General features: G+C 37.1%; 3 protein-coding genes and 1 pseudogene across 8 annotated transcripts; 1 reads left to right on the forward strand and 3 right to left on the reverse strand.

The window, feature by feature from the left end:
* Nucleotides 1-11412: 11412 nt before the first annotated feature.
* On the reverse strand, nucleotides 11413-39708 carry KCNK17 (potassium two pore domain channel subfamily K member 17). Its single transcript, XM_072858186.1, has 5 exons — nucleotides 39415-39708; nucleotides 27274-27388; nucleotides 17189-17355; nucleotides 16448-16616; nucleotides 11413-13405 (listed from the first exon to the last, which is right to left on the reverse strand). The coding sequence occupies exons 1-5, from the start codon at nucleotides 39625-39627 to the stop codon at nucleotides 13110-13112; spliced, it is 960 nt and encodes a 319-aa protein (XP_072714287.1). The 5' UTR covers nucleotides 39628-39708; the 3' UTR covers nucleotides 11413-13109.
* A 4697-nt stretch (nucleotides 39709-44405) lies between these two features.
* On the reverse strand, nucleotides 44406-53570 carry KCNK16 (potassium two pore domain channel subfamily K member 16). Its single transcript, XM_072858187.1, has 5 exons — nucleotides 53358-53570; nucleotides 49267-49381; nucleotides 48551-48717; nucleotides 45952-46117; nucleotides 44406-44629 (listed from the first exon to the last, which is right to left on the reverse strand). Exons 1-5 carry the CDS (start codon nucleotides 53568-53570, stop codon nucleotides 44406-44408), a joined length of 885 nt encoding a protein of 294 aa, XP_072714288.1.
* A 6595-nt stretch (nucleotides 53571-60165) lies between these two features.
* On the reverse strand, nucleotides 60166-233996 carry KIF6 (kinesin family member 6). 6 transcript variants are annotated; one of them, XR_012041875.1, is made up of 23 exons: nucleotides 233890-233996; nucleotides 232778-232887; nucleotides 229411-229485; nucleotides 212484-212631; nucleotides 207753-207862; nucleotides 198220-198349; nucleotides 188461-188667; nucleotides 182484-182627; nucleotides 179114-179200; nucleotides 175019-175122; nucleotides 157961-158066; nucleotides 156942-157083; nucleotides 154596-154808; nucleotides 118949-119051; nucleotides 113237-113292; nucleotides 93060-93110; nucleotides 77631-77712; nucleotides 76498-76633; nucleotides 74789-74874; nucleotides 67083-67172; nucleotides 65003-65109; nucleotides 61759-61857; nucleotides 60166-60348 (listed from the first exon to the last, which is right to left on the reverse strand). XR_012041875.1 is itself a non-coding variant. In XM_072858204.1 (22 exons), exons 1-22 carry the CDS (start codon nucleotides 233953-233955, stop codon nucleotides 61841-61843), a joined length of 2373 nt encoding a protein of 790 aa, XP_072714305.1. In that variant the 5' UTR covers nucleotides 233956-233996; the 3' UTR covers nucleotides 60480-61840. The 6 variants fall into 6 exon arrangements, 2 of the variants coding, with proteins under 2 accessions (XP_072714305.1, XP_072714304.1); XR_012041874.1 differs by having other exon boundaries at nucleotides 74789-74877; XR_012041872.1 differs by lacking the exon at nucleotides 93060-93110 and having other exon boundaries at nucleotides 74789-74877.
* Nucleotides 103297-112379, forward strand: LOC140648920 (adenylosuccinate lyase pseudogene; annotated as a pseudogene).
* Nucleotides 233997-255557: the final 21561 nt, after the last annotated feature.

Consider the following 255557-nt stretch of genomic DNA (forward strand, 5'->3'; position numbering starts at 1 on the left):
TGCTTTTGGTGTCTGATAGTGTTATCTTTGAGCTGATTTTTTCTCACCTTCTTTCTTCATCTCTGGTGGCACTAGAATTGCTATGTCTTTCTTATCCATAGGGAGACATCCAGCAGGCCTTATTCTCCTCAGTCTTGATTATCCTATGCAGAAGTCCATGCTCAAAAGATACAGGGTAGTAAAACCTTTCAACAGTTGCTATATGGAACATAGAAAACTAAGAAAGAATCAGAACAGATATATTCCTGTAACTCGTATCTCTGCCCTCTGGAGACTGGAGAAACCGACATTACAAGTCAGGTTTGTTCAGCTTCTTAACAGCTGGGTACTGAATTATATGGTCAGATAAATACATAATTTAAAACCATTTAATTAAAAAAGAGAAACTGCTCAGGGTACAGATGGACTCATCAATGGGTTGGAAGTGGCTCTTGGGCTGCCTACGAGCACCCCTGTATTTGGGTTATATCGTGCAAATGAGAATGTGCACATCCCACATGAAACATTCCTCGAACAACAACAGCACAGACTGACCAAACTATTTCAAACAGGTGAGTGCTCTTGTCCAGATCCAGTGCCTGCTTTGTGCCACAGGGAGCCGCTTTTGCTTCAAGGGATGTAGCAGCTGCTGTGTCCACAAAGGAGAAGGAAAAGCGGGAGTGGAAATCAGAGGTGACCCTCCGGCACCAGGAATGTATAAGACACCACTATTCTTGACTTGGGGCTTAAGTGGAAGGAGCCCGGAGCTCCTACCTGGGCTCCAGTACGAGAAAGACTAGACAACCCTGACTGACCTGCTATCTAAATCTCTTACATTTATGAGTTAACTTTCAATTCCAGCTGAAAATGTGACTGTGGGCCTACATTCTTGGCTGAGATAAGTTTGTACAAATCTACATTGTTTGAAGATATGATCCACTGCCTTTAATCACAACATGCTCATTTATCCCATCAAGTATCTGGTGTATATTTAGTGTTCTTCCATTACCCCAATCTCTAGACTTTTATGAGGGGGAGGAAGCATGCAGATTGGATCTGCAGTTTAACTGAGAACTTCTCAGTGGGAAAATAGCTGAAGTGAGACTTGGCTTTTATAAACAATTTACAGTCAGTGCTGGCTTTAAACACTCCCTATGTTTCCTCTTTGGAGGCTCCTAAGAACATATTAAGGCTCCTGAGAACAGCACTCTCCATTGCATGGTAATGAAGGGGGGGTGACAGGAGTGTCAAGGGATGGCTGCTGGTATGTCTCCACGCAGCAGAGCACGGGCGCAGAGACACCTAGTCCAGCGGCATTGCAGCTAGCAGCACCAGCGTGATAGACGCGGTGTAGCACAGCACCCGGGAGGGAGGGTCTTTCCAAGGAAGCCTGCTGCTTTTAAACCAAAGCCAGTTTCTCCAAAGACAGCTGCTGTGCATCATTCAGAGGTACCAGCTTAGGCAGGAATAGGTCAGCGTTAGTCCGTGTGCCTGTGTTGCACAGGGTAGACATGTCCATTGCCTTTTCCAGCTCCCAAAATGACTGGGCTCTTAAAGAAGAGTTTTAAAAAAACTTCCACCTCCATCAAAACCAAGCACAGATCCACACAAAAATCCTGGGTGAAGTCTGGAAAGAGGAGATCTTTAAACATATGAAGGGTATAGGAATAAGTAGTTTGAGCGTGGAGCTTATATTTTGGGGTAGAAAACTAGAAAACTGTTTTCCAAAATGTGAGAGTAAAGAAAAACATTTGAGTTTTTATCTCTTTGTAAAGAAAATAATTGGCTTGGATTGAGCCCTTCCCTGGGAGTGTTTGCAAACCAAACATTACACAGCTGCCAAGTGCCTGAAAACTAAAATGTGAAACTGACCTAAAAAAAAAATCAAAAGTGATTGCTTTATTTCCATCAACACAGAGGAAGACTAATCAGAGGCCTAGACGCAGGGCGAGTAAAGACCTATAGGATGTGATTCATCCAACTTCTTAACGTGCACAATGCCAACGCCTCCCATACGAGCAACTGAAAGACATACACACCGTTCAGGTGAAATTCATCTTATCCTAAAAGTGGGCCAGAGAAATCATATCCTTGAAGTGCCTTTGATTAAATTATAGATAGATGCCTAATATTGGGTGAGACGGGTGGTTCTTTGCCTAACCTTTAACATAAATCAACCTGCAACATGACATTGCCCTTTTCAGTCAAACTAAGCATTTTAAAGAACAGTAGAAGCAGAAACAAGAACAAGATTTGAGAGATGGACAAGGTAAGGGAGGGCTGGAACTGCCCTGTGGTATCTGGGCAGTGACAGCGATTCCCCAGGTTTCTTGTACACCAAAAGATTTTACCAAAGCTACCTTTCGCTTGCCATTCGGGACTGCATGCCTACAGCCACATGCACTAGCTAGAGCTTAGCATGATGTGCCTGATGAAGCTTCAGGTGCACTCAGACTTTTTTTTTTTCCCACAGAAATGGGAACTAGATTACCACTGAGAAACTGGCAGCCCTGCAGACCACGTCTCATATTCCTCAACAGCCGCGTGGATGCTGCCACCAGCTAAGAGACAACACCTAGTTGAAGGGACTGTGCGGGTGCTCACAGCATGCTAACAGCACTCCGCCGCATTAGTGGAGTGCATTAGAGATCTAATTTCTGAAAATATTGTACAAATCTTAAGTAGTTACTTCTCTCAGTATTTCTGGGAGCTACAGAATAAGGAACATTAATTCCATTTTATGATTGGCGAAGTTGAATTACAGAGAAGTGAAAGGCTAAAGAGAGGTCTTAGTCCTCCTTCCAAGGTTTGCCAGCCTAACTGTGTTGGTCCAGAGAGTGAATACAACAGTTATTCCAACAAGATAAGCCTTTATTTCCTTGGGGAAAGTAATATGAGCTTTATACTTGTTAGGAGGGTTTCCTAGTATAGCAATACCAATTGAAGTTCACTGGCAAATACTTCCTTGTGCAGATAAGATTTGAATTACTCCAGAAACACATGCTCCTACAACATGATCCTATATTTCCCCCCTACTGTACTTCACCATTTCTCTTATACATAACTTATTGCTTTCAAAATCCTCTTCCTACCTTATTGTGTACTGCTGTGTGTGTCTGTGCACATTTCAGCATCCCTCATATCTCAGGTTAGAAGTGCCCCGACCCACAGCAACTTGCTGAACTGTACAGTGAGTTAACAGACATCTAAACCAAGACTGAAAGTAACCTTCCCGTGCCTGTCTGAGTGAAGGCATCTAGGGCTGCAGACTTTAAAGTTAGTACCTGTGTTTGTTAGTAAGAGTGAATCAACAGATTGCTACGCAGATCTCAAGCCAGATATAAGGTCAGTCACACCAGACCCTGCTTAATCAGCTGGCTTTGCTCAGAAATACGATAAGGGAGGGCAAGGCTGGGAGACAGAGCTCCTATTGGCAGTTTCTGACAGCCCCCTTTCATTGCAAAGCAAATGGTGTGGAAGATCATAGGTGAGAAACTTGCTCACCCACCCACAGTTTGACTTTCTTTCTGCACGTCATTTATTTGTATAATGGCATTGCACAGTTGTTCCAGCTGTATGTACAGCTACATCCTTTAAAACAGATCATTCAGGTCTGATATAACTTAACTGAGCTCAGCAGAGCTTAACCATGCTCTGCAGTTCTGCATCGCAGCTGGCATCCTCAGGGCTCTCAGTGGCAATTGCTCTGTAGGTGCCTCAGCCCCCTATTTAGGGGCTAGTGACCTTCTCAAAATTGCTACTAGCTACTACTCTGCAGGTGCTCACTTGGAATTTGGGGCGAGGATTTGAAGCCTTTGCCCCTCCTGAACTGGAGCTGCTAGGTACCTTGAGTTGACTCTTTTTCAGCCTCTGCAGGTACACTTCTCCCACTTGGTGTAACTATTTAACTTTCACAGGAATGGATCCTAAACGTCACATTTTCACATCCCCTATACCTTCATAAGTGAGCCATAGAGTCAACCACTGGCTCTCTCCTTTCTATTCCTGCAACAAATATTTAGCTCAGGAGGCTGAGAAAGATTAACTTTTGTTTAGCCTGGAGCCTTTGCTGTGATACAGATTTAAATACCTTGATTTTAATCACACAGAAATATGAACCTGTGTCACTTTGACCTAAATGGCTTCCCTAACCATTTGGCTGCTGGCTGTTTTGAGGTGTCTCTGTTGGGTTTCCACAAACAGAAAAGTCATGTGTAGGTGTCTGTCTCTGCCGAAGGAATCACGGCCGAGTGCTGTGTGGAAACAGGTGCCTGAGTCAGTCAGACATTTCTGCATCTATCCTTTGCTCTTTTTATTTCTGTTTGTTTTTGCAAGCTCACATGGACAAATTCATTGCTAAAGAACAAGGGAGGTCTGCCAGTTATGTATCTAAGCATTCCCATGCATTATATGGGGAACTTGCTTACCTTTTAGGTAAGGGTAAGCTTGCTTTACCCTTAGGGCTAAGGGCTCCACTACAGGACAAGTCCATCTAATACCAAGATGTTATAGTGCCTGAGAACCAACAAGCATCTAGACGCATGAGAGCTAACGCGATGACATCTGTGACAGGAATTCTTCACACCGTTGGCTACTGCTGTCCAAGCACTGGACTACTCTCTCTCTTCCTATTGTAGTCATTCCTGAAGGGCTAAATCCACATAAAGATTTACACATGTAGTGATTCTTCAAGCAAGAGAGAGGGTAGGTAATACTTCCCCACCTCATGGCCAAGTTAATAATTTATGAACAGTGAAACAGCTTCAAGAGTGGCTGAGATGGCCTGCCCATGAACCTTAGGTAGATGGCATTCATGTCATACTGCTGGCCTGCCCTACCTGAGTCAGAGTGGAGACTTTAAAATGGGTCCCTCCGTCCCAGATGTAAGTCCCAAGCACTTTATTTCATTTTTTCAAGACAAAGCACTGGCTTTACATCTAACATCTGGGCATAGTCCGGACAAAGACACTTCACTATGCTTGAGCAAGACTGAGGTCCTGTCCACCTGTTTGGCTTTTTTTTTTTTTTTTTACTGCCTTGGTTAGCTCCTTTCATTATTTTCTGGATTCAGTGAATCTCACTGTTAGCTACTCCATGCACAGCAGGGAATATTGTACCGTTACTCTGAAAATTTGAGGTTATATAGGGGGTCATGCAGATAGAGTGGTAAATATCCTTATTTGTGAAATCATGCAGAAATTCTGTGACAGGTCCCAAACTTTCTGAAGTTTTATTCCAGTGTCATAACAAGAACACTATATGGTACACTCTTTTGTGGCTACTAGTTGTCATCATTATATTTTATGTCACATCAAAAGATATCCTCATATTCAATCCTTATGCCTTCAACTCATTGCTCAGCTGAAACATTCTGTTCTGAGCTCAAAAGGTGACAGTATCATGGAACAAATAGCAATAACATCCAAGGCTGCTGGATCTCAATAGAGATCCCCGAGGAAGACTATTCCCTGCTCAGTTCTCTAGGTCACTCATTGCAACACAGTGCTTCCTGGATTACCGCAGCTAATGCTGTCTCAAAAGGAAGACAAACTTGTGTGAAGCCATCACCACCTTCCTTCAGGCTTTTCCTGAAGATCTTAAGTGTTGCCAATTCCTTCAAATTCTCCACAAGCCAAATGAGTTTGGAGCATCGCTGACACCAAAAGCTTCAGCTTTCCAGTGAATTACAACCAACCTGAAAGCAAGCCATCTAAGACTGTCTGGACCCCCTTGCTCCCTTCATGGAGAAAACCAGCAGATCAGAACTGGTGCAGATATCAGGGAGATCTCAACCCTCTCCAGAGCTGGGATCTTAAAGTTAACATCATTAAGAGAAGAGAGTGGGAGCAGGAAAAGTAGTCCCTGCAAATCCTCTGCTCCTCTCCCTTCTCTTTGCTTTTTATACAATGCTGGCCCTAGCACAACAGAGAAGGACTCTGCTGTACATACTTCTTCCTGGCACAGCAGAAGGGTTTGAGCACACAGAGGAAAAGCGAGAGGAGCAGAGCTGATTTTGGCCTGGGAATGGTGAGGGAACTCATGTGGGAGCAAGACTAATTAGGCAGAAGCAAGACCAGAAGAAAGGATGAGAAAGAAATGCTTTATGAAGAAGAAATCATGAGAGGTTGTTTTATTTGCTGGGAGAGGGGTTGGAGCCATGTGGGGAATGCGCTGTAGGAATTGACGTGACCTTAATATACTTGGGAACACTGGCAGTACCATTTCTTTCTCTCTTTCTTTCACACAAACACACAGAGACACAATCTGTTGCTGTGCATTGCAATAACAGTTCAAAATTCAAAGGGCAGACATTGAAAAGTACGACTCAAGCTATTTGGATCTCTGGGCTTGATAGTGCTGTAATACTTCAAAAATCCTCTCATCCAAATGGTAACGATGCTTGAGTTTCCTTATTAAGGAAGATCTGAGATGGGGCATTATTTTGGGTGCACCCAAACTAGTTATGTTCCATTACAGTCTTGACTTACATTCATTGCTTATTAAGGAGCAATTCTCCCTTATTTTGAAGCCCATAACTAATTAAACTCTTCACTGTGCTTTGTTGACAGCAAAACCATGTAAGACCAAGCTGCCAGGCACTGTCTATGATAGTTCCAGTACATCAAGCAGTCATCTACCCCACTTGCCTTCTAGGATTATATTTTTCTGTGCTATACCTCATAGAATTAGCATTTTAATATTTTAACTCAAAGCTTATTGATTTGTATTTCGAAGGCACCATGTTTATCTATTTGAGGTGCAGGGGATCTTCCATACCAGGACAATGTTCTAACCAGGAGGATCCAAAAGAGTAGTGGGAAAAGGGATTAACCACAGCATTAATCTGGAGGAGAACTGAAATGCTTTAAAAATACTATCTTGCAACTCCAACCTGTAATAGAATTACATCTAGAGTAATAGAAATTATGGTACAATCATGCCCTTTTGATCAGTAGTTATCCAAATTAGGTTAATCCTCATTCTTTATTATATTGAAAGCTCCCTCAATTATGCATTCTTCATTTATCATAGCCAGCTGAGCAAATGCTGCCTCACTGGATTCCTGCTTGCTTCAACTCATCCTTTCTTTTTGACCCTGTCCTTACTGTGTGCCTGCCTGTTCTGTTTCCGCATCTGTGTCTTCTTCAGTTTTGCCTCTGGTGGCAGATTTGTACAACCCTGACTTTATGCATTGGTCCTTTTTATTCACTCAGGTACACAGATGTCTGAAGTCTTTCCATAATCACTGACTAAATACAGACCGATTCATTTATTTAAGAGATGGTTTTTAAAGGCATTACCAAAAAAAAAAAAGTATGAACCTAATCAAGTTTCATAAGCAGGTTTCTTAGGAATGAGTAACAAACTTCACAGGCTTCCCTCCTCCACGTTTTCTTTCCTATTATTTTCCCTCCCTTTCTGTTTTCATCTGTTATAGCTTGCTTTGGTAAGCTCTTGTTTTAATTTAGAGATTTTGGAAACTTGTGTTACTCAAGAACTAAATCTTATGTCAGTAGCAGGGAATATGGAAGAAACAGATTATACATTACCATAAAAATTAAAACAGTTTCAAAGCCTCTCAATTACACTGCATTGCTTCTGCCCCCAGAGGTAGCTCCAGCACCTAGACTCAAGCACTATGGATCTATCAATTTTTTTCTGGGAATGTCTTCTTGTACAACTTCCCTTAAAAATAAAAGTACCTTAGCTCAAAATTTGAAAAGGAATTAAAAGCTTTGGAGACCATATCTGCACATATATTAACATCAACAGCTTTAGAATACAATAATCCTTTGAAACCTTGTTCAGCGTTGAAGATCTTAAAATAGTTTTCACATGTTTTCTTGAAGTTAGTTTTGTCCTATCCCCGTATGCATAGTTTCTGGATGCCGCTTTGCTGATGTCTTCTCCAACAACAGTGACAGCTTTTCAGCAGCTCTTACTGCAACACACATTGACCTCGGGGGCACCAGACATCCTCTCTACCTGCTTAGTGCTAGCTTAAAACATGTATATTGGTTTATCTCTGAAAAAAAAAACAAACCCAAACCAGCTGTTTGAATCTCAGTCCTGAGAGAAGAGAATTTTTAAGGGCACAGATATTGTTCTATTGTAATCACTCATCTTTCTGAGAAACCTTTGAATCTTTGTCCAGGACTGTGCAGCATGACAGACAGTTGCCTAGATGTTCATACTCAACTCCATTTCAACTGTAAGTTTCCACATACTTAATGAGATATTAAAAAAAAAAAAAAAGGTAAAAGAAAAAAGAAACCTTCTAAAACCAAAAAGGTGCTCAATAGCAATCGCAAAAATGATCTGCCCTGATGCTACCTCACACACAGCCAGGACTACTGGAAGGGGAGATGCCACCAAACACATGGTTCCCTAAGCCATAGCATAACAGTACTGAAAAAGACCATTTTAAAAATTGCATCCCCTTCTTCCATTAGCCAGAATATTTATTTACAGAGATGGCAAGTACCAAGCTCATATTATAAGACCTAATTACATTAAAATTTTGCCCTGATTCAACTGGTAAGTAGCCAATTAGTACGAATGTAAGCCTCTAATTTAGAAAGGGTAAACTAAAGTGAGGTACAAATTGCCTTACCTGAAGTGTGTCAGCGATGAAGCATTGAATCCTTTTGCTGGAACTTGTAGGCAGATATATAACAATGACAGGAGGCTACACCAAGCTGAACATTATTGCACGTTTTTGGAACAGCACAACGCACTCTAAACATCTGGAAGAGACAGCCCACCCCCCACAACTAATTGTATCTCTCTGTACCATCCTTTGTATAAAGCTGTTCTCTGTGAGATCTCTGAAAAAGAATTAGTGTCTACAAATTGCCCAGTGCAATGGAACATAAATCTTGGTTGATATCTACATAGATAAAGGAAAATTCAGTAATTTTTTAATAAAAACATACATAAATAGACCACCCCATTGAGCTCACTCAGACTGAAAAATCCATTTCTTCCCTGGGAAGAATCATGTCTACCAGGCTTGCTGTGAGTACAACCTGAATGTTTATGGAGATAGTTTGGAGACAGTGGCAGACCATGGACTATGAGGAGGAGGATGGTTTGACCTTGAAATGCAGAATCACAGAACAGTTGAGGTTGGAAGGTACCTCTGGAGGTCATCTGCTCAAGCAGGGTCACCTAGAAATGGTTGCCCAGGACCATGTCCAGACGGCTTTTGAATATCTGCAAGGATGGAGACTCCACCACTTCTCTGGGCAACCTGTGCCAGTGCTCGGTCATCCTCATAGTGAAAAACTGTTCCCAGTGTTTAGGAGGAAAGAGGAACCTCCTGTGTTTCAGTTTGTGCCCATTGCCTCTTGTCCTGTCACAGGGCACCACTGACAAGAGCCTGGTTCCATCCTCTTTACACCTTCCCTGCAGGTACTTACAAACACTGATGAGATCACCCTGAGCCTTCTCTTCTCTAGACTAAACAGTCCCAGCTCTAAACTGAGCTGGGATATCATTTTTAACATAAGATCTCATCAGCCCACCACTGAGAGAAAAATGACATCCTGGATCTTTTTGACTCAGAGACCATTATGCAAAAAGGGCTTTTTTGTTCTAGTCTAGGGATCTTAAAATACTGTAGTCAACTAGACTATTAAAAACTTCTGAGCAGTCTGTACTATGTTGCTGTAACATCTTATTACATATTTCTGGACATCTCTCTCCCCAAGGGGTAAACATCTCTTTTAGACTAAAGAGCCAGCATGAGAAACACTGAGGCTGAAGCCAGGACTTGTCCTTGCAGTAGGGGAGCTAGAGAGAGGCCTCTTTTCTTGCTTTAAGGGATTGACTTCCTGGAAAACTGTATAAAGGTCAGAAGCACAATATGCTCTATATGATTGTGAAAAAGCCTCTGGACACTGATGTTACCTAAATATTTACAATCACCATTACTAACCAAACCTGTTTCCAGTACCTGCTCCTCCCAAGGAAGAAAACAGAGTAATAGGGAAGAATTGACTTGTGAAGAATAATAGCAGTGACAGTCTAACCCAAAATCACTAATGGAAACTGCACACTTATCTGAACAGGAAGAGATATTACAAAAAAGAAAAAAAAATCATCAAGGAGCATCTGTAATTTTCCAATGCAGATTACAGGAGACTGCAAGTCAGCTGTCGCAAAAATGATAACAGCACCATGCTTTTGTTTTCTTTGTTTTACCCTTGAGCAGATAACCTTTCATATTTTGGTAGAGTAGACACATCGGTGATAATGTTTTTGTGACGTTGCAAAACTCCACTTTCTTCTCATCCCTCTGGGAACAAATTCATCCATGTCATTTAACCACAGCACAGCTTTATACAGAACAGAAAGACGAGAGGCACAGCAGTTTGTGAGGACTCAGAGACAATAATATCTCTTGTCCATCTCAAAAGCTAGCTGAGGAACTGTCAATAAAAGAATATTAATAAGTGACGTGCTAGTTTGGCGTCAGAGAACCCAGGCAGAGATGGTATTTGACTCACTTATTTTGTATTTTTTTTAGGTGATCCAGGACACAAGCAGGCAACTTGCAGCTCTGGAGTTATGTGTGGCTTGCCAGCAGTTCAGATGTGCCTCCTCTAAGTATGTTGTATCAGACAGTGGCAGGACTATGCTGGTGGTGAGTGGCTGAGTAATGTAACAGCCCAGCTGTGGAAGGAAGTGAATAAGCAAGGATTGCTGGGGCAGATATTGAGTCACCTTGAGACCCAGCCACATGCTTAGGTTTGTGGTTGAACCCTGACATATAGTGGAAGCACTGAGATCTATGAAGAATTACTGTTTTCTTCCTTTTTTTGGGACTATTCCTAGAGTTCCTCTTCCTCTTAGCTCTCAGAAGTGTATATTAGCTGTCTTAAGGCATGTGACTCTGTTTGCACTTCAGTGGGACCAAGGTGCCCAAACCTCTAAGGGACTTTTGAAAACCTCATCCACAAACTACAAATACATGGGAATATGAATTAGATGATTAATATAATAGACATTCAAACTGAAAAGAAGAAACTCTTCTCAAGCTAAGCCTTCTCATTGAAGAGCACAGCTGGTAGAAATCACAGAGCCTGTGACATTTCAAGTTAAAGTTGAAATAGATTTAGCATAGTCATTCCCATGCTTTGACAGTAGAAACTCCTACTACCTTCTGGGCATCCAGATTTTACGATACAGTTATATTTACTAAGTTTTGCACCTGAAAGAAGGTGCAAAGGATATGCATAAAAGGGTATCACATTTTATGCTGTGGAATTGTGATTCACTTAGGTTTAAAGAAAGACACTTTGGTCTTATTGTAGGCCAGCCCATTATGAACATTAGTAAAACCTACATGGTGTATTCATCAGTGAAAATAAACAAGACAAAACATAGAAGAAACAGAAAAGTTTATACTAAAGGCTGTTAAAGAAATTACCCAATGTTCAAAAAATTGAAATGTATTTACTTTGCATCAGTTTCCCAACTATGACCTGAGATTTCCACTACCTCCCTTTATCATCTCTGCTGCCCATTGAAACAGTATTTGAGAGAACATTTATTACAATGGAGTTGGCAAAAGGCCGATGACAAAAAAAGCCGACAAAAGGTTGACAGACTAAATTTCATCCAGCAGATTCCTTTCCTGCATTTTCTCCTGTAATCGGTTCCAGTACATATCAACACTCAGACTGGCCTACTCTGGAAATACTTTTTTCATGACACATGTTCCAGAAATTGTGTTTCTAAAGACTGTAAACTTTTCACTCACTGCATTTCTGTGAATCCAGCTATGGATATTTCTAATTCCTGAGTCCCGTACTCCAACACACTGTGTTTTCAGTCTTTTCTCCACTGTCCACATGGAATCTTGGTCCAATGCAGAAGCTGAAGGCTCACTCAAATGCTTCGTTCTGGCTTACTGCTATGGTCAAGTTTTCAAAGTTAATGCTCTAGGATGCAAGTAGCACAATAGAAATAAGAAAATGAGAAGATTAGATATGGGTATAAAATGGCAGCAGGAGTTAGACTCTGTTGGGCCTTTATAAATGGCATAATTTATCAAAAGATTTCTGAGAATTCAGTAGAATTAAAAAAAAATACAGTTCTGTTTCATGATTGACACAAAGGCCAAATAAGCAGGTCTAGCATTCCATAGGTCAAAACATAGTTGTGCTTATATAAAAGATGTGAGCTAGAACAGATATATTATTCATTTATGACATGAGAAGTTAATCAGAATAGCATCTCTTGATCACAGTTGAAGATACTTCAGTCTGTTTCTAGATTAAAGTACCCCTTGTTAACATTGGCCACAGGATAATGTTAGAACTACCGGCACCTAAAACTGCCTGTAGTCCTCCTTTTCTGCCTTCCAAGATGTGACAAAATAAAAATCTATCTAAATGAACTGTCACATTTAGCTGATGACATTTGGTCCACATAATACTTTACAAAGGATGATCCTACATAAATTCTGGATTAAGGAATAGCCTAACTGCCTAGTCTCTTTTTAATATTAGCGGACCTCTGATGCAGAAATTTCTTAAAAAATTGAATGATCTGTTTGTATTGGGCACCTCTACAAGCTCTGCCTCATTGCCATCCATGTACTAATAATCAGAGAGCAAGAGCATGTTACCACCTTTGGCAAGCACAAGCATATAGGTGATGGAGCACATTTGCAGTGACTGCTGGGTGGCTTTAAATAGTGCTTTTCATTAAGTCTTTTAGCAACATGCAATTTGTTTCCTGCATTAAATGGCACTTGCTTTTCTAGTTGTATTTGCAAAATGCCATACATACAATTAGAGGCTACAAGAACTTTGCATGCAAACAAATGGACAACAGCTAGAGTTGCATATGGATGTCAAAGTTTACTTCATATATTGAGGTGGAAGGGTAGGCAATATGTCTGTAAATCTACTTTTGGCTAAGAGTCCTGTTGGTAATTCTTGGTGGTGCTGCAAATGAAACATTTTGTTGTCATTGCTCAATTCAGGCTAGAAGCATTTTAAGCTCAATAAGCAAGCTTTCACCCCACGTGAATGTGAGGGCAGCTCCATTCCCACATTTTTAAGTGGTGCATCTCCGGTGCACTAAAACCTAAGAGACACCAAAGGTATGTTTCTTCCCTAGAGTGCTTCTGTAGGAGCTGTGTAGGTGTGAGATTCATCTGGTCCTTTTGTTTTTGTGTCTTTGTCATTGCAGATGTCCGCATCGTGAAGTCCCATCATACTATTTTTGTTGCCATCCATTAAGTCTTCTGCCATTTCTGTGCTGTTCTTGTCGCACTGACAGAAGTCGCTGGAGCTCTCTAGAAAGTCGATGCAAAATTTGATAACCAGTGCTAGCCAGGCCATCCCAAAGAGGATCCACAGAGAGATTACATTCTTGTACCAGACTGGATAGGTGCGGTCTGGGTTCATCCCTACAAGAGAATCACCCAAAACATTTCTAGATTGGATCAAGAGTCCCTCAAAGGAGACATTACATGTAAAGCAAAGACAGTGGAAATATGACCTAATATTAGTGATTTCTATAGAAAACATGAGTATGCCATCTACTTAGCATGTGAACAGATGTTGTAAGCAAGTATGTTTCATGACGTCAGCAACAGCCTAGAACTGCCTAGGAATTGTAAAGATTACCCATAAGAAAGAAAGAAAAATCCCAAATTACATCTATGGCAAAGTGAAATTATTGACATTTAAGTGCACAGTTTCATTTCTCTACTTATCACTCAACATCACAATCTTGTATTAGTATGTAACAGGGGTCCCCTACAGACAGAGAGGTAATCGGGTTTTATGTATCGGTGTACGTATCTTGTTAAGCCAGATATAAGCAAGCAAGTGAGCCTCTAAGAGCAGGAGGGAAGGGGCCTTAGGCCTAAACCTCTAAGAACAACCAAGCCTTGGAAGACAGCTTGAAATTATGCTACCTCTGTCTGGTTGCTCAGCTAGCTACTTTGTGATCCCTTTGGAGCAAAGCCATATTTTTGGTTGTGTTTCCACAATGTTTAGTGCAAAGAGGCTTCTGTGTGCTAAGTTAGTGTCAGTAGTAATATTAATAATAATACAGGCAAAGCAAAGGAATGAGTTCAGCCCTATGAAGTGACTGGGCTGTATCTGTAAAGCAGGCTGGGGTACCCTTACAAACACAGGTAAGGTACAGGATACAAGTCAGTGGCAGCAAAATCTTTGCATGGGCTTTTTCTCTACTGCTTCTCAGGTCTCATTATTTAGTTTCCTTACCTTAGGAAGGTTTGTCACTTTATAACTGAATACCTACGGTGCAGCAGATACTACAGAACCCCTGATACTTTCAGGACAGAGTGAGAGGAGTTAACATGTATGAGGCGGTACCTCCATGAACCTGGAGGCCACTCTCCATACCACATTCCAATGAAAAGTACACATAGGGCTGGGTTGAAATGGGACATCCACAAAGGCAGGTGTTTAGGCATTTATCATCTGTGACTGGCTGTATGTAGGAATACTGTCCTGTCATTACCTGCACAGACTAGCAGTTCCCAAATCGTGGTCCATGAACTGTTACTGTCTACAAGATTGTGATAAGTAGTAACTGGACAGTGGAGCCAAATTAAACAGCCAATCCTTTACATCCATTTACTTGGTATTAACATATATTATATAATACACACTGTATGTGTTTTCAATATAATGGTACCACAAGACAGTTTGAGGTTATCACTAAGCCACTGGTAAATGTTTGGGAGCTACTGACCACTTCTGTGGTAACTACTCTTTGGTCTGGCTTTCTACATCAAGGTGAACTTAAACCAAGAAGAGTATTATATTCATCCTTCAAACCAGCACCTTTCACCGATACTAAATTCAAAGCTTTAAAAATTGTTTGCTTCTAAATAATAAATGAAAACAAGAGGGGAGGGCTATTTGAGGCTTCCAAGGAGAATGCTTTATCCACAGAGACCACCTGATAGGTGCAGGCTTGGGGATGAGAAGATCAGAAGCAGTTTAGGACCTACATGGCACCCTGTGTCCAACAGAAGGGCTTATTGAGTGTGTAAATTAACAGGTTTCAGGGCCAGTTAGAGAAGCTACATCAATATTACTAAATAAAACAGGCTAGGGACCACTCTCTGACTTCAACTCCAAGTGCCATAGCCTGGCTTATATTTCCCCCAAAACAGAGCAGCTGTGTCCAAAGCAAACATCAGGCATCACTCCTGGGATGTGATATCCCCCAGAATTTACTTGGTCCAGAACAGTGCCAGAGAACACACTAGTGGGACAACAGCACGACAGTCACAAAACAGCGACAGTCACAAAACAGCGACAGTCACTTGAACCCATGCCCTGGCCCTGCTTATTTTTAAGTTGAGACATAAACCACAAACACAGTACTGTAAGGCCAAAATGGTTTGGCCTCTACATACCACAGGTCGCTGACTTATTTAGTTATTCCCATAGTGAACCTAGCATATCTATGGCGTTATGCCAGTTACAAAGGTACCACACAGGTGAAGGTACACCTGGAAGTGGGAGGTATACTAGTGAAGAGCTACAAAATTAGTTATCAGGAACTGAGAGAAGTAAAGCTGCTGCAGCACAGAGTTCAGCATCATCCATAAAATCAGCATAGGAAAATGCTGAACTGGCTAGCTTTTGTTAAGCTACATCTGGCTACCCTTACCCAAGCTAACTTGATTCCAGCTTATTTAAGTGTGCCTACACAAGCTCTAGTCATAACTTTGATGCATTATAGACAAGTCCTAAGGCAACCGCCACCAAGTTGCCTAAGCATCAAGCAAGCACTACAAAGAAAATACAGAATCCGTAATAAGATGTTTTAGTGATTCTGTCTCCCGGGGATTCAAGGGTGCATGTGTTTCTATAATCAATTTGTTTTTAATAAGAAAGTCTTTATCAAAAAGGTGTGTCCTGTGTTTCAGCAAATGCATCAGGCGTGGGTCCAAACTCATTTCCTCTGGCAAAGGGTTTTGGCAACCAAAACTAGGCTGTGCCTGGTGCCTGACAGTCTACACCTAAGTGACTTAAGCTGCCTTTTAGAAAGCAGTTGTCTGGGGTTTTGACAGAGGAAACGGTCGCTGTCTGTTAATGGTGATGCAGAATAGCATCTGCTTAAAACCAATCACTGCTGACACACTGGAGCGCACCAAGCGTGCCATCAGCAACTGCTGTGATTAAAAACGTAGCACTCCAGTCTGGTGTTGTAGTGATTCAAGGCACAGATCACCTGAATGCTGGAAGATTACTCATTGACTGGGAAATGATTTCTTTGCTCTTCCACAGGTGGCATCTCTATCTCAGAAATCTGTCCAACCTGTCAAATGCCTATCACAACATATTTATCATCAGGTCTGTGGATTGCTAGTGGTGTAAAACTGCCAAGTTGGGAGCTTCATATGCCACACATATGGCTTTGATGTTTAGTAGATGAAAGCAATAAAACGTGAACTACTCACCAATCACATAATCTCCAAACCCTATAGTGCTGAGGGTAATGAAGGAATAGTAGAAACCTTCTTCGTAAGACCAGCCTTCTTTGTCAGAGAACAACAAGGGAGGTAGCAGGAGGAACAATAACAAGCCAGTTACCAGTGCACAGGTCTTAATCAGGAGGGAAGCTTTTTTCTAGTAAACCAGAAAAAAAAAAAAAAAAAAAGACAAGACTGTCACAAGAAGGGTGGCAGGGCAAGTCCAGCTCAGTTTCTGGTTGAAGATGATACTGGACTCCATAAACACACACAAACATTCATGACATTCCACTAGAATAAACGGTGTGGCTCTCCCAGTCAAGACAAACTGGGCATCACCTTCATGAGTCCTAAATTCATACCAGTTTAAAGCCTATTCCACAAATGTTCCCATGTAACTTACACATACAATTCTAACTATGACTGATGATAAACAGACCAGATATTCTAGGACTGTGCATGGCTCTAAGGCTCTGGCACTTCTGTTGCTGTAGGGGAAGCCATTCATCACAGAAGTTCCCTCAATTAATAAACAACCTTATCTGACACCTCATAGGGCTGTCATAAACTAAATTTATTTGCTTCCAGTTATTCCTATTATTGCCTTTTTGGCCAAATAGGTAGGCAGGCTGTCCTTGTTAGTCAGAGGATCCCAAATACCAGACAATGCCCTTTCTGTCTCTTCTTTCTTGAACTTGAGGGTGAGGCACACCTATCCACATTGCTTACCTGCCAGTGAAAAACCTCCTCTAGGCGATGGGCACAATGCTGGACCCCCAACAGCATCAGCTGCCCAATTTCATTCAGGAGTACAAGGTTCAAGGGGATCCCAAAGAGTGCAAAAAAGATGCAGAAGATTCGACCAGCTGCAGTGCTGGGGCTCAGGTTCCCATAGCCTAGGCAGGAAAGGAATAAGGTGTTAAACCTAAAGTGTTCTCTGATTGCCCTCCTCCCCTGGAGGGGTGAACCTCCATCTTCTGCAAAATTTAGATGAGAAGGTCACTGCTCCAAAAGAAACTTTTTTTATAAATATCTGTAAGTTACATCCATTGTTTGTCATATCCTATTGTAGGCTGGAAAACAACATTTCTTTCCCTGCCAATTTTGTTTAGTTCCTTTTCCATGTACCAGTGAATTTCCTCTCCCCTACCCACTGTCCTGGCTGGGATCTGACGTAAATGCAAAACTTCCGTTTCGTTCAGTTTTTGCAAGCATTGTTGGCATGGGGTTTGCTGGTAAATGATCCTGCATAGCTGTCAAATGGTCTCTGAATCACAACAACAGTGTTTTAGTTATAACAACAACCTTTTTCTACCTTTGTCCCACAGGACTAGTGACCTTAACACTGCCTCGTTGCTTATATGCTTTTGCGCCACAAGTACCAAATACACCTTAAGCTTAAATCGTCAAAATGTTTGCTTAGAATCAATAAACCTGGAGAAATTATATTTAACCTGAGTAAAATACTTCAATTTCAGACCTAAAAAAAAAAGTGTTTGAAATTTTGCCTTTTTCTTCTAATCATATGAACTGGTCTAATAAAATGTACTGCCCTGCAAGCATAGCCTTGCTTGTATCCTTAGACCATCATGGCTTTAACATCACTGCTGCAATATCTGTCTTTATTCCCCACATTTTCTTTTAAAAATGTCCCGTAAATTTGCAGACTTGCAATTCTGTAATTTCAAGTGTTTTAGACCATAAGAAAGTCAGATTTAACTTTGGTTTATTTCACAGGATGCTTTTTAAGACAGGGGAAAGACTAGCACATGACAAGCACTTCAACAGTTACTTAGCCAGTCAGAGACCTATGGCCTTGACTACATTTCAAAATCACCTCCACTCATTAGAGATTTGCTACGTCCATGTACAAGATTGACATCACCTGGCAAAGCTTATCTTTTCACCACAAATAATGCTATCCCCTCCCAGTGACACCCAACTGTTGGCGCAGTGCAAGCACAGAGGTGCTCCCGCCACTGACTCCTTGCTACCATGCTTGTAGGTGGTGTAGCCCCAGGGCAAGTGAGCTGCCCCCAGGAGGGAGAGGTCCAAAGGCGGGGCTCTGTACGCGAGATATGTGGAAGTGCAAACATCTGCTGTTGACTAGATGGAGTCCCATTCCTTCACTAACCTCTGTCCCACACCAGCTGCAGTAAGCCACTGACCAACAACGTAGAAAGGTGTGTGACGCGGAGCTTGGGATACCTATGTGTTCTGTGCCAAGTTTTGTGCTGACAAAAATTTCTCACTGCGGACAACTCTGCAAAGAGTTAACTGTGCACATGCACCAGCAAACTGCCCCCGGAAGAAGGTCTGGCAGCAAACTATTTCACAGTAGGTATATAGGCTGTCTTTTCCTCTTGTTCCTACCCCCACAAATTCAAAATTTTACTATCTGGAGGACTTTCCTTCCAATAATTTTAGGCTTGAATGATTTCTGAGCCCCTGGGTTTAATGTATGTGGTAACACATAATATACCTCCAAAGCGATGGCGCCAGCAGCCTGTCCCTGGGAGGAGGCAGAGCATCCCCTAGGAAGGCCTGGGATGCCGTTACATAACTAGAAGTTGTTTTGAAATAGTCAAACAAAGGGGCTAAATTAAGACTGTACAGCAGCCTTAATTCCAGCGCTATGTTCTTCACTTATGAGCAGCTCCGCAATGTTTACGCACTTTCCCCCCCCCACATGTGTAATTGCTGACTTCTGCCAGCTTTCACCATTTCCAGACTAACAGGTGGGATAAATGAGACATACAGGCAAGTATGTATGTCTCTCATAGATGTATGTCTCTCTCTGGTAGATGATCCCATCTAAGTGAATTTAAGGGATATGTGCCTGGTGTGATCTGTTTCACACTGGCTGCGCCACATTTCAGTGGACTGGTTCCAGTTTTTATCTTTTATGGAATTATGGTGTTTTGTGGGCTGGTTTGGACCCAGGAGAAAGAGCTGGGGGGGCGTTTACTGTAAGGCTGGAGTCTGAACATGAGTCACATACATTTATGGCCAGCCAATCCCAAGGGTTTTTCTGTTTGTTTTTTTTTCTTTCCCTGCTATATCAAGTTTAAAAAGACTGTGTAATGGCTTGGGCAGTTCTTTTTACCATAGCTTTCCAGGTTATCCTGTCTCTGGAGAACAACATCAGGTAAGAGAGGAAGAAAGGTCCACGATCTCAGGTCACTGTGTGAAGCACAGCAGCCTTCAGGATTTTGACGACTCCACACAGTGCTGACTGGAGAGCATGTAAGGTTAAGCTGTACATTACATTTAATTTAGAGCAGCAAATTCAAAGATGTAAGAAGGCCCAATGTGTACAGTAAGCCCAGCACACCAAACACCAGATCTGCTTTGCATAGGATTTATCCGGCTCCCTTTTCCCTTGGGCTCAGCAGCTCAGGACAATTTCCTGAAGACTTGGTGAGCAGTCACTGTAAATATGCCAAAAAGCCATGTCCTGTTAGCTTTTTATACAGGATACAAATTCTGATCAAACAGCACAGGAGACTTTAGATTATGCAAAATGGCCAGCAATTTACTGGCTGATGATGCATCCTTGCCTTTAGACTAGAGAAATAGATGCCAACCTAGTTGTATATAAACCTCAATTGTTATTAAAAAATCAAGCAGGAATGGGTAAATGGGACTTAACCTCTTCAGTAAATGGAATGAGGGTAATTGGTATCTTAGACCATTGTGGGCTATATGTTAGAAGATCTGAACCAAGTTCAAAGACTAAAACAAACTACACTGGCAGCTGTGTCACATCTGTCATAAACCTGCTACTGGGATGTCACCTGGTACATGCCTGTGCCAAGAGACACCAAGGGATGCTCACCAAAAACTACAAGAGATCAAAGTGTAAGCGTTTTCACTGAAGCAGCTGGATTAAATGCTTGTATAGCTTCTCGCATTTTGAAATAAAGTGCAACGTAACTTAATCTTCCTTAGAAGAAGCAAATAAGAGTAGTTTTATTTCTAAATGTTCATATCCACATGCTTTAACTCATGTGCTTCTGTTACACATATTAAGTAAATTCAGTTTTGTTTTCCTGCTTGCCCATTACATCCCTGTACATAAGGGATTCAGAGGCTCTGCAGACTTGCTAAAAGGAAGAGACTGATGTGTGATTAACAGATTATTAGTAAAAGATATTAGTAAAAGATCTCTTAATTCGCAGGACAGTATCCTACTTGCAGTGCCCCCAGTCCCGCTGAGGCAACTGCGACTTCCTGCTACCCACAATGGGAGGTTGGTTTGGCTCCCGTTCTCACTGCCCAGACATAAAAGAGTATTTTAAACAAAAAGTGCTTCGAATGAAAAGAATGTGTCTTTCATAGGCTGAAAAACATCTCAAATTCACCAAATAATTTCAGCTGTGGGAAAAAACAGAGTTAGATTAAAAAAAAAAAAAAAGCTGGAGGAAGAGTCACTTCTCTAACCAGTAACTTTATCAGTGGTTTGAGCATTCAAACACATTTTTGGGGAGATTTGGTTTAATTCTTTCTCCTACCTGAGTGGATACAAGCCATCACTTCCCACAGGAATGACCCAATCCCAAATTTACAGACTGTTCTTGTTGACAGTGTTTTGCTTTGAACACCCAGACACTGAGCGAAGCCTGGGAGCCAGGTGTCTCACCTAACACACGAGCATGTGATCCACAGGGCCACTGGGCAGTTCAATGAGGGGTGCCAGTGCTAGAATTACTTTATTTTGCTTTACACATTTAAATACTCAGAGAAAGATGCTCCACTTGGCAACTGGGGTGATCTCCAGTGAACCACAATCCTGTTCTCCCAGGCACAGAAAGAAATTGCACACTGACCTACTGCACCCTGAGGGAGTACTCAAAACACCGAGCTGCTCCCACCACCAGCTCCTCCTCTAACACTTTTCAGAAGATCTAAACTTTTCTTTCCCTTGTGCTCCTTACAAGTAACCTGAACATTTTAATCTGGGCTAAATGAAAGTTTTTGTTCATGATGAATTCAAATGTTGCATTCAGAAAAATAAAAATATTCAAATTCAGTTTACGTGGAAAAGATGTCTTTGTATAATTCAGGAGACAAAGTGGAAAAAAAAAACACGACCCAAACAAACCTATCAGTTACTCACACAGCCTTAACCTATGTTTGTCTGGTTCCTGAAAATGTGAGCATGGGCCCAGTTTAGCCAGAAGGTGTTTCTGATAAAGCCCTCAGTAACCTGGTATGACCTCACAGCTGACTGCTTTAAGCATAAGGTTGCACTAGATGCTTTCTGAGGTACCAGGAGACCTGAATTATCCTATGATCCTCACAAGCATTAGGATTTTCAAAGGTCATTTGGTACCACCTACATTCAACTGAACATCAGCAAGTCTGGGGTTCCTATCCTCCCTCATGCTCTTGAATGTCTCCACGAGCACTAGCTACGCAAAACAAATAAATGTGCTTGGCTTCTCAAGCTTCTTGTGAGATTTCACATTATACCTATCAAGTCTGCTCTAAGTGCAGGAACAGTTGTCAGCTGGACACAGCCTCTGAGCTCAGAACACCTGATATGGGAAGTCACAGTTATTTCCAATTCATCCATCCACAGAGGCTGACTTTGCTAAGGCCTCCTAATTGTGGTAGAGACAGAAAGAGGACCCAGAAGGCCCAAGCAGCCCCAGTACTTGCATTGGCATCTCAATTTTATGAATAGAACAAAATAAAAAATTAAACAATTTGATTTTAAAAGCTAGTGGTGGCAGAATCTCAGGAACTGTGTCTTATATGGGGAAGCTCATTGGGACCCTGGCAGGTTGAACCAGGGCATGTGTGGGAGGTGCCCATCACTATTCATTTTAGCTGGTGCTGTGATGAAGTAGAGACCAATAACTAAGGCTGGTAGGCTGAAAAACATGTTTGAAGAGAGTTATTTAACAGTTTTAGCCCTATGAAGTTCCAGGCAACAGGAAAAATTTGGTTGCACACTCCTTCAGTGACTGAAATGCCAGAAAAATGCTTGGGATGAGTACTGCAGTCTTCTATGTGCTATATTTGTACTGTGTATACAGTGGAAGCTGTATAGTGGGCTTAGTCTCAACAGGACAAGATGGCATGCAGTCAGGAAAGCAGACCAAACTTGCCAGTGCTTCAGGAGACAGCTCAGAGTATGTTGCTGTGAGTGCTATCCCCACATCCACCAGTGATTTCCCATGGCCCATTATGCCATGTCCCACTTGGCCAAGCCTGTAGAACAGCTATGCCAGCTGCCACAGGGCAGTGAAAAAGATCAACGCATCAAAGGTGTGGGGCTCTTCAGCAGAGAACTTCCCTACACAAACCTGAGGCTCACAGAGGATTTGAAAGTAAAAATGGCCCTAGGCTGTTATTCCATGTTTTAACTACTTCGAGACATGAAGTTGCTTTAACTGGATTTCCCAATGGATTGTCAGCCAGCAATGGGTAGAAGCCTGGCCATTTTCTCAGGAGCTCCACCATGTGCTGGGCAGCACTACAGAGGGTCAAAGTCTTCAAGAAACCCTTGCTGGCCCAAAGCCCTACACTGCCAGGGCTTCACAGCCCTGAACTGGCCGTTGTTTTTTCCCCTGTGGGAATCATCTGTGGCAACATACTAAATGTCTGTGACAATGTACTAAATACCACCCCTCACTCAATAGCCTGCTCCTTGCCTCTTTGCTACACCCAATCCTTTGGGGGATTACTGTTAGGAGCTATTATACTATGTTAATCAGAGAAGGGAAGGTCTTCCCCTTCCTTTCTTCACTGTGAGATTGTTTACTTGCCCTATTTTACATTTTAAAAAGGGCCTTTGAAATTCATACAAATAAGTACTTAGCTTTGCCACCAGAAAATGGTAAGGCAGCACTAGATACTGGCATCTACCCACCCCAGATAAAGGGGGACGTTCAGGCTAGAGAGGATACTACTCTTCCTTCTACTCTTAGGCTAGCACAAGACAACCCCAGTCTCATCACAAATCCTTTCCCTAGCATCTTCTCTGAAGTTACACCACGCTGTGGTTGTTTGACTTCAGGAACTTTCATCTTGTGCCCCACTCTGAACTTGCTTTGACCTCTGCCCTGTTAGTCCAAAGTAACTAGGAGGAGAGTAAACAAAGAAAGGAGAGACTTTGTGTCAGCCAGGGATAAAGATGTCAGAGATAAAACCGCCAGCAAGTTACCTTCTCTTTCTTTAATCATGTTTAGTACTACAGCTCTAAAGGAACTCTGAAGATGGTTCTTCAAGGCATTGAAGAGAGAGGGTTCCTATGGAAACATCTGCAGAAAATGAGATAACATACAAGATCTGGGAGAACATGAAACGTAAAAGACAGCAATGAAGAAAGCACAGAAGCGTAACAGTGGGGAGAAGGAATCAGCAGAAGGCCAGGGCTGCCCATCCCACATGATCAAAAGTTAGAAATGCAGTTCCATTCAAATTATGAGATTGCCCAAAAACTACATAGGCTTTGGGGCGCTTCTTTAAACAACAGATTGTGGTTCATACACATCTGTTCTTTAAACCTTTGGGATCAGGGTACCAAGTGTGTCCAGCCCGCAGGTTAGAACTTTGCTTTTTAAGCAAAATTTGCATACTGCTTTTAATCACTAGTGGAAATAGATGAGGCTCTCATTTAAATGGAAGGAGGGTACAGCACAGAACATGCTGCAACAGGAGACATGGGGATTCAGACTGTGTCAGTGGGGAAAGAAGCTAATGTCCCTTCCCGTATCCCAGTGAGAGAGTGTTCTAGTAAGGACTTAAACACACCAAGTCTTCTGAAGGGAGTTAAAGCACCTAAAGCAGAAAACAGAAGCTGACAGAGTGGAAAGAGCATCTCAAAGGAAAGTGATGAAGGTAAAAGTGATAATGGCTTTGCCAGTGCTGTTTGAGAAGACTAAGGAAAAAAATAGCTGATGCAAAAGCCACCAAGACATCACATCACGTAAGAGGCCAGCAAGGCATGAATAGCATTAGCTGCAGAGAAAGAATATAGAAGAGAAACTGGACAAAGAAGGACTTGCAGCAGCCTGAAGACATGGAATAGAGTCCACCCAGATTCTTCATCAAAATCTTTACATAGTACCCCTAAATTCCTGAGAATCTCTCTTCTCCATTACCATTTTAACTCTATCCTTTCTGAACTCATTTGCCAGAATGCCTTGGTTTTTAACTCCTATACATTAATCTTGTGAAGCTGGACCTGCTTTCAATGGTTGCATACCCACAGCCTGGGATAAGCTCTTCCTTGCCACATAAGGACACGAAAACTTCAACAAACCCTTCTCAAAACACCTTCTCAACTGTGTCATTTACCCCATAGCCACACCTTGTACATGAAGCTTCCTACTGTGAATCACTCCTCTGAATTTCATTGAGTTCTTTGGAAAGGACCTTGTCTCTTTACTTGACATCATCAATTATTCTTCTCAGTCATGTAGTGATGTCTGGGTCAATGAGGCTGCACCAGCCACTGTCTCAAGAACTTGCATAAAGAAAGAGGATGGGTAACAGACTCAAGGTGAGGCTCTGTGAGGCCATCCATATTTTCCTCTTCTACAACATACTGTTATCAACAGCGTTAAGACACTAACCTGTATGCAATTAACAATTTAACTTGGAAAAGCAAAATCAAGGGCCCAGTTGTCTGAAGTTCTCTGCATAGAGGTGCCTTGTACAGCATTCTCAATTCCACAATTGAAAAATCATGAGCAAGTTCCTAGAGTCACAGTGCCAGCTTTAAAACAATGAGATAGAGCATGCTGTAATATTTGGTTCTTTCTATTTGCCCCCTCCTATGAAGTCATTTCCCCCCACGTCCCCCCAGCCATCAGGGCAAAGAGTTTACTTAAAGAAAAAAGGAAAAAAAGTAGCTTAGGCTTTCATGGAGTAACAGCCAGAAATGTTTAGTCTACATCTCTGCCAACATCACAAAACCCCGTTATATTTTAACATGACAAATTTGATTCTTCCTGAATGTCGTTAACTTAAATTGGTTAAACAGTCGCTCTAACAGCTTAGAAACTGATGAGGATTAACTACTGAGGCAAGCAAAGCAGCTCTGAGCTGCTCAGATGTACCGAAGGCTGGACGGAACTGCCCAGGCTCTACGCTGGAAACCCACAGCCTGTGTAGCCCTATCTAATGAGCCTCCACTGCCATCATCTGGTGCAACCCGCACCTGGTAGTACAACACACCAAACGTAGTTCCCAAGCAAATGTGCAAAAGAGCAGGGCAGAAAGATGTACTGAGTCGCAGGAAGGTGACACCCCCCACCCCCAATGCAAAAAACCCCTCTCTCTCTCTGAGCTCTTCTTTGGAGGCTTAATGTTCTGAGGTCAATGTATCTTCAATAACGATCAGAGAAATCAAAAGAATGCTCCACCTGGGTGCACAAAGAAAATTCTTAATCTAAAAATGTACTTGAAATTGAAGACAGCTGACAGATTCAACACAAATCAGGAAACCCGTGAGGGTTTTTTTGATATTCAACCGCCATCTCTCCCCCCATGGTTTTTACAATACTGGGTCACATAGTAGGAAAAAGACATCAGGGCAAGTTATTAATGGTTTTGGGGACTAGGGACATGCACTGACGATAATTAATAGCATCTGCCTTAAGTAACACTGTACCTAAATACATTTTATTGTTTGCATTCTCTCCCCTCCCCCCCCCTTATTTCCATCATTCCTTCATGGCTTTTGTGCTGGTTTTGGCTGGGGCAGAGTTAAATTTCTTCATAGTAGCTAGTATGGGGCTATGTTTGGGATTTGTGCTGAAAATAGTGTTGATAATAGAGAGATGTTTTAGTTGTTGCTAAGTAGTGCTTACACAGAGTCAAGGCCTTTTCTGCTTCTCACCCCACCAGCGAGTAGGCTGGGGGTGCACAAGAAGCTGGGAGGGGACATGGCCAGGACCGCTGACCCCAGCTGACCAAAGGGCCATTCCATACCATATGACATCATGCTCAGTATATAAAGCTGGGGAAGAAGAAGGAAGCGGGGGGACGTTCGGAGTGATGGCATTTGTCTTCCCAAGTAACTGTTATGCGTGATGGAGCCCTGCTTTCCTGGAGATGGCTGAACACCTGCCTGCTGATGGGAAGGAGTGAATGAATTCCTTGCTTTGCTTTGCTTGCATATGCAGCTTTTCCTTTACCTATTAAACTGTCTTTATCTCAGCCCACAAGTTCTCACTGTTATTCTGATGATTCTCTCCCCCATCCCACCGGGGGCGAGTGAGCAAGCAGCTGTGTGGGGCTTAGTTGCCAGCTGGGGTGAAACCACAACAGCTTTGCATTACTCATTTGCTGAAACTTAACTGAATTGTTTCATTTATCCAGCTATTTGACTTTCACCTAAACAAGCAGGTCCTCATCCAGTACAGGTAGTAATAAGAAGGAATAATTCATAAATATAGCCTCCGAAGATTCAACAGACAATATTAAGAGTTTTTAAAAACCATTCCCTCTCCTTATGACAGGAAAAGCTTATTTCAATGCACAATTCACCTCAGACCTCCCAGAGAGCACGAGGCTTGGGAAAGTACAGGCAGTGTAGCACCGTGAAGTTCAGGCCTCAAAAGCTGTGTAACTTAGGATATGTACCAAGCTAGTTATCCCTGTATCTAGTTAGAGATCACTACTGTGCTGGCACTGACAAAGCATTTCTAGGGCTGGGTTCATGGGTGCTTACCTATTGCATGATACAGACAAGCTACATGAAGCTCCATAGGGCTGGAGCAGCATCCGATAGTACAGGTCCTCATTCCCACTCCTTTCCCACCTATGAGGTGGCCCTGCAAGCAGGGAACTCTTACCAATGGTTGTTATTGCAGAGATGGAGAAGAAGAAAGACCCACTGAAGTCCCACCTGCCAAGGCTAGTGGTGTTTCCCTGGAGGGTTATGCCACTCTTGTAGGCTTGGATGATACCCTGCAAAGAGACAATAATGTGAGATCCCATAAACCCCCATATGGCAAGTTCATGTGACTGGCATTTCCAGTGCTGGCTGGTAAAGTCACAAACTACAACTACTTCCAACTATGTTGTTTCCCTTTTAATAGAGGATATCCTGTGCTTTAGAGAACAAAGAGCTGAGAGGTCAGAAAAGCCAAAAGCCAGCACATTGGTTCTAAGGAAAGGGCATCTACAGAGTAAAAGAAAGTTGCACATGCACATGCTAGATCATACAGGTAAATGTGGAAGAGATTAGAGGGCAAGACCTACCTAGAGAAAGCCTAGCCAGATAGTTATTAAGACTACCTTATGACATATTCATAAGGAAAATAAAGTGTTTCCAGATGGGATATTCTGATGGCAGAAGTCCCAGAGCAGCAAATATACATGCACATGTAAATGATACAGATCCCTTGCCTGTACTGAGGAGGAAAGTATATGGTGTGATGTAGGAGATGGAAACTACACAGGATGGCCAGTCTACTAGTATCAGGCAATATGTCCCCACACCAGGACTATAAATATGAATAAATGGATTAGATTAGCATGATGCCTGATTCTGTTCAATCCACCTGGCAAAGACTCAGAAGTCACTATGCTGAAGTGTGCAGAGTTATGCCAAAATAAGGTATCAGATGCCTTAACAGTGCCCACGTCTGACTATACCTTCTCATGCCAATAAAGTTAATGACATTGAACTGAGTTGTGACCAAAACAACATTAATCACAGCATGTACACTAACCATTTCACACCCACTGACCAAGAATCCTTGAGAGTTGATTAACATTGAGTGCAAACTGTAGCCAAGACTACATAAAATTCATTACCTCTGAGAAAGACATGCAGATACCAAATAATACTATCCCTATCCTAACAATAAGGCTGTTGATAAAGCTTTCACCATTGATAATAAAAGGAATCACTCAGATTAGATTTGCATCAGTTGTGGGTTTTACAAAGAAGTTGTAATTTATACATTCATCAAGCAAACCAACACTTGAAGCCTGCAAAGCAAGGGAGCTTTGTCCCATTTTACCAATGTAACATGCTTTAAGTGATTTATATAATACTATACAGGGCTGTGCATTAAGAACTGTTGCCAAAGACCCAAGCAGCAGCTTAACTACAAGAACCATTATCCTTTTTCTCCAGAGCTGCTAGTTCTCACACTAAGAGCAAGGAGCAGCTCAGATAGCAACGCATATTTTTCCAAGTAAGAAACACTGTTTAATAGTCACATTCTCAGAAATATCTTCGTTTACTCTTAACTCAAGGCTATTGAAACCATTCACGGTCACATTATAATCTATCGAAGTCTGACAACATGCTCTTCTCTGCACAAGACAGAGCAGAGAGCCCTTGCTCTGAAAAGGGCTAAGGACTAGATGCTATATTACATTATGCTTCCTTCTGTGAATTGTTGCCGTAAGTTGAGTAGGGCAACTTGCAGGAAGAATTAGTATGCAGCGTGGCATGAAAGAATCGAGCCCCCCCCCCCCCGAAAAAAAAAAAAAAAGAGAGAGAAAAGGTTGTATCAGGAAGCTTCCAGCAGGATTTTTGAATAGTTTCTGTGTAATTCCTCCCCCCCTGCCCCTTTCTTCCAGGGCTGGTATCTACATTGGGGTTTGTCAGGTTGTGTGGGATGCAGGCTTTGACCTTTCTCTGTTCCCCTTGATCTCTGACAATACTTGACCTCAGGTTTAAGAAGTTCTGCAGACAATGGCCTAGTCAGGAATCACAGTCCCCATGAACATAAAATGACTCTCAAACTAAACCACATGGCAAGGGAGACACTGGAAATTTATACAGATGACCTGTATTTTTTCCCCCTCCAGAAACTAGTGGTTAAGTTTGAAAATAAAAAGCTTGTTGTTCTCTCAAACTTTCCTTCTGTAGCCTGTGATCTCTGCAGTTATAAGTAGTTAGTCTTGAACACATACATACCAGCTGGAATGGCAACAGTCCAGTTCTCAGATAAATTTATCATCAGCTTGATCAGATAGACTCAAAAAACCTACACGTGCAGCATGTTTGTTGTCTGTTCTCCTGCCTGACGTCCTGCTGATGCCAGCTCAGCAGCTGACAACATTCCACGGGACATCGAGTTTTTAAAGCCAGAAACACTTAAGAACCAGAGAGTGCTGCAAGAAACTGTGGCTGAATTGGCCCAAAGAAACAGAAATTTCTTCATGCAGAAAAGGGAAATAAGCAGCCTGCACAAGACATCACATGAGAAGCAAGCAGCAGTAACCAAGTCTTTAAATGTTTCATTTCACATCATTGCACCACTTCTGTTCTGCATGGTTTAGGACCAAGAGACTGAGCAGCCATGAGCACCCATGCTAGTTTTGCAGTGATTTATAACAGCACAGCGTCTCAGAGTTGTTGTCTTAAGTTTCCCTAAGGTGCCGCTACCACCAGGAAGCGGCGTTTGTCTTAAGGCGCTGCAGATAGGCTAAAGTATTTGCACTAAATGGCATGATGATCCTGCACTCATCTCGATGGGAAGGCAGGCACCGTGTAACTATTACTCATAGGCAAAGAGCAAGCACTGAGCTCGCAGCGTGGCAGCTGTTTTCTGTTTCTGCAATTGAGGCACTTATATTTGTGATAGGTCTTCAAGAGCCTTCAGCAGTAAGCTTCTGGCTAAGCATTTTGTTGTTAAATCTTGTTATCAAACATCCAGATAACATCATTCACCATTAGGCCCACTGTGCCTGTCACAGCCCAATACGGGGACCACTGAATACTCGTGCAAATCAAATCCACTTGAATAAACAGACACTCCCAGGAGAAATGTCAAGTTCATTACTGTTAGGAGAAAAAAGCTACTGATGCTGTCCTTAAAGGGAAGGATTCATAGAGGGTGGAGATAAGGATACCGGCTTTAAGTAAAAAATGTTTTATTATAATATCTAGAATCATCCTTTGACACACAGCAACAATGATGATAGAAAATTAAAGATTGATTCTTCTGCGAACAGTAGAACTAATGGAGCTTGCCCTCCTACAGAGAGGCAGATTCATAAAAGAAATCCATAGATAGCTATTAATACACAGAAATTACTTCTGGCACAGGAAGTCATTGGATTGCAAACTCCTGGAGACTGAGAGAGCATTCAGGAAGATATCATTGTATACTTGCCCTAATTTAATATGTTCCTCTAGACTTCTGCTTTTGGCTAGTGCTCTTTTTCACAGAAAAATTGTAAGTGGTTTATCATTTTTGTTAGAACACAGGAAAAACCCACCTAATAAACACTGTAATAGAACAGCTGAATTCTCCCTGCTTTTCCCATTGAAGCAGCATCAATATGTCTCTGCTGATGATTTAAAAAAAAAACAACCCTGAAGTATATTTTGGCCTGTGGGTTCATGATTTTAGTAAAGAGGAACTGAGTCATACATATTGGGTCACATCTGCTTGGTTTCCTTAGGCTGCCTCTCTGAGAACCAGAGACTTTTTTTTGTTTTGCTTTACACCGAACTTTGAGGTGAAATCCTAGGCGGTTTCCTTTTTCTCTTAATTAGGCTAGCATTTTATACAGTGTCTACTGCAAAACCTGATGCATTAAAAGGCACCTAGTACAAGTAGTGTCTCAAATCCAGCGTTCAAAAGCAGATATCTGCCTGACCTAAGACCCCAGTCAATACCACCAACTGCTCAAACACAATGAATCTTGAAATTGCAGAGCTTGGGCTTGATATTTTGGGAACCTGAAAAGGTCATGTGTGCAACTCAAAGAAGAATAGGAAGGAAACAGGTTAAAATAATCAGAAAGAAACAGAACTCAGTTCTGCTTTGGTTTCTAGTGACAGACAAGCTATGCAACATAATTTCACTTCTCTGCACACCCTCCCCACCCCCCAAATAATAATTTACAGCTCACAGCAATTACTACATCTTTAGCTGACAATGCTTATATCATTTTAACCGCAGATAAAAGTTTCTATGGAAACTACTGTAACTGCTATAGGATTTATAAATTAGGATCTTTTAGATTCTCAGTCCTTCATGAGTCAATGAAGCTTTATTTGCAGGCTGCCACATTTTCTCATCAAGTAGGCTGTTCTGTTTCTTGATAGCACCATGCAAAGCCTACTTGCATGGTCAAATATTGTCATAGCTAGTGATTAAAAAAACAGCATGACTTCCATTCAAAGTAGTCTGTTTAAATGTAGATGTCTGTCCTGTTACCTTTGTAGTAAAACATGCCTCAGAATATCCAAATTTGGCCTCCAGCTCCATTTTGCTCAACCGTAAACTCTGAAGTTAGGAACATCATCAACTAATGCTTGCAAATGCACACTTTATGTTAGATCATTATATCCCAGTACAAATCAAAGCCTAGTTTTGTGCGTCCTGCAGGGAATTTCCTCCTTTAATTCAAGCTCACTGGTAACTCCCTGAGGAAGCTGTGGATTTCTGCTGACTCCCTTATCTAACATATCTCTGACTTATCAAACTTATTTTAGGGCAGCAATACCCCTTCTTTCCTTCTCTTCTACTATCAATTAGCATAATCATTGCTGGTTCTTCCTGCAGGAGCATCCAAACACAACATTGTCCCAGTTTCCTTATTGGAATTAAAAAAAAAAACAACCAAAAAAACAAAAAAAACAAAAAAAACCCACAGTGTTTCAGTCTGACTGCCTTTTAGCCCTTCACAGCTCTGGGGCTGTACTTCCACAAATGATTGATAATGAGTGCCTCATCTACCCTGGAAAAGTCTCACCAATCTACACAGCTTTGTGCCAACAAACCCAATGTAGTTACAGTCATACTAGCAAAAATTAAACGACATGATTGAATTACACTCTCAAAAGGTCTTTTGTTCATATTGTCTAGTTTAAAAAAAAAAAAACAACCCACAACACCACCACAAAAAAAGAAAAAAAAGGAGTGAGGTTGCTGTTCTACCAGGACACGCACTTAGGTATCCAGAAGCTTAATGCAGACTCAGCCTACAGAGTTCAGTTCCCTCTCGACATTTGAGAGTCACATCTTTTTCTTCCCTGCAAAATGTAGGTTTATTCTTTTCTGTTTGCTGGGGAGTCACTCTATCCTTCAGCCATACCTGTAAGTCTCTCATTTACCCTGTGTGCCATGTATCTCCCAGCTTTCTCAGCTTACACACTTCCTCTCTTCTAAAACCCTCTTATCATACGTGGGCCCCTCCACCACCAGCTTGTGGCCGCAGCACAGCTTCTGATCACCAAGTGCTGCAAAAAATGACTATTTACTCTGGCCTCCTTAACACCAATTAATGGTTTCATCTTTCACCTCTGCGCTGAGTCACAACTGCATGTGACTAGGGTACAGCTTTCAAAAAAAGGCATTTAAGATCAGCAATAAGGAATTAATGCATGTGTATATGTAAACTGAGACACTACTTTCCTTGCAATCTCTACTATCTTCAGAACACTATGCTTTGCCTTCCTTCTATAATCTTTACAGCAAAAAACCCCAAACTTTATTAAGTCATTAATCAGACCAATTCTAATCTAGCTGCCTCTCCCATAACAACAGCAAGATATAAACTGAAAAGGGGGAAGTGAAGACCTGGAAGATTATGACCCTACCAAGAACCTCCATAAGAATTCCTGACTCTCAAGCTCAACATTTCTTATTTGGGGGGCTGGGGGGAGGGGTAGGGGGAAGAGAGAGACAAACCGCTTTTTTCTGGAGGAAAGTCTCATGGAAGGAGTCATACAAATGACCCTTTTATAAACCATAGCTCCAGTCACTGCCATTGCCCTGTGCTTCTGAACTATGGCATTTTGGCCAGAGTTCACAGTAATCTTGAGATACCTTTGCAGGCAAAAGCAGTATTTCCTAATTGTATTTGAAAGCAGTTGTCAAGGAAGGCAAAAAAGCACGCAAATGGACTGGGGTAAGAAACTTCATTCCCAAGTTCAGCTGAAGTTTACATGTTCATATACAAAAAGCAACTCTTCCAGGGCGTACGTGCCCTCCTGAAAATTGTTTGCCTCATTTCAGACACTTCCTCTCCTCGCCTTTGCAACCTATCAATGAGGGAAAGGAGGTGTTCCCAAGGCACCAAACTACGATTTAGATTAATGAGAAAATATAAACTCACATAAACTTTGTGCCCTGGAAATTCTGTGCAAGGTTGGTATATAGACATTAATTTACTTCTCAGAATACCAGCTGTAAATCAGAAGAAAACAGTTAACATTAACCTTGGTCTCATATTTCGAGGACTAAGGTCAATTAACTTCAAAATAATTAAAAAATAGGTTATGAACCACACCTTTCCCAGCCATGAGCTCTGATCCCCTGTCCTTGCCTAGAGTGGAAACTTACCTGAATTCTGACCAAAAGAAGAGCAGACACAAGGTGCATTATGAATTCAGTGGAACCCAGCTGTTTTCTTAACTTCATGTCACTTGAATAACCTGAGACCTGATCAAATAACTGTCCCCTCCACCTCTCCCAACCATGTTTGCTAATAGAATTGGTACTAGTTCCTCTAAACTAAAGAACCCTACCAGCAAAAGCACTTTTACTTCGCAGCTGGGTCTGCACTACAGTTTCTAGAATTCATCTAGACTTACTCCTCAACAGAAAAGGAGCAAGAGATGTAGTGAAGTACAGTAATGATGCAGCCAATGCTACCCTAAGCCACTAGTACTTTTTCTGAAAATTAAGCTTTTATATCAAGGAAGAATCTGTGGCATGATTCATGGGACAAAGCATTGCTGAATTCCAATCGCTTCCCAAACCTCAATGATACAAGTAACTTGAGAACTGGGCTGCAACAGAAACAAGTAGGGCCTGTTGAAAGGAACTGCCTATATAATCTACAGAAGAGAGCACAGCAGGTTGCATTGCATCATCCTTGTAAAATTGAGAAGTTTTTTTCTCTAGTAGTTATTTTTCTTTTAGTTGCATGTAAAAAGGATAGAGTATGATGAACAAGTACCTGTAAGAGTAACCCACATATTCAAACTGACAAGAATTACCATTTGTCTTTTTAGAAAGGTACCCCCCCAGTCTTCAGATATCCACTGCTAGTAGTGCGTCTCAAACCTGCCTGGCTGAACAGGTTATTGAGACAGTTATCAGTTAATTCCAGCTTGCTACACTTCCTTTCTTGTTACAGCTGGTCAGGTTTGGCGGCAAGTAACCGAGAATTTGATAATATCAAAGAACATCTCTCTTTAGGCAGAGGCGTATAAATATAATAGGTTCCTGTGCTTTTTTTCTCTCCCTTCTCTTTTTAAACACAGGTACTAGACGCTACATCATTGACCAGAAGACCTAGGAGTGAGTCAACTAACCAGAAACAACAGTTCATCAGTAGGTCTTCTCCTCACCTTCCAAAAGGTCCAACAATATAGTGCTAGCCTATTGCCTTACAGAACACTATATGCCTACTGCATTATAAAGGTCTTCTCTTTAACAACTTCTGTCAAAGGTATACTATAGTAGGATATTATAAGCACAGAATGCACACTCTTGGTAAGGTACCCATACTTCTTTTTAATTAAATAGGTCTGGCGAAGAACAAACTGGCTATAACTTAACCAAAGTAGTAGTACATTTTGATAAGAAGGAAACTGGAAAGAACAATTACAGGGGATCAACTCTATTTCATCTGTGACAAGCCAATGGATATTTGACTAAAGTGGGTTCTATACAGATGTCACTGCTCCACAATACCAAGAGCCAATGCTGTTCCTTAAAGTCTGTTATCACCAACAGGTGATCTCTGATACTCACCCCTTAAGAGTCTGCTGCATCATCTGTGGGCAAGATGATTTTAGTAAACTGTATTTGCAGGGTTGTATTTCCTGACAGCTGGCACAAATCTCTGCTGGTTCAATGTCAGTGCAAGCCCAGGTATTGATGAGGATCTTTCAGTCACGTGGGATCTTGTTGCTCTTGGAAACATGAACTAAGACTCTCTGTGTAGCTCTAGCTGTTGACTCTGGAGATAACAGTATCTAGATCCACCTACAGGCTTTTAGTTTATGGCCTGCCTTTTAGAGTTAGGTCCTTTTCACCACACCTTAAATCTTGCTAGACAAAAAAAAAATAAATTATTTCATTTAGCTCAGCTTTCGTTTTCTCCTTCCCGGTTTATGGAAGTAACCGTGTTTAAATAACACTATGCATCTACAATAATAGAAAGCGGATAGAACAATATAATAAATACAGAAAACAGCTGTATTAGGGAAATATGTATATTTCCCTATAGGGAATGTATTAGGGAAATATGTATAACAACAAAAAAGTTTATAGCAAAAAAGGAAGGGTAGCATGAAAAGGATGTCATGGTAACAGCCTAACCCAGAAAACACACTGTTCCAAGCCTGGCCATACAAACTATCACCTGACTAAAGAGACGCCGAAAAGTACAGCAGCTATAGCTACACTGATGCCTGTAACCACTGAAAATGATGCAGGAAAAGGAGTGAGTTAAGAGGACAGCTCAGCTGGAGCAGAGCTATATTCACTCACCCTAGGCAGTAAAACTGAGAAACGTATGCACTAGAAGTGCATCACGTGGGGTAGCGTGTCTAGATCTCCCCCACCCCCAAAAGGTCAGAGAGGGTCTTGGCTCCAAGAGATACGCCAGTAAGGAAAGTGCAGCCTCGCTCCCTGGACACTTCTCAAATCTGGAACCAACATAATTTTTGCCTGGACAGAGACTCTTACATACTTTTGTCCCCAGATGAGTCCAGCTACTGTTCTTCACTGTACTGAGGATATATTGCCTGAAATCTGCCTTATCACTGCATCTGTTTCTATCTCCTGTGAGTCATATCATAGCTTCCTTTGATGTGACCTCACAGCAAGTAATTCTGGCATGTGAAGACCACCACCATATTTATAATAAAAAGCCAAATATTGCCCTCTTTGTATGTTGCCTAATGGCTCTTGAGCTGTTTGCTCTCTGTCTTGTTCCTTGTGAACAGGTGTTCATATCACAGACTGTATACAATGTCAGAAAAATAGCTTAGGGTTAGATTGGTCAACAAAATCAAACTTATGTCTTCCTTGAGTAGATGTTACTGGATGCACAGTAGAGGGACACATGGCCAGAGTCCCTCTGTTGTCCCTTATGCTGTCCTTGTTCTAAGCATAAGTAACAAAAGCCAAGAAAAGTGCAAATCAGTCTTCCCCATATACATACACACATATATATGTATGTATAAACACACAAGCATGCATTTTTGTTTGCTTATACCTAAAGCATACACGCATGCTACCCTCAGCTATTTAGGAAATGTGGAACAGTTCAGCGTCCCATGGGGGAAGAGCCAGCCAGTCCCTCCAGGCAAAAAAACCAGCTGGGGGAAGCAGGGACCCACCACTACAGACATCACACACTTTCTAACACTTTCTCCGCTGCCGTTCAGTTTTTGTTGTTGGTCTGCTATTTCCATTCCCTTCTGCCTTTTCTTTTGTTAACTAGAAAATTACTTCTTCCCTGGAAAGGATCCGAGCCAGAGAAATCACTGAATGAGAATTCACTGGTCTAGCTACCACAGCATGGTCTGTTTGCCTTTGCCTTTCCTCCTGCTCATCCTGATGCTGTGCTCTCCTGCTAGCTCCTCAGAGCTGGAGCTCTCTATTGCTCTCCATATGCGCAAGGGCTGGAACAGCGGATTTCCATTCCCGGTTGGTAACTAGGAACTAAGCGATAAACCGGTTGTAAAATCATGTTTGCACATTGCTTAGCAAACTGGGATTTTATTCCATATTGGCCCCTATACACTTAAAATAAACAGAGTTTAGAATTATCTAGGATGAAAGAGCTGTAAGAAAACAATGAGGAATTGCCAGTAATGTCAAAGCTATTAAAATTCACACGCTGCTGTATGTTTTCACAAACACTCTTTATAGGTCTTTCTTAATTAGCAAATAATCAGATGTGTATCTAGAATACAAGTTTGTTATCTGAAGAGGGCCAGTGATGACACCATCTGATAAACTGTGTGCAATTTACTGCAATAACAATTCACTGCACAGAAAAACATCTAGTTTTTTGAGCACACTTACAGTATCCAAGCAATAGCCCCACAGGAAATTAGAAAAGAGCGTAGGAAAGAAGCAATCCTGTGGATGATATGTTTAAGATTAATTTCTCACTGTGAAAGTTATTAAAAACATCACAAAGCCATTCAAACTCAGACTATGGTTTCTCAAAGCATGAAGGCATGCAAAGCATGAAGACACTCCATAAAATGAAACGAAACTTTTGTTACTTCCTCATCTAGGTCTTGCTCAGGTCACAATTAAGTACTTGCACGGCATATTATAACAGTGTCTGGTCTGAAGGGATTTGGGTGGCTGTCCTACTCCCCTGACTACCAGACAATATCAAGAATTAGTAGAGGTCACCCTACAGTAAAACTAACCATCAGAATAACATTAGAAAAACCTTTCTACCTACACAGTTGTGATCATCATCGTCTCTCTGCTACTATCACCTCAATACCATCATTCATCTAGTGAAACCTTTCCAACCCCAGGGCAAGAGCCATGCCTAGCACTCACTGTTCCATGGACCAGCGCTGAATGAAGCTCAGCTCAGACCTGTCTTTATGAGGCGCCAGACTGATCTTCTCTGATGTATTTCTCACTTCTCTCTGGCTATTTATATTCCACAGCTAGCACAGTACACAATATAAATAATAAAAGTAGATACCACGGTAGCTTTCAAGGGCCCAAATTTATATATCTTCAATATACTACTGACTGCCACAGAGAATTTACCATCTAGAAAGTCAAGACGAGAGCCTGACATAGGTTATAAGCACAATTTTGTCTGCCAGGGCCTTGCTGAAACTCCTGACAAGATTATCTATTTGATGATTCCTGTGTTTTTCTCTCTGTGGGGAAAAAAAAATGAAAACACTTATCCAAGTCCCTTTTAGGTCCTTTGAACTCTAGTGGACAGCTACTATGGTTTCAGCCACCACCAAACACTGTTTTTACAGAAAAAAAACGTTGTTTTTTTTGTTTGTTTGGCAACATCTATTTGAGGCAGAGGGACCAAAGCAAGCAGTACATATTCAACCACCAGCACCTACTGAACTAGAATGGTTTGGGTAAATATTCAAGTCACTTCAATATTGTAGGTTTGTCTCTTTCAGACAAAAACTGAGCAAGGAGAGAACCCAATTTATCCTACTTTGCTCATATCTCTACTGTAAAACGCATCCACTTGTACTTTAATAAGATTGCATTTGGTCCTGCTTTACATTTTGCAACCACCCTGCAAACATCCTCAGAAATATTTTTAAGGATATATCTAAGTTGTGTTACCAGGATTTTTCCACTTCCCTTTGTATAACAAGTCGAAAACTGAAAAAGTTTGACACTAATATTAAAAAAAAAAGCTATTAAACTTACCACGACAAAGCCTTTCCGTTACAATTTACCACTTGTAAGATGCCATAGCCTCTAATTCATTCTTAATAAGTTCAAACGGCAAAGCAAACCCACCTGCAACTAACGGCGGGTAATTACCGCACCCGGGAACCCCCCCACTGCCTCCCTTCTGTCAGGACGCGCCGCTTAAAGACTCGCGAAGGCCACAACTTGTGGGAGGACAGCGGAGAACGGGAGAAACTCTTTTTAAAAGAGTAAAAGAAAGAAAACGCGGCCCGGGGTACGCGGTGGTAAGCTCAGGAAAGCCCACCTTGCCCGGAGGCAGAGAGCAGCGCCGCGCCGCACGCTCCTGCTCCGAGGAAGCCGCCCGCGGAGCGGAAAACTTCTTCCACGCCGTGGGCAGCTTCTTCGGGGCAGGACGATGTGTGCGCACAGATACCGACAGGAATAAAGGTTGGGGTTTTTTTTTAAAAAAAAGAATTACTGGCAGGCAGGAGGCCAGGTTGCTGCTGTTACCAACCCCCGTCCCCCCCGGGACGAAGGCAGCCCCCGCCCCGGCAGCTCCCAGCCGGGCGGGTGCTTTGCTCCGCCGCTGCCGTGCCGGCGGAGGGGCCGGCAGAGCCCCGGGCTCACCTCGATGAGCCGCTGCAGGGCGGGCCCCTGCAGGCAGGTGTGGTTGGCGAGCAGCTCCCAGTGCTGCTGGAGGAGGTGCTGGGCCGCCTGCACCTCGGCCGGCCGCTCCAGCGCCTGCAGCACGCCGGCGCCCAGCCCCACATAGCCCACGTACACCACCAGCAGCGCCGGCACCCCCCAGCGCCGCTGCTGCTGCCGCCGCGCCGCCACCATCGGCCCCGCTGCCGCCGCCTCCGCGGCTGAGGAAGCGGCCGCGCCGGGGGCGGGAGCGGGGTCGCCCGCGGGAGGAGGCCGGCGCCGGGCAGGGCAGAGCAGAGCCGAGCCGAGCCGAGCCGGGCGCTCGGCCGGCCCCCAGCGCCTCCCCCGGGCCTGCCCCCGGCCTGCCCCTCCCCACCCTCCGCGGCGCGGAGGGAAGCCCGGAGCCGGGCTGTGCCGCGGAAGGCAGGTGGTTCTGCCGCTTCCCCGGCGGCAGCCCGCCCGCCCCGCCGCCCTCGCTCTTCCTCCTCCTCCTCCTGCACCGCTCCGCTTCCCACCTGTCTTCTCCGGAGCGCAAAACTGCCCTAGGGCTCCCTTCGCTGTGCCGCGTGTGCCTGTGCAAGGACGGGCACCGAGCCACCCTCGGCCCTTGGAGGGATGCTACCCAACTCCTTCAGCAAGCCCAACTGCTTCTCTAACAGCTGGTACCAGCTACAGACCACCATACCAGCAGCTTGCATAAATCTAGTTTCCTCCTTCACTCAACTGCTAAGCTAATTTAAAAGGCAGTAAACAGGTGTTTCTGACAACAACTGTTCGATACAAACAATTGTAAAGGTAGCAAGTCTGTGAGAGTCTTTTTATCGTTTGTGGTTTTCCTATGAAAGATGGGAGCACTTTCTTCATATAAGGGTCATTCACAAGACCTCTTTGATTAATTGTTTTCTTGCATAGGACTACCTCAAATGTTCCCCTCTGTTCTCTCACCAGTAGAAAAAACAACCAAATCACTTTGGGTGTATTAAAAGTTTGTAATGTACCTATTTTGTTGCAGAATATGAGATAAAGGGGAATAAACCCACTACATTTCTGAACAGGATGCCTTTATATGCTGTCGGATGGTAATGTCTTCTCACACTGCCCTGTGATTTTTTTTGCCAGGGAAGCATTCGTACTATGACAAATGAGGCAGCCTTCAAACAGGTATTGCACCACTGGAGCAGTTCTGGTAATGTGCTAATTTGTGTTTTTCTGGGAGGTGCTTTAAACTTTCTAGCATAAACTCATGGTTTTACTGGCAAGATGCAAAACTTAATATGCAAAGGATAGACCAATTCCAGTTTAAAGATATCATCCTGAACACAGTCCTAAAAAAAAAGTTATGCTGCTTATTGCTCAGTCTTAACTCTGCCTTTTCAATGTATTCATTACTGAATGACATTTAAAATGGAAAAGAGCCTTCTATAAAAATATGTATGAGAAAGAAAAGATGCAAAGATACTAAAAAGTATATATACTCAAGTTTCCTCTTTCATTTAAGATCACGAAATAGACACATCTGAGCTACATTTTGACATTTTAACTGCATTAAAATCAGATAGTTTACACAAAGCACGCTAAGTATAACTGTGCTGAAACATTACGGACTAAACATATAGCATTTAATGTTTATACTAAGGATATATATATAAAACAAATTACAGGTGAGACTCAGGGTTTGTAACTACAAACAGGACTGTGAAAACCCAGGACATCAAGCACGTGCTTGCTAGAAGGAATCTGGGGAGGAAGAGAAGAGATCAAGATTCACAACAAATCTTCACAGAATCATATACTGTTTTAATGGCTGATTTTCTTGAGTATTCTCAGAAATGTCACTTGTGCATCAGCCTTCCATTTACATCTCAAGAGAATGGCTTAAATATTTGAGGATGATATTTTGGTGTTCTCTGGAAGGTACCAATATATCTGAAGATGAGGAAGGGCTTGCTGAGTAGACTTAAAGGGTAAGAGTAAGCCTGGAAGGACATCTGCTTCTTGTCCTGCACTGGACTGCAAGTGGTAGCTGCTCAGGACAATGTGCTACTTTTCCACATCACAGATAAACACTGCCCGGGCCATCGCTTCTGCCACAGGCTGCAGAGCTACATTCAGATGCTTCAGAAGTGCTGTTTTCCGTGCATCTAAGCTGAGCATCTCGTAGCAGATTGTGTGATCTCCATTCTGTGCAGGGTTGCACCACTGGTAAAATGGGTTATTAAATGAGCAGAAGAGTCCCTTTTGTGCACTCCTCTGACTCCTAGTAAGCCCTTGTGATTGCACAGATCTTCCACGTTATTTTTCTTAGCTGGTCAGTTGATACTTGTTGACTACCTTTTTGTTAGAGGAAGGGTACTAGAAAGCACTTGATCCATCCATGCTCAAGAACTGGGCCAATGCTCCCAGTATGCATCTCAAAGTAACTTTGGTTACAGATGTGCATCACCTTTAGGATCTTTTCAGGATCTTGAGAAATTGACAAAGCGAGCAAGAAATTTCTATCACTTGTGTAGCACAGGAGGGGTCATCAGTGTCTTTCTCTTTTCTGTTCCAACATGGCCATATGCTTGATTTAAGGTATCTTTTTGAGTCTTCCGGCAGGCAGCTCGAGAACTGCTGCAGCTACTCTCGGCCTTACTAAAAGCAGCAGCAGCAAAAAATTCAGGAGACAGTCTCACCATGCTACTACTTTGCAAAACCAGTATCAGGTACAGGAGCAATTTTCTGGACTGCAGTAAAAGCAATCCAAACTCCCTGCTGTCACATGTCAAGTAAGAATGATTTTAGCAAACGCTTTGCCAGTAAGTGGTGCATGCATGCTTTCTATCCCTGATAAACCTCATTATCACTTTTTATGGCATGCAGCATGGTGTAAAACACTGTACAGGATCACCTTTAGACTAGTGCATGTTTTGTGGCTGGCTGTGGCTAGATAAAGTAAGGAAGGCATGGAAAAAGGCAAGGTGAAGGGAACAGGTCAGATAGAAAAGTCAGTAGAACTTTAGTTTTGTCTTTCACACAAACAGGCCTAAAATGTCTTGTAGTGTTGACACAAGGCAGGTACAGAGTGCAGTGATGGTGGTGATGTTAACAAGTGCATATGCAAACGTTACGTCCGAAGAATAGAGAATACTGAGAGAGAAAGTTTCCCATGAGATTTGCAAAGGTACAAAAAGCCAGACAGGAGAGAGTTGGCTGCTCTCAGTGAAAGAGGCTACGAAGAAAGCCATTGCAGAAATTTATGGGAACAGCTGAGGGCATAGAGGAAGATCAGTGCAAAAACTGAGGAGATAAAATCTGTGAGGTAGGTAGTGGTAAGACATGAGGGAAATCTTAGAAGGGATAAGCATTTGAAAACTCAGTTTTGAAATTAGTTGAATAAACCATAGCTGGCATTCTTATATGCCAGCATTTCAGATTTGAGCAGCCACACTGCACTATGCAGGAGTCGGCAACTAGCAAAGAAAACAAGCACCAAGTCAGATGTAAGAACAAGCGTCTATTGTGACCCTCCTCAGAAGTAAAAATCTAGCACAGAAGGTATGTGGGAAGAGATTCTGACCTACACACATCTCTACGTGTTTTATGGACACTTCCCCAAAATGAAATATCAAAGCAGCTGCTGAAAGGCTGACATTTGATGTTACTGTAGCCTGTCAGCCATAGGCTAGCTTGGGGCTAGTCTACATGCCCAGTCATATTTCACTCACACTTTACATTAAAGTTCCACTTATAAATGGGTTTACAAGCATTAACTGATGGTTAGTATGAGTTATAAACATACCGAATAAACAGCAGTATGTACATAATTACAAGCATACCCATGGAACGTGTTACTGATTATCATAAACAATCCAGTATGGTACTCAATGAATGGATAATTGTTTTATCACGTTTCTGTAGTTTACTTTAATACAGAGTATGACTACAGTTTTGTATCTCAGTGACTAGCCTGCTACAAGGTGCTTATATGTCCTTCTTTGGCTTTTCTGCTTCTTTGGAGATGGCTGCTGCTACCTTTGACTTACAATAACTGTGATAAAATCAAACTCCCTGTTTCTCCCAGGTGACACTATGCACATGACTGAGGATCGGATTTAACACAAAAGCCTACCATCAGCCTTGTTTAGAGGTAAACGGACAGCATCAGCTCTGTGTGGTGCATGGTGGTTCTTCAGTAAACTGGCCCAAAGCAAAGGCCAGACTCTAATATTTGTGATCAGGCTGGAAATAAAGAAGTCTGCTTGCATTTGGATTTCGTTTAAAGTGCTGTTTTCAAGTGGCTGTGAAATGAACTGCGATAAGGATAAGGACCCGCTTTGAGCTGTCAGTTCGCTCTGAAATTAATTGTAACAGCCCAGGCAGTGCTGGATAGACACATAATTTCTGCACAATTTAAGAGAGAAGCATTTTAGCCCAGCAACTAAAGAAATGTTACCATTTTATATGAAAGCTGTTAATTTCAGACAATATCAAATGAATCTTAATTGGATAGATGTAATTAAGCAGGTGGTCATTACTGTCGATATTCCTCTGTGTTTTTGTTTGTTTTCTGATTGGAAATGAAGGAAGATTTCTGTACCTGACTTTTTCCACTTGAGATTCTTGGTGACATGACTTCTCATTGGAGCTGGGAGGCAGTCACTCTGGATTTTTTGAAAACGAGTGACCATAAGAACTGAATTCCACTAGAGAAAGAGAAAGGGTAATAGCTGATTATTTTAGAGGAAGTTGCCTTTGTTGAGTGAGAAGTGTAAAATGAATCCTGGGACAGTTGTTTTACCATGAGTGCTACTTCTTTGGAGGTTTTAATTGGCTGTTGCGAACGCTGTGTGTGGAAACATCAATGCATCTGAAACATTTCCTCCTTAGGAAACAGTCCACAACTTGTGGTTTAGTCCTTTATCCACAGGGCTTTCTTAGTGTGAGATACAGACGAAAGATGCGCTTTCAAGACTGCTTTCTGTCTACCTTGCTCAGCTAGGGATGTGGATTCTAGGCTGCTCAGGTTCATCTTCCAATTTGGTGGTGACTCCTTCTGCCAAGCTTAAGTCAGGCTTGTGCCTCTTTAGCTGAAGGAATTTTTCCATCAAGTCAGCTCCCACGTTGAAGACCAGAGCCAGCCAGGCCAAGCCAAAAACAATCCAAATTGCAGTTAGGCTCCTGTACACTGGGATATAGTGCTTGTTGGGGTTTGTGCCTGAAAAATCCAGGAAACTTTGCATATTAATCTTGACAGCTTCGGTCTGCCAGACAACATACATACTCATACACCCTCTCTGCCCCCTGCAAAAGTGTATGTTTAACAAGTTTGTGTGATCTATGAGCATTCCTTTTTTTTTTTCCTTTTTTCTTTTTGTGTTCCAGGTTAAGCTTATCACAGATGGCATCAAATCTCTGAAGCTGAGGCTATATAATAAAAATAGCCATATCTAATGTTAATCAGGGATGCACAAAATCGAGTGTTCTTAGCCACCGACAAAGAAAAAAATCGTCTTGGAAACCCAATGCTGAATCCATATTAGCCATATTTTACTCAAGAGACACACAGGGGATCTCAGATGATTTAGAAAGATACCATTTACTACCTCAGTGATACAGTGATTGCTTTTTGAAGGGTGATATACCTCAGTAACAAGGATTCAAAATCACCTGGAGAATATTATATGGGGAACGCAGCCATTCTAAGTAAGTGGTTATGGGAATCTTAATCCCCAGTTTGATATTTCCACAGCATGGACAATTGGTGCAGCTGATACAGGCACAGGACAGCACCGCAGCCATCCATTTAGTCTCTGTCATCCAGATCATCATGAAACTCCACAGGGCCCAGATTCAGCATGGGATGGGCTTTTATCTCCTTTTGGGACATAGTTAAAACCTCTAGGAGAGGAGAGCTACTACTCGTGAAGTAACAGACCCTAGTGTTTTTAACAAATAAACACACTATACATAATCCGTTAAGAGCATTTGTTCAAATAAGTGGGTGTAAAAATAGCCCCTCACGTGTCTGTATTGCTATGTCTCAGCCTAGATCTCTAAAGGCTATATAATCTCACTGGGTTTGTTTTTTTTCACAGGCATCCTGGGGTTGTCAGTAATATTGTCCCCATTGTAAGTACTGATCATTTCATATTTGACATGATTTCTTATTGGGAATGATAGGTACTTGCTGAAACAAATCACTGTTAGGAGAGGGTGGTTCAAAGGCTTAATACTGACAAAGAGACTTCATTTGTATTCCACCTGTCACTCATGGATCACATTTGTACCAGCTTGGACATAGTCACTGTTGAATGGGTGTCCAGTGGCATATGTGAAATGAGTTTGGTGACTCTCGGCTTAGCTGCCAAGAGAAAAATGCCCATGTCATATGGTACATTAGCTCATTTTTACCAGTTTGGCTCAGCTCACTCTTGTACCAGATTTATAGTGGAATGGATATCTATGCTCTCTGTATTCAGCTTTATACTAGAGTAACTAATTTCAACAAAGCTCAATCCAGTTCACCTTCTTTATTACCTACTACATAGTCCCCAAATCCAATGGTGCTCAGGGTGATAAATGTGAAGTAAAAGCCTTCTCCGTAGCTCCAGCCTTCTACGTAACTGAAGACCAATGGTGGGAACACTAGAAAAAGTACGGTCCCAGTGGTCAGGAAGATGGCCACTGTCAGTGTTTGAACCACCTGGAAGATAAAAGGAAGATGGCAGCTAAACAGGACTGAGCAGTTGTCCGGTGGAAATTGCTGGGTCTGTTTTGCTCTTGAATCACAAATGCACTCCAGCTGGGAGCAATGTCCAAAAAAGGAAGGATAAACCAATGCTTCCATGCACTGCAGGCTGACCTCGCTGTTTACCCGGCACATAAATATTGTACCTAATCATGAATCCAAAAGATCTCAAAATTAGGAAAAAAAGAAGAATTTTTTTAAAGCTTTTTGCAATGAGTTTTTAAGTATGCTCAAGTCATATTTTCAAATTTATTATGGCAAACATAGGAATTAAATACTCACTTTACAATTTCAATTCAAGTGGAGATGCTCTCGTAATTAGTTGGCTCCTGTCTTTGAGGAAAATCACCAAGTATTGCATAACTCAGGATACAAAGATTGGCAAGAACAAATTAGGGTTCTCTTCACCATGACTGCTTCCAAAGATTTATAAAGTGGCTTGCAAGAGCTCAGCCAAAAATATGTTTCGATGAAATCTAAGTTAAGTCAGTTTGCCTGCTTTTATTTTTAACTTAGAAGCCTTCAGAGCTGAACTGTTTTCTGTCAGCACAGGGCAGATCTGTGTCTCTCAGTACAAATGTCTGCCTTCTGGGAGATAAGTTACAGCATATGGGGCTGCAACAGATAGGTACACAGAATGGTGAGTGGATGGGTCATGACAGGGGATTTTAGGAGTTGGGGACTGAGTATCAGGAGCTCAAGGATTTCCAGGGAACACACACTGGTGAACTTTTGACTAGTGATGTGTGGGCTGATGCAAACTCATTGCAATCATTTAAAAATGCCCTCAAGGGCATTCAAACCAGAGTATGATTTTCTATGTGTGCACTTATTGTGACTGGATGAAAAGCCAAACCACTGTTTAAAAAGTAGAAGGTCCAGGTATCATGTTTTTCTTTCTCTCTCTGTATTATCTCACATATAAAATAGTCCACTGAGCTTGAGAAACTTGGCATGAGCCTACTGGCTGACTTTGACAAATCACTTCTATATTATGTACCATGTCTCTTCAGCTGTATAATAATAGTTACCTCATTTGCAAAGCACTTTGAGAATTACTGATCGACATGGTTATAGTTGATATCTGTTCTCATTTAGTTCATTCCAGAAGTGTGATAGCTTTTAATTAGATAATAAAGTCTGCATAAAATTTTATACTGAAATGCACAATATTACTTTTTACCCTGGCTTTTAATAACTTTCTGGTACAAACCTATAACGTAGGGGACAGTAGGTCAGGAATGAAGAAGAACTGATTGTAATTAATTTCCCAAAGCATGACTACATTGTGCTTAAAAGGAGATGAACCAACTTCCTGAAAGAGGCTTTTCCGAGTGAACAAGCAGATACAGCTCCAAAGCTTTGTCTGATCATAGGAGTTCTGCCAGAAATGAGGTCTTAATTCAGGAGTGAAAAGAAAAAAAAAAAAAAAAGATCACATCCCTGAGGTGCTATTAGAAAGCTCAGGAAAGATGCAGCTATACTAGCATGAAAATCATTCTGGTCGTAGAGCTGCATGTATTTCGGGAACATAGGTTATGCAGCTAAAGAACTTCATGCTCATATAAACCACGTCTGCATTTCACAGTACCTTTATAGCTTTCCCAGTGTAGGTAAAGAATGCAGTAACTCAGATTTTACAAATGAAAAAGAGAAAAAATCTTGTTCCAGAACTCTGAAATGTTTCAACATATCTAACATATCTAATCTCCCTTTTCCCTAACTAAAGGGGTCAATTAATTGAACCTTTACTCAGAAAATGCACTAACTTTTGTTATAAATGACCTTTATGTATTTTCTATTATCAATGCTTCCCTTACGCCAATACATCTGGACTAGTTCAATGACTCACCAATAAACTCTAACTAAGGAGAAGGAGTATTTAATTATATTTCAAGAAAAGAAAAGGAAAGAAGTGCTAAATTGGTGGCACAATCAGGGAAGGTAATTCGAGCCAGATTAGCAGACCAATAAAAATAAGTTGTCTTTGCACAGTGTAGAGCTAGATTCTGGATAGACACTAGCATAGGCTAGATAATAAGAGCTTGATTCAGCAATGTGTGTATGTGCATATATTCTGCTAAGGTCACCAGAGCTTAAGGACCCTGCTCAAAATTGAGGCCATGCTTGCTTAACAGTTTTGCTGAGTCAGGTTTTAAAAAGGCAAATCTAGAGTCTCTCAAGCAAAAGCAAATTGCTTTAAAGCTATTGTAGATAAATAGAGTATATAAATTTGCTGATACAGAGGGCCACGTAATTGCTGTCGTTCAGAAAAATGTAGGCACACACAAGGAAACCCAATCTAGCAGCAGAGGTATCTATCTGAGAAGAGAACTTTAATTAATTAGTTTTCAAATAGTGGAAATCAATGATAGATTGACACTGTACCTGAGCACGGCCTGGCTTTTGCACCCATCTTTCCAGGGTAATCAGATGAGCATTGAGGCCCTTCCCCAACTGATTAAGGAAGGCCAGGTTGAGGGGCACTCCGAATAAGGCATAAAACACACAGAAGATCTGCCCTGCCACTGTGCTGGGGGACAGGTTACCATAACCTGGAAGAAAAGAAGAAAACAGCTACATGAAAAGGCTTTACAGTCAGGCTTTACAGTCAGGCTTCCCATCATGGGAAGTTCCTAGGCTTGGAAGCTCAACTATGTTAAGCTTCAGGAACCTGTGGACCTATGATTTTCTGCAATTAAATCTGCCTACAAATTGCCATAGCTTATGATGGAGCCCTGTGCATTCACTACTACTAGCAGAAAATTTAACATGAAAAATATTACACTTAAAGAGTATTGTAATTTCCTATAGGTCTCTGATTTTGTGGTGAGTGCAACTGAGTGCTTCAAAGCAACCTCAAGATGTGGTGTGCATGTACAAAATGATATTACATGTACCAAGTAGGCATTCAGCTTTTTTTGCAGCTGTAATATGATGGATACACAAGAGTAACAGGTATAATTGGAAACCAATAGAAAACCATAACCCACAGTAGTCAAGACTGTCTCGCAGGTGTATTCTGTCCACCAGTTGCACATTTCTGGGGGCTTTACAGGACAGCTGGAGAAAACCTCAATTTATAAGAAAAGAGAGTACCTCACCTATAGTGGTGACAACAGTTCCTGCAAAAAAGAAGGAGTTGCTGAAGTCCCAGTTACTGGGATTCGTAGAATTTCCTTCTGGGTGGACCCCTTTTTCCCATGCTTCCATGAGGACCTGAGGCAGAAGAGGTCAAAGGAGCAAAGATGAGCAACCCATTAGACCAAATCAGGAAGAATGTCAGAAAAAAAAGAGAGAAGTAAATATTGCTTTCCCTCTTGAGCAAGCAGAGCAATAAACAGTGTAGATAACAGGGTAGAGTTTGACCAAAATGGCCTTGTGCTGACGTGGCAAAACTTGGAAATAGAGCTGGCCGTGAACTTGAACTCTTCTTACTGGAGAACTGGCCATTGAAGTAGGTTCCACAACTAGTTGAAGGCTAAGGGGAAGGGAGTGGAGGGAGTCCCCAAAGTGATCAAACTCGGAAAAGAAAGTGAAGTTCTGCCATTAAAAATAAAGGCAGTTCCTCTTCTCTCCTTCCCTAGTCTAGTCATCTCATTCCAGTTTTTAAGTTGGGCGTATGTAAATGTATGGTTGTGTCTGTGGGGAGGGGCATGGGGAACATGCTCATTTCTGTTTCCTCCATGTAAGTACTAGTGAGGATGAATTACTATTTTTGGCTATGACTTCCCAGTAATTTTCATTGAATATCAGGCTTCTCCTAGTCTGAAAGATTAGCTAATGAAATATTCTCTGCTATTCCAGATAGCTCTTACCAGATGACCAAAACTACTATGTGCAAAAGAAATGCTGCTCCTATTTATGCATCGAATATCTTGTTAGCTGCCTTAGTGAAGATTGTGTTCCTTTGCTCTCCCTAAGGATTTCCCTGAAGGAGACTGGTTACCCTCTGCTCAGTGGCTGGGGTTTCAAGAATCCCCTTGTTTGTTACGTACCAAAGGAATTACTTGTTCCTCTCTTCTAGAGACTTTTGTATGATGCATGACATGAGCAGGATTCAACAGCAACCCCAGCTTTAGCTGGTTCCAGGAGTCTGAGACCAAAGAAGATATTCTTTCCTGATTCAAGTGTTGACTACTGCCAGAAGGATTGCTTATCTGATGAACATACCCACTACAAGGTATCTGATTTTCCATAGCTTCTGCAATATTAGCTGATCTGTGCTGGTGGATTGAGTAGCCTAAGTTTAATAGCTAATGTTATTCCTTCAGTAAAAAATCCTATTGCTCAAGTCCATCAGATAGGGCTGCTAGGCATCATCACATAGGATCTCATGATTGAAGTGTCAGCAGAGTTTCTTTTCAATGTGACAAAGAACTTTACATTATCCATTAAAAGCCTGTTCTTAGAATGGGAAGAATTCAACATGTCAAATTACCTAGAGTCAACTATTTTATTTGCTGGTTAGAAGGAACACACAGAAGCTACTGAGATGTGAGTCTTTTGAAATGTCTAAATCACAGGTTTAATTCTTCCCTGTAAGGAACACTTGCCAGTTCTATCCATTTCAATGCACGAGAGTTCAGAGGAGCTATATTCACATCATGAAAGCCAACATGGAAGAGTAAGGCAATGTTGAATGTTGAACACTTCAGACATAGTCTGACAAGGCCAGATTTCTTGGTATGATTGTTGCTTTTAAGTACAACCCCATGAAAGAAATAGCATCCTGGTGCCCAAGAGAATCGTTCCTAAACAAACAGGTTAATGTGGGACAGTTATAATGGCTCCTAGCTCCTTTCCATCTACAACTCAGGAAATGGTTAGGGCTGGAGTGCAAACAGAGCAGCTGTTGAATGGTTGGTGAACATCAGCTGTTGACTTTGGGAGCAGAAGTAGCCAGTAAATAAAAGCAATGTGCTATAATTTTCAGTAAGAGTATGAAGCCTACATACAGCTATAGTAGGATGTGGAGAGAATAAAAACTGCCTGCCATTTCTGCTCCTTTCCCTCTGCCAATGCACATTGCAGCCACTTGTGGTCATAGACAAGGATTTGGTCCTCCTGGTCTATATTTATATCTGTTCCTTTGAGGCTGAAAAAGTATAGACATAATCAAAACAGGGACTTAGAAAAGGTACCTCCTTACTCAATGAATCTGCTTCTCAGTTATGCTGTCAGAATGGCATAATTTCCTGACCAAAGCATGTTTACCAGAGATGCATTAGATCGCAGAGTTTGGTTTTGCACTTTTCCAAAGGTCCAGGCTGTTCAGCTTAGGAGCTGCAGCTCAGGGCCACCTCTTAGCTAGGCAGTTTTAGCCAAGCAGAGCCAATGCAGTTTACGGACATGGAATCGCAAGAATTTGCTTCATGCGGAATCAAGTCAAAAGTTAATGAATTATAAGTGGTAACTATTATTAGTGATAATGGATATGCAAAAATAAACCTGTGTGGATTCTCAGATTCCAGGATTTAGGTTTAAAGAACTGGCAATAAGACAAGACACCTTATGCTTGTTAGCTGAGCAGACTGAATCTAGTGGCTGTGTCCCACCACAGCCTGAATACTGTGACTTTTCAGACTGGAACTTCTGGCATGATGAACAGGCCTCCTTAACCATAGAGTTAAAACGTAGAGAGAGATGATTGCTTCCTTGCATTAGTTTTAGAGTTAGAGATTTAATATGGAAAGACTTCTGTTCCCTACTATTAGTAAGAGCTGGACAAATTTCTTAAGAGGTCTTATAAATGACAGGTGAGTCAGAGGGCACCTGCACTTACCTTGAGGACTATCAAGTCTAAGTACTTTGAAGCTTGGTGCATTGTAGATGATAATTTGGTGCCCTCAGCCGGTTTTGTCTGGAACAGCTTAGAAGTGAAATTGTATCTAATTCAGCAGAGATGCAGCAAAATGTGATTGTCTGAGTGGCATGGCAGTGCTAAGGAAGCTCCACTGGAGCCAGAGAGAGGAGAATCTGGACATGTGTGAACCCTCCCTACGGTTTCTAGGGTACCAGAGATTTAACTAAACCTTTCAATCCTATGAAGTATCCCAATTTGGTTTAGAATGAAAATCAGGGTTTTCTCCTCTACAATCATTATCACAGAGATAAGGGAAGGACAGGTAATATCACCAACTGGTGAAGCTGAAAAAAAGACGTTTTTAGCCATGTAAGTTCTTGAAAACTCTAGTCATTTTCTGGGCAATGCCAAATGTTCCACAAGAAATATATCACAGTATTAGTAATCAGAACATTGTCCATGTAGACAAAGGTTCAGGCACCTTCTCTTCCCTTTCTGATCTGAACGTCACTGTTTGCTTAAATCCATTTACAGAGTCTGGCTTTTTTGTTGATCAAAAGTATATACCTTTGTGGAAGTCCTCTGACTCAGTGCAAACTTGCAGCATGTTTAGAGTTTCTATCAGGTTTAATGACACAGTAGAAAGAGTTCAAACTGTTTAGCCACCCAGCTCTGCAACTGGATAAATTTTGAGCATGAAGAAAGTGGTAGTTCAAGTATTTCTGTCCAGTTCTTGCAATACTAGAATGAGATTATGTCTATAATAATACCAAGAAAGGTCTAGTAATTTAACTCCAGCCAGTTTTGAGGAATAGATTCAAAGGTAATTGAAGATGGCATTAACTGACAACTCATATTGAACAAGAGCCCTTTATCTCTTATTATAAGTGGTAGATAACACAGTTCATGATGATTGACTTATCTTTTCTTTAGAGACCTGGAAGTGCAGGACCACCTTCAAATGCAGTAGACAATTTCTAGTACAAAAGAAGGGCAGAATTTACACAGGTTTGGACTGGAGAACCTTGGAAGGGCAACCTACTTCTTGTAGGTTTGATTCTTGTTTTTTGTCCCCATGCATAATTCCCATGTAATAATTAATGAGGGAGCTGAAAACCATGAATTTGAAATTATTGCAAGGTAGCACAAATGTGCATCAGCAGATTTGCATATTTTAGGAGTTCACGACTAGGAAAAGAAAGAAGTGCAATAGATCAAGATAAAGAGGTATGTGAATGGGCTTGAGAAACCTCTGCCTTTCTCTTGTACAGTTGGTCCTTTAATGTCATGGACAGCAGATCAATTTATGACATGCTTGGCCACAACAGTATGATTTCTTCTAACCAAAATAATGCTTGAGCCAAAATAATGGGAGCCTGTTCCTCTTACCTGTACAAACTGCTCCAGGGCTTGCCTGTCCAAGCACGTGTAGTTCTGCAGGAACTTGAGCTTCTCCAGCTGGAACTGGTCCCGAAAGTGGGTCTCTGCCTGCTTCTCCAGCAGCTGGAACACCATAGCACCCAGGAGGAGGTAAAAGAGATACCCCAGTACCAGGAGCGGAGCCCAGCTGATCTGCCGGTTGTGTACGGTGAGGAGGGGCATGCTGCTGCTCTGCTGCTGCCAGTCCTTGCTCAGAACTTAATAGGTTACTGTCCCAAGATGTGTGCTACCCAGGACACCCAGGAATCACACACCCATATTCCCAGCTACTGCCCTGGAGAATTGTTTAACAGAACATACGGGTATCAGGCCTATACAAAATGAGACTAACAGGCAAATTTTATCCCTCCACGTATTTTCTCTATCCAAAATAAAGGGAGAACATTTATGGCTTAATAAGAATGTGAATTGTAGCGTTTTTCTCCTATTAAAACAACTTTTATCCAAAGATCTCAATCAAATGAATGAAGCCTGACACAAGACCTCTGAGATTGGTATTGTTTTCCAGGCTGGGAAGCTGAAGTAAAACTGTGGTTGAATGACTTACCCAGGGTCATAGGAATACAGAGTCACGGATAGACTCTTAAAGTCTTGACAAGTAAAGCCTTACTCTAAACACTAGACTTCTGTACAAGAAAACACTATAAACCCTCTAATTACAGCAGACTCCCCAGAACAAAGAAGAGTATGGAGCTGAATAAATGGAAAAGTCAATAGCTGCCGTCTGTACCATACAAACATTGCTGGCACCAGTGAAAGCAGCATGATGAAGGTCATAAACATCCTGAATTCAGCCTGGTCACAAGACAGACCTTCTCTTTCTTTTGTAACCCTAATAAGATCAGTCCCTTCACTGCCTGGCCTGCTGCTCCTGGAATCTGTCAGATGACTCCACCCTTTAGTCCACAGAGTTAGAGAATGGACCACTCATGCCTACTGCTTTCAGCCTTTGTATTGCCCTTTTAATCCAAATGCATAAGGGGGAAGGAGGGCTTAGGGTTAATCGTTAGCTAAAAAAGTATCAGAGGTTCACTCATGGGAGCGTTAATGATTATCATGCACTGGAAATGAGCTGGGCTTGCATATTTTTCTGTAGGAAGAGCTTTATGGCTAGTGTCATCTATGCCAAACTGCTTCTGAAAGAAAACACACACACAGAGCAGGAAGGCCAAGTGGCTAGGGCTGCAATTTTGTTATGAAACTCCCTTCCCATTAAAATGTTCTGGATACAGATATCCCTCCTTTGCTTAGTATTCAGATTGTTTTTCATCTACCTTCAAACAAGAGGTAGTGCTCTGAGAAAAAACTGAAAAAATTGTTTCATTCACATCCATATCTGGGAAAATGCCTGTACTTGCCATTTGAACTGTACTCCTAGCCTAGGGCCAGCCTTCTCCACCCAGAATAGGATGACTGACTGGCAGCAGAAGGCCACTTGTCACTCTGAAAAGTGAAAAGTATTGTGGAGAGCCAGAAAGAACATCTTGGACTTTGTCTGGGACCACTCTGTTGCTGTGACTGGGGGACAGAAAGATTTCAGTAAAGTGCAACATGCAAGGACTCAGAGCCCTGGTGCTCTTGCATTTCTTTTCAGATGAAGTGAAACATCTGGGAGATAGAAGCTATAGTGGCATTGATATTAGTGAGCACTGCAATAACATTATGAAGCAAACTGATCTGAAGCAACTGAGATGTCCAACTTACTTACCACTGATGGAAGGCCTTCTCTTGGTCTGTGCTGAGGATGACAATTACTTTCAGAGTATCTGACAAGAACTTCTCTCTTGCATCTGATTTCCGTAATTAAAAGGTACAGCTTGTTGTTCCATACCTTGTGAAGTGTTATGGGTAGACAAGCCTGGGACGTTGCACAACTGCCTGTTAAACTAGCAGGGCTGTCTCTGGTGAGAGATCCAGATGTTTGTCATGTTGTAGTTTATAGGACGTAAGTCTACCAGTCCAAGAAAATGCTAGCCTACTGATTTTCTGGAATGGATGCAAACACATGTGCATAGCTGGGCTGAGACGAATTCTCACAGTTGAAGTAGGTTTCACAATTAAAGTTATGAAAGTATTAATTAAGTTATAAATGAACAAATACAGCACTAAACCTCTTTTATGTCCCCTTCTGTTCTGTTCACTTCAACAAAGCGTTCCAGCTGCCAAATTTGGCAGTCTCAATTATGACTTAAGAAAAAAATATCTGCTTAGGCTTACTTTTAGGATCTTAATTTTCTGAGGTTTTTGCAAATTGAGTCACTAAAATTGTCAAGGTGTGTTTACTTCTATACTTTAGGTATTCCTACCTAAAGTACTTCAGCGTTAAAGGTGTATCCTATTTGGTTGGCCAAGTGAAATGATTTCTAATCAACTTTCAGAGGAGGTGTTATCATCTTTACCATGACTATTATTTGAAAAGCGTTTCAAAAAACAGGCAAAAAAAATCAATTAATGGGTAATATAACAAACAGGTGGAGAGAACTTCAAGAGACACATGGAATATATGATAAGATGTGGCCTGGGGCTGACGTAGAAAGCAGTGTTTCTACAGAAAGATGCAAAAATTTTAAAAATTGTGTGTGCACAAGAAACTGCAGAGTAAAATGCAGTTAGAGATGAACCACTTTATAGTTGAATGACCTTACAGATAAATGCAAGGGCAAAATAATGAAGCACACATTTAAGAAAGTATTTTCATAAACATGCACAGTTCCATACAGGTGAGCAGAGTAGTGTGCCCTGAAAATGTGGAAGAAAACAGTCTGTAAGTATCTGATCCTGCCATATTTACTCCCATGGAAAAGCTACAGAAATATGTACCTATAGATTTCAAGTTATAGAAATCATCAATATTCTGTTTGCGAAGGTTTTTTTTTTTCCCCTTGTGTCAGGTTGCAACATAAGAATAAAACAAAACAAGATTCTGTGCAGTAGCCCAGAAGTTGTCTTACCACAGGAAAAAAGAAACTCAAATATATACATTTGGAAGTAAACTGAAGACTTATGATTTCTGAGTGAGTTCTGAATCTGGAAGAGAGAGTTCAGCATGGCTTACCACATTGGAAATGAAATTTGGCTTCCAGGTAAAAAGGCATAATATACAATATGCCGAAATAACAATACTAGCAGATCCCTTTTGATGACGGGATGACAAAACACACTGTCTAATCTAACTTCTCTTGTTGCTCTTTTAATGTTCTTCTGATTAAAAAATAAACAAAACCTGAGTTCACAAACATTAGAAATAAAAAATGCTGAAAGCAAAACCTTCTTGAGAGTAGCTAAACTTGGAAGTTGACTATTACTCAGCAGTCCTGCTGTTCCAGTGCTCCCTGCTGATGTTAAACATGAGTGAATTTGGTCTCAAAGCTAAGGAATGAATTCTCACAAACATATTTTGAATCCAGAGCTGAACATGACCTCCTTGATTATTCCTTCACTTATCACATTTTCCTCCCTCAATGCTGTTGTAATATGTGACTGACCCAGTAGGATCCAGCTTTTCCCAGAGAACATCTGAGCCGTTCTGGAAAGGACAGATACCAAAATGACATCCTGGTCTACAGTCAAGATAATGAATCACTTTACATGTATTACCTGGAGCAAATCAAAGGATTCAGGGTTCTCCAATTGCTTCACCTATTGTTGTTACAGTCCCTAACAATTCTTAAAAATGGACAGATGCTAAATAAAAGATAGACCAAATATAACTGACGTGGTTTCTTCACTCTGTATTTCAAAAGCCAGAAAAAATACCACTGTGATCAGTAGGAGTATAATTTACATAGACACAAATAAGCTGTTTCTAAATAAGTAATTAAATGGTTGAAAGATACCTTGGCTGATCCTCTCATCCTCAAACTTCTGATGAAGAGTGAATTTTTGGACTAGTTTTTCTGGAAGAAATATCTCTCTAAAGAACTAGATGACAAACTGGATGCAAAGATCCAGGGACCCATTCTTCCACAGGGTATGCATGTCAGCCTGAACAGTTTGTACATGGAAATACTGAATAGTTTTGAATTTGCTTTGCTCCTTGAATGACTTTTAAACCCTGCACTTCAGAGAAGAGTTAAGGAAATTATTTTAGAACCATGTTAAATATAAATAACAGTAACATTGCATTTCTTCAGGCATGATGCTGCCATCTGGCAATTTTCTACTTCTGATTTTTTTCTCACTCCAAATTTAAACCAATCATTTTGACTTCCTGATTTACACTCACATAGGTGAAAATATGAAGCATTTTCAGATAAAAGTTATAAAGAGTTCCAAGGTTTTAATAGTATTTTTCTAAGACAGATTCAATGAAAAAGAAAAGTTTCCTTGAATTCTGTAGTTATTGTATTGGAGGTAGACCTTGTTGTTTCAGTTCTTTATCTGTATAAATGCCTTTGGTTAAACCCACTGCTGTCCCACAAATAGAAGTATTTGTTTAGTTCACTGTTTGTGTCAAATGAAGCATCTCAGCTGCCCAAAAAAATTAACAGAAGATAATCTTTAGAAAATCTCAGGTGTGGCCCCTGAGATTTCCCTCAAGGGAAAGGGAGAACCAAGTTTTAGTCAAAAGTCTTCAATTTTATTGTGGTAATGTCAAATCAAAGCATGGATAGTAACTATGATAAATATCTAGTTTACATTGCTTGCCTTATTGGTGGGGTTTCAAAGCAAACATTGGAGGAAGTGAAACAGAAACAAAATATTAGAAAAAGATCATTTAACATTGAGTTAAACAACAATAAAAGTGATTCATATGAAATAATCTAAAAACAGAAGTTCGATTGGTGTGTTTATTAAAAATGGACTTTGAAAAGAGAAACAAATTCTATATAGAGCTACCAAACATGCTATGTGTAACTAGATGTTCACAGATTTTCATCTTGCTGGCTTCCATATTCACCAGCTGGATATTTGGTACAGGCAACATTTACAAGATCTTAACATTTTATTATGTTGAAGTGCTCTCAGTTTATACTATTGACATAAAACACTTGCATCCTATGATTGATTAAACCAGGTAAGAACAATAAAATCTTTTATTGGGAAGATATTACAATATATACTTACACTGTTACACGTGTGAACCTCATTATTCCACTTCAAAACCTCTTTCATAAAAAACACAGGAGTGAAAAAGGGAGATTGAATTAGGCATGACCATCTTCCAAGCAAGAGAAACTCAACACAAGGTTATGTAATTTTTTCCTTGGAGCTCTCTGGAAAGCTGCAGCAGCCAGGAAGTGATGAAAATGGAGACAAATGCCCAAGCCAAAAGCTGGTGAGCTCAAGGGTTTCACTAATGTGGTTCCAGACTGTGTACAGATCCCTGGCAGATTCAGCATAAACGAGTACAGACCCTTTGGCCTTTATTATAAGTCTGGGTCATATCCTGACCCTCCCAGAAGCGGATGTCTATCTTCTCCTGAAATAAACTATACAGAAGGATTGGAAATGCCTTGAAATAAAAGATGAGATGATCCACAATGTCTGGCATAAATTAATCCTGGAAATAGCTGTATGATATCTAGCACTGTAGAGCTACTTCCCCAAGAAATCTCCACAAAAAAGATTTTTGGCTTTATTCTGGTTGGAGATAATAAATAAATTGTATTTACCATATAAACATTTAACCAAACAGCAGCCAGATATCACCGTGAATAGACAGGAGTCAGATACGCATGAGAATCTCTATGCTTAGCAATACTGTTTTACAGGTGGCTTAGGCAGGAGTCAAGACCATTATAAATGTGGGCCCCTGATTGTTTCTTCAGTGTGGTAAATGCTTGTGTTATTTCAAATTAATCTAGAAATTATATGAAGATAGATTATTAAAACAAGTAACTTCATTCATCTGGGGTCACCCAAACTTTCTTGAAGCAATAAATGCTTTCATGAAGACAAGAAGGCTTAGAGAAGAAACCCAGTAGCCTTCCAACATCTGTGAGAAGGCCATCAAGAAGATGGAGCCAGGCTTTTGACAGTGTGGCTTTTGAGAGAAAGAGAGGCAATGGCAAAAAAAAAAGTTCAGGCTGGACATAAGGAAAAACTTTTTAATGATGAGGACAGTCAAGCATCGGAACAGATTGCTTAGAAAGGTTATGCAGCCTCCATCCTTGGAGGTTTTCAAGACCAGACTGACCAAAGCCCTCAGCAGCTTGGTTTGATCTCATAGCTGATGCTGTTTTGAGCAAGAGGTGGGATTAAAGACCTGCTGAGGTCCTTTCCAATCTGAATCTTCCTATGAACCCAAGAGGCAACCTTTGAAGAGTGGAGGCAATTTTTTAAAAAAGTGTATGCTTCACTTCTTAAAGACTGTTATGTACTGAATGAGCAATCTTTTCTGTCCACATGATATTATGAAAATTTCCAAAAGAAGCAAGAAAGGCTTTATATTTATTTATATGGTTTTATATATTTATATGGTTTTCTCTTACTGGATGCACTTTTGTCCAAAGCTCTTCTTATGTGTTTGGTACAATCTTAATCTCAGACCATTCTGCCAATCAGGTATTACTTTGCTGATAGTGACTGAATTTCACACCAATTTTACAACATTGTAAAAAAAGGCTAGAGAATTTTGAAACAGGAGAGCAAGCAATCTTTTCTCTCTGTGAGTTAGATGTGTGGCAAACTGAGAACAAAACACTGAATATGTAATCATCAAGTAGTAGCAGTGTCACATAGATCATACCAGGATAGCGCTGATATCCTTCTCTCAACCAGTTACTGGAAGCTATTGGAAATGCTTCAATGTCAAAAGAAATGAGCTGTTGTACCTGTAATTCTCTTTTTGACACCTTTAAATAAATTCACCAGAATGGGGATGTTACTGAAAACCAAAAAAGACAGCTGCTTCACCCAGCAATGCTTTGGAACCTCTGGTTCTTCTCCAGCTAGCTGGGTTGGATGAAGGTGGGATGGTGGCCTCTCCTCAACAAAGCTGTATAAACATTATTTCAGTGTATATTTAATACAGGGCTTATATATAACAGAGTAAGAAGAATAAAAATAAAGACAGACAAAGATTCTGGCAGACTAAGGGCATTTTAATATAATCTCCAACAAAGCAGACATACAAAAGGGGGAAGACCTGTGGATTTTTCCACCTCTGACCAAATCCTTGAACTCTCTCTTCCCAAAGCAACAGTAGATCTGACTTTTATCTCACCTTGTACATCCTAAATTCTGCATAAAGTTTACCAATTTAACAGAAAATTAAAATGCAGAAAAAGGTATAACTTTAATATTTCTTAATTGATTGCATCTTAGTTGTTAATTTGATAAACATATATCTTCCTTAGGTTTGAACATACCAATTCACCATGTACTTCTGAATAGTTATGAATTTGCCACAGAATTAAGTATCAACAACTTAAGGAAATATGTGTCCTTGAGAATGATATGTGACTTCTGCCAATACATTGCTGTATTTTTATGTGAACAACCCAAACCCTTCCAAATGCATGACTATAAGCTTCTCACTAGCATGAAAAATGATGGCTTCAGTCTAGAATTATGTATATCTCAGAGAAATAGACTGTATTTTGTATTGCATTTTTAAATTTGTTTTAGTCTTATGTGTAAAATAAGTTGTTGCATTGTACGCAATAAAGTAGTACTGAGTCAATAGTGAACTTACATTGTATATAAGATATAACTACATTTAAATATCCACATCTCATTTGTGTTTTACAAGTATTTGCCCTGTTTTACTTTAAGCCTATTAAGTGTCATTGTTTCTTCTGAAACATGTATATTCTGGGAGAGTGTATATTTTGCACAACATTTAATGTAATCAAATGAAAAAAACAATTGGGAAATTTTGAACTCTAGAATTGCTTTCTAATAAAAATTTATTTTCATATTACATAGCAACCTCAGTATTCTAATCATCTGATATGAAAACTACTATTCCTTGGGGAAAAAAACAAAAATCAGCAAAAGGTCTCAAATGAAATTTTATAGAATTTTGTAAGCCAGATAACTACTATTTTTGGATAGACATCTCTGGATGCCAACTAGATGTAATTACTAAAGCCTTATGCAAATAGATGCAAACAAAACTGCCATCAGTAGTAATAAGTGTTCCACAGATTAAAGATGTAGAAGAGCACTAATACATTAGATAATTTTAACATTTAGAAAACATACAATGAATTCTCAATAAACAAACATATTTGGCAAACTCCTGATCGGTTGTTTTAGTTTTGCTTAATCTTAATGCAAGCTGAAGATATTGAGTGCAAATATTCAACTATCATTCCCCGGAGAAAGGGATTTTCTTGTCAAAGACAAATCATTTCTATACCTTTACCAATTAAACCTGTACATCTAAAGTACTTATTCGTACCTGTTTCTTAAGAGAAGATGAAGGGAAAGAATAAAGGTCTTTAACTGTTTCTAAAAGGAAATAGTAGACTGCAACAAGAATGTCATTTGTTTCCCAAGCCTGAAAGGAGATAAAGAATACATTAGACTATATTTCAGGTTGTGTTGTCAGTTTTAAAACAAACTTCAGAAACACAAAACAAAAGAAAGGAAAAAAAAATCTTTTAATGTAACACTTTTAAGACAAAAAATCATTCATCTACCCTTCTGCATTTTCATATCTCTGTCTCAAGACTGAACAAGGCAACAAAAGCATGTTTGCAGAGTAGCCCTTTGTAAAAAGCTTTCCAATGTAGTTATTACAATGCTTTAACAATTCCAGCAGGCCCCTGTGAATGCACCTGCTTTAATTCCGCTCTGTTTAGAAAGCAAATGGTAACGACCTACAAACCCTGAGGTAATCTTCACTGAGACCTCTCATTCCCTCCCCTGCATTACTGTCACTAAGGATGTTGAGCATTCCCATGCTTTCTGTTTATGAAACTTATTTGCCACTCCATTGGCTTCTGCATACATTTATCTTTTTTTTTTTTCCTCAGCTAATGTAAAGTGAGGCCCTCAGTTTGCTTCTAAGATACTGATATAGCAGTTTGAAAGGGTCAGGATCAATAAAGGAAAGAGCAGTAAGTATGTTGACATTTTTTAGGCCTAGCAGACTTTGGTTTGGCTGAACCTATGCTTTCTCATGTTGTTGCCTGCAGGGCACTCTGTGTGTAATAATCATGCAGGGAGTGAATACATTTGTGTGCAAATGCAGAAATGCTTATTGAACATCTCAGTTGAAGAGAGTTTGGGAAGGAGACATCAGAGCGCTAGACTGGGACTCAGCACACTTAGCTTCTATATGAAGCTGTCTGACTTGGCTTAGTGGCTCTGGGCAAATAATTTCTCTCTGGTTTATTTTGTATATGTTTGAAATTTATTGAGGAAAAGTTCTGTGTGAGAGTACTAACACATAACTTTTTCCCCCGAAGTATTCAGTCAGAATACATTCCTTCTTCTTCTTCTTCTACTCTTCCTCTCTACTTTACCTCTGATAGTTTTTCTTTATAAACAAAATCAAGCCCCATCCCCACCCCCAAAAAGAAAACCCTCCTGTTCTCCTTTGCTTTGGATGCAACTGTTATCAGAAACTCCATATAGCCAACGATGCACAAACACTACAGCAGTTACTGTGCCTCTTGTCTCCTTTTAGTCTAGAAACAAGTCAGGTAAGAGTGAAGTGATGTGCTCACAGGAAAAGGGAACACATAACGCTATCACAGATATGGGAAGAGTGGAGTCTCTCAGCCCATTTTCTTCTCCCAGTTAGAAAGGCTACCACTGCACCTTATAAATGTCCTCAGGTTTCACTATGGTGCTGAAGCACAAAGTACTTCCTTAGTAGTACTCATCTGTAGATTTTACCCTCCTTCATCTTGCTAAATTAGAATTTACAAACTTTTTCTGATCAATGGTTCCTGCTATCAGTGGCTCCATCCCTCAAATCTAGGAGGTTTTCCCTTTCCTCACAAGCAGTCAAGGAAGAAAACCCATCTTTTATCTGCCAGGCTGACTCCAAATCTTTCTTAGAACTTGCTGCTGAGCTGTCTCTTCTTTGACACATCAGGTCCCTACACGTTTGTAATATGCCAGTCATACTTATGAAGCCTCTTTACTTTTTGTTCCCCTGCCTATGCCTAGTGATTGGTTGAGTCATCCAGCCCTGCACTGCCAGGATAACCAAATGCTACTCCATTCTTCTTCAGCTACTTAGGACAACGTGTAGCTCATCTTGTCTAACCAAACTTCAGAACAATTTAAAAAGTGTTGACTGTCCTTTGTTCTGCAAGAACACCTTTTATAACTTGGGGTCTAATAGTTGTCAATGGTGATAATGCCTACTCCCTTCTGAAATGGATGGATGACGCTAGGTAACAGCCTGTGGCTGAAAAACAAGCAGGATGGAAAAGGCATTTGAGAGAGACATTCCTGATATGGTATGATTTAGGAGATGATCACAGGACAAGATGTGCTCTTGTTAGTTAGATTACCGTACTTCATAGAATTAGTCAGATTTGGACCTTCTACAGGCCTGAAATGTTTGTTGTAAGACACTTATCTTTAGCCTTCTTCTGTTGAGCTGCCTATAAATTCAACTTAATTTCATTTGCAGAAGAAACCTGACAACAGCTTTTCTAAATAAAGACAGAAAGGATCCCAAAGCCTAAGTGTGTTAAGCATTTGCTTTGGATGAGTGTGGGGAGGTGGTTTTTTCAGCCACTGTGTGTTTACCTGACAGTTTTCTGATAAGCAGTGTGATACCAAAACCCCACTTTGTGACAGTGCTAACACCATCTGCCAGGTGCTGATAGCTTGCTGAATAATGCTGTCATCAGCACTCAAGTGCTGATGGAAAGTTATTGCTTCAGTAACCACTACCGCTTTCATCTTCCACCTAACTGGTTGCTGCCACTAAAAACTATTATTCAAAAAAAAAAAAGAAAATCATGGGTCATTTTTCTTTATCATGATGAATTACTTTTAGGCTACCTTGCAGTGCCACCATTGTGTATTTATTGCTTTCTGCTTCCTACCAATTTTACTTATCTACACTGTAGAGTGAACTTTATTGCCTACCTATGATGGCTCTCAGTACCTGATTTGGTGATAAATACCCATAGAAAATTTCACTAGACCTTGATACGGTGAAATACCTGTTAAGGGCATACTCTGCTAGACACAGTGGGCCAGTCTGCCTCATGAGGTGGAGTACAATGTAACCATTTGCATAATCTTTATTTGGTGTCAATTGTTACAGCTAAAGTTGTACCAGCCGAAAACCAGGCCAGATGGTTTAAAGAAAATGTATACAGAAAATTTTGGAAGTATTTTAATCATCAAGAAACCACATTCAAATGCATTTACTTAAGTGTATAGAAATACACTGTGCAGGCTGCACAGACATGCATGCCCTAGAAAGTTCACTGATGGTGGCTGAGAAAAACAGACAGACTTCACAGTTTTACACTGCAGCATTGAGCTACTAAAATAAATACATGTGAAGAACCTCAAGTGTTTAGAACGGCTGAGAACATAATGTAATATAACTTAAGCCAGAATCAGTTCTCACTTGCGTCAGTATAAATGTGGACTAAAGCTATTTTGGCTTTGAAATGCTGTACTGGAGATTTTGGTTTGGCTTCCTATTTTTTGGCAGGATTTACCTTTCTTTTGCAGGATGTTCTGTCTTGCTTTAATGAAAGCTAGGATGTCAGCATCAGCCTGGCTGTCTCCAGTCAGAGGAACAGATGTACTTGAACTTGGTGGGGTCCTGAAATAAGAAAGTATACTTGTGGACCCAGCTCAGTAAGAAGGTTATTTTTCTGTTCCATTATCTCCTCTCTTATTTCAGCATGGATGGATTACTTTGTTCTCCAGATACATTGTTAGAGACGGCACAGTTCAGAGGAAAATCAAGCTCAGGACTTCTTAATGCTCTTATGTAGATCCTTAAGATTAGCCAATATCTTTTTAGTTTGGTAGGGCTATGTGCTTATCAGCTATAAAACCTCTTACAAAGGGTTAAAAATATTTTACTGCTGAGTCAAAGACTTACTGCCAAGTGGAAAAGCCTAATATAGTGAGTTTACCAAAGAAATGATGGATGTGACTATGCCATGTGTTCGTTTGCTTCAGGAAAAAAATGCTGCTATTTATTTGAACAGATCAATAGTATTTTTGCCTACTGTAAGGGAATTAAATTTTCATACATACATAGAAGTAAACAATCACATGACATCCATGACATCTGCTGACAGACTCAACTCCTTTGTGCTGCTGAGTCTCCAGTCCCAGCTGAGATCTTGTGTCTATGCAGTTAAATCATTGACTTAGCTCTGCTTTTGATAGACCCTGCGGTGGTATAACATGATGTAGTACAATGAAGCTATTCTAATCAGCTAAGAAAGCTAAGAATTTGGCCCTGTGTCTTTAGCCTTGTTTAAAGATTAAGCACGAATAGTGAAATGAGAAACACAGTGATAAATATTACAATATGGAAGGACAAGTGGAACTGAAGGGAGAACCACCTTTTTTTTTACATATCCGACCTTTGTAATGATAGTTATTTCCACTGTTCCTTACTGACTATTGCAGTAGAATGTAATTTTCTGACATAAACAGAAGTCTGATATCCTTGTCTTTGTGCTACTAATTAAGTCCTTGGTTGCTGAATTAGTGAACCAAAATGGAAAAAAATATAGAAATGACTATGAACTTAATAAAATATCTCTTTTTATGTAATTTACAAGGTGATCTGAGAACACCAGTAAAGGCCTATTCTCTTATTGATTTTCATTTGATTAGCAACAATAGAAAAAATAAAAAACACACAATATATTTGAGACGGTCCTGTCTAAATTCCATTTTAGCTTCTCTTTTTCTTCTGTTTTTCTTAAACACAAATGCAATTTAAAACATGAGGTTTTGGGGGATGAAATTTTCCATGATTTTTTGCTGTTCTAGAAATGGATTGTTTTGGAAAATGAAAGAAAAAAACCCTTGTGATTTGTTCTTACTAATGCAGTAGGAAAAATAGTAACTTAACCATGTTTTCCTAAGGACCTTAATAGCCAGAACTGTTGAGCACAATAAGAATGTAACTTCTGGAAGTATACTGACTTGGCATGATGTTTTGGTGGGAGAAAAAAACATGGAAATGAGCACATTAGAAAACATAGAGAAGCTGTCAAAAAAAAAAAGTAGTTTCTGTTAACCTGCTAAGCTAGTTTTCACAAAGCAGTACCTCTTTTGAGAAAACATGACATGTAACCTTTGCAGAGCCTGAAACACCCGGGCTGCTGGTGTCATTTTATTTTAATACAATAATTTGTAGGAGGGAGATTCAAAATATTTTAAAGACAAAATAATGAGAATGAAAAAATCTCTGCGTAGTTCCTGCATTCTGCAATACTTATGTACTCCGATGTCTCTTCCTTTCAAATGTTTTTATTTACTGTTTCAGGGTCCCTTTCTCTTGCTGAGAAGACACAGTCATGAGGATTCATAAGCTCAAGGGGAAAAAAGCCTCAGGCCAAACAAGGAACCACCTCTTTAATGCTGATAATGCAGCTACTATGGGACAGCTTTGGTGTTGTTTTGGAAGTTGGAGAGAAATCTGCAATTTCAGTTTTATTTCTGTTTTTCAAGGAGGCTGTTGTTAAAAAGACTGATAGAGGGCTATCTAGGCATTATGTTACTTACTGGTTTGCTTTTTCCTCTGAATGGCCCAGGTACACTTCTTACCTTGTTTTTAAAGTAGGGTTACTAGAAGTGATTGAATTGTTTTTCCCAGCTGGATCTTCATTAGGGCTGACTCTTTTGGTCTCTGAAAAGCTGGAACGGGAGCAGAAATGAAGGAAAGAATATAGTCCTTGTGCAGGGAATATTAATACATGCTAAGTAACTACAAAGAAGTTGTTTTTAAAGACTTTTTTTATCTAGATAAAGCACTTGTTGTTTACTGGAAGAGGATTTTCAGTTGAATCCATGTGATGATTAGGTTTATGTAGAGAATGTGGCTACAAAAGAATGACAAATAAGCTCATAAAGATTATACTTTCAGTATTTGCCTTCTAAGCAGGGCTTGTAAAGCACTTTGATGTATCTGATGTACAGTTTTTAATGGTATATTTAGTTCCCAAACTGACTATTAGCCAAGTGAGGCCTTAGCTCATTTTCCATTCTTTCTTTAGTCAGGCAAAATTATTACTGAAATCAGTGGGAGACTGGATAAAAACTCAGTGAGGACTTTGGGTTGTGGCTTGTTGATGATAGCCAAATATATTGCAAACAGCTGTTGTACATTCCTGTCCCTGCAGATATCGTTATCAAGGAACCTCTCCACTAGGAAGGCAGATTTCTGCCACGGGATGTCTAGGGACTCCCTCTTTCGCCGGGGGTTGCGTATACTGCCGGATCTGGTGCCAATCTTAGAGTGGAAACACTGAATTACTCAGTTTTAGGATTTTTCCAGTAGATGGCAGGATTGGCAAGTTCTTGCTTTTCTAACTCTGCAGTAGTTTGTTCATTGTTGGCTGACGAATTGATATTTCTGGCAGAGAACTTGAAAAAGGAAAGAAATCTATTACTAAAATTTTACTGTATTACACTGTGCCAGGTTCAGTTTTGCAGAAGATATTGTGCCCAAGAGTATAAGTCATTTTCAAATGAACAGCTCCAGGTTTACTGAATGTTTCTCTTTAACTCCTCAAGTCCCATACCATTTGCACCTGCCTAAAAGGATTAAAATAACTTCAAGACTCAGCCTAATTCAGCTAAAGCAATATCATATTTAATGTAATAATATTCCATACTTTATTACGCCTACATATTACAAGAGCTAGAAAGGATGTGTGATGTTATTACCTATATGGCTTAACAATATCTGGGAACTTCACATCATAGTTCTGCTTTAGGATTTCCTGAACATTTTTTCAATTGATTTGGCAGTTCTTAAAAACTAAGTGATTTAGAGTCTTAAATTCAGTTTTCTAAAAGGACTCTGTGTCTGTGCCCTGAGATACCTAGGCACCCAAGTCATATAACCATGGTTTAATAAATTACTACACATCAACTGAACCGTAGCAACTGTCCATGAATCTGTTCTTAACATGCAACAAATGTAAGGTAATGTGACTTAATGTGATCCTTTTTCATTGCTTTCTTTTAATTGAAATAAGCTTCTTTGCTTTTTATTTGCCATGATCAGAATGTATAATTTTATAAATATTGTGAGTCAGCTGAAGTAATTTATTTTTAAGCTGCAGTAGTTTATATGTTTGAACTAATTTTTTCCATTGAATTTAAATGAAAATTATTCTCCAAAATTCTTAAATCCCCATTTTAAAGGGGACTTAGATCCAGATCCATTAAAAAAACCTAGACACTACAGGTGTGGCAGGGTGTGATCTCTAGGGATCTCACTTTCAAGTGGATTCCTGGACCCAGGACAATATGCCAAAACTTGCCTTACAGTGCTCTGGAAGAACTGGGCACCTGAGGAAGGTGATATTAAAAAAAACCCTTAGACTGAGTGAAGCGATGCCCAGAATCAGGAAATTAACATTACTGTGCTCAGAGATGGACCTTAAACTCCTGTCCTCTGCCTGTGGGGTGGCAGCCAGACATTTTTGTCTGTGGGATGCAAACTCTTCTACTGCAAGTTAAGGAAATCTATAAGGAAGCTTTTAACTATTTTTTGTAATTACTCAAAGTGCAGCTTCCATATAAGAGGTTAACAATTAGAGTACTAATCTAACAAATGAGTCCCTTAGCTTGGCAGAACTCAAATCCATGTTTTATGTATCCCAGAGATTTCTCTAATCCCTAGGCTAGAGGGATGGCCTTATGGGGATAATTTGCATCCTTCATACTGAAGCTCTGGTAATGTTTCTATGGCATTGCAAGGTACGCTGAATCATAAGGGGATGAAAGAGTGTAATTTTGCTGTGCAGTGGTTTGTATGCTCAGATGCAACTTGTTCCTAGCCTGCTCTCAGAAGCCAGGACTCTCCTCCTTCATCTGAGTGTTAGATGCTGTTCCAGTGATGAGAAAAGATGAGAAATTTTGCTCGTAGTGCTCTAAATTTAATGGAAAGTCATTATGACAGCATGGGGTAGAGGTAATGATCCCTCTCTCTGTGTGTTAAGCCTGAAGGACTGGACATCTCAGGATGCTCAACAAAGCCCGACAAAACCATAGCTGACCTGATTTAGTGTGATGATAGTCTTTCTTCAAGCAAGAGGTTGGTCTAGAGATCTCTAGAAGTGTCTCCCAACCAACATTTCTGTAATGTGTAAATAGGCACTCCTGGATCACACTTTTGGATTTGGATGGACCTACAAGGCATAGAAGTCCTGTCTCTTTGGCTCCTAAGCTCTTACATTATTCAGGTTCTTTTGACAATGTATAATTCCCATTTTCATTCTGAATCTATCTGATTTTTCCTTGAGTTGAATCTAAGAAGTCTCAAAGCACTGTTTCCTGACAGCTTCAGTAAAATTCCTGCTTTTTCTGGAGATTAGAGATAGTCTGTCCACTTCATATGTCTCAGTTCTTTTTTTAACCTAGTACCTGAAGTTTCACCCAGTGAGTAACTTGCTTTTTTGGAGGCAGTCATCTGTTGGGAGTATATGTCTCAGTCAGGCATGGGGCAGCAGCTAGAGAGATGTACACAGTGTTGCAGCAGTTTCTCCCTTGCTGCAGGAACCCAAGGGCCAGAGACAACTGTCCCATGGACTGACCAGCTCCATTAAGCACATAGGGTAGAGGAGCTGGAGAGATCATGGGTGTCATGGTACAGATGCTTGATTTGCCAGCTGCAAAAAAGTGGAAAATCCGGTAGATTAAAATGGAAAATGTAAAATTTGAAGGTGTGCAACCTCTGCAATGTTAAAAAAACTCAGCTGCAGTTGCCCAGTCATCTGAGCCTTGGATGTGAGGGGAATAGATGCTCTGTGTAAAGGCAGGCAAGATTCAAAATCTGCTTAAAATCTGAGCATTTTAGTATTTAGTTACAAAATCAAATTTGGCCTAACTTGCAAATTCATAGATAAATTGTTCAAGTTAAATTGTTACCAACAGAATGTGAAAACCTTTGAAATGTCATTAATCAATGATGTTATTCCCAGATAATATTTTATCATCATGTAACACCGTGGAAAATTGGCAGGAATGAAAAATGATTATGACAGAAAATGCTGCAAAATACATAAACCTTTCCCTTGTTTCACATAGCATTAATATAGGGAGTAAATTTTGCAATCCAGGACAATAAATGTTAAATAATCTGATGCTCAGAGTCATCAGAGAACATGAAGGGTTATCTGAAAATACCTCCAAGGGCATCTAAAGTGACAGGAAAATTTTGGAGAAGAAGCTGGAGAGCCAAGGAATCTGAGATTGAGCATACTGTTGGGCTTGCTGGACTAGAACAAATGAGATTCAGTAAAAGGGAATGAGTGAGGTTAAGAAAGATCTGACTGAATTAAAAAGGAATGCATTCCTACTGAGAGAAGGAAAAAAATCCAAAATTTTTTAGAAGATTTGAATAACTATCCAACATTTGCTTGATTCAAAGGGAATACAAGAACAGTTCAACACTAGTGAAATTAAATATTCAGTGAGAGAAGTAACTTGAACAGACAAGGATCTGATAAATTTCTTAAATGAAAGCCAGTGTGGGAAAAGACTATATGAGGATGAACAAAACACTGTGCTTGAATTCTGAAGTGGAGCAGACATGGAGTGCTGAGCCTGATATGCATTTTAAGACTTTTTGCAGACTTGACAGGAACCCATTAAGAGACATAAATGTACATACAGTACGAGTTGCAGTTAGCACCACAGCTTTATGGTAGAGACAATATGGACAAGTAGGGTATTCTCCTTCAAGTTTGAGGGATTTTATTAGGTATTCCTTTTGAATAAAATAACTTCTTGATGATTATTTTAAGTTCCTCTTCCTTTCTTTTTGTACTGTGACTCTGGGATTGCTGACTAGGCCCTTTTCTGTCTGAAATACAGAGATGGGTCATTCTTTCTCCAGTTTGCACAGTTGTTCTTCATTTTAAGTCATATGTTTAGATCAGATGAGATTTAATATTTCTGCAACCTTCATATGAAAGACATATGCAAAGATAAATATAGTCTGGAAACCTTCTGAATCTACTCAACAGGTTAATGAGGATGAGTCTGTAAGCCTCCACAATATACAAACTACTGGTTTCAGCTATTTTAAGTATATCAGATTTGGTAATGTGATTAACCTGTTCAGGAAATTACCTTTCTTATGCAGAATGTTTTTTCCCATGCCAAACCCACTGATAACCCTTATGTCACCCTTTTCCCCACTTCAGCTCTGTGGTCACTGAAATCAATGTTTTGCTTCTTACGCTAGTGGGAGTAGGATCAAGCCAATGGCTTTCAAACCTTGCTGACTAAGGCAGAAATGCTCACTATTTAATCCTTTTATTAACACAGACTCATTTTGATACTTAACAATTCAGCCATTTTTTTTCAGTTGAAAAAGAGACATATTTGGCCATGAATCAAGTGCCTTTTATATGTGTGTATCCTTCTTAAGCCTCAAAAGGATTACCAGCTTCCCTTCTCTGTTATTTTAGTTATAAATTGATTTAATATAAAATACAATTTGAGGCTATCATATTCCCTTCTCAAGGCTTAATTTTCTCTGGTAACATGACTAAGGTGTGTCAAACAATAACAATCCACATGAATTGTGCACTAGAAGGCGATAAAAAGATTTTGTTCAAACACATATATAAATCTCAGGAAAGATTATGGAATATACCTGTATCCTTTATATGCTGAGATAGATAATTTATTACTCCTAATTCTGAAGACTGTATTTATATCCATTCACACTCAGGAGTTTGTCTGGATGGTTTTACTGCATACTTACTCTGTCAACAGCAGTCTTAGATTTCTGACGCGCAGCCCACTAAATTTTAGATCTTATATCTATTGAACACACCTGTGAACTGAATTCCATCTTGGAAATAGGTTTTATTTATACCACATTATATCAAATATAATTTTTGTCGGTTTCTGTTTTTGTGACCAGTTATTCTGCTGGGTGAAGATAGCAATATCATTTCAGAGAAAGAGATTGTTGATTTCTAGGTGAGTTAGAAACAAAGAGCCATTTGTGTCTCAGGACTATGTAACTGGGAGGAGCAATCGTAGCCTGGGCTCATCCCACACAATCATGGGAACGGGTAAGTAAAGTTCCTGTGTCAATTGGGGTCAAGGAAGTCCTTGGGAAATAAATATTCTACTCTTTTATACTCTTAAAGCCTGTGAAATTGGAAACTTTTACTCTAAAATGTTATTGCCTCAAGTATGGGGAAAAGTAAATTTTCATGCACAGTGGGATGTTAAGCCTCCAGCTCTCACTTCACAAAAAGCAGAAATAGTGTTTCTACTTCCATATACATCACACTGGAAATGTTGCTGTGTAAAATATGTTTAAACAGCCTAACATAAAATAAGATCAACTTTCTGGAACTATAAGGAGGAAAGAGTAGTTAACTTCAAAAGATCATTGCAAGAATATTGGTAAAGATGGGAAAACAAAACTATATTCATCTTGACTCCCTCTACAATTTAAGTTCAAGATGATGAATGTTCTGGGTCTCTGATAGGTATGCAAGGATCAATCAGTCACTCTCAGTCAACATGTCCATTACTTAGACACAGAAACTGTTCATTATAAAGAACATGGGATTTTTCACAAGAGACCATGTGGGGCAGTACAGGACTCTGAAGTAAGCTTGGCAGCTGAAAGCAACCAGGCACCTTCCCCCGTTCTGTTCAAAATGCTAGACACACTTTTCTGAGACCTGTCCTCTGGTAATAAACACAAACGGTAAATGCATTTGAAAGAAAAGTTTAAAAGAAAATTATAAAGAAACCAGGTATGCAGTTTTGTTTCTGAGCTAGGGTGGGGGAAGGAGAAATCACCACTCCTGGAGGCCAGTCTCCCATTGCACTGGAAAGTGCCTGGGCATTATCATATGTTCTTTTTAATTCTTGCTTAGGCTGCAAAAGATATCACTCTCCTAAGCAGTACATCAGCACACCAACTGGAAATTGTTATTCCCAAGAACAACGGGGCAGAGGGGTTGTGCAAGAGGCCCTTAGTTCAATTCAGTACAAAGTTAAAGAAAGTGACAGTCATGGATTGCTTGAGCTAATTTTGCTGACTTTGTGCTAAGCTAGGCTAAAAATGCTCTCACGTTCTGTTCAATCAGATTTTCTGTGGGACAAGTAACCTTCGTCCTAAAACCAGAAATGAACAGCTCAAATTAGGCTTAAAACCTGACAGCCATTTTCAAAGCAAATAGTGCCTAAGTCTTGAGAGAACACAGAATAAGAATGGAAGCAAAGACTTCGGGAAGACTAGAGTCGGTTTTCATCAGTTTGAGACATCTGAAAATGCCTTCTTAGACAGCTTTAGAGGATTATGTTTCATTCTCTGTACTGATTATGGAGCATTTGCTATAGAGACACAAAAGTTTACAATAAAAATTAGAATATATTTTACAGTTTTAAGAAAATCCAGTATTCATTATTTAATGGTATGTAGGATATATGATGTTTGCTGCAAAGCAGGAAACATCATTTATGCAGAGTATTGTTGTAAAATTGTAGGTAAAGCCACTCATCAGAGAAAGATTAACTGTATAATGAGAAGAAGGGAGAGAGAGGGGGAGAAAAAGAGAACAAGAGAGAGGTGGGGAGGGAGAGAGGAAGAGGGAAGGAGAGAGAACACCTCCATTTATTGTCAATGAATATGGAAACCTGCACATTCAGGTATGTGTTTTCCTGCACTCTACTTTGCTTGAAGGCTATGAAAGATCTAGTACTGCAAATTTAAATTAGAGGTTTTGAAATCAGAAGTCACTGGTGATGAAACAACAAAGATGATTACATTTTTCTACTGCAGAAGATGCACCAGTGTTTTACAATATCAAATGCAATATCATTGTGGAATAATATGCTGCATAAATGTAGCACCAGGACATCTTTCAACAGCAAATCTATCTAGGCTATATATTAAATAATTTTTAAATCTTTTTTTGGTTTGCAGCCCCCGGAATATGTTCCAAAGGAGATATAGTCTCCTCATATAGCAAAACTGACTGATAACAGGCTTGCTTTTCTTAGCTATCTGTCATGGGGACCCTAGCGATGGGTTTCCAGGGTCCCAAGACCAACAAGTCAAAATAACTGAGTTACAATAAGCTACCTTCAATATGATTACAAAATAACTGAATGGTAAAAATTAGTTTTCTACACAGTCATTTCTCTTGTAACCGGAAATGTGTTTGAGTGTGATATTTGCAAAAGCATTCCAGTAAACTGCACTTCTACTAAAACTGCATTTTCTTACAAGTAATTAAGGAAGAGAAAAATGACCAATTTACCTGTTAGTTGATAGATGTTGTGAGGATTTGATAAACTGGGGATAAACAGTTGCGGTATTTGGTGAGCTAACCATCTCTGGCTTTTCCTGCTGGGTTTAGATTGAAAAACAAAATTATGTAGGATAGGATTTTTTTAGAGTGCTTAATATTGGCCTACAGGTCTCAGCAATAACAAGGTGGGCCGTGACTCATTCAGAAAACACAGTCTGAATCACACAGTATTTTCTTCACTTGGACAAACACTTCTGAACAAAGGGAAAAGTGTTTAGGATTGGTTCAAGTATTTTTAAGCTCAAGTTACAGGTTTTTAATATGTAACAGCATGTGTTCACCGATTTGAGTTTCTTAGGGAGCTCAGATGTATAGATAGGTCAAGATCCAAGAAATCAATCCCAATTATTTTTTCCAGTTTTCTAATCTTCTACTGATGAATCATGAGAGGCTGAATCCCTGACCTCTCCTGTTAAGGGATAGAGAAAAATGTGCACCAGTGGATTCAGGAATATTACTTGCAGTGCTTTGAAAAGCTTAAATATTTAGACAGGAAGGTGACTAAAACATTATCCTCTTTGCCACTATTATGGTTAGGGATTTTAACCTGAAAAGTATTTTGCAATGATAACTAGAAGTTAAGCTAGTTAGGTGGCACTTTATGGATAAATAAGTTCCTCATATTAAGTTCCATATTTACTTTAGGCTGTTTTCTTAAAAATAGAGTTTAAACTTATAAGAAGTAAACAAAATACTGGCTAAACACTTCTTTGTTTATAACAACTTTTCCCCAAGGAGTAAATCTTCTCTTCCAGTCAATAATAAATGATATGGGATGGACTGTACGCAGCACTCTTTTTCATTGGGCTGATGTGCATTTCATGGCAGTGCTTCGCTGTGGGGTGCCATGTTACTACTTGGAAGACATTAAAAAAGTGTCAGAAGGGAAGCATAAGAAAGCTATGTTGTTGTTTCAGTTGATCCCTCTCCGGACCCTCTTGTATTGTCTCCTGTGTTTGTGAAACTGTGCAGCTTTCAGACTGTGTTATGAACTTCTAATATACTGTTTAAAATGACATCTCTTTAGTTCGTTTTCACACAAGTCATTAAATTAGAGTACTCTGTTTCTGCTGGGTTCTTAAACAGGCAATGATGGCAGTGGTGGGCCTCAGCTAGAGAGTGAGGGGACACACGCTCTGTGCTGAGAGCTGCTGACCCTCTGGGAGCTTAGGAAAGCTGAAAGGTTACTGGAGTCTTTGCAAACAAAGGAAGCTAAAAACCAATTATGTTTGCTGGGATTTGTCCATATTACAGCAATGACTGCCATCTTCTAATACACACGTTATAAACCTGATGAAATCATAGTTTTGCTAGCAGTAACAAAGATTATTTTTTCCAATCTCCTCTATTTGTTTTATGTTCCTTCAGAGTTTTTGGCATTTTGGGACCATTCTTGGCTTTCAATCAAGTTGTTTGGGGGCATGTCAAAACAGAAAATAGAGCAGAAAGCAAGGGTTTGACTTCATTTGTGTTACCTTCATACAAGCATAATTCACATTAGCTTTGTCTGATTTACATTGGCATAATCACAGGTCAATCAGGCCCCAAATCCCATCCTTCGTACTCCTTTCTATCTAGTCAATTAACTACTTCTTTAAGAAATGATTGAAAATGTTACATTTACATGAAAATGAAAAATATACAAAGTGATTTCATACCTGTAGATTTATTGCCTCTTCAGACCACCAGACTTCAAAATCTTTTTGCAGCTTCATCTTGACTTTTTCCATAAGAAGCTGCAGGTGCTCAATCTCTACCTTCAGCCCTTTCAAGCGATTGAACATTGTTTCATAACTAATATGAGAAGAAGAGAGTGTATTACAGATCTTCCAACACATATCTGACCAAAGCTTTATCCTACCTAGAACGGTTACAGATTTAAACTGCAAAAGAATATATAATAATCAGAGATGCAGGGGACACAAACAGAGTGGTGGTAGGAAGAGACATCTCATATTTTATAAGAGCTTCACTGGACAGTAAGTACAAGTTATCCCACAAAGCTTTTATTTCACTAAAGAAATTAGTGAAATTCAAGTGGGATCAATACTGATTAACAATTAAAACACAGGTTCAATCAAATATGTAAATTATTTCTTTTGATTTCTCAGTGTGTTACCATTAATAAACAACTGGTCACCAGAGCCTGGATTCAGATAGGAGCTGAGACTGATTCCCCTTTCAGATGGAAGCTTCACTAATGAGGCCTCTTGGCTAACATATAGTTGAAGATTTACCTGTAGTATGAAATAGCCAGAAGTTTCCTCACAGATTGCACATAACATAAATTCTAGCAAATTACTTAGAACGGATATCCGTGCATTTATTTTCTTTTATCCTCCTGGCTACAGTGACAGTAGAGCAAGGACTGGTTAACCAATGTGTATTCTGCTTATTATTTACACTTAGTCAATCCTGTATAGCTTAAAGGTTTTCCTTAGGTCAAGGAAGGCAGGACATTTCTGAATCAACCAAAAATGTTCACAGTACATTTGGATTCAAACAACAAGTTTCTAACACTAACTCTCAGGGAGGACATTAAGCTATTTTTATTTATTTTTAGCCATTAGCCCAAGCATAAATTTTCCCCACTCATGTACTGTGGCATCTTACAGACAAACCAACAGCATATACACAAATTTAAAAACTATCAGTGAACCACAAAGCTGACATTTTTAAAATGTCGGAGAAAACCCTGAGGGTAGCTGTGTGTGCAGAATTGTAATTGGAATATACTATCAGTATAATTTATCTTCTGAAGGATGGCAGAAGTTTGAGGCAGAAGTAATACCTTTTTTTTTCTTCTTCAATTTGCGTTCGAAGTTTCTCTTCTACTGGATCAAGCATATTTAGCTCTTCAGGACTGGAAACAGCTATAGGAAAAATGATCAGATGTAAGCAATGACCATATGATATCAAAAGAAGCAACTTTTAATTAGAATAAAAACTATTTTTTAAGAGGCAGATAATGAAATGGGGGTCATTAACCATTTCTATCTTCTGGAAATGTTTCTTCAAATTCCTTATTTAGGCATTACTTAGTATAAGAGACACTCGATAACTAGTGATTTGAATTAATTTGCCCTTTTTTTTTTCTTCAGTAAAGACTGGAATATTCATTTTAGATATGAATAAAAGTGAGTTTGCCAGTCCATTTTAAAAGTTCATCTTTGGCATAAAACCCTACCAAATGCATTCAACCTGACAGTTTTGGCTACAAAGACGAGACCAGAACAACAAAGTTGTTGTGAAAAGAAGATACAACAGTAGCTGTGCTGGTGCCTGGGAAGAATGTAACAGAAAGAAGAATAAAACACAAATCCTGAAGGAGAAATTAACCTTGGTAAGCAATACATTCAGACAATTAGTATAAATAAGGAAAATGTCCTGACACTATGTGAGAAATTTTTCGAGGTAAAGGAGAACTGAGGAAATACCTTAAGAGCAGCCCAAGTTAACCTAAGAAAGCAGCTTAGGATTTCCCTATCCTATAACAGAGCTAGTTAGCATGCAACACACAATATGCTTATTCTGAGAGATGGCAAAACAGTCTTTCCATCATGGATTATATGTTCAGCAGTGAAAGGAAATGTAAAGTTACCTACTAGTATTACAACAGTTTCTATTTCTAGGATGAATGAGAATAGCTTAAGGTTCCCAAGAAAACGTTTAACCTTTTTAACTGAAGAAAAATGAAAGAAACAAAAGATTTGCTGTACAATACATGCAAGTTTCCATCCTGAGTATTATTTCTGCCAAGAAAATAAATTCTACGTCAACCTGTCATGAGGGCTGAGGAGTGCACCCACTCTTCAAGAAGAGGAATTCTGTCTGGAACAGGAGGGCAGTAATGACCCCTGTCTGCCTGTCAGTGTGCCAGCTGAAACCATTAATCTTTTGTTGTAGCACTCTGTACAGATGAAGCTGAAAAGCATTTTATTTCATTTAGAGTACTTGGGTCAAGCATGTAAACACAGACGGCCAAGGTGGACAAAGCCCATGCACAATTCTCATTTCATACATTGAAAGGCTTTGCTGGATGTGCAGATGTGTGGTGGAGAGGGTACCCTCAAAAGATTAAAATATAAACTGCTTGGAATGTTAAAGCGAACGCGCAAGCCAGAAGGTGCAAACATCACGGCAGAGGGGATGCTACAACAGTGGCACTACATAACAAGTTATACCCGAACACCGTGGATAATAAGGCGGCCATCATAATCATGCCAGAACCTTTAAGGAAAGGAGTAAACCTTTCAATGATTACAGGGGATCAGGAATTTCTGATTTGTCAGAGTTCATCCTCAGCAGAAGGCATAACGTGGAAAAGTGCAGAGTTACACAGGGAGCTTGTGGGGAGACACTCACTGCAGAGCTCCTGAGGCTTCACACTTGTTTTGACCTTCATGAATACACAGCATCCAGGCTTGAGAGAAACGTGCTTTTGTGGAACAAACTGAAAAAATTTAGGGAGTTACTGCCTCCCAAGTGAGCCATGCTCACAGACCACGTGAGCATCCTTAATATGTTTCCATGCAAAGCCAGCCAGACTTATCTTGAGCTGTCTTCACCAGTGGTTAAAGGAGACTCTCCTGAGCACACTGAAGTGCATTTGACCTATTTGCACAATCTGTTATGGTGTCTGAGTTCAGGAGGCAGCAGCTCTAGCACCTTGTAATGAAGGGAAATAATACAGAGTGGAAGACAGTAACATCTTAAAAAGTTAATGCTGTTTCTGGAGTGACGACTTCCCTACATAAAAACATCACCAAATGCTGCTAGTTGTTACAGAGTAATGCAAGGCCATAATATTGCAGCTTTCCTTCCCTGATTTATTTGGACATCTAGTACTTGGAAAAATATTTTTGCACTAGCTCTGAAAGGGCAGCCAAACTTAGGCAGAATTTTGTCACTTATATATAAAAACACCAAGAAAAATGTTTTTCTGCTGCTGATTACACACTGTAGAAGGGATTACTTGGTTGCAAGTTACCTTCAGAAATAATAATAAAGCCTTTTATATGAGACGAGTATCTCTATCACACAAAGGTCCCAGCATCCTCAACCCTGAATACAGCTACGCCCATTATCTCCAGCAAGATGCTGGTGATGAAAGCAAGAAACACAGCTGTGGGCAAGGTGAGCAGCACAAAGTTTTGTATATTTACAGAATGGAAAGAGATGAATACACTGCAAGCTGATGGGGCCTCAGCAGCAAAAATAGCACTGGATATTTCATCAAGTAAATCGCTAGAACTTAGACATCCATCACTGTGTTCCAGTCACAAAAGCAGAATAGATCCGATCACAGTGTCAGGTGAAGTCCAGTGGTAAGTCAAATCCAGGACATACCTACTGGGGCACTGCTTTGTAAGTTCTCTGGTGTCTTTTCCCATGCTGTTGCAGTCTCCATTTCAGCTTTTTGTCATGCCTGCTCATTGCAACAACATGCTTGTGAACTGAATAGCATTCTGCTCTAAAGACTAGACCTTTTTGAATCTGCCTACTGCAATATATACAGATGGACACATGGCGCTCTCATGATGTTCCAAGCAAAAGAGATCTATGATCTGGTGGAGTGTATTTCAACCCTTTTGCCTGCTGCTGCTTCTGCCTTCTCTTCATTCCCTGCTAATTCTTTTCTCCCCTCTCCCCTCTACCTTTCGGGAATCCCTGCAGTGGCCTCTTTCTGCGCCTGGGCTCCTGCTGCTGCTGCCTCACACCCCTCTCCTCCCACCAGCCCAGGCAATTTCAGCTACAGCTGAAGCTAGGAAGCTAAGGCAGAGGTTACTGGCTCATTGTATCTCATGTCTAATGTTAGCATTCTTCAGTACACAGGCTCAGTTATTTTAAAATAACATGAGAGGGACAACTGAGTGAATAGACAGTAAAACATAGAAAGCATAATATTTACTCACAAAGTTAAGACAGATACCTAAGAAGAAATAATTCATTTTTGCTACAGGTTTTTATTCCTCTAAAGAGTTTCTTTTTATTGTATATACCTGCCTGCCCATGCAGAAACAGAAAATGTTTATTAAAACAGCAAATCATTTTATCTATGTATTAACTGCATATATATGAAGTACATGTAAATTACAAAACCCTGAAAATTCATGAGAACAACTTTTGCCCATATACATTAAAAAATTTGCAATACATTAAAAAGTGCAGAGGTGTTACTGCTGAAATACTAACTAACAGATATCATTTCTGCAGCTGCACAGAAGAACGCAGTGGTATCTGCTTTGTTCACTCTTGTTGACTTTTAATTCACTGAATTAATGAATTTTAATTCATTGATTGACAGTTTGTCATATGAAACTTGATTGTACAGTCTAGCTCTATGCTTTTAGTGCATCAACTGAGATGAGCCATTCAGCTGATGTGCAATATCACATGCACTTTTAGTGCCCCAGTGACTTCTCCTGGGAAACAAATGCAGTTGGTGCAATTTGATCCTGGATAATGCAGACCCAGGTTTCAGGGGTGCAGAGGAGGTATGACGTGCATGTTTAGGAAAACATTGCCTCCGTATATACTAGGGGTTTCTGTTGGCATACCTCCATCCAATTCTGTACAACAGAGTTATTTTAGCAGAAGTCAGCAATGTACTCATAAGGAGTATTAGTTCCTTTACATTAGCATAACTGCACATACGGCTGAGTAGCAAGACTTATGAATCCTATGTTGTAAAGTCTTTTATTAAGAGTACTGAGTCACACGATGTAAAGAAGAGATTTTGCCAGTGCTACATCAGGTAGTGAAATAGCTAGCAACTTTTATATTTATCTTCAGGCTAACTGTTTTTGTTTCATCTTCAGATACAACCCATTTGGTGAAGTGAGGCACAGGATACAATTGATACCAGCTGCCTGCTTAGAGAGAAAGGTGAGCTCTGCATGACTTGACACTCAGTTCATATCATAAATGTTTGTGGGGTTTGGTTTTTGTTTGGTTTTTTTTTCATAAAGGAGATTGTAAGAGGCATTTTAAGATATAATGATTTTATTCTAATGAAAGGGACAATTTTGGAGCACAGGAAGTTGTAAAATTTACAACACATTCCACATCACCAAATCACACAGTACCAAAAAGAAATGATAGCACCTGCTAACTGGATCACTATTTCAAAGCAATATGGCAAGCATGGATGAAAAACATTATTTCTAGCATGAGATACCAAGTGTTATCACCATAGTTTACTGCAAGCTGGCAACAACTTGAAATACTCTGGCAGATTCTTGTCTACAGGCAGAAAATTTTGCAAGAAACTCTCTGTGACCCTGAACTTTATGCTCTCTGGGGTGCTCATATATTTCTTGACCTGAGTGTATCCTAGAAGTCAAACTCCTAGGGATTTATTGTCTTGTGCCTCAAATAACATTGTGCCCTGCCTTCCAGCTGTACTTTTGCAGTCAAAGTTTTTCATTTTTTCACTGGATAGTCTTGTGTTTATCTGCTTAAATTTATAGTCACTTGACATAACCAAATTTAGAATTGATTTCAGTATCCAGTTAATATTTTTACTGCTTTATTTATCAGCTTTGCAACTGTTGGCAAACTCAGGCTTTAGTGCTTTCAAACTGGAGCATATGCTGTCATTTGGGCTTTTTAAAAAGAACTACCCGTCCATTGTCATTCAGGATCAGCTTACAAGTAATTCTCCCCTTCTTCTTTCTTATTCCTCCCCTGGGCCATGTCTACCTGTGTTTGTCACTGGGCACCACATGTGTACCTTATACAAAAGCAAAGATGGGTATGCACAATGAAACTCAGGAGAAGATAAAAATACCCTAATGTCTGGAAGAGTTTATATTGTGGGTTTTAGAGTAATTTACCCCTTATCCTAACGTAATAGATTTTAAAAAATTTCAGCCAGTTGGTCATGAGCATACATTGAAACAAACTGTCCTATTTTCAGCACTTTACAAGTTTGTGCATGTGTGTGGGATTAAGGGCATGTGTATTTTGCTGATTTTTATTTTTATCACTGAATTTATTAAAAGGGTCTATCGGTATGCTGCTTTTCTTTGTATCATTCTATTGTTTATTGTTTTACTGACTTAATAGTTGTTCAAACTAACTGACTTCCAATGCACACCTGGAAAGTGGAGCTATTTTTTCCAGTTTCTGTGAGCTGTTTTGGCTAAATACAGACCCACACTTCAATTCTCTCAAGTTTCTTCTTTGAAACTAGTCATCTATATATTTGGTCCTGAAAATACACGGCATATGAAACAGAAGGCATTGCCTTCACATCAGCTGCACTCAAGCCATGAAAGTTTCTGAAACCATTGTGGCTAAAAGTTCTCTGTTGGTTTCCAAATATACAAGTACAATATACTGAAAAAAAAAAAGAAAAGCAGCTTCAAGTTTAATATGTTCCATACACACCAGTTGATCTAGTGGGACAGCAGCTAGGTCTTAGTCAGGAAACCCCTACTAACTCAGATCCTTGCCTACACTTAATAAAGGCATTTTACCATTTGATTACATGAGATTATTGTTGCATCATTTATCTTGTTCATAATATTAGATAAAACCATACCTGATATTTGAATGATCTTTCTGTGCCTCCCAAGAAGGGGTGTGGTTTGTCATCCATAAGTTTTGAAGCTTTGTTAGCGTTCATTTGTACAACATCCAAGAGCTTTCATGGAAAAAAAAAGTTTCTTTGCTAGGTTTTGTCATGATCTTCTTGAAAGAAAAGGATGGAAAATACTTCTGAAGTTGGTTGCTTACCATGAAGCTCAGACATTAGGAATACACTGCCACCGATGTGCAGACCATATTTGCAATAAGACAGCACTGTAACTTTTGTAAAGCAATGCCCGGTCAAGATAAGAACTTGACTGAGAATAATATAGCACAACTTTACTGAGAATAAGAAATATCTAAGGGTGCTAAAGGGGCAGTCACATTGAGTGTCACAGAGCACAGAAGAGATACTGAAGCTTAGTGCATCCATATTTCTTGCTGGGGATTCTCAGATAAGCGGATATACAGTTCTCAGTTCTGAGAAGTGCCAGCCTTACTGTGCATAAGCAATATACATAGGCATGCACAGTAAATCCTGTGCTTGCAGGTCACGTTTATGAATGCAATGCACACAGCAACTGTGGGATCAATTCAATAGGTCTAATGTTTTCTAAAAATAATGGGTTTTTTACCTGCACTCTGCATGGAACTCTGGCTGTGGTTGTTAGTACAAACACTTGTGACAAAGCACAGAAGCATTTCTTTTGGACTGTGCACTGAATTTATAGCAGTGTCATTTAAAAGAACAATAAGGAAAAATAAGCATACATCTTTTAACTGCTTCTGTTTCAGCTGTGTATAGGTATAGATGGGTCATGCAACTGATGTGTTACTTCAAGTTAGACAATAAAAGAGGTTTTGACCTTGATTCAAGAGGTGAATACTAACCAAACAAATGTATGTGGTAGTATCAGCCTGAACAATTTTGATCTTTCTGCTACAAGGTATTAGTAAAAGACCTTCATCTGCAAGAGAGTAGTAGTGGAGACGGAAAACAGAAAGGAAAAAATACACCATTGTTGGTGAAATTAATATATTATGAACATGGGGTTGCACCATACAGTGTTTAGTTTAACCCTTGCCCCAAATAAGACAAAAAGTCTTGGGCCTGAAGCACCTATCACAAATCTGATTTTTTTCTGTACAAATAGAAGAGAATATGTGCTAAGACCCCACCTCGGTTAAGTGTACAATAAAGACCAAAGTACTACAGAAGTTTTGTTTCCACCCTCCCACCTGGCTACTCCATTAGCCCTCTAAAAGAGTTTTCTGAATGCTTTTCTAAATGTTGGTATGATGCATGAGTTTTCCAGAAAATTTCTGAAGCCACAAGTATAGGATTTCATGTCAGCAGGAATGTTATTCTTTAAGAAGATTCATTTTGATCTTGTTCAGTGTTCTGGCACATGTGCTAGATCAGGGCTGTATACAACTTGGGCAGTTGTGGGGACCAGATAATGTTTTTGGGACCCTCTGTCCCTGCTGGCCACACTCACATCCCACACTGAGTGCCACACTTTTGCTGGTCCTCCCATGCACATACCCATCGGCTGCAGCTGCAGAACAGCTAGGCTCTCTGTGCTGGGCTACCAGCTCAAGAAGGTGCAAGAAGTATACAGGTATTTAGGCATTTCTCATAACTCAGACAGCTCTTTCCTATGACCTATGAAGGGAAAGACATTGAGCTCGATGTTCTGGTAGCTGCCAGCTGAATTATACTGTACTGTATACTGAGAAGAGACAATCCTGACATATCCAGAAACAATTACAAATTATCCACAAGATTATCTGGAGAACTATATCCAACCTCTGTATGTTTGTGGGATATTATTAGTAACTACTTGTTCCAAGTCATTATTTTCTTTGACCTTAAACATGTAAAAATTTTTGAGCAAAGAAGCAGTGAATTAATTTCTTTTAGCTATTTCAGCAAAATGTAAAATGGAAGAAGTTTTTCACCAGATTTGCAGCTTGTTCTGAAACACTGGGTATCACATTAGCCATGCTATTTCTCATTCACCCCTTGTCCTGTGCTTTACGTGATCAGATGGAAATTGCTATTCTAGGTCTGACCTTTACTTTGAAAAAATCAAAGCAAATACAGACGTGAAAGAGCTCCATTTGTTATTTACGGTTCATTAGACTACAGAATTTTTGTTTGTTACAGAGAGCTCTCATGGAGGAAACCTTGACCGATACAGAACTAGTCAAGCTGCCCAACACACCCACTGGACATGGCCGGAAGAAAGAAGTTTGCAGCACCTTAAACTGTAAGTTCCTCTGACTTATGCTACCAGCTTTTTAGAGCCAATATAGAGAGGCTACTCTGAGATATACTGAAGCTAAAGCAAACAAGCTTAGGCCTAGAATCAGTAGACTGTGTGCATAAAAACAAATGTATTTTTTGCTCACTCCACCTCAAGTCCTGTCTTAGAATTACAGAATCACTCTGGTTGGAAGGGACCTTAGAAGGCTGCGTGGTCCAACCTGCTGCCTAAACTTGGGTGAAAACTGAATCGGACTAGGTTGTCCAGACATGTCATGACAAACTCCAAGGACAGAGATCCTGCAAACTTCTCTGAGGACCTCCTTCAATGTGTAACTGTCCTCATGCCATCTTTTTCCTAATATCTTAATTTTAGTAGACCAAATTAGAGAATTGAGAGCTTCATCTTCAGATTCTGTCTTGCTTACTTACTAGTCACCAGAAGGAGTCTCTAAATAATAATGCAATTCACACTGAACTTTTCAGTACTTCAGAAGAAATACTTATTGCAAGAAAGCTTACAGAGACTGCAAGCTGTTCCAACAACAGTGAAATGCTAAAGTCAATGTCAATAAAACTGAGAACTGGATAGCTGTGCTACAAGTTCATGACTCCTAATAAAAGTATCACTTGATCCAAAGATGTCTTTTCTCTTTTTTGAGATCTGATAAGCTGAAGTGGAGTGGGTCACATGGGAAGCTTAATAGGAACACATGAGTAATCTCAGAATTTTCTGACAGTTCAGGAGAACATTTTTGCAAAGATTTCCTGTAAAGATGCAGTTCTTGAAGACATAATGAAAGAGAAAACTCATGGCTGCCTCTATAATTTAGCATTGCACCTAGTAAAACCTGCTAAAAAGAGTAAGAGAAAAAACACAGCAACAAATAAAAGTACCAAGCACCCTAGAAAGACTGAAGAGAAACTTATGGAAAGAAAGGTCTGTGTGGGCTTGGGGCCTGAAGGGACAGGTTTAAGAAGTGCCTTATTACACTATACTCCTACAGTTTTAAACTTCATTCCTACATAATACTGGGAAAAACCCAAAACATATTACCTAAGAAGAAATCTCAAGTACTGCTGCAAGGGAATCATTGCTGCATGTCTAATTGCTGCTTTGAATCTGTGGTTCTTTTTCCTGATTATGATCATCTTCACAGAAGAAGTTGGTACATACAAAAATACAGAAGTTCTCCAAGAGGTCAGAGTTTTAGCCATATACTGTGCTGACTTAAAACACAAAATAACATACGAAACCAAGAGAGTGAGAGTAAGTCTGTTATCCTGTATAACTTCACAGTTACCACAGGCTAAAGTCTATGCTTTTTTTGTCCAAGACAAATCTGGAATAACTACAATGACTTAAATACACTGCAGTAATAAGAAGCTATAAAGATCCTCTAATCTACTTAGAATATCCCATATAACTACTTATATATGTTTCCAAAATTAATTGTCCATCAGTATTTCAAGTATTTGCTTAAAAACCGATTTGGTAAATATTTCTAAAAGCACTTCATAAGTTACGATAATTGCACAAAGCAAATTAAAAATTATCTTTATCTTTGTCAGAGTAGAACTCTTATTTTAAAAAAGGCAAAGAGGCACTGGTTTCTGAATTTTCAGCCAGTTTTGCTATTGATATCTTTCTCTTAGCAATAGTGAAAAATCATCATACTTTTTAACAAGCACAATGTTACCAGCTTTCTATCAGTCTCAGAATTCCAAAAATAAACCTTAATGCAAAGCATTTCTGATTTTTTCCCTTTGAAATAGAAAGACTGAAGAAATGAAAACCATCACTAAAAAGAGTGGCCTTGATACCACTAGAGGTCACCCCTAGGAATAAAATCGGTGCCCTGCATGCACAAGAGCAGCCAACTTTTACAAAAATGCCACTGTTGCTTGAGATTTCAAGCACCAATATATAGAAGAACTTAACACACAGAAACATTGTGCATATCAAAATTGTGAATTTCTAAGAGAAATCTTTCCCTTAGTCTGAGGCCACTGAAGACTGATTACACTGGTTTTTTGGTTTTTTTTTTGACTGAAAGTAGAATATTTTACAGACTAGAAATACATGAACCCCCCTACATGGGTGTAGAGGAAGCATCTTTGGATGCCCAGCAGCACGGGGGACATGTTGCTTAATCTCTTGTAAAAAAAAAAAAAAAATCTTAAAATTTTTTTGGGACTTCAAACAGATTATTTCTCTAAAGTGCTTTATTTAGCCCATATATAAGATATCATTTTTTCAGCACCAGGAATGATGGTCTTAAAACAGGCCATCTATTATTCTCCATGGACTGTGTTGGATTTGTGTGGGAAAACACAGACTGCCACTTTTCTCAGCTTCTGTCATTTTGTGATTGAAAACACTTGTCTCTTCATTTCATGGCATTAGTACAGATCAAGACTCTCCTGCTTCATATGAAAAAAGTAAAAAGCATCTCAGTTACAAGATGTAAAGCAGTGAAAGAAACCGAGTTAATTTTATTTACATACGGATTTATTTAAATAAGAGATTAACTCTGATGCAAACCAGCAGTTTGGAAGTGCTATGTGCTTTCCACTCAAACAGATCACAGCAGATGAGTTCAAGACAGTTATTAATTATTAGCCTAATTAATGTTATAGATGTCTGTAGGGTGCTGCTATGGTTGCCGAGAGAACTATCACACACTTCTTAAACATACCTTATATCCTCACCAGGTAAAACTCACGGTGGCCTTTCTAGTGGTATCGGCTATACTGGAAGCATTCAAGGTCGGGTTGGATGGGGCTTTCAGCAATGTGATCTAGTGAAAGATGTCCCTGCCCATGGTAGGAGGGTTGAACTAAATGATCTTTAAAGGTTCCTTCCAACCCAAAATGTTCTGTGATTCTATGATATCTCACTCTGGACAAGTGGGAGCAGCAGTTCCCAATTCTACCTCTCCAGATATGCAGAAATGCATCAGACAACATATGTGCATCCCATCAGGTATAGCCTATGTGATAGTGGCAGCTTCTCGGAGCACCACAAACTAGTGCATTGGAGGAATAGCTTCTTTGAAATCCTTTCCTAACACTGGCTAGATTATTCCTGCAGTAGTACCCTGATGCATCATACAGCACTGTCTGTCCCTGTTTTATTCTGGTAGTGATCATGCTGTTCTTTCACTTCTAATCAAGGAAAGGTGAGGAAGCAGAATGAAACACACTGTAAAGAAACACACAGCAGGGCAGGAACAAGGGCATAAACTGATACTAATATCTTTAGAACAGGTATGTAACTTTGAAAAAGTAGGAAAAGATGATGTAGACAAAGCTATAGAGGGAACAAAGATAAGGAGAATGCTCCCTATTTTTGCTTAAAATAAATGTGTGTTGCAAATCCAAATATAAAAATAACAGATGCCAAAATCCTTGCTCTCAGGCATTTGCCACTCTAAATCAAATGCTGGTATGCATTTTCAGGGATTCAAATATATCTGTTATTTCTGACTCACCTAGTTATTTTATTTTTCATGAGGAATGGGCTTTTTCAAAGGAATTTTGCTCAAAAAAGAACTTGGAAACAGCTCTTTGAATAACAGCAGAAATAGAAAATCTTATTGCTAAAAGCCAAGTTACAAAACCTGGTAAAACAAGGCGTATTTTAATGAAATGTTGATAAAACTGGGCCTTAATGCTGAAATCCTTACAAAGGATGCAGATTCATTACAAAGACCCATATTTGCCATCTTCACCCATGTTAGATTTTACCTATTCTTTCTTCTTTCCAAATAGCTCTACAGAGACAATGGAGTTGGATGAAAGAGAGAGATTAATTTAGTCCCAACAAACTTCCCCAGAAGCGGAAAGGTTTTGCCATCTCTTGATGTTTTCAGGAGAATCCCAGAACTGATAGGTTGCTACTAGCCCAGATTTCAAAACTTACATAAAAAGAGATGGGATGCTCATGGAGAACAAGATGAATAAGAAAAATATTTGAAGTGGTCATGCAAAACTGCATTTCAACTACACTGATAAAGCAACTGCAATTACTGATAACGAGGGGCATGCTGTGCTGAAGATGCTGCATCACTGGCTGGAGACTCTACCATTCATGTTAATTTAGAAAACACATTTCATACTGCGCATAATGAATGACCCTTCTTTGTATGAAGCTTTGTCAGGAAATGTTTGAACCTGACTGAACAGCCTAGGGGACTTGTATATTTACTAAACATTTCTGCTGATATGGACAGGTCAGCCAGGAGTATGTTCAAGGGTCCTTCCTAACTTCCAGAGCTGACCCAACAGATGCCTCTACTCAAGATGTAGTTGAATAGGCAAAACTGTGCTAGTCTCAGTTCAGTTGCTTCTGTTACGGAAAGTTATTGTACAAAACATGCTAGCATGACTGCATCCCCATAGAAGTATCTTCCCATTACAATATGTCATAGGATTTCCTATGTCATCAGGCAGCTCCAACTTAGGGTTCAGTCTTCCCTCAGTGCTGGTGAATATTATTACATTAGCCTGATTGCCTGTTTGTAATCATGTTCTATCAATGCAAAACTGGAATAAGATAATGAAGAATCAGGTCTTGTATTTTACTGAAATGTTAGTTTAAAGCATCTTAAGATAATGCTTCATTGGAATCATATAAAATATGTATTTTCCTTCTACAACATTGCAAACCCCAGGGAAAGCTTTTGTTTCCGCTCTTTTCTTCCATCTTTTCCACCCAGAAGCATGCTGGGGACCCAATGTTTCTGTTCTGTCAGTACTTCAGTAGTATGCACATTATTTCATTTTAAATACTGCCTAAAAATGCAGTTAAGCATGTTACTCTGAAAGATCTTACTGAATAAAAGAAGCTATTTGCATAATAAGGTATCCTTACAATTAATAAAGATGAAAGTCATACCAAGAGTGAATCCTTGCAATTTTACACAAAGTATTCAATGTTTCTAGTCGTGTATTGAAAAACATGGAGCGCTTCCTTGCCTCCAATGAAACCTCCCATCTATTTGTGTCCTCTGTTAACTCCCAGCATACGGTGTTTTAAAAGAGATAGCTAAGAACAATGGGCTAAGTAGTGGAGTTTTCCTTCAATAAGAAATCCACATCTTAAGCTAGCCATGAGGGAAACAGATCTACACTGTTTAAAATCCAACTAGAATAGCTTCTTAAAGGGTTTTAACTATAAAATGCTTTAAGTTAAGAAAAAAAAAAGGCAGCTGGAATATGTTAACTTCATTTCTAATTGAAACAATGGTGTGTTTTATTTCATGTTGGGATTTCAACAGACTCTTAATTAGACTTTTTACCACGCAGTTTTCATTTAAAAATATCTTGATGACATTCTGGTCATCAAGAAGATCCTGGGAGACTTGACACCTGTTACTCCTTGGAAGAACATTCATCCAAAAAGGCAGGCAGGCAAATAATACTCCCCAACTCATAGAATAAATATTAAGTCAGAATATCCAGAGTATTTAAAAGAATAACGAAGGGGAAAAAAAAGTCTGGAAAATACTTTGTGCAGTCCAGACTTAGTGATGATAAGCAGATAGCAGTGCTCAAACCAAAAGCCAAAAACACATGGGTTGCCTGCTATGTTGTGGAATACTAATAGAATATTTACAATGTGAATGTATAGCTGGTAAAGTCACTACTATGTCATTTCTTAAGGACATGAAAAAAATATGCTTACCTATTTTATGAAAAGCAGCTTAGATTGTTATTGAAAACAGCATTTGCAACACAATTTTCTATATAGTAAGAAATCAATATACAAGACCAGATATTACAATGCAGATTGAAACATACAGAATACATCACTTCATTTTTTGAAACACTGAATAAGGAATTCTCATAAATGGCATTGCTATGATTGATCTTGGTGTAACTTCTTAAAGTGGCATAAAATTAGTAAATAGACAGTATTAAAACCTGGAGCGAATTAAAGAAAGAATTCCATGTTATACTGAAGATATGACCTTTAGATTGAACTTCAGATACTACAATAGAATAGAATAGAACAGAACAAAACAGTTGGACGTGACCTACAATGATCATCTAGTCCAACTGCCTGACCACTTCAGGGCTGACCAAGTTAAAGCATGTTATTAAGGGCATTGTCCAAATGCTTCTTAAATGTCATCTATCACCTCTCTAGGAAGCCTGTTCCAGTGTTTGACCACCTTCTTGGTAAAGAAACATCTCCTAATATCAAGTCTGAACATCCCCCGATGCAGCTTTGAACCATTCCCACACGTCCTGTCACTGGATACCAGGGAGAAGAGATCAGCACCTCCTTCACTTCCCCTTCTCATCCTGATCAAAATAAACTGAGTTTGACTCCTGGGCTTTATTGACATGGACAGCATTAATTTTCAGTGCTGATTTTTAAATAAAAATAAAAAAGGATAAAGATATAAAATAATATCATCAACAGAGCTTGAGATACATGGTTAAATTAGAAAGAGAAAGGGGGAACTATTTTGCTGCTCTGCAGTAACTTATTTTCCTGACTTTTGGGAGAAAAGAAAGCCCCCAAATTTTCTGTCTCTTAATAAGAGACAAATATTGTTCGCTGTGTTACGCATACATAGAAATAAAACCATCAGCTGCAATCTGGTCTGAGTTAGCTCCATCTTTTATGTGAAGAAGGTCCATGAAGGCACATTTTGGGATTCTTTTATGGATCTAAGTGAGGGGGGCTTACACTGTTATTTCCCTAGCAGTTTTCTGTGACATTTTAGCTGAAGTTTACTGTCCCAAAAGTGGAATTCTTACATGAACACTCCTAGACTGTTTCAGTACAAAGTCAGCGGAGTCAGCTTAAAGCATCTTAAACCAAATTTGGATGACTTTACACTTATGTGAACAACTTACACAGACACTTTTAGCTTCACAGCTGTGTCAACAGAAACTGCAAGAAATAACTTCTCAACTTCTAAAACTAGATGCAAAAGAAATGACCTGTATATGCCTTCAGTGTCTCTTGGAATGAGGAAAACTAAAAAGGATGTTAGACAGATTGCGGCAACATGGTTAGAAGCTCAGTCTCAGGACAAATCGATGTCTGTTAATGGGAATTCAAATTAGAGTCATCAGAAAGCAAAACAAAAACTAAAAATCAGGAAAGCTTAGATGTCTGTTCTTGTTTTGTCACCCTGAAAAGAAGGAAAGCCAATACCAAACCCTCAAACCTATAAGACTTTTACATTATTTTTCTCACCACACATAAAATCAGATGCCTTTTGAGCCAAATCTCAGGCAAAGTTCACAGAGTCCATGTTCTTTATGGTATGGACTATTGTAGAAATATTGTAGCAAAAACTGTCATATAAAATACAACCTGCCCCACAAGCAGATTCAGCCCTGGGAGAGAGCTTGTTGCCCCTGTTGTATCCTACTGTATCTGAAATGTTTTACCTAGAGCTGCCCTCTGAATGTGCCTCTGGGTTATTTCTCCTTTCAGATGGTCTGTAAAAGACACAAAATGCGAATAGTTAGAATTCAAAATGTCAACAATCAATGAAGTAATTGCTTATTTCCCACCATTTGAAAACCTGTGCTGCTGGCAAATTTAAGGGGATTTCTTTTTGTGATCCACAGGACAAGTAGTTTTCTGAGCTCTCTCCTCACTACTGCAAGTAAACAAGTAGGCACAATTTGGCTCTACATATCCTCAGATTTAACTTTGTCCAGTAAGAAAGACTGAAAATGAAGCTATTTGTTCAAACAGATTTATAGGCGCTAGCACTGGAAATGAGATGTTAGGTCATCCAATCCACCTCTTTGCCAGTGAAGAATTCGTTCCCTACAGTCCATTTTCCCTGTTCATCCAGCTCAGTTTTAAATATCCCATGTGCTAGAGCTGCTGCAAGTTCTACTACTCAACAGAACTCACTGTGTAGATGTCATTGGTCTTTGATCTAAATTTTTCTTTAATTTCATTATCTCATTATTCCTAGTTAGGCTCTTATGCTCCATATAATTCACCTTTACCCTTCTTTTATTAATTTCCTCCTTGATCTATGACACTGTTCCAGTTCACCAATTATTTCAAATGATAATTAGATTACCACATGGGAAGCCATTATTCATAGATATTAATAGAACCAATAAAGGAAAAACATAACCCTAAATGTGCAATTTCAGCAGTATATGTGTTCTGAGGGAGGATGGGATTATGTCTTTCAAGTTTTCCAATTAAAACAATTTCTAAGTAGAGACTTGTTCCTAATCTTTACTGAGCTATACATCTGGATACCAGGGAAAGAAAAAAAAAACACAACATGCTGGATTCACTTTTTTCTCAGACTTGTGATTATGTATATTATATTAGCAAGCATTCTGAATTAAAAATATCCTTTTGCTTACAAGTGAAGACTTACAGAATAAGCTAATCAGAGCAAATTAAGTCATTAAAAGCTGCCAAATGTTTAACTGGAGAATGTGAAAACCCATTTAAATTCACAGGGCATGAGAATTAGACTGTTCTATCAGCACTAAAGAACCATGAAAAATTAAACTTCTTTGGGGATTATAAGAATAATTCTTAAGTATTTAGTAGCATTGTAAAATAGGTATTATATGCAATACTTTGCAGTGTAACCGCAAAGTTATTTTGTTTTGAATGTTTTAGAAAACAAAAGAAAACAAAAAACCCTACCTACTCCTTGTCCATAAAACAGATAGTGCGAATTCCTATTTTTCTGCACAGAAAGTTATATTCTTTTCAATTATTTCTCTTTAAACCAATGAATTCTTCTGTACTTAAAGTTACTGTAAAATTAAGAAAAGCCTTCAGCTACTGAGAAACAGGTTAACTGAAAGAACTAACCCCACCTATCCCAGCTATACCACATAAATCCTCCATACTAACACTCAACCAAAAAACCCATTCAGTTAAGTAAGCTCCTGATTTCTGTAACCATAGACAAAACTATAGACAAAACCCCCTTGATTTTTACCAATAAAAGCCCAGTTAAATGATCAACAGTCATGCTATTTGTGCTTTGAAAGCTTTATATAGCAACTCAGTTGACGTCAATACTCAGTGAAATGTGGTTAAACGTACCAGTTTTTTCCTCAACAAAAATTGCTTTTTGTTATTCTGGATATTTATATCCTTGTATTCTATCATACTGTATTACATAGGGTGATGTCAATCACTCAATATTGAGCCACGAGACAGTTATTAAATAATTTGTAGTAATTTGAGATTCATCTCAATGGATTACCATTAACTTAGGTGCCTCAGAAAGCCATCTATACATGTATCTTCACAGAAGGGCTCAGAAACTCCCTTTCTTAAGCCCTGTGAGCTGCAAAAGGCAATGCCACTGTCATTTGAAAAAATGTTTCTAGTAGTGAGAATATGCTGTTCATCAAGAATCAACTGAAACTAAAGGTGACATACAAGTTCTCTATCCTGTCAATACATGCTTTTAGTAGCATTATTTCTTTTGCTTTAACCTTGCTAGAAACAGATCAGCAGCAATCAAAATGTTTTGCATAAATTTCTATCAAGTGGCAATGAGGTCAACAGAAAAACAGCAAGCCAAACAAGGCAATGAAAGTAAGATCGAACAGATAGATAACAACTTGCAGTCAATACAAATATGTGGAAACGGAAGAACATGGGGACTGTTTTTTAAATTAGTATAGCCAAGAGGCTTGGCTTCCGATTACCTAGAATTTACTCTCCGTACAGCTGGGACAGAATGCACAGAGGCTACAGAAGCCCTACTTTTATTGCAAGCTTTGTTAGGCCAGCCAGCAGTGTGGAACTGTCCCAAATGCTCCTCCCTCCCTTCATTCTAGCCTCATACACTTCTGCTCCATCCATGACATGGACCATGATGTTGTAAGAAATCTCGTCCTTCTTCTATTTGGCAGCTTTATGAAAGAATGAGAAGTTGGAACCAGACCACCTGTAATCAGAGGTGAACCAAAGAAAACTTCTCCTTCTGCTAAAAAATAAAAATCCAGTCTTACCATTCTTATAGCAAAAGACTTTCCTCTTTCTTCTACAAATAGAAATAGAAAGGTGACGTTTACCCAATTCACATAGTCCAAACTGCCTTTTCAGGGCAGCAAAAACTGAACTTCATTTCGCAGAAAACTTCCTGAGGAGAAATTGTAATTGTATTATGGGAAAAGTAGCCCAAACAGGAATTCTGGTTCAGAGGACATGATGGTATCATGAGGCACCTGACTATAATTCCATACCAAGACTTAGCCAGATATGATTTAATCTTTCAATTTGTTTTAATCCAATTTGAAATTTGACAGTTTATTTAGATTTCCTTTGGAAAAAAAACTGGTTTTCATGTAGAAACTCTTATTTTTGACAAAACCTTAACATTTTCTGTACATGTTTTTGATTAAAGTAATCTTGTTCTGTTTTCACTACAAATACTTGTGGGGGAGAATGAATGTTTCTGATCTGCTCTACTTTTCTGCCTCTGAGAACACCATCACCCCAATGCAGGGCTTGAAGTTCATAAGTGACAGAAGTAGGGGATGATTCCAGTACTGTTGCCTGCACAGACCTTCCCATATAAACAAAAAGAAGATTCCAGTCTTTAGTACTGCCAGATCTACAACCTTCATAAACACAAATATTTACTGAAAGAAATATGAAGAATCACATTCTCATTAAAAAACCCCATGTCTTCTGATTCCAACAGTGTAAAGTTGTAGACAAGGTAGTGCTTAAATGTGGTTTGCAAAAATTGAATTTAAGACTTGGCAAACATCTCTCAACATATGGCTAATTGTGTTTTCTGAAGTTTCACCAAACAAGAAGCTAAAAATAGGTCTGCAGCTGATACCAAATAATTTTTTCCACTGGAGTCATTCTTCATTTGGAGATAACAGTCCCAATAAAATATTGAATACTCCAACTCCACATGTTTTGGCAAAAAAGTAGTTTTGGGGAATTTAAGAATTCACTCAGCATGCAGCCAGCTGTCATTAAGGCTGTGATAAATCTGTTGGTTTTGGCCTGTGTTTCTGGACACATGTACCATCCTGAGGTATGGAAAAGAGATGAACTGGTAACACAGAACCTCAGTTTTGTGACAGGAGACAAAAGCAAGGAGGGAAATGGAAAAGACAAAATGGAATAGAGAAGTCTAATTAAGACTGATGTAAAGCAGAGGAAAGTATCCTATATGCTGACTAAATAAGACAAAATCCATAACTTGAATAGTATGGCTGTCCTTTAACTTCTTGTCTTTGTGTTCTTCCAGACTGTTTCAAGGAGCTGAAATTATATTCCAATTTATTACAGACAATGAATGTTTTGACAATACTGCATATGCTTCAGGGCAATACAAAAATGAGTGTGTCACAATTAAAAATATATTGATTTAAAAAAGTGTTTTGGTTTTGTTTGAGTCCACATTACAGGTTTTAAAGCTTCCCTTATGTTTTATCAGACCTGCCATATAATACTAGTATAAGGTTTCATAGACTGCTAACTTAAAGGATACAAATACTGGACAAGCTAAGAGGACACATACAACCTTAATTCCCTCCCTTTGAGAATCTTTGTTGTTATTGATGTCGACAGACCTTTAACTTGATGGGTCTCTTCTGACTTAATTGACAGGCTGGAGCCTTCATCGATAACCTCTAATCTCTTGTTATTTTTGAATACTTTGCTATTATTTTATATTTTCCAAGTCTGTGTCTAGCTTAAGAAGTCATCCCATCCAGGAGATCCTGCAACCTTCACACCTCAGCTAGGATGCTGTATCTCTGTCTTTCTCCACCTTCAAATATTTTTTTATGTTACACAAAATATGTAGCAGAACATGCTCTTATGCATCCAGGGAACCTCCGATACCTGGAACCCACCCTCTAGGGCATTTTGGGTCCCTAATAATGCTATCTGGTCTAAGTGTTAGATCTATCTGTTTTTCTGCTTCTCACATGGCCCCACCAGCGAGGAGGCTGGGGGTGCACAAGAAGCTGGGAGGGGACACGGCTGGGACAGCTGACCCCAGCTGACCAAAGGGATATTCCATACCATATGATGTCATGCTCAGCAAAAAAAGCTGGGGGGGAAGAAGAAGGAAGGAGGTATGTTTGGAGTGATGGTATTTGTCTTCCCAAGTCACCATTAGGTGTGATGGAGCCCTGCTTTACTGGGGATGGCTGAACACCTGCCTGCCGATGGGAAGCAGTGAATTAATTCCTTGTTTTGTTTTGCTTGTGCACACAGCTTTTGCTTTACCTATTAAACTGTCTTTATCTCAACCCACGAGTTTCCTCACTTTTAGTCTTCTGATTCTCTCTCCCATCCCACCGGAGGGGGAGTGAGTGGGTGGGTGTGTGGGGCTTAGTTGCAGCCAGGGTTAAACCATGGCAGGAAGTATGCAGGGTTGTTGTTTGTAATGCAATGCCCCTACATATGCAGTTGGACCCAGCTATCACCCAACTATGAAGACCTACTCGAGATTCTGGATCTATTAAATTTAATTCATAAAGTTGCTTGTATCCACTTGAGTCAGATCAGGAGTCCTGCTGAATGAGCACAAATTAAAGCTGTATACTCAGCAAATAATCACTGATTATTTGCTGAGTATAGCCTGATAAAAGCCCGAGATAGGCTTTTAGAGTCAGAGAGGAGGGTAAACACATAACTTCCATGAGCCTTGTAGAGATATATTTTTAACGGAGCTTGAGGTCAGAGATGTAAAAACTCACAAAGGATTTTTGAAAGTAGGAGACATTGAACCCAAATGGAGATATTCGAATGGAGTAATTTCTTAAATGGAGAATATTCAGAGATAGTTAGTGGAAATCTTATCAGATGTTTTAGATACTTTTGAAAATCTGGTGCTGAAATTGTATGAGAACACAACCTATGATAAAAAGTATCTGACAAGAAAAATCACGGAATAAAATAAAAGATTCTGTTCTAACTCAAAATCCTACAGCACTAAGAGCAGACAAACTGTTCAGTCTTTCTCTGACCCAGAGAAATATTTGGGGCAAATTCTGATTCTTCTTTGCAACTTTTGTCCTTCTCCAATGGCAAAAACATGTCAATTGGTTCTATTAGGACAACGTGCAGAGACAAAGTAGATTGCACTAGTAACCTGGCTCAACGCTATTTCTGATGGAAATGCTCTATTTTGGGATACATGGTTGGCCAAATCCCCATGTAATCTGACAAGTCCTAACTTTCAGAAAGCCCTCAGAGGCATCAGGAAAGAAAAAACACTATTGCAGCACTCAGAGCCTCCTGACGGTAGCATACACGTTTTTCAAAGTATGAAATACAGCCATCATCAGCATTAAAAATATATTAATGACAATACTTGAGGTAACATACTGTAAAGTATAACCTGCTGCAGCAGATTTCTGCCTTTTGTTCACTGAAGAAACATCTGCAGCAGTTTAAGATTTTACTGGCTCTCCTTTCTCCTTTTCCCTCTCCCTTCCCTCCTTCCCAAGGTTTGCTGTCAAAGGTTACTGCCCCCACAGCAGAGTGGGTAGAAGCAAACGTCTGCCTGTGTTCTGGCTAATCCAGCAGTTTGGCATGTCAGCACAAGCATACCGGCGATTTAAGCTGTGACACTATCATCGAGTCAACTGGAATGTCTGAAATACTAGTAAACACTTTTTGCCAGCTGTGCTGGGAAGAAAGGATTGGAGACAGTAACTGCCAGCAAAGAGATGGGGCAGACCATTGGGAGCAAGGTAGCTGACAGTATTTAGTAGAACTCATCAGTCAAAGACCCCAGGAAAAACGACAGGTTCGGAATTGGAAGCACAATCCCGACTTCCACACCAAATCCATAGCTGCAAACCACAACCTAAACTCAGCACATGAACAAACATACTTGAAAACACTCGATTTTCCCAACATACTCTCATTTTTTGAAGTTTAAATACCATGGATTCGAATGCATACATTTTACTATGATGTAGGAAACTGCACATTTTGTGATTACTATTTAAAATCTCTGACTGGAGCATGTTCCCTTCCTTGCCATACTCAGCTGAGACAATCACAGTTTTTATCAACACATTTAATACCTTCAAGCGTGATCAAATTTACAGGCAGAAAGCTTATGAGACATCAGTCTCTGTCACTCATTGCTATAGGATGACACTGTATTTGACTTCACTGATTATTCCTTGAGCTACTCAATATATAGTCCTCTAAACTCTGTCCCCATGTCTATTTCTAACCTCCATTTATTTCTAACCTCCATATTAAGTCTCCTCCCCATTTCCTACATGTTCTCGTTAGTTCTGGCCAGATTACATAGTACTTTTTTTCTCACAAGATGATTACTTACACTTTCTGATTGATGGGCATTCCTGTAACTGTTCATTATTTGGCCTGCATTTCCACAGCACCCTTTATCCCACATTTTTTTTCTAATAGCCTTTCATACCTTCTGGCTGGTACAGAAAAAAATGCTTTGATAGGGCTATACAGCAAAACTGTACAGAAATGGAACTTATTTTTCTGATGACAGCATTCTGGACCTCTCTCTTTCTCTAAGTACACACTGTTATTGGCTGCATAGGCCTTAATTGTTGAGGTGTTCCCCAAGGTTCCATTCATCTAAATAAGGGAAATTCTCGCATGTACCACAGCTCCCATTCACCCAAAGGCACAGGATTCCTTTCCATAGAAAGAAGACTGCAGTTCAACATCTCATTGAAACTGGAACTCGGAATCTGGATGCTTTCTGAATTTAGAAACAAATGCTCAGACCTTTATTCTATCATCCCAAGGTTGGCTGTCACTACCCAGCTGGGTTTTTTTAAGTTGAACTCAATGCTGCCCAAGCAGTTTTAGCCAAGCATGGATGTTTAGCAGCAAGCACATCCAAGAGACTTCAGCAGAAGGACATATAATTTCTGGATTCTTAATGGGTAGGAGATAGGCAGCTCAGTCAATAAAGCAGTGCTTCTGTATGCACTAGCGAAGGCAGTTTGTTGTATTTCAAGAATTAAAGCTAATGTTTGGTGGGTTTTGGTTGTTTTTTTTTTTTTTTTTCCCAGATAGCTCTCTTGAATTTAGGTGCCTAAATTTCATTTAAGCTATACCTTAGATGCCAGAATGTTATTTTAGGTATTGTCCAAAGTTAACAAATATTTTGTGTATCTATCTTCTTTTCATATGCTGGAAAAGAGACAGAAATGATGCACATCTGGAAACTGTTGCTCTGTTGTTTATCACATCTATTTGTTCATGAATTAAATATTGAGCTGGCCCAAAAAGCATGGCTGAAAAGCAATGCCATATGGATAAGGAACCATAATCTGTGAATTTAGTACTCTGGATGTTCATATGACTAAATGCAGCTTATCTCTTGTTTATTTCTGAGAAATTAACGTGAAGAGAAAGAATAAGGAAAATAAAGTCAGAGGAACAGCTTTGTATACAGCTCCTCTCTGGTTTTTTTAATGTCCAAATTTAAGAAGCTTAAAAAATAAATAAACGGTCTTAAAGCACAAATAGGCAAAGTCAAAGACAAAGAATTTTGCCCCCAACAAGTTTTCTCGTAATAATACATTGGTCTCAGTTAATATTTTGAACAGAGAGTGAACATATCCAAGTATAAGATGGATACGGTCATTTTCTGTTATAATACTGCCTTCATGGCTTTGGAATTTCTATGCAACAATTTGATGTCTAGATTCATTTTGTGATATTTTTTCTGGCCAGGGCTGCCCAACAGATAATTAAGTATAGAGTTCCAGGCCTCACTATATACTTCAGTTTCACAAACTTTAAAAATTTTGCTATCTTACCCAAGAAATTGTCCTGGAATCAAGTTTATATTGCTGTGTGACTTCTGGTTAGATGAGATATACTTAGACTGTTGTTAGGAATCTGACAGATATGACACAAAATTAAAAATCAAATAAATTTAAAAAAATTATGGTGCTGGAGCTGCTTAGATATGCTACCATGTTTTGAGGGCATGTCACGGTTTCAGGGTGACAGAAAAAAGGTCAGAGTGAGAACGGGTGTATGACATTTTCTTAATGCTCATTTATTTGTAATATATATACCAAGCCTTTGAGAAATGGCTTTTTGAGTGTTAGACACATATTAGCATCCCAGTAAAATATGAAGTAGCTTCCTGTAAAGATACAATATATATTTACTGTTGTGGATAAGCCTGTCTGCTTCTTGAATTGCTCAGCAATGGAAGACGCAACCTGATTCTATGTAACGGGCATAATGATGTCATCAGTTCTGAACAGACGTCTTCCCTCAGCCTTAACTAAAGTGCATGAGAACATCTTCATAACACATCTATTCTCTGTTGATTGCACTCCTTCTGCACCATTCACAACCAGCTGTGGTAACATCACTAGTCCTACATGATTTAGGAACTAGTTTGATTAGGAAAAACCAGCTATTGTATTTTAGTACATGTAAGTACGTATGCCTATACTGCAAGTCTGCATGAATACTGTCCAGATGAGTCAATGAACCACAAGATCCTATGAAAAACAATCTTCTATTTTTGTGCTCATGAAGGGGTATCATTCTTTGACAGTGCTACTCTGAATAAGCTAAGGTCTACTTCTCTAGAGTTTGAAGGTTTGATTCTTCACTTATAAAATCTCAGGCCATCCAGTACTAAAGACAGACATGATGAAGGAAAACTTTTTGTACAAAAGGCTGTAGGATTTAAAAAAAACCCTGTAACAGCACATTAACTATCATCTAGCATCTTTTCTTTAAAAGAGCAAATTTAACAGACTGACTTAACTTATTAGTGTAATAAAACAGGAAAATGCAGTGTAGCAATCCAGCAATGACTACCTGTTTTCAGTCTGTAGACAGCCTGCAAGCAGAGAATCTGTTACTGAGAGGTACTTTTCCAAGTTTATAGTCATGGCAGTTCATAGCTTGATTAAATCCAATGAGCTTGGTCCGTTTGATTTTAGTTATTCTAGTGAAAACCTTAAGTAAAAAGTGTTTACTTGGTTTCTTCCTGAGCATAACTTTTTCCGCTGAAAATACTTCTGTTTCTAAAGAACAGAACATCATTTGTAATAATTAGAAAATGAAAATATTTCCTACATATGTAGATTCCAACAGAGATCCAAAGAAAACATTAACATCTTAGACCTGGAGTGACTGTTACACTAATAAGATTCCTCTGTTTAAAGAATAGCACATCGGGGGAGCATAATAGAGCTGTTCAAATGAATTCATTCAGCTTGGTATTTTCTGAATAAGTCATTTGACAAATCGTGTTTTCTCATTCTAAGGACCCATTCAGCCTATGCACTGTCACCCAGGGGCATTGCCTATTGTTTGTAAGTAAAAACAAACATATGTAAGCTACTGTGAAACAATGGACAATATTTAGCATTGGCATAAACATATGCATTGCCCCATGAAGCCAAAAGACTTGTACCTTCCAAAATAAGTCTCCTGAGTGCTGCTGCAAAGACAATTTTATATTACCGAAGATGGTATCCTCTTCTTATAGGGAGGAGCAGAAAAAGGAGAAAGGCTGCCAGAAAGTTGCTAGGGGTCCCTGGTTCTCTTGTCAGTCTCAGCTCTAACAGAGCAGGGAAGACAAATGCTACGCCAACTAAGGACTGACAGAGACATAGCAATGACATCTTTCCTTCTGTCTTCTCTGACAACTGCCCAAGCATGACCCTGCGCTGGAGCAGTAGCAGAACAGACAGCTCTGTTACAGCTGCCATCAATCTAGGTGTACCTCTGAAGTGAGACAAGAGTTAGACCTATAATGTTTACATTGCCTACAGTAAGTATAGCAAAGATGGATTGTCTTTCCTGATTTCAGAAAAGCAAAGTAACGCTTTACAGGCTATTATAATAGTTTATGTTCTTGTCTGTTTTTTCTCCTTGTTTGCACATCTTACTATCAGTTTTCTGGGGACTCTCATTCAGCTAAAAGTATTACTTTATTATTCATTGCTTAATCATAGGGTGTTAAGAATTACACTAAGCAAATGTATCTGCACTGCTCCAACACAACGTGAGCCCTGCTCACATTGCAGTGACTTCTGAGATTCTAAGCACAAATTCTCATGTAAATAAAAAATGATTTGTTGATTACAGACGAGGCAGTTAATTGGTTACTCTGACTCACTATGAACACTGTGAAAAACCAAAAAATTCATTAACATGAACCTTTCACTGAACTGCTAGCAAGAAAGAAAAATACATTCCTGTCACTCTCTGCTTTATATTACAAGCCAACTGGCTGCTCCTAGAACAAGAAAATAGATTGTGGAAACTTTCATCACAGTGCTGAGTCTGCCCCAAGATGGTAGCAACCAGTTACCATTTTGTAGCTATCTGCCAGGCCTGCGTGAAATGCATGACATCTACTCTGCATTACAGCACCTTGAGAGAGATCTTATGAAAGATGCTGTGAGAGATCACAGCATTTTTATATTGTGCTCTACAGACCCCTGGCTAAACTGAGCCATAGAAATTATGCCTGAAGTGAGCTGGACATCAGTAGAAAAAGAACTTTAACAGAATCAGGGTGAAAGTAAGTCATATTTCATGATGGAAAGAAGGAAACAAGTTAAAATGGAAGGAGTTGTAACCAAACAGAAAAATAAGATGTAGCATCCTGCAAAGCAAAGTAAATCACATTTCTAACAGACAACAAACTGCAGATGGTGACAAGGTGGTTAAGAAAATAAAATCTGCAGAAACTCAGCTGTTTTTCTGTGTTTTCAATTCCATGCTTCCAAAAATCAAAATGTAACATTTAAAAAATAGATTCCAAAACTGCAGTCATAATGGCACAATGATTAGATATTTATCCAAAACAAACACACATAGGAACTATGTTTTTTCAGCATTAGGTTGCAAAACAATTGGGCCAAGAAGTTAAGGAGAAAGAATCTGAAGACTGTGTCAGCCATGCTGAATGGCTTCAGCTTTAACAGCTACTGCTATTTTTGGTGGACACACAAACATGCCTCATTTATTACAAAACTGCTTTGAAACTGACCTGGTGATCAGAAACAGACTGGGGCTTCTAGGCGCTGGGCCACGTTGAATAACATCCCAGCTGGGAAATTACATCTGGGGGACTGTTTGTCCCCATGGCCTGTTTTCTCTTCTGTTTTTCTCACAGATGGCTGCAGGTTTTGCAGAGCGAATGTGCTTTGTTATGTTAGTCATAAGTGACATCCCTCGGGAGTAAATAGCATAGTTACACACGCGAGATTAAATATGGTAGAAATACTACTTGTGTTCCTTTCTCTGACACAACTGTTGTGTCTTAAGACCAAGACCTACCCTCTGTTAAGTGGCAGAGGACATCTGCAACACGTAGGCAGCTTCCCAGGAGAGAAGAAATCAGTGGAGACTAAGTGTATCGAGGCTTTATTCTTATATATATCCCAGTGCTGGAACAGAAGTGGTGAAGAAGCAGGCAGGCAATCTCTCTTTTTCAGAGAGCTTCCAGTCTACACTGATGTGTACTTGCCAAGTCCCCTACTTCTCATGGTAAACGACTGTTTCAGCTTGTTCTAGATTGCTGATTTGACTGTTCATCTGGAATTTCGCAGGTACCAAGCAGTCCAGCTGGGGTAGCAGCTGCCAGGCAGCCAGAAATCCTGGACAAGTAAATCATTGTACATGCAGAATGCATGCAGAGTGACACTGACCAGGCCTTGTAGAAGTCACCTGAGCACACACAGTACGTATGACACCTACAGAATGTGCTGGATGGGTTGCACAGCACGTGCTGTGCGAGTGCCCAGTTGCACATACTCAGCATATCCCGAGCATGTTAGATTCACCGCACTGCTCAGATTTCTGTCTGTGAAGGAAATCTGGGACCCTTAGTTTTTTAATGTCAGGCATTGATGGATATGTTAATGCTTGGTTCTCAAGGAGCTTTCCACATCAAGAACGGACTCTGATAAAGAACAAGATAAATAACAAATAGCAAATTCTCTTGCTGTTCTTGCAAGTTGTCTCTTGTGACACAGAACTCAGTGTAATGTTTAAGGGCAGTATACAACACTTCCATAGGCTGAAACACTTGCTTGTAAAATAAGAAAAAGCACTTGAAAGACCACATCATACCTGTAGTATCATTCCTGAAGACCAGGAATGAGAAAACCTTTAAAGGTAACCACCTTTTAAATAGAGGACAGTCCTAAAGTGACTGGCTGAGCGCACAGCAATGGGTTGCTCTCAACATCAGAAGAAGGCTGAGCAGCCTCATTAGTATAAAGTTTGGTGAAATTGTGAATGCTGTTCAATGAGGCAGCTTTGGAGACCTCAAAGGTGGACTATATTGCAATATATTTCACAGGGTAAGTGATATTATTTGTCTGTTTAAAACAATTACAATTATATCTAATGCTTGTTGCCCTTTATCAACTAAAACAATAAAACCAAATGTGGAAATCTTTTCATAATTTTATTTTCAATCCTTACACAAGTAGAACTCAACTGACCTCAGCTAGAGTTTTTCTTGAGGGAGGATTTCAAGATTTCAAGTTCCATGGACTTTAAAGGTCTCTGCTGAGAACAGCAATTCATACTAAACTACCTGAAGAATGAAACGCTGTGGAATGATATTATTGAGTTATCTGTTCATTAAATCTGCATACTGAATTCATTTATTTATGAGTTGTTTGCATCTCATTTGAACCAGATTTGCCTGTGGAATGTAACCTTTCTTCTTGGAGTTTCTCAATCCCTTTTCAAACCCAATCTTGCCATTTTTCTTCTGCACTAGTCATTTCCAGTAAAATTCACTGAGCACGTGCATCAGATATATGTCTGCATAAGTACTTGATACTTTCTGGAATTAAACTAGAACAGTGAATTATACTAATCAGCAGCTATGAAGTCTCAATGTTTATTTCCATAAAAGAATAAGTATCTCAGAATATTACACTGAAGAATGGAATGCATTTCAAAGCACAGTAATTTCTCCCTTATTATAGCCTCACTTCATTCATGGCTGAAACAATGTCCAGTAAGCCAATGTCTCTGACTCAGAACATTTATATTAATATAAAATCAATAGATAATAGTACCAATAGTATTGAGCTTTAAGAAAGCAACACATTGATTTTGATGAATTTTCTTTTCATATAGCAAATCATCACAGCATTTTCATTTCATTTAGGTTCCATGTAAAGCATGGAATTTTTCTTCAACAGAAAAATTCTCTCTTTCCTAAGTACATATACTTCTTCAGCCAAAGTTTAAAAAATGCTTTTTGCTCATGCATGACTTCCCTCAATTCTTTCAGTCCATGTAATCATGGCCTAAAATATGCATAACATTCCTACTATCATCTTTAGGATTCTAGTTCTTAACTAACCGATTCTCCTTTCTGAAAGTAATTTATTGCCTGCATGTGAAGCTAAAACAATGTAGATATACAACGTAGCCAACAGAGTGCTCTCAGACCACCTCTGCCTGAAAAACATCACTTCATCTTATTTCATTTCTTATCTATGTAAAAAGGTTGCTATCAGTTCCCTTCATAAAGTTGTGCAGGTATAAAGAAAAACCTTGCACAAAATATTCTTACTTTGGAGTTTAAAAGTAGGTCTACTTGGCTTATCTCCATGGGGAGGTAGAGTGACCACAACAAAATATTTTTTTATGTATACGTACATAGAGCCTTGTACATAGAGAAAAAGGTGATTATAAATTCAGGTTTTACATTATTTAGGTTCTGATTAGGTCTTACATCTAACTTTGCATTCACAGAAATAACAGTGCAAGGTACAAGGCAGTGAATCAGAATCAATATTATCCTTGAGCACTGCTATGTCTTGTCCTCACTCTCCTCCAGTCCTCACCATCTCCATGTAGCACTCCATTAACTGTGATACATAAGGTCAATTATTTGAATAATTTGCAAGCAGATTAAATGAAGACTCTTCAATAATCTTGCTTTGCAATACTAGGACATGCCCTCACTAAAGATTATAATTGTCTTTGGTATCCTATGATCTTGTGCACTGAAATCAAAGCTTGAAACGAGGCAGAGCAGTGCAACATCTCAGCATTCCTGTGGGTATAGCTGCATCATCAACATCATGTGCACATAATCCACCCACCTACCCTTTTTAATTCCAAGAGTGCCTGTTGCCTCAGACAGTTATTACTCCCACATGAGTTTGCCCTTCCTCTCCCAGCTTCAATCATAACATTAGCTGATTTCTGGACAGACTAAAAACAACAGCTGCTTCCCTTTGGGCATTAAATACCATTTAGTATGCTTTTTCCCCTGTAGGAAAAAAGTAAATCTAATAGTGGTATAAATACCCAAAAATAGACAGACATTTATAGGGATGAACTGGAAATCTTTGCTAATCTTAAATGCATCTAACATGTAGCACATTCTTGTATATAGGCAACTTTTTTAGTCACTAAATTCTGAATGAATATATCAGTTTAATTTACACTGAAAATGGTATTTTTAATTCCCCCAACTCTAATTTGCTGTGTGATCAACATAGTAGCAGTTGCGCCTTTTTGTTGTTATTTAATGCTTTGCAGTTTGTTCAGATGTAGACAACTTCTTACTGTCAGAATACTTTTACACAGAACGTTCTTGGTAATGCTGTAAAACCACCTTGTTGATAACAGCATCCTAGAAATAAAACTCCTGCTAACCCTGATAAGGAGAGAAGTTTTTACTTCAGAGGTTTTGTCTTTGTTTCTCACCATATAGCTCTACTTTAATTGCCAATAAATTAAATTAATTTTCTCCAACTTGAGTCTGTTTTACCTGTGATGGTAATCAGTAAGTGATCTCCCCATCATTATCTCGACTCATGAGCTTTTTCTCACTTTCTCCACCTGTTCTGCTGAGGAAGGGGAGTGAGAGAGCGGCTGGATAGACGGCTGGCAGCCAGCCAAGGCTGACCCGTCACAATATGCTAGGCACAATCACTCAATTTTTTGCAAGAAGGAATTCTATACCTTCACTATTCTGAAATCAAATCCTTGGATTCAGCATCAAATTTTCTTCACTAAGTCTTTTTCAGTAATACCAAAAGGATCTATAGTTCTTGTTAGAGACCCTCACTCTTTGAAAATGATACAATACAAAACCACCTGCAGTGGCACAGCATGTTTTTTCACAAGAAAATAAACCTTTCTCTTTTTTAGCCAGTGAAATACACATTTTTAAAGTTCTTAATGTTGGACTAGAAAGGCAAAAATTTACTTGTATGTCAGTGCTGGCCCACTTTCCACTTCTCCTACGCTGGTTACAGAGTTCTCATCAGTTCCTTTCCAGTTTTACTCATGTTGGTTTTCTGTATTTGTCTTTTAAAGTCTAGTCCTTGGGTACATTCTCCAGCCATATGTAAACAATTCTGAATAGTTCACTCAAACCAATCCAGATATGTCTACATGTTCAAAATCCATACTTCGTTCCTCTGCCTTTTGATGGTGTGTTTACATTGGCTTTCAAAAAGAAATGCCCCTCAATGCTTGCACCAAAGCCGTCTGATCCTTTATTTGTGCCTATACAGTGGTTTGTGTGATAATGCAGTAAACAGGATCACTAAAATGACCTGGCTTAGAAACACTTCCCTCTTTTTCCTCTTTTTTTTTTTTTTTTTTTTAAAGTATCAGGAAGAGACAATTTTCATCCTACAATAAAATTCACCTTATTTCTTAGGAGGTCATTGTGAAAAGTATGCATCATGAAAAATCTAAGACATACATATTATTTTCCATAAAAATAATTTTAAAATCTCTGCATTCTCTGCAGTGCTATTAAACATAAAAGGAGATAGAATCCAGGACTGTGTGGTATAGTAGCAAAGAGGCATGCTAGCCACAATATCTCATTTCTGATATTATAGTCACTCTACACTTAAACTCCAGCTTACATCTAGACATTGTTTTCCTTAATCTTTTAATGCAAGCAATAACACCAGCAAAAGCCTACCATGAAAATCTTACTGCAATTTTCTTTTTCCAGCCCTAACTTCCTGATGTTTTTGAAATGCTAGTGTAATTGAGAAGTGGTTGGAGTATTTTGTGTACTTTTTACTGCAAAACACTAATATTTCCAAAGTCAGAATGAAAGGGTATTTATGACATAAAAGTTACAGCCAACTGCTGTCACTATCTCAAAATATAATCAGACTGCATGAAATGGGCTCTATGGCCTCTGTGGTGCATAGTTTTATACTATTAAGTGTAGCTTAGAAATAACAGAAACTGATATTGATGGGATCTGTTCTTGATTGTGCACAACAAGGCAGCCAGGAATGCTTAAGGAAACCGAAACAACAATAAAAGTAAATTAAAGATCTAGTTGCAGACCACAGATGACTCTTATTTCTCCTACCACATTTTCAGTAAAAATTTGGCAGGTTAGTAACCTTACTTAGCATCTTTAATGGTCTTCTGAGTATGTATGCTATGATGAGACAGATTTAACTGAAAAATTGTTTCAGGTTGCTAAACTATATAAACTAGTGTAATTGCATTGGCTAAGCTGAATAAGCCAGAAAGTGTCATACTGGATGCAAAGATTTAATAATTGTTAGAGAGGTGCTAACAGGTAGATTTATTAACAACTATGATCAAAAGAAGGCTGTATAGGAGAAAAGGACAGATGAATAAAATATAATATTTATATTAACCAGAGTGCTAATTTTCACATGCTGCATAAAGTTACACAGAAAGAATTGAAGGAAGGATGGTACAATATGATCACTCTCAAGCCTCAGATATCAGTGTTTAAAAACCATCCACAAAGTAGTGTACGTCTGCATAATCTGCATAGATCAGCATATATAGGGACAGCTATAAAAGGATACGACATGGATGGAATCTCTTGCTTATACAGTAGGATTACAGTATGAACTAAATGAAAAGACTATTTTACCATTTTACTACCAAAATAAAAAAAACGGAGAGTAACAAAATTCATTTTCAATTTGAAAACACTTTACTTGTAACTGCACTTTATATACCAAAACAAAACCAAAATGTGTAATTTTGTGCAATTTTTCATGGAACTCTGGAGACATTTCTAGTTTGATTCTTAAAGGAGCTTTTCAATATTCATGTGGACTACAAGCTATTACAATTTCCTATAGGAGGCATATAAGCATTGTCAAGTTCAGTGCAATACTACTGTTTTGTTATACAGCTGCTTGTTTTGTTCAAGGGATCAGTTTGGTTTTTTAGGTTACATACACATATGAGTATGCACTCAGACTTTTGTATCATTCACGTTCCCCAAACATACTTCACTGTTTCACTTCTAACACTGAAGAACTTAACCAAAACCAAATTTTAAAACTGATGCTTTTAATTGCAGCAAAATCCATACTCTACTGCACAATAGCTATGAGAAGTTTTGCCTAACTTACTTGGGAAAAACCCACAGCAATTCAGTCCAAACCAAGGATTTCTTTTAGATTTTGCTGGGATCCATGGAAACAGAATCTTGAGGCTACATCTACATTGCTTTGTTACATTATTTCTGAGAGCTGCCACAGCAGACTCCTGCAAATCTCAAGGGACTTACAGACCACACAAGTCTTGTCCCAACATGACACACTACAAGTGGTACCTTCAGGACTGGCATGTGTCCCACCACTTCTTGTACTGTCTCCCACACTCTCCAAACATTTGTTCTCCCCGTAAGACATTTGCAACAGATATAAGGTGTATGTAAGGTGGCTGTTAGGCTCCTGTCTTCAAGCAGCACAGTCGCAGCCCCCAGGCACTGAGAAAGATGTGCTTGTGTGTGGCTGATTATTGCTGGTGTTCACTATGCCTGCTCCAAAATGGACTTCAACTTCAGCAAGAGAAAGGAGTTTGACACTCAGTGCTGACTTTGGCTCTACCTCATTTAGGCCAAGAAATTTCTTGGGCTTATCACAGATGAGTAAATCTAGGAGACAGAAGTAAATCAGGAAAATGTGGACTTCAAGGTGGCAGCAGAGAAAAAGAGGTTGTATCCTGATGTGATGGGTCATGTTCATACCTGTGCACACTGGTGCATACCTGTGCCCAAAAGCTGCAAGCATTATTCACCTCGGAGACGCTTCCTGTTACTTGGAGAATAACATGCGTTGCCCTCCACAGTAGGTTTAATCTGCTTTTCCAAGCTTACCAGGGGAAAAAGCCTACTTGGCAGGATTTAAGTAAGCTTATATGGACACTGGAGAAATGCACAGTTGCAAGGTGGGTATTGAAATTCTACTTGCATGGGCCAATCTGTGGATATCCACGCACAAGTTCTGTACTGACATTTATGTTCTGGCCAGTCTGAAGGAGACAAATGAGCCTACTGAGAGAAGGCAGGTTGATTCAAGTGTCATGTCTTATAGAAATAACCCAGTGTTCAGAACATTGCTGCAGCAGGGCTCAGCACCTGATGTCTCTGGTTCTGGATTCCTTCCAAACGTCCTTTGTGCTGTGGTTTGAAAACACAGTGCCAACATGGCGGAGGCTTTCCTCATAGCTGACATAACTTTAAATATGCTGCATAACGTCTCTGAGGGACTTGTGGTGTACCTGAAGGTGATTGGGAGGGGAATCTGTCAGTAGCTACCATTCATGACCACAGAGAATATAATCATGGCTATAGTGAAAATACAGAGAACTTGTCAGGAGTGCCATGAGATTTTTGTCCCTTCCCAGAAGTCAACTGCTGTTATAAGACTAAAAGTGATGCTAATGACTTCATTGTCCATGTCTGTGCTGGTGCCACCCAAAGAGGAAGGAGATAGAAACTGAGAGCAAGGTCTACACCACTGGACCCGGATGCCAGATTACCTTTAAATCTAGTCCCTCACAGCCTGTATCTGGAAGCTTGACAGACTTGGTTCACCTGAATGTGTGCAAACACGGACCTGATCTCCAAGGACTTCAGGGATAGAGGACAAAACTGTGTTTCACATCTGACAGAGAGCCTGGATAGCCAATTTTTAGGAAAGAAGCTACAGGCTTGGAATCAACAGAAGTCAGAAATCAACCAGGAACACATCAAAGGCTGCTAGGAGGATCAGATAAGACCTAGCTTGGGGTTGAATGTATCTATAGGTGATTTTTGGCTTTGAACAATCTGAAACTGGAAGCCAAGCATATGCTGTTGGGGCCCTAAAGCAAAAAATGACCAAAGCCCCCACCAACCTGAGGCACTCCTCAGAACTGCTCTAATTAATCTGTACAAAGGAAGTGCAGATGGGTAATTCAACAATGAAATCTTTTATCAGAAGCTATATAAATTTATAGATAAATACAATCCTTAATCCATAGATATGACAATTTGAAATTATGGTTTTGGATCCTTTTACCCCAAAATAAAATTCAGAAAATCCGATGTTAATAACTTAGCTTCTTCTTTTGATAAATTTCAGACACCCTGTCAAGTAAAGAAGGGAGCTGTTTTTCACATTATGGTATTTGAAATAATCAAAACTGGTACATAAGATTATTACTGCTGTCACCAGCCAACAATTTACCTTACTGGAAATCTTAGTAATGCATTGACTATCTTCTTTTAGAAACTAGAATCTCTTCCCATATCCTCTGAACGCTGTGATTTCATCAGCTAAAAGGTAAAATGAAGCTAAAATGTACTCACTTATTTTATTTCTCACTTCATTTAATTTTTCTCCAAGGCATTTAGCTTCAGTAAACCTGTCAATGCAAGCATAATGATACAGAATTATTCTACAGAACAACTAGTTACACTAGTTGTTCACAATAAAATACAGAATTACTCAGAACTACTTTTTGATTTATAAGTAGAACTAGTTGGAAACAATTTTCCATCAGAAGATAGTCTGGTCTAAAAGAAACCATTTCTGAAAGAAACCATGCAATAAATAGGTTTACTAGAGAGACAAAACAAATTTATTTTACTTTCTAAGTTTTAAAAATTATGTTATTTCAATTCTAATGATTGGATTCTCTTAAATATTCATATTACACTACAATATTAATTTTAATATGCTACATTACTTGCAATGTTTTAACATACAGCTATATAAAAGTAAAAGAAAAAAAATCCAAGTAAAGTAAAAAAACAATGTTTGAAAGTATTAGAACTTCTGCTCACCAGGAATTTTCAAATTTCAGCCTGTAATTTGCATATTGCTGATGATCACTGTTTGTGCTGTGTGAAAATGTACATCCCAGTCACTAAGAAACCTCTCAAACAGAAATATAAGAAAGTGTGACAATGAAATTATTCTTTTCTTCTACAGATAGTCCTTATGTGAATGTAGACTTTCAGATGATATTCAGCTACTGCTCAAATACCGATACAAGCCAAAGCTAGCCACAAGAGGATTTGCAAATAGCAAGCAAGAAGCAGGCTGAGAAGGATGGAAACAAATCAATGAATCCGGTTTTGGAAACTCCCTTTTTGTATTATGCAAACAGCTTGACCTCATATCAAAAATGGATATTAGTTTCTTTAAAATGTGACATTCCCACCAGGTATGTTTCTAAATTAATTCACTGACCACTTCCTCATTATATTCAAATAATCAAATCTTCACATGGTACGTAAAATATTCTAATGATCAGAAGTTTTTTTTTTTTTTACCTTGCAACATGGTGTTGCAGTGATGCTCACTTCAGTGTTATTAAGCATCCTGCTCACTGTACATCTTGTTCCTTAGGAAATGTGTCATATCTAAGTATATCCTTAAAAAACAGCTGGCTACAGAGCCTTACTAATTCACTTATATTCTCTACATTCCCTACAGTCTGCTAGAACTTGATGCCTTATCCTTTTGTGCTCTTTTCTGTCAGTTTTCTGATCTTTTAGAGCAGTTGCTGTCATAATTTTTCTCTTACACTTATTTAACTCAGTACTATATAAAACTGTTTAGGACAAATGGCATACATATCAGGGTTTCAAATGCCAAGTATATTCTGCTGGAAAAATAATGACAGTCAATTCAATGTACAGTGGCAAAATCTGAAGAGTCTCCGAGAGAACTGAAGCTTGTTCAAAGAAATATCCATTGTAATAGTCTAAATAGTAATAGTTTAAAATGTAGAAGGATGATTTGTTGCATTGTGACATTTGCTGTAGGTCATTAGGCTTCACATGAAATTCTGAATTGTTACCTGGATGTGTACAAGTTGAACCTTGCTGAGCGTGGAGGCAGAACTGTAATACTTAATTGTTAAGCAAGCCTTCAGCTGATCTGAAAGAGTCTTGGTCTAGCCAAAGTAACTGAGGAAATCCACAAACTGTATTTCTGTCTAACTCAAATAATGGCAAAACAAGAGCCAAGAAATATGACTTCCCCTGGGGAGGCGGGGTTTGGAAAATTGCCCCTTCTCAGTTAGTCCATTTCCCTGTAAAACTGGAACAAGTTAGAATTTCAGGTGCCCGCATTCGTATCTGCTCACGAACATTTGTTTTCAAGGCTGAATTCAACACGGCAAAATGGCTGAAGCTGGAGGGTTCCTCAGCACTTACTGTTTCTTACATAAAGAAGGCAGAAACCTTTGAAGCATCTGTGAGACATTTATACAAGCTTTTTCCACTGATGTTGACTTAGAGCACCCAAGCATGCCTGGAAGATTGTGTAAAGATCAAAAGAAAACACCCCAAACTACCTCTCTCTTTCTTTCCCTCAGCTCCCATGAGCCAAATACTAAGTTCATCAATTACTTAGTAATTCCTGAGGCAAATCTCCTGTTGACTATTGACTCTGATTTATGTTCACAGAGAGATTTAGCTGGACAAGTTGAAGCCAGCTATCTGTCCAGCCCTTATTCAGTAACCTATGGGTTACTGCCAATAGTTGAACGGGCCATGCACCTGTTTGTCAAACACCACAGTTTATAAACCAGCACAATAACATAAACTGAAATTTGACATTAATTTATGACAGTCCAACAAATTCCATCTGTGACTATGAATCACAGTCAAACAAAATAAACCAGATAAAGACATGAGATTTGACTCTAATATTGAAAGGGAAAAGACTATTTCTGATACTCCTCTAATAAAAAGGTAATATTATCTAGCTTAAAGGTGATATTGCTATGAATAGTGATGAATGAACAATTATGTTCTTAGCTGAAAAGAGTTCATGTGTCTCCTACATGGAGATCACTTCACAGAAAGGCTGAGGTTGCCACGTCATGACTTGTATTACCTACAAGATAAATATTCCTTGATGAAACCCCAAAGTGAATTTAGCCACTAATTTTACTGGAACCAGCATTTTTGCAAAGATTTCACTCTTTGAATGCAAATGCCAGTAATTAAAAAATAAACATTTTGAAAAACAAATCTCTAACTCATAATGCAAACCAAGACAAACTCAGAGGCTGTCTAATGAGAGAATGGAGTCATTTAGTGAATTAAATGAACATTCACTCATTTTTAATTATTAGAAATTACAACAACAAGTGACCTAAGTGAAACTCATACTTTCCGTGAAACTCATCCATAGGTATTGAAAAAACAAGTTAGCTGCTAACCAGCTGAAACACAGAAAGCAAGGAAAGAAGAAAGTGGAAAAATTAATGGAGAACAACAAAACGGAAACTAGATTTACATCACATCTGTAAGCTCAGTAGAATTTTACTACTGGAAATATTGACTAGGATGGATTTAAAAGCTTCATGCAGTATGCAATATTACATTGGAGTGGCTCAGCTGGGAAGATTTCTTGGTAGTATATTTCACCAGAAAATGAGATGCATTTTTCTCCTCCTCAGAGAAACAATGCTAAGAGAACAGGATTGCATTGAGAAACAGGATATTATTAAGTTCTCTGGAAGTCAAGTATATAGGAAACCAAAATTGCAGAAATCTGATTCTGTCTGGGCAGATTTTTTTAAGCAGGACAGCAGTTACTAATGTACAGAAGAAAAATGAAAAAGAATTGCTTTGTATTACCTGCAAACTAAGCTGTAGAAGATCACCTTTTCTATCTTACAAAGGCACTTCGCATAGACAACTGTCCTAATAGGATAGCTTGAATCTATTGTCTTTCACTTGAACAGTAAGTCAGTAAATGAGCTTCAGAGAGAAATTATCCTTAACTATATAAGTTTTCCCACTTTTTAAATCCAGAAATGGTACTGAGTTATAGTACTGAGCTACTGCTCCTGTAAAGAGCTCTGAAGTAATAGGTGAAAAGTTTTATGTTAAAACCAGTATTTCTTTTACTTTTTTTTTTTTTTTTTGAACAGGACAAATGCTTTTCAGTATTTGATTTAATCAACTGATTACATTAGATTGTTTATGCACAGGTAGTTACAGAAAAAATATATGTATATTGTAGATGTATGACTATGTATATTCACATCTATATCAATAATTTCACAGCCCAAGCAACAGTTGCAACCACCACAGTCAAACTTCCAACTAGGCTCACTGACAGTTTACCATTCGGCTAATATAAGAATGATATAATTAGCAAGCCGAGAAAATCTACCCAAAATACCCAAAGGAAAAAATAAGACAGCTAAAAATAAGTAATTTGTGAACCAAATACTGTTTGTGGTATGACAGAAGTGGTTATGCAACTATAAACAAAATTATTAACATGAGAGGCCTACATATAAAGGGAAGTTATGGTAACCTTTAAACATGTGGTGTCCACACACTTCTTCCTGTGCAATTTGAACACTGGCTGGGTAACAGAGCTTTTGTGTAACTGGTAGTTCAGAGGCTGCATTCCAAATTCCAGACTGGACTTGATATAAATCCATTTTAATGAACTCAGTAAACTTGGAGCTATAGGCATCTTTGCTAAAAATGACTGCAAATGGCAGGGGAAAACTGTCTTGCTCCAGGGTATCAACATGCACATTAGCACTGATTTCAGCAATCAGCTGATGCATATTAGAGAGGGGTTACCCAAGGCATTAGTCTGAATCTCTTTGTTCTTTAGGGAAAGCAAATCTGGTGTCAAACTTTGTGGGTTCTGCCCATCTCTATTACATGTTCTGAAACCAGAAGGAAATACCAGTTTGCTTCATAGTAATAACAAACAGAGAAAATATGGAAGAATTGTGATTAACTAGAGGAAATTCAGGGCACGGCTCAGAACTGTATTGCTCCCATTATCATGCTGTGACCATGAAGTGCTCTGCTCAATAGACAGCAGTGCCAGAAATGATTGTGGTGTAATCATTCATGCAGTGATGTGGCATCATCTGATATATTGATCAGAAGAAAGGCATTACTAAACATCCAATTTACATGGATAAATTCTTACGTACATCTAATACCTTGCCAATTTGTGTCCCTGTGGTTAAGTTATAGACCCAGGTAGAAAGTTAACCAGTTCAGAAAAGTGATAAACAGCAAGATCTTGAATAAGTCATGGAGACGTGGAGATCATGTCTTGCCTCAATTTCACTGAAGTAAATGAGTATAAGACTCAGTGACCCTGAAAACAATGTCTTTCATGCCTATTAAGTGGGAAAATTGTGTTATTAAGAAAGCAGGAGAAACCTGGAGAAGGAGAAAACCCCAGGAAAAAAAAAAAGGAAAAAGAAAAGAAAAAGAACCTGTTAGGGGAAATGTTAGTTACAAGGGTAGATTGAGAGATCTGCTTTTGGCATCTCCAATCTCAAAACCTCGTATTTCTCTTGCAGTACAAGGAGGATTAACACTTGAAAAACTGACACTGAAACAGTACTGTTATCCAGTCAACATGGACAAGTGTTGGTGGATTCATTTCTGAGATGTTTAAAATCTGCTTTAGGAAAATTCATGTTTTCAATGTTTTGCCATTCTCACCATCTTCACCGGAAAATTTTGAAGTGTTTTGCCAGCATTAACAATAAATGTGGGGAATGAAAGTATTATTTCCGTTTTCAAGTGCAAAACTGGCAGAGAGAAGCTAAAATCACTTGGCAAACAAGTTAGGAACAACAGACAAAAGCATATGTTAAACATCTACTAGCTTACTGTCCAACTCAGTGCTGAAGCCAGTAAAGCATTTTTGACAATGGAAATTGCAGTAATTGATTCAGTCACATGGATCTTACTTCCTCTAGATAATTCATGATCATGAACGTCATTTACCACATTGCTTCAATATGGCTGTGAAGATAAGATGAATAAAACCAGAGGAAAGATGCACTAAGATTCCTCATGCCACTTTCATATTCTATCCAGACTTTTATTCTGTCACCACTCAATGCCTGCTGAATATGAAATATCCTGAGTAAGAAACAGCAAAGTTTCTGTACCAAGTTCTCAACAGAAGCCTGGGATGTCTGGTGTAAAATTACGCATTCCTACCCAGACTCATAATGAACTCTCAGATGGCTGCCTCCAGCTGTATCTTGCTGTGACACTCACCTCTGTTTTAGAAGCCGTTTGTTGTCCTCAATGGTTATATTGTCAGCATGGTCCCGCTTGAAAACTTCAAAAGCTTCCTGACATCCAAGTGACATCTTTCCTCCTGCCCCAAGAAAAAAAAGAAAAAGGGAACTACTTCAGAGTCATCAAAAGACAGACATTTTGCATTTATTTAACTCCTATTTAGACAAATATAGCAAGTCAGCTCAGGGGTCTTAAAGCACCCAAAAGACTAAGTTCAGTGTTCCACCACTGGGAAAGCATTTTTGACAAAAGATTTCTCTTATCTGACAAATTAATTTTGTTTCACTTCACTTCTCTAAAGTCTGAATGTTTGGGCTGTGTAATTTCTCAAGACAACTTAAAATGTTCATAAGTAAAACCAAACTTTGAAAATTTAAAATATGTGAAATATTCTTAAGTGTGAGCCAGGGGTATTTTCACAACAGCAAACTGCAATTTGCTTCTGTGTTTCTTTCATCTGTTTCATATTGGCCCCTAAACATACCTTGGATATTTCCAGTATTCTTGGAAGAAAAAAATTCAGGCTGCTTCTAATTATGTACAAGTTTCATCCCCTTTAGTGAATGTTTTTCATCCCCTTTTAAGCGAAGCAGGTATTGTACCTAAAAAAATGGTTGGCTCCTGCCTTTTACATTTTCAGCATGATGTTTGCTTCCTTTTGTGCGCCAGAAGGTCAAGACCTATTTAGTCTTCAAATCTTTTTAAAAATCACTATGGAAAAGTATTATAGTCTGTATTATTTATCAGTTCTCATTGCTAGACGATCTACAGATCCAAGTAAGAAATCATGCATCTGTATTAGCATTAACAAAAAAATGTAACAGAATTTTTAACAAAAATCTTTAACAAAAAGATTACACCAGCATCTGTGTTATCACAAGTACATCTACGTCAATAAGTAAGCAAGGAGAAAGGATGAGACTTGCACTTAAATAAATTACCGTAATGAAGATAGTTCAGGAGCAGAAAGGGGGAGGAATCTCACACTCAAACTGTGTGAAAAATGCAAAATAAATCCACCTCTAATTCAACCTCATGGTGGCAACTTAAACCTCAAAATGAAATCCCTTAAATTGGAATTTGATTCTCCTTAGTTTTTTTTTCCTCTAGAGTCTTTCTTCTGTCCGACTCACAAGCCTTCCTTCTTGCTTCAGAGCTATTGAGACCCCCAAATCCATTGTGCATAAGAGCTATAAAGTTTTCTGGGAGTTCTGCTGCGCAAGAGTTTTCTATACATTTTGTGCCAATGGACCAGCATTACCAATAACATATGTATACATGTATGCCAATTATTTTCCAGGCTACCTGCTTTGAAATTTTGGTGTAAGTGGGGATAATAATTAACAAAACATACCTAAACAGGTTGGGATATGCAATACTGGGATGTTACACCTTATTGGGGTCTAGCTCCATAAGCTGCATTTTATAGTCACTCCAAATATGTTCTGCTGCCCCTCATCATACTTACAAAATCAGGACTACTCCCCACTGACTCCAGTGAGATTTCTGTGGTGTAAGATACTGTTTACAGTGAAGGCTGGTAACAAAAACTAGCATTCAGGATTCAATAATCAGTAAAAGTTTAAAAAACTTTATTCAAAATATAGTAGAAAAATTTACCCTCTGTTTCAGTCAAAAGAATCAGCACATCTGTTACTAATTTAAAAATTTTGAGTTGAAAATAGAACCACCAGGAATGTTTGAATGGCAAAGCACGCAGAAATGCTCCACCCTTTTTGAATAAGAAAATCAAAGAAAGATACAGTGCAGTCTTTACTGCGGTGTGATCCAAAGGAGCAAGAGGATTTAGGAAAATATATTTTTCTGTGATGATGACCTGAGAATATAATGTTCATGTTTCATGCTTGCCTTGAAGAAAAACAGGCAGCTTCGCAAGCAGAATTTTATAGCACATTCATCCCATCACTAGCACTAATTTTAATATGCGGCCTGAATTGACCCTCTAGAATTGCTTTTGTTGCAGAAAAAGTTTGTATTAAGTGCAGAAAGCCTGGGCAAAATTCATGGCTGAGCCTAAAATAAACAATGAAACACCCTTACTCATACGTAACACTGCAATGTAAAGCATTTAACCCTTCTGGCAATGTGCTGCCTTTGAGAGAAGTAAAAACAGTAGAAGTAAGTTTGGAAAACAAAACTATTACAGGCATTATTGCTTCTGCCTGGCAGAAATGCATCAACCAAAATTAAAGGTAATCTGATAATGATTTTCCAGCGCTACATTAGGAGGCAGCAGATTTGTACAGCCAAACAAAGCACACAAAAATAGAACCCCAGAACTCTTGGGAAGGGGAAATTTTCTGGTTTATACAGTCCATTTTAAGAAAATACAGAAACATAAGAAGTAGTAAACAATCACATTCTGAAAATGGTATCTAAGGAAAGGAGCTTAAAAAGGACCATTAAGATTATACTTCAGCATAATATGAGCATAAATGAGCATAATATGAGCATATTTAGGATAATAATAAGGGAATACAGCAATGTTAATACTAGTAAAAGACTGCAAGAAACATTGGAAGCTTGATGGAATGGTTGTGTTTTCATTCTGCTCAGTAAAGAAGATTATTCCCTCTCCATGGCTGATGTTGTATTTTCAATCATGCTGTTTACATGTCCTCAAATTAATCTATAATTTCATAAAGTAGCTTCACCTTCTTTTAAATGGCCTCCAAGTGCAAAGGTGCACTAACATTATTGGCATGCTGTTTCTCCTGGGCCTAATTCAAACAAACAAGCTATATGTTCTTTTAAACCAAGGTGCTATTACATTTCTGGTTTTTACTGTAAATCGAAACCTATGTATAGCAATATATACATGATATGAATAAAAGCAGAATTGAGAGAAGAAAACATTGATGATAACACATTTTTGGCAAGGTAGTCGAAGAGTTCAGCTAAAACAATTTCTTTTACTCTTACAGGCCAAACAATTTCTCCTCTCCTTCTTTAATACCGTGGTATAGTGTTACAAAATAAATATTTGAAAATTCTTATCTAAGGAAGAATCATCATATCCTACAGGATGAGAACCAGGAAAAACATGTCATCAAGTCTTTAGAATGTGAACTGGAATAATCATTACCATAAAAATAATTCAGATCATCGGAAAAAGCATAAAATTTTCTTGCAATCACATTCATGAAACCCCAGTTGACAGGGTTGCATTAAAAAGTGATGAATTTTGTATCAACTTAATTTTAATTATACCTTTCCTGTTAGGTTGTGTAAATTGGCTTTAATATTGAAACACTCACAAATATGCCCAGCCCACAATGTGAAATTTACAGCAAATCCATCATTATTTACAGAAAATTAAAACAGCTGAAATTTTGGGAAAATTCAGGTTTGATCCACATCCTGAATTCGAATGTTTAAGAATGTTCTCATTGAAGGTTTGATTTCAGTCTGTACTCCTATCCAGTGCGCTCCACCAACTTTCAGATTAAACAAAAAGTTTCGGTTCAATAGGCTCCTCTTGTAAAATGTGCAAATTACAGCTGTCCCATTGAACTCAGGTAAGTCAGAATGCAGAATGACAATGACAGCTCACAAGCTCCGAACTAGAGCAACAAGATCTGAAATGACCGAGAAATAGAAAGCTTGCTGTAGTATTGATAATGGGCTAAACTCTTGAAATCAGTAATAATTCAAAATACACTGAGCAAAAATGTTATAAGGCTTTTGGACGTGGTTGACTACTTTTTGAGGTGACATGAAAAGATCAAAGCTATTTCAAGACTCAGTTGTACACCTACAGCACGTGGAAGCCTGCATAACAGCAAAGCCCCTGGCAGATATTATGCACCCTATTCTATCACTAGCTAATTTAGAGATCATTTATTCTATGCTGTGACATATACAAATGCTATTTACAGCCATCCTAAACAACAACTGTTTAGTGCCTCACAAACTTTAATTAGGAAAATAAGTTAAAGTAACATGTAGGGTATAGTGTGGCATGGATGCTCAACTGCCAGCAGAGAAATTATAGGGCTGAATGACATTTTTAAGTTAAATAGTATCCACTGGGATTACTCAAGGACTATATCTGAGTAGGTAAGAGCATGCAAGTGTACAAACTTAGACCTTATTTTGTTGCCACAAGCGATCAAACATGGTTGTGCATATGTAAATGAGCATGCTGATTTTTAAATGTATCCAACATCCACAAATCCTATTGCAGCTTGCTTTAGTGATCCCAGTTTATAAATACTGGACAATTTTTAAGGACTTTATTTTAGTGTTTTTTCATGAAGATTTCAAGAGTGCTCAAACTGTAAACGGCACTTCCAGAGTGCTGAGTTTGGCCACCTTCTTTTTTTGGTTTGTTTGTTCAAAAAGGTTTTATTGCTCAGAGGGAGAAGATGTTCATAAAGTCTAATGTGTGAAACCCACAGAAAACATTTATATTTCTCTTCAGTTAAGTCTGGAAAAATCTGTCAAACAATAGCATGAAACCGATATCTTCTCTGTCAGAAAGCAGAAGGACAGTGTCTCCTCACAACCCCACCTTGTAACCAGATTTTGGTCCTGGTATGAGAGAGCTCCAAGGGGGTTCCAGCAGCCCTCATGCCGGAGGCTGCCAGTTTAACCTGCAAAAAGAATTGGAAACAACTCTCCAGGAGAGAAGAATTAAGGTTGCAAGTTGAGCTGTTCTGAGGGAGGAACATTAAGACTGTTAACAAAAGCAAACTCTTGGGAATAGCTGTTCAGACCATGTATTCTGATGAGAAAGGCATCTGTCCACATATCTGCCCACATATCTGTTTTGCAGAAACTACATTTTCACAGAAGACGACTTTGTCTTTCCATTCCTACTAAGTGCTCTATCGGACAAGAATTGCCAACTCTTCCACCGAAATCAGTAGGAGCAAAAAGGCTCCTTGGCTCAAGGAAAGCTCTCATTCAAGTGAGGGTTGTCTGAAGAATTTCAGGATGGCAGCTAGTGTGAACTGTGAGTCTTCATGCTTATGAAGACTGTCAACCTGTTCATGCTATTATGTGTTTCCACTTAATATCAAATAAGAAAAAGGGAACTGTGGACACTTCCAAATAAACTAAAGACAAATTATTTGGTAAGTCTTTGTAATAGAACTAAGGTATTAGAAGTGTTTGCATGTAAGCATAATTTGTTATATCTTTACCAGGATCCCTCAAAATATCATAGCCATCTGTTCAGAATGGAAAAAAGTAGATGTAACAGAGCTTGGGAATAATGAATCAATAAAGAATAAATACTTAAAAACAGGAAAACAAACCCAAGACCAATATACAACAAATACTTCCCCACTGTACAGCTCAGCTAAATTCTTCATGAAAAGCATGTGTATTACATATGGCTACCTTCATTGGACTGCAATTCAAAAATGGGAAAGACATAAAACAAGGTTGCTCATGGTACCCCTGCAGTGTCGAACTGCCAAACATAGTCTTTAGGAAAGTTAAAAGCCTCAAAGGAAAACCAGAATATTCAGACTCAATGAACTAACTAAAACCTTGGCATAATTTAATTTCTCTGGCTCTGGAGTTTCTTTGTTTCTTTATAGAGGAGGAAGAGGGTAAAGTGAACAGTTTCTTAAGACTATGAGCACGTTTATTGTGGTACTGAACTTTGATCTAGGCAGCTCGTAGTGCACTCCACAAGTGAAAATTTCTACTGTGCAAAACCTTGAGTTAATTGGTGCATGGGTCATTTACCTAGGCATCGTTTTATCATATAAAATTAATTGATTGACAAGACAAACTATTCCATATATGTTTAAATAATTTATAAACAGAAGAGAAATCACCACTAAATTAAATTAAACACTGCAAATGCCTAACAGCAAAGAACAAACTTGTACAGGAGTCTGTCGGACACAAATCAAAGACAAGTACCATTTCTACTGCAATGAGTATTGTTAGAGGATATGTGATCATTAAAACTGGGATTGCTTTAAGATTATTAAAATAAAAGAACAAAAATAAAATGTTACATACAATGCCAACTTTGTAAAAGTCAATTTTTATAAAGTTCAACTGGAATGCTTCCAAAAAAAACCCAAACCCAACCACTTACAAGAATCCCATTAGGAGTCAGCTTTTACATTAATTAATATTCCTCTGCAGGAGTATCAAGGCAAATATTGAACTGTATTTCAAAAACAAAGGTTAAATAAAATATAAAATTAATTTAAAACAAGATGAAATTGACTATTTTGAGATTACTCAAGACCACAGAACAACAAAACTCCAAATGTGATATGATAGCTGAATTCAATTCTTCAGTTTCATTATTTTAAGAAATCTCAGGTAACAGTACAGGTAAGAAAAATATTTTTCATATTAACTCAGCTGTATGTTTTTAATAGCTCTACTTTTGCAACAAAAGCCACTTGAACTTTAATGCCTAATGATAGTCAGAAATGCAATTTTAGGCTCTTTACTGACATGTGGTAAGACTGATACCAGATTGAACCTTAGAGAGATCTCAGTGTGAAAAGATTGAAACTATTGAAAACTCTTTCCCTCATTTTCCTCTTCCGGAAAATTAGTATACTAGTTTGTCTACCTGTCAAACATTGCAAAGCACAATGCTAGGGAGAATTACAGGCTAAAAGAAAACTGTTAACAGCAACTTAATATACCGTCATCACCTTCACCTGATAGAGCACATATTTTCCTACGATGTGTTAGACTCAGTTAACAGCACCGTTTTGGTCTGATTCTGTTTCTATTAGTTATGGATTCTAATAATTTCTCAGATTACATGGCATGGCTTCAAGATGCTGTAGAATACCTGCAGTAGCATTAATGATTTACAGTGTGCCTACTTTTATGTTACCTAGTTATGCTTTTATATTTTCTTTAAAGAGCCAAGGGGCAGCAGAGTTATCAAAGTGGGAGCAGAGGAGCCGAGGGCATAGTTAGAGGTGACTTAGCATGAGCAAAATGTTTGCAGATATCAGCAGTGAGGAATGAAGTAGCGTATCTATTGATACAACCACATTTTTCTCATGTTCTGATACCAACATTATTGCAGACATATTTTACATTTCATGTATGACAGCTTATATGTGTCAAAAGAGAACAAAATAATTTTCAGCTACTATTTGCAACCATTTACTTCTTTAAAGCTGCCTGTGAGATCATATTTGATTGTATAATACATACACACATTGAAAGTCCTTAATTAGTAGGTACAAAGAAAGAGCCTGAAATGAAGCATGGTAGGCTTGGCAGAAGCTCAGGGGGTGGATACAAAGCAAAATATGAAGTCAAACCCACAAGAACTTTAGGAGACCCACCCAACTGTGCTGCCACTTCTAAATAAATAAGATTCACTTTTGCCTATGCTGGAATAACACATTTCAGATAACTTCTCATAAAACAGGACATATGTCTTATACTGCATTGTGCAGTTTACATTAAACACTGGATATTAGAAATAGACTCTGCATTTACCTCTTTGGAGGAGTCTAAATCTGTTCCCTTCAACAGTTGATGCAGTAGTAAAACTTTTACTAAATATAAGAAAGGGCCAATACATTAAGCACTTGAGTCACCTATCAACTTTAAATTAGACTACTGTGCTTAAGATGAAGATGTCAGTTAAGACTGAGTAATAGCAAATTAAATGTATATGTTTTGACATCCTCCATCTATTTGCCACGTTGCAGTAGCAACATTTGCCACTTCTGTTTTAGACCTGAAAAAGGGCTTTTAAGTTCAAAAACTTGCCTGCCTTTTTCAACTAGACCAACATGTTTAAAAAAAGATAGTATACTCAGAACAAAATTTGCCTCATTTACATGTTCTATGCCTTTTTGAGTGATAGATATGGTATTTAAATTCTCCTTTTCCATATATCTTTCTCAATTTTAGAAAAATGACTGAATGGTGGGATAAGAATATTTTAAGAGCTCTACCAAATGACAACCTACATCAATGGAGTCATGACAGCTTGGACCAAATGCAAGTGAAGTTTTTTGTTAGGGACATCTGTAGAGATCTGCATGTATTTTTGGTGCCTGGAGAATTGTCTCCACCACCAATCTTGCCAGTAACACCATAAACCACAAAAGAGGCATATTTCATTTTCAGAGCAGTTTAGCAGAGGAAAAATGACTTGTTATAAACATCAATCTGGTTTTGGAAACTCACTGTACTTTTAATTTCATATTACATTTTAGCTTTATTCTTTATTAAGATACTGAGGTTTTCTGAAGGAGAAGTCTGTATGCACTACATCTTAGGTAGACAAGAAAAAAATGCCTGTAGTGGGTACACCATCAATTAGTACCAGCTTGGGGCTATCTTAATATTTCAAGCTATAAACTACAGGAGTGCAGGAGCTGCTCCATGAGAAATTGGTCTTTTTTTTTTTTTCAGCAGGAACTCCAGCACCAAAAGAATGGGGTATGCTGAGGTAGAGAACTGAGAGAAGAAACCATGAGATACACGCCATGGTAAGCTCTCTCTTCTTGCCAGTCAACAACCTAGATTAACTAATTTTAAAATTTGCTATCTATTTACATTCAAGATGAATGAGCTTTACCAATCCTGTTGCTTATTCCTTTTGGTAGCTAAAAATTAGCAATTAAGAAATGAGTGAAACTTCACTGTAAAAGAATGAACTTTGATTCTTGCTCTGTTGAAGCTTTATTGGAGTTTGCCTCTGACAATGAACATGGTAGCCTGTTGTGTACTAATGTCCAGATTTTAAAAACTAATTAGGATTGTTATTCCTCAGCAATGACCACACTATATTTCAAGCACTCAGTTACTGAAGGAGCATTTTCTCCTTTCCTGAACAAGTCCTGTAACTGCTACATTACAGACAGCATCCCCTCTTTCTCATGTAATTGCTGACGTTTTAAATAGCAGTGGTCAAAGCAGTCAATGTACATAAGTATACACACAAAACTGAGCCTTCAGGAGTTTTAATTAATATTCTCAGAACTGAGGACTTCTAGGCATGTGATAAGCTCCAGAAGTTCAGCATAGTCAAAATGGGAGTCCTGTGCACATGCAACAGCAGAAGTTGAGAGAACACTTGTGTAACTTTGCTCAGGTGCCTGCATGCTCTTAAACACCTACCCTGACCATATGTTGTTGAATTCTCTATGGAATTAAGTACATTGTGCCTCTTGTGTTACACAAAGGTGCACTTTAGTAAGCCTAAGTAGTTGGTAGCGCATGTAGAAAGAGAGCGGTTATTACCAGTACCTGTAATATATATACATATATTTTCCATTTTTATCTGTAATGGTTTTGAAATAGGAACCAAAGTAGAAAAGGAGGAGATAACAATGCAACCTGGACTTATACATAAAAAAAACCTGGCTAACTTCTTCCCTGAATTTTCACTTCAGCTTTTCAAAACTTTATCAAATTGTTCTTACAAAACTTTTAGCTACCTTTAGCTAAAACTTCAGCTCAGTATTTTGGAGTTTCCTCAGCTGTTAAAGGCTTTTTACTTCTTTTTAAAACTCTTTTGACCATATCTATTTTATTTTCAATTAAAAAAAACCCCAATCTATCTTGAAGGATTGAATTGTGAAGGAAACACTAAATCTTTGTACACTGTAAAAAAAAAAAAAAAGGATTCTGAATGCTATATACATCCTTTTTTTAAACCAGTTTTGCCAAACAAAAGTATAAGTGTACTTGCCTTCTGAATCAGTGTTAACATGGTCTAGAAGGCTGAGGAGGTTTAAATAAAGCTATAATCTACATTTTAATAAAACATTTTTAATAGAGGCATTCATCAAAATATTTTATTAAAAATGCTAATTATAGCTTTATTTAAGTTAGTTTTACCAAAATCCTACTACTCACTAAAAATAGGATAAAATAGAACAAATAGCTTAGGATTCAAATCCATTTTTGCTGGCAATAATGACAAATAGCATGCATATTACATTTTTAAGAACAAAATTGCACAACACATTAATACTATTTATTTTTAATATTCCAAGAAGAAAACCTTTAGAAATAGATTTCTACAGCAGAAAGACAAATTTTAACTTGAACATTCTTGATATACCATAGAAAGTTTACTTAAGTTCACATGGTTTTGAGTTATAGCCATTAACAATCATTGTTTACAGGAGAAATCCTGGCTCTATGGAAATACTGATAAATTAATCATAATAGAACAGATTTTAAGTAGTAACAGTCCTTGTGACAAAATAAATATATAAACAGCTGATCAAGTTTTTAGGATACCAAAATGCACCTATATCAAGACCTTTTGCAATGCTGCTGAAAACTGTTAAAAAGAAAGTAATAGATCATTTCCATCCCCAGCAATTTCATTTTGCAGCGAGAAGCAAAGAATGAGGTATCTTCCCTTTGTTTTTATTAAAATTCTTTTGCCTGCCAAGACTGAAGCCATTGGTTGTTTCTAGTGGCACTGGATATTCATGTTGATTTTATGTGAGCTGTATATTAAACGTATATGTACTGAACTTATGTTGATGTTTAACTGTTGCATTCTTGTACTGGGTTACATAAAGTGCAACATTGAAAAAATGGCTTAATGTCAAAGACAACAAGAAGGGCTTCTATAAGTACATAGGTGACAAAAGGAAGGCTGGGGAAAATGTGGGCCCCCTGCTGAATGAGTTGGGGGACATAGTTACACAGGATGTGGAAAAGGCTGCAGTAGTGAATGCCTTCTTTGCCTCAGTCTTTACTAGCAAGAGCAGCTTTCAGCTCCTTCCCAGAGACCAGAGGGAAAGTCTGTATTAAGGAAGACATACCCTTCATGGAAGAGGACCAGGTCAGGGAATACTTAAGCAAACGGGACACACATAAGCCAATGGGCCCTGATGGGATGCACCCATGAGTGGTGAGAGAGCTGGATGATGTTATTGTGAGGCCATTCTTAATAATCCTTGATCAATCAAGGTGACTGGGAGAAGCGTCTGAAGACTAAAGTAAACATCACTCCTATCTTTAAGAAGGGCAAGGAGGACCCAGGGAATTACAGAACAGTCAATGTCACCTTGATCTCTGGGAAGGTGATGGAGCAACTAATCCTGGAAACCACTTCCAAGCACATGAAGGACAAGAAAATCATCAGAAGTAGTCAGCATGTCTTTACCAAGGGGAAGTGGCACTCTGCCAAGCATTCCAACATTCTATTTGCTTTCATCTCATTTTGCCTACTCTAATCCACAAAACCATGTATTCCTTCCTGCAGAATGATCCTTTTGGAGGTCTATACCACAAACCCCCCCCCCCCAAAACAAAGCAAAAACCCCCAAACCTCTGTATTATTTGTCATAACTTTTTAATGCATAAAAATATCCTTGCTACATGGGAAGTCCAACCATGGACATGTATCACACTTCTGTTTTGTGCCTGCTGAAGAATTTTGCTTTTGTGATTTCACAGAAGAAAAGGTTCTGATAAAACTTTCCAGCCATTCTTCTCCACTCCTCTGCCACACTGGCTAGCAGAATTGTTCATGTGAGTACTCCCTAACTGGTTTCAGTCAAAATTTATCAATTTATTTTAAATAGCAAGTCTTTGCTAATCTAGTAAAGCCCAGATAGGTGGATAGGACAGAAGCAGGAAGTCTGGCAATTATGAGCAGTCAGGGACAGTAACCTCAGCTGGAAGAGGAAATGCATCTATAACAACTTCAAGCAAGGCTGGTGAGAAGGAGCCATGTGTTAGACATAAGTGGGACTGCATGGTAGAGACAAACTCCAGCTGTATGCTTCTTTTGCCATTCTTCCAATACAGCTAAGGCTCAAGAAATGCTAAGATAGATCTGTGGCTTTCTTTACATAACAGTTTACAAACAACTTTGAAAAGTTGCATTTTAATAAAAATGCTATCAGACTCTACTAATATATCAACCTATGCAGAGAAACAATCATGTATACTCAATGCAAATACTACTTTTATTGCCAAAAATATAACTGACAACAAAGTCTATGACAGCTAAGCTCTTGTGAGGTGATTTTTCTTTCTGGTTATAAATTAATAAGACATTAATTATTGTTACCAAATCTACTTATGTTCCTTCTAGGTTCCTAATGTGACAAGAGAGTTCCTATCATCTGATTGTATTCACTGATATCCCTCTTTAGCTACTTTAGGTATGACAGTACTTTCACTCTGGCAATTTAACAATAACAGAGATTTAAAATTGTCATTGTAAAGCCACAGAACAACTTCAGAAGGTTAACTATGTGGATGTATTCTTTTCTTAGTGTTGATATATAATAAATTGAATACTCAAAATGTGTAAGTTCCTGTTTCAGTGCAGTTCAAAAACTGAGTTAATTAAAAAAAAAAAACCAAAAGCAAAAAACACCTAAATGTTTGTGCATGTTTGAGTGAAGGAGGATGGAAGGAAGTTGGGCTAAAGTGTTATCAGCATCAATGAAAGTTAGTATTGCACCACCCAATCCTATGTACCAGCTAAAGGCCTCTACAAAATTGTGTGAGATGAAATAGGGACTTCCCATGTACAAGGACAAATGTGTAAACACAAAATGATACAAGCAAAAACCTCATTGCTTATCTCAGGACTAAAAGTAATATGTGGTAACAATTATGTTTTTGTGGTGTCTCTAGTTTAGATTGCTTGAAGGAAATAAGAAATGCTTGAGAAATTTCATAAATATTACAGAAATATTTCTGGAATTCAAGCAAATATCCTTGTTTATTCCTCTTGGCAAAGGCACTCCTCACAGAAGAGTGGGAAACATTTGGAAAAAACAACCAATAGGATTCTAACAACCCATCTGATTTAGAAGCAATACTTAAAATTCCCTATGTTTTAAATGAAGATGTAATTTAAAACAGGAATGTTAAGTTCCCGAACTAGTACTATCACTTGGTGAGCTTGGAAACTTAGTTTTAATTCAGTATTGGTGCAATTTCTGTCATTTTCCCAAACTTCACTGCTATGTATTTTGAAGTGCATCATTATAAAAAAAGATAAAAGAATTTGCATTACACAAAACAAACAAACAAGCTCACCTGAAATACAATCTCTAATTTCCAATATTACTGTGAAAATATCCACTCAAATATATAGATATCTCTAGGTTTTAAATTAATACGACTGAATCAGAGCTCCCCACTGCCAGTCAGGTCATCTTCAAATAGCTAAAAATGGATTATTCTTTACTACGTAGTATGTCTAGCCTTTTGCAGCCAGATCTCAAAGCCTCTTCCCTTCAATCCAGGGATTCACCTGGACCTTTTCCTCTTTGTACATCCATTTTTGGGGCATGGTACATCCAATCCAGGATGATGAATGAGGAACACCTTTTACATCTAACTACCGTACTGCTCCCAGAACTGAGAAGGAACATAAAGGGGAACAAAAGAGGAACATATTAATTAAAAATTAATTCTCCACCTGACAACCTCAGGCCACATACCTCACGCACACAACACATTGGAAGCAGCACAGGGATGACACTGGCCATGAACAGCGCTTATGCTATTGCTGCTGCAGAAAGTTCGAGTGAGAGTTTTTTGATAATTATAACAATGCATTTTAATAAAGATCTACTACTTAATGACAAGAAACTTTTATATTTTGACCTTAGAGTCAAAAAGCTATGAGGACTGTAAAATTACTGGACAACTAATTCCCACTCTCCCATAGTCTGCACATGAAATCCCACCATCAATATTGGGCCACTGAAATGATTAAGACACCTTCTTTGAGGTCATGTCCGCTGCAGAGAATGAATTTCTCTATCTTACCAAAGGGAGAGTGAATAGGCAGAGACAGCTAAGAACTCATAATTGCTGCTAAGTTGACCAAAAGATCTGTGCTATTCACATTATTTTCTGTCCTCAGAGAAAACATTAGAAATAATCATGTCAGGCTTTACAAATATCATTTTGAAACAAAAGTGTACATATTAACTCCAAATTTAATCCCTGAAACCTCACCATGGTAAAATTAATTCAACTTTTTGATGAAGTTTCCATCTTAAATTGTCCCTTGAGGCAGGAAGTGCCTTCTACCCTGTGGTTATGGGTTGGTGTAGTCTATCCCATTAACAGTAAGTCCTGCTGCCATAACAATAAATATCCACATTCAGCAAAATGATCATTCCTTGTCTTTATGTGCAGCAATGATTCCCCATGAAATAGAAGTCAGAGACCAATCTGATACTGCAGTGTGGCAAAATAAAGCCTAGGATTTGGCAACATATACTTGCTTATAATAATTCACAGAATATTTGTCTTCCAGAAACCTGTCAGGGCATCTTTAGCAATTTCTTGTCCATTTCTTTTTTTGTCTTATTGAAGGATGACTATTTATAGAAATATATATTATGTTTTAAATTCCATGAGCCTACCAAAGATTATAGTCGTTACAGATCACTTACTACTAGATGGATATCTACACTACATGATTACACATTTTTTTGCCATCCTCAACACTGATGATAGAAAGTACATTAAGTTAGAAGCTAAATTCCTGATCCTGCAAATAAACATGCACTGGCATTTTCCGCCCCCCTCGTATCTTCATAGAAATCAGAGACAGCTAACATATGTATATGCACACATATGGATAAGCAAGGAGATGCAGAAATCTTTCTCCCTCCTGACAATGAACAAGTAAAAATAAAATCTATAATATTAGAAGGCAACCTTCATTATTTAAAAGACAAATTATTTTTCTTTTATAAAACATGTATATAACTGCACAATAACATGCAACACATTTCACATCACTTGATAATGTTCTCTACAGAGTCCGTTCCTACTAATTTATTGTCAGCTTTAGTTACTCTGACTATAGTCTCCACAGTACATAAAAAGAGAAAAGGAAAACTGTAATTATTCTCATGATGCCTAATACATGTCTATTGTATTAAAATTGAGAATAAAAAAAGTCAAGTAATCTGGGTTCTTCTGCATCTTAAGTATTGTCTTGTTTCTGTGATTAAAAAAACTCTCGGTTTAATCAAAACTGATAACATTCTTGTCTCAGTGATATTAATGGCAAAGCCGACTGCTCACCGAGGCAAGACTCCCCTGTTGTGTCTCCGACTCATCATATGACAGAGGTTTTCTGGTGAAAACTCAATGGTCTCAGTAGCTATATTAGGCAACTTTACTTAAAAAAAAAATTTGTGTCATGTAAAGTATTTGAGTAAACTTCCATTTCATATTGGCACAATTCCCACTGTGAAAAGCTACTTCTTTCAATTCCTTTTTAACCAAAATTTGTAACCAACTGAACTATATGATTAATATGCAAATTAATAATATAAAACAGCAAAGTATCAAAAGATAATTTTTGCACCAATAACCTCTGTAGCTCTAAATCTGCTTATGTCAAGACATAGAATTAAGAGTGTTTTGCCCTTGGAAATCTGTTGAAATAAGTGACTATGACTAGAAAAATAGCATAATTCTTCCTGAATGCCAAATACACTATGTTTATTTGATGGCTTTAAACTGCTTGTTTTCCTTAAGATCAAAATGGAACAATATATTATGGAAATTCCTTGTCATACAAGATTACTTCAACATTAAATGTGCTGTATCTTAGCGCCATGAGCTCTTGTATTAGGCTTTAGTTAATTAAATAAACCTGCTGAAAATCAAAAGAATGTCTGCCTGGAACTCCGACTTTTTCTTCTAAAATTTCCTTATGTAAGGTTGTTTTAACTCTCCTGATACAAAACTGAGACATTCTCCTTCTGGTTCCAAACACTGTCCATTATTCAAACTGATGTCACTATCTCTCTGTACACTTAAAGATTAAAGGCAATTTCTGAAATATTTAGAATTATTTCTCCCCAGAGCTAAAGCTGCATATAAATGGCATAAATAAAGAGAGGTGATCAAAGTAGGGAGCTATTGCAGAAGAAAGGATTCATAATAAATAATACGATCATTTTATCACTCATAACTTTCCCAGCTCACTCTGAGTGCTTTACTCTGCTTTCTTTTACTGAGCAAGTAGAGATGGCTTTGCATGAAATATATTTGTGTGCAGCTTAGTCTTAGAGTTTACAATAAATATCAAACATACTATAAATAGAAATGTTCACCCATACTTGCATAAAGTAGCCAACATAACCTAGATTTTCAGCAAAGCTTCCCAAACAAATTAGCTATCAATAAAGAGAAGTAATTTCAAGAACTCTGTTGCAACAGTTGTGCTGACTGAAAATGAAGAGTCAAGACTTCCAAGGTTTTATATTGGTTTCTGCTTCTAATTGCTTCTAATTCACTGTCTTATTTTCACAAATCGTTTCATCTGCTCCTCAATGTTAGAAAAACAAGATTTTGCACTTACAGATGGCCTTTGAACATGAAATCTCAAAGTGATCAAGAAAGATAAGCCACTATTTTGCAATTGAGGAAACTAGTTCGGAGAGACAAGCTCACTTGTATAAGTTCACAAACTTAGTAAATAATAAAGGCTGAAATAAAAAACAGACACCCTGCCTCTCAGTCTGGGATCTTATTCAGTGCAACGTATTGCCTTTATAATACAATGGAAAGCTGAATTGGTTTGTTTATAATTTCAATCCACACAGCAGTAGAAGCATGCAAACAATAGTGAACATGAAGGAAAAATGTGACCAAAAAAATAAGATTCCAAGACAGCTAACAACCTCAGTCAGACAATATACTTTATCACAAGTATTCAGTGAAAAATCAGAAACACAAAGGCAAATGTTAACAGAAGCTCATACATTATTCAGGAAATATTCTTACTAAGCAGAAGTTTCATTTCTTTAGGCATAACAAGACTGGCACAAGTAGTCAGTGGGCACAACTGCAAACAAGACAACTGTCTGAAGTTTCTCTGCATAAGTAATGAAAAAGTGAACATTACAAAATCAAAAAATAGATGATTACATGAAGAATAGAATATCAAAAGAAGTATCAAAAATAAAAAGGCAAAGGCAAAGCTTCCACCCCAAAACAAATTCTACAGCAGCTGCCATTTATGATATAGCAAGCACAGCCTTTGCCATTTAGGAAAGGTATACAAAATCTTTGCTTATCTTTACTCATGCATTAATTATTGCACTGAACTGCTTCCAAAGCATTTTTCTTGTCTCTTCATCTGCTAAAAGAACCTTTAATGACTTGAAAAAAATTCTACATAAATCCACAGTTACACTAAGTTGTTTTATATATTGTCTTTCTATTAGTACGCAACTAAATCTATTATTAAAGGGTATATTCTGATTTTTCCATTATCTGTGAACCTTGTAGCATTTTTTATGACACTAAAATTTCTTCTGTCATAAGTATTTACTTTTCTCTCTAGGATTTTGCAATATTAATTATAAGAAAATGATATTTTTTTCAAAATTCCTGTCTGATACATCACAGTATGACTCATCTCTACTGCACTTTTCAATGTACTGTTTTCCTATTAGCAATTCTGAAATAGCCCCTCATTTGCAATAACCCTTTAAAAAAGCATTTGATACAAAACAGCTTTTGAATCTTTTCAAGCATCTGAAAAAGATCTATGATTTGACTCTAAGATTAAAAGCATAGGAAGATGAAGGCTGTGCTTATATTATAGGCAGCTATCCAGCACTGTGAGGAAGGTTGCAGGCACTGTTATTGAAATATTCAGGATAGTAACCTTAAGAGAGTAGAAAAAAAAAAAAAAAAGAGAAGGAAAAAATAAAGCGTGATTCAAAACCAGCAAGTTCGACTAGAAAAAGATGAATTTGCAACAGCATAAAAAATAGCACCTGACCAGCCAGATAAAATTTTCATATTTTTAGCAGAATACATTTAATGTTAAAACAACTCATGTCTCCTTTTTAACTGAAAATTATACCTGATAACATCTATTCTCTTTTTTTTTTTTTTTTTTTTTAATGGCAGTAAATAGAAGATTTACTAAACTTTAGGTTGCTAATATGCCTCTATAACCTGTGTGGTCATACAACACATTCTCTTGTATCTCAACTACTTTATGGCTGCCTTGCCAATAAACGCTGTCTCCTTTTTCCCAGACATAAAATGGACCACTGCAAAATGGACCCTAGTAAAGATAATAGTTTCAGTAATTATGTACAGTTATGCTCAACAGATTTTTAATATTATTTTTGCTACATAAATAAACTATCAATTTGAAAAAATAAATTATATGATGCTGTTGTGACTATATGTAGAAAAAATGGAGTTTGATAATTTAGGCAAACTTCTTTTCAGAGGCTTTTAGGGGTGATCTTTCCTCTACCCCTTAACATCCCTCTTTACACTTTCTTTCTGAAAGTCCACATTTTGCAAAAAAGCAGATTCCAGGAAATGAAGTTACTTGTTTGGATACAACTGCCAAAGCCACTTCCTGTACGCACTTGGCAGAAATGCTTGGGTAAAAAAAGCCTTATGACATTTTTCAATCCAACCAAGATGGGCATTCCATTCAGCCACACAAAAACTCGATTTAGCCCCAGAACTGTATGTCAGTGTTATATATTTGACTGCTCAAAGTATTACAGTCCAGTAATAATAAATTCAATTTTACATTTGTCAGGAAAAATAGCATCAAGCAAGTTCCAAACAACAAACACACCAACTACTTCGACCTGGTATTATTCCATTTTTGCTATTTTGCTGTGTTTTCTCTCTTCTCTCTGTACTGCCTAGCACGTGAATGCACTGTAAAGAGTAACTTATGAAAAGTCTGCAAAGAGACCATTGATTGGAACAAGGCATAACACAGTCATTGTTACATTTGGCATTGACACTATTTACACCTCATTCAGTAGCAGATAGAAAAGGAAAATTTTATGAGAAAGTGTCTGTAACGAACACATGGGCTGCTGTAACAGAAAAGCAACACATACGTGATAGTCTTCAGATGAACTGAACAGGCTGTTAATGACTGAATCTTATTTTGTTGGACTTTTTGAACAGGTGTTTCACCAGGCCTTGCCCTGCACAATCTCTGTTATGACAAAGTTAGGTCTTTGCCTGTAACAACATAACTGTTCTAAACAAAGTGATTAAAAGTACCTATAAAGGAAAAAGTAACCTGCTATTAATCTGGTTGCTTTGACTCCAGACCAACCTGTTTATCTTAAAGACTAAAAAATTTGCCTAAGGGATCGCAATTAGATATGCACCAGTGTAAAATTGTAACTCTTCTTTCTACAGCCCCCCTAATTTAATGAAGCTCCAGCTCAGGCCCCTGTCTTTAAGCCTTCAGTTCTTTTTGGGGGCAACAGCTAAATTAAGGGAGACAAGCAGTCACTTCCCAACTACTGTTTTCGTTTTATTGTACATGTCCTTTCAAAACACATATTTCTGTCTTTTCTCTCTAGCCATTTTGCATTCAGTAATTCTCTTGGGTTCACATTTTGTTCCCTAGTAACTCAGACCTTGCTTCCCTCCAACCTACGGTCTCTCTTGTTCCTCATCTCATTCCCACTTCATCAGGAATACATCCTAAGCCACACATCTCTCTGCCCTTTTCCACCCTATTGATCAAAAATAACTCCAGTCCACCCCGTCCTCCCCTTTTTACCCCTTCCACTTCAATTTTTCTCTTCCCACTGTTTAGATAGTCAAGTGTGAGGCACTAAAACTATTGTAATATCAATTGCTGCCACTGTCTATTCCTACTACAGTTTCCTGGCAGCCACAGTATTTTCACAAGAAAGACAAAAAATAGTATACAGAAACACATTTGTTATTTGTAACCACCACATGGTCTTTTAATGTATTCCACCAAACAGATCAAACAGATTCCTGACAGTTGAATAAAAAAAGCCCAGAAACAGAGTGTGAGAGAGAAAATAAAAGGCCTATCATCTTTTTCACTTTTTCCTTTTTTGAGGCCCCCTCCACTGTTTTAAGTATTATCACAGAAATTTAAAACCCAGCATTGAAGTTAATTTACTCAAAAGACCAAGACAAGACCCAATTTACCCAAGCTTTTTTCACCTAAGTATAAATTCGATGATTTAATATTAAAAACTACAGCTAACAAGTTCACTCATAGGAATATAGAAACATACATCTCTCACAGTTGGCACCCTTAAATCTACTCCTTCCTTCTAAAATCTGGAGATAAGCAGACTTGGAACAGTGTGGAAAGCTAGTACTAGAAAGCTCTGGGACACCTCACGAGGAGGCCAACAGAGAAGACACTTCTGAAACAACGGCCTGACCACAGATCTTCCCTTTTGTAATAGATGCAACTTCTAGCAGTGTTTCTTAAGGAGGCAGGTCCCAGATGACTGACATTTCTAGGCCAAGGGCTTCATTTCAGAAATAACTGCAAAGAAGGAATACTGCAGAACTGTGCCATCACATATATGCAGAGATCGCTTCTATTTAACAGACAAGCAGTGACTTTTTACACCAGATTCAGTTTCTAAACGGTTTAAAGTTGTAGCTCTATACTGAGTATACTGCAGGAATCAAACCTAGGGCAACAAGCACATGGAAGTGTGTAGCAAAATCCTTTATTTGAAAAAAGCCCTATTCATTCAGTGCTTGTCAGTCATAGATTAAAACATGCTTATTTATAGTATGCATTCAAATGAGCTTGGAGTCTAAAAAACCTACAAAGTTGTATTACAAACTAGAGGCAAACTTTAAGAGTGGTACTCTAAGCTTTCAGTAGTTCTTCCCATTGTTCCCATAATGCTGCATAATAATTATCTGGATTGAAGTGGGTATGTTAATTCTCATTTAAATCCCAATCTCAAAGTAGCATATGTCAAAATTTTTAATCAAAACCAAACAGGTCATATTCCAATATACAGTCCTAACTGAAATCTATTCTATAAGTATTCAGAAAGTTCAGACCTCAATATCAGGGGTTTTTTACTCTGAAAAAGACCGTGTTTCTATCCAGGTTTATTTAATCTTAAATTCACTCGAAGACATACCAAAGAACAACCCATGAGAGCAACCTGCAACGCTTCATGAGGGAAGTTAGGCATGGGAAAGAGATCCTGTTGACTTGACCTTGCCTCTTAAAACACTAAGGATAAGGATAAATTAGAAAGTTCTAATTCACAAAGTATCAAAACGTTAAATGAATGTTCAATATGTGATTAGGTCCAACTGACATCATAGGGAAATAACAACATGCTTACATGTACTCCCTCAGAGACTAAAACAGCATTAGTGGTTTACAGAAGCCCTGACAATAAATCCTGCTTGGTCATGCAATGACACAATGAACCTTGTGACTGCCTTGGACCTATCCACTTTCTAAGCGCTTATCCTTTTTCTGATTAACATTCTTAGCTTTATAGGCTATGCCCCCAAACTCTAGACCTCCCACAAGAGTGGGAGATAAGATACCTTGTGCTATCATCTTTAAGCCACGTGGATGTTTTGATCACCAGGCCTTGACGGGGCGGAAGTTGTTGTGCTCAGAAAACGAGCATGTAAAAGATTTAGCTATAAATGTCAAAGTACTTATAATTTTAAATACACACATGATCATTCAGAAAACAGAAGGGGATTGGCCACATACATATGTGGAATTATCATAGCAACTAAAAACTGGAGGAAATATTAAATCTTCTGCTTTAGCACTTCAGCTAAACACTAAGTAATAGACATCAACAAGAAAACAAACTGAACCACAAGTTATCAAACACCAGTCTATGTTGGGGTTTTACACCTTCCTGTAAAATATCTGACATTGGAACTGATCCAGGTATTTCCAGCACTTTTATGCCCTAGAGGGGGTTCTGCTGTGTATTTTGGCAGTGGCACAGGAACACATCCTTACAACATCCATGTCTAGGTACCAGTTCGATGTATTGCTATGATTTTTATTTATTTATTTATTTCAGGAATACAAGCCTCACAGGAAAAATGAGTGATTTCATAAGTTTAGCAGTCAGAAGGACTGTGACAGGACTTCATATGAAGTGACAAGGACTTCATATTAAAAGAACCCAAAACAATTCTGTAGCACAGCACAGCTTTCTCTGTGTTGTGTTTACTACAAGAGAAGGTTTAGAAATTCTTAAGAAAAAGAAAAGAAAGTATAAAAAAATTACACAAGCTGTTAAGGCAATTTAAATATAAAGGGCTCCAATGAGATCTCCTGAAAACAGACATACAAATTTGCAGAATATATGAGAAAGCTCATCAATCAGTATTAACACAAAGCCACGAATAACATCTTAGGGTATGTACTCTTACTGCCTGTCCTCTGGAAGCAAATACATAGTAAACAAGGACTGAAAAATACATTTACTTTTATTCTTGGAGAAAACAGATACACAGACACTTTCAAAAAGAAAAATCTTCTTTTCAATAAAAGATTTTTATCACTTTGTCACTTTATCACTTGGAGACATCCTGGATAATATCTTCTGTATGATAAAAGGTTAGTTGCACATTGACTTCATTGTTTTAAAGACAGTGATTTTGAGAGAGAATTAAAGTTACCACTTCGAAGTGTATTTTTCTATCCCTTTCACTGACATTTTAGATGCATCTAGTTTTATATGCATTTCATATGATGTAGCTTGCAAGTATTTTCTTTTTGAAATGACCACTGGATCCTCATAAATGCAAAAGGAAAAAACAAGCCTCAAAATGTGAGCTAAACATAATGTTAGAAAGTATAAACCAATGCAAAGAGAAGATAGCATTACAGTTGAAATGCTCCAGCTCTTCATCAAAAAATCCTGCATTAATCTGTCTTTATTTTAAGGAGAGCATAAATCAGATATATACATACTCTAAAGGATGCCAAGATATCAGTCTCTCTTCTACAGTGAAAATTTTTAAAGCCAAAGATTTAATAATCTTGAACTACTGATGTGATAAACCAGACTCTCTGTCTTTGTATTCTCTATATTGAGACATAAATACGGAGAAACTGGTTTGATTTCTGTTGAGGAATAAGCAAAAGAGAGACAGTGTCTTCCTAAAATAGTGTGACAATATATATTAGAAATATTAAAGAAGTTAATCTCTCCATTCAGATTTTTGGGAAAGTTTACTGTTTGTTCCAGCATGATAAACTGATGTTCTTAAAGGCTTTTATCTCTAGGTAACAGAAAGCCTAAAATGGCAGCAGAAAGCAATAGTTACATTGTAACAGGCATAATAAAATAAATTGCAGAAGGTTTCAAACATGGCATCCAATATTAACAGCATCAGATTTTCAGGTTACTTTTCTATATTAGTTTTGCCTTTAGCTGAATTTCAGAATATAGCTTTTGAGCTGATCATTATTTGAAGGAATTACAGAATTACAATAAACATTAAAAACACTAAGATAGTAACAGTATGCAAGTTCAGCAACAGGGAGAGGCAGCAGCAGTTCAAGGTCCAGGAGATGACCAAATGGAAAAGGTTTGAGATTATTACACTCAAGACACAATAAAGTAAAAGAGTGAGAATACTGACTATAGAAAATGATTGGAAACTAGACTGATGATTAGGAAACTAGAAAAGACAGTTAAAAGATGAAATTTAGTTTTATTTGAATGCAGGTCTAGTAAATATGCTGAAAATCAGGTAGGGGGCTCACACTAGGAGTAGGACTATTTGTACAAGTATTTGGAATAGCATCATTAACAACAACAACAAAATCTTTCAGCAACTGTTTTGCTCAACAGTCACCAAATGACTCGCTTATAGAAATCATATTATCAGGAAAAACTGAAAAACAGGAAAACAGAAAAACTATTAAGGGGGAGAAGATGAATCATAAGCACTGTAATACAACACAAAAGTAGATAGTTTAGAACTTTGCCATGACTAGCTTCCACCATTCACTGTATCAGAGTCAGATATCAGTGGTTTGAAGGAGAACTGGAATTCCTGCTAAATGCTTACCAATGTTAAATAATTTCTTTAGCCACACCACTTCTGCTACAGGAAAGTGGCCATAATTACCCACATCTCAGGGATCTTTGATTGCACACAAGTTTATAAAGAACCACTTCAGCTCTCTGTATAACTCTGCATAATCAGTCCAACTTTCAAATTTGCCTTAACTTACAGAAGTGTTAGACCAGCTCCTACCTGCCTCTAGGAATAAAAAGATTAAAGACTGTTTTAAATGTAGCTTGATAGATGGTTACAGCAGAGCATCTCAGCCATAGATCTGTAAGACCAGCCCTGCAATGAAAATCAGTCAGAGCTTTTACCTGACCTAGAAGTAAAAGCTACCAAGCTTACTGCATAACATCATGGAAAACCAAATATCACCTCAGCTCTAATTGTATAGTTCATCTCCAATAATTTGTTTACTCTTTTCTTTCACAGAAAAGTCAGTAATGGTCCAAATTTTCTCAAATTAACCTAAATACTACATAACTCCGTGATAACATATGTTATTCTTTTAAAAGTACTCTTCCAAGCTTACAACAGTGGCTGAAAACAAACAAAACAAAGGCACAGTTACTCAATAGATGTTTCAGAGTTGAAACTGTAAGAGACAAAAAGAGGATGTATCAGAGATAAGTGAACTCTACAATGTTTGATTTTTTCAGCAAAAGCATCCAAAACTTTAAAGCCCATTATCACTGAGGCAAAAAGTCATAGCTCTTCCACCTTCAATGGAAAAATTGTACAATAACAGAAGCATGAAATTGGCCTGAAACGTGTATGAAACTTATCTTAAGCTGTTAAATGTATTGCAAATATCAGGAAAAAGTAGGGGTTTGTGGGATATTTCCAATAATTTCTAGTTTGGTTTTACATTGAAATATGCTGAGACTAGTCTCTCAAGACAGTATCTGTTTCTGTTGAGATGTTCATAACAATAACAATATGGAAGAAGTTTCACAGATGCATTTGCCAAACCTGACAGTCAATATATAAAGGAATTCAATCACCCTTCAAGTACGCAGAAACTTTCAGAAGCATATTTTACCTCTAAAATATCAAGAGTTGAAGAGCTTCAGTCACAAAAAAACAAAAACATCTTTAAGAAGTTAGTCTGAAGGATCCAATAGCATTTTTAGACAGTCAAAATATGGCTAATGAATCAGGAAGCCAAAAAGATTTGAAACAGTAGAGAACTTCCAGGGAACACTAGGTTACATTTCAGCAGACTAATCTGGATAAGAGAACAGTAAACTAGCATAAAAATACTGGAAAGTTTCCCCATCTAAACAGACTCAAGAGGAAGGCAGTAAAAACTGCCAAAAGCATCTTTAACAAGCTTCCAAACATACGTTCCACATCAGAAGAGATTCCCAGCTGAGAAGTAGAAAAGACAGACATGACGGGCATCTTAGAAAAACCAGAAGTCTTTTGTAAAACTAAATAAATGTGGAGAAAGAAAAAGCTGTTGATGGTCATATAAGCAGTAAGTGGTTTTACATAACAGCATTTTCAATATAGAAGATAATTAAGTTTCAACATCTCTGAAAAATTAATGAAAGTACTGTAATAATCCACTCCCCACTCTCATTAAATCCTTACAACTTACAAAATCTGTCTTTGATGTTGCAAACGGAGACCTAGCTCCAAAAAGCAAAATCTGGGCTTCATCTCCTAAAAATAACTCTATGTTCATATTTATAAACACTTAGTTAAGATTACAAAAATCCTAACACACAGGGGTTTATCATGGAATACCAATTGCAAGAGCTCACTTAACTTTAAATCTTACAACATGTATTTCTATTTCTTTGTAACAAAGAATAGTCATCTGTTGTTGCTTACATAGATGTTTCTACAGAGCCTCAAACTTAACGCATTCGTTTTTTACTGTTCGCTAATCTCAGTGAGTTCAGTTCAAAGTCCTCAGTCAAGCAAAACTCACAGTGGACTCACTGTGAATTCCAACAAAATAAAGCTCTTGGAAGCAGTACAGATAGAAGAATAGATTTTGAAAAAAAACCCCAAACAAACCAAAAAAACCAAACCCCAGAAGTTAGTGGAGTCTCCTATAATTTCACAGTTAGTCTTCTTGGCATTTATTGCAATCAAAGAGAGCAATTTTGTTCTAGAAACTACTTTGAATTTTAGTTTTTACTTTTTGTTCATTTCACAAGATTAAAAAGGGAAATAAAACTGTCATCTTTAAGACAGAGATACCAAAATGTATAAAAGCACATGACAAATTCAAAAATTCCCACAATTACATGCTACAAAACATGTGTCTGAAGATAGACATGCATTCATATTTATGACATAAATTGGAGCCTTAGCAATACATGTTTTTTCTGGTGACTTGAAATACCAGAAAATAATTCTGTTAAACTTTTCAGAAGCAAAGCCCCATAAAATTGTTCAAAAGCATATGCTGACTGCTAACATTTGCTGAATTCACTTTGAACGCTTTTTAAAATACCTAAGTCTTAAGCAGTGAAGTCTGATACTTCCTGCTTGGTCCTCAAACTTTGCAATAATGAAAAATTTATCATAGCAAATAATTACTCTACATTATAGGAAACATTTAATGCTTAAGAAATTAGCAAAACAACACGTCTTATTTTAAATATTAGTTACAAAAGTTTAACAGTAGCAATTAAATATTCACTACATCTTACTAAGAGCTGGTAGAGGTTCAGCTGGAGAGCAAATGGAATATATACTTTTTCCTGGACCTGTAACAGAAAATGTAGCACATACTTTATTTTCTGACTAATGAGAAAGATCAACAGTAAGTCTGAACAACGCCCTAAATGCATCAGTGAGCTCTTTTGCTCACCAAATAGCAATAAAATGGGTACATCTGTTTGTTGACAGAAGATCTGTCACAAGCACAGTGCCAAGAGTCTGTTCCCAGATATCCCAAAGCACTACTGGACACAGAAAGGACTCCAAGAAACATACAGGTTTGCTAAGCACTTACTTTTTCTGGAGAGTTGAGACCTGCCTTTTTCTGAACTGAAGGACAGAGAAGAGATTCTGATGGAAAACCTCAGTCAATCCTTTCCATTAGAGAGCTTTCTGTGGGTTTTCTAACAATAGAAGGAAGCTTTTACCCCAAATTTTTACATAAATATATAAAATAGCCAAGATAAATATTTTGAGAAGTCTTAATATAAGATGAAAATATTTAGCTTTCAGAATTGAGCAGTTGGTGTGTTATCATCATTACTTTCCTGCTATTCATAATCACCATCTGTTTATTGAAACCAACTCTCACCTTTCATTTTAAAGTCAGCTAGTCAGCCCTTCAGTAGGAATGCTCTTTTTTGTACATGACTGCATAGTGCCTAGCAAAAAGTGATCTTAAACCCTGAATGGGATACATAGCAGGTAAGTTCTTCACCAAACTCTCAAAAAACCTTACAACTTCTCAGTGAAAGATAAAGGAAATGGCTAAAAATGGTCAAAACATGACCCTAATAAAATCTTTTGTGAGAGCAAAATAATCCCTCTCAAGCCCATCAACTATTTGAAGCTATTACTAGGATTTACTGTGCTCTTTGAATGTCACAATATTCGCACTGTTTTCTGGTAACCAAACTGTTTATATTTCAGGAGAAAAACAAATCCAGCAGGAGGAAAAATAGTATCCTACGTCTCTTACACCGACAGAATTATGCTAGAAGCAAGCAGCAGTCTCAGAACTATTTAACACTTATCTGTACAGAAGAAGTGATATGATATAATATAATCAAATACAACAAAATGTTTACCACTCCCGTGAAATGTATGATGAAGTCTGATTTTTTTTTTGTTTTACCAGGTTCATTCATACATTGATTCATACTGAAACTACTAATTTGTAATAATTGACACCATCTCCTGAGAAAGATTATATGTAGTTCTACATTTGAATTTGGACTTCACATACAATATCTCTACCAGATATGAATTATGAATAAAACTAAAGCTGCAGTAGAGACTTTATGATGAATTAAATTATTGTATTAAAAATAAAATTATTGAAGCATTTGTAAAGCTCAGGTTATTATGCTAGTAACTTATCTGCATTTTCTGGAATGCTCATCCAAAACAAAGTAAATTCATAGCCAGAGTTATGTCTGTTTCAGATTTATGAAAGATATTATGATGCAATAAATAACAGCAGCTACTGAGTATGTCAGAGTGTTTTGCTCACTCTTACTCATGTATTATGGATTTATAAATTAGAGTGTTCTGTGATTAAGATGAGTATTGAAAACTAAGTTCTTCTCTTTCATGGCATAACACTTGAACTAAGAGAAAAAAGTTCTGGTCTGTTCACTCTAAGCTAACTGTCTCAGGCAATCTGTAAAGGCTCCTCAGTGATGGGAGCTGGCATGCCAAAATGTCAGCAGCAGGCAGCCTTCCACTGCTTCCAGGCAGCCTACCTACCACTCCCTCCTAAAAGAAGTCTTTCAGGATCCAAAAAACCCAAATCTGTCAGCACGTAAACTGGCATAATTTTTAGCTGAAGAATTCAATGCTATGTAACCCAACATCATCAGCGAAACCTAGAGCATTGCTAGGACACTGCACTTGTGTATTCCTCTGCTCTAACCACCAAGGAGAACATCCTAATACAGACTGTAATACACACCAAAAAAAGCACAATACAAAACAGAGCAACAATCCGCATGTCCAATTTCAGTTGTTCTTATTAGGTTTTCCACTGGTATCAAACCTCGTGGTTGAAAATATTTTACTAACGACATTATTTTGAATAAGAGCCCTGATATTTAAACAAAAAGTTAAAGACATACCTGTTCAGAAAAAATACCATTTAACATTAAATCAACTCTTTACAACTTAGTATTTACTAGTAGTTGGAGAATACGATACAATGGTGCCCAAAGACCTACTTGGAAATAAAATCTGGGGTGTGAGGCTTTGTTTCTCTTTGTGTTTGTACAGTTATTACCATTAAAGGCTGCTATTTAGAGTTTCAGGCATACAGGAGGTGAGCAAAAGATACAATGTCCAGGAAGGTAAATATTAAAATATATCATACCTTTGGAGATGTATTATATTGACTCAGTTTCTTCTGAAAAAGCATACACATTCAATGCAGCATGGACTGAAAAAAAAATAATCACAGGCATGCCTATACAGACATGTACAACTGTAGACGTCACTCATTCACCTTCTGAGTCAGCCTGCTATGGGACAAATTTGGTCCAGGAGTTATTTTACTGCTCTGATGAGCTCAAGATAATTTTCCTCTTAACACAGATTATTACCTTAAGCTCAGCAGTGAAACAGTATGGCGGCTACATTTCTCCTGCTTAAATCAGTGCCTGGATAGGATAGAATAGAAACATGATTACCTGTATCTTTCCGCACAGAAATGGCCCTAGATCATATGAGAAAAAAAGGTAAAAATAAGTTTCACCATATAGAGATAGCAGTTCTATGAGACAATACATTTTTTACCATACAAAGAAATAAACTTTGCCAGTATGTTGACAAGGCTGCCTGTACTACTATCGTTAGCCTACTTTTCATAAATTTAGAAGCATAAATGACTTTTTCTGATGGACTGGGTAACAGGTGAGTCAATCTGGAGATTTTATGAAGCAAAAGCAGCAGCAAATCTAGCATGAAAGTAACAGAATGAAATTATTCTATTTTCTGTCACAGAATGGTAAAGATCTGTTTCTGGGCAAAAAAAAGTTAAAGCTACAGAACTTAACTGCAAAATAAATGAAAGGTTCTAAGTTAAATAATTTGTCTTTTAAGAAACTAAATATTAGCTAGACTCTACTACAACTATTTCACTAAACTAAATATTTTTTCCTTACTTTCTGCTGATTTCCTAGTTTAATTGTTTTCAGGACAAAGGAATGAGCTAGGAAAATGGAAAACACATTAGAGACATGATTAGAGACATTAGAGACACTAGAAATACCACTTTATATTGCAATAAAACAGGCTGATTGTAGAGTTGAGACAACAGAATTTAAAAAAAGGAAGCTGGCAACCTAACTAAACTGTTAAAATAGTTAACATATGCATAGCCTACATGCTGTATATTGAAATCTTCATAAATGATGTAAGGTATGGAAAGTGTTTAAATGATGAAGAATAGCTTTAATATTACACTAAAGGTGCTACTTGGGAGTTCTACCCTGGATCAGGCCCAAGACCTTTCACACATCTTTAGCAACTTCTTAATGCCTATAGACAAGAAGACATAGGTATACAGCTCAGATGGATTTTGAAAGGAATGGATAACTTTAAAATTATGAATATTATTTGCAGGTTTGAAATATGTGAAAAATGAGGCTCTGTGCTCAAGAGAGAATGATGCCTCACTTCTACTTTTCTTCTATTTGATGAAACGTCAGGACAGAATTCAAAGTCAGGTCATCATCCAACCTTTTTCTGACATATCAGTCCTTGCCAATGCAGAGTGGAGGAGATAAGGTTCAACAATCCAGTCATTTGAGCTGACATGCTGGTTCCTACTTTATGTTCAAAGAAAACTCATGTGTACATACACACACAATTGTTCGCAAAAAGAGAGAGCATAGTATCAAAGCTGAGAATTTGCTAATGCTTCTGAGATTCTTATTTAAAGACTATAGAATAAGTGGCATTACATAAAAGATGTAATTATACTAGTAGTTTGTTGATATAATATAGCTACTTTTTGCTAACATATTTCTGAGGTTATCAAAAGCTTTGTGTAATGAGGACATAATTATATTTAGTTAATACTATTATGACACCAAATCAAGCAAATTCTTCCTATAAAATGAGAAGGAGCATGATAAATAGGAAAGGAGTAGGAGGCAAAGGGATTTCCTCAGCAGCTGAGTAACTTGGAATGGGAAGAAGCAATATGGAAGAGTATTCTACACAGAAACAGGAAGAGTTATAAGAAAGGAATCACCAGACAAATTCTCAACCTTTCCTTTGTTTTAGGAGATAAATTAAGAACAAACACACATAGGCATTGCCATAAGGGAAAAGATGCAAGATCAATCTAATCTAGTATCCTGTATGGTAAGTAAGTGGCAGCATGGCAGTGTTAGATAATTCTAAAGAATCTGTAAAAATCCGTTATATAAACTTCTGTAGGATTCATCCTGATTTTTTTAACACTGGACTGGTATAAAACATGAAGAAGAAGTTTTAATATTATCTCTTTTGATAGTCTTTAATATATATTTTTAAAGCAGTATTTTAGGCGTAATTCCTGACTACTCAGCTTTATCAATAGCCTCTTGTGCGGGATCTCATCATGCCTTTTGATAGTCTGATTATGTTAATGACTTCTTAATTCTCTTCCTGAATCACACGTTTAAAAAGCTGCAGAGCTTAAGAAGGGATATTTCCTTTGCAGAAACCAGGACAACTAGAACTCTTAAGATTTCAATTTCTAATTTCTTCAGCATTCTGTTCTTAGACATTGTTCTGGTTCTTTCACATGTATGCAGCTCATTATATACAACTCTTGTACATTCATCTCTTCCTTCTAACTTTTCTCCTGATTATTGCTTATAATGATTTATTTCCCATTCCTGCATGCAATCTCCTCTACAATAATTGAGTCACAATTCTACTAAAGTTTTAGAGTAGTCAAACAAAATAACAACTGTGACAATCGACTGCTAGTTCAATTACTAATCAATTTTAGAGGATAATTGGCAACCTTAAATAGTTTAAGAAATCTATGCATATTAAGACACTAGCAAAATCTAAGTTTCTACTTGCCAGCTGTCCTGTTTGAATTTCAAGCTGAAGATTCTCTCTCCTTTCAGTTAAAAAATTCTCACAAATTGCATAAAAAACAGTATGCAGAAATGTAAGTCATGAGTATGTAAAAGTTATACATGATAATTTAGGATGAGGCATGTTCTTCTTTTCTCACGAAAACAAAAGCACTTCTAGAACCTACTGACACCAACAAATCTTTTTATTTGAACAATTCAATTAGAAAAAAAAAAGAAAACATGCAACAAAAATCTGTCTACAGTTATTGGAAGTTGTTTTACATGGGTTTTGAAACTAATAATTTGCAAGAATATTGTTACTTATTATCATAAATAACCAGCTCAGATGATGTAAGGAAAGATAACTGCAATGCTTAATAGTTAACCCTTTTCAATTAACCACTATAAAAACTCCCTTACTTACACAATCCATGCTAACTGGTCAATATAATTTGTGTATATTTGTTTGAGTTGCTATTTCTAGAAAGATTTAAGCACATACTTAAATCTTGTGGTATTATTATAGGGGTAAAGTGAAACATATCCTTAAAATCTTGTAAAATCAGGTTCTAGGAATGTTTTCAGGTAGTTCTGAAAATTTAGTCTGCAGAAGAATACGTTTTTCAAAATATTAACAGTAAATATTGCTTGTACCTCCATATCTTTTAAAACTCACTCTTCCAGAATCTGATTATTCGAATATTTAATCTCATCTTTTAAGGTGCATGATTCAGTATTTATAACATTCAGTGTTGACAATATAAGTTTCTGTAATTTCTTTAATAGCCATATTAACTAAGACTGCAAGACAATATTAGAAATAGTTATGAGTCCTGACAAGGTCTATGGTAATTCCTAACTCTTGAGAAGAGCATTTCATACTTTTATAATGGTCCCTATCAAACTTTCCCATTATTTCACAAGCCTCCCCAGTCAGTTGACAATTCCATCACTGCAGTAGGCCCGTAGCTGTCAAAAACTTACCTTGATGAGAAAGCTTTTCAAATCCATACAGAAATTTGAAGGTTAAAAGAAAAACCTTAAGTCAGAATACGTATTTGGTGGATATCAGAGTATTAAAACTACATATTTGCAAATAACTTATTTTGCTATGCAAGTTAACCACTATGCTTTTCACCAAATGGTGTTCTTTCAAGACATTTTTCTTCAATATTAGATAGAACAAATGGGATAAATAAAGTCTAAAGCATACAAATGTGTCCAGGTCTGAGTCCAACAGGAAAAAGAGCTATATCCTAGCCATTAGCAGAGCGAGCTAAGAGTTCATGGCTGCCAAGAAATGTACCAGTGTATCTTTGCACTGTCTTAGCTTTATAATAAAATAGACAAATAGTAATAACTCTTGAGGTTTTATGGTGCTTTGCAGCTAAGGATCTCAAAACAGTAACTTGCCTACAAAGAAAGTGGAATGCTTCATATGGATACAGTCTTTTTCTTCATGTGATATTGATCTGTAATTTATAGTTCAATTATTTATTTTTTTTAATCATGGCATAGACTGCTTGTCCTAGTACTGGCTTTCTTTTTATTGACTTTGACTCTCAGAACTTTTATCTTTTTTTTCTTTTTCTTGAGCCCTCTGGCCTTATTCTAAATATTACTGCATGTTCTTAAATACTTGTTTTATTTTTCCTAAGTTTTGGGTCATTATGCATTCTGGTATTTTATATATTATTTTAAAATCTCAAATACAATTTTTAAATCTCAAATGTAATTTTAAAGACTACAGAAAAGCTCTAATACTTCTAAAAAAATTATTTAAGTTTCATTAAAATTCTTCTCCTGTAGCAAAACTTTACATCTGATATGATGGTTTTATGTATACTATGTATAAGTACACAGTGAGACCTTTTTCAACATTTTCTGATTAACTGTCTGCATACGTTTACAAGTGTTATATAGCGAATTTTTCCTCAAACATGTCCCTTGGTACCATGGAGAATCAAACTGTGAAAACCCTACAAGCTGATTTGAAAAATTTATAATCTCCAATCTACAAGAACTTTTTAATATAAATGTCAGTTACAACATGAAGATAAATATTGAAGCTTGTTACTTTCATAACTTTAAGAACTAAAACAAAAGAAAGAGAAAAAATAAAGTTATTTATATATTAGGGAGAAAATACCGTCCTTTTCAGAAACACAAAGGCATGAAAGAGCCTGGACACTCAGTTATATTCTTGCAAAGACAATTGGTCTCCTGAGGTTGGGTTTAAGGCATACTGGCAAGACTGTACGTGTTGTATTATTAATGGTGTTCCTACTACATTTTTACATCTGCCATTCCAAGTATTCCCTGAGCACAATAACACAAGCATTTTAAGAAATAATGTTTTAAGGCGTTATAACAGCTGTACATTACAGAAGATTATAAGTCCAAATGCCGCCAGCATTACTGGACTAGATTTGTAGCAGAATGTCAGGCCACTCTAAAGGAATGTAGACATATAGGGCCACCTAAAATAGTCCAAAAAGAACTTTTTAGTTATCTGTAGCCCTCAAGCAATATGACTGAAAAGTTTAAAAATAAATTAACTGTAAGTGAACCTAAGGGAGGACTTTCATGTTCACATTTAGTATCTTGGTTATCGAGGACTTTATTGTTTTCATGTCCACATGGACATGAAGCCACAGAATATCAGAACCTGAACCAAAACTGATTGAAAAGAGGACTGGAAAGAAGGGAGCAGGTTTCCACCTGCTTTCAGAATGAGAAAATAATGTGCAATCCAATCACATAACAGAATACCTTCTCATCCCAGACAGATGTCCATTTAAAACTCATTTTCCAAACAGGATGGGGATCAATTACATTTACTTTTACTTATTGATTAACCAGAGACAATACTTCATCTTTGTGGCAGATTCCCTGTGTAAACCATCTGTCCCAAATAATTCTTTTTTAAATGAACAGTATTTGATATGCTCACCTATTAAATTTAAGAAAACAAACAGCTCAATTAGAATAAAGCATAAATAACAATACACTGGCTTTACCATAAGAGATAAAAACCTTTTATCAGTTACCTATGGATAAACAGTACTCATCTGCTGACGAAGGCACGGCACATGGTAAAACAGTGTTGAGTTTGTTAGCTATCTTAAATGAATGCATTATTTATTAATTCAGCTCTAACTTGTTTGCAAACTATGTGAATTATTAAACCACATGAGAAACAATTAAAAGGCGTATTTTTAAAATACATAAGAATACATAAGAATTTTTACTTTGTTCACACTTACTAAAGTCTTGCTCCAGAAAGGTACCATTTCACTAAAGCTACTCGCATGCACAAAAATGGAGCTATTTGTCATTTCTGGAACTAAAGATCTCAGTTCACTTAATCACATTCTTTTTTTTTTTTTTAACAATAGAAATAATCTCCATGGTTTATTAAAAATGCTAAATAAAGCCCAGATATCTAAAGTGTATAATATAAAAAAAAATATCTTATAGATAATCACAAAAAGTTTTGTGTTTACAACCTGGTATCAGAGCTAGAAGCATAAATAATGCCATTTTATTTGAATATAAGATTTCTCTCCTAGGCTGAAAGATTAAAAAAAAGAAAAAAAATATTTGTGTTTATTGGTGTTTAAGGATACTGTGCAATCAATAATGCCTGCACAAAAATTCTCCCAATATCTGCAGTTCAGGTTTAGATTTCTTTTTTGTTAAAAGTCAGTATTTTCAAATCTTCCAGGGGCAAAATATTATTTCCTAGTATTTTTTAATGAATTATGCTCAAAAAATCCTTTTCTGAGAATTCACTCAAAGATTCAAGGGCATGCAACTGAATTTATACTCTGGTTTTGTAGGACTGTTCAACAGAGTATTCACATTGGTTTGCAAAAGCCATCAGCACCTTGAGAGCGCTATAAATTTAAATCCCTGCATTTGTGGATAGAGAATTAGCACAATACAGCTGATATTGAAAATAAAACTTTCCTGTTCTTGTACACTTTTGAATGATATGCTGTAAAACATACTGTAATAACCCAATAAGTGCTCACTTAATTAATTACACTAACCTGTTTGTCTGGAAAGAAAAGGTAGTCTGTGAACTGAAGAGCTGAAATCTTTTGCCTCTTTCAGACTAAAACAGATAGATGGACTCTGACTTTCTTCCAAGTTTATAGAAAGAGACGGCTCCAAGACTGTAGAACCAGCAGAGGCAGCATTAAGCTGGAAAAGAGCATCTTGTGCTTTCTTTTTTTCTTTTTTTAGCATATTTACCAGAATATCTGCAAGATAAATTAAGGAAATCATTAAGGACCTCTTTTTTTATACAGCAGTAATCATGTTTGTTTATCCCTAAGTCTTTTTTTTTCCAAGTGGAACAATTCACATTAAGGAAGCCTATATGTGAATGTGAATTTGGATTTTGGCATATTTTTTGTAATTATAGTCATCCACCTTAGTTTTTCCAAACAGCAGATTAATTTTTACTAAACAGTGACAAATTCACACGTTGACTGCAATTGTTGATCCCATTCAGTCAATGCCTGATAAAAGCATTTACAGACAAACAGGAATGAAAACTCTAGTATGTTATTGCCATTGTTTGACTCTCCCTTTTTTATTTTTTAAATTCTGTAATAAACAAAATTTCCAAACAAAAGAAAAACTCCTTAATTTACAGGTAACCTGGCAAGTGCATCACATCTGTAAGCTTTTAGTAAATAAGAAAGTTTACTAAAATGCAGAACAGGTCTTTAGGAAATTTATTGCAATAACACTGTGTATTTACTGGAAGTATATTTGGTATAAATATATTTTGCCTAACAGCTTATAGAGGGCTTACAATGAAAATCCTATGTGCATTCAGCCAAAACCACAGGAGTCCCTGTGATATGTTTTTTGATATGCTATTCATTTTAATCCTAATTAATCTTCTAAAAGAACAGCAGAAAATCTAAGTAGTCTTTGGGGAATATTATTAACTGGACCAGGTAGTAATAATAAAATACTTTAGAATTCATTGTTATGATAGCTCCTAGCTACCATAGGCAAGAAGGACCTCATAGTTTATTGACTAAACAGCTTCCATACTTCCCACCACTTCATCACATTAGACATGTTATTAATTTTCTAATGATGATGGACAGTCACTTAGTGGCTGCAGACTCTGTAAATCAGTTTTGTGTTCAAAGTCTTAATTTATATGTTCTTCCTATATAACTCTAACACTGATTTACACAAGTTTCTTCCTTGTACTTCTGCAAACAAAGCTGTATACACCTATCGAGCACTAGTGCATTTGATAGAGATGTTTTGCTTTTTTTCATTATCCATATCATACTAATGAAATAATTTGTTTCAGGAAGAAATGTTTCTGGGAATCCAGATCTTAAAATTGACATGAAAATTGAAGGATTTTTTTAAAAGGAATGATAAGTCAGTGTTATAGCTATATTTATTTGAAAGTGCACCTTGGAAAATGAACATTTTATCTTCTGTGACAGAGCAGAAATAGGGAAGCTTTCCTGTCACCTCAATTCGGACTGGTAGCATGCTACACCCTGATGTAAAATGCCATTCTCATTTGATACAGAAAATTCATCTGGAATTGTTGAGCACAAAGAATGGAACTGAGTTTGCTTTTTACTAATAACTATGAAAGAATCTCTGTTACCTATAAATTCAAAAGTAGAACAAAACCATTTTTTTGGTTCTCTGCCATATTCAAATTTTACCCACGAAGTAGCCACAAAGTTAGGGACACAGGGATGCTGCGGTCTGCCCACAGTTCTGGCAACCTGCTAAAAATAATTCCTACACATCACACAACAGTGCAGCTACTCATGTGTTTCCTGTGAGGCACTGAAATGGACAAAGCATGTCTGAGCAGCTTAGTATTTTACATGCAAAAAGCTTTAGGTTTAATTTAAATTTTAAAGTTGCATGTAAAGAGTACAAGTTCTATATTTGTTCTAAAGGCAAATAGCCCAATAGTCCCCGAAGTAGCACTTCATTTGGCTAAAAATAGCACTTACAGGAAATTCTATTCTTTGTAAGGTAATAAATTGGTCTTATTATAGCATCACAGTTTCTCATTCTAAAAGATGGTTTAATTTGCTTGAGGAGAGTGTTTTAGGCGTGGCCTGATCCAAGGTATTTGGATCTTGGCTGGACTGTTCTAAAGCTAAGTGGTGCTTGGATCCAGGATTTTGGTTTGGGTCACAACTGAAATAGAAGCAGGTGCAAAGCAGGAGTCCTGCCACATAAAAGTTGGGAACTGAGTAATTGCTTTAACACAGTGGGGTCACTAGAGAGAATTTCCTTCCATACAGCTAATGCCTATCTCACACACACAAAAACCATTGTAACCAGACCAGCTCGAATCCAAATATTACTTTTTTCCTCACAAAGGATACTGATTTCATTGTCTCTCTGCTGTAGAAGTTCTTTCAGTTTTTTCAGTTCTTCTTCTCTTGCTTCTTTGTTAGTGTCTCTTTCTTCAGAGATGTGTTGTGAGAGCAGTTTTTTATCAGAAATCTTTGAATGATTCATTAGTTGCTATTAGGAGAAACAAAAAAGCCACACTCATTTAACTTTACCTCCAGCTATGTATTTATTCTACTCTGAGACTGCCTAGCTATGGTAGAAAAGGTAAGGCCTTTCTAGACTCTTGACAGAACAAAATCATGCCACCAGCTGACTGTCAAGTTACATGCGTTGTGTCAAGTATGGGACAAGTTGTATTTGTTGATCTTCACTACCAAGTGTACAATTTACTTTACTCTTTCTACACACAAATTCCAGTAATCTCTGGTACCACAGAGCTTTCAGTATTAACAACTAAAACCTAATTATTTAAAGACAATAAATTAAGATCAGGAATGTATACATTATTATATTGGAAAACTATATCCCAAAATACAGAAAAGTATATATTATCTTCTATTGCTTTCCCTATTAATTTCACTTGTTCTTCCTAGTTTAAGTGTATCTTGTTTGCCTGATGATTTAGAAGGGCTTACACCACCACCAGGAGAGTTAGACTAACAGATGCAGGGATATGGTGGTTTTCCTCTTTATTTTTATCTCTTTCAACATAGTTTGTCCAAAATAAAGCCTCCATAAGTGCTGGGAATACAGATGGATACGTCTATCCATATACAAATAACTCGTCTGTGTTGATTCCAATAACTGCCAGTTCTCTCTTACAATTTACTGCATGCTGAGATCCTTGCTGGGGTTTCCACAAAATGCTGCTGAATTTTTCCAACTAAATTTCAAATTTCTATCAGTCCTCCATGCACTTCACAGTTCAATTGTTTTACCCTTTTCCAATGCCTCTCAACTGTATTGCATTTCTTTTGACACTTCTCAGCTGTGAATGTCTTCAAGTTATTTTCAGTGCCAGATGGTCTTCCATGTTTAAAAGAAGTACCTTCACATGAATGAAGCAATAGTTGATCTTGCGCATGTCAGCACCAACATCCAGAGTGCTATCAGGGTCATTATCTTCAAGAAATGTTTCAATTAACTCATCCAACCTGAAAATACATAGCATTTTTAAGGGAAAAAAAATCACAAACAAGCAGACAACTCTGTAAAGTAACGTGTCAAATACAATACAAGCTTTACCAAGCTGACTGATATCAGTAGACTATTTTCCTTCAAAGTCTATGCAATTGCAGTGTATTTTTGTTCTTGATACTAAAACCTGGATGTGATACTGGAGATTCTTCAGCTCCATATCAGAACATACTTGCACATGCTAAGGAATAGTTCAAGAACTAAAAGCATCGAAGAAGTAATCTTTTCTTTTTCTCATTTATTTTATAACCTTCTGTTTTTCTGTCATCTCATAATTGTAAAGATCTAAAGCCTGCCCTCTCAGAGGACTAGATTTTTAGATGCTTTGAGCATAGGATTTTTTAATATATATGATTATTTGTGCAAAAGAAAAATCTACTATCTTTTTTATTACAAGAGTCAGCAGATAGCGTAGCTTTCATACATAAAATTACCTGCTCCAATCACCAAGCAAAGAAACATATCTTTTGATGCAGATATTGTTAGATTTCTCAAAGACCTACTGCTCTTCTTCTGATTAATGAAATGTAGTTAGTATTTTATTCTCTTGCAATTTGTTCTTATTTAACAAACATCTGACAATATCTTCCTTAGGGAGGAGCAATTCTGATTTTGGTAATTCAGTCTTCATAAGAAAATCTGGCACACAGAAGCATCCTCTTGCTTTTTCAAAACCAAATTAAAATATTCAGACTGGAAACATACACAGGCATAATATACCATGTCTCTGGGCTGAATGTCACAGCTATGTGGATAGAGGTCAGATTTCCTCTTGCATGCTCTCACCAGCTCTTCAGGTTTTGCATTCCAGGATGCATGGCAGGTCATCCTCAAGAAAAAGGGCAGAAGATTTCTAAACCAAAACTAACCCTTAGCCCACTTACTAAGGTATGTTTCTGGAAAATAGCAAGTGCAAGTTCGAACTCCATCAACCAGTTTTAGATTAAACGCTTCCTGATTCCTGACAAATGCTATTCCCATTAACTCATTAGGCAAACGGTGGGCAACAATGACAGCCATACATCCTGTAAAGTGTAATTCTATGATTTGAAATGTTTATTTAGGTTATTATCCTCAGAAGATGAACCTAGGTTCTGAACCTGAGTGAGCCAAGGTACCTAAGGTACCTGCATCAAGTGCCCAACTGTCAGAGAAAGGTAGGAGTTCAGAACCATCTCTGTGCCTAGTGTTTCTTTTGGACTAGTTTTGTTCAGCTCCTCACTTAATACGCAAGCCTTCTGAATGTCACTTAATAGTAATTTATCCTCTTCAGTTACAGGATTGGGAATCTTGTTGCCATTTGATTATCTGAATCACTTTGCTATAACCACATACCAAAATTTTAGGCATAATAATATCACAGTATCTAAAGCTGACCCTAAAGTAGGTGGTTGGGATATTGCCCTGCTTTTGAAGACTTCTCTTTCTGAGATTCCTCACATTACTATCCAGTAGTAACAAATCCCTGTTGGTGGGTGAAACAATGAGATGCACAAAAAACAGAAAAAAAAAAAATCATTACTTTCAGGAGATAAATAACTGAAAATCAGGAGCTGTAAGACTGGAATGAAAATTGGAAAACATAACAGATAGATTTGGTTATTTATCTCCTCCAGAGTTCACCATGGCAACGTGTCAATTCTCAAAATGGGAGAAAAAGGAGAGAAAAGAAGAGAGCAACCCTGAGTTAGTTTCAGATAAACTGTGCTTTCCTATTTTTATTATTTCAGTTAAAGAACAAGAGGCAAATATGTTGTCTACAGCATTCATCGTATGTGAAAAATTCACAGCTTCTGAATTTATAGAACACTCCCTGAAGTCAATGTGAGCTGTACATGTGGAGGGCTTAAAGGAGAGGATATTTAAAGAGAAATATTAGTTACAGAAGTATTACTGGCATTGACTTGCTTCTCAAGTTAAGAGACTACAAAAATTACTGGGTAAGAGAGACCAAAATTTTACTTATTGCTACATGATTTTTTCTAAATGAAGAGTCCAACAGAACAGAGGCCAGTAGTACAAGAGGTTATCCATACTCTCTGCAGACACACTAAGCACAACGAGCAGGAGAATTAATCCTTCATATGTGCAGGTAGGCATTTGTGTAAACACTGGGAAAAGAGAGGCATTTATACTATTAATGAGAATGCTATAGTGATTACACAGACACAGAGAAAGTCAGTATTTGTCACTATGTTAAGCACCTTACTGATTTCAGTAAGAAGAAGCAAGCAAAAAATACTTTTTATAACTAGACTGTCTAGACTGACTATATGAAACCATCTATAAAAACGGGCTTTTAATCTCGAACTAGAAATTAGAAAGGAGATGTTTTAAACTTACTAAGATTACCTGTTTGCCAGGGATTTACCCATACTCAGATTGCCACAGATTTAGGCTACGGGAATCAATTAAAAAAATTGCACTATTACCCTTACCAGAATAACACTGCAGGAAGATAAATATTTCAAGAGGAAGAAAAGAACATATAATTCCTGTAAAATAATGCTCTATTTTTGAAAATTATTATTATTTGCCAGTCAAGAGTCAAGGTTAATTTGTCAAGAGTAACAAATTAGGCAAACTGTAGTTAGAGATATGAGCTGCTATTTCCTCTCTCTTACATTACCTTTAATGTATTTGGCATTCTTGAAAAAACACAACAGCCCAATTCAGTTTTTGTGTCCCAAGGACTACATAGAAGCCAAAACAGATTTGAGCACCAGAAGACTGAGTCAAGTCTGAAATAGCAGAATGTAAATCAGAAGTTATAAACCAACTCAGCCTCTTTGCCAATTCTAGGAAACTGCAGAATCTTCAATGTATTTTTAGATACATTTTTAAAATTTCGTCTTTAAGAATTAGAACAAGAACAGACCAACCTAGTCTAAACACTACGGACAAAAACAAAAGAAAAATCAAAAAAAGAAAAGCAACAATGAAAATCCCCATGAATAACAGCAAAAGAAATCACTGCATCCCTCACATTTTTTTAGGTTTCCATGTAAAAATTACCAGAACTCTTCCTAAAATAAACACACAGTCTGACAACACTCTGGATATTCTGGGAGTTCTTCCAGTATATTGAAGTATTAAACAAAGGTAAAAAATAAACTGACAATGTACTCCAGACGCAACTTCAAGTTTCTCTTATTAATGAATAGATCTTAGTTAACTGAACCCTTCTTTTTTTTTTTTTTTCTCCAAGTGATTTATCAGCTCAAGGATTGTGAAAACAATTGAAACATTCTCCTATGAATTTATACAATGTCAAGATTTGCAGTTTTACAAATAAAAAAAATAAAATGCTATTTCCAATTCATTTCCAGAGTTGTTCACAGAATAAATCAAGGAGACAATAAAGAATCACAGGAGGAGGGGAAAAAAAAGACAGAATAAGAGAAAAAAAGGAATACTGACTGTACATTTTCTTTTTCCTAACATATGTTAGACAAGGTAGATCTACTTGCTAGGTGACTTGGAAACAAAGGACAACATAATTCTACAAGATTAATATTATTTTCCTTCTCATATTCCTGAATCAAACAGTTTATTATATTTACCTCTGTAAATATCCATAAAAATAAAATTAAATATATGGAATATATGAAAACTAGAGCACAGAATTATATAAAATAGGGCTGTAAAAGATTTAAGAAATTCATACAGTGCATCTACAGTTATAACTCCAACACATTCTTTCTAGTCAAAACATCACGGACAGGCTGTATTCATTCTCCTATTAAAAGAGGCAGAGTGAGAAAACCCTTTTTGTAAGTAAAGGAGAGCCAAAATGGCTTTTGGTTTTCATTCAGTTACCTTCAAGAGATGGGTAATACCCTTCTCCTTAGCAATAATAATATCTTCTGAGATAGTCACCTAATCTCTAATCCTTAGGTATCTACCAGAGGAATGCATATTAAACAGTTTTCCTCCAACCAAAGACTGTTGCAAGAATACAGGTCAGCAAGAATCAAACCAGAAAAACACATAAAATGGCCCAGCACTGAACAAAGTTGGGCCTAGATGTTCAAGAGGAACATGAAAGCCATAGAGAACAAGAAAACCAGAGAACTCCCTAGAAAATCTTGCTTTAGTTGCCTACTCAAAGGCATGCATATGTGGCAGAGCAAAGGTAATATGAAATCATGAGGTAAAATATCAACGTCCTTTTTCTTAAGGACTTTTTTCACCTCAGTCATAGTAGAATAACTAAAAAAGCATAGGAAAAGTATTTTTAGTCAGTTGTTGTGGTTCAGCCCTGACACCATATACCTAACCTCTCTCAGATAGCCAGTATGTTCTCTTTCCTGGAAAAGTCACTAATTATAGTTTCTTTTCAAAAAGACCTGAGCAATCAATCCTTACATTCATCGATGACCAGCTTCTACTATTATGCCAAGGATATGGTTAATATTTGCATGCCCTCTCAAAACAGGAATTAGGAAATAAAGCTGCCCAAAGAAGGGAGTTTTTAAAATTAACTTGCAAAAGGAATGAGCTTGTTTGGCACAGAATACATAACATATTTGAAAAATTTCTAAGTTTGTGACTGAGCTTTTCTTCTCCCAAAACATCCCAGGCTGAACGTTAATTTCCCCACTACACCCACTGCCAAAAGTCAATGGGAAAATAACCTAGAAAAAACAAAGGTGTTCATGTACGTAGGTTGTACGACATGGCTGAGTGTGCCAAGGTAACTCATAAACTAGAGGGGACAAAAAAGCCCAACACACTTTTGTTAAAGCTTACCATGAAAAACAGATAGGATCAAGCAAAAAAAAAAAAAAAATCAACCAAGAAACATACAAAAACCCCCTTCCATAGTATTTATGAACACTGTTGTATGCAGTATGAAATTTTGTCTTTCTTTCTTGACTTTAGTTATGAAGACTAACACTACAGCAGTGCTGGACTTTATTGTTCTTACATGAGACATGGACTGCAGAAGAAATAAGTTCCTGTTTTGGTCTTCTATTTCTTTATTATCAACTTACAAAACAAGCTTATTACAAGCGCTTTGTAAGACATTCATTGGTAGCAAAAAGAATAATCCCCCAACTAAAATTAAAATTAAAGATAATTGACCCAAAGACCTAGTAATGAAATAACAACAAAAAGCCTACTAACAGATACCTCTCTCTCACTGGAGCAGTGAATAAACCTGAATGGAGAGACGGTCTCTATACTATCATCTGAAGATCAACACCAGGAATTCTATTTCACGCTGGAAAGACCTGTATAAAAAATACTTAGCCCCCAGTCTTCCCACTGCTCAGCTTAGAAAGTTGAAGTGCACTCGATGGGAAAAAGCAATTATGGAAACTGTTTAATTAATTGAAATTCAATGGAAACCTAATTATGGGGTTAGCTACAAACACAGAATTGAAAATTACTGAATTGCTTACAACTCACATTTAATTACTTCAATGGAAATACGCAGCATGTATCTTTATTTCAGAATTTGATACTTTTTAAATGTAAGATGGTCAATTTAAGCTATTTAAATTTGAGATGGTTTTGTTATACTGGTGTTACATCAGAAAAGGCTACATTAATCTGAAATAGAAGTACCTAGCCACAAGATACTTGCACTGAAAGTACTAAACTAATATAAAAAACCCCTAAAAGTATATTTTAGAAATGCTAAAATCTCTATTTCTGTGTAGAAACAAATATTAAACTAATAGTTTTTTATTTGTTGTAGTTAATAACATTAGCAAGCTAGCTGCTGCATTCTTCATTAGTTTTAGCTTACTAAGGATCTCAATAATGTATCCATGCAGAATTTGTGCTAATCAAATCTGGAGCATGGATACTCATAGCTAAATTCACATGACAGGAAAAAATATTTAAAATCAGTGTCAGATGAAGATGTCTCTTCTAACTTTTGGAGATCCAAAATGGTTCCCTTTTTTTCCTTTTCTCTTGTATGTTGTTAATTAAAAGAAGTTATAGACCATTAAATATTTATTATTTAATGTTATTACAGTAGATGAAGCCTAAAAAGGGGATTTTTCATACGTCTCCATTCTGCCTTTTAGGACTGCGAGGCTCTGCCCTAAGAACAGCAGGCCTAACATACTAATAAGAGCAAGGGTGTGCTGAAGCTTATTGCCAGAACCCTGCTGTATCAGGAAGAATAGTTTTCCCAACAGAAATTCCCCGAAGGAGGAAGAATATGAAAGTATCAAACAAAGACCCATTTTCTGTGAAAATCAGCAGTAAACAAAGAATGGGGTTTTCTTTCTCGGTGCTCATCAGAAAAAAAGGAAAAACAGAAAACATGAGTAAAAAATTCCACGCACAAAACCAATCATTTTCCAAGCCCATGCCAAAGGAACAGAATCACATCATTTATGAGATTAATTTAAAACTCATTTTGATAGTGGTCTTATACATATTAACATAGTACAAAAAGAAAGGTATTACAGTGCTGATCCAGGTGAATTTGAATCATGATACCAGACTCTGAATGAAAACACAAGCTGTGTCAAGCACAAGTCTGTTCTTACACTGATGCTGGGAAGAAAACTGACAGAAAAGCAGTCATAAACAGTTGGGATGGAAACGTGTTATACTAACAGTGCTCTCTGGCTACTGACTGTGAATCAGTCCTGAATTCTTGGTCTAGCATTTCCATCTTTATAGGGTTTTTTGCAATAGTGTAAACACACGCTGTACTGCAGCTCGCAGACAGCTTTTACTTTGTCAAGTTTATTTCTTTTCTGTTACTTTCCACCCTTCAGGAATTCTTTTTTAATGAAGCCTGCTTACCATTTAGACCACACATAAATCACAAAGCTTTCTATCCACATTACTTTAGATTCCATGCAATTTTTCTGATAGCCTGACTCCAGAATGATTAGATGAGCACTGTGCTACTTCAGTTTTACCCGTTCTTTAAATAACAGACTTCCATATTTAAAAAAAAAAAATCCACTTCTGAATCATTCATATGTTTGCATGAACCAGAATGCAAATTACACAGCTGAAATGCATCAGAAAAGCACTCCTAGCCAACTGAGAGTATGTTTTTAAAGTTTAGAGCTCTCAATAGCATGCGGGATGCATGGTCTCAAAACACAGATTTGGAAGGACTCATTTTGACCTTGCTTTATGTGCCATGATTCATCTCTGGGAGATCTTGCCTTTTAACCCCTGATCACTGACACTGTATATTATGTATCAAAATTAAGTTCGCTTAAAGAACAATTACTTTTGTGTGTCAACTGTGAACTCTGTGAAAAGCAAAATGGAAATCCAAGTTTATGATAATTAGGCTGCAAACAAAGAAGCTACTGAAACACTTGAGGTAATCAGAGAGCTTGCTTCAATTAAAAAAGTTTGCTTACCTAGACTTTTGCAATAGCTTTCCTATTGGTAACATACTCCATATCAATTTTTTTCTTTATATATTCATTTTGAAAATTATCTTTAAGTTTAACAATGATTGCTATGTTATTAAAAAAAAGTAACTCCACATCTCCACATATTTTATGAATCTATTTATCTAAAAATGCAGGATAGTTGAAGCAGAATTACCATTATATTTAATAAGAGCTAACCACATAAGTTAGCTTCAAGTGTGCATCAGTATGGGAAGACCATGGAGATTCTAAGCAGCAAATTTTATCAATAATGCTTGATTGTTGCGGAAGACAGGCGAGAAGAGGGAAGGTATTCCCAGGCACTGTTGCTAATGGCATGACAAAGAAGACAAAGTACACACAACGCATCCAAGCTTGCCCTGAGAAAAGCTATAATACATTACTGATGGGTAGTGGGCATGACAGCAGTTGCCTAACACATCATTGACATGTATAGAGGATAATGCTGTATTCTGTATCCAGAAATAACTGCTTAACCTCTAATTTAACAAAAGTGGGTTAAGTCCTGGGTGTAATAATAATAATTAAGGTAACTAAATAGTGGAACTGGCTACCTAAGCCTTTGTACAATTCCCTCAGTAGATATTTGTAAGAATAGTTTTATTAACATAGCCCTGGAATAGGCTGCATTGATTTGGTGCAGTCTTAGAGCAGGAAAGAAAGAGCAATAAGTCCTTGAGTGCCTTCTGTTTCTACAGCCTGGAAGATTTTTACACATTTTTTCACTTTTAATATCTATACAGTGCTCTAACAACTGAAAAAATCTATTACAGGACAATAAAGACAAAGATCCCCTTTCTGCTACTGATTGCAATAGAATGAAAAAGTCTAAATATAATACACTTCATACTGAACTGTTTACATGTGTACGTACGAAGAAGTCGAGCAATAATAAAGTTGCATACTACAAACTCACTGTAAGGTTCAGTTTCATCCTGTAAACTGAAAATGCATTCTAAGCTGGCCTGTAAATAATGGTATTGAATTATACTAGCAACTGTGTTTTAAGAAACAAAATTATGGGTGAAACTAAATTAATTGCTGCAATTGGTAGACCTTCCACTTTTTTTTTTTTTTTTTTTCTTTAGGAAACCTTCTGAAACACCACTTGCTTCTCAGGAGTCATTCTCAATGGCATAGTCAGTCAGACAGATGGAAACTGAACTGACACTTCTGTCAGACATTTCTCCAGCTAGCCACTACAAAATAACTGGGGGGGGGAAAAAAAAACCACAAACCAAAAACCCCAAACACAATATTCTTGATGAGGTAAAGTGAAACAGAAGTAGGTCTGCATGAACTTTGATAAAATATGCAAATCTTTCTTTTATTGCAGCCCTCCTCCCAAATTATGTATTTAAAAAAAAAAAAAAAACAAAACCCAAACAACTTCAGGGATAATTTTCTAGTATTTTCAATTTCTTATTTTCATAGTAGACTATTCAAAGACAGAAAATAGTCCAGAATGATTGGACTGTTTCATATAGCCAGGCAACAGAAAATATGAGAATAAGGAAATGTAAACCCTAATACTGATTTTTTAAGTCCACAGACATTTCACTTCCTTTGTTTGTACCTCAATTTGTGCACCCATGAAATAGGCAATTATACCAAGTTATCTACGAGATTCACAGAATATTAGATTACGTGAACTATGTAGATACTCTAGAAATCATGCACAAGTCTAGAATTTTTAATCCAATGACATTATATATATTGGGATTGATCCTGCAAGTTGTTAACTTAAACTTCTTAAAAGCCTCAGATAATGAGTTGGAAAGCCTCACAAAATACCACTGGAAATGAGCTGAAAGCAAAGTACTACAAACCTAAATTATTCTTGAAAACAAATGCTTCAGATTTTCAAAATTTTACCACTGCTGTAATTTGAAGCTCTTAAAGATGATTTTGGAGCTTTCTATTATATATTAAAGTTTGGAAAACTTCTGGCCTTTGAGTCGGCATAATGAAGTGAATCCTGTGATACTTCCACAAGCAAATATTATGACCTTTAGACTTTCAAGTCTCTCTTAAGCCTGCATAGATAGCAATTCTCTTAAATGGTGAAAATAAAGCTTGTGAGTAAGATTTGAATAAAGTTGTATACAGTAATGTTCCTGAAGAGGAAGTCATGATAGCTCACAAAACAAAACAAAAAACAACCCAAAACCAAAGAGCCACAGACATAGTAAAAATTTTAAGTTCTCATATTTAGAAATGTAAAAAGATCAGGTGAAAATAGAGAACACAGCAATATGGCCAATGATTTACACATATGGAGATAAACTGATTTTCATAAATACTGAATGTTGGCTGGTATTTATGGGTCTAATATGAACATGTTTGTTAGACCAAACAGTCTTTCCTAATTTTCTATTCCTAATTATCTAATATTTTCATCAGGGCATAAGTGCTTATAAAATAATTGATAATAGAGCTAAAGTATACTCTTCCTTATTGATAATGAATAGGAACAAATAGATTTTTTTAATACGCTGTGCATTTTGTTAATACTATAGGCAACAATTAGGATTTATATGCTGCCTCTTTACATAGCCAATAGACTGGCAACCAAAGAGTTTGCCTAAATTCAAACTGGCATGGAACATTTGGATTTTTTTTTCAGTTGTATCAAGTTCAGTTATTTGAGGGTAAAAATTCTGAAAACAGGGCTTCTAATTTTGTAAAGGAATCAAGCAAACAGTATCATACACACAGATGAATGATTACCATTAAACACTTGCACTGCACAGCAGAGAAGCATACACCTCCTATTACAGATATAATCCTTTTTTTTTTTTCTTAGACATACGGACAAAGCCATTTTTGCTACCTCTTTATGTGAGGAGATTCTCCTGAATTAGATGGCTACAATATGGCAAACAGATGTAAAGAGTTTCTACACAGTTGAAAATCATTCATTCCAATGATGAAATGCACACAGATCTTAACCATTGTATCAGTAAGTCAAGGAAAGATTTGGCATGGACTATAAAAAGATCAAGACTGGCTTATACAGGGAAAAAAAAAAACCTACACTAATACTACACATGCAAAGATTTTGCAGAGAAGAAACATGTCAAGTAGCTTGCAGAGTAGACGATTTGCTTCTTTAACAGCACTTTATAATTACAAACCTAAAGCACATACATAAAGAAGTGCTACTTACTGCCATCTAATATTTGTGGCCATAACAGTAGTCATATTCTAATCACTAGAGTACATCTAAAAGTAGCAAGACAAAACTAAGCTTCAGTTTATCAAAATTTGAAAAATATAAATATCTCTAAGGAGAAGGTAGCAAGAACTTGAAATAAAAAGAAAGAACATAGGACAAGCTTAAAAACTGCTCAAGGAAGTCAAAAGGACTCATACAGATGAACACCAAGACACTCCTACAGTACAGAGGAGAGAGGTAGTTTTGAAAAAATTGTGTATAGTGTAACTTACAGGTTATTAATTAGATGTAAAAGCTCAGAAGAAAAACGTTTGCAAAAAGTATTTAAAGTGCCAAAAGATGCAAACAGGTATTTAGTGGTACTTTCAGAAGCAACTTAGCTGACCAAGCATTCAGCGAATTTCAGTGAAATTCAAAAACCTGCTACGATCAGACACTTTTGAACATATGTATTTGGAAATTGGCTCCAAGATTTTTTCAAACAGCTAAATAATCAAATTCAACTATGCTATCTTTTCTCCATACACCTCACTAATATAAGTTAGATTAGATTCCATTATCTTTCTTGAAACCATGTGATATTAGATGACTGGTATACTTTTGAACATTAGAAAACAGGACATAGTACGTAGTCTCCTTTTTTTTTCCAATGGTAAAACAAACTTGCTAATCTTTGAAAAGAACTTTATCTCTCAATAGTTTCAATGTAAAAGGTGATCAGTTTAAATTATATACAATTTTTTTTCTACTTCTTAGGTGACTGACCTTGCAACATAACAGCAAGATCAAAGAAAAGTATTTACACTTACTTTAAGCATCCAGCTTGGGTACCTGCACTAGGAATCTGAACTTCCTGTGCTGTCACCAAAGATTTTGCAATATGTAAAAGAAAAAAATGTCCTCTAGAGAAATACATTGATTTAACAGCATTCTAAATCAGGCATCTAAGCTAGATGTTCATCTGAGACATTTTAAGACTACTTTATAGTTAAGGTAGCTTCTCTTCTCTTGACTATTGCCTACACACCTTATGTCAGTCAGCCTGCTAGCTTCTACACAAATCCACTGTCTGCAAAGTTGTGTTGACATAAGGCAAGCTAATATACTTCTATTTCTTCCACCTTGGAACTGAAATTGAACACTGACATCAGCAAATAAGAACATTTGCTCTGCTTTGTAAATGAAACCATTTGTCCAACAGCTTAAATATGAGTAACGGTTAAAGCTCTATATTGTACAACAGTGCAATATTGTTAATACCATGATAGCATACAGATGTCACAATGTTGAAACAGAAAAATGAAAGACAGAAAGAAGTAATGAGAAATCCAGGACTTGAGTAAGATGAACAATATATGACTGTTGAAGTAAAAAATAGAAGCGCCTGTAATAACATATGTATCTGAAAGAAATAAGGTAAAGTTATTAATAATTAAAGTGCTAAGCCAGTACTTCCGGTCCTCTTCCTAGAGAATTCCAACTGGCAAGGGCTCTGGAAGCGTGGGTGCTGTGGAACACAGGACCTTGATTTGAAATCCTGACTTTCTGGGCACACATTGTAAATTGCTAGTGAGTTCATTTATAACAAAAAAAACCCCAACAAACCCAAATGATTCAAATAAAAAGGTCTCTCCGTTTTACTTTTGGCATGATTCTCACAAAAAAAAAAAAAAAAGAAAAAAATCATTTGAATGCCATTTAATTCTATTCTAAAGCATAATACAGAAGCCTGTGAGAGTACAATTGCCTTCTATTTGGGATGTATGATGTTATTTTCTGTATTTTTTTAAAAATAGTCCAATGTGTTCCTCCTCCCCCCCCGAAACTAATTCTCCAGCTCAAAGAAATATTTAGAGATCAGCCCTTTACAGCTGAGGAAGTAGATGGTAAGATCCAAAGCAAGCAATGCAGATTTTGGAAGCATTTTATGAACTACGTTCTCAACCACTTATGTAGTCTAGCTGAATTTTTTATACTGTGCTTTTTAAATAAACAAAATGAGAGCAGCACAATTCATGTATGTTTAACATTTATGAGAATAAAATAATAAAATAAAAAATATAACATGGTAATGTAAATGCTTACCATTTAACACAGAATTCTGAAGAAAGAATTCCAGACAGCTGTAGCTTTATTCACAGGACTGGTAAGTTGTGTTGTATTATTATTTAGCATTCACAAGAAAAGTCAAGAGCATTTGTTTTCCATTTTGTTTTAAACTTAGTGAATGACAATGTGACATTGTAGTGGTTATGAGGAGAGCCTATTTGACAGATGTTTTTTTCCTTCCATTAAATGAATAATAATAACAACAAAAAAAAAATCCCTGAAGACACTTCTTTGATTTAAGTCAGGAAAAAACAATGAAGAATAAACTACAGCTTATTCACATACTAACTTCAAACATCTTGCAATTTTAACTGCATTGAGTAGCCCACTGATTTCATTTGGAATGCCCTGAAAGTAAGCAAGTGGAATGAAGCTCATTATTCTAAGAAATGTTTGGCATTTCTTGACTTAGTAAGTCAAGAAACATACAAAATAACAATTTAACATAATATTAATACTTATTTCCAGAGCAATCACTAACACTTATTTCCTGCAACATATGTAGAGAGCAAAAAACCTCTGCATTACCATAACCACTCTATTAGACTAAAACAATATTATTGGATCTACACATATACCACTGGACCTAGTCTCATTTTGGCATCAATCTGCTACTGAAAAGTGCCTGAGATAAAGACTTGTGCAGAGGCAACAAAATAAATATGTCCTTAGTGCATGGAATTTTTCATTGACATGTTTTGTACCTTTGATCATCTGTGTTCAGAATCAAACAATAAATAAAGAAATTGGCACAGAATGCTTTCAGAAGATTAATTTTGCTCTGACCTCCCTTGAAATATGTATGATGAATCAGAATAAGAATTAAAACACATCCATTTTTTGAGACTATATTTAGTAACACTTTTCCTTACTAGTTAATTACCTTATTTGTAATAAAATTAATCACAGAAAGACTTTTGTTAAAGTTTAAGACTTTTGAAAAGAACTATGTAAACTTGGATTATTTATATATATACACACATACATATACATGTCGAGATACAGTTTATTTAAGTTTAAACAGAAGATATCATAACTAAGCAGAAATGTCTAAATACTATTTGAAATCCATAATGACCCTAATTATAATTTCCTCTCTGGGCATAGTAAAAAAGCATCAATCAATCAAAAAAAAAAAAAAAAGGTTATTCTGTCTGGACTCCCCTACAGTACCACTCCCCTAAGAACCCTTCTTGGGTGGCGACTCCAAATAAAGTGCAACACAGTATATTGCATTATCACCTATACCATGTTTCTTCTCCTGTTCTCTCTGTCATAACAATCTGATCCATGTGTCTCCTGGTAAGTAATATTATTTAGGTTTCATTATAAATGCAAAACTAGATGCAAACCACAATACAGACTTTTTCCAGTAATAGTAAATCATGATTTTATCAGCCCTCATCCTGGTCAATACTTCTGTTTGGACTACTCACTTGTATATTTATTCTTTAATGTGAACAAACTCTCCAGATAACAAGTAGCTCCAAACTCAGATGGCCAGTCTCAATAAACAGAATTGTCATAAAGATTTGCTGTGTTATGCATTGACAGACTCTAACTGGAGACAGAACACTTAGATGTTATCTGTTGATTTTCATAAATGCTCAGGATATTTATGGACAGGAGGCTCAGACAGATGTAAACCAGCATTGTCAAAAATATTATCACCATACGAAAGCAAGCTCAAAATGTATACATGTTCAAAACCACAGAAAGATATTTTCATTGAAGTAGTGGCTTTTTATACTATCATTTCATTATACTTTCATTTGGATGTTTAGTCCACATCAGTTGTTTACGTGTGAACACTCTGCTTGCAAGAACACATACAAATGTAAAACTCATAAAACCTGACATTTGATATTTTCCCTCACTTGAACTGTTTAAAAAAAGATTGACTTATCTTTCAACATTCCATTCAGCTACAGCATATAGTATTAACAAGCCAGTCTGACTCATGTATATGACAATTATTCTCCAGTAGTATCTTCTGCTCTCTGCTTGAAACTATGCTACTCATAAAAAACTCTGTATATCCAATTCTTTTTTCCATTTTAAGTCTATATTAAAAATAATGATCTTTGAACAAGGCCATTATATGGCATTTATGACTGATGAGGTTAATTGTTTGAGGTCCTTCTTGTTTATTATTGATCTTCAGGAAAAGTATTGTATCTCAGTCAGCAGTACTTAAGTTTTGTTCTGTATTTTAACTGCAGAGCATTTGTTCCAAGAAAGAACTTATTTCTGAAACAATGAACACACGTACTACATAAGCCTGAGTTAACATAAATAAATGATAAATTTAAAAAACCTTAAAATTTTGTATTGCCCTAATGTAGCTGAGGCCCTTGAAAGTTATTTCTCCTTCTGTGTCTTATTACAGGTAGAAATTCATTGAAGTCTCCTCCCTGCTTCTTTCTGGAGGAATGAGATGCAAAATTCCTTGCTATGATCTCAGAAGCAACCTTTTCTGACAATTTTTGTAACGCGCTAGGTATTGTGCTATATAGATAAAAAGGAAAAACGTACAACTGATACACTTTTTAGTCACACATTTCTGAAACAAGGCCTCCCAGATGCATGCTATAGTGCAACTGTATGCAGATGGTACATTCCCAGTTTTCCTTTGCATATTCATATTAAAAACTTTCATCAACTGTGAACCCATTTCCATTTATAAGACTGCCATTTTCATAGCAAAAAGTCAGGTAGGAAATCTTAGGAAGTAAGATTCATGGGTGTGGCCTAAAAAGCCAAAGTGATTTCCAAAAACCCAGTTTCCCTATACGAATTAAACCGCAAACAAGACCACAGTGAAAAATTTGTGTGACAGATTTTTACAATAATGTTTAGGAAAGTACATATTTAAATGAATATATAGATTATTGAAGTATATCTGAATAAAGTCACTGAGAGTCACTCATCTTCTGAAGGACTAGTTCTGTCACATTAAAAAGAAACTAGCTAATAAGGATATTTAATTTTGCATGTAAAGAAAAAGAAAGATACTTCTCTGTTCTTGTTGCTTCTTCCATTTTCTTTCTATGGCTTGATTTTGTCACATCCAGTGCTACCCTGCAATATTCTTGGTGCATTTGACTCCCATACTTTTGGGCAGAAGGATAAATATTAACCCCGTAGGAAATGAGGAGACATTTCTGGTTAGAAGATTATACTGGTAACTGCCTATGTTGAAAATGACTCAGATTAATGGTGTAAAAGAAATATATACATAATGCTATCTAGCTCCTCATCCTTGATATGGATGTCATTTAGTTTCTGAGTTAAAACAAAACAAAACAATCAAAACCAAGAATTAAGAATGACAACAATCTACATGAGAAACTCAAGGTTCAAGGTAGCAGCTTGTCCTCATGTCTCCAGAACCTCCTGGATGTCAGGGGAGATTGTTAGCACTGGTAGTTTTCTTCTGGACCAGTTCCAAGAGAAATTAAAATAGGACTAAGAATTCTCACAGCTTCAACTTAGTTACCATTAATATACTAACCAAACAAAATCTCTAGGCAGTTACCACTTTCTTTATACAGATGAGGCACAGATACTATAAAGGTCCATCTTACAGAAGCAATTAATTTTTCAAAACTGGGAATTGAATTTAGTTATTGTGAACATTTAGACCTAAGTAAATATTTCTACATTATACATAGAAAGTTCTTACATCCTGTACTGATCTGTTACAAAAAGCTGTAAGATGTTACAACACTTATATGAATTAATCATGCATTTTCAATAGCATGGTCAGTAAAAAATTTGAATATTTGGCTTTTAAGACATTGATTAATTGTGTATCAGAAAGGCAAGATTTCTCTTGGCCTATGTCGAACTAACACTGCAGCAGGATACCTCTCAGCACAATGAATATTTCTTGAATTCTACTCAGATTGTATATCCAGCTTTGAGAGAGACTGGTTTTTTATTCTGCACTATTATACAACACTTCTTTTTGCCTGGCATCTGACAGGCATTCCCATCCTTTGCGTTTACTTTACTTCACTTCCTCAAAGCTGAGGCTGCAAAAACACAGCCAGCAGCCTCATAAGCTTTTCATGGAAAACTGCCATTCTAACCTGGCACCTAACTTCACTTTATTATTCACTCAGAGAAGTTTAAAACTCTGAGATGAATTTAAGTACTTATGCCAACAAAGAAACTGATTAAAAGTATCACCACAAAAGAAGAAAATGAAAACAATGTAAGCCATTACTGAAGTAGCTCTTCTTGTGAAAGCTCTGACGTTCTTTGCTTGCCAGTCACCAGCGCCAGCTCATCTTTCAACTCCTGGACCTCCTTTCTCAGCTGGACAATCATCTACAAACAGCAAGGCATAAACCAAGCATCACCTACAAATTAATAGCTAGTTTATGATTTTTGCATTAGAAGGCTAAGTTTAGGGAAATAGTATACTTTGGTGTTCTCTTTTTTTAAACAACATCTCTTTTTATAAAAACAAGAAGAGTCTTCCAATCTCAGTAAATTCTATGTGTTAGAAGACATGGCTATACAGAAAGAATTCAACAGATTATTTGCAAAAGAGAAAAATAATTTGCCACAGGAATAAAAAGAGCTGACTCATTAGTTTTGCCTGTTAGTAATGAAAACACATTTAAAATACAACTCATGTCTTTGTTAGAGAAAGGACAACTACAGACCAAAAGTGATTTTTTTTTTTTACCTTCCCTTTAGAAACAGAAATTCCAAAGCAATATCTTAGTATTTTAATCATAACTTTTTTTTCCATGTAACACTCCACTCTTACTAGAATTATGGCATAGTATAGGATGTATCAGTTGCTAACAACAAATGAATAGTAAGAATCAACATAATGAAATTAAATTGCATTAATTAATAGTAATGATTGAGAAAGTGACTTGGAGAACTGTACTAGATTTTAAAATTCTAATAGCTCATTATTGGAACCTGTATTTTTTGGAAAAAATGTCTGTATAAAACCCATATTTTACAAATCATTAGCCTCCCAAGGCCAAATTCTACAAAGCAGGGACAATATGCAAATCCTTAAGTCTAAAACATGAATGAACAAGTTCTTGGATACTTTATGATTGATCATTTTAATGATGCATCGCCTTATAATGGCTCAAATATATCAGGAGTCCAATGATATTTTTAGATGGATACGAGTATACTGATTCCATGTGCAAAATAAGTTTCTAAGAGAAAAATGTTTTCAAGGAAAAATGAATCATTCTTGATTGCAATGCACTTTCTAGAAATAAGATTGTTGAAATTGATGACACATTTTCACTGGATGTTAAATTCCTTCAAACATTTGTATTTCTTTTAATGTTTAAATTTAACCACAACTTCCTAAACTTTGAATAAGTATTTTTACTTTAAAAATAAAAATGTTCTAAACATACATATGATTATGTCTTTTAACACTAAACTTAGTGGTAACACATTAGTTACTATAAAGTATGAAAGGCAAACTTACAATATTTTATTTAAGAATCTGTTAAGGTGGTGAACTGTCAATTACAGATGTTGCAAGAGTGCTTCAAGAATATTGCAGACCAAACATTTTAACCTGATTTTAAGCTGCCTCACTCTGGTGCCACACTCTGATGCAGTCTGTGCCAATTACTGAGTCAATAAAATAAAATTTGGAGCTGGAGTAGAAAAAGGCAGAAAGCTGAACTGATAGTACCATCCCTGTTCAATGTTCAAATTTGTTAGCATGATTAACCTCAATCTGAGAACAACAGAAATACCATTTTCAGGATATGGATAAAAGATTGATTTTCAAGTATTATTAAGACAAACAAAAATCTACATATATTTTCATTTTTATTTTTAAATGAATGCCAGAGGAGATTAGATTTAATTCAGGCTCAACAGTTTTGTTTTCAGCTTAAACCAAATCCTTAGGTCATGAGCAAGAGAGGTTCAAAGCTGAGTTGCTTAAAAAGTACAGTGGGTACAAGTTCATCTTCTTAGTAAGATACACAGTGAGGAAGTCTCCATTATGAATAAAGTTTACACAACAGTCAGACTTAACTCAGATCTATCAAGAGGTATTATGCACTCCCTTTATAAAGCATGCATTCAACTTACAAATAATAAATACTGCAAATAAATGGCATTTGATTTTAGGAAAAAAATCGTAAGTCCACCACTTTATTGAATAATCAGGTTGCACCCTGGGAATATAATTTAGGTAGTTAAGATGGGCAAAAATTCCACAATGATCTCAGAGCCATATAAAGTCTAGGTACCTGTATTCCCCTGCCTTTTCCACAAGAGGGGATGGCTTTCTAACTTTCACGAGTCCACTTTTGCTTTCCTTGCTAAATGATCCTGCAGAGCGAGACATACCAAACTCGTGGAGTATAGCTCCACAGGATGTAGTAAATGTTCAGGAGCCTGCATGTGTTCCACCTCAATCAAAGGCTTCTGTGGCCACAGAAGATATGTTTTGCATGATTTGCTACTATAAAGCCTACATAGGAAAGAAAAAAAAGGACAGACAGACAGAAATGTAGTTGTTGTTCAGTGCCTACTAGGGTTTTTTGTTTGTTTATTTTTTGGCTGCCCTTTTTTTTTTTTGTGATGTTGTTACTGTTAGAAATTGTTTGGAAAGAAAAATATATAAAATAATAATAAAAAAAGAAAAACAGCAGAAAACCTGACAAGAATTTCCTGTTCCCTTTGAACTTCAAGGACAAGAGAAAATAAAAGCACAGTCATTAACAGTAACTGAAATATATTAATTACCATCAAGTAACAATGAATGAAATAATCAACCATCTAATCCCCCAATTTTTAGACAACAAATGCTTCTTATGTTATATAATCTAGCATTCTGCAGTCTAGCATTCAAGAGGAAAGCATTTCCTAGCCACTTCAGAAGGTCATATGAGAACAAAATACATAAAACACGTAATTACAAATTAGTCATGAGAAATTTAGAAATACGGTAATAATTTTGCCCATTAAAAAGAATGATGATGCAATTAGTATATCATAAAAACATACAGGACCTCTGAAATTGGAATATTTCATTCAGATTTTATATTCTTTAGAGGTGAAAAGCTACAGTTCAAATTTATAATTCTGTTGTTAAAAACTATGTCTTAAATATTGTTTGTTTATATACAAACAGAATAATATAATAGCTTAACCTGAACTTATTTTTCATCTGATACCTCTGTCATAGTGACAGAGCATATGCTGAAATGCATCCATAGTTCTTTCTTCATTATATCCATATATGCAGCTTTGGCTTGACCAGTGTAACATCAGTCAAACATTTCCCATATCAGAAAACATCTTTGATAAACAGCATGCAACCCAGCTGATCCAGTAGCTATCATTATCTGCAATATTATGTTGAATTAACCAATCCTTAATAGGTGTACTCCATATTTACAAAGGAAATAAATTTTCCAGGTAATGCAGAAAATTACATTAAATAAACTAACACAGGCCTCTTAATATAGTAGAACTTATATGACATAGCACATCTTCAAACAAATCTGCTATGTAACAAGCTAGAGGCATAGAAAATCTTTCAAAGGAAAGACTAACCAAATACTAAAAAGAAAAAATAAAGTACATTTTTGTTATGCACATTAAAAGAAGAAACTAGTTTTCTTTATGTGGCAATGCTTTGTGCTTTACCAATGTGGATTATTACCTCTATCCTTCTCTGTACTTCCTAAATCCCCGATCCATTCTGCAGAGCTCCTCTGCTGTTCTTTGGGCTGTGTACATCAGCCTAATGCTTTAGTGTGGAAATCCTATTTCTACATCTCATTTACTTGTCTTCCTTTTTTCCTAATGGTAACTTTACCGTGTTCTTTCTTCCTAGCTAAAATGTTCCTTGGACCAATCTCAAGGAAGGACTGTATCTGTATGTTTCTTAGCTTTTTAATACACAAACTGTTTCAGTGCAGCAGTGTGCCTTCATCAAGTGACTAGTAATCTTAGTAGATTTTTTTTAAGACTTTTAGGGACATCCAATTATCTGTGACTATGATTTAGAAACTAACACCCCAAAAGAAGTAACACAAAGATGATAATGAAAGTGACCATTGCTCCTCAGATGCCTTAAGAGCTGAGAAAACCTTTAGGGGTTTTATAAAGGTCCATTTAATTATAATTATGTCCAAAAGAAAAAAATAAAAATAATAGTTATTTTATAGAAAAAATTGGAACTTGCATCTAAAAACAATTTAATGGGATGATTCAGTATAAAATCCTCAACATCCATTTGACTGCTATTGATTATGAAAACTTAAAACAAGCAATCTCCTTCCCTCTGCCACCAGTCAACTCTCACCAATCTGGGGTCAATTTCTTCATTAAGAACTGCTTCATTCTTAATAAGAGCAACTCGCTGTGCAAATCTGCAGGTTGATATAGATTCCTGGAAGAAAAAAAAAAGACAGAAAAAATAAAAATTTCAGTTAGCTTTGCACCAGGTAAGTAGAACAGACTGCTAATGAAGTAATCAAACTAAGTTTCTGGTTTTTGTATATTTTATAGAACTAATCTACCATTTCATATTCCAAAACAACAATATTCAAGGGAAATTAGGTTAGCATATTAATGACAGTGACATATAAAACTGTCAAATCATCATACATATTTTATTGACCTAGTCAATCCCCTGATCAACTGTGTTTCAAATGAGTCCCCAGCTGGCACTAAAGGATAAGCAAGCCATACTATTCAGAAGGTAAAAACTTTTGAATGATGACAAAAAGAAAAAATTAACTAAACCCAATTTTTTGGTGAAAATGGGACTAGATAAGCATATGTAAAAACTCTGAAAAGAGATGAAGGGAAGAAGAGTGGAAGTCTAGGACAAATGAGAAACAAGCTGGGAGACTTGGAACTAGGAAGCATACAGGAGAACTATGATACCAGATAAAAAACTGTCAGATGAGCTAAGGTGAGGTGCAGGAGGACAGGAAGGTAGGGGGAAAAAAAAAAAAAAAAAAAAAAAAAGAAGATACAAGACTGAGGTTGTGGAGGAAATTCTGTGACAACCAGTGCGTACTCCCATCTAGGGCACAGAATGAAATTGAGGATCCTGAAGTACTGTTCTGTCCTTTGAGACCGGCTGATACTTACATGCCAGACGCTGATAGAGAACTTATCTACCTAATGAATAAAAAGCTGGCAATTGTTCTCAGTTAGGTCAAAGATTAAAACATCATGCAGTAGTCTTAGAAGTTCCAATGATGCTTGATAAACTGAATGATAAAATTTTCTGAGATGTGCCAGTCTGCATTTAAAATGTAAACATTTACACATAACCCCTATGTTAAGAGAACTTTACTACTGTTACAGACTTGTATTTCAGAATCAAAGTAATTCTGCAATTTTCAGTCCTCCAACATATGCAAATACCAATTTAAATATATGATCATATACTCCTTTTTCCACAGGACTTCTGTCTCTTTCAGTGCTCAATGAAAGATACTAGTGTTTATTGCCAAAGACATAATATACACATACAGAATCAAAGAAGAGTTTTCAAGGAAAGGAAAGGAAGTCCTTACAATTAAGAAAGCTGCAGATAGTCTTAGCTGGACTCTCTGTTTGCCTCTGCTGTACAGTTCCTATGCTATGATGATCAGCTAATGTGATTTTAATTAATTTCTATACATATATTAAATACAATTATATGTACAGTACACATATATACATTTCCACCAGACCTCTTTTCCCTGTTCAGTGTGAAGCATATGTTAAATTAATGAGTAGCTAATCAAGTCAGTCTTCAATGTTCAATATGTAAGCTTACGTTCTATTTATTCTATGCCATCAAAATGGTAATCAAAGCTGACAGCTACTAATTTCCTGATCATTTTTTCTGCCATGCTTATCATTACAGTACCTGAGGGCTTCACAAAAACTAATTAATTAACCCTCTAGGTATTGCTTTGCTTCAAGTAGGTGGAATGACTACACTTAACAGAAGGGAAACTGAAGTCAAAAGTACTAAAAAAAAAAGATATTTGATTATTATATGATCTTTTGTTCAAAACAGCTTCCATTCAACTTCAGTTACAGCTATAATAATTAATAAATCTACAGTTCAGAATCAACATCTTCTTTCAAGCACTCCACAAAACTAGCACAAAAAATGTGATGTAGGTGATGTGAGAAGTTGTATACAAACTCTTCGGTAGAAGTAGGAATATAATCCAGTTCTCTAGTATAATATTCTATTTTTCCTCTTCATGAGAGTGCCCTTTCTTACTTTGAATTCTCTGCTTTATTGACTTCATTGCAAGAGACAAAGCTAGGTCCTTAAGAAAGTCGCTTTTATTACACAAGTTCAATTCATACTGGGGGGCAATTCTGTCTTGTGCTTCCTTTGTGAATGAAATGTATATCCAATGAAAAAAAAAAACAAAGACAAAAAAGCAAACCAAACATAATGATGCATGACGACTCACAGAATTCCAAATTAAAATTCTGCATCTACCCTAATTCTGACATTTTCTAATGTTTAGTAATTGACAACTTCTGTCCTAATATTACTCACATGTATCAGATTTTGGGGAGCAGGGTAGGGACTTTTTTATTTATTTTTGGAGAAGAAGGTCTGTTGTGTAGATGGTATATGTTAAAGCAAGAACAGGAAAACTGTCAGTAGCCTACTGTGGATAATTGCTTGGGCTAAATATTCCCAAAATAGAAACCTAGATCACAATGTGAGATACATACACCTGATAAACTGATATACGAAAGGGTGCCTATCCCACACACCTAAAAAAAATAATTCATTAACAAACTTATCCAGTTGCATATGTAACCAGATATCATGCTTGCATAATTATGTGTTTACAAGTCTGAACAATCTATTTTCGTTTAAAAACAAAGTCCATTTTCTAAAGAAAAAAAAGTCTTGATTTAGATGGAGTATGGTTTTAGTATAATGCCTTCCACTGTATTTCAGAAAACAGTCTTAGGCTTAATAGTTTTTTTTCTTGTTTATTCACATTAGAACACTTTGATGTTATGGAAAATCATGAAATAAATAGATTATAAATGGCTTTGAGCAGTGTTCTATGTATTCACATTGCAACATATTTTGGTAAAAAAAGAGAAGACAACATCACTATATATAATTCCAGTGCAGGAAATTGGTGAAGGGAGATAAAAGTATTCGAAAAATTTCCAAAAATCCCAAATCACCCCACCCAGTTTCCTCTCCCTGCCAATGAACTCTCCAGTTGTCTACCATAGTCAATGAAATCTCAACTCCAAGGAAGTCTACAGAAGTTCTGCCAAGGCTTTCAGTGTGATCCATAATCTACTTATAGATCTTACCAATATGTCCTGTGGAAAATTCCTTGGAAATGCCCTTTCATAACTCAAAGATTTACTCATCAGGAAAACAGTAAATTTAAAAAAAAATAAAAATGGTTCATTACTAGGTGCAAGTTGTTTCCCAACTGCTCCTTGACTTGAGATTACTTAGAGAAAAGCACGTTTCCTAAAGGATTTGTCTACGTCTTACTGCAATTTTCACTGATAAAATTATCTCCTGGAAACAAGGTGAAAACATTTTTTTTGTAAGGATAAGCATAAAAGCATATACACTTGAATTGCAAACTGTAATAAAAGTCAAAAGAGCAGGATCTTTAGAGAAGTAAAAACATTTCTGTTGAAAATAGATGGAAATAACATACATCTATGTTTCTTTTGTCTATAGAAAGCGTTGCTATCATGGTAGTCATGCAGTTTCCTCCCAGGCTGTCTCTTAGCACTGAGGTCATCATAGAGTTTCGGTAAGGAATGTGGGACCGGTTTTTCTCTGCAAGGGCAATTATTACCTGAAAGAATAATAAAAATGGAAAAGACTTTTAAATTTACGTGTCTATTAATGAATGTCACAGAAAGAGAACAAAAACAATCTGCTCGGGAACCTAAACTTCTGATACAACAAAACTACGCTCATGTGCCCAGTTAGCTGCAAACCCACGGATTTTATTGAAATAATTTCAACTTAAATTTCAGCGTGTTTATATGTCTTTGTAGGAGCTGGACCTGAAAACCAAACAAATTTAATTTTATCATACCCTAGCTTTACAGCCTCTCAGCAACATGGAAACTGAACACAAACTAAAAACCACAGACTTTCCTAAGACACAGGAACTTACTGAAAATCTTCCTCATATTTTTTCTATCGTAATAATAAAGTATGGATAGTATTCAAGTAAAAAATTCCTTAATAATTTGCTAAAGCATGCTTTTAAAATTACACATTCTTAGAGCACATGGTTCTTAGAGGGGCCAATACATTTATTTCTGAGAAAATGCCTTGAAAAGTAAAACACAAATAAAAGGGTGCATGATTACAATGTACTGCTGGAAAGAAATAATTCAGTTTAGAATATATATGCTTTGGCCAAAAAGGAAATGGTACACCTACTATTCTCAGTTTGCTTTCTCAGCTGTTTATATTATGGGTCCTAATTATTATTAAAAAAAAAGTTAGATTACCCTATGATCTGTTGTGATATAAAAGATTTGAACTGTTAACTGGCCAAGCACTGTACTGAAAAACTGTAGCTATATGAGTTGTGCGAGCTATCCTAAATGATTAGGAGTTGTTTTTCCTTGAATAAATGTTACACACCAGCATATATTTTGTTTATGCTGCACTTAAGAAAATTGTTATTTTAGAAAATTTAGTAGCAACTTTTTTGTTGGCACTAGTTTCTCTTAGTGGTCTTCAGAAAGTTAAAATTTCTTATTACTATAAATCTTACACTGCCAGCCTTGAGAGGGACGAATGCATATCTTTAAAGGAATCTGGAAACCCATTATTGGATCAAGGTTTTCAAATCTCGTGTATTACAACTTGTTAGATGGAAATATGTTATATCTCTGTTAGTTCATAATATTGCATAGGAACCTTACAGTAGTCTAGCGTATACATTAATAAGCAGGCTCCCAGCCTCTGCCACGCCATGACTACAATCTGAATAGATGAGATGGGAAAAAAAAGCCAGAGGGAAGAGATGTTATTTCCATTAGAAATAGGAAATGGGAACTGTGTTACAGAGAAGTTAATTTTTTTTCAAGTTCATGCAGGAAGTCTGTAGCTCAGGTAGAATTTGACCCTCCCATGCTGGCACTGAAAAGCTATGTGACCAGCTCTCATGATGCAGAATCTGCTGTACTGTCACTTGACAAAGTCACATAACACAGAAGATGATGGCTTTAAGTTCGTTTAGTAAAACCTCACCTAAATCACTCACCTAAATTACAATCCAATCAAGGAATGTGGAATAGAAAGAGGAGAAATCTGAAGGAGAGGGAAATTATGTTCTGTCACAAAGTGACAGAGACTACCTTTACAGGATCTGAACCTGGATCTTCTAACAGCCAACCAAATGCGGTAATCAGAAAATTGTCTAATTTTTACACGGTCAAAAAGAAGGTGTTGTTATCCTTTTGAGGTAAAAAAAGGTTGGGTTTTTTTTGTTTTGTTTTGTTTTTTATATATATACTGGTAGATCTAAGCTTAAAAGGCCTTAATAATATTACTGAACCAGCACTGTAATATGCTGATTTAAATCAACATAATTTAAGGCAGAAAGGTTAATTTTGAGTGGGACAAACAAACCAATTTAAGACCTAATTAATTTTTTAAATGTGGAAGCTGTCAGAAATATTGTCACTTTTTGTAAAATTGCATCCTCTATGAAACATAATAGCATAGAGCAGGTACAATCACTCACAAATAACTTCACTGAAACATTTGGAAATATCGTAAGCATAAAGGAAGGCCTGAGACTCACAAGTGGTTACGATATGATCTGAAGTGTGCCTAAGAGTCCCTGTTCCTGTCCACATCCTTTGTGCAAGCAGTAACTTCATATAGGGAATAGATTTGCATCAGTACCTCATGCCAACAGGCAGCCAGGACATGTTCTCAGAGCATCCTCAGGAGATGAGGATTTTGGGGTGCATCACTTGCGGGTACAGAGCTATCAGCTACATCTATATCTTGCAGTTTAGTGTATCACATGCTCTGAAGCCATATGCCTGCTCAAGAGGTCTCGTTTTTTTCTCCTATCCATCTGCAGTCACAAGACCTCTGACATTGCCTTTGATCCATATCCAGAATCTTTCCAGATTCCTGCCCACACCTCCCCAGTCTTCAGATTTCTGTCAATTAAGTCTCCCATCCCACCTCCCATTTCTAGTAGAGTTTATCAGCTTAAGCTCTGGTCCTGACAGCAAAAAATCCAAACTCTACTGCTTGTGTCTTGTAGTTAATTACAAGAATTTTTACTGTTTGGACAACATATGCTTGTCTCCAGTATATACTACAGGTCTTGCTGGAAATAATTCCCCCAAAAAATCATGATTTGCTAATCAGAAACAAATTCAGGTATTTAACTAATTATTAGTGTTACATTAGAGTATATAACATAGAGTAACGTGTTATATAACATGTTACTCTAATGTCTGTATATGTTAATTAGGAAACAACAAAACCAGAAAATTACCTTTTCTATAGGATGTGAATAAATCTAGCATTTGATGGCTGGCAGTGATTTCAAATTTTATTAGCAAAAAGGTTGTAAGTGTGGGCAGCAATCTTTCACTAACCAATAAAACCTTTTGGCATTCCCTAAATGGAGCATGTGTTAAATGACAGTTAACAGGCATATTCACCAAAGCAGTGGGAACATTGTATTCTATTACTTTGGGGAAATACATATAGTTCTAATTCCACTACAGTGTCAAATCATGTGGCTGTATCACTGTTAATTTGTAGCTCTAAATTTGGTCCAGGGTACCCTATGTTGTGTATCAGAAGGGAATATCTACACACACACACACACACACAAAAATGCAGTTGTAATTCCAGAACATGCTACTACATCTTACAGACAACAAAAGCTACCTGGATACGGTAGTAGGGACTTTTAAGAGCACCTATGCATCAAATTGCTGTGGACATTAAAATTGAATTGTCCCTACTGCCACTGTAGATCAGCTGCATGACACTATCTCATCTTCATTTTGCTCTAGGCATATAGGCCACTTGGAGAAAAAGTGCAGTTGATTTATTTGAAGACTTTTTAACACATTGTGGATATTTAACAAGTAGACCAAGTGTGATAACACAGAACCGTGTTCCCATTGTCATCTTGACACAAATAATTTTACATGACTATTTTATTACGCAAGGTGTTTAGAAATGGCATAACTCAACACTAAAACACCAGTAGATAATTAAATAGTTGAGCATATAAATAAGCTGTTTTTGAGGAATGCTTGTACTTTAATATTAGTCATTGCAAGGTCAGGATTGAATGGACCAATTCCCACTGAATAAAAAGATATTTTTTACTGTCTTCGGTGGTCTTTTACTCAGTATTAGACAACATTTTTATTAACAAGATGCATTCCCAGACAGAAGCCAACGTGCTTATCTCCAACTGTATTTATTCTAAAATACGAGTGAAAAGTTGCATGACAAAACATTACTATTTTAGGTTTCTACAGAACTTCAAACCTGAGTATCTCAAAATACACTACACAGATTATTAAATTCAACCTCACAGAAGCTCATGCAATGTTGCATTATAAATACATAAAAATCATACAGTAAATAAGAAGGACCCTGAGTACAATTTGTATGATTCTGAAGAGGTCCGTTTTAGAATCACTTACCCTTATCACTTCCCATGAGTACAAATGAAATACAGACATTCTTCTTCACGGTAAAATTTAAACAAATGAGGGGTATGAAAAAAATTCAGTATAGTAAATGACTGACTGCCACCTGCTGTGCCTTAAGCTTCTTCTTTTGACAGATGAAAAGTCTCTGATTGTAGATTAAATGAAATCTAAGAGATTTTTTCTTGTTAACAGATAAACACACAACCCAAAAATGAAAAATATTCTTCCCAGTAAGTGGAACAATCAGTTATATTTCCTAATTGTAATTTTAAAGATTTTTCACATATAGACACCCACAAGATTTTCTGTTTTAATGGATTTCCTCAACTGTAAATTTTACTAAATAACGCATATACTGGAGTATAAATTAAAAGGGACAAATCTGAATTTTAGAGCATTCTTTCTTCTCCCCCCCTCTTATTTCTCCCCCTAAATGACAGCCTCACAGACCTGCTATTGTTGTATGCAAAAATTTTTAAAGAAGCCTTAGGAAAAAATACTGTATTCTCCAGCAGAATTCCAAAAACCAACAAATTTCTGGCAACAGGAGCAGTATTTACTGTACTGTGAAAATAATATTATGTATTCAATCTTAGAAAGAACTTCATTTCTCTTAGAGGTGTGAGATCTGAAATCCACACTTGAAAATCTTCAGTGATTGCAACTTAAGAGCACAGCATCCACAAAATAGATTTCATTGATTGCCAAGTGCTTCTTACCCTTTCTTGGTATTTTACAGCAGTAGAATACAAAACATCACAGCAGATCAGGGAGACATAAATGTAATGTGCACTAAGTTTTTATAAATGAGCATAAATGTTTTTTAGCAATGCCACAAATACTAAGATGAAAAGAAATACCTGAAAAGAAGGAATGCTATGATACAGACAATGCCTATAAACCTGGTGGAAAGAAAAGAAGAGATACTAGAAAAGAAGATATTAGTGAGTGTGAACAGCCTTCACCATCACACTTATCACATTCACAAAAATTATGAGGATCCTAAGATGCAACATCTTATTTTTCTAGTCGTGAAAGGAAAATGATTATATCAGATCAGTGGAGGAAAAATAATTAAAAACCCCTAATAATAATAACAACAACAACAACAATAATTAATAATAATCTGTTAGACAAACCTTTGAACTGGAATGCTTCATCTTCAAAGTTTCCATTCACCACCACTATCTTAACTCATTCTTTGTTTCTTTTTTGAAAAGTTTAGTAAAATTAGTCAGGATTAATCTACGTTCTCAATATTTGCCATTTCCAAAGAGGAAAAATAAAAAGCAACAGTGAAAGGAGGACAAGGATTTTAGTATACCTTAAATCAATAGGCTAAACCTTTTTCAGTAACAACAGCTGAATGATATAGATTTGTGGAGATTTATTATTATTATTGCAGTTGCATCTATGAGTCCTATTGGTATAAAACCAATTATGGTAGTTACTCCATAAATACATTAGCAAAGGTAACTCCTGTCTCAAAGAGATCGAAGATTCACATTGACAGAGGAGTAAAACAACATATGAGAGAAGAGCCCAATATTTTACCATATTACAATGCTTGGACCAAAGAAAAAACAATCACTTTAGTTCAATGATTCTTGAGGGATACATTCTCATACCAGCTGTGGAAGGGGGAGAAGATCACAAAGAATATTTTTAGCAGAAATATAGCTGCAATCTTGGAAATATCTTTAGTATTCCAAATAAAACAAGAAAACTATTTTTGAAATACTACCCTGTATACCTACTATAATCTTACTGTTTAATAGTTAAGCTTTTCCTAAATTAAAATATGTTCTTTCAAATGAAGAGCTATCAACTCAAACATTTTAAAAAACTGCAATAAATATCCTAAGACTAACTGAATATTAGAATTAAGATTTCCAAAACATTGCACATTTCTAAACAGGAATGTAGTAAAGGGAGAAATGTTTCACTCTATTCCAATTTTACCTGTTCCAAATAATGTAACGACAGGTTGATATATTTGGCTTCTGTCAATAAGTGACCTCCAACTCCAGTCTTCGCAACACGCTCTGATCCAGCAAGATCTACTAAGTGTAACTTGGAGCGTCGGATAGTTGCAGATCCAGGCTCCTTGCTGGAGACGTGAATAGTGAAAATGCAGTGAGATCGGGTTGACGCTTGATTCATTGGTGTCTACAATGAAAAGAAAGGAAGAGTCCTCCATGTTAATTTAATAAATAAATTTAGCTTTTTATAGCTCAATAATCTGGCAATTGAAATCACCTATCCAGTGTTTTAGCTATTGCACCTGTAATAAATATGCAAGAGGAACCTAGAAGGATTTACCTGGCACTCACATTCTGGCCAAATACTTGGATAACTTTGATCTGGACAAATTGTACTGCAAGCAACCAAGCAACTATCCTTGTTCCAAGAAACTCTAACAGTGAGTACATCAAAAAAGCAGCTTGCCATACTGTGCTGAGGAATACTAGAAAAGGGCACCTTGATCAGAGGGAAAGTTACTAATTCCTGGTCTCCAAAAGGTTATCAATTCCCCCATTGGTAAACCCTTTTTTTTTTTTTTTTTGCTAGATAGCTACTAGTGTAACTAAGGCTAGGACTTCCTATAAAGCTTTAGACTTTCACATATTTATTACTTTTATGAAAAAATTTAACTTGGCAAAATCAATATCAGAATTTTATGTGGCATGACAGTTTTCATAAAAGGTTTGGCTTTAAATATATTTATTTGGAATAGCTGCTGCCATACTTCCTTAACTAGACACATGGAAGTTCTTGGTCAATTTTTAGAGATGCTCAGCTTTAGTATGATTTTAGTGGTGTTCCCAATATATTTGAAATGCAGAACTTTAAACAGCTCTCATTAATCTTAGATTTTGAATGACCACATGCCATTACACATGCACCTTTCTTTTCTTAAACAACATATAAAAAAATCTTTAAGCATCTAAAGCCTCTTTCATTTAGTTTTATCAAGATGTTGTTGGAAATTTAAAACTAAAATAATTCCTTATTATCCTCATGTTATAAATAGCTAAAGCTTTAGAATATATATGGAGATTATAGGTTTACCATACAAGTAGTATTTTTATGTATAAACTATAACAAGTATGACTACATTGTTATCAGAGCATAAATACTTGGCTTGCAGAAAAATAGGGTAGTGAAATAAACAAATAAAACAAGTAAATATTATTGAGTTAGCAACTAAATCTGTACTTATTTATAGCTGTTTAAAAAGATGATTTAAAAATCCTGGTTAAATTGTACACATTAATCTCTTGTCTATACTTTATTCCTCTGTTATTCTAGAGTAATTATTTATCTAGGCATATCCTGTGATTCAGACTAGATATATCAACATATTGCTTTTTTTTTTGCATAGTCTGCTTTGGTATGAAACATTCTAGATGTTAAAATAGCCTGCCCATTGCAAGTGTTGAAGGTGTTGTCTTGTTAAACCTAAAAGAACAGCTGTTAACAGAAAGACTGCAAGCTGAATATTCCTTTACCAGGAATAATATGAGCAGCTTTACCTCTTGGTTGAACTGTCTCCCCTTCAATTTCCCAATATTTTTTTCCAGCCTTAATAGTGCCAGCACAACTTAACTGTTTTTGGGAACTGATCCAGCTCAAAGGAAAAAAAAAAAAAAAAGTCTGCAAACCATAGATATTTGACCTGGATCAGTTTCCTGATTCAGTCACAGTGCAGCTGTAGAAAGCAGTTCTGCTAGAATAATTGAAAATGGCAGCATATGGTGTGTGAACAAGTAGATGGTGTGCAGGAATAGTGTATGCCTGTAGTTGTTGGTGAAAATTCTGTAATGAAATTACAGCCTTAGCACTACTTTATTTTGGGCTGCTTTACCTAGTAAAGCCAAGCTCAGAGAGAGAAGGAGAAGAGTTTTGAATATTGGTTTATACAGAGGAGGAATTTTGGAATAATATAGGCAAGCCACTGGCTCTGCTTAACTGCCTGGTTTCTATGGATCATTTCACAATCCTGTGAAAAGAGCATCAGAGCATCAGACCGCAGTCACATGCTGTGCTGTCTTCAGAGGCAAAGCTGAACAAATGAAGGGGCAGTGAGTTGTAGCATGGGAATGAAAATAAACAGGCTCAGGGAAAGGTGTCAAGCAAGAAAATACTCCCAAACATATTTAAAAAGCAGTTATACTAAGAAAAAATTATATGCTGTTAAAATGTACTTTATTCAGCAATTCTGATTCCATGAATAATCAGAGCCAGCTTCACTTATTTTACTAGGAGAGCTATGATTTTACTGCTTGCAGCTCTGTGAAGCAGGACTGGATATTTTATTTTTCCAGCTCAAACTCCACAACAGAATTGATATTTAAGGACATTCTCCTCAACAGAATTTATATTTGAGGACATTTTGCACTAAAGGCATGGCATCAGTCACACTATACTGCAGACAAGTCTAAGCCAGATCGAATATCAGTACAGGTCTAGCTATGGAAGCACAAAGTAAAGGTTGCTATTAAAGAAGCAGAAGAAATCATCATACTTCAGAATAAGTGTTCTTAAGCAAACTTAAGTTTCACTATGCAGCAAAATGTCATGTATTTCAAAATGTGCTTTTATTCACACCTGTTTAACCCCAACAGAGGCAAAAAAGATTTAAAGCATAAAAGAAAATAATTTCAGGACCCTGAGTTCAAAAAGCTCAGGGCAATGTTTGGCCTGTTAGGTCTTTATTGTCTATAGCAATACACAAGCCACAACTTGGTTTTGCACGTTCCAAGCAGATTCTGCTGGACTGGTCATTAGAAATTCCATTGCTTTTCTCTCCACAACTTCTTTTTTCATGTAAAATGAGTGAAGCTGATCTGGAAGTCTTTGGCTAGAATCCCAAACTGCTATTTTTATAAAGTCCTTCTTCAGAGTAGAACCATGCTTTAATCAATACACCAATACTCCTTTTCACAATATGATTCTATCTCTACTTTGCAGTTCCCGTAGACAGAAAGTTCTATTAGAACTCTTGCAGGAAGCATAAAGCAATAAAAATTTAAACTGTTAAATGGGATGTGATTGTGAAATGTTAATTGCAGTCATAATCCCACACGCTTTGCTACTTTTACCACACAAGTAGATGCAAAGCACACAGCAACAGAAATGACAACTTGTCAGCATCTTCAGTCCAAAAATAAGCCTTTTTTTGTTTGTTTTTTTGCTATCTTACATATGCAACTTCTGAGTATCACCATTCAGCTGTTTGGAAAGTTTGAAAACTGAAAACAAGCAAGCAAACAAATTTTTCTGGACAGTGTCTCAGAGCCTACTGAAAGGTTCCTTTAGTGGCTTTCAGAGTTCATTTTGGCTTTGTTAGCAGTATTCAAACCATATGTATATGAAATCATCCTCACACTAATTTCATGTGATGAAGGGAAAAAAAAAAGAAAGAGGGGAGTGGCCTCTCTCTCAGCAGATGGTTGCTATTGTGAAAGTTACATATAGAACAACTGATGAGCTGCAGTTACTTACAAAGAAATAATTTTTTCCAGGAATTCTGTGACATCATAAACCACATAAGCAGACTTCAGATGCTTTGTGATATCACATGAACACTACAAAGGAATTAATGCCAGGTCATCTGTTGCTGCCCATTTGTGGAATGGTAAAAGAGGAATTCAGTAACATTTCTTTCAAGATCATGATTTGGTAAAACATCAGTGTTTTGTTTGATCTTGGAAAATATTTCAAGCCATACAACCCAGTCTCCTTTTTCTCCAGGACCAGGATATACCTGTGTTTGCTGAAATTAAATAAACTGTATTTGTGACTTAAACCATTACATCTATTCATACAACGGTTGCAAGAAGGTGGTTTCTACTTAAATGAGAACCTGCGGCACAGCCATATTGCAAGAAGCATCCAAGTCGGGTGTTTCTGTTAAGGAATACAAGGTCATGAAAGGTCCAAAAACTTGCTGGAGCCCAAGTTATCCGTCTTAATTTAATTGTTATCTGTCTTAAATCAACAAAACACTGCAGGAGTTCCACCCTATACAAGAATTTATGTATTTCCCAAATCTTTTATTTGTTGCAGCTGCTATTATAAATGCTGTTTTCACTAAGAAGAATAGCCAGAAATAGGATGCTACTGGTCTAGAGTTCTTAATAACTGAGGACCTAAGAAGGAGAAAGTTTCTTAGAGAGGAGAAAAACATAGGAAAAGCTGTTTGAAAATCACCATTAGACTAACAGAAGCTGCTACTATCTGGAAGAATAATGTGTTGATTATGGCGATTGCTGCCAAATACACTCAGTCAGAGAAAATACAGAAAAGAGTTCAGGACAGCTGGGACAAAAACATTTCACAGGTGATAAATGCAGTTGTTCAGCCCATATTGCAAACCATCTCCACTTGGCAGTTTATACAGTTCCAGTGGAATCTCTTCTTCTTTGAATCAAAATATTTAGATATCAGAAGGACATGATTTTCCTGTATGAGTGAATTAGTGACTAGCCAAGGCATAAATGAAGAAGTGCTAATTCTGAATGTTCCCATTTTTTTTGAGAGAATGTCTCAGTGAAAAGGTACAAAATTTTGTTTTAAGGAGGGTTTCTTTTTCCTCTTAAGTTTTTTTTGCTTTTGAACTTTTTGAAGAAGGGCAAGGGAAAAGAAAAAAGCACTGATAGCATCCAAGGCTGATATCAAATTGATTTTCTCCAATCACAAGCTACAATCAGATGGATACCTGTAGGAAGAAGTTCTGACAGCTTCAGTCATTTCACAGTTCAGATGGTAAGAAAAGAGCCATTGTGTCCTACAGGAATGATAATAAAGCAACATAACAGAGTTTGTTTCTCTGGTTGAAACTCATCCTTAGAATATTCTGGTGTTTTCACATTGTTGGTTTATAGCACAGAACATCATAAGTCTCTGAAAGGCTGAAGGAGCAGAGATTCTTTGTTGAAAAACAGTGGATGTATCTGTCTAATTAATATAAACTCCACCAATTCCAACAGAACTTTGCTATATGGAAGGGTATGCAAGTTAAAGAACAGGAGGTTCCTGCCTTTATATCCAGTAGATGAGTGAGACCTTGATATATTTTTAGTTTCCTTTCTGGTTAATATGGCAGAAGTGAAGGGGCTCTTCAGGTGTACTTAGGTACACTTGACACAGCTGAAATTGCAAATTTATTGCTATGAAAATATAAGGATCAGAACAGGTGCAATCTGACATTTCCCCGATTCCTAAAAGCAATACTTTACCTTTCCATATTTACTACAAGTACAGTTTCACAGTTAGACCATGGTAACTGAGGTAACTTTTAAAGTAATTAATATTCCCTGGTGAGGATATTATTAAACTTTACATTACACAGTGCCTTTTATCCATATGAATCCCAAAGCACTTTAAGGACTATTCAAAGTATGACCAGTGATTGTTTTACCTCATAGGGAAATGAAAGCACCTGTGCTGAAATGATGATGCTATTTGGTGCTAATGATACTAAAGAACAGGTTTGTCAGAGTGGAAATAAATTAACAATTGACACCAGTGAGGAACCTAGGAAAGCAGAAAGTTGTAACTCATTCTGGAATGCAGATCTAACATGGATAACGTGCCTTCTTGGCAAAAGTATCATTTAATCTCATATGTTCACACATTCAAATACTATTTTCCATATTTCATCCAAGAAAAAAAATGCATTCAAACACTACCAGTGGCTTTTTAAATATATTCAAGAGAATACTAATGGACAATAAAAATAAATACAAAGGGAATGAGTCCAATTCAGAGGTCACAAGTCAGTCCCCAAAACTATCTTTATATGTTTAAAAGTTTCATTCTTTCTTGAAATAAACATATTTAAACATTGCCAAAAGCTTACTGCTTGCCCCATGTGTACTTCAAACATTTTAAATTATGGAACAAATACTGTGTAGTATGCACTGTCTTCCAAATTTAAACAATGGAGTATTATAGGTATAAAGCCATGCACTAAAACATTTCCTTCCTCATTAAAATGAAGTAATTTTTCATTAGAGGAAAAACAAATGCTAACTGTATGTGCAACTGCAGCGTTCAGACATATCAATCTCACATAAAGATTTTACAGTTCTGAAATTTATGCATGCCCCTGGGAGGCTACCGGGTCTACCTTACTCTGCTATTTTAAAAGAAATACTGAAAAAGTAGTAAGAATTATCTAAATCACAGAGGTTCAGGCATATTATTTCAAAGGACAGTGATCACAAGAGATTCCCATGACAAGAATTTAGAAAAGACCACTTCAGCTGAAGACATATTAATAGTATATCTAACAAAATAAAATGTTTTGTGAACACCACCTACATGGCCAAACACTTATTTCTGTACATGAGGTTTTTAGATGCTGCTGCTACTACCTGTCTCATATGCGCAAATTAGATTTTGGAATCCTTTGTTTGCATGTATTTGAGATAGCTAAATCAAAGTTGGCTGAAAAAATTAAAATATAAAAAATAAATTCAGATTTTTTTTATAACCTGTTGCTAGGATTCTTATGCATTGAAATGTAACTAGAAACTGTGTTTTATGGGAAAAACAAACAAACAAAAATATAGCCCTAACAGTTGGAAGAGTGGCCAAAAAAAGAATCAGTTGTTTGGGTTTGTTCTCTGCCTATTTCTCCCTGGCAAAATATAAAAGAGACAAAAACTTCCTATTTGGATTTTTACATTATGAAGTGTTTGTGCACAGATGTCTCCCATCTTACCATTTCCACAACTTGTAGTACATGTCAAAACTAGAGCAAAGGATTGGTCTTATACTGACCTATAAACCAATCCTGCACAAATTAGATTAGCTTCCTCTTTTTTCCTTCTATATAGTTATGTGTGGGAAAGAAGTATTCAGTTATAAACTTTCCCTTAGGTTCTGACATTTAATGAATGAATGAATGTAGAATACTATAGAATACTTTTAATATTACAATGACTTTCTTTTTAGCACAGTCAGTGGTGAGGGCAAAATGCAGCCCTCAAATCACAAGTTAGACTCCACTAGCAGAGGCACTGAAGAGATTAAATTGTCATTCTTATTTTCAAAATGGTCCTGCAACTCTTCAAAGGTTATCTCAGGGGTAAAACATTAGACTGCAATTTTAGAGGCCACAGATTTCATATGTGATCCATGACAGTCATCTTAGTTTTTCCATAGCCAATCTCCTAATCATTAAAAAAGATGAATCAACATTTCTTTTACTTTCTTTTCTAATTAGGTTTATTCATCTTGTGTCGTTTTCTTTAAAGTTTACTTAAATAGGGTCCTAATCTTTTTTGAGGTCAGGAAGTGTTATCATAATTCAACTAAGGTTTAAAAATATGGATCTGTGGAGAAGAAGTTATGGTTGATGTCGTAAGTCCTCTTCCCTAGACGTCTACATTAATCCCTCATTTCTGCAAACACTATTTTCTCATTCTGGTAAGTCATCAAATAAAGTACCACAGTCACCTAAAGCGAAAAATGCCAAATGATAATGGATGATAAATTCTGTAATGCCTAAGAGGAAGCAGCACTCAGTAAGCTCACTGAAGTGTACTGCAATGTACCTGCTGCAATTGCAAAGGAACAATGTATGAGATCACTACATAAATAAAACTTCTACAATGAAATCCACCTCATTTGAAGTTTTTGGAATCATATTAGCATTCAGACTAAGCAAAGTAAATATTGCTGCAATGGGTGGCAGTTATTCCAAGCAAGTATTCTCTGCACTTTTTTTCTTTTAAGTACTCTTCATAAAAGACCAATGAAACAATAACTTTATAGTGTTTATATAACAAAAAACTCTTGCTGTGGCAAAAGCAGCAAAAGTGACAAAGGGATAGCATTTGCTAACCCAGGCCACTCAGGTTAGTGAATTCTCTACACATTCTCATGTCTATTCTTACGTTTTCTAGCAAGTACTAGCATGCCCCAAATAAAACTACCAAGTTGTAGATTAAAAAACAAGCTAAAGGAGATTTTTCTTCACACAATGCAGTTAAGTCATGGAACTCTGTGTCACATGAGATTTCATGGTAAAAATATGCTGAGGTTAAAAAAGTGTCTGGGCAAATTCATGTAAAGAAAAAAAAATACAACAAAATTTATTAGCTACAAACAGTCTGAAACACAAACTAATGAAGATTAGGGGATTTTTTTTTTTAGGAAAGTATCATTATTTACTTGGTTTATATTTTACTCTTCTCTATATATTTGCTGTTGGCCATTGTTCAAAACAGGAAACAGGAGCAGACATATAATCTTTGGTCTGACCCATTAAGAATATTCTTTTAGTTTTGCTGAGCATTACTGCATCTTGACCTTTAATGACTTACCATCTTCACTAGTCCTGCTATTTGTTCATGACTTTCAGTGTTTGGGATATATTTTCTCTTTAGGCAATGTTTTCCAAATAGGTAACACAATTGCTCTTTACAATTGCTGATTTATGACCCCATCAGCCAGCATCACACCATTCTTTAAATATTCTGTCCCATTTTCATACACAGCTCCTCTAAACTGATCAGAGATTTCCTGAAGACCTTTCTCTACGCAATTAATTTTCTTTTTCTGTTTTCATTACCAACTATCATGATAGGTTTTCAGGCTTCTGAACTCAATGTCATCTTTTTGTCTCTTCTATTAACTTTTTCAAGTTCCTCTCCTCTAAATTGAATCATTTTTTCCATTTCAATATCATCAAATGGTTCCTTGCCTCAATATTCATATTTACTAACAGCCCTTATGTACAGCTTGATTATCTCTTGCCTTAACGTCTTTCTGCCTCTCAAAATGTCACTGCTGAAATAGTCTCCCTTGAGAGAGAACAAATCAGTTTTTTGCCTATTTACATTTTTTAATCAAGTGCTTCTTCCCCTGTGCCCAGGTGTACATGGTCAGCCAGCACAAACAGACTATTGACTATTTAATATACTTTAAATGTTTTTCTCGTCATTGATTTATTATATATATCTTTTTTTTAGCCAGACAGCGGAAGAAAACCCACAAATTTCTAAAATAGAATTAATTGTGTTGTAGTAAAGACACATTGACAGTGCTTACATTATGCAATACACTTTTTATATTTACATTCCATTTCCAAGTATGAAGATAAGGAAAAAAAAAACCCGTACAGATTTTGGATATGGAAACATTTCATTTGAATTTTCCAGAATCAGCAAAAACACCCTTGTCTTTGCATGTTGGCAAATATTTATTTTGAATGTGCTTCGCACTACCTTTTTTTTTTTAACACATAACACCACATGTTTATGCAATACGAAAAAAAGAGGGACTGCTAAGTCATAGTGTAACTACTTCAAAGGCAGTTTAGTACTTCTGTGGGAATGTTTGACAATGCTTTGTAAGACCATGTTTTCTAATCTTTAAATGTGTATGTATGTTGATACATGCCACATTCAGATGTCAGTCTATGGTTTATAAGAAATTTTTTTTTCTTACTTATTTTAATTACAGTAAGTTATGGCATCAACAACCACCAATCAGATTCACTAAGGAAAAACAGAAAGCTCTTTGCAAAGTGAAAGCTATCATCAGAGAAATGCTTATTTAATTTCACTGTGGAAATACACCCAGAAAGAAGATAACTTACTCATTTATCTCCAAGGGCTTCCAAAATATACATCTTACGTGGATAAATTTATTACTATTTTAACTCTGGTGGTGGTAAGTAAGATTTGTAGCAGCAATTCTCACCTCAGCAATCATTCTGTTGGTGTCTCCCAAGAAGAGTAGGTTTAAGGCTTCCTCTTCATTGGTTGCCTGCTGAAGAGACAAGTTTTTCAGATGAATGTTCTGATCAGGGTCTTCCATTATTGTCACTTTTCTACATGGGAAAAAAATAAAACCAAAACAAAATGAAAACTAGAATTGTTGTAAGGCTATTTTTGTTCCATATTTTCGTTTTGATTGCGTCTAAAAGGCAACATCTAAAACCCAAAATCAATCATAATAAGAGAACTAAAAACATGAAGAGTAAAGAATGCACATTAAAGGAAGTGCTGAATTTTTTTTTTAACTCTGTCACCTCCTTTTTATTCCTTTATAATAAACCTCCACATAGAAAAGGAATATATAAAATCCATAACTATTAGAGAAAGCTTTGGGATTTTTTTTTCAATGAGATATAGTAAAATCTCAAGAGCAAGAGGTTAGATAAATTGTCACAAACAAATAATATGCAGGGGTTTGTTTCCCATTACCACAGCTACTTAAGCACAAATGATACATAAAGCATAGCATAATCTTGATGAACAAATAGGCATGGAATATTTCAGAATCAACACATCTGTAGCCAACGTGTTTCTAATAACATTGCATTTGTCAAGATTATTTCTCTTTTCCTTCTTGTCAAATGGTAATAACTACAAATGTAAATGATCCCTTTCTTAAATTAAAAGCAAGCAAACAGAATGATTTTTATTTTCACTAAGGTTAGAAATGCTCTTAGTTGTACTTCTTTAAGCCTTAAAGTTCAGAAAAAGGAAGTTAGATGGAAGTAGCAAGGATATGGCAAAAGCTCCAGGAGAGCTACTAAATATTACTGAAACTCCTTTTACTTCTTTAAATAGTCCTTTTACATAATAAATTTTTCTTTTGATCACTTTACTGAGAGTTAAACTTTATTGGCTTTACTGAGTGGCCATTAGGGTCTCCTCAGTTAGGACATTCTATAGTATCCAACATGGAAGCCAAGTAGCTGCATCACTGGATTTGAAAAACTCCCAGAGTGAAGACTATTAAAATTGAAGTACACTAATTCTGAGGATGAATAACACGTCCTTCAGGGTGAATTACATGTTCTGAGACAACTTACAACAAGTAAATTAGAACTTTTTTAGAAGTTAGAAGTTTTTTTTAAAAACCCATTTTTTTCCCTGTAAGTATACATAATACTTTATATATATACATATACACATATATGTATGTGTGTATATATATATTTTTTCCATATTCTTCAAGGTTAACCACAAGAGGGAGTATGGGGCTTGAGTTTTTATCTCTAGATAGTTATTGCATGTTAATTACTCCAGGCTGCTTCAAAACAAAATAGGTTGGGTTTTGTTCTGTTGCTTGTTTTTGTTTTGCTTTTGTTTTGTTGCTTGTCTTTTTTTTCCCCAAAAACTGACAGAATCAAATCGAGCAGCTAAGCAGCATTGCATAGTATTACTCTTAAGTATTAGGGAAGTAGTTCACCCTCTGATGGTCAAAACTTTGGAATGGATATCCAGAAATAATTTGAACACATTGTATACACTCACTATTTTCAAGAAAAAAATACCTGTAAAAATACACACAATGCTTCTTTAGTAGTCATAACAATTGTTTTTCCAAGTACGATTGCCTCCCACTTATAGCCTTATTTTTGGGTGGTAGGGTAAGACAACACTAGTACAGTCACGAAACTCTGCTTCCCCCATTCAGAGCATAAACCAAAAAGCATAATTCTGCTCCCGCGTAACAATGTTTTGATAATGTCAAGTTGTATTCTGTCCGCAATTCCATCTGTGCGTGCATCACATGCTAGAGCCCAGAGTGGTTCTGATTACAGTATGATGCTTTCACTAATTTTAATATTTTGAAATTGCACAGTAAGCATCATCTACCTCTTTTTATAATTTAGGAAAACAATGTTGTTTTACTATGCACACTTGGCATAGTATTTAAACTTTTAAAGATCTTTTCAGACTACATTTTGACCAATAGTTATAAATAATTTCCAGACAATGAAGATATTAGTTTGGACAAAAAGCTCTGGAGGATTATTATATCAGAAAGGAGACAGCGGGGACATCACAAACTAGTGACAGCCTGCTATGCAGTGGCCTCGCAGCTATTAGGAGGATTTCCAGATGGAAGTCTATTGCACATCTTGAGAGGCATCTGTCAAAACTTCCTCAGAAAGACATGTTCCAAAACGACAACAAAGTTATTCATTTTATAGTGCTACAAAGTTACAGTATAATATGATAATAGATTTCTATAGAACATTCTCTATACTAGTGAAATCTTTAAATTTCATAGCCCTAACTTGGATCTTGGAGTGGAAAAGCTACATTAAGTTATCCATAATGACTGAAAGAAGGCAGATACAAGGTTTTGTTTTCTTTATAAACAAAGAATCTTTTCCATTTGGCTTAATGGATGGAATCTGTAGCTGACTAGGAAACCTGTAGGATGGGATCAGCCTTTTTTATACTGTTGTTAACTCAGGCCCTTTCCTGCATCAGCTGAGCTGCCATTAATGCAAGAGAGCCTTACATATTGAATGCTTTCATTTATGAAATTCCTGTTACAGGCAAACAATGAAGTTAAAGCTTCCTTTGATGAATTAATACCACCTCACTAATTTTTGTAATATAAATTTAAAAAAACTTAAAAGATTTTGGAAAACAAATGACAATTTTAAAAATCAAGTTTCCTATGATTATATCTGTCTCTAGGGGTTAGAATTGAAGAAATCTTAAATAATGTCAAAAACTTCATAAACGTTTTAAAATTAATCATAATGATATAAACAAATAATATATGAGGATACATACCTTCTGTGACAATACATTAGGAGAATATAGTGATACTACTTCAGCATGAGGAGGAGACTATACAGCCAGTAATAAATTTAGGAAAAGGATGAAAGAGAAAAGCAGCAAGCAGGCATCTTAGAGTCTGTCCAGAAGAACGGAATAAACTAATGGATAAATATAGCTAATCTTTGTGTAAAGTTGCAGGGAGCTTTAGGTTTTAAGAAAGAATGACCAAGATCATCATTTTATATATAATCCCCCAAAAATTATCTTTCAGAAGTATAGCTCCCTGAATACCACACCAGAGGACAAAGTCAACACTGATTCAAGAGGCAAGGTTACAAAGTTATTCAGCCACCAGCACAGCTTTCAATAGCACAGAGCTTTGATTTTCCATTCAAGTACAGACCTAGAGCATAATCTCCTTAGCTTGTGAGACATGACAGAACTATGAGATGAGTAAGGATTGGTGCAGACTGTTCTCCTGACCAACATATTGTGATAGGAAATCTTTCACACTGTCTCCAATGAATTCTACATGTGAGACAAGAAAAACACAGTTTGCTTGTTCTACACTTTATGGACATAGGAGAGTATTGATACCGACTGAGAGACTGTTGCACATTTAGGAGTTAGTGACCCACATAACAATTAACCTGGGCAGGTGCAGCCTGTGCTGTGCTGCATGCACAGCGTGGCGTTCAGGCCTGTGTCGTGCTGCGCAGACCTGTGCTGCAGGATAAATTCAGCCAGGTCATTGTAACAGAAGAACCTGCAGGCAGCACCCACCTGGTCACACCACCTGCGTGGCCTTGCTTTTATCAAAAAAATGCCGCAAGAAGTTCTCATGAGAACACCTTTTAGAAATGGAGCTGTTTTCTTGTAAGGAAATTATATAACAGCTTGAATGACCAAAAGGGAGAGCTTCTCTCCAGGGACAGGATCTGCACTGCTCTGTGCAGTGTGTTGTCAGGATATCCATTCAGGCTCTGTCTGATGCTGCACGAATGCGGGGTGCCCAGCATCTGATGCATGTAAGATTTACTTGCCATCTATATTCCTCTTCTTAGTCTGTCTTATTAAAGCAGTTACCTTATTAAGCCATTTGTTGTCAAGCCTTTCTTACTGAGATCCAGAAAGAGCCCTGTGCCGGCTCTCTCTCCCCCCTGACCCCACCGTGCAGAACAAGGAGTCAGAACTGAAACAATGAGATTGGTGGTTCATGTACAAACAAAACATAAGATCTGTTAGAATTTTCAGGCAACTGCAATAATCTCACTCACAAAAAAATGTTTGTTAAGTAATACTTTGATATTCAAAAGTAAAGTTGCCTTGAACAGCACAGTGATAATCTGAACTGAATTAATTTACTCATCTGATGCCTTTAGAAAAGTCACCTTAGAAAAGTTTCACTGACTTCTTCCTACTGGTTTTCAGGAAACAAAACAACATAAAATCTGGGTGGGAATAAATAATATATAATGTATGCTGAAGTTATTTTACACATGTAAAGTGTAATTTGTTTGAACCGTAATGAACAAAACATAACCTTTGAAGAAATGATTCAGAACAGTTTTCAGCTGTCTCCTCATTAACAAACAGAAAAGCTTAAGTTTACAAACCTTTGTAGTCTCCTAATCCTTAGTATTCAGTAGTAACACTTACACTGAACACTCTTCATTTTGAAAGAATGTATTTCATATGAAAAGAGTGAGCTAATATTATTATTAGCTTTAGAAATTTTAAAACACTCATAATTCTCAGAACACTAAAAATATAGTTCTTGAAGATCTATGGATGGTGGCTAGTTCTAGATTACATAGTTGGTAGTTGGTACAGCCACTGAAAAGGGGAAGGGCTAACACTAACACTGTTGAGCCTAGAGACAGGCAACAGGTTTATTTGCATCAAAAAAATCGGACTGAATAAAATATATTTCCTATACGTTGAAAATTATTTCTTTAGCCCTTTTTTTTTTTTCTTTGTTAAGCAGTACAGGAATTATTATACTAGTTGGTTTAGCTTTGCATGTCAGTAGTTTGGTAACTCTTGGAGGGCAGTGGAGAAACAGGAGAGTATAAACTCATTTGCAGTAGTTAACCAATATTCAGTTACGTATTTTTATTTTTAAGTGAGAATATTTTACACTGACCCCATGGAACATAACAGTTCTGCATGTTACTAATATGTATTGATATAGATATCATTGTTAATGTTTGAAGTTAATTGGCTCTTAGCTTAAAGTGTCTTCCTTTTTATGGAATTGAGTTCACTTAATCTATGGTTCAAATAAATTTCATCTTTCTGGAGCATAAACTGGGAATGAATTCTCAGAGGATTCAATACGAATTAGCTGGTTTGGGGTTTTTTTTGTTTGTGTGTTTGTTTTTTAAGGAGTCAGCCAACATCATACTAAATCTTATACATTTCCCTATCAAAGAGGACTTTAAACAATCTTCACACAAAAATGGGGAATCACTTACGCTGTCTGGAAGTTTAGATTACATTTTCCCCTGGGCACATCACTCCTAACTAATGGTTGTCTGAGATCCCTGTGAAGTAGCTCCTCAACAACTGCAGTTTAAAGACTGACATTTTAAGGTAAAATAGCATTAGTTTTAGTTTGCCTTCACATGCAAGAGTATCACCTGCTGTAGTTTGGACAGGTAAAGTGGTAACTTATTGGTTGTCCTGACTTAATCTATGACTAATGGTTCTATAACCTCAGTCTTTATTTTTGTGTTATTGCTCAGTGCCAAGAAAATTCTTACTTTTTAATAAATAATACAAACTAGTTAGGAAGAGTTGGTACTTGTAGGTTACAATTAAAGTGAAACTAGTTTGATTCAGTATCATGGAGTTATATAAATTACAAATACACTCTACAACAGAGAACCTGTTGGAGGAGAAAGCCTCTTGTACAACCTCAGAGCAAATGAAGAGCTTCAGAAAAATTCTCCTAATTTGAACAGTCCTGCAAATCTTTTATGAAAACAAGAGATGGCAGTAAGAATTCAAATAGTCTTCTACCAGCTATATTTTATAGCAATAGTTTTATACTTTGTACATGTTTGAAAACAATAATAATTTCCTTGTATAAACATGGAACTCTCTAGAGCTACAACCACAATTAGATTGTCAATATTAAATTCAATTTTTGCATTCTAACAAGTAAGATTCTTCAAATGTATTTGCATATGCATATGCCGTGTTTCAGCTACAGTGTCACAAAATAAAAACAGCGTCAGCTTTGTGTAAGCAAAACAAGTTACAATTGTACACTAAGGCATATTGTATATGAAGCATTAAGGTATATCAAATGAAATCTTCTATGGGCTACATGTAATATCATTACAACTAAACATCATGAAAACAGGTTTTTTTCTGTGAAAATAAAAGTTCAATGGGATTTCAAAACCAAACTTAGTTCATGTATAAATATCTGTACTACAAGAAACATGCTATATATTTATGTATACATATATAAATATGTATACATATCTCTACATATGCACACATAAATAATTATGTAATTCTATAGATGATCTATATACATATACATCTAGATAGACATATAGATATATGAACTACATTCACAGATTTGTCAGGAATTTATTTCGAAAAAAGTAGTGATTTTTTTGTGAGAGCCTCTTCCCTTCTCACCTGGCAGACTCTAATGAAATGATTAAGCAGTATTAAGATGAAAATTTAATAGTCTACAGAATATACAAAGGATGGCTACACACAAAACCTTGACTTCAGGAGCTGACATTCCAAATCTAATCATGCAATGATTAGATGTAATGGGCAATTTTAAAAATTTTTATTATTCACTTTGCCTTAAACATCAAATACAATTTTAATGTCTCATTTTTCAAGCACTGTTGTGCGCTTTTCATAACTTCTATTACCTGAATGCCATCACTCTGTGTTTATTCCTACCATTGAAAAGATAATGTAAAGTCATTAACACAGTTTGCTAGGCAGAAGTACATATCTTTGATTCAAACTGCATCCTCTTCTTTTGCAGGAATATGGATAACAATACTGTTCCAAAACAATCTGCATACTTTACGAGGCTAATTAATCTTTTGCTTACTCTTCTAAAATGACACATTTCTTCAATGCTTTTGTTGTCCATCTTATATACTTGGTAGAATATCGGCACAGACTGCTAATATTGGCTTTGTAAGGTGTTTAAAACCTTGATGATCCAGTGTGGAGTTTAACAGGAAATTATGCATAATATGACCCTTTTAAAGTACAAAAAAACATATGTTCTTTTTAATTTCTCATTAATTACATGCTTTCAAACAAACTTGAGGAAGTTAGATTATTCTGTATTTTGCTTACTAGCACTAAAATCTTAGAAGGTCTTAAGTACATAAAATTCTCAGAAAAATGAAATATATATTAGGTAATAAACACCTGATATATTTTAAAATATGTGATTACTATTTACTTAAGTGTAACTGCTACTTACTTTGTCACTTACAAAAATTAACCAAGTAACTAAAGTATAGTTAATCATGCAACTACCCTTTCCTGCAATTTGTACTCCCTTTTTAGCTCAGAATGACACTATATATTTTTAAATTTTGAATCCCTAAATTACTATCTTAAAAAATAAACAAAATATTTTAATTAAAATACTTTTAGACAAGGCTAAATATGAGTGGTGAAGGTACAGTTTTAGTGCACAGTACATTTTTTTTGACACATGATGTACTGGAAACAAGAATGACCATGTACTGTAAAATCATTAAGCACTTATTAAGATTAGTTACTCTGCAGAGAAAAATTTACTATCTCACTAAAACCCATCCTGCAACAGTATACACTACATAAGTTTACAGGTAATGATGATTATCCCAGTGTGCTTTATCCCTAATTCACAACCAAATTATCTGTCAACTTTTACTTTTTAAAAATAGACTAATACATAACAAGGAGTTATTCTTTAGCTTAATTGAATCACCATACATAAACCAATTTTAAGATTCTAAAATTCATTATTATCAGTAAACATTCAGAACCTAGTTTTAAAAAGTGACATATTTTCCTGGGCTTATGACCCCCAAATAACTGTTTCAAATAAATTTGCAATTAAATTAATCAAATTCAATTTAGCTCAATTGAATAAATTTAGTTTAATAAAATGAATAGATAGAATGAGTTCAAATAAAATATTGCAAATAACTTAATAAATGAAATTAATAATTTAATAAACTTGAATAACTTATTAGCATTAACTTTAATAAGCTGAATAAAACTGCAACAGACTATTTTTTACACACAACTGCAAAAAAATCTGTACCTGTAAAAATGGGCACAAAAATTAAATTATTATCCAAATTAGTCTCTGATTTAAAATTTTTCTCTGCATAGCACAGGAAGCAAATAATAAATCAAATTAAATTCCTAAACTTTACCATGAAAGACATCAGTAAATACATACAGTCCTTCTAGCACCAATGTGTCATAAAGTGATAAAATTTAGTTCCATTTTACAGATGAAGAAAGAAAAGCAATGAGACCAACTTACAGACCAGTCTCATACTTTGAGTTTGTCTGCTGCATTCCTTATCTCTAGACTAGCTTGTTTTATAAAGATCAATCCTGAAAGTTTTTTGTAGATATATGTCCTAGATACCACATATTGTGGAGAAAACTAAAGCTATATTTTAACACAACTTGGAAAATATTTTTTTTTTAATAAATAAAATGGGTTTAATATGTTAATAACATAATTAGCTATTTTGATATAAAATTTGATTGATTTTCTGTTATTGCTCCATTGGCAGATATCAGTACGTTTCCTGCTCTTGTACCAGTAGTGATTTTATTGCTATGTACATGTTTCAGTCACCATCATGTTGAGTGAGAAAGTTTATGGTTCCCAGTGTTATTTCAGGGCATTTGGAAATCCAAGCAGTCAACAACTCACTTATTTATACATATTTACTGTTTGCTGAGTTATTTTAAGAATAACACAGACTATGAACTATTTTTTCAGAAGAAACTTAGAAACTAGGATTTGGATTTCCTGTAAATTATATCATCTTTAACTTCACCAGGCTTATGTGTTCATGACCTACAAACCTTTATTCACTACCCTTCTCCAAGTATTAGTAGGTGCTAGTGTCTTATCAATGAAAACTACTATAACAATCATCCATTCTGAAGTAAATATATGTCCTTTGGAGTTCCTTGTGGCCTTTTCTATCTCTTACTTACCTTATTTCATAATTGCTTATTCTAGAAAAATAATTATCCTTGAAGGAAAAGGTCCAAGTAGAAGCAGAGAGTTTTTCTCCCTACTGTTGCAAGGAAACACTGCCCATTACATGTCTCTGCCACACACACACGTGTATACCACATAAAGAGACAGGCTGTCATGAGAAAAACAAGTATACCTTCTGTTTTGTTTTCAGTGGCTGCAATAGATCTCTTCTGCATAATATCAATATACATTTTTAATACTTTCACCTTCAGTTACTCCCATCTATTTTCCCTAGCCTCTATACATACAAACTAAGAGAAAATTTAGACAGTGTTGATAAAATTAAGAAAACAAAGTATTTTGTGTTAATTAACACTGAGATCAGTAGCACAGTTTCAAAAAAGTCCCCAAACAATGCAACACGGCATATGAAAATTATTTCTATTTTTGTTTTTGATGATTTCTGTAGTTTTATTACTTACGGCAAATCTTCCAATTTGGATGCCTCATGTCTTGGGTCCAGCAGATCATAACCACATTCATTGTAGATTTCTAAGTAGGAAACATGAGTTGTATACACTTTACTGCTATCCTGGATAAGAAAAGGAAAAAAAAGAAAAAGGAAGAGCTATAAAGAGAAGTCAGGGCTAGATCAGAGGATAAATTTATCACTACAGCTTTTATGTTGCTTCCTCACTCCGTCTCTTTCTTTTCCTGGGTATGGTTTACATTTTCAATTCGTGACATTTTTATGTTTTCCGTTACCATGTGTATAAAGGCTTAAGAAGAAAAAGGAAAAAACAACAGAAAAACCCAACCAAAACACACACACACACTAACCCCCAAAACAAAAATCCCCCCAAAACCCCACTACGCCCATAAGTTTAGTCTGGGGTTTTTTATTGGTTCCTTATACCTAGAAAAGTCTGTATACACTTAGAACATGGCAGCCTACTTACAGAACCATGCAACATGCCATTTTTCACTTCTACGACAAAAAAAGGATGTTATTATAAAGAGGTAAACCCTCATATTATGGATAGAAAGACTATGCTTAAAAAAAAAAAAAGGAACAACAACAACAAAAATAAATCAAAGATTTACTTCATTTAGAAACATCAGTGACATACTGCTTTCCACTCTCTTTATCATAACATTTAAGCACTGTATATGATCTTGGCTGTTCTCTGTAATCCTCATATTTTTGTATAATACTTTGCCAAAATGTAATTTAACACAACTGGGTTTTGCAGACAGAATTTTCTCCTGCCCCAAAGCCAAATCCAAACAACATAAACCTCAAAATAATGGGCTATGATTTCCAAAATAAAAGAAAATTAGTCACTTCTTTTCAGCAGAGGAAGCCACTGTGAAAGCACTCATATCACACTCACAGTAGCAGTTTAATAATCCAATCCACTATAGTTGTTTTGCAAAATACTTTGAGATATGAACTTTTCATTTTCATTGAATAGTTATTTCCCATTGTTTTTATTGATAATGACAGTTCACTATTTCAAGGGACATAATTTAAAAAGATACACTACAGATGGATGGAAAAAATGTAGTAAGGAACTGTTCAAACAGGAAGCTGTGGAAATAGGAGAATTTCTGACCAAAAAATTAAAAGGAGACGTTATTAAAAACAAAGGACTTGATTTGCTTCTCATTTGGGGTAAAAGGTTTTGTTTCCTTGGTTTCAAATTGCACTGTCTCAGTGCAAGCAAGTGCTTCAAAAGTCTTGTATTTTGTGTCCCTGAATTTTCTCCTGTTCCATCCTACTTAGGGTTAGGAGGCAGATGACTCTTCTCCACTATGTCAGCACTTTCCAAAGCAACATTGTAGATAAAAAGAAACGAAACACAGGAAAAGTATGAAAAGAAAGGCAGGTGGAAAGATAAAACACAAGAAGAGATGCTTTAAGATGCACCAAGAAAGAAAATGTACGAAACAAACACAAAGATTTGGAAGCAGGCAGACAGAAATATCCCTATAAGCATAACTAAGTAGAGCTTTTGATCCAAAACCTAGTCTGAAAATGGAAACACAAACATTTTTATTTTTGTAAAAACTATGTGCTGAGAAGGCAGCAAATAAACTAGTTATTTTTCATCCTATTTTGGTTTTATTACATAATTAGCACTAGAAAAGAATGTTGGTGTGTTGAGACTGAATGTTGCTGGCAATTGCAAGATCAACCTGTTCACTTTCCACAACAAAAGTCCTCCATGGGGTCCTCCGAGTGCAGCAGAAGGTCTAAGGCAACACATGATCACGTGTTTGGGGTTTGTTTTTTTTTTTTCCTTTCCATTCCCACAAGAGCAAGCTTTTGTGCACCTGCATTAAGCTGTGTACATTTACCTGCCAAAGCTATACTTTGAAAAACCCAAGGTAATTACTTAATATTGTTAACCCTTACTCAGACAGGGCATGTTCATGTGACTGAGACATATACCCTTATGAGTAAGAATTGGTACCTTGTATTAGATTAATGACAGAGTATAAAAGTACAATATAACGATTGATGTTAACGTCAAATGATATTTAAATTCGTGTAATTAAATAGCTTTGTTAAAATGTGAAGATTAATCTTAAATTAGTCATAGGCCTGGTCGAGTAAATGAAGAGACAAAAGATATATTACACCAGACTCCTCTCTTCCTCTCTTCACTTTTGCCTCCTATAGTTATGAAAGCACCAGAATGATTGACTGTGTTCACTCATATCAGTATTACAGATACTAATAGAAAATGAAATTTCTCGTAAACATAATGAACAACCATCAGTGTGCTTACTCTGGCGCATCCTTTCACTTATTCACTCATTTCATTGCATGGAAGTGTCAAATTGAAATAATTCTACAATATTTTGGTTATAACCTAACACATATACACACATCCCCCCACATCGTCCTTTAGAAAAAAGTTCTTATACCTGGAATGCCCATCACTATATCATCAGCTAGTTACTGTTGTTTCCCACAGTCCCCTTATATGTGGCAAAAAATAGGATATGTTACTTAAGCTTTCTTTCCAACCTCTAGGCTGCAGGTCAGTCAGAAGACTTTTGATTCAGAATGACTAACTTAAAATTAACTTCTCTATTCAATGATAAATTTTGTTGCTGACATGTTATTTGAGTTTCTGAAGCATTTCAGTTGACAATTATAATTTACTTATTAGAAAAGTAAATTTAAGGAGATAACAAGAAATATTTCAGGTGTGGTAAAACTTTTAAAGTTGTTTTTTCATAATTTGTATTTATTCTGTTTCTATCATTGCTCTTAGATATTGAGACATTACAGTGTACTTGTAGTATTTTAAATGTCACTATTAGCTTCTGTAAAACTGAATTGATGCCATGTTTTCTGTACATAAGTAAGTAAAATAAATAAGCTGCCAAATTAAGTTTCAGGTGTCTTTTTTGGGAGCACAGTAGATCCAGAAGAACCATCCAATTAAATTCCAGTCACTTTTCTCTTTCTCCCAAATTCTGCCAATTCTTTCTGCCAGGCATGATGGCTTTTTTTTGCACAAGAAGCAACATTGCATTTTTTTTTTATTCAAAGTAAAAGAGTAAGAGACTTCAAATTCAGTGGAGTATAATGATCTGTAAATCAGCTTGATTAATTTGTAAGTGCAACAATTATACTTATGATTTCTGCAAAGTATTTTTCTTTTTGTAATCACAAAACTATTTTAAGACTTTGTATTGTTTTCTTCTCTACTTCTGCAGGGCACAGCTAGAGTTGTTGAAATATACCATTCATTTTTACATCACTGGATTCACCTAAAAAGTAAGTTTATAGCTCTTTGGTTTAGGTCAGTTACCACACTGGAGTGATGTGTTTTGCCCTGTAGGCTGTGTCAAATTCAGTATTCAAACAGCAGTTGCATTGAGCTGTCAGTGGCAGGAAAATCTTCTGTGCATTATTTAAAAAATGAACAGAAAAGCATTAAGAAATAACTGGGACAGAACTGTAAGACTCAGAAATACTGTAAGATGAGGAAAAGGGAAGAGACAGAGATCATATGGGGCATTATTTACTCTTGCCCAAATTTTTGGTGAAGCCAAATCAATATTTATATGGGTGTAGTGACTATTTCTCCATTAGAAGTTTCAGCTTTACCTAAAGCACATGCAAAACTGGTTTTCAGGATACAGTTTACTACCCTTGAAAGTGTTTTTCTAGTCACTGTTAACTAGTCTTTAGGTACTGATACTGTTTTAAAAACAGACCACAGGATTTTTTCTTTTTTCTTCATTTTGGAAATAATGCATTAAGAATAATTAATTAACAGCAATAATAATAATAACAATAAAACCCAACATTCATGACTTTTTTTTTACATTTTTACCTCTTCATATTTTATACACATGTAATTATGTTAAGGAAGGTGCCTAACAATGTTTCTATCCAACTATATTCAGTCAGACTTTTATTACTAATACCATATGCACATAAAAACATTCCATACAAGTGCATAATTGGAGTTAAAAGGAAAACAGTAGAGAAGGAAAATTAATATGGATATCCATTTTCTTTCAAATACTTAAAGGATTTGCATTACTGACTTTAAAAATTGCTTTTCATCATAATTAGATGTATTTAGCATTATAATTCTATAATATATTATAGCTAATAAGTAACATTAGGTAAAATAAAGGCATTAGTTAAAATAAACAGCTGAATATTTAGAAATGCTTAATATTCATTTTACTATTTTATGAGTTGGGGTTTTTTTTGAGCAGTCAAGCACAAAGAAATTAGGTAACTTATGAAGAGTGAAAGTAACGCTCCATCTTTTATACAACATTGTTGGTTTACATAGGAATCAGAGCGATTTTTGTACGAGATGTGTGTGATGCAATGTGTACAATACAAAACCAGAGTGGAACTAATATAAGTGTTAAGACAAGGAGAACCAATTATGCGATGTGAACGTACGTTGCACCAACTAAAAATAGCATGGTTCTTAAAACTAACAAAAAACTCTCCAATGATGTCCATTATTTTCAGTCTACTGCAACAATCCAGGTAACCAAAACTATAACCAATGTATTCTTGCATAAGGTATCATGTCAAGTTAGATATTTTCTTCAGCATTAATTTTAGGGCTTCCTCTAACACCATTATAAAAACAGCCTTTTGCAATACAGTTAAGTATTTGTAAACCAGACATTAAAAATAAACAGAAAACAATGTCCCATACCTTCTGCAACTGATCAAAAATATACGATAGAGTCCTGGGAATGATGCCTCGATCACTGTAACGTTCTGCTCCTCCTGTGATGGTAAAAGTTTTGCCACTGCCTGTCTGACCATATGCAAAGATAGTACCATTATATCCAGCCAAAACACTATAGAATAAAAAAATGTGGAGATAATGAATATATAACGCATAATATATTTTCCATGGTCAACTTTGTATAGAACCAAAATATAATTAACAGTAATTCTGCATTTATCTGCATTTATCTGCAGAAATGCAGATAACAGCAGCTATCTTCAGTAATACAAGAATACACTTCAAGATACATATTCTAGATTCAATGGAATTTAAAATATCTAGAACTGAAGGACTTTTTGATGCCTTGACTTACCCTATTATTCAATATCATCATTAGTTGATCATATTTATTACTATTTACATTAACTTTGTATACTTTTTTCTTTGGCTGATGATTTTTTGCAAGGATGATATTTAGTCTCTTAAAAGACTGTAGATGTCAGGAATTGTGACCATTGATACATTACAGCTACAGAATCTAGAAATATTTCACATATAACTTCATTAATTGCAAACAGAGAAGACTATATCATGGTTAGAAACTCATGGAAGGATACAGTTATATCAGCAGTCTTTCTTTATTCTGAGAATACTACTATACTAAACTATCAGACTACTCCTAGCTTGGATAAGGGTATGCAGGAAAACCTGTGCTTATATCAGTGTACGTAATCTTCATTTACTATGAAAACATGCAAAACCACATTGGTAAAAGCAAACTTTTCTGTTAGAGCTGTGTCTGTACAAGAAGCTTCTGTGGAACAGTAATAGTAGCTATGCAATGGCATAGCTTGAAATGACATTCAGACTCAATCATCTTTTTTCACACCTCTTACTTCTACTTGCAAAAGTGCCTAATAAAAGTCTAGTTCAAAAATCTTTCTCTAATTCACCACACTCTCACCAACAACTTCCACCTGATTTCCACCAAACAGTAGATAAGCTTAATGACAGTGGTATAGCTGCACACCGTGGAGGAAATGTGGGAGTCGGCTGAAGCTGACATACAGCTAAGGAGCCATGGCTGACTAAACGGAATTTTCAAGTTGTGACTCAATATATTTTGAGATTTTTGGTCCTGATTTTGTTCTAAAGGAGAGGGCTTTTAATGCAACAAACAAAAAGCAGTCCCCTAAATTATGGTGATTTAGATTCCACTACTGATAAGTCAGTACAATTTGAAGGAACTATTTTTACATGCAAATATAGCATTTTTTTTTCTTATTAATATATGGCAAAATTTCTTGCACTATTTATGAAGACAGAGTCATATTTTTCTCAAGTGAGACCCCTTTGATGGGCTGATGTCTGAAATATAAATACATTTCATTTTTCCCTTGATAGTAAAAGTAAAATTTCAGGTATCCAATTTTTAAAATGTCTATTGACATTCATAGTTGACTATCATGCATTTCCCTCATACAGCTCTGTCTCAAAAGACAAAAATACTAAAAATCTATTTCCACATTTCTAATTCCATTTCTTGTTAATTATTGTGAACTGCCCTGAACTTGAAAAATATTTTAAGTGCTCTAAGATTTTACACTTCACACTGACCGGCTATAAACAATGAGGTAAAAATGATGGAGGACATAATTATTTTGCATTTTCACTTGTCTGTAAAAGCAAACAAAAACCAAATAAAATCATCAAAAATTATTAGAAACACAAATTAAATAGTGATGAAATCAGTTACTGACTGTAATATTCAGATGGCCAGTCAAACCAGAACTCATGAGAGTCTATAGTTGACAGGATATATGATAAAGAAATCAGATTAGACTGTCAAGCTTTTTTCTTTCCTTTCAGCAGCTGTCAGTTACAAAATGTTTCCTGGATTCATCCATCTCAAAATTGTTCTACCACAATTTCAGCATCTCCTGACAAAATATATGAAGGAACTATCTGAAAACAAATAAGGTAATCAAGAAAGAATTATTTTATTGATAAAACTTATCAGAAGCAAAATCTACTTTGGATTTGATTTACTATGCTTAAGGACCTACTAATTTTGCTAAAGAAAAAGAAAAGCTAAAACTTTTCTTGTGCATTTTGTTTATTGAAAAAGTGATAAATAAGCTAAGATTTTAAAAAATAAAAAGGGGGCAAACAACCTTGCATAAGAGGAAAAGAACCATGTATAGATAGCTGCTGGTCTGGCACCACAAGAGATGCAATGGTTCTCCAACTTATTAAAGTTTATAAAGGCCTGAGTAGGTGCCAAATTGCTTATTTTAGTCCATTACAGTAGGATGTCAGAGACAAAACCAGAAACATGTTGAAAGGAACTACAGTGAACATCTGCTCCCAAAGACCAAAATGCCCAAAGACAGTATATATAAATTTATATTCCAGATGTTAAAAATCAAAACAATTATTATTATAAAACACTTCATTCATCTATCTTAGGAATTTCTAGTGCCCACTGTCACAGTATCTGAATGCTGACGACAGTAATGAGTTGTCAGAAGGTAGGGGGTATGAAAAGAAGCTCAGAGATGGCAGATTCAAAACAAGCAAGGGGAAATGACTCTTCATGCAAAATGCAGTTAAGCTGTGAAACTCCTTGCAATGGGATGTTGTGGACACTAAAAGTTCGCACAGGCTTCAGTAGAGACTGGACTAATTCATGAAAAAAAAAAAAAATTATCTCAGGGCTACTAATCACAGAGAACTCAGAAAGTCCCTAAACTATAAATGACTAGAGGCTAACAGAATACTTGGGGGAAGTAGCTCTACATGCTTACACTTTTTATTTTTTTTCCCCTAAGCATTGACTGTTAGTCCCTGTGAGAGAAAATGTACTGGTCTAGAGGGAACTTTGCTCTGACCCAATACAGTTGCTCTTCTGTTTTTACATCTCTGCTCTATGGCACTTCTAGATCTAGCATTTTAGATTGTTAAGTTTTCTTACTCCTTTTCTTTAAAGTTGTTAGAGGTATATATTTTCAATTACTGCGACATGGCTCCTGCAGAAAGGTGTGTTTGCAATGTGTCTAAAAAAGTGGTAAAGGTGTGGCCACAAACTATTGACTTGAGGTCCCTGTACTTCACAAAAAGCTGTTCATTAGGATCACCACACATGTAAACATAGGATAAAACGTCACATGCCATACATGGTCAAAACAGCTACAAAAATCAGTAAGTTTTCTTTGTGTTATTTGATTCATATATTTCTTATATGAACCATATATTCATATATTTCTTATTGCAGTCCATGAGCACAGCTCTGAACAGGTTTCTGGAAAACATTGAAAGTTCAGAAAATGTGAACATATCAATGTCAATAATGTATTCTCACAGTCCAATGTAATTATAGGTAATATTAATAATGCATTGCATAGAGGTACTATGAAAGTGCTGATTATGATTCCACAGTTGAGTTCAACTGTAAAATCCAAGATGAAAGTCAATCTTTTTGATATATGCGTGTATAATTATATATATAATTGCATCCTGTCCATATTTACAGCACTCATTTTTTTCATTCAGAGTGTTTTAAAACTAACAACCAAGCCAATTTAAGAAAACCCTGCTTGAGGTCCTAAGGAAGCCTGTAAGGAAAGAGGACTACCAACAATATCAGTGAAACTGCTGGCAAAGCCTTCTAAGAGTGAAGCACAACCCCATGAAGACAGATTGGAGAATAAATTCCCTTTCTAAGTCTAAGAAGAAAACCACTTTTATAAAAGACAAGGGACTAGGATTTCAAGCAGGACTGACAGAGCTCCTTTGGCTTAGAAGCAAGCTGAAGACTATGATCTCACCTCCTGAAAAGAGTAGATGGGAAGACACTCCGAAAAGGAAAAACCTCTACTGTATCAGCTTGTTCACAAAGAATTAAACTTATGAACTAAACCTTATGTGTACACATATATGTTTATGAAAGAACAGATTTTGAAACTGAAGATGTGTAACTACCAATCTCGGTATAATATTCTGAATATTAGTCAATGTCAGTTTTTAAAGCCTGTATGTGATAAAGTCTGCATGGATTAAGTCATATAAAATCCATGCCTGATGTTACTAATTCACACTTCTTTTAAGGAACTTCTCTTGGAATCAATGGGAATACAGGATGTTTTAGCAATAAGGCTTGTGGAGAAACTATTATCATAGCAAATATTTGCTAAAGATATATTTTGCTCTTTTTCCACTTTTAAGAACTTCAAGTAAAAAAAAATACCAAATTTTACCAATCTAATTTTAGTTCACTGTCCCAAGGAGTTTTACACTGAAATGGTAATAATATAGGTAGGTGGACCAATACCTAATCAATCTATAAATCAATTAAACCAATATCTAATTATTAAATACTCAGGAAGTTTAAGATATGTACTTACTGTTTTCAACCTAAGATACACGATCTCTTTAGGAAAATAAAAACATAGAAAGCTTCATAACCCTATAGCCACCCATAAAATATTATTTCAAAAACAACAGCAAACTACACTGCAGAATTACCCTTGACAAAGTGAACGGTCTCTCAGATGCTAAGAGTTAGTATAGTGAGCAGAAAATATACACATTCTCCCATTCATCACGAAATGTAATTGCAACAGATACCTAAAAAAGTTGGCAACACCAATTACGAGATGACAAGAAGAGACAGTGTCTAAACAGCATCCACCAAAAGGATCCTTGAAGATTCTCATCTGCAAATTAAAGCGGTCCCTAACAGTAGTGGAACTGATTCTCTACTGGGAAAGGCGCCAGAGAATAAGGAGCTCTTTTCTGCCTATTCTGCAAAATCTACTTTGCAAGACATCAGTTCACCCAGGCAAAGTCTGCATCTTTGCTCTTCAAATTCTCTGAACAAAAATCCCAAACCTTTGTTAAACTTAGTATCTGAAAGTACACAGGTCGACATGGTTATTGACGGTAGTCCTGTGAAGGCTTTAAAATATGCATACATAAAGATCATACACTAAAAGGATATTTTCAGTCACGCCCCCTCGGTGTTATCAGAATATCCAGAACTTTGCATTTTTTTTTCTCCCAGGAAGTTGAGTTTTGGCATGGTTAAGGAGACACTTTGTTGAATAAATTGTCTCTTTACTACTTCAAACAAAATACATCAAAGACACATAATCCAAGGAGAGGCTTTGCTGAAAAGATCTTTCATGAACTTATGCAATGTTGTATAGCTCCCTGTTCAGAAGTTCATGGACTACTTCCAGACAGATTAGCTAAAATGTTGCTGAAGAAATCTGTCTCCGGTATTATTTTAGCAAAGTTACTCCTGTTATGATTGTCAGAATTCCTGGAGGGCCTTCTTTTTTTAACAATACCAAGCTCAGAACTATAAAGTCTACTGCAGAGAAAAATACGTTTTTAAAATACAGTAGCTAAAACTTGTCCAAATTTGTACATTTGTTTCACTGTGTTAGGAAATTCAGAGAGTTCATTTTCCTTACACGCTAAAACATGCAGGCATATATTTGTAACACTTTGTGATAGCCTTAGCTTTTATAAAAAGAAAATAAAGTGCTATTCATCACAAGCCACATAAAGCAAACTTTACATAGTAAAATGTGTATTGATTTTGCCTAAAAAATATTTAGGCTTAGCTTTAAAGAAAATAAATACAGAAAAATAGATATTAAAAAAGTCCGTTTCTAACAAATAAATTGTTGTTTCAGCTTTGCTTCTACTGCTTTACAACCAGGTATTCCATGTTCCTATCTGGAAAATATGGACCAATGTAAACATGTAAAGGAAAAACCTAAGTTGTTGTGTGCATGAGCAGTAAGTCCGACATGTTGGACTTTATACCTATGAACGACAAAATCCATTGAGTATGGACAAATGTCATTGGCCTGAATTTCTACATGTAAAGAAGTCTCAAAAAAAATTGCCCAAGACCTCAAATTCTGTGAAGACAAGCTTTCCAGAAAAAGATGACATTTTGGGGAAAACACAGACATACAGTAGTTCTGCAAACAATCATATTTCAATCTCATTTAATATACTGAGCTGTCTTCATATCTTGTTATTAACATGTAGGAGATCTCAGTTACATGACTGCCAAGAAAGGCCCAAAAAGGTCACACTCTGCAAATTCAAATGGATCAGAAGAACTAAAGAAATTGAATCTTCATATTTTAGATTTAACTCATGATGCCAGAATATTAGGATTTCCCAGATTTTGTAGTATAATTAATAATTGTGTCGGTACTTGGTAAATATATATTTTTAAATTGTATACCTATTTTTGTGTTCCAGTGAAAATACTTCTGGTCAAACCATATGAAGACTCACATATCACAAAGCTGTATACAATTCAAAAATTGTAATATCTGCTGGATATAGTAATTTGAAATTGAAACATGTATGTCTATGTGACTATATTTAGATACGTATGCTGTATGTAAAGGTGTGTTGGATGATAAATTTTAGTCTTGTTGCTTTTAATCACTGTAAGAAAAGTCAATTTAAAGCAAATTATTGGTGAGGAAGCATCATGATTACCTGCTAAGTATTCTGAATTCATCAACAAGTATTTATGTAATAAGCAGATCTGATTAGTAAAGTTGGTATCATTAAACAACCTAAAATTATACAACAAAGGTTCCCTTTGGTGGAAGTCAGAATAAGACAGAGAAAAAAAACAACCACCAACAAAAAACAAGAAAAGGAAATATTCATAGACCAGCAAGAAAATGGTAACAACAGCTAATACAAATTTTAATGAAATAATATTAATTGCAGGCAAACAACTCCTAATCTATGAGTAAGTATTGTTTTATTACAGTCCTAAATCTTCTTCATCCTTTTATTCTGCAGTATAATTTCTAATCTAATTATATGCCCACTTCTAGATAATTTTAACATAGAAATAGGTTAGATCTGTTCTTACATTTTACTCAAAGAATTGAATGCTTCTTTTCTGGCTAAGCACTGAAAAAATATTGCTGTTTTTTAAAAAAAAAACAGCTTTGTGTACAAAGCTAATCAGCAACATTTTTTAAACACAAAGTATTGAATATGTTCTCTATATTGTATACAATTGAAAGCACACCTTTTCCAAGTGAGAGATAGTTTGTGCACACAACTGACTAAGGAGATTAATTTGATCACACTGCTGTACAAACCTAACCATATATTATGACAGCAAGATAATTTAGCATGATGTGATGGGACAAACCAAAAATTTTCAAGTTTTACCTCCAAGCTATGACACAGACTACCAAGAAATCTCCCACAATGACAATCTTTGAGACAGAAATTACAATGCTTTCTGTATTTTTCTAACCAGAATATTGAAATAACCAGGAAAGATTTAGAAAACACACTGAGAAAGAGTTCATGAGACCATGATCCAAAGCTCATTCAAGTCAATGACCACATTTCCAATAATCTCATTGAGTTTTAGGTGGGATCCAAAGCTTGGGACAATTTGATGCGGATTTTTTTGCTGGTGTAAATGCTTAAACACACTACAGTATTTAAACATATCTGCATGTATCAAAAGTACTTCTAATACTTTATGAAATCCCAACATACATTCTACAAATTATTTTTTCCGATTAACTTGGAATAATCTTAATTTTAATACTTGTTTTGGAGAAGAAACATAATAACAAAAAGCAGCAAGCTGAAGTAAATGTTCCTTACCACTTTCAGCACAACCTTAAAACTGCTTCATAACCCAAGTACTGTTATACAAAAGCTTACATAATGATGGTTGCTCAAGAAAATAAGTTTTGGCCTTATGAAAAATTAATTATAACATGCTTTCTCTTCTGCTGTTTGAACTTTGAGAAACTGATAAAAAAAAAATCAATCATTGATTAAAATAGCAAGGGTTCAATATTTTAAAAGTTCCCTTATCAGTGGCAAGACAGTAATGAAAAAATCCTCAGCGTCCAGAGGAAAAAAAGTTAATAAGAAATGGTTGTTACATGTAAGGACTTAGCCAGTAACACTGAGGAAGAATAAACAAATGCTGTAACACTGTAGCTGCAACTATGATGGTCTAAAAGTGTAAGAAAAAAACATGTATTTAGAGAGAGGTAACATCTTTTATTAGACTCGCTAATATAATTGGGGGAAAACAAGACCAGGCTCAGGGCTTCAGTGGATTATTGGGTTTTTTTGGTTACATTAGAAAGACCCTGCCTCTTCCCTTAAAATCTAGGATGGACTCATATACGACTGTAGTTAAAGGAGAACAAAGCATTGTGTTTTTTCCTTCAAAGTTTCTTACTCAGTTATCAGTTAACTTGCACTTTCTAATTTACTCATAATTAGTGGCGATTTAAAAACATGCACAGTGAGAAATTAACTTTTCATTTTAAAATTCATTTTAGATGCCTATTTAAGTAAATGGCTGTTACAGAGTTGTGTACTGGCATTTTCAGTCACCCAACTGACTTGCATCATGCCTGAAAGATGTCTAATTCCTAAATAAAGGGTGTGATGCAGGAGTCTAATTCATGCAAGCAATTCTGCTTAAATTGATAGATACGTTATGTTTACAACTACTTAACATTCCTCAAGTGAGAAATTCCTCAAGTGAGAGCTAGACAATTTATGGGTAGTTACTACAGTTTAAAATATCATTCAGTACTTTGTCCTTGAGTATCTGAGACAATATAAATAGTGGTATAAAGCCCAGTGACAGTAGACAGAGGTTGAAAGCAGACTGAGGTTGTTTTATTGTGGTTGGTTTTTCTGACTACATTTTGTTTTAATTTCCAGTGAAGATCATTTGTTCTATTTAAAGTTTATAGCCACAGAACTTTTCATTTGTTTCTGTGCTCATTGTTAATGAGACTTCAGACAGGCTTGTGCCTACGTATAACAAAGAACTCTGCTTCCTCTGCTGCTACACTGGTTTTGCTGAATCAAACAAAATAGTTACCATCAAAATTTGCAAAAAAATAAAACAAACTCTCCCCCTTGAGTTCTGTGTCCAGTTTTGAACTCCCTAGAAGAAGGATGCTATAAAGAAACTGGAGTGAGCCTGACAGAACCAAGTTAGGTCGGACTGGAGCACATCACACACAAGGAGAAGCCAAGGGAGATGTTTTCTATCAACCTGGAGAAGAGAAAGCTATTCATGTACCTAATTACCACCTTCCATTATGCAATGGATCGTTACAGAGGTGGACTCAGACTCTTCTCAGAGGCCTACAGTGGTAGGACAAGAGGCAGTGGTCACAAGCTGCAAGACGGGAAATTCCAAGTAGGTTCCAAGTGGGAAAATGTTCTTCACAGTGAGAATAGTTAAGGCCTGGAACAGGTGCCTAAATGGGTTGTGGGATCCACATCTTTGGGACATTTGCAAAGCTCTACTGGGCAAGGGCCTAAGCAACCTGATCTAACCTTGAAGCGAGACCTGCTTTGCTCAGAAGGTTGGACCAGATGACCTCCAGAGATCCCTTCTGACCTAATTATTCTAATTTGTTAGCAGTAGGCATAATTCACATAGAATCATCAGCAGAAGAAGGAAAAAGTAAACAGTCCTTATCAGTCCCTGAAAACATGCTACAAACTGCTACAAACTCTGTTCTATTTCAGACTAGTCTCAATGCATCAGTTTTATAACCACCAATATGACAGTATTCCTCAGGGAAGTCAGAGTGCTCTGACTCCTTTTGTGTTACTCCAAACTTCATTATGAAAAAGACAAAGAAATCGTAACCTTATTCTCAAGTTTTTGACATTGGCAGGTATTACAGGCAAATGTGGAAATCTTGTCTCAGCAATTGGTAAATGAAGCCCATCCAGAACACCAAAAGCCATCACAGCAATGATGAATATGAAGTCTAAGCAAAAAGATTTGCTTGCTCTGACACTTAATTCCTATTGCAAGACATACTTCTCAGTCTTCAAAAGGATTAAAAAGATCATTTAAGTAGATGCATTTAAGCCATCTGTAATTTTTATTGTTTTGTTTTAAAATGAAAAAGTTCAAAGTGAAAAGTTTTTACTGAGTTTATAATATGAATAAATAAAACATGTCTAAATGTTTAAATGAAAAAAAGAGGCCTTATTAAGTAAGGACTAAATTCTGTGAGTGTTTATGTGTAGATAAGAGAAAATCCTGGGAACAAGAAACAAATTTCATCTTTAAAAATTAATTACTTTTATTTTGTTAGTTTATTTCAGCTTCATGTTATTATTTTAACCTGAGTTCTGACATCTTCATTTTAAATGACTGGTAACAAATAGGCATGAGGTTGGAAAAAATATTCAATAACTATTAAAATACTAGACTAATGAAAGAAGCAGAAAATACCAATATTTTTGACCTTGGGATACTGTCAGTCCTCTCCTCATCTCATTTCTTGCTGACCTGAAATATTTTACCAATGTCCCTCACTTTCCTTCTTTCTATCTCAGGAAACCACTTCTATCTCAAAAAACTATGAATTGTCATAGTTATTTTATTAAGAAAAAAAATTCAACACAGTCCCGGCAAAACCATCCCCCAGACGTGATGTTTAAGATAAAGAGAGGGAAGAACTTCATTTGCAGGATCTGGAAAGACAGTTTTCAGTGAGGATTTGTCTTTACAGAGACTCAGTATTTAGGTATCTTCTATCACTTGGAGCTCAGATTAAAGTTTCTTTTAATTAAAATAAATGAAGTATCTCAGTATGACATTTTTTTCTTTATGCTTTTGCCAGATTTATGGAACAAATCTAATTTGGTAATGCCTTATCTTTCAAAAACAGCACCAGTTTCCAAATGTGCACTTAACTGTGTTTGAGAGCTTAGTGCAAGCAAGTTTCCTTAGAAATTTCAAAAGGGCTTTCCTAAAAAAAACAAGGTGTAATCGAGTTTCTTATTTTAACTAAAATATCTAAATATATTTAGAATTCCACCATAAGAACTGCAGAAGTGACACAAAGATACTCTGAATCAAAGTTATCAAACTGTAACCTATAATAAGTAGCCTTCTTGAACAATTCTAAACTGTGCAATTTAAGTCAAAATAAACACGAGCAACTAAGAATCATTTGAGATGAAACATTAATTAAGCTTTTCACTTTTTATTGCCTCATAACTGTACACACTTTCAGGAAGAACTGCTAGCATCACTGCTCCAATTTCTCAATTTAGAGGAAACTTTAAGCTGCATTTGTTTCAAGCTGACATCCCCAAAAAATAAGTGTCCTTTACTACACATAGATTCTACCGTTTTTTTGTACCTAAATCACCCACATTCGCAATAATACAGCGGTGACACAAGGTTGCCTGCAGGTGAGCCAAGCCACTATTTCCCACACTGTATCACAAAAATATCCAGGTTAGAATGGATAATTGTTCATACAAGCCTGTCATTTAATTAGTTAACAAGGACTATCTTCTAGAAAATCCACGTGCTTACAGGCCTGATGCTTACACCTTAAAAAAATTCCAGAAAAAAAACCCTCCACTACTAGAGCATAGTTGTTTTACTAGGCATTCTTCATTTTAATCATATTAGCATGAAGATTTAACAAGTCTTTATAGAAAGGCCAGCTTTGATCATGGTAGAAAATATTGTACCATGCTGATGATACCAAGAGATTTTAAGCTGGTTGGGGAGTTACTGTGCCAGGACTATAAAAAGCAAGTAATTGATTTGTATCACAAGGGTCTTACAACATTTTAGTCATTCAAACCTTTTGTATTACAACTTAAGTGAGTTGACATTTATGTTGACATTGCAGTACCAAAACTGTATGAGTCTTCATTGAGCTCACTGCGTTGGAAACAATCCTTCCTATTAGGGCACGCAGCAACCTGCTGTACCAGCCAGCAACGTCTACAAATACAGAGGCAACATGCTGCAGTTCCACTAAACAAGCCTAAAAAGAGAGGAAGGGCAGAGGGGAAGAGAATGAGGGTAAAAAAGGTGGAGAAACAGCTACCGATACTTGACACATGTATAGGAAGATACATAGATATAAGCAAGATTTTTTGAATGCCCAGGTAAGATGAGTTCAAATAAGAATGAAAGTTTAGTGCATCTTCTAAGGAACTTAATTCAGATTATTTCCTCACTGAAGCAGAGAGATACAGGTAAGGAACCTGTAGCTGTTTCAGGTCTCCTAATTAAAAAAGCTGCTTTATTTGACCCCTCAAAAGGATGAGTTCTATACACTCCTTTTGAGTTGTAATTTCTTTAGAGCGGAAAATAGCTCTTAATAAGTTTTTTTGATATGCAAAATGACAAATAACCAATTTAATGGCGGGTTTTGGCTATTACATGATGAATAAATAACCATGACTGACTTTTACTTTTCTGTCCTCCTGTCACATATACTTCCTGCTGTCATAGTTTGAAATTGTCCTGAAGACAGTTTGTACTCTTACAACTAATGTTATTAAAACTATTTTAAACATCTAACATGTTGCACATGTATAATTATACTATTAAATACTCATTAAAAAGACCTTGTATTATACAAAAGTAAAAATAAAGTGAACTAAAAAAATCATCTGGAATTCCAGTTGCACAATAATGATCTTTTACCCAAAAGCCAAACATTTGCATGAAGCCAAAGTTTGTGTAATAACTTCATACAAGAATTGAAATTAAGGAGGTTCTGAAAGACCCATGACAAAGCTAAAAGAGCTATATATTCTCCTATGTAAAATCAAATGATTGTAAGATTTCAGATATGTGGATTTTATTTTTCTTTTTTGACAATTTAAGGTCTATATCACAAGGAAAATACAAATTGCATCACATTTTGAAGCATGACAAAATCTGCAGATTAAGTACTATCAAAGGAATAGCCCCATTAATTCCATATTCTTCTTGTCAGGAGAAATTTATACTAAGGTATTGTATGTGATAAGGGCTTCCAACAAAACAGGAAATGTTCCTTTTGCTCTAAAAAGATGTAAAGGTATAACTTTTATCTGTCCCTCATAATTAGCTTTAAAAGTAATGAAGAACCATAAAAAAATTCAGAAATAAGAATCTAAAGTTTTTAAGAATCTCTCCATTTCTTTTTCTCGATGATGTTCAAAAACAGAGGTCATAGTTTATTTGGAACCTTTTATTTGTAATAAGTAAAAATCTTTATTACAAAACCTTGTAAACTAAGTCAGATTTCACGTTTCAAGCAATTTCTTATCTAATGGTTCAAATTTCAGAGCGATTATTAATCCACAATCCTATCGAAGTCAGTGAAAGTGAAGCACATTCAACATTACTCTAGCTTAGATGGTCAAAAGGAGAGCACAATTTGAGAGAAAATTAGCATACCTTTACAAACTACTGAAATTTCATTAGTTTGAAGAAACTTGTAGCTATTTTATTTTCCTTGAATACATAGTAAAACACAAATCCCTGAGCTGTTAGTGAGAGAGGAAAAAAAAAACAAAAACAAAAAACCCAAACAAACCACAAAACAGCAGGTCCAAATACTTTTGTTATATCATCTTATTCACAGACTTAAACAGGAAGAAAAAAAATATAGCAGAAAAGCAAAGGATGCTCACTGGATTTCTATGAGCACACTCAGTAAAGCTAGAAATATCCTATTAGGATGTTTAGTCTACATCCTGTGGCTTTATACTACAAGGCAATGTAACAATGTAAATATGTTTTCCAAACATTTTCAATTACTGGTGAAATATTTCCTAAAACGGGAAAGAGGGACATTACAAAATGTAGTCAGCATTATAATGATGCTGCTCTACAAAATATTTTGTCTACGTTTTCTGTTAAGAATAAGCAGCAGAAGAAAAAAACCAGAAAAGAGTAAAGGGAAGTAGTTTGTATATTATAGATGCTAATTCTTAGGATAAACAGAGCACACAAGAAGAAACTAAAATCTGCAGCAATGGGAGTATTATCCTGGAGGCTACCAGATCTTTCAAAAAAACATAGGTGATTGCCATTAGGTTTATGAGAGCTGAGCTGTTTCTTATTTGCATGATACATCTGAAGAGAAAATATTTTCAATGTTATTCTTTAATAAATCAAGACAAAACATTGGCCATATTAGAACTGAAAACAAAACTAATTCCAAAGCACTAAGATTTTCTACTTAATTTCTGATTGCATTAATCATCATAACACTAACATTTGAAGCATTATAAGAGTAACCTTGTTCTGTTGTTAGACTAAAGCAATACTTAATTATTAGCAAACTGTAAAAGAAGGATGTTTTTTATTTTCTCTGGTTTTTGATAGAGTAATAGAGGTAGTGCTGGTTCTTAAAGATCAAGTTGGCTCTGCACAAAAAAATGTCAATAATATATATTTAAAAGGAAAAGGAAAAGCAGAAAGTAGAAACAAATAATAAAAAGAAACCAAGTAAGTGATGACTCAAGCATTAACAAAGTAATAAAATAAAAACATCAAGCAAATGACATGCTTATAATGGTTTGCAGAGGCTGGCACTTTTGACTGAAGAAGCAAATTAAATGAACTAATGTCTGGTGCCTCTGAAACCACAGGCAAGATGACAATGTAACTGGACTTAAAGAGAGAAAAGTAGTGGCCCAACATCAAAGAAACACACTTAAAAAGCAAAAAAAAAAAAGAAAAAAGAAAGTTGCATCCAATTTCCATCCATCCAAGAACAAACTAGAAAGATTTTAGAATCCTGAACACTGCATTGCTGTTTTTAGTTTAAACAATGCCCAAGATTTTTCTTCTGAGCATTCAAGTCTAACTGAATTTTCTCATGATTGTAAGTATGCATGGCAAAGAGCCTCAAAATGTTACCGAACTATTTCATTGATACTTTCCTGCTACTTTCTTTTCCCTGGCAATACACAGACAAAAACTGTTCTGTCAGTAAAGTGACTCCAACAACAGAAATGAGTGCATTTTCAACAGTTTTTCCCTGCAAGAGAACATTGACTTAGAAAGAAACGAATAGTGAAAAACATTTTGATATGTAATACTGTGGTCTTTCAGAGTAACAGGGCCATTCTTATTGTCCCACAACGGAAAGGAAAATTGAGTCATTAACTATAGGGTGAAATAAATTTCAGGCACAGTTAAGGACTCCATTAGCCAAGGAACCTCATGACTATGAAGACATTTTGAAATACATATTTTTGCCCAAGAAAAGGTAAAAATGAAGGAACAGGATGAGAAACAGGAACATACTTCAGGTATTGCCTACTCTACTATAAAAACACAAGCAAAATTATCCTTCAATATTATCAGTAACACTAAAAGATCAGTTAGAATACAAGCTTTAACATGTTACAGCACACAGAGTGAAAAGTCTTGTTTCAGTTAAGAATGATTTCATAAATCAGTTTTAGCATTAAAGACAGCTATTTGGAGATAATTGTATGCCTAAACACACCTGATTTTTATAGCTTTTAAGTACTTAAAAATCTATAAAAATCAAAACTAAACTCTACATAATGGAGCAAATCAATGTATAAAAATCTTGTATCAGCCAACACTGACACAAAGGAAAACAATACCACTTCCTCTTTATTAGAGCACTGTATAGGTGAATTATTCAACTGGAAAACCTTTCCATATTCTAGCAAAACATTCCAAAGGAAAAAAATCAGTCAGTCTGTTGCTAGTTAGCTTTGATACTCTGAGTTTTTGTTGAGGATAATTCAATCCATAGCATGTAACAACAAGAGTTTTAACCCTTCTCTTTCCAAGCAGTCAAATAAGATACGGAAGGTTTTGTCTGCAGTTACCATTAAACACAGAAGTATTTAAAGTTAAGTAAATGAGTTAACCTGAAGCTATATGTTATAAAGTCAGATAAGCAAAGAAATCCCTTTTGGGTGAAAGAATAATGTAACAAAATTTTTTTAAAGCATATTTAACTTATTCTAGTGAATTTTAAATTCACTAGCTCTTCATTTTCACTGTCAATTATCCTCCTGCTTTATGTGGGACTTTTAAGAAGAAAATAGAGGGGAAATTCAAGAAAATGAAATTGTAAAGAGCTAGGTATATTTTTACTTCCAAGTGACAATTTGAGAAAGACTAAGTGTCCAACTGAGGACACCTGTTTTCCTTCAGTGCAAAACATGTGGCAGTGCAATAGGCTGAAGAATAACTTGCAGAATCATAGCTTAAACCAACGGATGGGTCAGACAATGAATGAGAAAAGTTGGTACCTAAAGTAATACTTCCCAACTCACTACAAGTTTGGATTCTGAGCAGTAAGTTTGATAAACATTATGCAGAAATTCTGCTTCCTCCAGTGTGGGATTTTCTCCCCCACTAAAACCAATACTAACCAGCAATGTGGGCATAAGCTGAGCGAAGAGAGTGGCATATTGGAAAAGCCACCCAGTTCAGAGTGGTATTCAATCCACATGAATGAATGAAGAGGGCTTCTATATCAGTCTTAAATGCATGCCTTTGCAAACTCTAAAATATGAGCATTATTTGATTATTATATGGAGGAGAAAAACAAAAACAATGCCAAAATCACTGCCCTACACATTAAGACAAAAATAACGAGGGCAAAATTTGAGAATATATCCACAGGTATTAATTCATGAGTGTCCCTAACTTAATGAAAACTAAACAGGGGGATAAGATTTTCGTTAGGTTTACCCCATCATGGAACTCTATGGGGAATACTTTTCTAATGCAATGAAGAGAGCTCATATTATAGACAAAAAACTAATTAGACATGGATTTCCATGCCTATGCAACAAAAGGGGCAACAGTAGCAGTGCTATTTTAGGAGTAAATAATGGAACCTTACCATACATAAAATTCTCAGGGGGTTGTTGCATATCTCCTCGGTTCAGAGATGTCAGTATTTAGAAAATTAAAACATCAATCCACTTTTACAACAGTGAGACAAACATTTGCCAGCTCTATTCCAAGTAATACAATGAAAGCTCTTTTGACCCTGTGTTACCCCGATTACTTGCAAGATCAACAACGTACCATTCTGCTACTGGTTTGGCAATGCTGTCAAAAACCACATCTTGTTTTGCCTCTTGATCAAAAATTTTCTGAAATCTGAAAATATTAAGCAAATAATAATTGCTCAGAATCTTGAAACACTACTTGATTCATACATTTTTGTTTGTGTTTGTAATAGTCAATGTTTACATCATTAGGCTTACATAACTTAGTACAATGTTTTCCCTGTAGTCTTAACCACAGCGTGCTGTTGTGCTATTGTACATAAATAGGCTGTACACAGTGCTGCTTTGACAAGATCTCTACAATAAAATCCTCTGATAAAATGATGTGGCTTAGAAAAAAATAAACCGTATTTTAAATCTATCAAGAGAATCGGTGTTTGTAACTGGCACCACACTGAAACCTGGATAAATAGATTACACTATAACCAAATACAGCATCCCACCAGTATAGCCAGGCTCACATTTTTTTGTAAGTACTTCCTTCATTCTGCTGCACAGTTACTGTAAGTCATAAGGAGATATTTAATTCAGTCTAAGTTTTGTCACTTCCTATATAAAATATCTGCAGTTGTCTTACAGAATTAAAGAATGCTTCAGGTTGGAAGGGACCATCTGCTCCCATCCCCCTGCTCAAAGAGGGGGTCAGCTAAAGCAGGGGTCTGTACAGTCAGGTTTTCAGTATCTCCACGCATGGAGGCTCCACAACCTCTCTGGGCAACCTGTTCCAGTATTTGGTCACTCCACAGTAAAAAAGGGGTTTTTATATTTCTTGTATTTCAATTTGTGCCCATTAGCTCTTGTCCTGTCACTGGACACCACTGAGAAGCATCTGGCTCCATCTTCTTTATTCCTCCCCTCCCCATCAGGTGTTTATACACATTGATAAGATCCCCTTGAGCCTTCTCTTCTCCAGGATAAACAGTCCCAGGTCGCTCAGCCTCTCCTCACATGTCAGGTGCTCCAGTCCCTTAATCACCTTTGTGTCCCTCTGCTGGAGCCCAGAACTGGACACAGAACTCCAGATGTGATCTCACTGGTGGTGACTAGAAGGGAAGGATCAACTTCCTTGACCTGCTGGCAACACTCTGCCTAATGCAGCCCAGAGGCTGTCAGCCTTCTTTGCTGCAAATGGTGTATTGCTGACTCATGTTCAACTTTTTGTCTACCAGGACTCCAGGTCCTTTTCTGCAAACCTGCTTTCAGTCAACCCTGAGCCTATCCTGGTTATTCCTCACCAGGAGCAGGACTTGTCATTTCACTTTGTTGAACTTCATAAGATTCCTAGTGGCCCATTTCTCCAGCCTCTTGAGGTCCTTCTGAACAGCAGCATAATTATCTGGTGCACCAACTATCCCTCCCAGTTTCATATTGTCTGTGAACTTGCTGAAGCTTCACTCGGTCCCATCAGCCACGTCATTAATGCTGAACAGGATTGGATCGCAGTATTGCTTACACCACTAGTGACTGGCCTCCAGCTGCACTTTGTACCCCTGAGCAACCCTCTGAGCCCAGCAGCTCAGCTCATTTTCAACACCCCTCACTGTGCACTTATCTAGGCCTTCCTGATCCCATTCCTCAGACAGCCTTCCTGGGTCACCTGACGCTGCTCCCACCTCTTGTGCACTTCCTTTTTATGTTTGCATTTAGTCAGGAGCTGCTTGCTCATCCACGCAGGCCTCCTGCTGCCTTTTCGTCATTTCCTGCTCATCAGGATGGACTGTTCTTGAGCTTGGAGGAGGTGATCCTTGAAAGTCAGCCAGCTGCCCTGGACTTCTCTCCAGGTCTGTGTCTCATGGGATTCTTTCAGGCAGGTCCCCGAACAGGCCAAAGTCTGCTCTCCTCACTCCAGAGTTGTGATCCTCCTTTTTGCCTTGGTCCCTTCTCTCTGGATCCTGAATTTCACTATCTCATGGCCACTGCAGCCAAGACTACCCCCAGGTTTCACGTCCCTGATCATTTCTTCCATGTTTGCAAATATGAGGTACAGCAGAGCTTCTCCCTTCATCGGCTTTTTAACCATATGTTAGGAAGTTGTCATTAATACACTCCGGAAACCTCCTGGACTGCTTGTGCCCTGCTGTGTTGTCCCTCCTATCTGGAACTGTATACTCACAGAGAACTTCACAGGATATACAGAAAGGCACTATGGACACCAGGTATATAGAAAGGCACCATGGACTGCAAGGGATTATGTGATGTGTACAACATCACAGACAAATGCAATACACAAAGTATAGAGGCATATCTTCTATCCTGCTAACCCTTAATCAGTCAAATCATTCAAACAATTGTGTTTGATTCCCATATAAGAAAGTAAGAACAAAGGATAACAATGTTTGAGGTGACCAGGATAAACAGACTTCATGAAAGTATGAGTTTTATGGAGGCAAAAGAAATGTTTGCTCCATAGCATTATTTTTGCATTGTCTTAAGAATAATAAGGCATAGTGTTTCTCAAAATCCATCTCTATAGACTTTTTAATAAATGATAAAGTCAGAAAAAAACATCAGCATTCATTACAGCTGGCTTGGGCATCTGCAACCTAAGCTAGTTTCGCATATTAATCTGGTTGGAGAGGGCAGCTCCTCTCTTCCCAAGCAGAACAGATTTCTTTTGCTGATGTAAAATGACATCAGTCTGAGCTGCAGATGTTTATCTGGGGCTCTCTTTTTTAATAGCATAAAGCAACAAATTTACTTGATTTGATATTTTCAAAAATAAAGATTATTCAACTTGGAAAAAGACAATCTCAACCTAGTCATTAGAGGTGGTTATACATCTAGCTTTCTTCATCATAAAAATTTTAAAATGTTGCCTCCAAGTTTTCTGTTGAAAAGATAAAAATATTTGATTGATATTGCTGGTAGTTATTTTTAGTTTCTAAAAACTATTTACATTCTACAACGATGGTTTTGTTTCTTTCAACAGTCTCTGGTTTTCTTTACTGTGTTTTGGTTATGTCTGAAACAGTTTCTAAACGGAGTGTTTTACATCAAGACATCTTTAGCCAGCCTATGCCAACTCATTAGATCACAAGAGGAACAGACAGTCCTGTATTCAATTTTCATACGCAAATTCAAAACAAGCTGTAAAAATGGAAGAACTGATAAATAAAGATGCAGTCTTTGAGATGAGACTTAGAAATGTATAATGACTTGCAATGGATAGACAAAAAATCCACAACTTTATAAAATGCTATCAAACCCATTCAGGTACAGAGCATAATACGCTAGAGTATTCCTTGTGTTAATGGACTTGTATAAAAATAAACCTATCTATACCAAAGCTTGTTTTTAAGAATAGGCTTTTCCAGGTTCTATAGATCTACACAGTGATATCCATCACTAAAGGCAGAAAATAAAAAGATAAGGATTTTACTTACTTGAACTTGTAGCTCTCTCGTTTATTATTGACAAACCCATCTGCTAAATCACGTGGCACGATAATTTCCAGACTGGACAGAGATTTCTCATTGTCATCAACTGAATAAATCTAATAAGCATGGATATGAATTAACAAAATAATTTTATCAATAGAACAGCATAGCCCTTAGGTATGACACTTATGTAAGCTTAGCACCTGTAACTGCCCAAAAAAAAAACTTCACACAAATCTCAGAATTGCATTGTGCACCATGGCTAATCAGTATGTCAAAACAACATAGCAAACCAGAATAGTTCTGCCTACTTCAGAAGCCCTTAATACATGAGCAGATCCTCCTTCAGCTATTATACAACCAAACAAGCACGTACTACCACTATCCTGTTTGTTACCATCTAAACACTACAATAAGATTTGAAACAGAAACGTAGCCTCTTTGACATAATTTGCTTACTAAACCACTTCAACGTCTGAGCTGTTATAAAAAACAAAGCACAGCCCCCATTGCAACCCCCTCCAAAAAACCTGGAAGAATACATTAGGAAAGACTACCAAAGAATGAGTAGAGCTGGTTTAAAACAAGACAATAAAGAGACCTAAATGCACCATTTCTGAGGAACGCCTTCATTAGGCGTTTATTATCCCTTCATTATCTTTATTATCCCTTGCAAGGACAGCTAAATACTGGGAGTTACACGTTCCCCTTCAATGTTCAGAACAGTGTTGAACTGCATAAACCCAGTGACCAGCGTCAAATGTTTTTTCTGTGGAGCCTTTCTCTAAGAACTACGCAGGAAAGAAGTTCCTCGCCCCCTCCCCCAACCGTTGCAGTCTAAGCTCCCGTACTTCGTGATTTTGTTAACTTCTCAAGGCTTCGGAGAACAGCACAGGGCTGCGGCTTTCCGCTCCGCACCCGAGCACGTACAAGCCCCTCGGCTCTCACGGGCCGGCGGGCGCGGCAGGGCCTCTTGCGGCGGGGGGCCCCCCCTCACTGCCCGCTCCCTCCCGCCTTCAGGCGGCCCCGCCGCACGCAGGCCCACGGGACGCCCTTTGGCTCGCCCCAGCCGCCCCACTCCGCTCCCCGGCAGCACAGCAGCTGGCTTCCCGTCCTACCCCCGCCTGCTGCCGCCTGCTCAGCGGCTTCACCCGTGCGTACACCCGGATGGTTTCCTTCACCATCGCTGTCCGCCAAGTGCGGGGCAGCCGGCCTAGCAACGGTAACCACGGCACGCTACCCAGCGTGCACCGCGGCGGGCGGGAAGGGGCGGCAGCTGCGGGCGCCTGTGAGGCTGGTCTGGCTCCTGCCGAGTCATCTCACGCTTTCGGGTGGCTTTGGCGGGGGCCTGTTTGCTCCCTGGCGAGGCTTGGAGGAGGGAGTGGGAGTGGGAGTGGGAGTGGGAGTGGGAGTGGAGGGAGCAACCGGGCTTCATCTGCGAGGGGTGGCTGCCTGCGTGGCAGTTAATGGTAATTCCCTGCAGCTGTTTTCCCCGAGGCCGAAGTGTCATGGCTGTGAGAAAGGGGAGCTTCTAAACACTGCCCGAGCGAAAGGTGTGGTGTTTATATCGCATGTGGATCACTCCATTGGCACACCAGAAATTCCCCACCAGATCTGTGGGGTTGTGTGTTACCTGTGCATCCACACAGCCCTCCTCCGGCTGAAACCACCCATGTAAGGCCACTTGGTTCAAAAGAAGTGTTTGTTAACCAGTCGAAAGATCTGGAAGTGAAATTGGGGGAAAATGCCTAGATTACATGCAATGAAAACATCATTTTTTAAAAATTCTAATATAAAAAGAGTTGGAGTAAAGGTGAGTTGGAGTAAAGGTTCTGAAAAAACTGCTAGAGGGAAATAGAGGGTAGTTGTCTTGTTACGAGACCTGAACTTATAGAGAAGTAATAGTAGAACCCCGTTACTCTGTGAAGTGGTCACTGAAAATCACACAAACAACTTGATGATACTATTTTGGCCTTAGTTTTCGTGAGACATAGTGGTAAAGATCAGATTACAGTGATTACAAGTCCACTAATTTAAATTAAGTGGAAAATCAGGGACTTGATTACAGAGGAGGATAGAAATTTCTTTAACTCAGATATAGTAAAAGTATGTTGAACTTGTATTCCAAATAAGAAAAACAGTAGGGGAAAGTTTTCCTGTCCCAACTGAATAAATAACTGTCTTGGAAAGCATATGAGGCATAAGTAGTGAGCCTTGAGGGAATGAAATGGAAAAGGACTAATCACCAACTAAAGTCGAGTGCAAAAGTCAAAAGGGTAAAAATGAAAACAAAAGGAAAATATTACTTGGTGATTAAATAGAGAGTGAAGGGAAAACAGGACATTGGAATGGGATAATGGAATAAATAGTGAGTATCTTCTCAGCATTACTCCAAAACTACAAAACAATTTTGTCCCTTGTCAGTAGGGATGGGGATACTGAAGATGATGTTAGAGGCAGAAGTGACTAACAGGAAGGAAGTGTGAGGGAAATAACTGCAGCCAAGAGGGAAGCAGAACCCACAGAGTTCAATGAATTTAGACTGGGATACAGGGATTTGGAGGGAAGAGTAGATAATTTCAGTCCCAGAATTCTGAAATAAATGGGATGTTTAATTGAAGGTCCAGGAACTGTGTGTGTTTGTTGGTTTCTTTGGTTTTGTATTGAAACAGATGCAGGAGAGTACAGTATTCTTGGAAAACAGCAAATGTAATAGTCAAATGTGTTATTTAGCAGTTTAGCTCGATTGTGAATTAACTGGGCAGTGGACATTGAAACACTGCAATTAGGTGTGTGGAAAGCCATTTTGTGTCTGCTGGTGTTCAGTAGCTGGAATATGGAGTTGGGTGAATGAGACTATTGCTTTTGGGACAAAGTCTGATCTGCAAAGGGTTTAAGATGCCCTTCTTTGACACGAGGTCTGAGCTGTAAACTCTGAACCAGTGGCACGGTGGAGAGACACCCAACTGGGTTTGCATAGGACTAGTCTGAATATGATATGGCCTACAAAGAGAAGCCAATGAGCCATCTCAGGCTCAAGCTGGTTACAGCATAAAAGCACAGTCTGAATTTCTGAAAGCGGAGAAGAAATCCTGGGCCACCTGCAGAATGGTCACTTGCACGGCAAGAGAAGAGCAAAGATAACAGAAAGGACTCACAGTTATCTTCTGAAATACCCCTTTTATTACACAGCTGTCCTTGCAGAAATGCTAGAGAGCTTCTGTGTTGTGCTCCACAATGCAGTATGAGAGCGGCTCAAGAGCGGCTTGTTAGCCCAGTGGCACCCAGCTCAGAATTAGCACTCCCTAGGCTTGCTGGTCCTTCTGCAAAACAAAAGCTGCATCATTAATTTGAACATCAAAATTATCCAGTTTTTCTTCTTGAGTGGAGTATGTGGTATGTTGACTGCAGAAGATTGGAGATCAGTGGAAGAATTACAAGATGAGTGAGAACCTAGTTAAAGGTGATCTATTATAGTTTGTTAAGAAAAAGGGTATTCTCAGGCTGTACGGAAATTATTAGTAGATTTTTGTGAGGAGACAGATCTTATGTCATATTTTAATTAATAACTTTGTGACAGAAATGGGAGTGTATATTAAATAAACTCTGATGACATGGCTGAGAGTCATATGTGCTGAAGAGGGTCAAGATATCTAGGAGAAGATGAATGACCATGCGGATTAGAGGAATAGATATGGATAACCATTAAATGTAGTGTAAGTTGCAAAATCAGGCAGGCATGTAGGACTGAGGACTAATAACAACACATTTTGCTACAGTCTGGAATCCATTCAGCTAGAAGTGTCAGAAGATTTTCTGTTTGTGGAAGTCCAGATGACAGCTGCCAATGAAAAAAGGCAGCTGTGGTTCTTCAATGAATTGGGAATGTGTCCTACAAAGGAAACAAAGTATTCACTCTATTGTACAGGGTCCTGGTGAGACCTTGAGCATACTTACTGTGTGTGTTTATGCTCAGTTCTTTTTATTTCTTCAAGTTTTTGAATAAAAGGGCTACTAGAATGATTAAGCTGATGGAGATTTTGCTGTAACATACCAGACCAGTAGGACTTGATTTATTTAGCAAAGGCTAAATATGAGAAAATCTATGCATGGATATGAATACACTATGGGAAACTGATGTGGAAGCAAAAGAATCTTCTAAAATAGACATAAGAAAAAATTGAAATTATTTAATGTGAATAAATGCACACTGGAAATCAGAAGAAAATTAAAAGCATTAGGTGTTTGATTGGTCTCTTTGGATACTGAAGAAAACATGATAAAAGTTCTGAAAGAGTACTACATGATCACTTACATTAGCAGAGGTTTGACCCAGAAGGTGAAATCAAGAACCTCTGTTCCAAAAAGTCTTTTTTAAGAACATTGAAAACATCTTTCTAGAACCATACTAGCAATGAGAAGGCAAAGACAGCGTGAGTACTTTCTCTTGCCCCAAGCCACTTGATGGAACTCAACTTCACCTTATTTTCTTATCTTAACCATGCTAATATCTCCATGCCTGGGTGTAATGTATACCTATCTTCTTTATAAGGTCACTGTCAATGGATAATGTGGAGTTTATTAAAAAAAAATATGCTCTCAGTTGTAACTTTTAGGCTATAGGGAGCCTTCAGTCAAGTTAATAATTTGAAAAACTACAAGGCATGCACTGCTCCTAATTAGATCAGTCAACAGTTGCACATTTCCCAGAAAATATAAAATAAAAATCTCCAAGTCAAAGAACTTCCACAGCTTGATTATTTATCTTATTGTGCACCTTTGGTCTTCATTTCATCTGTAGGAAATCAACCTTTCTCATTTTACTGACTCTCATTTTCCTATTCTCTAAGGTATTTGTCTGCTTCAGCTTGTCCAATACAGAAGACGGTAAGAAACTGAATATGGTTCTTCTAAATCTCATCAAGTGGTTTCCATTTTCATGTAGAGCTCCTGAGGTATTTAAATCCAAAGTTCAAAAAAATGTAGCAGTGGCAGCAAAGTTGTTTGCCGCTTCAAAGAGAACTGTAGCACTACTGCTCACCAGGAGGCTGAGATGCTTCCAGGTTAAGAGTTGGTAGAGCATTTTATGTCATCCTTTTAAGGCAAACCCATACACTCAAGTACGGTCAAGAAAGAAAAGAAATGACAGAACTTTTCCTTACTTGGTTGAATCATTCCAGCGACTTAAGAACAAAGTCAGGTGTTGTCTGCACTTATTTCAGTAGGTTGAATGTAGCTTCTTTTGTGCTTAGGAGCAAGAAGTGCTGATAAGTACTGTATGGGATTCAAAGCAGTTTCAAAAGAGTTCATTTTGTCCCTGAGAGAGATTCTAGTTCAATAAGAAATTATCAATTTGCTTTAGGAATTAATGGACAAAGTTTTATGTTGTGTATCATACAAAAGGTCAGGTTTCATAGCTTTAAAGGTACTTCCAATTTCAAGCTAGGTAACCTCTAGTTTTTTGTATCCTTGAGTTATAACTAGCTTATATGTGAGTATTTTTGTATAGGATTTGAAAAGTGTCAAGTAAGGGAAAATTTGTGCCATTGTGGAAGATAAAAGTGTAGCAGGCTCCCATTTTTTCAACTGTTGAGGGATATGCATTTAAGAATGAAGACGTATGGAGACCTATTAAAATACCTTATCTCCTAATATCTTGTAATACTTACTATCTCCTAGTATCTTATTTGCTGAAGTAATGTCGGTATTAATATGACTGCTACATTTTTATAGGCATTAGGCCCAGGGAAATTTTCTCTAAGCAAGCGTTCTTTTGCCAGAAAAGTTATATAAATGTTCAAAGTAGTATGTACAAGTATGTATGAAGACAGAAACTATTCTGTACATTTAAAAGCTAATTAAAGGATTAATTAAGCTAATTATTTTGTTTGAAGCTGTAAAAATAACACAAGTAATAATAACAAAAAAACCCAAAATAACTCAAAACTTTAATTAGCCAAGAGATTAAGACATCTGTCTCAATCTTTTCACTATTCCATGATATAACTTAATTTTCATATGAACAGAGATTTTATTAAGAGTCCCCACTGTGATGAGTTTACACACCATGTCCACTGCTTGCTAGAAGCAAGAATCTTCACACTTAAAAAAAAAACAAAGAAAAAGAAAAAGAAAAAAAAAGGGAACAGCAGATTTCCAACCTCTAAGAAAAAATAAGGTAGAAAGAAACAAGATGAATATGATGAACAAAAGCCTTTTTTTTAAATCCACAATTACAGAGTTGTTGATTAACAGAAATCTTCTCTTGAGGGCTAGCTAAAGAACAAAATAGGCTTTTAAAATTTTCCTAGGATTTGGAAAAGAGGCCTGTTACTAGAGGTAAAGAGCTGATTACAAAGATGCAGGAATTGTAGGACATCTTTCTTTTATTACCAAACAAAAAGAACTGTTTGCAGCATTTGTATTTCCTAGAGCTTTGAAGAAAGTCTTGGAAAATGGAGCCTGAAGGTTACAGCTAACAGTTTCAGATAATGTACTGGTCTAGAGATTGCATCTCATGCTGGAGGCCTGAAAAGTTTTGGTTTGCTTTGAAGTCACTGTGTTTAAGATCTTCTTTCTCTCTTCCCTGGGAAATTGCCTTGCACTTGAAGAATTTTCAGCATTTGCATTTAAGCTAAACCTCAGAGATAAGTGTCAAACTTCCTTCAGCTCCAGTGTTTGAGAAAGTCCACCACAGAACATGAGCAACCTATAGGCTTGAAACAATTATGTGACTGTATGAGTTACAGGATCTGGCAATTACATGTTTTGAAAAGGTCAGCCATTGCATTCTGAATTAATAGTTACAACATCACAACTAATCGTCTGCCTTTACCATTGTAGTTTTCTTCCCATTAAAAAAATAATACCGGAGCTGGCAGTTCAAGGACTTGTGCTCCATTATGTCACCTAGCAACTTAATATGCTTCCAAATAAACAGCTGTGTAAGTTTTATAATAGCCCAAACTTTCAAGTCCTTTCTTTTTTTTCCAAAGTTTTACTTTCATAGACTTTACTTATTCTTGGCAACTATCATCCCATTTGGCTGAGATAATGATTAGAAGCTAGAACATTAAAATCTTTACATAGATCATCTGGACAGGATGAAGGGCCAAAACTCTTGCCAAAGTGTGAGTTTGTCTCATCATCCAAGTCCTGGAAACATAAGTGCCAAATGTGTATCTCCAAATGACCAGAAACCCTTCTTAAATGACCAGAACTTAAGATCTGGAGCTTGGCCTAAATTTATGTATAATATCTGTTGAGTATGTTATATGAGCTCTGCCAGAAAGACTACAACCTTTTTTCGTAAAAGGTAGGGTAATATAGAAACTTATGTTTCTATATTTGAATGGAATGTGAAAAAGTTGTGGCAATTTTTTTAATATTTCAGGTATCATCCCAAAGCCCTATAACCTTTGTTTTTTCTGCTCATGTGTTCAGTATTAAAATATAAATTCATGTAAACTACCTTGTTCAGCTTTTAATAGTCTAGCCCTGTGAGAAGAGCAGGGATGTTTCTGTCTTTTAGGCTACTGTTACAATCTGTTTCTTAGAAAACAGTGCTACATCTTCATGTATGTTAGAGTCACATTTGGAAAGTAGCTTAAAATTTCACTGCTGTTCTGACATTCTTAACAAACACATTTATATGTTTCCTAAAACTATATGTCTTGGTAGACTCAGCCAAGACAGAAAATCTTAAAATATCCTCCTGAGGGCTTGTGTATATGCATACATGTATACCTATATGTATTTATTTGTTTGTTTTAGAGTAAACCAAAATTCCATGGAGAAATTTAGGGATCCTTAGGACTTTGACTGCAACAGGCAACAAATCTTTTTTCCTAGTTGGTTTTTTTTTCTTTTTTTTTTTTTTTGGTCTTCTAAATGGTAAACTGCATCCTTTGTTGCAAACTACAACTTAAGAAGTGTTAGCAGGAGACATTGACATACTTCTAATGCAATGCTGATGTTATCTGCACAATTTTCTCTACCTCCCTCCCACATTTATCTTTAAGATTCTTATCCGTTATTTCTTTTTCTTATTTGTTATTTTGTCATGAAACCTTCCAAAGCCTGTTACTGATATGTCTCTGACCAAGGGACAGATAAAATGCTAGGTGACCATGTGTAGAAAAGGCTGTGGGGTTTTGGGTTTTTGGTCTGAAAACTGGTGAGAAATTTAGATTCTTGTTTTCAGTTCTTCTCAGCAAATAATTCCTTTTATAGTCATAGTGTAACTAGTTTGTGTATGCTCTTGTTTGAAGAGGATTACAATTCCGTCAGCTTCAACAGAACATTATGAAACATAATTATTTGTCGTCATTGATTTATAATAAATCTTAGAAATTGAAGCTGTGGATTAGAAGTTTTGTTGGGCACTGTGTAAGTTTAGAGTTAAAAAAAATAAAAGGAGAAATATCCCTGTACCAAACAGCTCTTGCTATCCAAGTTTAGGACAGGAGGCAATGCAGGAAAAGAGGAAAATAAAAGGAAATAACGTGGATAATACTAGCACAATAGTCAGAGGCTAGGATTCTCCTATCAAGGTGTTGTACAGACATTACCGCAAAGAGGATTTAAAAAAAGACAGTTACGTAATTTTGCTGATTTTTGTGAAGAGCTCTTTTTGGGAATGAAAACTACCATAGCAGAAAGCAGGGAAAGATTTGTTTGGAAGTGTAACACAGAGCTGATACTATCGATTGATCATAGACAGAAACCTATCTGCAACTTGGTCATGAATAAGGTATTACAGAATGGACAAGGACCTTACAGACAAACAATGTAATAAATAAGGGAGAGTTACTGGAGGAGGCACAGTTACCTGCAGCATAATTGGAGTGATAACAAAGGATGTTATTAGCAACAGCATTCTGAGAGTCTGTGTGTGGGGTGGCAGCAGAAAAAGGATTTCATTCATTGGGGGTAGGTAGGAGGAAATACAACAATGTGATGGAAGGTGATTACAGCCATGGAGTAAAATTAAGTTTTGTATTTCAAAAGGGTGAGGATGAAGGCCTGAATCTCAATGTCACAATTATCCTTAAGTGAAAACAGAGGGCATGATGCAGGGAGGTACACTGAAGGAAGCTCTAGAATATAAGTATAATGGAGAACTCCAGCCAGTAAAAATAAGCTGCATGTTTTAGGTAATGTAAAAATTGAAAGGAGAGAGGAAAATGAAATATTACTTTGGAGGCAAAGGGAAACAAAGGTAGCAGACCACTTGAGGGCTTTTTGTTCTGCCTATTTATTTGGATGGAAAAGACTGAGGTATGGTGTTAGTGTGGGGAAAGTGAAGAGCCACAGGAGAGTAATTAAGAAAACTACAAAAGGATAATAGTTGATCTCATCAGAAGGTGGATTAGGATGGGGTGACTAGTACTTGAGTAAGTGAGCAGATGAGAAACTTTTGTATCTACAATGAGATGAAGGTTGCTGTACAAGAAGAGAAGGCCATCTATAAGGAAGCAGAAGTTTGCATCATAATCTAAGCATAGCATAGCTAAAACTAAGGGAAATTATACATCCTGGGTACACTGATCTCAAGAAGCTGCCATAATGAGTATACGTAAGTACTTACACAGGCTCACTACTGCTCACAGCTGCTCACTGCTGCAATGCGCTTCAGCCAGGCATGCCAGACATTAACACATTTAGCTGCAGAGTTGGTACATGCCTTTTTCTTAGAGAGGACAATTAAGACATGGATAAATTGAGCAATATGTCCAATTGTGCAAGCGCAGCCTGCAGTGAAGCCAGAGAAAACTGTGTCTTCAGTACCAAGCCACTAAATACCTTAAAAGACCAAGACCAACCTTCCCACTAAACTTTCCATGTATTTGCATAGTGTTGTAAACAAGGGGCAAACAGGACAACGCACAAACCGGTGCAGCTGTGTTCATGTGCTGTCATTTGCAAAGTAGCTGGTTTTCCCAGAGTTTGATTTTAAACACTATTTTCCCACCATATAATTCTGTGAATAGGTGGGATATATGCATGCTGTTACTGAAGCATACAGCATCCCAATAGCTATGGAAAGTAGTATTTCCAAACTAACAAACAAACAAACAAAAAGACTTGTAGAAGACTAACATCAAAGCAATGTATAATTAAGAAGTGCTCTTGAACTGTTTGAAACCAATAGAACAGCCCTTATTTAAGCACATTGCAGCAGTATTTGCAGTCTTTTTTTTTTTTTTCCTTTTTACAAGACTACTTATTTTCAAGTAATGAAGGAAAAAAATAGTTTTAGTTTTGGTTTTTTCAACATCCAGTTTTTGGTTTAAAATAAGCCAACTACTATTGCTCATTCAAGTCTCAAATGCCAGATGCATTTAAGGCTGGGTGATTTTGTCACATGCTGATGTTGTGCATCTACAGTTGAGAAATCATATAAATGGGTAAGGGTTGGTATCCAGGGACTGCAGACATCAGCTATTTGCCAATGTGAAGAGGCAGACTTCCTGTCTGAGTCACTATGTTAAAATACGAAATGTGCATTTACCCAATGTTGATCTTATGTCTCTATCTTGGCCATGGATTATGTATTTAGTTATTGTTTAGACTTTCGTAGCATCTTTCACTTAAGAATCCCCAAGCATGTAATGAATTAGTGAGTTTCAATTCTCTTGCATTTGGAATGAAATCCTCTTCAAATTAAGACTGAATCTAGGACTCTAAGATTACAAGCACAAGTGACAATATGTCTTTTACCTATTTTTCATGTATGACTGAAGAACACAGAGGTAAATTGGCCAAAGTTGAAAACAGAATAAACCCTCTTTTCTAAGTTAATAACTGTACTGCACTTTATGTCCATTATTTCTTCACTGAATCAAAATCTTATTGTAAGCACTGTCAAGAATTTTGATCTTTCACATGTAGTTTATAACCAAGACGGTGAGTTATAGATTCAACAACACTCTATACACTGTGGATCCTTGCTTCAGAAAGTGAGGTTCCTAAAGACCTTGGAGGTAATCTGACAGACAAATATATACCAGCAGCATTTGTTCATGTTAAGTTATTATTAATCTATTAGTATATCTCTTACTGGAGATACTGTGACAAAAGCAGGAGCTCTGTAGTTTTTGCTCAAGTTTGCATTGTTCTGTGACCCCCAGGAGAGGGCAGTGGTTTGTACACACTCCAGTCAGATTTTTCCAAAGCTGATGAACATCAAGTACTAGATAAGATACTTGAAAGCATAGGTCAATACCTATATCAGATTGCCTCCATGAATAACGAGTTTCAGCAGTACATAAATTAATTTCTGAGATTTCTTCAGAACATAATTTTTCTTGCAAATGACTGGCACATAGATACTTGCTTTTAACAGAACAGGTAAGATTGTTAACAGTTACTGTCATTTAGGAAGCTATAATTTTGTGAACTAAGAAAAAAACACTTTTCCAATGGTATAAATCTAGTAAGATGTGTAAGGACTCCCTACAAAAGTTTTTGTATTTACAGAGATCGAGTCTGATCCACTGAGATGCATGAACAAGAAACGCTACTTGAAGAAGAAAAGGAGCAAAACCAAATCCCTCTCTACTGCCTACTTTCAGGTAAATAATACCCTTTTCACTAACGAACAGAAATCCAGATGTATGGAGAAGGATCGATCATTGTCAAATAGGATACTCCAGTAGTCTCACTTGAGAGAATGATTTGAGTGACCTAAAGAGAAAGAAACTGTCCTTCTAGGTGAGTTACACAGCTAGTTTAACAAACTAAATTGTTACTAGGAATATAACATTTACCTTGCAATGGAGCTCATATTATTTGCGGTATCCATTGAATGGTGTATCAGAAAAGTTGCATAAATAAAACATACAGTTTAGTGCAAATCACAAGCCACAAAAGGAATTAACCATCTTACCTTGGAAGGGGGTAGTGTTATTTCGGCTCAGTTTAAATAGTTTAAGAACAGACATGAATTTAATCCAGAAGGGCAGTTTAAGTACACTGTTTTTTAACTGCTTTTATTATTAGTTATTGAATATTTTAAATTCTTTTACAGATGTGATGTTTTTGCATGCCCTCATAGGCCTTACCTAGCACATAGTGTATGCTAAAGCACCTCCAGAAGCTTAATCCCACATTGTTGAAGCGAATGTGACTTGGATGTAGTCCAAATGATGGCTGCAAGAGAAAAAATGGTAGGAAGGATTGTATAACATCTCAGAAAACAGCTAGACTGTCTGATAAGCAATTCTTTAGATTACTTATTGGAGTTTCAGAATAACACGGAGTAAAACTGAATCATGTTGGCATGAGGCACCTTAGAAATAATTGCTTTGTATCACAATTATTAACCAATTTGTACAGTTACTGAAATATTTTTCGTAAAATTTTGAAATCTCCAGGTGCCAAGTGCATTTCATAATTTTCTTCCACTGCACATAAAATTACTTAATGAATATTGGCTTGCAGGATTATTATCCTTCCAGCTAATTCCCAATCCAACTCAACTTGCCTTTTTCTGGGCTTCTTGCCACATTCCATTTTTCCCTATGCTGTTGATGTTATGTAGGACTGAAATGTGGAATTATCTACAGTTCATAAAAGAATCAAGTACCTTAGGCTGTTGTGTTCATTAATTATTAATGGACAGTAAATGCAAACATGAGCTAACAAAAGGCAAAGGATAAACACATTTAAGCCAGACCAGTTCCCAGGGAAATAATTTTAAAACTTGTCAAACAGTTCTTGAAACATGGAAGAATGATGATTTCCCATAGATTCATTGTATATATTCTGGCACTGTAACTTTTGCATTATAAAATATTTTTTTAAAACTTGAATAGTAATTTCCATTGGAAGATCACAAAGAGATTTACAGATATTAATAAAATCAGACTTGTAACACCAGTGTGAAGAAAAGAAGCTGGTCAAGCTATTTGTTGCCAAAAACATATCCTTGCCCCAGTTAGCTTCTTTGTACTCTTCTGCCAGCATAAAGTTTCACGAAATACTTAATTCACCAATTCCTAATTATTCTCCTGCATTTGGATTGCTTTTACATTCCCTCATTTCTGAGGATGCTCATGACTAGCCTCTCAGATAAATTAATTGTCCTCAGAGGGCTTGATTCTACATGAAGGAAGCCACTCAGTTGTGATCCCCTCTACTGCTTACAAACATTACTGCACTCCAGTGGTCCTGCACTTCTGGAATGGCTTCAGAGGGCTACTGTGGCTGGGTGTAATATAGAGCAGTTTTCATCAGGTTTCAGAGTTGGGTAGGAAGCAAAAGTGTCTTCATCCAGTTTTTTCAAGTAAGCCGGGCATCCATGCCAGTACTTAGTTGGTAATTTGTTAGTTGTGATTCACTGTTCAGCAGTCCCCACACAACAAATCCAGTCTCTTCCTGCAGGTTCACTGGCCCTGTCCTACCTTTCAGCCCTCAATGTATTTTTCAAATCATTTAAGCTGATATTATTTTTATATTATCATATGTTTAAGGCTTTAGAAAATGCCTTTTGCCTCCAACCATAGTATATTATTATTATAATTTTATAATATTATAATTCTTATAATGTAATTAACATTATATTGCATGATTATGTATGTCAACTACAGACCATTGAGTATTCAGATGCTTTCAGCATTTCTCTTATGAGCAACTTGTGTTTTCATAAAAAAATGAACAAAATACAGAGCAAATACACCCCAAAAGAAGTCCTCTAGAGAATATGTTTGCCATTTGATTACTGCTAAGCCCTGCTTATGCCTAAGTATGGTATAACCAGTTCCACAGATGGACATAATCAATTTCCTTGAGAGTGAAGGCTTTATAATTCACACTTGCTGAAGACTCCCACATGAACTTGGTCTGTGGAGTGCCCTACCAATTACATATATAAGGGAACCCAGACAGTCCCTTCTTGCTTCACAGCTGTGTCCCAGAACCTTCCTCCTGAATTGTTCTTCTGCCTGCTCAGACAGGGCCCTTTTTACCCACCACCTGAACTCTTTCTAGCCCTACCTTTTTCTTTCTCCCAAGTCTAACTTATACTTTGGAGTCCCTGACATTAGCCAGTGAAGCCTCTAACCTTAATCCTCTTAACCCCGAATGTGGTACCCTTACAGCGCTATCTATATCCATCCTTTACTCAAGCCTGGCCTTGATCACTGGTGGTACTGCTTATCTCAGCCTCTGGCCTCCTTCCATTTTAACATCTTAATTCTTCAATAAAATATTAATCAAACAAGATATATCTATCTATACAGTTTGCCAATTCTAAGGTATTAATATTTGATGATGAAACATTTGCTTTTTTGTTGCTATTAATATCTGGTAGCATCAGGTAACTTGCTTGCTGTTGAAAACAGTCCTGAGCCAGACAGTGCTCCTTCAACTATGAAAGCAAAGTTCTTATCTATAAAACTCTCTGTGTTGACATAAAAATACTTCTGAGAATGGAAATAAGTGATTTTTTTCAGAAGTAAGACTAAATTCAATGTTCTCTGTCATCTTTTTTGAGAAGAATAGTACAGGGTATCTGTGCTGCAGGGTTTCAGCTTGTCTATCTGCATGTGAATTTGTATCAGTAGATCCAGAAATTTCCATATTCAATGGCCCTGCACCAGCATTTCATTCTCACTGTATAGAAGTCCTGCAGGAAGAACTTCATAACAGCTGTTGTGGAATGTGCAGAGAAGTGTAGAGAGCTTGACTAAGCTGTTCACAACCTGGCAGCCCTTTCTTCCTCAAAGCAAGAATAAGGACTTAATTCTGAATTTTGGAAACTGTATTAAGAGAGATGAGTGGGATTCACTGTTACTGCCTTCTCTACTTGTGTATTTGAGAACTATTTAAATAAGTATAGTGTCTGTAAAGCAACACCTTATATTTTGTGCATCCATTTGACTGTTTTGGCCTTTCTGACACTTGCCTTGAGTATGCATCTTTTGTGTCCTAAGAAACAATACATTTGGCATCCCAAATCAGAAAAGTGTACAAAGACTTATGTAATTAAGTCCATACCAGTGATTTTCTCTCTTCTGTAAGCTAATTCCATGTAATCTCTCTTCTGTAAGCTAATTCCATGTAATTTATGTTAGTTTAACATGACATGACATACACACAGGAAAGTGTTAGCCATTTCCTTGTATTGCTTAAAAGAATTTTCCTGCTATCAAAGTATTCAGGAAGACAAGCACAATCATCAGAAATAATTGCTTGGCTTTTGTCTTTAGCCCATGCAAAACAAATTGTCTGAAACCCTGTCAAATCAGGTACTCCAAGAACAGAGAAGGATAAAGCAAGGAGCATCTTCATGTAAGATTATTCTTTAACCTCTCATACACACTTGTGTATTAGAGACACAAGCACTGAATAAATTTGTTGTTCTTCAGTTTTTCCAGTCTGAGGAGCTCACAGATCTTTACAAAGAGGAATGAAATTAACCTCACAGCATCCGTGTCAAGCACTCAATTCTGTAATTCCCATTTTGCAGATGAAGAAACAGGCCCAGAGAAATGAAGAATTCTGTCAAAGAGACTGAAACATATGTGTGTATTTTACACACGCTGCCACTTTCATGTCCTGACTAAGTTGATCCAAATGTAATTAAATTGTTACACCTTCCTGGATCTGCCAAATTAATTTTGGGAAAAAAAAAAGTGCAGGAGCAAAACTTTTAGTTTTTAGATAATTCCTGTACCTAATCAGGACAATAATCTTCTAGTACAATTTTTATGACATAGATTTTATGAAATGACAGAAAAAGTTGTAAAATAATTTGTTTAAGCCTATCACCTTTCTGTCTATACTTGAAATAATCGCAGGAAATGACAAATCAAAGATACATAGCCTTTTCTTGTGAGACTGGTTAACAAAGTTTTATCTGAACTCGTTCACCACTGCTAATTTTCATCAGTGGTCCATCTTCTTCTATAAATGAGTATATCAGAACACAATGGACTAATTTAGAGTGCACTTAACAGTATGTTGTATCTTCGTCTTAGAATATGCTGAGCATCCCAACTTTGTTTATTTCAAACTGCTATGGGATCCTAAGGAGCACATTTGGGGATTCAGGAGATCAGTGGGTTTAGACAGATAAGAATTATTATTCTGGTTTATTTTTTAGAATTTTCAGCTCATCAGGGTTAAGTGAAAATTTGGGTAGGTTTTTATCGTGTGAAACACAATAACCATCCCATTACATAATATAACCCTGCACTTAACCCTGCATTTAACTAACCCTGCAGTGAGGTACCTTTTTTCCTTCTTGTGCTCCAGGGACAATTTTAAGCCCATCCTGGTCTCTTCTGTACAGTTCAAGTTCTTTCAAGCTTCCTCTGTTCAGTTCTGGTCTCTGCATCTGCTGCTGTTTAAAGACAATGAGACAAAAAGAGTCCAAACTCACATCAATCCACTCAGTTGCGGGCCCATTCCTTTGACACACTCCCACTCTCAGCATCTTCAGTAAAGTCAGTATTTGTAACTGCCTGCAAGATACTTCTTCACAGCTGTCTCCTGTCTTAAAGAGGCTGCAAAACTCATTTGCCAATCTTTGTATTCATGGGACGTGAGTCCCAATTCTGTGTAGCGTTTGTGAAAATAATATGGAAGTAGCACTTGTCTCTTCTTCTAAGGACAGTCATAGCTGTTCAGTGTCTCATTGTTTTGTTTGCTCTACTTCAGACACAAAAACCTGGTGCTGTGGGATATTGACTATCTTGAACCATGGCTAAATCAACAGTGACTAAGACCCTGGAGAGTCAGTATGCTCTCAGCATAAGTTTGTAAAGCTGTTGTTCTTGCCTGCCTTCAGCAGAAGTCTGATTATACTGCTGTCGTATGTCACACTTCCCCAAGTCCAGTACAAAACTGGATTCTTCAAATGAGTATTCTATCTTAAAACTTTCATTCATTTATAAGATCAGATTTTATTCTATCTGGAAAGGAAAAAAAACCTGGAGTTCAGTGGCTTTCTGTTTAATCCTGTGAGTTTCCTCATTTCTATAGATTATTAGGCAGGTGACAGAAATATATGTTCACAATAAATGTATGTGTCACATGAGAATTATTTCTTCATTTTTGGTATTTAATAAGTACAAAGGAGACATAATACCTAAATGTTAAGTTTTCATTTTGTTCTGTTTGCTTGTTTTATTTCTTATGTTATAAAATAATATGAAATGCTTCTTGATATTATCAGTCAAGATCCAGCATTCTTTTCCTATAGGCAGGCTGTCTTAACTCCTTCTTCTGCAGGTGAGGTAACCAAGGATACATGAGGTCACTTTTGGCTGGTCTGGTAATAAAACTTGGGGCTCAAGCATAGCAGTCTCTACGGTTCATATATCTTCCAAGAATAATTGTGTCAAGTCTTTGTGCCTATGTCCATAATACTGTACCATGTTTCAGAAGCAGAACTCAAGAACTTTCTTATATTTTCCTGCCTGAGAATACACTTGCATATGTCACGGTCAAACTGTATTACATCTTGAAATGGCAACTTCACAAGAGGAGAGCAGTATAGTGACATGAAAGCAGTAGAGTAAAACTCCTGTATTCAGGAGACTTCAGGAATTATGCTGATATCTCATAAATTCAGTAGGATTACATGTGCTAAAGTTTTGGAACTGGTACTTTTTTTTCCTTCAATTTGCAAATAATATAGAAAGAACAACAGTAAGGAGCATAAGCATTGGTAAACCAAAACACCTAAAAGTGTGGAAGTGCCAAAATTACAGCACCGGCTCTGACTGTGTGCTCACATTTTATAGATACTCGCTTCATTCCATGCATCAGGTTCACATCAGTTGTGGCAAGAGCTGCAAAGAGAAAGAGAATTGTCTTGAGATAAATTTCTTCAACTAAAATGCAGGCAGCTGGGTCCCATCCCATATTATGCCACAGCTGTTTTACATGGGTAGTGGATAACATATCCATATCATAATGTGTTTGATATGTGTCATTTTCCAACATTTGATTTTCCAACCTTGGTATTCTTTCAATGTTATTAAAAATGTAATGTAGTTAGCTGTAGATCATTACTCCTTTCAGGTTTACTGGTTCGACTCTGTGGGCCACTGATGTACTTGCATCCACACCCACAGAAGAAATTTTCTGAAAAGTTGTTTTAAACCATTGTAGGAAGTGACTCAGGATAATTGCTAGTCTAATAGCCTCTCTTGGCTTCCTGGAGTCTTTCAAAAATAAATCTTTTGCAAGAAGTGGGAATGTCTAGGAAAGAAAAGAAAAAAATTATGCCAGTCAAGACACTTAAATTTGATACAGTCCACGTAATTTAACTCTCCTTCCAACCTAGGCTCCCCTAATGTTTTCTAACACATGATGATTGCTGTTAATATGGTATATCATTGGTGACATTTCTGTCTGCATGGTTATCTACTGTGTGTGTACATTTTTTCCCCCCAAGTTGTATCTCTGACTTCTTTGAAGCATCTGTGCTTTAACAGTCGTCAATCCAGTATGTGTGTGAAAGAAGCCAAGAAACTGTTGTCCCACAAAGCTCTCAAAGGACCCTGGTTAACCTGAATTTGCTATATAGTTTTTGGTGGAAAACAAAATGAATCTAAGTTAGCTCTGGGAATAGCTATTTGGGCTGTGATATATTACAAAAATGTTGTTTAATTCTGATATTATGTATCTGCAGAACAATCTTAGTTTATAACTGTCCAAATAGTCTGGCCTACTCAATTCTCTTTGGTCTAGCTGACTGCTGCAAAGGAGTCAGAGCCTAGCCACAACTCCCTGTGTGGGACAGAGCTCACTCTTTCCTGCCTCCTCTTCTGCCAGCGGTGGAGTCAGGGTGTTCTCAGCTCATGCTGCCTTCTGTCTACCCCCATATATGAGTACTGTCCATCAAGGCTAAGACTGTTGCTAAATTTAGTTTGAGGAGTTCAGTCTGTCCCTCAGGCTCTGAGTTCAGTCGCAGTGTACTGCAGAGATGCTGGCTTTGTAAGTCTTACTCTAACACTGCACTACTTTTAATTGGAAGCACTCCTTCAGTCGTGAGTGTCATTCTCCCCTGATTCTCACTTTTTGTTGACTTTGATACTGGAGGAAACTGAGCCTAAAATGCTGTCACTTCATTGCCTAGCTGTAAATACAGGTTTGTCCAGTACCATGCATTGATTATGATACTCAGACACTTACCATCCCCTGCACGATCCTGTGTGGCTAAAGGGACATCTCAGGTACACTGTGGTACAGTGCCAGGAAGTGCTTCCTTCCCCCTTTCCTGATATGCAGGGTACAATCCCTTGCATGGGACAAAGATAGCTGTGGCAGTGTCTTAGAACGATCCTTCTTGCCTACACATGTGTTTCTGCAAGACATCACCAGCTTCCCTTCCCATCACTTAAACTCTTTACTAGCACCTGGTAAGCCATGGTACTGCTTCAGGCCTTGGAAATGAAGACATCTATGAGATCTGTAAGTGGTTTCACTCTCATCAGTGCAGTGGAGAATTAAATCTGGAGGCTAAAAGTACACAGAGAATAGAATTGTGTCATGCAAAATGAAAGGAAAATCACCGGGTGGATTTAAAAACTATGGCCAGGGCTGTGTGCATCTGAGGACAAAGATAGAGCTCTCTGCATGCTTTGGTGTGTGCTATCCTTTTGAACATATGCCATAACTTTGCATTTCCTGACTTCAGTGGATTGGAAAAAAACCTGGCAGGTTCCCAAGACTGAAATATATGCAGAAATAGCATTCATAGCAATACCAGTGCAAGGGAAAAAAACCAGCATCTGAAACAACCTCATGCTTCGGGGTGAAAACTGATCAACTGTGGGGTTCAAGAAAGAATGTCTCTTCCCTCTTTACCCCCCAGTTCGTATGTAATATTCCAGCCCACAACTGGCTGGATGTAGTGTGTTTTCCATTCTTCATGCTCTGAATCATCAGGTATCTAACCACTGCTTGAGGCAGTGTACTAGACTAGAGAGCTGAATGGTCTATTCCACTATGGCAGCAAGAATAGTATTTTAATATGGTTTCATTTCCTTTGGTTTATTATTTTGTTATGTAGCACTAAGGGAGTGACAACTGGACTGCTATATTTCTTCGTGTGAACATGTATTGAGACTGGTTTGGATCTGAGGAACACATGCTCTCTTGTTTTGTCAGTCATGCGCTAGTGATACAGAGGGTCTCACTCTGTTCTCTGTTTTTCAGGGCTGAGTAATGCCTGTGCTTGTGTTGCTCCAGCACACAAAGTTGATTTTCATCCTTCAAAAGTAGTATCTGCCTCTAGTATCTTTTGGGAGAAGTACTGTTTTAAATAAATTGTGCTTAAAATGGAGCAAATTGTGCTCCCACATGCACACTCCCAGTCCAATGGAGGGGGTTCTCCTGTATAAGAAATAGTACAGATTGCCCACAGATGGGATCTTCATGCTCTTCATATCGTGGTGTTGCGTTCTAAAAAGGGCTCCTGTTGCATCTTGTGGAAGTGAGTCTTATGTGATTCAGTGCAGAGGTTATGAATATACAATTATACAACTGGCTATTCTTCCTTTCATTTCTATAAAGAAATGCAACAGGTTCATAGACATACTATCTTAATCCGCAGTAACTGGAATATTTCAGCATTTCTGATAGGATGGATGTTTCTACCTTAACAACTACACATTAAGGAGCATATCCCTTCAGGACAGAAATTAAATGGGCTACTGGACACAGGTTAATAGTAGCTTTCACTGTCATTGTCCATATCATGTATGGGCAAACAGAGCATTTCAGTCTCTTAGCATTTCAGTCTCTTGGCATTTCAATCTTGCTGCAAAGTCTTTTGAAATAAAGAAATCCCGTTTGTGCTTGGGTCAGGCTGTAGTTATTAATGCTTTACTTCTGTGTGATAGTCAGGATTTCCACGTTCCTCCTTTTCCACTCTCTAGGGAGAAGATGTAATATAATCCTATAAACCAAACAGAGAAAGCAGGAGTCATGGATAGCCATCTCATCTTCAGCAAGCACTGGGAGCGTTTACTGTGCTTTAGAGAGTTTATTAACCACAGGAGCTGAGTCAATGAAAGCTGCTGGGAGGTGGAACTACCCATAAGGAACAGCTCTGGTGTCCTACAGAGAAGCCCTGAATCACTCTGCCCTTTGGAGTTCCCTGCGGATATCTATGGGACAAGCTGCCAATAGATAGCAACGTAACTCCAGGGTTGATCTTCAAGAAGAGTAGTATGCCACATGGCAGGGTGGGGACTCATGCCCTGAATTATCCTTGTTGATCTTAAGTAGACAAGTGGCAAATCTGATAGCCAGAGGGGACACCACCACCACTTGTTCAATGCTTGGATTGCATTGTCAAAACTGTGTTCTTTTTATTATTTTTCATTATATATGAAAACATTTTACCTCCTTTGCTCAACAGAATACTGCTTTGGGGCTGGGAATATTTTCTTGTTCCTGCATCTGCCAGATTCTTAGACCCATCTTTTAAGTATAAAGGTGGAAATCTTTTCAAAGAGATACCATTTTCTTCTGGAATTTATCTCAAGGCTTTTGGTCATAGTGATGATATGGCAATGTATGGGGCTAGCTGCCATTAGAAAATTATGGGAGCAAACTTGATTTTAAGCCTTTTGAAGTTGATCAGATGATTTTTATTGATTTCAAAGGGCCCTGGCTCACGCCCAAAGGTGATGATGGTAGAGCAGAAAAGAGAAAGCATATGTATATGAAAAAAACAATCCACACAGCCCCAAATGGTAAATTTGCTCTGCCAGTAAGTTGCACAGAAAAGAACCTTGGCTTTACATTTTGAAATAGCACTCGCATCTCCAAAAGTGGTACCAAGACACATACTTCTTATAACTGTTTACAAATGGAAATGATGGGGTATAAAAAAAAATAACAGTTGCTTATAATAGCAGCACATTTGTAGACTCCTCCAGAAAATGTTGAGTAAGTTTTGAACTTCTTAAAAAGGTCTGTCTGTAATCAGGCAAGGCTCACTCAAGGACTTTCAACATACATCACCTTCAGACCTCAGTTTCCTCATCTCTTAGATGGGACTACTCATACTTACAGGCTTATAGCCAAGCTCAGCTCCTAAATGCAAAACAAAGAGGTCTTATCAGTCCAAATTTATCATCACTTGCCTCAGCAGGATTATACCATGAGAGCATTTCACTCTTCAAGTACTGCTTAACATTAATGCTAATACTTCTGCTTCAGTTTTTGTTCTAGCATCTCTTCACTTCTACATAGCACTGTAAGTGGCTTTCACGGCAGGTGAAACGTGTCATACTGTACAGTACCAAAGAAATAATAGAAATAGAGATGCAAATAGGCAGAGCACAATAGAGATCAAAGATCAAATGAATTTTCTGAGCTGGTATTCATCTGAGATGAGACACTTCCAGGAGGTATTTTGAAGCTAGGAGAGAGGCTGGCCCACATGCCTGGGAAGACATTCCAGCTGGAAGGGGTTAGTGCAAAACTGAAAGAGGATGCGGACAAGATGCTTGGAAGGGCTGTTTTGCTCCTGTTTTAGTTAAATCCAGTCAAAGCCTGGACACAGCAGAGGGCTGTGGGCTAGAAGTGCGTGCGTGTGTAGGGGCAGGGGGAGACCTCTTTGCCAGGCTTGATTCAAACACTGTTTAGGCACAACTGAGAGACTGCGAAATACCGCTTTCCAAATGGGGATTTGCATGACAGATAGTTACATCTGGGGTGTGGATATAATATACCATGGGCAGAAAAGTACAGGGATTGTCTTTTGCCAGGGACTTACACAACCACATCTGCAGTTCCCCATCATTTCCTCCCTGAC

This window comes from Ciconia boyciana, chromosome 3 (genome assembly GCF_034638445.1).
Source record: "Ciconia boyciana chromosome 3, ASM3463844v1, whole genome shotgun sequence".
In the NCBI taxonomy this organism is placed as follows: domain Eukaryota; kingdom Metazoa; phylum Chordata; class Aves; order Ciconiiformes; family Ciconiidae; genus Ciconia; species Ciconia boyciana.

What these genes read in the sequence shown, in the direction of transcription:
- KCNK17 (XM_072858186.1), bottom strand. Translation starts at nt 39,627, where the DNA reads ATGGTGGCGGCGCGGCGGCAGCAGCAGCGGCGCTGGGGGGTGCCGGCG. An exon ending in CTCTGCAATAACAACCATTG is followed by an intron (nt 17,356 to 27,273) that starts GTAAGAGTTCCC and finishes TTTCCTGCCTAG; the next exon opens with GCTATGGGAACCTGAGCCCC. An exon ending in GTTTGGAGATTATGTGATTG is followed by an intron (nt 13,406 to 16,447) that starts GTGAGTAGTTCA and finishes ATTCTCTTGTAG; the next exon opens with GGATGAACCCAGACCGCACC.
- KCNK16 (XM_072858187.1), bottom strand. Translation starts at nt 53,570, where the DNA reads ATGCCCCTCCTCACCGTACACAACCGGCAGATCAGCTGGGCTCCGCTC. An exon ending in AACTGTTGTCACCACTATAG is followed by an intron (nt 48,718 to 49,266) that starts GTGAGGTACTCT and finishes CTTTTCTTCCAG; the next exon opens with GTTATGGTAACCTGTCCCCC. An exon ending in ATTTGGGGACTATGTAGTAG is followed by an intron (nt 44,630 to 45,951) that starts GTAATAAAGAAG and finishes TGGATTTTTCAG; the next exon opens with GCACAAACCCCAACAAGCAC.
- KIF6 (XM_072858204.1), bottom strand. Translation starts at nt 233,955, where the DNA reads ATGGTGAAGGAAACCATCCGGGTGTACGCACGGGTGAAGCCGCTGAGC. An exon ending in TTTTCTTTCCAGACAAACAG is followed by an intron (nt 119,052 to 154,595) that starts GTTAGTGTAATT and finishes TTCTTGGGGCAG; the next exon opens with GAGGAAAGATGTCACTTGGA. An exon ending in TGAAGTGAGAAATAAAATAA is followed by an intron (nt 93,111 to 113,236) that starts GTGAGTACATTT and finishes TGTCTTTTACAG; the next exon opens with ACCATCTGAAAGGAGAAATA.